At 44.8% G+C, this 288,358-nt stretch overlaps 1 protein-coding gene across 1 annotated transcript; it reads left to right on the top strand.

The window, feature by feature from the left end:
- The first annotated feature begins 74,108 nt into the window (after positions 1-74,108).
- SIAH3 (siah E3 ubiquitin protein ligase family member 3) lies at positions 74,109-243,425 on the top strand. The gene is made up of 2 exons (XM_040422372.1): positions 74,109-74,243; positions 242,838-243,425. Exons 1-2 carry the CDS (start codon positions 74,109-74,111, stop codon positions 243,423-243,425), a joined length of 723 nt encoding a protein of 240 aa, XP_040278306.1.
- Positions 243,426-288,358: the final 44,933 nt, after the last annotated feature.

Raw genomic sequence — 288,358 nt, 5'->3', positions numbered from 1 at the left:
TGAAGACAAAACTGAAGGGAAAATGCCCCAAGAACAAGCAGGAACTGAAGACAGTTGCAGTAGAGGCCTGGCAGAGCATCACCAGGGATGAAACCCAGTGTCTGGTGATGTCTATGCGTTCAAGACTTCAGTCTGTAATTGACTGCAAAGGATTTCCAGCCAAGTATTAAAAAGTAAAAGTTTGATTTATAATTATTATTCTGTCGCATTACTTTTGGTCCCTTAACAAGTGGGAGGCACATATGCAAACTTTTGTAATTCCTACACCGTTCACCTGATTTGGATGTAAATACCCTCAAATTAAAGCTGTCAGTCTGCAGTTAAAGCACCGTTAAAGTTTGTTTCATTTCAAATCCATTGTGGTGGTGTATAGAGCTAAAAATGTTAGAATTGTGTCGATGTCCCAATATTTATGGACCTGACTGTATAACAACTGGAGCCAGGGGCATATGTAATATAGGCAGATCATACAGATGCAATTGGGCCTTTAAACAGAAGGGGCCCAAACCAGATGTTTGGTGAGAACTTTGCATAGAGTCTTTCTCTGTAAATCCTAGAAGCAGTTTACACCCCTGACTAGGGTTGGTAATTTAGCTTTAATTGAAGGTATTAAGAATGCCGATAATTACAGAGGACTGTTAACACATTATACATCCTAGAAAACAATTGATTTGAAAATATCAATTCTACAGAAAGATAATGACCTCAAGCAAACTGATGTGAGAAAGCTGCTGGACAGTGTTTCCAGAACAATGGACTGGCCGTGGCAGAGGTCAATGTCAAAATTATTCAATATATTTGTGATTTCTTGCATGTTAAGGAGAAAATGGATCCTACATCTAAGAAAGAAAAACTAGGTGTGTACAAAAAGGAAAGCAAAATAACAATGCTGATTTTTGCAACTAAAACTGAATGCAAACAAATGGATATATTTATGAAGCTCTTGTGGTACTTTGTCAAATACATATATATACGCCCCACGGGACAAGCTGCATGGTGTCCATGAGACGTATCGGGTACACCACTATGGCGGAAGACACCCTGTATCCCGTTCCTCCTGAGCAGCGGAGGGGGAGCTCCGACTGCCTCCGCTGTACCTGACAGCAAGGGGATGGCCTGCGGCTCCTTCCTCCGGTATCACTTGCGCTGCGGCTTAGGTGCCATCATATCGTTCTCCATCTCTCTGGCAAGCACTGGAGATGATGGAGGGGCTCTTGCTTCAGGGAGCTTATTCTCCCCGCTCGGGTAAGGTGCCACCATGTTGTCTCCTCTGGTGCTGGAACAGGCAGGAAATGAAGGCGGGATTCAGAGGTGGAGTTTATCCTTTCTTCTTCCATACAGTGAAGTGATTCCCTGTAGGCAGGGCTAGCTTTTCGCACTTCCAGAGGGGGCGTTCATTTGGTTTCCTGCTTCTGGGCATGAAGAAGATACTGCGCCATAAGTGTTAAAGATGGCAAATTAACTCTTCAGGTGCCGGTGCACGGCCAGTCGCTTCACAGCAAATACATCAAAGTAATTTTCAACAGCAATTTTGTAAATTTAGTAGGCTAATAAAGTTGGTAGGCACACAATCTTGTTGTTTGTATCTTTAAAGGGATTCTGTCACCAGGATTTACCCTACAGAGATATTCATGTTTTGTATTAAATGATCCCACTCATACTGCTCTGTGTGTCTTTTATTACTCAAAAAAGGTATTTTATTGCTATGTAAATTACCTTGATAAGGAGCCCAAGGGGTTGTCCCACGATCCGTTGGAGCCCGGCCGCGCCCATCGTTCCGGAGCCCAGCACCGCCTACTAGTTAATTTATTCACTGCACTTGCCCTGATGTCATTGCTTCCCATCTTGTGTGCACAGGGAGCCAGCGCATGCGCAGTTGGATCGACGAAGACTGAGCCAGTAGTCCGTACGGCCGTAGACTACTGTGTACACTGCGCCTGCGCGAGATTACGGCGCTTGGAAGGAATGACGTCAGGGCAAGTGCAGTGAATAAATTAACTAGTAGGCTCTGCTGGGCTCTGGAACGATGGGCCCGGCCGGGCTCCAACGGATTGTGGGACAACCCCTTGGGCTCCTTATCAAGGTAATTTACATAGCAATAAAATCGCTTTTTTGAGGAATAAAAGACACACAGAGCAGTATGAGTTGGATCATTTAATACAAAACAAGGAGAATGATGGGCACATATGAATATCTCTGTAGGGTAAATCCTGGTGACAGAATCCCTTTAATGGCACACAGTTTGAAACATTGCACTAATCCTTTCTTATCCTGTTCTTAATCTTTAGTATCAGGACACACACAGTAACTTTTGTAGGCTTTAAAGGAGTATGACACACAGTCTTGTACTGTCCTAATCCTGTTTGTGACGCCAATTGATTACAGCGGCCTATTGCCAGCATCTGGGGTATCCCTTGCCCCTTAGGAGGGTTTTTCTTTGAAATATGTCCCTCTTATAGAGCAAGTAATTGTGACGCCAGTTGCGGTTAAGCAACAAGGACATGGAGTCCCTGTTGAAGATGGTAGTGTTGGTACCCAGGGTAGGATTGCTAGAGTGGTGTAGAGTGGCCTACAATGTCTCTGTAGATGATATATACACGTGTCATGGTGCTCTTACCTGGAAATAATTGGATCCCAGACGTGGTCAGGGCCGTCTTTAACGCGGGGCAAAAGGGTCAGCTGCCCCAGACCTAGTTTCTCCTGGGGGGCCCAAGGCAGATGCCTATTGAGCCCCGCTGGCCACTGGTGACGTGGGGGGCGGTGGCAGGGCACAGGGAGATGAGCGCTTCCATTGTGGAAGCGCTCATCTCCATAGTCATCTGTATCGCTGTCCTCAGGACAGCGATACAGATGGAAGTGCTGCTGTGGGCAGGGGAGGGAGAGGCATCTCCCTTCCTCGTTCCTCTAATAGGTTGCAGACACTAGGCCAGCAGCCTATCAGAGGCCAATGCAGGCGGCGCGATGATGTCATCGCGCCGCCTGAGCCGTACAGGGTGGGGCACAGTCCGGAAGAGGCCTGCATCACATTGCTGCCAGCCTAAGGTAAGTATAAGTGTTTATTTTTTTTTATATGGTACTACTACTGGCACATGATTGGGGGGGCATCTATGGGGCACCTGTTACGGGCACATAATTGGGGTGCATCTATGGGTGCACCTGTTACTGGCACATGATTGGTGTGCATCTTTGGGGGCACCTGCTACTGGCACATTATTGGGGTGCACTGTGGGGGCATCTATGGGGGCCTTTCTTACTGGCAAATTATTGGGGGCATCTATGGGGGCACATGTTACTGGTGTATTATTGGGGGGCACTGTGGGGGCATCTATGGGGGCACTACTTACTGGCACATTATTGGTGGCACTTTTTACTGTACTGGCCTATTATTGGGTGGCACTATGGGGGCATCAATGGGGGCACTTCTTACTGGCACATTATTGGGGTGCACTGTGGGGGCATCTATGGGGGCCTTTCTTACTGGCAAATTATTGGTGGCACTTCTTACTGGCACATTATTGGGGGAACTATGAGGGATTCTACTGAGGCCACAACGAAGGGGTATTTTATATGGGGGAAGGGGAGAGAGGTACACTATGGGGGCTTCTACTGAGGCCACAAAGTAGGGGTATTTTATATGGGGGGCTCTGTATTGGGGTATTTTATACTGGGGCGCATTATGGTGGGTTCTATGGGGAAGGGGAGAGAGGAGTACTATGGGCTCATCTATGGGGCACTAAGAAGGGGTATTTTATACTTGCAAATTATGGGGGACACGGAGGGCATCTACTGGGGCACTATACATGGGGCATTTTATACTTGTACATTATAGGGGAACTAGAAAGAAGGGGGGGAGCACTATGGGGCATTTACTGGGGGCACTATATAGGGGTATTTTATACTGGCACATTATGGGAGCACTATGGGGACATTAGCTCAACTGAGGGCATTAAAAGGGGGAATTTTTTGCACTGGCACATTATAAGGATAATTATTACTACTGGGGGCATTATGATGGGCTTTATTACTACTGAGGGTCTATGGGGAACATAATTACTAGTATGGGCACTATGGGAGCGTTATTACTTCTGGGGTACAGTGGGGACATGTTGGCGGCACTGTAGGAGCACTATTACTACCATGTGTGCTCTAGCAGAGAATTATTCCTATTGGTGGGACTTTTGGGAGCACTATTACTGTGGGGCACCTTGGCACAGTATCAGCTTACCACAATTATTTTTGGGGGACGTTATTGCGTTTGGCGCAGTTATTTTAGGGCACTGTGTGCCAATAATTATTGAAGGGCACTATCTGCATGGTACTACTATTATCAGGGGGTATATCTGTTTCTGCAGTATAGTATTGGGGAGCACAGCGGCACAGTATTGGGGGTGGTAGGATTATTTGTCCAGAAGATGGGAGGATGATGGAAAAGTAGTAAACTAAGATTTTGTTTGTCAAACTGCAGAGATGAGAAATGGCTGAAAAATGGTGGTCTGGTCTGAAGGTCTGAAAAGAGATGAGGAAAGAGAACATCTACATCGAAGAGACGTCACTGGATGTCAGAGGTATGTGGCGCTGTATTACCCTGTATGTAGGGGTGGATGGAGGGGTTAGTAGTACAATACTATCTGCACATTGTAAAAAAAAAAAAAAAAAGTAATCTACAAAATACTATATATTTATATTAGACGTTGTACTTTTTAAATTTTTAGAATAATGATACAGCCATTTTATTTTATACTTTTGTGCTGATTCTTTTTTTTTCTCTATATTAAGAGACACTATAGTCACCAGAACCACAACAGCTAAACGTAGTAGTTCTGGTGTCTATAGCATGTCTCTGCAAGCTTTTTAATGTAAACACTGCCTTTGCAGAAAAAAAAGGCAGTATTTACATTACTGCCAAGGAGCACCTCTAGTGGCCACTCATTATTATTATAGTTTACTACTCTACGCGGATTTTTTTTGTGTGTGTGTGTTGTGGTGGAGAGCGTGATTGCATGATAGGGTGTGGGAAGGCGGGATCCAGGGGGCCCAAGTAAATTCTTGCCCAGGGTCCAATCAATATTAAAGACAGCCCTAGACGCAGTGTAGTCCGAAGCAAGTGCAAAGGGATGAATAACTTGGATGATGAAGGAATAATTGAGTCCAGACTTTGTATTGATGTTGAACACAGCTTTACTTGGCATAAACGGTAATCCAGTCTCCAACCTTTTTTCTTGGTCATCAGCAGGTATTGGCTTAACTTTGACAGGCAAACACTTCCGCAACAACCTCAGCTCTGCTATGAGGTAGCTTTCTCAGCCCTGCTATGCTAGCTGGAGTAAATAGGAACTTTTCCTCTTCTGCTGGAACTTAGCTTAGTGGTCTATAGTCTGTCTCTTACTTTAATCCTAGGATCTTCTTCCTGGAATCAAGCATACTTAGCTTTGAGTTAAGGCAATGAATGCCCAGGAGAGACAAGCAACCATGTACACTTTAGAGGCAGGGCCTCTTGGCCTAGCAGAGCAGACGGTGCTCTGCTAGCCAAAACACAGCCTTTCCCCAGGAGGGGGTAGGCTAGACTGACTAACACTAACTAACTCCTCAGTCTCTAGAGAGGGCTAGAAGGAACTAGAAGGTTCCTCTCCAGGGAAACTAACATACTGCCAATGTTGCTTCCACCTGCTAGTGAAAGAGGCACATTACACTTGAACAATCACTTGCAAAGGAATATAAATACACACATTGCAGGAAATGGCAATAAATATCTGAGATGACACAGGATTCACCCATAAACATAGTGGGGTCACAAAGAAGGTGGTAATGCCCACTCTGGGTCATTACAGTTCCTGTTCATGAATTTGGGGCACGTGGGAGAGATATTAATGCCCTGTATGTACAAATGACCTGGTATTAATAATTTTCCCTTGCTATATTCCAGTCTTGCATTAGTTAAAAGCACTGTGAGGATTTGGATTCCCAACTATGCTCTGTATAGATATTTGGGCACACCATGTAAGCAAAGCAGGGCCGATTCAAGGATTTTTGCCAACACAAGCAAAGCTACATTTTGCCTCGCCAGATCCCCCCCCCCCCCCCCCCCCCCCCAGCTCACCTGGCCCTGGTCTCTTCGTTCTGCTCCAGACAATCGCTGGTTTGAGGAATGTATTTTTCGCCCTATAAGACGCAACTAAGTTTTAGAGGAGGATAATAAGAAAAAATATTTTCCATTACACCACAGGTCAGACCAGCAATCAGACCCCCAATGTTAATCAGACCTCAGAGCAGCACCTAAATGCCTCAGATCAGCCCCCCATGTCAGCCATCAGCCCCCATCCATCAGCCCCCATGTCAGCGATCAGCTCCCCAAGTCAGCGATCAGCCCCCCAAGTCAGCCATCAGCCCCCCATGTCAGCCATCATGACCCCATGTCAGCCATCATGTCCCCATATCAGCCATCAGCCCCCATGTCACATTTCTCCCCCTCAAGGCCTCCATGTCACATTTCTCCCCCTCCATGTCAAATCACCTATGTCACATCAGCCCTCACATTTCACCCCCTCCATCCATGTTGTCACATTTCTCCCCCATCCATCCATGTTGTCACATTTCTCCCCCTCCATTCATGTTGCCACATTTCTCCCCCTCCATCCATGTTGTCACATTTCTCCCCCTCCATCCATGTTGTCACATTTCTTCCCCTCCATCCATGTTGTCACATTTCTCCCCCCTCCATCCATGTTGTCACATTTCTCCCCCCTCCATCCATGTGGTCACATTTCTCCCCCTCCATCCATGTTAGAGGGGCAAAGGTTTAAAAGTAATATAAGGAAGTATTACTTTACTGAGAGAGTAGTGGATGCATGGAATAGCCTTCCTGCAGAAGTGGTAGCTGCAAATACAGTGAAGGGGTTTAAGCGTGCATGGGATAGGCATATGGCTATCCTTCATATAAGATAGGGCCAGGGGCTATCCATAGTATTCAGATATATTGGGCAGACTAGATGGGCCAAATGGTTCTTATCTGCCGACACATTCTATGTTTCTATGTTTCTATGTTGTCACATTTCTCCCCCTCCATCCATGTTGTCACATTTCTCCCTCTCCATCCATGTTGTCACATTTCTCCCCCTCCATCCATGTTGTCACATTTCTCCCCCCTCCATCCATGTTGTCACATTTCTTCCCCTCCAACCATGTTGTCACATTTCTCCCCCTCCATCCATGTGGTCACATTTCTCCCCCTCCATCCATGTTGTCACATTTCTCCCCCTCCATCCATGTTGTCACATTTCTCCCCCCTCCATCCATGTTGTCACATTTCTTCCCCTCCAACCATGTTGTCACATTTCTCCCCCTCCATCCATGTTGTCACATTTCTCCCCCCTCCATCATGTCCATTTCACCCCCCCCCCCCCCCATGCCACACACATTTCACATTATTATTATTATTTTTTTATTGGGGTAGGTAGCCCCCAAAATATTGGGACAAATAAAAAAATAAAGAAAACAAAGAATCATTGCACTTGACTTGAGTACAAGAATGTATGTTTGGCTGTGGACAGGTGGCTGCGCTTGTCTGTGATGACGCCCCCTGCCGTGCTAAACACACGTTCAGATAATACACTGGCTGCAGGGCAGACCAGCACCACCAGGTAAAGGGCAAGTTCAGGCCATGTGCCCAATTTGGAGACCCAGAAGTTGAAGGGGGCAGACCTGTCATTCAGTACGTGTAGGCGTGTGCACACATACTGCTCCACCATGTTGGTGAAATGCTGCCCCTTGCTAAGACGTTCCATATCAGCTGGTGGTGCTGGTTGTTGTGGCGTGCTGACAAAGCTTTTCCACATGTCGGCCATGCTAACCCTGCCTTCTGAGGTGCTGGCGGTGCCCCAGCTGCATTAGCGACCTCGTCCTCTGCCTTCACCTTGTGCTTCCACTGTGCCCCCGCTGTCAGGTGGGAATGCCACCAGCAGCGCGTCTACCAGCGTGCGCTTGTACTCGCGCATCTTACGATCACGCTCCAGTGACAGAATTAAGGGCGGTACGTTGTCCTTGTAACGGGGATCCAACAGCGTGACCACCCAGTAATCAGCACAAGTTAGAATGTGGGCAACTCGGCGTTCGTTGCGGAGACACTGCAGCATGTAATCGCTCATGTGTGCCAGGCTGCCCAGAGGCAACGAAAAGCTGTCCAGTGTGGGAGGTGTATCGTCTGTGTCCTCTGTATCCCCCCTATCCACTCACCAGTGATGGCCATGAGCCTGGTCTGGGTGCCACCCTGCTGTGAACATGGTTCCTCCTCCTGCATCTCCACCTCCTCATCCTCCACCTCCTCCACCTCCTCATCCTCCACCTCCTCATCCTCCAGAACTGTGCCCTGGCTGGACAATTGTGTACCTTGGGTTTGTGGGTGCAGGAACCCACCCTCGGAGCCACTTGGGAATGACTGTCCGGAAACCCTACGAAATGATTTCTCTTCCTCCTCCTCCTTCTGTGCCACATCCTCTTCCATCATTGCCATGAGCGTTTTTTCAAGAAGGCATAGAAGTGGGATAGAAACGCTGAGAACGGTGTTATCGGCACTGGCCATGTTGGTGGAGTACTCGAAACAGCGCAACAAGGAACACAGGTCTCGCATGGAGGCCCAGTCATTGGTGGTGAAGTGGTGCTGTCCCGCGAGCGACTCACCCGTGTGTGCTGCAGCTGAAACTCCACTATCGCCTGCTGCTGCTCGCACAGTCTGTCCAGCATGTGCAAGGTGGAGTTCCACCTTGTGGGCATGTCGCATATGCGGCGGTGAGCGGGAAGGCCGAAGTTACGCTGCAGCGCTGACAGGCGAGCAGCAGCAGGGTGAGAACGCCTAAAGCGCGCACAGACGGCCCGCACTTTATGCAGCAGCTCTGACATATCGGGGTAAGTTTTAAGGAATCTCTGCACCACCAAATTCAGCACATGCGCCAGGCAAGGGATGTGCGTCAAACCGGCTAGTCCCAGAGCTGCTACGAGATTTCGCCCATTATCGCACACCACCAGGCCGGGCTTGAGGCTGACTGGCACAAACCACTCATCGGTCTGTTGTTTAAGCTCCTGCGCGGTGAGGGGTTTGTCCCCCAAACAGATAAGTTTTAATATTGCCTACTGTTGTTTACCCCTGGCTGTGCTGAAGTTGGTGGTGAAGGTGTTACGCTGACCGGATGAGGAGCTGGTAGAGGATGAGGAAGCAGAGTCGGAGGAGGAGGCAACAGGAGGCAAACTGAAGCTCCCTGCAATCCTCGGTGGTGGAAGGACATGCGCCAAACTGCTATCCGCCTCAGGCCCAGCCGCCACTGCATTTACCCAGTGTGCTGTTATGGAGATATAACGGCCATGACCGTGCTTACTGGTCCACGTATCCGTAGTCAGGTGCAGCTTGCCGCATATGACTTTGCGCAGTGCACACCTGATTTTGTCCCCTACTTGGTTGTGAAGGGAAGGGATGGCTCGCCTTGAAAAGTAGTGGCAGCTGGGCACGACGTACTGTGGGATAGCCACCGCCATAAGGCCTTTAAAACTATCTATCTCCACCAGACGGAATGACAGCATTTCAAAGGCAAGTAATTTAGAAATGCTGGCATTCAGGGCTAGGGATCGCGGGTGGGTAGGGGGGTACTTCCTTTTCCTCTCCAGTGTTTGGGATATGGAGAGCTGAACGCTTCCGTGGGATATTGTGGAGATGCTTTGTGACCCAGGTGTTGGTGTTGCTGGCAGATCCTCTGTTTGTGGGGTGCCAAGTGGCACTGTCACTCCAGAGGTGGATGAAGAGGCCACGACTGCAGCAGAAGAGGAAGCAGGAGGAGCCAGAGACCTTTGTTGGTATTTGAGGTGTCTACTCCACTGCAGCTCGTGCTTTGCACTTAGATGCCTGGTCATGCAGGTTGTGCTCAGGTTGAGAACGTTTATGCCTCGCTTCAGGCTCTGATTGCACAGCGTGAAAACCACTCGTGTCTTGTCGTCAGCACATTGTCGGGAACTCCTTGGAGCTGGCTTTGGTGTGCTCGGTCCTTTGCTGCGGTGGGCAGTAGGAGGCGTACTGTCTACAGGACGGCCGCTCCGCTTTTGCACCCCTCTCCCTCTTCTGCTGTGCTGGTGGCTCTGTGCGACCACCGCCTCTTCCTCCGAACTACATCGGTCACTCGCATGACCTTGATTCCATGTGGGGTCATCGTCCTCCACATCATCTTCCACCCAGTCTTCACCCCTGACTTCCTTGTCAGTCTGCACACTTTTAAAAGCCCCAGCAGTTGGCACCTGTGTTTCGTCATCATCCGAGACGTGCTGTGATATCCTCTCATGTACTCATCTTGAAAAATAAGTGGTTGGGCATCGGTGCACTAAATCTCTTCCACTTCTGGGGCAGGGCTAGGTGGATGGCTTTGGTAAACCCTGCTAACAGAGTCATCAAAAAGCAGAAGTGACTGCTGCATGACTTGGGGCTCAGACTGCTTGGCTGATTTGCAAGGAGGTGAGGTGAAAGACTGATGGACATCGGCTGCAGGTGCCAACTGTGGTCTTTCAGCAGGAGACTGGGTGGGAGACAATGTGAAGGAACTGGATCCACTGTCAGCAACTCAATCTACTATCGCCTGTACTTGTTCAGGCCTCACCATTCGTAGAGCAGCATTAGGCCCGACCAAATACCGCTGCAAGTTTTGTCGCCTACTCGCACCTGAGGAAGGGGTTTCACTTGTGCGTGTAGCTGGCACAGATCGACCACGTCATCTCCCTGCAACAGGAGCTCCACCAGCAGCACCATGACCTGGGCCACGTCCCTTATTTGACGCTCTCCTCATATTTTTCGAATTTAGGATCTTGCCCTAAATGGGTGTTTAATAGTAGAATAGAACGACAGTATGTAAAGGGTGTATCTCATACGGTCTGAACCAGTGTAGGCCTGAATTAAATATTTCTTTGCCCAAAATGGATGTATTTCAAATGGCGGGATTTCAAATGCCTGAATCAAACCCCTGTATGTAGAGGGGGTATCTCACACGGTCTGAACCAGTGTAGGCCTAAATTAAATATTTCTTTGCACAAAATGGCTGTATTTCAAATGGCGGGATTTCAAATGGCTGAATCCAACCCCTGTATGTAGAGGGTGTATCTCACACGGTCTGAACCAGTGTAGGCCTGAAGTAAATATTTATTTGCCCGAAATGGCTGTATTTCAAATGGCTGTATTTCAAATGCCTGCATCAAACCCCTGTATGTAGAGGGAGTATCTCACAGAGCCTGAACCAGTGTAGGCCTGAATTCAATATTGGTGCACCAAATGGCCGTATTTAAAATCTCTGAATGTAACCCAAATGTATTAAGGGTGTATCTCACAATGACATCTACATCAAAGGCTGCCAACAAAAATTTTTGTGCCCAAACGAGTGTTTGTTTAACAACTGAATTTGACAGCAGTATATAAGCCATTAATATCACACGTGCTGATGATGCAAGGCCTGAAAATAGTGTTTTTGTCAAAAAAGTGTGTTTTTAAAACCCCAGAAAATGATGGGTGTATTTCTAGCTTAAATTGCACACTGACTAATCAAGATGTTGTAGTTTGGCAAAAAAAAAATGGTGATTTGCAATGTCCCAAAAGCTCAGATGCAGTGCTGGTGCAGTGAGCTTGCATAAAATGTCCGCCGCCGCCGCCCACCTAACTAACAGAGTTATAAGTTGTTGTTTTTTGGTCAATGGGCTCAGGGCAGGGTAAAATTATTGTGCCCTGACCCACACAACTATTTCTCTGTAGATTCTCTCCTATTCTCTCCCTGAAATCACAAGTCCAGCAGCATCCTCTCCCTACACTTGTAACAGCAGAGTGACGTGCAGCGCTACGTGACTCAAGCTTATATAGAGCCTGGGTCACATGCTGCTCTGGCCAATCACAGCCATGCCATTAGTAGGCATGGCTGTGATGGCTTCTAAGGTCAAACAGTTAACTGCTTGTTGATTGGCTGCTCTGCAGCCTTTCAAAAAGCGTCAAGAAAGCACCGAACACCGAACCCGAACTTTTACGGAAATGTTCGGGTCAGGGGTCCAAAAATCCTAAAGTTCGGTACGAACCTGAACTTTACAGTTCGTGTTCGCTCAACCCTATTCATGAGGGATCGGTCATGTCAAACTAATTGAATCAGTTTCTATGAGGAGGTAAGTTCTAGACTTGACAGCGGTGAATCAATGGATGTCGTATATCTGGACTTCTCCAAAGCATTTGACACTGTACCACATAAAAGGTTAGTATATAAAATGAGAATGCTTGGACTGGGAGAAAACGTCTGTATGTGGGTAAGTAACTGGCTCAATGATAGAAAACAGAGGGTGGTTATTTTTTTTTAAATAACATTTTATTTCTTTTCTGTTAGAAGCAATTCAGAAGCAAAATATGATTTTACACAATGCTGAAGTACAATAGAAGAGTCAATATAGACCATCATGTACAAAAGAAGAGTACCAATAACACATTTCGCTCCAAATGACATTGTTCTTTTCTTAAAACATATTACTTAATTCCCTAAATCCCCCCCCCCCCCCCTTCTGGATGTGTACCCGTCCCAACTAACACTGTTCAAATCCTAAAAGCAGGTGTAAATTCCCCGTTAGGATGGCTGAGTTACCTTCAAATTACCCAACCTCCCTTTCAAGTCAGTGAGTAGATACCATTCCGTGTATTGAAAATTTTTCATAATCTTCATAATTTCAGGTTCGGAAAGTTGTTTACTAATGTAGATTTTCCACTTTCCAAAGAACTGTGACGTTTTACTAGACTTTTGTTTTTCCGCTTCTAATTGATCCATCAGCATAAAATATCTCATTTGTATTTGAATCTCTGAGATCGCGGGAGTTTTTGGTTGTAACCACGAGCTCAGTAAACATCTAAGTGCCACCACCAAAGCTCCATCCACTAACTTGGGTACTACCAATGTATCCGGAAATACATGAAACAAAACCATCATAGGTTCAAGTGGCAAATCTAATTGCCATATTTTTCGTATCCAAGCTAATGTTTCCTTCCAGAATATTTCTACCTGTGAGCATTCCCAGACACAATGGTTCAGATCTGCTTTAGATAAATGGCACTTAGGGCAATCCGTTATCCTATCAGGGAGAATATTTTTGAATGGAATGTTAAAGGCATATATCGCCCTGTGTAATAGTTTGAAATGGGACTCTCTCCATTTTTCACACGAGATTGCTCTCCTTACTCTCTCCCATCCTCCCAAGAGTTTATCCCCACAATCACTAGAGTTCAAAAATGTTTTCCATCCCTGGAATCTTTTGCTGAACATTCTATCATCCCCTTTTTCTCTCATAGTTCTGTATACGTCAGAGAGTGAGATTTTGATTTCCTTTTGTTTCAACAGGATGTCAAAAGGATTAGAGACATATTCATGTTGCAAGTCCCTCAATCTAGATTTGCAAAAATTTATGATCTGATAGTATTGTAAAAATTGCTCCCTAGAAAGCCCAAATTTATCATGAAGCTCTTCTAATGATACGTATCTAGGATCTGCCTCATGAATTAAATGTGACATTTTGTGAATACCTAACCCTCTCCAAGCTTGGAACAACTTGTTTGTTTTACCCAAAACAAAATCAGGATGATTCCACAATGGCATATGTTTAGATGCCAGGAAAGACATGCCAAAGAGTTTTCTTGTCTCCTTCCAGGTGACCACCGTATCTCTAATCACTACTGAATTCTTTATATTCGAAGGTAAGGAGCTCAACTTGGAATGTAATATGGATCCGAGATCCCATCCTCCCGCCAATTCCTTTTCCAGACTACAGTTATGATGTTTTATTCAGCCAGTCTCTACAGTGTCTGAAAAGACATGCCAAGTTGTATCTCCTCACATCCGGCATTCTTAACCCTCCTTTGTTTATGGGAGCCCAAAGTTGTTTTAAAGCTATACGTGATTTCTTCCCAGACCAGATGAACTGAGTAAAGGCCCTATTAATACCTACCACATCCGAATGTCTAAGTAAAATCGGCATAGTCTGCATGGGATACAACAATTTCGGAAAACTAATCATCTTGATTAAGTGGCATCTACCTATTACTGACAATGGTAACGATTGCCACCTTTTCAATTCCTGCTTTATCTGTAGGAATAGTGGTGGGTAGTTAAGGGTATATAGAGAATGAGGCGTACGACCTATCTTAATCCCCAAGTACGTGATGTGGCTTGTGACTAAAGATACCGGACAGTTTTCCAGAACAAAGTCTTTCCTACGAGGTCCCGTCCCTATTGTCATCAGTTCGCATTTGTTTTGATTCACTTTGAAACCTGAGAAGGAGCCAAAGTTCCTCATGACATCAAAAATGTTTTTAACATCCCTCTGAGGATTTGATAAGAACATGATGATGTCATCTGCGAACAGTGAGAGTTTAATCTCCTGTTTGCCTATGCGAATACCCTCAAAGACATCTGTGGACTCCAGCAGTCTAGCTAATGGCTTAAGTGCAATATTGAATAGTAATGGAGACAAAGGACATCTCTGTCTCGTCCCCTTTAAAAGTGGAAAAGAGGTAGACAAGAATCCTGGTATTGCAATCTGCGCCCTAGGAGATCTATATAAAGCATTGACATAAGTCCTAAAGACTCCTGTAATTTGCATTCTGTCCATAACATTTCCCAACCAACTCCAGCTTATATTGTCGAATGCTTTCTCAGCATCAATAGTCAATAAGGCAGGTAACGATATAGCACTCACTTTCCTGTTAACATGGTCCAGCACAGATAGAACTCTACGGATGTTGAACACTGCCGATCTCCCCTTCATGAACCCTACTTGGGATTTTCCAATCAGCGATGGTAAAATATTGGCCAGCCTGTCTGCCATTATTTTAGAAAGTATTTTGACATCCACATTTATAAGGGATATAGGGCGGTAGGATGCAGGTTGGAAGGGGTCTTTCCCAGGTTTGGGCAATAATTTGATATGTGCTAAATTGCTTGTTTCCGTCAGGTTTTGGCCACCTAATATGCTATTGTAATTTTCTACTAGTACCTGTGTAATGTCTTCTCTAATAATCTTAAAGAATTCCCCAGAGAAACCGTCAGGTCCCGGAGCCTTCCCTGATTTCAAGAGGGTGGTTATTAATGGTACACAGTCAGATTGGGTCACTGTCACTAGTGGGGTACCTCAGGGGTCAGTATTGGGCCCCATTCTCTTCAATATATTTATTAATAATCTTGTAGAAGGCTTGCACAGTAAAATATCTATTTTTGCAGATGACACTAAACTGTGTAAAGTAATTAACACGTAAGAGGACAGTATACTGCTACCGATGGATCTGGATAGATTGCAGGCTTGGCCAGAGAAGTGGCAGATGAGGTTTAACACTGACAAATGTAAAGTTATACACATGGGAAGGAATAATGCAAGTCACCCGTACATACTAAATGGTAAAACACTGGTAAAACACTGCGTAACACTGACATGGAAAAGGACCTAGGAATTTTAATAAACAGCAAACCAAGCAGTAAAAACCAGTGTCAGGCAGCTGCTGCCAAGGCCAATAAGATAATGGGTTGCATCAAAAGGGGCATAGATGCCCGTGATGAGAACATAGTCCGACCACTTTACAAATCGCTAGTCAGACCACACATGGAGTACTGTGTACAGTTCTGGGCTCCTGTGAACAAGGCAGACATAGCAGAGCTGGAGAGGGTTCAGAGGAGGGCATCTAAAGTAATAACTTGAATGGGGCAACTACAGTACCCTGAAAGATTATCAAAATTAGGGTTATTCACTTTAGAAAAAAGATGACTGAGGGGAGATCTATAATTAATATGTATATATACAGTACAGACCAAAAGTTTGGACACACCTTCTCATTCGAAGAGTTTTCTTTATTTTCATGACTATGAAAATTGTAGATTCACACTGAAGGCATCAAAACTATGGCATCCACACATGTGGAATTATATACATAACAAACAAGTGTGAAACAACTGAAAATATGTCATATTCTAGGTTCTTCAAAGTAGCCACCTTTTGCTTTGATTATTGCTTTGCACACTCTTGGCATTCTCTTGATGAGCTTCAAGAGGTAGTCCCCTGAAATGGTTTTCACTTCACAGGTGTGCCCTGTTGGGTTTAATAAGTGGGATTTCTTGCCTTATAAATGGGGTTGGGACCATCAGTTGTGTTGAGGAGAAGTCAGGTGGATACACAGCTGATAGTCCTACTGAACAGACTGTTAGAATTTGTATTATGGCAAGAAAAAAGCAGCTAAGTAAAGAAAAACGAGTGGCCATCATTACTTTAAGAAATGAAGGTCAGTCAGTCAGCCCCGAAAAATTGTGAAAACTTTGAAAGTAAGGGCTATTTGACCATGAAGGAGAGTGATGGGGTGTTGCGCCAGATTACCTGGCCTCCACAGTCACCGGACCTGAACCCAATCGAGATGGTTTGGGGTGAGCTGGACCGCAGAGTGAAGGCAAAAGGGCCAACAAGTGCTAAGCATCTCTGGGAACTCCTTCAAGACTGTTGGAAGACCATTTCAGAGGACTACCTCTTGAAGCTCATCAAGAGAATGCTAAGAGTGTGCAAAGCAGTAATCAAAGCAAAAGGTGGCTACTTTGAAGAACCTAGAATATGACATATTTTCAGTTGTTTCACACTTGTTTGTTATGTATATAATTCCACATGTGATAATTCATAGTTTTGATGCCTTCATAGTCATGAAAATAAAGAAAACTCTTTGAATGAGAAGGTGTGTCCAAACTTTTGGTCTGTACTGTATATATATCAGGGGTCAGTACAGAGATCTTTCCCATCATCTATTTATCCCCAGGACTGTGACTGTGACGAGGGGACATCCTCTGCGTTTGGAGGAAAGAAGGTTTGTACACAAACATAGAAAAGGATTCTTTACGGTAAGAGCAGTGAGACTATGGAACTCTCTGCCTGAGGAGGTGGTGATGGTGAGAACAATAAAGGAATTCAAGAGGGGCCTGGATGTATTTATGGAGTGTAATAATATTACAGGCTATAGCTACTAGAGAGGGGTCGTTGATCCAGGGAGTTATTCTGATTGCCTTATTTGAGTCAGGAAGGAATTTTTTTCCCCCTTAAGTGGGGGAAATTGACTTGTACCTCACAGGTTTTTTTTGGCCTTCCTCTGGATCAACTTGCAGGATAACAGGCCGAACTGGATGGACAAATGTCTTTTTTCGGCCTTATATACTATGTTACTATGTTATATATATATATATACTATGTAAACTGAATTGGCTACTGGTGCTGTTGCTTGTGCTACTTGTCATAGGAAAGACAGGAGGAGGTTGGTGACTCAGGACACAGAGAGGGACCGCCTGGTCAGACATGTAGGTGGCAGACATTTGCTCTGTGAAAGCTGTTGCAAGCTGTGTACAGGGTGTATCTTGGTAATACAACAATTTTACCTTCCTATGGCATCAGGAAAACATTCCCTCATTTTGCTTTGATAGTGATGGCTATCCAGTAGTCATCAGTTTGCTTAATGCTAAGATATTGCTGGTTAGCATAATCAAGCATGCAGCATACCATTCTTGGCAGTCTGCCTGAGAACTCAGTTATTTTAACCTCAACCCCCAATTGCAATGATTGGTCATGGCTAGAGATGAGCAAAGTTTTGGAAAATTCGGTAAAGTTCAACAAGAAATTCGATTCATTAAGAATTAATTACTATAAATCGGTATACCCAGGTCACTCTATTTAAAGTAACAGTGGCCTTTTAATACTGACGCAAAGTAACTCTACAGTTAACAGAACTGATTAACTATGAATATTGGTGTACTGCGCTTGGTAACAAATTAGATCTTCCTTTAATACTGACGGCACAGTAACCCTACAGCTAGCAGAATGGATTAGCTATGACTTTTGGTGCACCGCACAGTTATGTACACGGCAATAATTGGAGCAGAGTCTGTGGTTTAGCAGTCTCCTACACTCTTCCTGACTTTCCCTCTCCAAATTGTCCTACACTCTCTGTTAACAGTTTGCAGCGACACTGTCCCTAATGCATGAGCATCTTGTCAAGTCCCTCACTATGCTCAGCTCACAAGAAAATGTCAGTGACCGCGCAGGATCAGGGTTTTATAGGGTTCTGCCTAGCTGTGACATCACAGGGGGATGGTTTCCTGCGGATTGGCTGGCTGCACATGTTCCCCAGCTTGTCACTGTTACACTTACTTTCACTTTCTAACATGTGCAGCCGCCATTTTAGGAAAAACTGATTTGTTACCATAAAGCAGGAGGAAATTCATGGATTCATTTAGAATCAAAGTTTTCCAAAACTTCTGACCGAATTCCGCTTCGGACGCTTTGCTCAGCACTAGTCATGGCAAGTGTCTTTGTCCTCATTAAAACTGAAACAGCACCCGACCTCCTTTCCCTGCACCCCTGAAACTAGCTTTGCTTACTCTAGGGGTAGGAGGAGTAAACCCACATAAAGCCTCTCTCTTCTCCCTACTATTAGCAGCGGCCAGAATGCTCTTGCCTTCCCATTGGCTCTCTTCTGAAATCCCAAATATAGACCACTGGGTTAACAAAGTTGACCAGATCTATAGATTCAAGGAAATTTCCCACTGGGAGCTAAGATCTAGACCTACTTTCCTTCAGATATGGTCACCTTGGAGAAGTTATAGGGATTTCTCATGATCCCCTTCTCCAACTAATTCCGCCTCGCCTGTCCCATTCAGGATATAACGTTTGTCCTATTCTAAATGCAAAGATTACCACTACTTTCCCATGTCTAACTGTTGTTATGGTTATGTTATTGACTGTACAAGCTGTATTGCCTACTTACTCCGGTCTATACCAGTCAAGTTATATGTCTACCACTTTCACCTGTATATATGATTTTTTGGTCTTACTTGAAAGTATATATTGTATGGCTACCTGTAACTACCTGATAAAACAATTAAAAATTGTTAATTATAAAAAAATATAAATAAACTGAAACAGCACCCTGTGAGATGGGGAAACAGCTCTCCTTGTCTGAACACTGTTTGTGTAGATTAAATTAAATGTTCTGGACAGATATTCTGCTGTTTGGCCACAAGATGCTGCTGTTTCCTAAACACAGCTACAGTCTGCACATATATCTCCATATTCATGAGAGAGGTGTAGTTTACACAGAGTCTGGAGAGAAGAGAAGGAGAGAGCAGCCATCTTAGATGGAGGTGAAACTTAAGGAACTGTGTGAGCAGAGAATCTGATGGCATCCAGGTGTGAGAGCCTCCCTCAGTGACCAGAGCTACAGCTAAGTGAAGCTGATCCCGTCCAAGATCCTGATTCTGTCCAGAGGAAGGAGGATTGCTGCCAGGAACGCTGATGAGAGCAGAGGAACAAAGCAACATACATTGCGGTACCGCATGCTTGTCGGAGAGACATTTTGTTCTGTTCAGAGTCACCAGCGGATGCAAAGCAGACCCGGGTCAGTAAGATCATGCACTCAACTCATCACAGTGAAATTTCACATTGGAGAGCTGATACAATTCTCACAAACAAGCCAGGTTGGCCTTTTTTTTTTGCTCAGGAGGAATACTCCGGCACGTGCTACAGGACCAGTTATGGGAGGGGGAATACTGTAGAACTTGGTAAGATTGTAAGCTGTTGTGCTGCACCGCAGGATAGCCCGTAACACACACCCATACAGTGGTTCTTGTTTTTAGGGTAATAACAGGTAAGGTGTGGCAGTTTAGTTGTGCCCGCCAGTAGATAAATTACTGCACTTTCCTTCTTCATCCATCGGAGGGTGCCATGCGGTGAAGTACAAGGGTCTCAGCCTTCGGGCTGGTGTATGTAAATTTATTGTATGTTCCCAGCATTTGTAGTTGTGTTTATTGCAACATTTAAGTAAAATTCTATTTTGGCAAAAGCTGGTGCTGAGGTTGCTTTCCTCGTTCGTGACTTCACTGTAGTATCCTGGGGAGCCCACCCCGGTACATGGCTTACAGCTCCCCTCCCCCCCCCATGCCAATTTCTTAACCTAAACCGTTCTCTTCAGCCCTACTGATAAAGACATACTGTACTTGTAAACCATTACATACAGCGCTACAAAACATTCAGGGTAATACAGCACCACATACTTCTTACATCCAGTGATGTGTCCTCTGATGTACAGTAGACCTTCTCTTTCTTTATCTTCTCCATTCAGACCAGGCTACCATGATTATTTCTTTCAGCCTTCTTTTGTCTCTGCAGAGTTTGACAACTACTTTTCATCCTCCTCCCCAGCTTCTGAACACCCGCCCTGTAACCTCTAATACTGTGCCCACTGTGCTTCCCAATACTCCCGTACCCTGTCGCAGCATTCAACTGTACTGGGTACAGAGATGCAGTTGAATATGTAGAGATGAGTGTTTCTACAATGAAAACACTCATTGCCCATGGCCCTTCCGCTGCCCCCTTTTGCCCCTACCTGGTGCTGCCTGAGGTGATCGCCTAACCTGGCCTCATAGGTGGTGCACCCCTGTATGTAGAAAAAATGTGACAGGTTTTTGAGAAAATACAACACAAGTACAACAGGACATAACACAAGTCCAAGAAGAAGGTATGCTACTATGCTGCTAGTAATGCTTATTGCACACATATAAACTGTAGACAATTGCAACAGGTTTTTGGTGAAAAAAGGCTGGCTCCTGAACCTCAAAACAAATAGTGTACATTCCCTTTAAGGATCTCTGTGCAGCATTGTACGCATGTATACATGTGAACAGCTCCAGTGCAAGCTGTAACGGACATACAAAACTACCTCACCCTATCCTATCCCTAATGAAAAAACCTTACTTTCTACCTAGTAATTCAATCTATCCAAACTAAACTAAATATATATTCTTTAAAATCCCTACACTTTCCCTGCAAGACCCTAAAATGGCGGGTTTGTGTGTTTTATTTCTGTCTCGGTCACAGACACCACCTATCACATCACTGGCTGAGCTCAGAATGGTGCCTGTGCTTCAGAACTAGCACAGAACCTCATAGACCACCCAATATCCTCCCTCCTGTCAGACTGACTACAAAGCATAGTAGGCCTCCTGGTTAGAGCCCCATCCAAGGTTATGTGATCCTCTGTCTTCACATTCCCTGCCCTGTTTCCCTCAGTGTACTCAGTGTACTGAATTGTATAGGAAAAAAAGCAGGCACTGTTTTGCGCGATTTGTCCAAAGCAAATCATCATAACGCCAGATTTGTTTGGAAGTCGTTTTTTGTGTGAAATTTGTGACAAATCGATTCACTCATCTCTAGTGCTTATGCTTTTACATAATTAGGCTACGTGCACACGACCGTATGTGTTTTGCGGTCCGCAAATTGCGAGACAACGGAGCGGACATACTGATGCGAACAGCACACGGTGTGCTGTCCGCGTTTTTTGCGGACCCATTGAAATGAATGGGTCCGCATCCTATCCGCAAAAAAAACGGAACCGAAACAAACGATGTTAGTGTGCATGTAGCCTTAGGCTGAGTTCACATTATCGTTTAGCTTTCCGTTCTTCTGATCCAGCAGAAGAAAAAAGGATCCTATTGCATCAGTTGGCATCCGTTTGAGCCATTTCCTTTTCAGATCTGTTTTTTTTAGACCAAAAAAAGTCCTGCATGCAGTACTTTTTTTTCCGTCTAAAGAAATGGATCTCAGACAGAAATGGCTCAAACTGATGCCAACTGATGCAATAGGATCCATTTTTTAACAGGATCCTTTTATTTTCTCTTCTTCTGATGGTGAAACTAAACGGTGATGTGAACCCTTAATTGTATAAATGTAGTAAATATGCTGCTACAACTAAGGGGACCCCATTCTTAGTTTCATCTCTGGGGACCTGTGCATAAAGTAATAACTATTTATAAATCAAACTTCTGATTAAAATGCAAATTGCAAATAGATGATATTTGATCATGTCTGAAAAATGACAATTAAACAATTAGATGTTGCTACAGGCAGATAACAGGCTAATTACTGATGCTTACTTGACAACTATTACTTAGTGTCACATAGACCCAATGCAAGTTCCTCTCTGACCTATGATTCTAAGTGTTTGTGATGCGTGAGTGAACACTGAATGCTGAAATTAGCAATTCCTCTTTAAGTGGATATGTCAAGAGATGGAGATTAAAAGTCACCCATTAGTATGATGCGCACAAAACACTTGTTTATTTGCTTGTAGACAAAGCGCAGCTTGACTTCCAAAATCCTAAAAGGCACACAAATTATTATTCATAAAGTACCAAGTAAATCTACAAAAAACAACATTAAAAGTGAAGTCAAAAGCTTAAAACTTAAAGGTGTTTTCTTCTTCTTTTTTTTTTAACCGATCAGGTAGCAGGAGTATCATTACCTCTGTATAAATCACCAGTATCTGATCGGTGGTGGTCTGACACACGGGACCCCTGCCGATTAGCTGTTTGAGAAGGCACCAGCTCTTGAGAAGTGCCACGGCTTTCTCTCTGTTCACCAAGCACAGTGCCGTACATGGCTTAGGGAAAGCTGAGAGAAGGCCGCGGCGCTACTGCGAGTGCCTTCTCAAACAGCTGATCTGCGGGGTGTTGGACCCCCACCGATCAGATACTGATGACTTATCCAGAGGATAGGTCATCAGTTAAATAATCCCAGAAAACCCTTTTAAATCTACTTAGATTGTCAGAAGGATCAACCCCATTCAACCAGGCATACTGTCTGGTAAGTTTGGTCCTGCTGATTTAAAATGATATCTGTCTTGTGAAAATCAGTTGCAGTGTTCTGAGAAATGAGACTATTCTTTATGCAAACGAAAGATTCAGTGTCCCAAGGGGCATGGTCAGAACCTGAAGGCTATAGAGCTGAGGTGCACCGAGATACTAAGCCTTGACTCTCAGTGCACTTGGGAATGCTACAACTTATTTTCACAAGGCAGGTGTCATTTTAACCAACCCTACCAATATGTCTTATTTAACATGGTTGATCCTGCTGACACGTTTGTTTGTTTTTTATTTTCAATAAATTTAATTCATCATATTACATCCCAATCCTGAAAGTGTTCAGGTTCTCAGGTACTGCAGCTCAGTTCCCATTCAATTGAACAGACATGTCAGATGCAGTACCCAAGAATGGCCACTACACAATAAATGGAGCTACGGTGTTCTGGCTCTGTACATTCAGCTACCCCGAACAGTCTCATATTCATAAGCTCTTCTATGGATAGGTCATCAATATATTGGTCCCAGGAATCCGAATTTACTATCTGTAGTTCTCTAACCACTGTTTCTATTGCTGGAATCCATAGATACAAACCACAAGTACGCACTGTGCCGTCTGATCCTGCAGTCATGCCTTATTTTTTTTTTTTTTTTATACCCTCCTGAAGAGAGTAAGACTAGTCACACATGGTTGCCAGATTAAACCACACAAGGTTTCTTTCTATACTGTAACCACGGAGACACATATGTAGGTATTCATAAGAGTTTTATTCACAAAATACTAGGGGTATTTTTTTATTAAAATTGTTTGCAAAGTTCCTTCATTTGTATTTAGATGCAATAATGCAATTCAACATTGGTTGTATAACTACACGTAGCTGTAAAGAGGCAGATTTACTATTCCTGTCTAATATTTAATAATTTAAAAAAATCGCGCACAGGGGAACGAAATTAAAAAGTAGTGATCCGAATTCTGTATCTGCAGTACTGATCATGTATTACTGCGGTTAATAGTGCTTAATCTAGGCATCCTTAAACACTTGAAAATACATACTTAGGGCTCGTTCGTGTGATGCCCGTTGCCGTATTGCAGACCGCATAGAACGGAAGAACGGAACACTACGGAAGCACTACGGAGTGCTTTCTGGGGTTCCGTTCCGTGCTTCCACACCACAAAAAGGTAGAACTTGCTCTATCTTTTTGCGGAATGGAAGGATCACGGACCCATTCAAGTGAAAGGGTCTGCAATCCTCATGCGCCTGCCCCACAGACGGTGCCCATGCAATGCGGACCGCAATTTGCGGTCCACAGCACAGGCACGAGCTTCACACGTTCGAGCCTTTATACAGAATTTGTTGTAACACTGAATTATACCGTATAACCTCTTATTAATGGGATTACTTTAAGTAACTGTGTGCCTTTTACTAAACCTGCCAAGCACTGCGATGAGATGTCAGAAGTGCCACTTTCTGACAAATGTGCAATCTGTAATTTGCAGAGTGTTGCATTTCAATTCTTCCATTAATATCACTTTTATTTCAGAAAAGCCAATTAGAAAAATGGAGCATGGCCATTTAACCAGAGCAACCTGATTAATGCCAAGTAGAGGACAATCTAGGGCAAACTAGATCAGTTCTCATGCATCCTTTCCCTTGCTTTGCTACACATCTTCTTTCCCATATACTTGGATTATATGCAAAGCCACTTAACCATAGAAACATTGCAGTAGCTGTAAAATTACAGAAAAACTAGAGCTATTTGTAATGCATAATCCAGACTGTATCTTGATGGAACCACATTGCATATATTCTCTGCACTAGAGCTCATGGGCATTTTCGAATGATCACTGCCAGCCCAGATCAGCAGAAATCCCAGTATGTAATCTAAAATGTCATTTGAAATGGCTACATGGTTATAAAACGAGTTAAAGAATAAATGCCACTATACTAATCACTGTGCTTATTATACAGTATATCTCTGTTTCATTAGTAGGTTTAGTAATACACTTACTGCATATGTGCAAAAAATGTTTTTGCAACATATTTCTAATGCATTTTTAAAAGGTCACAAAAGTCAACTTGTAAACCTAGCCTAAGATGCAGGAGAATTGTCAATAAAAAGGCTGAACTGAAGAAATTCAGAATACACCTTTAACCCTTTCCCCATTCTCGACACTAATTTGGTGGGTTCAGAAGCTGTGCTCGCTCGATCAATGGCAGGGGCCAGGCTGTTACTAATAGCCAGATTCCTGCTGTATCTGCTGGCATTGGTGAAAACTCCAATGCTGGCAGATTAGCCCATTAGATGATGCCGTCAATGCTGCCTTTTTTTTCTGCTTCTCAAAAAATCTAATAAAAAGTGATCAATAAGTACATACAGTGGTTATAAAAAGTCTACACACCCCTGTTAAAATGTCAGGTTTCTGTGATGTAAAAAAATGAGACAAAGATAAATCATTTCAGAACATTTTCCACCTTTAATGTGACCTATTAACTGTTACAACTCAATTGAAAAACAAACTTAAATCTTTTAGGTAGAGGGAAGAAAAAAATATACAAATAAAATAATATGCACATCCTTAAACTAATACTTTGTTGAAGCACCTTTTGATTTTATTATAGCACTCAGTCTTTTTGGGTATGAGTCTATCAGCATGACACTTGGCAAGATTTGCCCACTCTTCTTGGCGGAAACACTCCAAATCTGTCAGATTGTGAGGGCATCTCCTGTGTAATCTTCTTCTGGTGAAGCCATTCCTTTGTTGATTTGGATGTATGCTTTGGGTCGTTGTCATGCTGAAAGATGAAGTTCCTCTTCATGTTCAGCTTTCTAGAAGAAGCCTAAAGGTTTTGTGCCAATATTGACTGGTATTTGGAACTGTTCATCATTCCCTCTAGCTTAACTAAGGCCCCAGTACCAGCTGAAGAAAAACAGCCCCTTGGCATGATGCTGCCACCACCATGCTTCCCTGTGGGTATGGTGTTCTTTTGGTGATGTGCAGTGTTGTTTTTGCGCCAAACATATCTTTTGGAATTATGGCCAAAAAGTTCAACCTTGGTTTTATCAGACCATAACACCTTTTCCCACATGCTTTTGGGAGACTTCAGATGTGTTTTTGCAAAATGTAGCCTGGCTTGGATGTGTTTTTCGTAAGAAAAGGCTTTCGTCTTGCCGCTCTACCCCATAGCCCAGACATATGAAGAATATGGGAGATTGTTGTCACATGTACCACACAGCCAGTACTTGCCAGATATTGCTGCAGCTCCTTTAATGTTGCTGTAGGCCACTTGGTAGCCTCCCAGACCAGTTTTCTTCTCTACTTCTCATAAATTTTGGAGGGACGTCCAGTTCTTGGTAATGTCACTGTTGTGCCATATTTTCTCCACTTGATGATGACTATCTTCACTGTGTTCCATGGTATATCTAATGCCTTGGAAATTCTTTTGTACCCTTCTCCTTTCTACCTTTTAACAATGAGATCCCTCTGATTTGGAACTCTCTGTGGACGATGGCTTTTGCTGTGTGATGTGACTAAGAAAATTTCAGGAAAGACCAACTAGAGCAGCTGAACTTTATTTAGGGTTAATCAGAGGCACTTTAAATGATGGCAGGTGTATGCTGACTCCTATTTAAAGAGGACCTTTCACCAGAAGAAAGCCTCTAAACTGACTATACAGAAGTGTAGAGGGGCGCCCAGGGATCCCGCTGCACTTACTGTTATCCCCGGGCGCCGCTCTGTTCTCCGGTTATAGCCTCCGGTATGTTTGTAGTTAGGCTCCACCCACTTGATCCTGCAGCGGTCTTCTTCTCCTATGCTGTAGCGCTGGCCAATCGCAGCGCTCAGCTCATAGCCAGGCTATGAGCTGAGCGCTGCGATTGGCCAGCGATACAGCATAGGAGAAGAAGACCGCGGCAGGATCAAGTGGGTGGAGCCTAACTACAAACATACCGGAGGCTATAACCGGAGAACGGAGCGGCGCCCGGGGATAACAATAAGTGCAGCGGGATCCCTGGGCACCGCTCTACACTTCTGTATAGTCAGTTTAAAGGCTTTCTTCTGGTGAAAGGTCCTCTTTAACATGATTTTGAATGTGATTGCTTAATTCTGAACACAGCTACATCCCCAGTTATAAGAGGGTGTGCACACTTATGCAACCACATTATTTTAGTTTTTTTTGTTTTCTTCCCTCCACCTAAAAGATTTCATTTTGTTTTTCACTTGAGTGGTACAGTTTATAGGTCACATTAAATGTGGAAAAAATTCTGAAATGATTTATCTTTGTCTAATTTTTTTTACAGCACAGAAACCTGACATTTTAACAGGGGTATGTAGACTTTTTATATCCACTGTATATATGTACCCTAAAATAGAATCAATGATAATGGCAACTCGTTCTGCAAAAAATAAGCCCTCACGCAGCTCCATTGAGAGAAAAATAAAAAATGGTTGTCAGAAAATGGCTGACAACCAGAAATTGTTTAAAAGCAACATGGCGCCCATAAAAAACTCCATCAAAATTTGTGCTGAACCTTCTGAACCCTGCAGCGTACCCAAACATTAGTGCATGTCCACATTTATGGCCGTTTACACCCCCACTAACAATTTAAAGGGTGTGGTGTGTCTAAGATGGTACCAATTGGGAACAGCATATTGGGCACTGAAATGTGATATCTGTGGAAAACTTGCAGTTCTCATTTTGCACACTCCACCTCTTGTAGTTTCCAAATGGGATAATTTATTGGGGGTTTTCACTGTTTGGGTAACTCAAGGGCTCTGCAAATGTGATGTAGTGCTCGAAAACCATTCCAGCAAAATTTGTGCTCCAAATGGCACTCCTTCACTTCTGAGCCCTGCAGTGTGTTCATACAGCAGTTTACTTTCACATTTATGCAGTTTCTGTACTCAGTAGAACCTGTCCAACAATTCAAGAAGTGTGGTGTGAGTTTCAGATGGCACAAGCTGGGCCCCACATCAGGGGTGTAGTTAGAACTGACTGGGCCCCACATCAAATTTATGTAAGGCCTCCCCCCTAACACTAACTTTTCCGCAACTCACTCCTCCCGTGCAACCTCTACCCCTGTGGCTAGTCAAGGTCGCTCTCTCAGACCAGACCCAGACAAATCGCACATCTTTCTTTTTTTCTCATTACAGCATTCACTGTGCAAGAAAGATATTTTTTATTTCAATACTTCTGGCATTTTAGGAGGCGATACCTATTATTTTATTTTTGTTTGTTTATTTTTAGATGAAAATTGGAGTTTGAATTTTTTATATTTTGCAACCTGTTTTATTTTTTTATTTTATTGTAATTTTTAGCAATCATTTTGATGCAGAACATGTGACTGCTGTAGCCAATGGCTGGCCGCTGACCCAGTGACATGCTGCATGAGTAACACACAACTGCTGCGGCCAGTCATTGGCTACAGTTATCACGTGCCTCACTGTGTAGAGACCCAGGACCTGCAGAGCTGGCAGTGGAGGGGTAGAGCCAGAACCAATCTCCCAACCTCTACCCACTTGCAACTTTCACTTTTCACAGCACATAATTGCTACACAATACCTGTGTAATGAAAATGCTCACTCCACCACTTAAAAAAAGAATATTTTGGGGGTGTAATATCAGTGAGGTGGACAGAGAGTTGAGGGAAAACAGCAAACAGCAGATGGCGCCATACAGATACTTTGTATTGAATAACTCAGTGGCTATAAACAATTTTTAATTACATGTAATTACAAAGTATTCAGATCCAGGTGCTGGTTTGAAAAATGTTGAATATTTTTTGCAGGACAACTCCTTAAAAGTTGATAAATCTACCCCACCTCACTACTTGATAATCCCAAATTTCTCCCCATACCCTAGATCCAGTAGTATGTCTGAATTGGATGTTATGGAATAGATGAATTCAAAGAGCCATCACAGGATTTCCCTCAAGGATTTTCATCCAAGTGTTAATAACAACACTGTAACAATTCTTGTGGTAAATCCATTATCATTGTAATGAAAATATATTTTTATATGAAGAACCATCTTATCAAGTTTTTAAATCCTTTGCCATGCTCAATCCCCAAAATGTGGCCATTTCCATAGATAATGAAGTGCCTTTTCTCCTGGCACGGTAATGATTCTTCCTCAGTTCTAGCTGTGGAAATCTTTTTATGGCTTTTACTTCTTGTGGATAGTATAGTTTTATTGTATTTTAGGCTATTTTTTTGTTTTTAATTGCGAATAAATGCCTCCAAAGGTAAATTGTAAGCAGTAACAGACTTCTCTCACTTAACCTCACACACATTTTCAAATATCTTTGACCTTATAAATGTTCAGTCAAGCCGACAACTATTCTTTCTGAGGTTTTCCTTTACACGGTCACTTGGCTCGGTCAAGCAAGCATATGTTCTTAGTTAGAAGAAGGAAATAAACCACTGCCACATGCATCCGGTGGTAGTTTAGCTCCCTTGACAAGAAAAGGATCAGGCATATTAAAATTCAACATGCCCAATACTTTTTTCCCCACAAATCTACCAAAGGTGCTGAGTTAGGACATTCCCATACACATTTCATGTTCAGCTGGTCCCACCAAAATTGGTGGATTCAGCCAATATTCATCTGGGATTTTGTTCCTTATAAATTTCCAATCATAACAAAACAAGACGGATGACCCGACTCCTTCAGAAAACAATGATGAAGTGGTGTATCTTTTGTATGTCAAACACAATCTCCCATATTAATGTGTACTGTCTAAGTGTGTATATAACTATATATGGCCCAAGGCAGAATGAGAGACCTTATCTTCATGATCTTCAATAACTTAAAAATAGGTGCAGTGTCCTGAAACACACTGCTTAATACTGTGATTGTGTTTCATGTAATTTGTGCTTGTATGTGAGTTCCAATAAAGTTGCATAGGGAGGTTCTCACAAGCCTGACTCTGCCCGGCACAGAGTACAGAGGAGAAGGAGAAGAAGGTCAGTGTGTGTGTGATGTCTGAGTGCAAAGCTGCACCTCAGCAGCCATCTTGGAGAGTTGCAAAAACTCCAAAGTTAGTTCCATGTACCAGCCCATAGAAGGGAAAGATTACAGAAGAACCAGGCAACTCAGAGAGGTAGTGAGAATATTGAGAAAGGAACCTAATTGTCAGGTTCTAGTCTCCTTTGCATTAGGTGGAGAGATTCTAAGCTACAAGCTGCCCACCGTAACCAAGAACAGAAAGGCCACCTGTCAGGAGATAGTATTCCTAGAGAGGATATCGAAGTATATGACTATACAGTACAGCAGAGATAGTCCATCTCTCTAGCCTGGAGAAACAAGGGAAAAAGATTGATTTGTCATAGAAAACTGCCTCTTATGCAACTTCTGGGAACTAATCTGAATCACTATAAAAGCTACGTTGCTGTAAATGACTTTTAAATACATTGATGACCTTTGGATCAGCTTCAGTAAAGTACTGGGAGTTTGTTAAAAAACTTGGTCTCCTTATTCCACATTATCTCTAGTGTTGAGCGCGAATATTAATCGCGAATATTGCATCTTCGCTAATTCATGAATATTTTGAATATAGTGCTATATATTCGCTATATCGAATATTCGTCATTTTTTAACATCTGAAAACATGATTCCTCCCTGCTTTTTCATTGTGGGTCAATGAGTCATTGGCCCACAAGCAACTTAAGCAGGAAGGAATCATGTTTTCATATGGAAAATAAAATGACAAATATTCTAAAAAACAAATATTTAGCAATATAGGGAATATATTCGTTATTTAGAAAATTCACATTTTTTTCTCTCCAATCTGTACAGTTGTTTGCATACTCCTCCCCGACAAGCTTCCCCGTCACCATGAGTGATGGACCATGTGATGAGCGCAGTGACGTCACCAAAGGTCCTTTTCCTCCCAGGTTCTCAAAGAAGAAGAAAGAAGACAAGCCAGGCTGCACGAACAAGTGGATGAGGTGAGTTAAATATATATATTTTTTTTTAATCCCTAATTTACTTTGCATTCTGTATTAGAAATGCTATTATTTTCCATTATAACCATGTTATAATGGAAAATAATAAAGATCGGGTCCCCATCCCAATCGTCACCTAGCAACCATGCGTGAAAATCGCACCGCATCCGCACTTGCTTGCGGATGCTTGCGATTTTCACGCAGCCCCGTTTACTTCTATGGGGCCTGCATTGCGGGAAAAACGCACAATATAGAGCTTGCTGCAATTTCAAGCAAGTGATGCGTGAAAATCACCGCTCATCTGCACGGCCCCATTGAAGTGAATGGGTCCGGATTCAGTGCGGGTGCAATGCGTTTACCTCACGCATTGCACCCGTGCGGAATTCTCACCCATGTGAAAGGGGCCTTACAGTTGCTCTGTTTTTAATGGCCGTTTTTTACTGTCATGTGAAGGTACCCTTAAAAGGGTTTTCTGGGATTATAATATTGATGACCTATGCTCAAGATAAGTCATCAATATTACAGGTCCTTCAGCTCTTGCAGGGCATTAGATTCAATTGTCTTGCCGTCCTGAGGATGGCAATACAGTTGTATCTAGCAGGCAGGCAGTACATTCGGGGCCTGGGCCCCAAATGTTCAACCTAGCAACGCCCCTGGCCTGTGTAAAAGTGCTGCTGATTACCCGATAACCAAGCAAACACTCGTTCATCGGGCAATCACATTTTTTAGGCAGGACAAAAAGACAATTTGCTGACGGCAGGTTGTGCTGTCTAATCACGCTCTGCTGCTGGCAAATAATGATTCTCTATTGGGACAAATGATGGCATTTGCAATTGCTCCTCCTCTACTGTAGAGGAAATCACTGCATTAAAATGCAGATTTCTCCTCCACTGACGAGCACACCATTGTTGAAAAGGAACGCTTCCATCCCGACAATCGTAATGCTCATCTGCAGGTGTAATACAGCCCTATGCCACATGCTTATCAATAAGATAATAATTGAGCTATAATTAGTGTTTATAAGATCATATATAAGGAACCCATCAGCTGAGCTGCCTGAAAGTTCAGATCCTGCTACTAGAGAAACTAAAGCCTGCACAAATTTTTTAATAAAGACCAATTGAAAAAATGAGTGGGTATAGTGTAGCCCAGTATCAACAGCTAAGACTTGGCTATGAAACACCCTTTGACCTTCTATATGAACTGGTTATAGTGTATTTTGGATTACATGGGCTTTCAAACCACTTCACAACAGGAAGCACCTAGCACATATACAGTAAAGGACACATCTGTATTACTGCGCAACTGGATTACAGGAGATGTCTGAGCAATAAAGTATTGAAAATAAAGTAACATACTGGACTGTAAATCACAGCAAGCACTAAGGCTACTTTCACACTTGCGTTCGGAGCGGATCGGTCTGGTGTCTGCACAGACGGATCCGCTCCTATAATGCAAACGCGGATCAGCATTGTTTTTTTCAGATCTGATTTTTCACTTTGTGAAAACTCAGATCCGATAGTATATTCTAACACAGAGGCGTTCCCATGGTGATGGGACGCTTCAAGTTAGAATATACTAAAAGAACTGTGTACATGACTGCCCCCTGCTGCCTGGCAGCACCCGATCTCTTACAGGGGGCTGTGATCCGCACAATTAACCCCTCAGGTGCCGCACCTGAGGGGTTAATTGTGCGTATCATGGCCCCCTGTAAGAGATCGGGTGCTGCCAGGCAGCAGGGGGCAGACCCCCCTCCCTCCCTCCCTCCCCTGTATTTAACTCATTGGTGGCCAGTGCGGCCCCCCTCCCTCCCCTGTATTTAACTCATTGGTGGCCAGTGCGGCCCCCCTCCCTCCCTTGTATTTAACTCATTGGTGGCCAGTGCAGCCCTCCCCTGTATTTAACTCATTGGTGGCCAGTGCGGCCCCCCCTTCCTCCCCTGTATTTAACTCATTGGTGGCCAGTGCGTCCCCCCCTCCCTCCCCTGTATTTAACTCATTGGTGGCCAGTGCGGCCCCCCTCCCTCCCCTGTATTTAACTCATTGGTGGCAAGTGCGGCCGACCCCCCCTCCCTCCCTCCCCTGTATTTAACTCATTGGTGGCCAGTGCAGCCGCCCCCCCCTCCCTCCCCCCCTAATTAAAATGACCGACCCCCCATCATTGGTGGCAGCGGAGAGTTCCGATCAGAGTCCCAGTTTAATCGCTGGGGCTCCGATCGGTTACCATAGCAGCCAAGACGCTACTGCAGTCCTGGCTGCCATGGTTACTTAGCAATTTAAGAAACATTATACTTACCTGCGATGTCTGTGACCGGCCGGGTGCTCCTACTACTGGTAAGTGAAAGGTCTGTGCGGCGCATTGCTTATAGCACAGACCTTTCACTTACCAGTAGGAGGAGCGCCCAGCCGGTCACAGACATCGCAGGTAAGTATAATGCTTCTAAAATTGCTAAGTAACCATGGCAGCCAGGACTGCAGTAGCGTCCTGGCTGCCATGGTAACCGATCGGAGCCCCAGCGATTAAACTGGGACTCTGATCAGAACTCTCCGCTGCCACCAATGATGGGGGGTCGGTCATTTTAATTAGGAGGGGGAGGAGAGGCCGCACTGGCCACCAATGAGTTAAATACAGGGGAGGGAGGGGGGCCGGCCGCACTGGCCACCAATGAGTTAAATACAGGGGAGGGAGGGGGGCCGCACTGGCCACCAATGAGTTAAATACAGGGGAGGGAGGGGGGGCCGCACTGGCCACCAATGAGTTAAATACAGGGGAGGGAGGGGGGGCAGCACTGGCCACCAATGAGTTAAATACAGGGGAGGGAGGGGGGTCTGCCCCCTGCTGCCTGGCAGCACCCGATCTCTTACAGGGGGCCATGATATGCACAATTAACCCCTCAGGTGCCGCACCTGAGGGGTTAATTGTGCGGATCACGGCCCCCTGTAAGAGATCGGGTGCTGCCAGGCAGCAGGGGACAGTCATGTACACAGTTCTTTTAGTATATTCTAACTTGAAGCGTCCCCATTGAAGGATTCTATTACAGTCCAAAGCCTATTTTTATATAAGCTTATATTACATCATGTTCTATACATTAATATATTACGAACGCAGGGACAGGTAGCAGGTGAAAGTCCATATGAAAGCTATTACTAAGAGGTTTTTTGCTTACATGTTATAGATAGCCTTGGACTCTGGTAAAGAGATAAGATAACTAGCTGGCTAAAAACATGTGTTACTGTTTAACTTAAACATCATGTCATTTAGGACTATATAAGTCTCACAAAATCAATAAATTCTTAGAGTCATTTTGAAACTGCACAGAACTGTGTCTTGCTTAATTATCACTCTCTCTGACGTCAGAAAGAATCAAATCAAGCTGAATACCGAAGTCTTGTACCTGGGGTACAAAATAAGGGAAAGATAAGAATATTTCCTTACAATTTGGGGGCTTTCGTCCGGAATTGGGAAGGTCATCCTCATGTTTGGTAAGAAGAGACACTGATTTTTGTCCTTTAGGCCATTCCGGGGGCACTGACCACATCTCGATTCAAGTAAGTACATAAGGGACCCTTAGATAGACTTCGAAGTGCTGTGTCAGGGATACAGTAAGCATAACTCAGGGAGTTTTTGCCTTAGGATTCAGAGAATCCAGTAACAAGAAAAGTGCATCTCAGAGGGCTCAGGGAGCCCCGTAAAAGATCTGTTCCGGGAACAGAAAGGACTCAGGGAGTCCAATAACAAGAAAAGTGCACTTCATAGGGCTCAGGGAGTCCCGTAAAAGATCTGTTCAGGGAACAGAAGGTTTAACAGCTTGATTTGATTCTTAATAAGTTAATTGTAGAAGTTTTGCATGATAAGTTGTTTTGTCTAATAGTTATATAAGAGGAAGTGACAGGCTGGGTCGTAAGTGTACAGCTGTCGTCCCAAGACTAACATTCTGTGTTTTGAATTATTTTTGTAAGAAAATAAGTTTTAATAATGGGTAGTAAAAAATCTAAGATAGAATACCCTAAACCAGAACCAGGAGAAACATGTAAACAATATGTTGCCCGAGTCAGTCCTACAAAGTATTACCTTGTTAACTCATGGATAGATAATTTGGCAGAGTGGACAGAGGCAATGGAAGCGATAGACCCCTTTCCCAGGGAAGGAGACAATAGCATATATCACATGGACATGGTCAAGGGTCTATGCTTAGGCGACACTGCCGCCTGACCGTATTTTGAACCTGACCCTTCATGGGATATGGATTATATGCAGAAAGGAGATAGAAAAACACATGATAGAGGTATTTAAACAAAAGTCTTCACTCCCAGTAGCCGTAGCATGTAAGCAAAAACCCTCAGAAAGCGTTATTGATTTCTGGAGATTTGTGGATTGCTGGAAATTGGAGGCAGGGCTACTGGTTCTCCAGAATGACAGTCTAATTATTTCCACATTTATTAACAATCTGATAGACTAATGCTTACAGTAAAAAAAGAACGTCTCCACGTGGACTTCAGACAGCATCAGTTAATGGATAAGTATTGTATGTATCTAGCTACAGAGATCCACTTCCCCCGCCTTCACACAAACACATTCCAGAGATAAGGGAAGCGGCCAGGGAATCATGCAGAGTAAGTAATGTGTAATATATTATACAAGATAAAGAATTGTTCGGTCATTTTCTTCCCCAAGCAGTGTAATGTGGGAATCCAGCTTTTAACAAAATGACTGTATGATTATAACATGTATATTGTCTTCTTATAAGAGTTGATTAATCACAGAGTGAAAACCAGAAGACATTGGAAAACGCAGCAACAAACTGTGTGTGGTGTGGATATCTGTTTCCAGGAAAGCTGTGTTTGTCTGTGCTGTAAGTTTTGGAATGAAACCAAGACATTTTTTGACTGTGTTGGAAGATACATGATTCAGTGGAATGTGAATGGGTATGGCTTTGAGTTGTAGTGGAGTTAAAAAATGTAAGAAGCCTGAGAGCTGTGGGTGCAATTCAGTTTTTATGTATGAGGGCGAGGTTATGAGCTGTTTTAAGTACATGAAAATGTATGTGAATGTGTATGGAATACGGTATTTTGTTTTTATATAATATGCGCATTGAGAATTTTTATTTATTTTTTGGAAGTTTTTGGTTTTTATTGGTGCCAACAGCATTGATCAAGCTGTACATTTTTTTATTGAAGTCAATGAAATTTTTTTATGGGCCCTTTGTGTGTTCATGTCTGTATTGTCAGATCTGTTTGTTTCAATGTTTGAAGTTATGTGTTACATGTTAAGTGTTGTGCTAAACATCTGAGCTCTGTGCTTATGGACAGCTGGCACATTAATGACAGACAAAAAGGAGGACCACAGCGTCCGACTAAAAGGGGTGGACTTGGATGACTAAGAGTGGGAGGAAGGAAGTGTGAGCCTTCTATGTGAATTAATGGGGTTTTGACAAAACCTTTCAAAACTGACTCACTACCACTCGAGACCATGGACAGGGAATACATCACAGATCATGTATTTAGCATTATACTAGATTGCCCAGTTAGCCTGTTAGGGAGAGATTTGTTCATTAAGCTTGACTTGCAGGTATCAGCAAAGAATCAGGACATAAGAGTACATTCAGATCTCATTCCAATCTCTACACCAGTGCCACTGATTCTTGCAAACATACAGAACCACCCAGAACTTAATAACATTAACCCTGCATTATGGTCTTCAAATGAATATGACACAGGATTCATAGATTGCACACTTTACACAGCTACTGCGAAACCAGGTGTTATCTCAGTGTTCCAGAAACAATACCCGTTGTTAAAAGAGAAACTTGATGGACTTAGACCAATGATAGAAGAATTCCTACAAAAGGGAATCCTGGCAGAGGTGATTTCACCCTACAGCACGGCCGTGAATCCAGTGACAAAGGCAGATGGTGCTACCCGCTTTGTACAGGATTTAGGGGCCATCAACAACATCATTGTGCCTATAGCCCCTGTTGTACCTGATGTCACTTAATTATTATCTGCCATTCCAGCAGACGCTGTCTGGTTCAGTGTGATAGATCTGAAAAATGCATTCTTTTCTATCCCAGTTGATAAGATAACCAGACTACTTTTTGCTTTTTCCTTTGACGTACGCTAACTGACTTGGTGCAGACCCCAGGGGTATGCTGATTCACCTGTAGTGTACAGCATAGTCCTCCAAGCGATGTTAAAACCATGGTACATCCCCCCAAGATTCTGTGCTGCTGCAATATGTCGATGATTTATTACTGTGTAGCATGTCAGCGGAGGCCAGCATTCAGGATGGTTTACAATGGTTGTCAGGATGTGGTCACAAAGTGACACTTAAGAAAATGCAATGGTGTAAAATGCAGGTTGAATACTTGGGCTTTGTCCTCACAAAAGGTGAAAGGAGAATCGGCATAGAAAGAGTCCAGTCTATTGCGGGCCTGGTCACCCCGCACACCAAGAAAGAAATGTTATCTTTCCTTGGTATGATAAATTACTGTAGACAATGGATTCCTGATTGCTCTTATTATGACAATGTTTTGAGGCAAGCCACTCTGGAAGAAAATCCAGATTTGATTAAATGGTCTTCTGAAATGTACAATGCATTTGATTATCTGAAATCTTTACTCATGTCGAGTCTAGGGCTGGGCCTCCCTGACTATAATATGCCCTTCCACATGTTTGCACGCCAAAATTGTAAAAGCATGGCGGGTGTACTGACACAAGAAAACGGAGGCAAGTTGCGTCCTTGTGTATTTTTCTCAAAGGTAATGCCCACCCCTGTTCAAGGGATACCGGCATGTCTGTGTTCTCTTGCAGCCTGTGCTATGATGGTAGAGTTGGCAACTCCTTTCACAATGTGACATTAAACCATTTTGCACACCACTCATGATGTTGTAGGCCTACTCAAGGGCATCCACACTCAACACAGCAGGCAGCTGAGCTCATTGCACTCACTGGGGCATGTATTCTACATACTGATAGACCTGTCACCATTTATACTGAGAGTAGGTACGCACATGGGGTAGTGTGGGACCACGGTATGATTTGGCAGAGGAGAGGATTCACGGCAGCAGATGGTAAGGATCATGTCTCACAGGGCAATGCGCTGGCAGATAAGGTGGCGAAACGAGTGGCCAAATGCAACCCCACAGGTTTGTGTAACCATTGGGAGATGCCATGTCTGGCACCTCCAACCCCTGAGATGTTGCAAATACTTACTGATCTTCAGTGGTATGCCACTGAACAGGAACAGCAAGACTGGTGTTATCCAGTATTGCAGAAAAATCCTTAGACAGGATTAGAATTAGTCTGCAAAGAGGGGAAGTTATGCATTCCCCCAACACAGTGCTTCCATCTTAATAGCACATTTCCACGGAGTAGGACATAACAGCATTGAAATCCTTATGGGTAGGCCCTTTCCAACTCCTTGGGCAAGTCACCCCCTAGTGGTACAGGAAGGCGACATAGACCAGATTAGGGAAGACTATGTCACCAAATTGATACAGGTACTTAACAAAACTGAGGACAAAGTTGCTTGTAAGTCTCCCTCTTTTCCACAGGAACCCACCCACCCATACAGGGTGGGGGATGAGGTGGTGGTCGAAACACTGAAGAAAGGAAGAGCTCAAGGTGATTTCGTATATGGCCCACCTACTACCGTGGTTGCAGTAACCAGAACAGCTGTGCTGACTGAACAATCTCCAATTTGGATCCACGCCACCCGAGTGAAGCTTGTGAGAGAAGGACAGGAGGTACTAACAGGGGCAGACAGCCCTGACCTCCAATGAGGCCCAGAGGTACTAACGGAGGCAGACAGCCTTGACCTCAAAGAAGATACAGAAGGGGTACTAACGGAGGCAGACAGCCTTGACCCCCAACGAGATGACGCAGTCGGGAAATTCCTCGAGATGGCTGAAATGTAGTGTCTTGATAATTGCAGTCCCCACCCCAGTAGCTGTATGGACAGGGCTCCTACGTTCCCAATCGAATGACACAGATTTGCAGGATCATGATGTTAAATATGGATATGTAAATCCTTATCATGCCCGTTATAACTGTCCTACATATGAGACTCTGCAAAGTAATATGATAGAAATCTAGAAAGTTGTAAAAAGATAGTATCAGAAAAAAAATATGCAATGTAATACTACAAAAACAGTACCATCCCTAGACAAACATGTACCTCTACCAACAGGATGGGTATTGGCCTGTGGAAATACTAGTCACACATATATACCGGCCAATATTACAGAGGGACCCTGTACAATAGCTAGGTTGACATTAGCAATGATACCACTATTCCCAGCAATGTAGACATGACACACGAGAGACACTTCCCTACAGTTACCAGAAAATTGTGATTATAAAGTGAATCTCCTCTCTAGAGCAGAATACATGAGTTAAGGGGTATCTTTGATAGGGGTACCGGGGTAGGCCATATATAACCACAGGACAATATCAAAACTTGCCTGTTGTATGGTAAAACAGATAGATGTCACTAGTGCAAGATATGCTGCTGGATATACAATCATATAAAAAGGCTATCTTGCAGAATAGGGCAACTATTGACTATTTATTGCTTCAACATGGTATAGGATGCTCAGCGTTCCAGGGATGTGTTGTTTCAATTTATCAGATCACTCCCGTGGAATAAAAGATAAAATAGGCCAACTAGAAGAGATGATAAAACATATAAAACAAGATGTTGACCAAGGATGGTGGGACTGGCTTTTTGGCTGGATACCTGACTTTGGTCAAATAAGATATGTTTTAGGAGTGGTACTCGCCGTGGTCGCTGCAATAGTATGTCTCTGCTGTTGTCTACAGTGTGTGCCCTCCCTTCTTACCATATGTAAAAATGTGGCCGAAAGAGGGGTACACTCAACATTCCTCTATACACCGGTAGAGGTAGAAGAGGTAAACACAACCTCAACAAAGCCTCAGGATTATACTCCTGAAGGGTATATGAAATACCTAAAGGCTTACAAGCAAACTAAGGAAAAACTAGAAAGGAACAAAATGAAAAACCCACATTATATAGATATATGTAAATGGGTTTAAGAGGGGGTTGAAGGATTCTATTACAGTCCAAAGCCTATTTTTATATAAGCTTATATTACATCATGTTCTATACATTAATATATTACGAACGCAGGGACAGGTAGCAGGTGAAAGTCCATATGAAAGCTATTACTAAGAGGTTTTTTGCTTACATGTTATAGATAGCCTTGGACTCTGGTAAAGAGATAAGATAACTAGCTGGCTAAAAACATGTGTTACTGTTTAACTTAAACACTTAAACATCATGTCATTTAGGACTATATAAGTCTCACGAAATCAATAAATTCTTAGAGTCATTTTGAAACTGCACAGAACTGTGTCTTGCTTCATTATCACTCTCTCTGACGTCAGAAAGAATCAAATCAAGCTGAATACCGAAGTCTTGTACCTGGGGTACAAAATAAGGGAAAGATAAAAATATTTCCTTACACCCATCACCATGGGAACGCCTCTGTGTTAGAATATACTGTCGGATCTGAGTTTCACGATCTAACTCAAATCCGATGGTATATTCTAACATAGAAGCATTCCCATGGTGATGGGGACGCTTCAAGTTAAAATATACCATTGGATTGGAGAAAACTCCGATCTGATGGTATATTAATAGGGACTCCTGACTTTACATTGAAAGTCAATGGGGGACGGATCCGTTTGCAATTGCACCATATTGTGTCAACGTCAAACGGATCCGTCCCCATTGACTTGCATTGTAAGTCTGGCTCTGCACGGCCAGGCGGACACCAAAACGCTGCAAGCTGCGTTCAGGTGTCCACCTGCTGAGCGGAACGGAGGCCAAACGGTGCAAAACTGATGCATTCTGAGTGGATCCGCATCCACTCAGAATGCATTGGGGCTGTACGGATCCGTTCGGGGCCGCTTGTGAGAGCCTTCAAACGGAACTCACAAGCGGAACCCCGAACGCAAGTGTGAAAGTAGCCCAAGCTGCTGGAAACCAGTGAAATGCCTGGACAAGTCTACACTACTGGACACCCGGGACTAGGACACTACACTTTACATACAGTACTGTGCAAAAGTTTTAGTAAGGTAGGGAAAAAATGCTGTAAAGTAAGAATGCTTTCAAAAATAGAAGTGCAAATAGTTTATTTTTATCAGTTAAAGGCAACGTGAATAAACAAAAGATAAATCTAAATCAAATGTCCGCATCAGTATGTCCGTTCCGTTGCTCCACAAAAAAAATAGTGCATGTCCTATTTTTTTCTAGTCTGCGGACAAGGATAGGCATTATTACAATGGATCCGCAAAAAAAAAGGATCCTCAAAAAAAAACGGATGCCATATGGGACGTCATCCGTTTTTTTAGCGGATCCGCAATTTGCGGACCGCAAAACACATACGGTCGTGTGCATGTAGCCTCCTCTTTGCGCGTTTTTCACATAACGTAGGCCCCATAGAAATGAATGGGTTTGCGTGAAAATCGCAAGCTTCCGCAAGCAAGTGCGGATGCGGTGCGATTTTCACGCGCGGTTGCTAGGTGACGATCGGGATGGGGACCCGATCATTATTATTTTCCCTTATAACATGGTTATAAGGGAAAATAATAGCATTCTGAATACAGAATGCTAAGTAAAATAGGGCTGGAGGGGTTAAAAAAAATAAATAAAAAATTTTAACTCACCTTAATCCACTTGTTCGCGCAGCCGGCATCTCTTCTGTCTTCATCTGTGAGCAATAGGACATTTGATGACGTCACTACGCTCATCACATGATCCATCACCATGGTGATGGATCATGTGATGGACCATGTGATGAACGCAGTGACGTCATCAAAGGTCCTATTGCTCACAGTTAAAGACAGAAGAGATGCCGGCTGCGCAAACAAGTGGATTAAGGTGAGTTAAAATTGTATTTTTATTTTTTTAACCCCTCCAGCCCTATTGTATTATGCATTCTGTATTCAGAATGCTATTATTTTCCCTTATAACCATGTTATAAGGGGAAATAATACAATCTACACTACAACTAACCCAAACCTGAACTTCTGTAAAGAAGTTCAGGTCTGGGTACCACAGTCAGTTTTTTATCACGCGCGTGCAAAACACATTGCACCTGCGCGATAAAAACTGAACATCGGAATGCAATCGCAGTCAAAACTGACTACAATTGCGTTCCTACTCGCGCGGGTTTGCCGCAATGCACCGGGACGCATCCGGACCTAATCCGGACACGCCCGTGTGAAAGAGGCCTTATTCACAGGATAGATTATCAGTATCAGATCTGTGGGGTTGCAACACCAGGGACCCAGAAGCCTTTTCCTAGGCCAGTGACATCACTGTACAGAGGTCAATAGGGTTCAGCTGCCATACCAAGCACTGCCACTATATGATGTACAGTGCTGTGCTTGGAAAGCTGCTGGGAGCCTGCATCGCTAACCAGAGCTTCAGTGAGCCTAGTGGTTCTCTGAAACAGCTGATCGGCGGGGGTGCAGAGACATGGACCCCCTCTGATGTGATAATGATAACCCATCCTGTTAATAAGGCCACATGCACACGGCCGTTGTGCGGTCGTTCCGTGTATTGGGGACCGCACCACCCAAAAATATGATTTTTTTTGGGCTGCGGAACAATGGAAAGAAACACCACGGAAGCACTCCGTAGTGCTTCCGGTGTTTCGTTCCGTGACTCCGTTCCGCATCTCCGAAATTTCAGACCCATTCAAGGGAATGGGTCCGCATCCGTGATGCGCGGTGCACACTGCCGGCCGCCGTGGATTGCCGACCCACCGTTTGCGGGCCGCAATACGGCCGCCTAACGGCCGTGTGCATGGGGCCTAAGTCATCATTATCTTTTCCAGGATAAGGGTCCATTCACACGTCTGTATAATGGGTCCGCATCCGTTCCGCAAATTGAGGAACGGGTGCGGACCCATTCATTCTCTATGAGGCAGGAATGAATGCAGACAGCACACAATGTGCTGTTCGCATCCGCATTTCCAGAGTGCACCCCCGATCTTCCGGTCCGCGGCTCCGGAAAAAAAAAGAACATGTCCTATGCAATTGCGGACAAGAATAGGCAGTTCTGAGGGGGTGCCGGCCGGGTGTATTGCGGATCCGCAATAAACTACGGACGTGTGAATGGCCTTTAACCCCTTTAACTCCTTCTGTCTCTTTATGTAATCCCAGACAGACTGGATGATGTTGAGATCAGGGTTGTGGGGGCCATATCATCACTTCCAAGACTGATGATAGTTCGGAATGACATTGGCTGTATGCTTGGTGTCGTTGTGCTGCTGCAGAATATATTTGGAGACAATCAAACACCTCCCTGATAGTATTGCATGATGGATAGGTATCTGCCTGTATTTCACAGCATTGAGGACATCATTAACTGATTAAATCCCCAACTCTATATGCTGAGATACAGCCCCAAACCTTCAGCATGCTTCACTGTTGCCTGCATATGTCTGTGGAGCCATATCATCACTTCCAAGACTGCATGTTCTTCTTTACTCTGATGATAGTTCGTAATGACATTGGCTGTATGCTTGGGGTCATTGTCCTGCTGCAGAATATATTTTGCGCCAGACGCCTCCCTGATGTTATTGCAGTGTCCCACTACGTGACCGTGGGCACCGCAAACGTGTTTTTATTATGCTTTAATGTCATGTAATATGCCTGCATTTTGTACTTCATCTCCTGTCATATTCTCCCATGTCACAATGTGATTCTACATGTAAGCTCCTTTACACAGGCCTAGTCAGGGTGCACTACACTTGTTTCTCCACAAGATGGGGCAGTATCAGTGTATATATAGCTTAGCTCAGACCTAGTTTAGGCAGATCAGTTGAGTTCAGATCAGATCAGTTGAGCTCAGGTCAATCCAGTTGAGAGTTCAGTGTCGTCCAGTTCTCTCATGAGCTTAGTCAGAAAGTAGTAGAAATGTAGCTGTATACCTGGAGGGAGGCCTATTCACAGCCTCTCTGCTCTGTCCCTGTCGCAGTGGCGTACCGCCCATAGAGGCAGACCACGCCACTGCTATGGGGCCCGCGGCAACGTCATCAACTCATCTTATCTTCCGCAATCGCCCTCGACGCACAGACCCCCCCCCTTGACCTGAGACTGATCCTGAGGTAAAGAGATAAAATATCCCAGGGCGCAAGAATCCAATCCAGATAGTGGTAGTAAATAGAAAAATTATTTATTGCAGAAGTACAACGCGTTTCGGGGAGTAGTTCCCCTTCATCAGGTACATAACACTGCATATGAAATTACACAAACATACAGCATTTAAATACACTCAAAAAAACCGCCAAAATGAAAAGTAGGCGGGGCTAAGAAAAGGGGGAGTGGTTAGTGGGGATGGGTCCCCAGCAGATGTGCATAGGTTTGGTGTTCAATAAATAATGATAAAGTGACAATGCAGAGGTACCATCATTGGTGGTGTAGTGGAGCCAGAGACGTAGGAATGTTTGTGCTCCGATCAATTTATATGCCTCTGATCAAGGAGCGCTCGTACTGAAGGGGGAGGTCACATGATCGGACCCGGTCACGTGATCGCGGCTTGCCGGCAGTAGATAGTAACCTGGTTGCTGGGTAACCAGGACGCTTAGTGGCCGCACTGATGTAATGCGGACACGAGCGCAGCGAGGATGGCAGGGGAGGGAGGTGGAGTGGGTGTTACAGGGAGGGCGGACCTGTGATGTAAAATATGTTAATGGCAAGGGGGAGGACTCTGCCGTTGTGTCTGGGTGAGGGGCTGGAGGGGGTAGGAGGAAGAGACATTCATGACAGATAAAATGATGGTAATTGGTGCTAAAACGATTTGATCAATCACCTCTGATAATGGTGTAATATCATAACAATTGATTATCATCCATTAATGATTGATGGATTAGTGATATATAATTGATAATAGATGAGTAAACAAATGGAGTAATTATCATCCAATGACTAATGATTTGATAGGAGAATGGAAAGATAATGAGGAGGGGGGTAATAAATTCATTAGAAGGTATTGATCCATGGTGATACATGTGCATATTGTTCATTAAACGATTAATGAAAAATAATGGGTATAATAATAATGTATCAAAAATATATATGGATAATGAATGATGAATAATAGATTAATAAATTAATAATAAATAATTGATAATTGATTGATAATATTGATAATGAAAAAAATAATAAGGACAAAATAACAATGATGGAGATAACAAAGAAAGAATATATATGAATATAATGAAAAATAAATAAATAGTAAAAATTATAGAATATGAAAAATAATGATGAAAATGAAATGAAGATAAATGATACAAAATATGAATTAAATAAAAATGTAGGTTAAATATATGGAGCGTCATGCTTACGTATGTACAGGAAATCAGGTGGCGGTGGAATATACTTGTAAAAGACTATGTTACACAACCTTGGGGGACCTAGGCTGTTTGAAATAGGGAACTCCACGAAGAAGCGATCCATTTCTATCCAAATCACTACCCAGCCATCCTCCCTTGACGTTCAGGAGAGCTAAAACTTTAAAAAATCTATTAGCTCCAAGCAAACTGCGTGCCGACAGATTCGACCACAAACCTTCCCCCACGAGAACCCAACACTCCGAACAACCTGGCAGCTTCAGATGCAACCAACCCAAATGTCTCTGCTGTACCGCTATACGGATATCAACTTCTTTCCAAAGTAGAGCTAATGGGGGAACCTTCTCCATCAGACAACATTTACACTGTGGATCAAAAAATGTTATCTACCTACTGGAATGCCCCTGCGGCCTACAGTATGTGGGGCGGACAATCCAAACCTTGCGCAACAGGCTTAACAAACACCGGTCAAATATCAAAAAGGGTTTCCTACAGCACAGCGTGTCTCGACACGCAACCATTCGTCATGAGGGCCTCGCCACTGGCTTTTCCATCACGCCCATTGAACAAATCGGCTCTGATTGCCATAATGTCATGCAGACGATCAAAAGGCGCGAGATGTTTTGGATATACAAACTAAACTGCCTTAACCCATTTGGTCTTAACGAAGCCTTCGAGATAAACCTCTGAAATACCCCGAGTTCAGCTATGTTTCAACCGTGGAGTTCCCTATTTCAAACAGCCTAGGTCCCCCAAGGTTGTGTAACATAGTCTTTTACAAGTATATTCCACCGCCACCTGATTTCCTGTACATACGTAAGCATGACGCTCCATATATTTAACCTACATTTTTATTTAATTCATATTTTGTATCATTTATCTTCATTTCATTTTCATCATTATTTTTCATATTCTATAATTTTTACTATTTATTTATTTTTCATTATTATTATTTTTATATTTATTTATTTATATATATATATATATATATATATATATATATATACATATATATATACATATATATATTCTTTCTTTGTTATCTCCATCATTGTTATTTTGTCCTTATTATTTTTTTCATTATCAATATTATCAATCAATTATCAATTATTTATTATTAATTTATTAATCTATTATTCATCATTCATTATCCATATATATTTTTGATACATTATTATTATACCCATTATTTTTCATTAATCGTTTAATGAACAATATGCACATGTATCACCATGGATCAATACCTTCTAATGAATTTATTACCCCCCTCCTCATTATCTTTCCATTCTCCTATCAAATCATTAGTCATTGGATGATAATTACTCCATTTGTTTACTCATCTATTATCAATTATATATCACTAATCCATCAATCATTAATGGATGATAATCAATTGTTATGATATTACACCATTATCAGAGGTGATTGATCAAATCGTTTTAGCACCAATTACCATCATTTTATCTGTCATGAATGTCTCTTCCTCCTACCCCCTCCAGCCCCTCACCCAGACACAACGGCAGAGTCCTCCCCCTTGCCATTAACATATTTTACATCACAGGTCCGCCCTCCCTGTAACACCCACTCCACCTCCCTCCCCTGCCATCCTCGCTGCGCTCGTGTCCGCATTACATCAGTGCGGCCACTAAGCGTCCTGGTTACCCAGCAACCAGGTTACTATCTACTGCCGGCAAGCCGCGATCACGTGACCGGGTCCGATCATGTGACCTCCCCCTTCAGTACGAGCGCTCCTTGATCAGAGGCATATAAATTGATCGGAGCACAAACATTCCTACGTCTCTGGCTCCACTACACCACCAATGATGGTACCTCTGCATTGTCACTTTATCATTATTTATTGAACACCAAACCTATGCACATCTGCTGGGGACCCATCCCCACTAACCACTCCCCCTTTTCTTAGCCCCGCCTACTTTTCATTTTGGCGGTTTTTTTGAGTGTATTTAAATGCTGTATGTTTGTGTAATTTCATATGCAGTGTTATGTACCTGATGAAGGGGAACTACTCCCCGAAACGCGTTGTACTTCTGCAATAAATAATTTTTCTATTTACTACCACTATCTGGATTGGATTCTTGCGCCCTGGGATATTTTATCTCTTTACCTCTGTATCCTATCACTTCTTGGAGACTTCAGGGATCTCCGACAAGAAGTCATCCCTCCGCGGCTGCAGATCCACCAGCGAATCGTGACTCCATCACATGTACTGACAAGCTTTTACTAGAGTTGTGCCTACAGATAGCACAACCACAAAAGGTGAGCCCTGTACTGGAACCATTTATTTTATCTGTCTACCAACGGTATTACCCTATGGTGCGCCCTGCTTTGTTTTTAACAGCATAAAGTAAATCCTGTGCATCCATTTCTGAGACTGATCCTGACCTCAGTGTCTCAGACGTGACCTGACCTCCTCCTGACCCGGACCGTCTGCCGGGCCCGGAATCAGGATCAAACCAGCCTGCATGTGGCGCTCGAGCCGCTGGCCAATCAGCACAAGGCAACTCTCTGTTGAGGCAGCTGCTGATTGGCCAGTGGCGCAACGGGGCGGGCGGGAGAATCGGCTCGAACTTTGCCGTCGGCCGTCACCAGAGTCAGTGCCTGCCCTGCCCGGAGCTGAGGAGAGACTGAGAGACGAGCTGACTGAGCCAGAGGGAGGATTCGAGGAAGATTCTGAAGTGAGTGTCGTGACTGAGCAGTGTGCATGCACCGGCTGTGTCCCTGGCTGGTAGCTGGCCTGAAGTAAGTCACAGTCTGGGCCCCTCTATGTTTGGGGCCCGGGGTCTCCTCTGGCTCTGCTCCGCCTCCTTCCCTTTCATCCTATGTCCAGGCACTGGGCCAGGTGGGCCCCCTCTATGTATGGTGGGGGTCTTTTTTGGCTCTACTCCTCCTTCCCTTGCATCCTCTGTCCAGGGACTCCAGGCACTGGGCCCCTCTATGTTTGGGGGTCTCCTCTGGCGCCGCTCCCCTCCTTTCCTTGCATCCTATGTCCAGGCACTGGGCCCCTCTATGTTTGTGGGTGTGGCATGGGAGGAGCCAGGTCAGGAAGTGGGAGGGGCCATGGTGGGTAGTGGGCGGGGTTAAGGGGCCCAATTCAGATTTTTGCTATGGGGCCCAGTGATTTCTATGTACGCCCCTGCCCTGTCGGCTCCACAGTCCAGGGATAAAGCCTGAGACTATTCTACCTAGAGGTGAGCAATCCACTCCTAAAGATCGCTCTTCTAGGGTGATCAATATCCAAACTGCATGCAGCCGAGTATCTAAGGAATTATATTGTTTTATTCAAGACAAAGGATTAGCAAGACAGCTACTTGAGGGCTTACTAGGCACCTTTGTAGCAGGTGTAGGAGACAGCATAAGGCATCCACACCTCCAGTTCAAATCCTGAGGACAGTTAGGTCAAGTGTCAGAACAACAAACTGGATTTGTGCATCGTTGCATTTGTGTGCACTGCAATAATTAAAATTGGCGCTGTGTGAACAGGACTTACAAAACCCTGGTTTATTATAGACTGCCTATTGTGAATGAACCCCAACTGTTTATTGCTTCTATTGGGCAAAAGAACTGTTAAAACTGCTTGAAGACTGTCTGCATGTATTGCGCTATTCTTCTACTACAAAACCGCATCGTTGCCCCTGCCTAAGTGTGAGCAGAAATTTTCCCAGGCCAAATCCCTTGTGGCCTACTCTAATGCAGGAAATACGTGCCGCTGCGGTATGGAAGACGACCCAAGCTAATACTTTGAGGAAGTCGCCAAAGCCATTCATGAAGACCCCAGAGATTGTCAGCCCCGTCTGAAACGGAGGTCAGGCACTGTTATCGCCTTTGATAAGGATCATGGTTTCGGCTTTATTAAAGACCTCACCACTGGCCGTGATCTATTTGTAAACCGCAGATCGGTGAAGCGGAGCTACTTGCCGAGATATATGCATAACCTCCGGGAAGGTGAGCCCATGGAATTTACCCCTGCAGAGGGCCTGAGAGGTCCGTACGCCACAGCTGTGACGCGCCCGCGGCCTAAGTCTGAAAACTGGGAGGACTCTGATAAACTGCCTGAAATTACCCCAGAGGTACCCAGTAAACCAATCCATACTACCTACCAGGAGAAAGCCACCTTCATTGGGCCCAACATTTTCTGGCAGCCCACTGTGCTGGAGCGCGCTATTAGTCCATATCCGTCCCCAGAGCTGCCGCGCAAACTTCAAACACCTGAAGATATCGTGAACCAGGAACGATTCAGTGCTTACCTGGACCAGATGCGCCAGGAAAAGACCAAACCCGCTGCTGCTGAGCCTGATGCCAGGACCCAAGATGTACAAGAAAGGATTGCCAGATTAGAAATTCACCTGGAGGATCTGCGCCATATCGCTGCACTCCAGACATACCAGTCCCAGCGCGGTGAGTGTGAACAGATGCAGCCACCTGAGAAAAGTTGTACCCCTAAGGACTCTGCTACACCAGAGCCAATTGCTACTGTTCCTTAAAATCCAGAATGTACCCGTGATGATCCCATGATTTCCGCATCCATGAGGAAACTTTCTTATGCCACCAGCCGGGTCCATCCACAGAGAGTACCTGCACCACAACCTGTAGGACCAATGCAATGGGTAGGTCCATTTCCCATTTACCTGCCAGCAAGCACGGTTGCAAAAGTTAACCCTCTATTTGACCCGAACTACCGGCCTCAGTTGAAAGCAGAGCCTGGATTCACCATCCATGATGACCAGGGTGAAATGGACACCTATTTGTAAGTAGGCCTGCTAATCCAATTTGCCATCACTGTTCCAGTGTGGGATTTCCTTTGTTGCTACAATGTTTAGCTGCTGCCAGTTCTCCACGGCCACTGACAGTTCCTAAAGTCACTTTGGATCCAATGCCACATTGTGCCTTTTTCAGGACTCCCTGCTGAACTATAGTATATTCTTCATCACCGTTGTGCCTGTTTTTGCACATATTTCCCTTTTAACCCCCTTTTCAGGTTGATTAGGGATTTTTGCGGCAGAGTATTCCGGCAGGCAGTTCCGTCAGCAATCCGGACGCAAACTGATGGCATTTGTCAGACGGATCCAGATGCGGATCCGTCTGACAAATGCATTGAAATACCGGATCCGTCTCTGGGGTCATCCAGAAAAATGGATCCGGTATTAATGTTTTTTGCATTTTTAAAGGTCTGCGCATGCGGACAGCCGGATCTGTTTTGCCGGAACACTTAATGCCAGATCCAGCACTAATACACTTCAATGTAAATTAATGCCGGATCCGGCATTCCGGCAAGTGTTCAGTATTTTTGGCCGGAGAGAAAACTGCAACATGCTGCGGTATTTTCTCCGTCCAAAAAACGTAAGAGAGACTAAACGGATGCATCTTGATGCATACTGAACGGAATGCTCTCCATTCAGAATGCATTAGGATAAGGCTACATGCACACGAATGTTGTTTGTTTCCGTGTCCGTTCCGCTATCTTTGCGGATAGGATGCGGACCCATTCATTTCAATGGGTCCGCAAAAAATGCGAATAGCACACCGCATGCTGTCCGCGTCAGTATGTCCATTCCGTAGCCCCGCAAAAAAAATAGAACATGTCCTATTCTTGTCCGTTTTAGGCATTGTTACAATGGATCAGGAAAAAAACACGGATGGTATACGAATGTCATCCGTTTTTTTTTTTTGCGGATCCGCAATTTAAGGACCGCAAAACACATACGGTCATGTGCATGTAGCCTAAAACGGATCAGTTTTTCTTCCAGTATTAAGCTCCTCTGACGGAACTCAATACCGGAAAACAAAAAACGCTAGTGTGAAAGTACCCTAAGTATCTGCCTGTATTTATCAGCATTGAGGACACCATTAACTGATCAAATCCCCAACTCTATGTGCTAAAATGCATCCTCAAACTTGTGAAGAACCGCCAGCCATTCAGCCAACAAACTGCCTTCTGTGAATGCCATATATTTTAAATTTTGACTTATCAGTACACAGCACCTGCACCCCAGTTCCTATGCTATCGTGCATAGTTGAGTTGCTTGGCCTTGTTTAAGCACAATTATACACTTCTATTAGCTATTAACTATTAAGACTTCTTTTACACATCAGTGAATCACATACATGTACTGTCCGTGGTCTCAGTGGATCACTTTTGTATCCTTTGACTTTAATAAGTGTATTCACACATCAGTGGCTTTCCACTGACCATGGGTCCATGTTGACATCACAGAAGCATGCACTATTTTGTCCATGATTACAGATCGCTCATGCACATTTTAATCTATGGGATGCCATCCGTGTTTGGTCTGTGGTCTTTGCTAGGAGATGCTCTGGAAACCAATTTTCAGCCTAGAAGTGTAAGTGAAATATGGATGTCACACCGATGGAAAAAAACAGACACATGGATCAAACAGATCAGACAGATCTGTACAGCGGATCCACTGGCCATCTTGTCAAAGATGTCATTACAAACTAGGATGTGTGAAAGAGGCCTAACACTTCAATTTTTTTAAGCACTCTTACTTTGCAGAATTTTTTCTGCATATGCCTAAAGCTTTTGCAGAGTACTGGTATCTTGACTAGGCACTGTGTCATGAAACATGTAGGCACTGTTGGCTGGACATTTAGAATTGAATAACCAAAATACTGACCATTACAGGCTGGGGCACAAAACTGATGGACATCAAGGACTATGCCCCAAAGCCATTAAAATACTAAGTGAATGTGCACCATGTTCCGCTTGTTATGCTTGCAAGAGAAAAAACGAACCTTTTGTAATTACCTGGATTTCTTGATTACTAATAAAATGTGGTGTAGTTGTTGCCTAAGTCACAGTTGTAGAAAACAGATAACCTCGGCACTCGCTCTTCTTCAATATGCTTTTATTATTACAACTAGAGATGAGCGACTTTCTAAAAAAATTCGATTCAGCCGGTTCACTCATCAGCGACTCTAGGCTCAAGTTTCTGCTGATGGAGCTGGAACTGCTGCTAACCCCCCCACCCTGCCACAGCAGCCATGGCAGTGGAAAGTGAGCCCAGAGGGCCCCCTTCCTGGTCAGACCTGCGAGAGGATGGTCGATGGCGTAGATAGGCAGCGGTCAACTGACTACATAGGATGTCTCTATAGTATTTCAGTTTGTCCTCCCTCTTAGCGGGTGTAAAAAAGGCCCCCATTTTGGACCGGTAGCGAGGGTCCAACAAAGGTGGAAAGCCAGAAGTCATCTCTCTTCCGAATGGTGACAATTTGGCTGTAACTATGCAAGCAAGTGAGCATGCATCGGGCCATTTGTGCAAGTGACTCGGAGGGGCTCCCTTCCTCCATCTCCACTGCATACTTCCACGGTGTGTCTGGGTCCTCTGCCTCATCTTCCTCATTGACCTGTAGCTCCTCTGGCTGATCCTGCTCTTCCTCTCCTGTCACCTGTGTATAAAAACCACCCATTTCGCTACACATTGCTTGTGCTCCATTGTCCTCCTCCTCCTCCTCCTCCAGTTCAGCCCCCACAGGGCTCAAGTGGCTGTGACATCTAGGCGCCACGTCTCCAGTCCCCTGACCAGCCAAACTTACCAGCATCTGTTCTAGGACATGAATCAGTGGAATGACGTTATTCATCCCGTAGTCCTGGCAACTGACAAATTACATGGCCTCCTAAATGAGCCTGAGCAAACGGCAAGTGTCACGCATGAGCTGCCACTGGCTGACATCGAAGTTACACAGGGGAGTACTCCTATTCGCTTGGATCATCAAGAAATCGCTTATGGACTTTCTCTGTTCGTATAGTCGGTCCAACATATGGAGGGTAAAATTCTAATGGGTGGAAACGTCGCATATCAGCCTATGTTGGGGGATGCCGTTCTGCTGCTGCAGCTCTGGGAGGGTGTGCTTTGCGGTGTACGAGAGCCTTTAGTGCATGCAAAGTTTCCTGGCCATTTTTAGGATGTCTTGCAGATGGGTGGAAGACTTCAGGAGCCCCTTGACAACCAGATTGAATACGTGTTGTCAATACCTGGCTCAGCATTCCTTGACGCAGCGCAGACACCATGTTCTTCCCGTTGTCGGTCACAATGGTTCCGATTTTGAGTTGTCACGGAGTAAGCCAGGATTCGATTTCTTGATGAAGAACACGGAGTAGTTCCTCCCCTGTATGACTCCGTTTGCCCAGGCAAACGAGGTGCAGAACAGCGTGACACCGCCGTGCCATGTACGTGTTGCTTGCTGGAGGGGCACTGTGAATTGTCTCTGCAGTGGAGGCTGAGGACACGGTGGAGGATGAGGAGGCAGAGGCGGACATTGTTTCAGGACCAACAGCGTGAGAACGTGGAGGTAGAAGCGGCGTCACCTGGCCAATTTGCTGGTATGGCTGTGCAGGAACACGTCGGCGCTGCCGTGCACTTTGGCAGACACGACAGGCTCAAGGACTGGCCCACCTTCTGTTTTACATACATGTGCAGTGCTGGTACTGCCTTTTTGGCAAAGAAATGATGGCTTGGGACTCTCCACCTCGGCTCGGCACAAGCCATCAGTTCTCTGAAATGTGCAGTCCACCACTTGGAAAGGGAGGGACTGCAGCACCAGCAACTTGGCCAGGAGCACATTTAGCTTCTGCGCCGTTGGATGAGTGCACATATACTGTTGTCTCTTGGCAATCGCTTTGGTGATTGATTGCTGACAGAATGACTGACGAGGAGTAGGAGGAGGAGCAGTAGCATCAGAACCAGCAGATGATGGGAAGGACAGACAGCTCCCTTCGGCTGAGGTGGTGGAGCCTTGACTGCCTGAAATTGGGTGTGTGCCACTGGGTGATGCATCAGTTGCTGCGGCAGGCAGGACATATGTGGACGCAGGGCCGTGGTGTCAACATTGGCACCCTGGCACGCTTCACCTTCTGCCCACAGATTCTACAAATGGCCATGTTCACCTCCTCCGGCGGCTTAACAAAAAGCTGCTACACTGCTGAGTAGGTAATTTTACCCCCAACACACCGCACTGATTGACTGCTACCGCTGTGAACCCCTGCACCACTACTTTCCGGGCAGGTAGGCTCCTGCAAAGCTGGTGGTCCACCATGGGTACGTTTGGCTCACGACCTCCCACTGCTGCTACCCTGCTGACTCTCGACCACGCTAGCGACTTGCTGGCTCCTCCACTGCCTCACAGGCAAGCTGCCACCCTCTTCTACCGATGATGATGAAGCCCCTAGTTCACCCGGCTCCCAAGTGCCATCAGCTACATCATCATCATCAAGTACTGTCTGCACGTCGCTGATGTCCTCCTCAATTGTCTCTGGGTCAGGAGCCTGACCGCTCACAACACCAGCTACCATGCCACTCTCCTCATCACTACTTGCCCGCCTACTGGTGGTAGCGGTGGATGTCTCCTCCACATCTTGGTTGGCCAGTAGCTGCTGACTGTCGTCTAGTAGCTCGTCCTCGCTGTATAGTGGAGCTGAGCCCACATCATATAATACTTATCTGGCGAGGGAACAGAAAAGGACAGAGGCAGGTGAGGGCACAGGGCCTGCTCCTGGCGCATGCCAACTAAGGGTTATGTCTGACAAACCCACCGACTCTTGGCTGCAGGTGTCTAATGTCACTTGGGACGAAGTGGATGACCAAGTCAACCATTCAAGAACCACTGGTTGATGGTCAAGACACGACGGCTAGATGACACTGGGAGCTCAGGCCTCTCGCTGCGACTCTTTCTGCCATTCCCCCTTACTCTGCTGCGACCAGTGCCTGCGCCAGAAACATTTAGGCCTCTGCCACTCCCCTGTGCAGGGCCTGGCACTTCTCAGTCTGACATACTGTTAGATCAAATAACAGTATGTCATCCCAAAAAATTCTGTAATTTTCTCACTTCACCACACATTGGCTAATAAGCCCTTTTTTTCCCTCTAATAAACGCCACAAAAGGTTTTAGAACATATAACTGCACTGCTGAACGGCAAATAATATATATTTTTTTGCCACTAATACATGCCAAATAGAGCTTTAGAACATATAACTGCACCGCTGAACAGCAAATATTATATATATATATTTTTGTGCCACTAATACACGCCAAAAAGGGCTTTAGAACATATAACTGCACCGCTGAACCACAAATATGATATATTTCTTTGCCACTAATACATGAAAAAGGGCTTTAGAAGATATAACTGCACCGCTGAACGGCAAATAATATCTATTTTTGTGCCACTAATACATGCCAAAAAGGGCTTTAGAACATATAACTGCACCGCTGAAGGCAAATAAATATTTTTTTGCCCCTTATACACGCCAAAAAGGGCTGTAATTTTCTCACTTCACCACTCAACAGCTAATAAGTAGAGTTGAGCGACACCTGGATGTTTGGGTTCGGCAGGTTCTACCCGAACTTGACCCGAACTTGACCTCGAACCCGAACCCCATTGAAGTCAATGGGGACCCGAACTTTTGGGCACTGAAATGGCTCTTAAATAGTCCTGGAAAGGGCTAGAGGGCTGCAAAAGGCATCAAAATGTGCTTAAGAGCATGACAACTGTTCTGCAAACAAATGTGGATAGGGAAATGACTTAAAAAAACATAAAATATGGAAAAATTTAAAATAACAATCTGGATCTAGGAGTAGGAGGTTGAGGAGGCAGTGGATGGGTGCATGTGGCGGTGTAGGTTGACGTGGCGGTGTAGGTGGAAACGGCGGTGAAGGAGGAATAGGTAGCCAACACTGATTTGTGTTATTTTTTTATTTTTAAATTGGGGTATCCCCCAAAATATTGGGACATATAACAAAATAAAACAAAGAATAAGTGCACTTGAGTACAAGAATGGATGGTTGAGGCTGGTATAAATGTCTATTCTGCACAAGGTACGGACAAGTCCTGTGGGATCCATGCCCGGTTCATTTTAATAAACGTAAGCTTGTCCGCATTGATTGCGGCCTGTGATAATGCTCTCTGCTGTGCTGTTCACACTATACACTGGCTGCAGGGCAGGTCAGCACCTCCAAGGCTGACAAAGCTTTTCCACGTTTTGGCCATGCTAATCCTGCCTTTTCAGGTGCTGGTGATGCCCCAGCTGCGTTGGCGACCTCTTCCTCCTCCTCTGTCTTCACCTTGTGCTTCCACTGTGCCCCCGCTGTCAGGTGGGAATGCCATCATCAGCGTGTGCTTGTAGTCGCGCATCTTCCGATCAGTAACAGATGTTTTCACTAAATTTTGTTCCCTGTCAGCAATGCAGAGCAGGGGTTCATTCACGGCAAAAGGGGGTTCATGTCACCCAGCAATACAACAAAGGATTTTGAGAGATTTAGGCCCCTGTCACCCAGGCACAGCAGGGGTTCATTCAACGCAAAAATGGGGTTCATGTCACCCAGCAATACAACAGAGGATTTTGAGAGATTTAGGCCCCTGTCACCCAGGCACAGCAGGGGTTCATTCACAGCAAAAGGGGGTTCATGTCACCCAGCAATAGAACAGAGGATTTTGAGAGATTTAGGCCCATGTCACCCAGGCGCAGCAGGGGTTCATTCACGGCAAAAGGGGGTTCTTGTCACCCAGCAATACAACAGAGGATTTTGAGAGATTTAGGCCTTGTCACCAAGGCGGAGCAGGGGTTCATTCACGGCAAAAGGGGGTTCATGTCACCCAGCAATACAACAGAGGATTTTGAGAGATTTAGGCCCCTGTCACCGAGGCACAGCGGGGGTTCATTCACAGCAAAAGGGGGTTCATGTCACCCAGCAATAGAACAGAGGATTTTGAGAGATTTAGGCCCCTGTCACCCAGGCACAGCAGGGGTTCATTCATGGCAAATGGGGGTTCATGTCACCCAGCAATACAACAGAGGATTTTGAGAGATTTAGGCCCCTGTCACCCAGGCACAGCAGGGGTTTGTATACGCCAAAAATGGTAAAATGTCACTCGACAATTGAAAATAAGAATTTTTTCAATTTAGGGCACTAAAATTGGCCCTTTTTTTTTATTAAAATGGCTCTAAAATAGTCCTTGAAAAGGCTACAGGTATGTAAAAGGCAGTAAAATGTGCTTAAGAGCATGGCAACTACTCTGCAAACAAATGTGGATAGGGAAATAACTTAAAATGAAATAAAATAACTAAAAATTACAAATTATTAACCTGCAACTCAGAGAAGGAGGTGGATATGGAGTCAGAGGTTGAGGAGGCGGTGAATGTGGTGTTGTAGGTGGAAGCAGCAATGGAGGAGGAGGAGGAGGTAGCCAACAATGTTTTTTTTTATTTTTTATTGGGGTAGGTAGCCCCCAAAATATTGGGACAAATAAAAAAAAAAGAAAACAAAGAATCATTGCACTTGACTTGAGTACAAGAATGTATGTTTGATGGTGGGATAAATGTCTATTCTGCACAAGGTACAGACAAGTCTTGTGGGATCCAAGTCTGGTTCATTTTAATAAATGTGAGCTTGTTCATGTTGGCTGTGGATAGGCGGCTGCGTCTGTCTGTAATGACGCCTCCTGCCGTGCTAAATACACGTTCAGAGAGTACACTGGCTACAGGGCAGGCCAGCACCTCCAAGGCATACAGGGCAAGCTCTGGCCATGTGGACAATTTGGAGACCCAAAAGTTGAATGGAGCAGAACCATCAGTCAGTACGTGTAGGCATGTGCACAGGTACTGTTCCACCATGTTGTTCAAATGCTGCCTCCTGCTAACACGCTCCATATCAGCAGTTGGGGCCGGTTGTTGTGGCGAGGTGACAAAGCTTTTCCACATGTCGGCCATGCTAACCCTGCCTTCTGAGGTGCTGGCGCTGACACAGCTGCGTTGGCGATCTCTTCCTCCTCCCCTGCCTTCGCCTTGTGCTTCCACTTGTCCCCCGGCGTCAGTCGGGAATGCTCTCAGGAGCGCGTCTACCAGCGTGCGCCTGTAGTCGAGCATCTTCCGATCACGTTCCAGTGAGGGAATTAAGGACGACACATTGTCTTTGTAACGGGGATCCAGCAGGGTGGCAACCCAGTAGTCAGCACACGTTAAAATGTGGGCAACTCTGCAGTCGTTGCGCAGGCACTGCAGCATGTAGTCGCTCATGTGTGCCAGGCTGCCCAGAGGTAAGGACAAGCTGTTCTCTGTGGGAGGTATATCGTCTGCGTCCTCCGTATCCCCCCAGCCACGCACCAGTGATGGATACCACCCCGCTGTGAACATGCTTCATCCCCATCCTCCTCCTCCTCCTCATCGTCCTCCTCCTCGTCCTCCAGTAGTGGGCCCTGGCTGACCAAATTTGTACCTGGCCTCTGCTGTTGCAAAAATCCTCTTCCTGAGCCACTTCTAAAAGACTGGCCTGAAAGTGTTAGAGATGACCCCTCTTCCTCCTCCTCGTCCTGGGCCACATCCTCTTCCATCATCGCCCTAAGTGTTTTCTCAAGGAGACATAAAAGTGGTATTGTAACGCTGATAACGGCGTCATCGCCACTGGCCATGTGGAGTACTCGAAACAGCGCAACAGGGCACACAGGTCTCGCATGGAGGCCCAGTCATTGGTGGTGAAGTGGTGCTGTTCCGCAGTGCGACTCACTCGTGCGTGCTGCAGCTGAAACTCCACTATGGCCTGCTGCTGCTCGCACAGTCTCTCCAGCATGTGCAAGGTGGAGTTCCACCTGGTGGGCACGTCGCATATGAGGCGGTGAGCGGGAAGGCCGAAGTTACACTGTAGAGCAGACAGCCGAGCGGCGGCAGAATGAGAACGCCGGAAGCGCGCACAGACGGCCCGCACTTTATGCAGCAGCTCTGACATGTCGGGGTAGTTGTGAATGAATTTCTGCACCACCAAATTCAGCACATGCGCCAGGCAAGGGATGTGCGTCAAACCGGCTAGTCCCAGAGCTGCAACGAGATTTCGCCAATTATCGCACACCACCAGGCCGGGCTTGAGGCCCACTGGCAGCAACCACTTGTCAGTCTGTTGTTCTATACCCCGCCACAACTCCTGCGCGGTGTGGGGCCTGTCCCCCAAACACATCAGTTTCAGAATGGCCTGCTGACATTTACCACCCTGGCTGTGCTGAAGTTGGTGGTGAAGGTCTGTCGCTGACCGGATGAGGAGGTGGTAGAAGAGGAGAAGGAAGCCGAGTAGGAAGAGGAGGCAACAGGAGGCAAAGAATGATGCCCTGCGATCCTTGGCGGCGGAAGGACGTGCGCCAAACAGCTCTCCGCCTGGGGCCCAGCCGCCACTACATTTACCCAGTGTGCAGTTAGGGAGATATAGCGTCCCTGGCCGTGCTTACTGGTCCACGTATCTGTGGTTAGGTGGACCTTGCCACAGATGGCGTTGCGCAGTGCACACTTGATTTTATCCGATACTTGGTTGTGCAGGGAGGGAACGGCTCTCCTGGAGAAGTAGTGGCGGCTGGGAACGACGTACTGTGGGACAGCAAGCGACATGAGCTGTTTGAAGCTGTCCGTCTCCACCAGCCTGAATGACAGCATTTCAAAGGCCAGCAGTTTAGAAATGCTGGCATTCAGGGCCAGGGATCGAGGGTGGCTAGGTGGGAATTTAAGCTTTCTCTCAAAGGTTTGTGAGATGGAGAGCTGAACGCTTCCGTGTGACATGGTGGAGATGCTTGGTGACGGCGGTGGTGTTGTTGGTGGCACATCCTCTGTTTGCTGGGCGGCAGGTGCCAACGTTCCTCCAGAGGCGGAGGAAGAGGCCGAGGCAGCAGCAGAAGAGGGAGCAGGAGGGGCCTGAGCCCTTTCTTGGTTTTGAAGGTGCTTACTCCACTGCAGCCCGTGTCTCACATGTAGATGCCTGGTCATGCAGGTTGTGCTAAGGTTCAGAACGTTAATGCCTCGCTTCAGGCTCTGATGGCACAGCATGCAAACCACTCGGGTCTTGTCGTCAGCACATTGTGTGAAAAAGTGCCATGCCAGGGAACTCCTTGAAGCTGTCTTTGGTGTGCTCGGTCCCTGTTGACGGTGGCCAGTAGCAGGCGAACTGTTTTGGCGACGGCTGCTCTGCTTTTGCACCCTGCTCCCGCTTTTGCTACGCTGTTGGCTCGGTCTCACCACTGCCTCTTCTTCCGAACTCTGAAAGTCAGTGGCACGACCTTCATTCCATGTGGGGTCTAGGTCTTCCACCCAGTCTTCCTCCCTAACCTCCTTTTCAGTCTGCACACTGCAGAAAGACGCAGCAGTTGGCACCTGTGTTTCGTCATCATCAGAGACGTGCTGAGGTATTATTCCCATGTCCTCATCAGGAAACATAAGTGGTTGTGCGTCAGTGCATTCTATGTCTTCCACCCCTGGGGAAGGGCTAGGTGGATGCCCTTGGGAAACCCTGCCAGCAGAGTCTTCAAACAGCATAAGAGACTGCTGCATGACTTGAGGCTCAGACAGGTTCCCCGATATGCAAGGGGGTGATGTGACAGACTGATGGGCATGGGTTTCAGGCGCCACCTGTGCGCTTTCTGCAGAAGACTGGGTGGGAGATAATGTGAACGTGCTGGATCCACTGTCGGCCACCCAATTGACTAGCGCCTGTACTTGCTCAGGCCTTACCATCCTTAGAACGGCATTGGGCCCGACCAAATATCGCTGTAGATTCTGGCGGCTATTGGGACCTGAGGTAGTAGGTTCAGTAGGACGTGTAGCTGTGGCATAACGGCCACGTCCTCTCCCTGCACCAGAGGTTCCACCAACACCACCACCACGACCATGACCGCGTCCCTTATTAGATGTTTGCCTCATAGTTAGCGTTCACAAAGCAAAGTAAAAAGTGGTTAAGTATGTTAAAAATAATTAACCGCCAATATAAACCCTGATGTAGGGTATTGCACTCTATTTTTTTTTTAAAACTCTATATGACAGCGGTATTTCTGGCCTAAATGTGACAGTCACCTATGCAAGTGTAATCCCAGATGTGCAGTATATCAGAGGGATTTTTCACCACAGTATCCTAAAAGCCTTATTTGTGGCCTTAATTTGACAGTCACCTATGCACGTGTAATCACAGATGTGCACTATATCAGAGGGTTTTTTCACCCCAGTATCCTATAAGCCTTATTTGTGGCCTAAATGTGACAGTCACTTATGCACGTGTAATCCCAGATGTGCAATATATTAGAGACTTTTTTCACCCCAGTAACCAAAAAGCCGTATTTATGGCCTAAATGTGACAGTCACTTATGCTTGTCTAATCCCAGATGTGCAGTATATTAGAGGGTTTTTTCACCATAACCAAATAGCTGTATTTCTGTCCTAAATTTGACAGTCACTTATGCTTGTCTAATCCCAGATGTGCAGTATATTAGAGGGTTTTTTCACCCTAACCAAAAAGCTGTATTTCTGTCCTAAATGTGACAGTCACTTATGCTTGTCTAATCCCAGATGTGCAGTATATTAGAGGGTTTTTTCACCCTAACCAAAAAGCTGTATTTCTGTCCTAAATGTGACAGTCACTTATGCATGTGTAATCCAAGATGTGCAGTATATGAGAGGCTTTTTTCACCCCAGTATGCCAAAGCCGTATTTATGGCCTAAATGTGATAGTCACTTATGCACGTGTAATCCCAGATGTGCAATATATTAGAGGCTTTTTTCACCCCAGTAACCAAAAAGCCGTATTTATGGCCTAAATGTGACAGTCACTTATGCTTGTCTAATCCCAGATGTGCAGTATATTAGAGGGTTTTTTCACCCTAACGAAAAAGCTGTATTTCTGTCCTAAATGTGACAGTCACTTATGCATGTGTAATCCAAGATGTGCATTATATGAGAGGCTTTTTTCACCCCAGTATGCCAAAGCCGTATTTATGGCCTAAATGTGATAGTCACTTATGCACGTGTAATCCCAGATGTGCAATATATTAAAGGCTTTTTTCACCCCAGTAACCAAAAAGCCGTATTCATGGCCTAAATGTGACAGTCACTTATGCTTGTCTAATACCAGATGTGCAGTATATCAGAGGCTTTTTTCACCCCAGTATGCCAAAGCTCTATTTCTGGACTTGCAGATAGCCTGTGCTGGTGCACTATCGTTGCATAAAATGGCTGCCGATCATGTATTGATATTGACTAACTGAAGAAAAAAAAGTTCGTTTTCAGCAGTAGTTGGCTCAGGGCAAGCTTAAAAAAATTGTGCACTGCACCCACAAAACACTTTTTCTGTGGATCGCTGAGTACATAAACCAGTTCTTGATAAGATTTCTCCCTGATCTCTCCCTCACAGCAGCTGCAACCTCTCCCTACACTAATCCAAGCAGAGTGACGGGCGGCGCTACGTGACTCCAGCTTAAATAGAGGCTGGGTCACATGCTGCAGTTGGCCAATCACAGCCATGCCAATAGTAGGCATGGCTGTGATGGCCTTTTGGGGCGAGTAGTATGACGCTTGTTGATTGGCTGCTGCGCAGCCTTTCAAAAAGCGCCATAAAAATCGCCGAACACCGAACCTGAACTTTTACGTAAATGTCCGGGTTCGGGTCCGGGTGCTGAAAACCGTAAAGTTCGGTACGAACCCGAACTTTACAGTTCGGGTTCGCTCAACTCTACTAATAAGCCCTTTTTTCCCACTTATACAAGCCAAAAAATGGTTTACAACATATAACTGCACCGCACAAGGGCAAATAAGACATAGAAGTTTTTCCTTATAATAAACCCTGTTAATGGATGTATCAAACAGCACTTGCAAACCAATAACAAGAACGGTTTGCTGGAATTACAGAGTTGTCTAATGGCAATTTGGATCCCCAGTCAGTGCAGCAAGGTGTAATAGGATTGTTCCTATTACCCAGGCTGTAAACTCTAAACCCTACTGAACCCTGTTCTGCTTCAATTCTGTGGAATGATTCCTCCCTATCCTTTCCCTGAACTTCTATACAGCAAAATAAAAGTTTTCAAGTCTTTCCTAGCACTGTCCCTAGCACCTGCTGACATCTCTCCCTGCACTAAGTACACTGGAAAATGTCTGAATCCAAGATGGCTAAGGCTATTTATAGGGCTGTGATATCACAGGGCTGGCTGTCTGCTGATTGGCTGCATGCATGGTATTGTGGGTGATCCCTCATTCCCAGAGTTCCTTGCTCCATGTCCTAACACGTACAGCAGCCATTTTAGGAAAAAGTGTGATTCGGTGAGAATCGAATTTTCCCTGAAACTCAGATCGAATTCCACTTCGTCAACTTCGATTCGCTCATCTCTAATCACAGCATCAGTTGTTACATCCATATTAAGATGCGTTTCAGCCTGTCGTGAGCCTTTGTCAACTATGCTCTGGATGAGATGAGAGAGTGCTGGGAGTAGCTGTTTCCTAAAAAAAAGACTGGGGATGCATGCCTTCCATGCTGACTAGACCTTCTACTTGAGTTACAATTGTAGATAGACACAACCCTAATTAATAACACAAAAACTGTTGTAACTTTTGTCTTTTATTGAGCACAGTCAGTAAACATCCACAGTGCAGGGAGAATTTTTTTTTAACAACCTGTAGATCCACCGAATTTTTCAGGCAGCAGTAAATGCAATTTTTCACAATGTTGAGGAGGAATTTTAGACCATGCAAATATGTTTCAGTTGATCATTATTTCTGGGATGGCTTGTACACAAAGCCCTCTACACGGCCACAGCATCATGATTGGAGTAAAGTCTTTTTCACCTCTATTGGTATTAGCCGTTGTGCTCTTAAGGTGATCTTCATAATTTGTTTACTCTTAAGGGCTCATGCACACGGATGTCATCTGTATTTTTTGCGTTTCCGTTTTTCACGTACTCCAAAATACATACAGTCATGTGCATGAGCCCTAAGGAGAGCAATAACGACCCTGAATTTTCTCCATCGATATTTAGATAATGTCTCTATAACATGCCGTCTGAGGTCTTCTGAAAGTTGTTGTATGGATGCATGGCTTTGTGTGCATTTATTTAATGGGCAAACTGTATGTTAAGAATGTGTGAAATATTCTGTGTTTTTAAGGCAGAGACACATGGAAAATAAGAAACCAAGGTTATAGGGTGAAATATACTTAAGAGGTTCAACATTTTGTTCAGGCACCTGTTTGACAGCAGCAGAAAATAGATAATCTAGGGAGTCTTGCTGACATTGTAAACTCCACAACTATTGTACATAAGTCACATTTAAGGACTTTACAGAAAATTGTAATATACACTGCTCAAAAAAATAAAGGGAACACAAAAATAACACATCCTAGATCTGAATTAATTAAATATTCTTCTGAAATACTTTGTTCTTTACATAGTTGAATATGCTTACAATAAAATCACACAAAAAAAAAATAATGGAAATCAAATTTTTCAACCCATGGAGGTCTGGATTTGGAGTCACACTCAAAATGAAAGTGGAAAAACACACTACAGGCTGTTCCAACTTTGATGTAATGTCCTTAAAACAAGTCAAAATGAGGCTCAGTAGTGTGTGTGGCCTCCCTGCGCCTGTATGACCCCCCTACAACGCCTGTGCATGCTCCAGATGAGGTGGCGGAAGGTCTCCTGAGGGATCTCCTCCCAGACCTGGACTAAAGCATCTGCCAACTTCTGGACAGTCTGTGGTGCAACGTTGGTGGATAGAGCGAGACATGATGTCCCAGATGTGCTCAATTGGATTCAGGTCTGGGGAACATGCGGGCCAGTCCATAGCATCAATGCCTTCGTCTTGCAGGAACTGCTGACACACTCCAGCCACATGAGGTTTAGCATTGTCTTGCATTAGGAGGAACCCAGGGCCAACCGCACCAGCATATGGTCTCACAAGGGGTCTGAGGATCTCATCTTAGTACCTAATGGCAGTCAGGCTACCTCTGGCGAGCACATGGAGGGCTGTGCGGCCCTCCAAAGAAATGCCACCCCACACCATTACTGACCCAATGCCAAACCGGTCATGCTGGAGGATGTTGCAGGCAGCAGAACGTTCTCCACGGCGTCTCAAGACTCTGTCACGTCTGTCACATGTGCTCAGTGTGAACCTGCTTTCATCTGTGAAAAGCACAGGGCGCCAGTGGCGAATTTGCCAATCTTGGTGTTCTCTGGCAAATGCCCTGCACGGTGTTGGGCTGTAAGCACAACCCCCACCTGTGGACGTCGGGCCCTCATATCACCCTCATGGAGTCTGTTTCTGACCGTTTGAGCAGACACATGCACATTTGTGGCCTGCTGAAGATCATTTTGCACGGCTCTGGCAGTGCTCCTCCTGTTCCTCCTTGCACAAAGGCGGAGGTAGCGGTCCTGCTGCTGGGTTGTTGCCCTCCTACGGCCTCCTCCACGTCTCATGATGTACTGGCCTGTCTCCTGGTAGAGCCTCCATGCTCTGGACACTACGCTGACAGACACAGCAAACCTTCTCGCCACAGCTCGCATTGATGTGCCATCCTGGATAAGCTGCACTACCTGAGCCACTTGTGTGGGTTGTAGACTCATGCTACCACTAGAGTGAAAGCACCGCCAGCATTCAAAAGTGACCAAAACATCAGCCAGGAAGCATAGGAACTGAGAAGTGGTCTGTGGTCACCACCTGTAGAACCACTCCTTTATTGGGGGTGTCTTGCTAATTGCCTATAATTTCCACCTGTTGTCTATCCCATTTGCACAACAGCATGTGAAAATGATTGTCACTCAGTGTTGCTTCCTAAGTGGACAGTTTGATTTCAAGTGTGATTGACTTGGAGTTACATTGTGTTGTTTAAGTGTTCCCTTTATTTTTTTGAGCAGTGTACATACAGTATATATACAGTACAGACCAAAAGTTTGGACACACCTTCTCATTCAAAGAGTTTTCTTTATTTTCATGACTATGAAGGTATCAAAACTATGAATTAACACATGTGGAATTATATACATAACAAACAAGTGTGAAACAACTGAAAATATGTCATATTCTAGGTTCTTCAAAGTAGCCACCTTTTGCTTTGATTACTGCTTTGCACACTCTTGGCATTCTCTTGATGAGCTTCAAGAGGTAGTCCCCTGAAATGGTCTTCCAACAGTCTTGAAGGAGTTCCCAGAGATGCTTAGCACTTGTTGGCCCTTTTGCCTTCACTCTGCGGTCCAGCTCACCCCAAACCATCTCGATTGGGTTCAGGTCCGGTGACTGTGGAGGCCAGGTCATCTGGCGCAGCACCCCATCACTCTCCTTCATGGTCAAATAGCCCTTACTTTCAAAGTTTTCCCAATTTTTCGGCTGACTGACTGACCTTCATTTCTTAAAGTAATGATGGCCACTCGTTTTTCTTTACTTAGCTGCTTTTTTCTTGCCATAATACAAATTCTAACAGTCTATTCAGTAGGACTATCAGCTGTGTATCCACCTGAATTCTCCACAACGCAACTGATGGTCCCAAGCCCATTTATAAGGCAAGAAATCCCTCTTATTAAACCTGACAGGGCACACCTGTGAAGTGAAAACCATTTCAGGGGACTACCTCTTGAAGCTCATCAAGAGAATGCCAAGAGTGTGCAAAGCAGTAATCAAAGCAAAAGGTGGCTACTTTGAAGAACCTAGAATATGACATATTTTCAGTTGTTTCACACTTGTTTGTTATGTATATAATTCCACATGTGTTAATTCATAGTTTTGATGCCTTCAGTGTGAATCTACAATTTTCATAGTCATGAAAATAAAGAAAACTCTTTGAATGAGGTGTGTCCAAACTTTTGGTCTGTATTTTATATATATATATATATATATATATATATATATTTATTTATTTATTTATTTTTTGTGGCAGTCTCCTTTCCATTTTTATGAAAACATAAGATGGCAGAAAGGGTAAGCAAAAGGTAAACTAACAAGAAAAGACGTAAACTGTATTACAATACTGTAGTTAAGATTTGTTTCATATTTTGACATTAATTGATTTTTATTGAATAACTGCAATATAGATCTTTCTTGTAAATGTCACAATTGATGTTAACTTTTCAGCTTCTATTACCTATAAATGGCTACAATACTTACATACAAATATATATTGCATGTTTTATCTTTTTCTGCACTACTTTTTTTATATATATTTATCAATATTTATCAATCACAGATTATGAATATTGGATACGTAGGGGAGTTGTTAATGTGTGTCACCTTTTTGTTTTTGGACACTTTAAATCCTTTTCGGATTATAAGTCCACTGTTAGCACATCATTAGATGTGTTTATGTATGCACGTTTAAAACAAGTTTATGAGGCTTCTAGGAATAATGGGTATATTTTTCCACGGGAGAATGTATTTTTTAATTATTGTTATGCCCAGACAGATCAGAGGGTTAAGATAGCCAGTCTATATAGTAAACTTCGAACGGCACTGGCAACTGTAACTCTATTTTAAAAGCCCAAATAAATGGGAGCAAGAGTTGCATTGCCAACCATTACAATGGACTAGTATTTATAGGAACGTAAGAAAGGCCACAATCTCTAATGCTCACAGATTAATTCAATTTAAGATCTTGTATCGGCTGTACTATACCCCAAAAACCCAAGCGAAATTCCCCCAAAATAAAGGTCGAGACTGTGGCTGTCCTAAATGTGGGTATGTGAACGCGGATTTTAGGCATTTACTGTGGGAATGTAGTAAAATAAAAAGGTATTGGGAACAGATCTTTGCAGTTCTACAAAAGGAGTCTTCTTCGACATATAGCCCTGGGATGCTGACAGTGATACTGGGATATTATGCTATAGACATGGAAGTTCTGGCTCGGGTCAGACAGATCTGGATGAGGGGTTTGATGGTGGCAAAAGTTATTCTGGTCAAATATTGGGGGTCTGTCTCCCCACCCTCGTTAAGCGGATGTATCTTGTACCTCCAACAAATTAAAGTCTATGAGGATATGGAAAGGAAACGGAGAGCGGCACGTCTGACTGTTCAGACATAGCTACTAGTGTAATTATGTCTGTGCGTACTAGAGCTGTAGTGCAGCCAATTGGGGGGGACGGGGTGGGAGGTTAGAGGTTTATTTTTTATACCATTGGTGAATTTACAGTCATATTTATAATCTGTGTAGGATTTTGTGTTATGCGATAGGGTAGTTCGCTACTGTTTTATAGTAACTATCCTGTGTTGGCTGTTTTTTCTATCATAATATGTGTTGTTTTGTATAGAGAAGAAAATGAAATAAAATGGATATTTAAAAAAAACATAGATAACATAAAAAAATTAAATAAAAAAATAGTGTAATTCCTGCATCTCCAGATACTATCTAATGGGTAATAAAGAATTTACATAGACAACCCCACAGCATAAAAATGATCCCCCACTTCTAGCTGATTGCATTACAATGGACAAGTGTCTCCATTATGCAAATAGATCTCTTCCCTACTGCTCAGCACACTATCAAATAAAATGCTACAGGACAGTATTGATTTGCACTAGGGACCAATCATTATAACAATGTAATGACATACAATGTAATGAGCTTCCTGAGCAATAGCTTTATCCTGTATTTACCTCCTCCAAAAGGTCTTTTCAGGTTATTTCCAGTCTACTCAATAAAAAAAATGTAATGTCACTTTTCAGCCCACATTTGCTCCTTATAATGATGGGCTGATTCCAAGCCCAGTTTCATTAACTTTTTGACCCTGTAATTGATTGGTTTTATCCAAAACCTGAAATGATATCCTGACATTTCAAGTTCATCTGCTGCTGTGAACTTCTCAGTAATTGCATTATCTGTAAAAACATTTTGTGTCTGGAACTGGAAAATGGGTGCGTGTCATAACACAAAACACCTTAGTAACAACTGACAACCTGAGGCTGTTTGACTTCCTTTTCTAAGCCTTAGCACATGATCTGGAGAAGGATGTAATAATCTCTGCTTCAGAAACCAGGCAAAGAGGTAAGAGAGGGCATAGCCTGAAAGTTGCGATGAGCTCACCACCAGTTCTAGCTCCTGATACGGTGCAAACAGGCAGGAGGGGACTTGAAAAAATATATAAAAGAGTCCCAATACGTATGACAGAAATTGTCACAGCGGTTCCCAAATGTGAAGTGGGTACAAGTCACAGTTCAGACCATGCGTTTTTTGAGGGACCGAGCGTTCCCTATCCAAAAGGTTACACCTCTTCAGTCTTGAGGCACCCAAGATATGTGACACAGGCAAATAAATCAGGTCCCCACTGCCAACACTCTTAAGGCAGGAGGGGACTTGACTTGTGAGCTAATCAGTGAGATTAATGGATGTCAACTATTGTACTTTCAACCTGGTTCCTGTGTGTTACTCTGTGCATATTGTTGGAATGGAAGCAGATGTGGATCCACTGTGCCACTGAACAGATTTGTCTTGTGACTACTCCTAAGGCCTCATGCACACGGCCGTTGTGCGGCCGTTCCGTGCCTTGGAAACCGCAATTTGCGGTCCCCAATGCAGGGGCAACATCCGTAAGGTGGCCAGGATGGATCGAGACCAATTCAAATTGAATGGGTCCGTGATCCATCCGCATTGTAAAAAAATAGAACATGTTCTATTTTTTTGCGGTGTGGAGGCACGGACAGAAACACCACGGAAGCACTCCGTAGTGCTTCCATGGGCTTCCGCACTGCATATCCCGGATTGCGGACCCATTAAAGTGAGTGCCCGTGTATTGTGGACCCGTCATATGCGAGCTGCAATACAGCCACGGCTGGGCAATGGCCGTGTGTATGAGGCCTAAGGGTGTTATCCTGGCAGCCCCCTGATCTTTTAACCCCTATACAGGTATCAGGAAACACCAGGCTGCTATATCTTGGAGTAGTTTCTGTTCATTGGATTCTGACCCACAGGGCTTGAGAGGCACCAATGTAGACCACCAAGGGATCAGGCAAAACAGTAGTCAGGAACAAGTCAAGGTCAGGGCTGATATACAGTCCAAAAATCAGGGCACGCAGCAAGGCATCAATACAAGAAACAGGCTGAAATCAGGTCAAGTAGTAAAGGGTCAAATACGGTTAACAGGCAGAGGTTGGTATACATGCATGCACACAGTGCTTTGCACTTTTGCAGGGACTAGCTAGCTGTGTTCAGGATCATAAACCTGACAGGTAGGAAAGAAGGCTTTTAAACTCAGTGTTCTAAAGTAACTTGTTGATCAGGACAGGTTTGGTGTGTACTAATAGGATGGCGGCCATTTTATTACCCTAATGATTGTTCCCCAGACAAAATGAGCTATTATCACTAATGAAAGGTATGTTAGAATATATTTATAATAAAGTAATATTTAATGACATGCCTGGTTTAATAGCTTCATGCATTCCCCATGTAATAACAATTCTGGAGCATCTAGTCTTATGGCTCTATGTTGTGCCATTCCTTTATTATTTCTACTAGAAGTTATGAATGAATTGCTAGCAGTCTGCAGTAAGGGTACAGAGGGGTGGTAACAAGTTGGGGGTGTGGTGTACCTTACAGACTCAGTCTATACAATCAGTGCTGCCATTTTCAGACTTTGGAGGTACACACCTCCAACTTATTACCACTCTCTGTACCCTTACCTCAGACTGCTAATAATTCATTCATAACTTCTAGCAGAAATAACAAAGGAATGGTACAACATAGAGCCATAAGACTAGATGCTCCAGAATTGTTATTACCGTACATAGGGAATGCAAGTACCTATTAAAACAGACACGGCAGGAGCGGTGAAAGGTCCTCCCTAAGTATTTTCAGACAGACATCCTTGGTGCAGGTACTGTGGTCGGGTCCCATAGTAAGGCAGGTACTGTGGTCGGGTCCCATAGTGAGGCTATCTCAATTGAGAACATATTAAGGGGTATAATGTCCATATGAAAAGAAGTCCATAAGATAATCTGTGAGCATCAGCAGCGTTACAGGAGTGAAAAACACGTATTGTCATGATAATATGGTTCAGTCACCAGGTAGAACTAAGGTTAGATATCCTTATGTTAAAATGGAACACAGTTATGTGGAACAGCTGGAGGCGGATCCATGGGTAAATGAGAAGGATTGGGAGGGAGTGAAGAGGGAGAAAGCAGGGAGGAAATGGGGTGATAATGATAACAGGAAATATAGTTTGGCTACTCATCATATGTACCTAGTACGCAGGGTACATTATGCAAATATTTATATGTAAGATGTGATTACATTGCTCACTTTATTTTTATTTTTACCTTTTCCTTTCCTTTTGCTGTACAGGGAGTGCAGAATTATTAGGCAAGTTGTATTTTTGAGGATTAATTTTATTATTGAACAACAACCATGTTCTCAATGAACCCAAAAAACTCATTAATATCAAAGCTGAATATTTTTGGAAGTAGTTTTTAGTTTGTTTTTAGTTTTAGCTATTTTAGGGGGATATCTGTGTGTGCAGGTGACTATTACTGTACATAATTATTAGGCAACTTAACAAAAAACAAATATATACCCATTTCAATTATTTATTTTTACCAGTGAAACCAATATAACATCTCAACATTCACAAATATACATTTCTGACATTCAAAAACAAAACAAAAACAAATCAGTGACCAATATAGCCACCTTTCTTTGCAAGGACACTCAAAAGCCTGCCATCCATGGATTCTGTCAGTGTTTTGATCTGTTCACCATCAACATTGCGTGCAGCAGCAACCACAGCCTCCCAGACACTGTTCAGAGAGGTGTACTGTTTTCCCTCCTTGTAAATCTCACATTTGATGATGGACCACAGGTTCTCAATGGGGTTCAGATCAGGTGAACAAGGAGGCCATGTCATTAGATTTTCTTCTTTTATACCCTTTTTTGCCAGCCACGCTGTGGAGTACTTGGACGCGTGTGATGGAGCATTGTCCTGCATGAAAATCATGTTTTTCTTGAAGGATGCAGACTTCTTCCTGTACCACTGCTTGAAGAAGGTGTCTTCCAGAAACTGGCAGTAGGACTGGGAGTTGAGCTTGACTCCATCCTCAACCCGAAAAGGCCCCACAAGCTCATCTTTGATGATACCAGCCCAAACCAGTACTCCACCTCCACCTTGCTGGCGTCTGAGTCGGACTGGAGCTCTCTGCCCTTTACCAATCCAGCCACGGGCCCATCCATCTGGCCCATCAAGACTCACTCTCATTTCATCAGTCCATAAACCTTAGAAAAATCAGTCTTGAGATATTTCTTGGCCCAGTCTTGACGTTTCAGCTTGTGTGTCTTGTTCAGTGGTGGTCGTCTTTCAGCCTTTCTTACCTTGGCCATGTCTCTGAGTATTGCACACCTTGTGCTTTTGGGCACTCCAGTGATGTTGCAGCTCTGAAATATGGCCAAACTGGTGGCAAGTGGCATCTTGGCAGCTGCACGCTTGACTTTTCTCAGTTCATGGGCAGTTATTTTGCGCCTTGGTTTTTCCACACGCTTCTTGCGACCCTGTTGACTATTTTGAATGAAACGCTTGATTGTTCGATGATCACGCTTCAGAAGCTTTGCAATTTTAAGAGTGCTGCATCCCTCTGCAAGATATCTCACTATTTTTGACTTTTCTGAGCCTGTCAAGTCCTTCTTTTGACCCATTTTGCCAAAGGAAAGAAAGTTGCCTAAAAATTATGCACACCTGATATAGGGTGTTGATGTCATTAGACCACACCCCTTCTCATTACAGAGATGCACATCACCTAATATGCTTAATTGGTAGTAGGCTTTCGAGCCTATACAGCTTGGAGTAAGACAACATGCATAAAGAGGATGATGTGGTCAAAATACTCATTTGCCTAATAATTCTGCGCACAGTGTAGTCTGATGAAGGCCAATGTATGGCCGAAACGTCACAAATTGTACACAGCCGCAAATGTCTATTAAAGAATTCCTTCTTTGCAACGCTATTGCTGGAGTTTTTATATTCTTACTGAAACGGGGTGGGAACCCGACTTCCAGCGGCAAACGGGCGGCAGAGTGCCACGAAGTTTTGCTTATATAAGTATTTTCAGTCATTTTAATTTTCTTAATTCTCAGAGACTGTTGAAAAGATGCAATGCAGATGCCATTACAGAACTGGCGAGCAGAAACATTTCCTAGACATGAACATCTTCTGCATTTTGTGACAAAACTTCTTGTATGCAAACTTTGCTGTGTTTACAATACTTCTAAGGGTCTACTCTAACCCTAATTTTATTCATCCTCACATGCACAGCACCTTATAAACAACTTCAAGCAATGTTATGTCCGGAACATGGAAGTTAGTAAAGAGATCATGTATTATTGGAGCTTGTGTAGCAATCAAACACAACTCCTGCAAATTACTACAAAAATTACAACTGTACAAAAGCAATTCATGAGTTGGTTTCTAATATCTTTTCTCTTATCTCACCTTTCTTGTCTGGAACAATGCACAGTTTAAGAGCAATTTGTTTCTTGCCCATATGCAGATCAGCAGTGTATATTCTCTCTCCTTTCTCTTGGTGACTTTCAGTACTCTGTGTTCATGCATTAATCAATTCTCGTGCCAGGGCTATTTTTAGAGGCACAACTGTACATTAGATGTTGCTATGCTCCCTGCATTTTGCTCCAGTGCCCTTGCCTGTGTATGGGGTGTGCTGCTTGGGCTGCATTTTCCAGCATCCAGAGATTTGCAGGTGATGATGAAGATCACACCAGTGGCACTGCATGTAAATCTTATTTAACAGCTACTATCAAATCCCCATCCTAAACATAAAAAGAACCATTACAGCTGCTTGTAAGAAGTGTAAACCACAGCTGATCTGCTCTTTAACTTTCACTGAGTTTTTTTTATGCTTGCTTCTTTTTTTTCCTCTCCTGATGCTAAAAGGAGCTGAGAGAGTGAAGTGAGTCAATTAATAAATGAAGACATTAAGCAATCCATTTTTGCAGTCTTGTGTGCAAGGGTGGGTAGGCTGTTCTGTAATGGGAAGATTAATGTGATGCGCTGATGTATGGTAATGTGCTATAGTACGGTCTCCAGCACTACCTCTATTCATCAGGGAGCTTCAGCAGGAGGAGGCATTGGTTATTGGCTGCCTGTGCTCCTCAAGGATAGCATTCCTGCTCTTTTCATTGGTCACTAGACTGCTGCAAGATCCTAAGCATCTTATTTTGATGATAAATATGAAGGCATGCTAGGCTGTGCAGGAGTGTAGTGCTCACACAAGGCTACACTCCTCCTCTCCAGGACTGACAGCCTCCTCTCTTTCCATAGCCCTGAACAAGACAGGAGAAAAGGCAGAAAGTTGTGATGCTTTTCTTTACTCAGTGCTTTGGGGCAGTGTTAGATCTTATTCACCTGAGGCTTCAGCATCATCAGGCAAAGAGAGTCTTCTCTTCAGCTGGACAACTGGTCTGTGTGGTTACCCCAACACAAAACTCAAAGGTGAGTCAACCCCAGATAGCTATGGCTAGTCACCACACTTGTGCATTCATCTGAAAGAAATGTCAGATTTTCTTCTTTTCCCTTCTTCTGCTCAGCAGCACTATTGATTCCTTGCTTCTCTCCCTGCTCGGCTGCTCTGCTAGTGTGTTATGTAAGAGGTGATTTTCGGAGCATTCATAATAATAGGATTCCTAATTTCATTTGCATTTAAAAATACATCTGCAGGGCAAATGTGTCTTATTAAGCTGGGAATGCAATGGCATCAAGTTTCCTTGATGTGGTGAAGGCATGAGAAGGTGTTTGCATTGCTGCTGTAGATGCACCCTAGCTGATAGCTTCGATCTCCTGCTTGATCACTTATGCCATAGGTGCAGGATAGTTGGACAGATTGAAGTCCTAAATGATGGTGTCCAGTCTGGGGTTGTCAGAAGTTTCTGCTTGTACATAATATTGGTATAAATCCTGCTACGCACTGGGTAGAGTAGCATCTGCCTATGGTCAATTACAATCTTAGGACATGTATAAACTCCCAGCAAATAGATAGTAAACTGTTGGTAATACCTGGCTGTATCTGTGCTGGTAGTATATAGGTCTGATAGAGAACGGAGATCATAATTGCCACTGTGTACAGCAGACTGGATAGCTGTTATCAGAGCTCTCCATGGCTGGTGGTGCTGAAGCTGAGCAGTTCCCTATGTGAAGTGCAACTGTCAGGGAAATGCCCTACTTCTCTTTACTATGAACCCTTGTGTAGAACCTCTGGTCTGTCTATCTCTCTGTCAGTTTATAGAGGTATACTGAGAATAGAACTGTTATCAGATCCTGCCTTTATATGCTGATACATAATGCCTAAGAGGTGACAGTCATCCAGTGATGTAAATTCAGGTGGACAGTAATTTGGAAGTATGTATCCTTACACTAATGTTTTATGGCTCATTAATTGAGGTAGGTATTATTCGATTGATGTTACTATCAATCAGCACATACTATGTACAGTATGTGGTGCACCTGAATATGGTACTGTGTAGCAACTATCCTGCTTTATGCGCATGCTGTTGATTGACTTTGTATCTTTTTTGTTATTATTGTGTATTATCTATATAATAAAATATAAATAAATAAACACTTGATTGTAAAGACTTTTGTGGATGAAATCAGCAGCAGCTTTAATTCACTGCATGCCTAATATAAATTGTGAATCCATTAGGGAAATCTGCATCAGCAACTTAGCTTCTGCATATATGTATATATATCTCATTCTGTAGTTTAGTGAGCGTGCCTATGTGTGGGAAGCAGGTAGAGATGTAAACAAAGAGATGTGGGATAAAGAATGTGCTACAATCAGTCAATGGCAAAGAGCTGCTCTGACAGGTCCCTTTTGTTAGGGACCTTGAAACACACTATTAGATGTGATTTGCTGGAATTAAAAGCTTTAAATTGCTTGATGTTCTCACGCACTGTATCTTAATTGTGTAATAGTGTGCCCATTGCTAGCATTCTTTCCCCCAGTAAATGAATTTGCTTGTGCTGAAAACACGACAAAGCCATCTATTCATGCAGTGCTCAGTCTAATGTTCACTACTACAGTAGAATGGAGTAATATGCATGGCAATGCTTTTATACGAATTACAAGGAAACTGATTAGATGTCATCTTTACTCACTCATATCTAGGAAGCCGAAAAAAGTACATTTGCCTGGGCGCTAAAATCCTGCACACATAGTTATCAAGAACATAGGTCAATGGTAATTACTTTATGGTGGACATTGCTAGTTGTCAAGTATAGCGGTGTGGTGAACAACAGGTCTATAACGGTAGGTTCACAAGGAGCTTTTAGGTAGATTTTTCAGCCAAAGCCTGAAGTGGATTCCAAAGGAATTGGAAATAGGACTTCTCCTTCCTGCTGGATACACTTCTGACTTTCGCTGAAAAACCTGCAGGAAAATCTGCCTCAAATCCTCCTCCAAACAATTCCTACCCTAAGAGTTTCTGGACATGCTTCAGTCAAAGCACAGTATCCACCTGTGGAGTACTGCTAATTGTTGTGCTGCACCTGTATTAGCTGTGCTTTTACCATGAGTTGGCCACATTGTGGATGGGCACCCAAAAGGTATGCAAATGCATGTTTGTGAGTATTTAATCAGAATTAGTGTTGGTCGAGCACCAAAGTGCTTGTGTGCAACACTTCCCAATGCTCGGGTGCTCTACAGATGATTTTATCTTTATATATACACTGCCTATCAAAAAAAAAAGTCGCCACTCTGTGGTGGCCAATCCATGTGTGAAAATGATGTCTCATGCTCCCTGAACCACTCTTTCACAATTTGAGCCCGATGAATCCTGGCATTGTCATCTTGGAATATGCCCGTGCCATCAGGGAAGAACAAAACCATTGATGAAATAACCTGGTCATTCAGTATGTTCAGGTAGTCAGCTGACCTCATTCTTGGAGCACATACTGTTGCTGAACCTAGACCTGACCAACTGCAGCAACCCCAGATTATAGCACTGCCCCACAGGCTTGTACAGTAGGCACTAGGCATGATGGGTGCATCACTTCATCTGCCTCTCTTCTTACCCTGATGCGCCCTTCACTCTAGAACAGGGTAAATCTGGACTCATCAGACCACATGACCTTCTTTCATTGCTCCAGAGTCCAATCTTTATTCTCCCTAGCAAATTGAAGCCTTTTTTTCTGGTTTGCCTCACTGATTAGTGGTTTTCTTACGGCTACACAGCTGTTCAGTCCCAATACCTTGAGTTCCCTCCGCATTGTGCATGTGGAAATGCTCTTACTTTCACTATTAAACATAGCCCTGAGTTCTACTGTTGTTTTTCTTCGATTTGATTTCACCAAATGTTTAAGTGATCGCCGATCACGATCATTCAGGATTGTTTTCCCTCCACATTTCTTCCTTGAATACGATGGGTCCCCACTATCCTTCCAGTTTTCAATAATGTGTTGGACAGTTCTTAACCCAATTTTAGTAGTTTCTGAAATCTCCTTAGATGTTTTCTCTTCTTGATGCATGCCAATGATTTGACCCTTCTCAAACAGACTAACATCTTTTCCACGACCACGAGATGTGTTATTCGACATGGTTGTTTAAGAAATGAGAAGCAACTCATTGCACCAGTTGGGGTTAAATAACTTATTGCCAGCTGAAGGATAATCGCCCATGCAGTAATTATCCAATAGGAGGCTCATAACTAATTGCTTAGTTAAATCCAGGTGGAGACTTTTTTTTTTTTGGACAGGCAGTGTGTATATAATTTTTTTTATTTTTTTTTGTAATTACACATTTTCTACAATTACTAAAAAATATATAGAATATATCAATTGAATTTAGCCTCTATTTCTGAAGGGATTCGAACTCACAACTTTCTACATTACAGCACAGAATTTTAACCACTACACTATAGAGCTGCATGGCCAGTTACTAAAATAAAAAAAATAAAAAATGAGACTTTAGCTGTTACTAGTAGTAAGTATTCCTATACAGCAGAAGTCTCATATTTTTATTTTTTTATGACAGGCCATGTAGCTGTATAGTGTAGTGGTTAACATTCGTGGCTGTAATATAGAAGGCTGTGAGTTTGAATCCCACCAGAAATAGAGGCTAAAGTAGATTTAAATACACTGACTCAAACACACGCGATATTCAGCTGAGCATAGGGATGCTTGTGCCGAACTGGTGTTCAGCTGAGCATGCTCGCCCAACACTAATTAGAATCATTGGATAATTCCACAGTTACCCCAAAAGCTTTTTTTTTTTTAAAGCTTGAGTATATAATGTCTGTATACAGAATGTAAACTGTCATAGACAGCTTAAATTATAAATAACAATAATACAGTTGGACTGAGCTTGCTAAGCTAAGAAAACATTCAGGTTTATCAGGCATGTGAAGTACTCATGCATTCTTTGTCCATGAATAAAATGCAAGGACATTTGCCAAAGTGAGCCTTCTAATAATGAACAAAAAATTTGAATTTTTTCCATGCTTTCTATGAAGGCACATGGTTGTTTGCTAATTGACTACACACATCTTTGCAGCCATCTAAAACAGGGATGATCAACCTGCGGCCCTCCAGCTGTTGCAAAACTACAATTCCCAGCATGCCTGGATAGCCTAAAATAGCTGTAGGCTATCCAGGCATGCTGAGAGTTGTAGTTTTGCAACAGCTGGAGGGCCACAGGTTGGGCATGCCTGATCTAAAATAAAAAAGAAGCAACTTTATTAATAGTCTTCATATGTAGGTACCACCAGTTTAAGGTAAAATAATGCAATATTTGCCCCTTATGATCTTCTCATGTTTATGCTCTTCTGCAATCTTCACATACATTTGATTTTTTTACTTGCTCCTGAAAGATATTACAGCACGAGCTGTATATTATTCACTGTGCACAAATCTGTTATAGCCCCCCTCCCTGGTTACCATGTGCCATTTACAATACTGGTCTACTGTTTGTAATCTGCATAGCTTCCTAATGACTGTGTGCAGTTTTACCATCAATGTTGTATTGCTTTACTACATCTAGATAAAAAATTAAGAAACTTTGCTAATAGTATTGGTTAAAAAAAAAATTGCCAGCTCATACTCTACGCAGAGCTATGTGTCTCCATGGTTACAGACTACAAACAAACCCTGTGTAGTCTGATCCTGCAGTTATACTCACTTCCATAAAGAAGCATGAAGATATATATTATAGTCAAATGATCCTCCTAGGGTTATTTAGCATACTAGGGCTGCCATTATTTTACTCTGATACAACAAATGCAGATTTCCATGGTGCTCTGTATACAACAGGTACTTAATACATCAGAAAATAAAAACTATAGGGTTAAGAGCGGCGTTTTAAATACCTTAATAACCCCTATATGTGATGTTTGCCTGCCAGCCCGCCCCCTTCCTCGCCAATGACATGCCCACTTCTTTAGATGTGGCGTGAGCAGGAAAAAGTTGCAGATTGCGGCACAACTAACCACTGCGACGCAAAATGCGCCAGAAATACACCTAATATAGGCATATTTCTAAATAATAAATGACCCCGTATGTTAATGGTTTGTACAGTAGAAGTTGGTAAGATGGAGCATCCTCTCTGAGCCCAAAAGCAGGATGAAATAGCTATAAGGGCGTAGAGAGCTTCCTTGACACTCTTTGTGGAATGCTATGGAAGTCATTTTACTGAAAAACACCTATAATTTATAAAATGAACAGCAGGGATACAATATAAGCACTTTACAAGAATGAAGACATTAATATATATGTACCTTTAAAATATATTTAATTCTACAGAACAGTCCCTAATGCATCTGTGTCAGGGGAAGTATGAGAGCTAATAGCATGCAGGGAATGGTTTAAAGTGTCAAGGTTTTGTCATAGACTGCTCTCATTAATCATATGCTGATGCTTTTATCTTGTAAAGCTTTCACATTTCACTATACTTTATGATAAACTAATGTACATTATTTGGAGATATTCCATAGAGCTAACAGCTCTCTGGCCCTTAAAGATTAGAGGCCCAGGCTGAATGCCTTGAGAGGATGTTATCATCTTATACAGAGGGGAGAATGGAGAAGATTACACAGCCCAAGTTTTAGGCTTCTAAGGCTACTTTCACACTCCGTCATGGATCTGCACAGACGGATCCTCACCGATAATACAACCACATGCATCCGTTCAGAACGGATCCGTTTGTATTAACTGTAACATGCAAAAACGGATCAGTCTTGAACACCATTGAAAGTCAGTGGGGGACTGATCAGTTTTCTATTGTGCCATATTTTGTCAGTGAAAACGGATCCGTCCCCATTGACTTACATTGTGTGTCATCAGCGTTTTGGTGTCCGCCTCCAGAGCGGAATGGAGGCGGAACGGAGGAAAACTGATGCATTCTTAATGGATTCTTATTCATTCAGAATACATTAGGGCAAAACCGATCCGTTGTGGACCGCTTGTGAGAGCCCTGAAACGGATCTCACAAGCGGACCCAGAGACGCCAGTATGAAAGTAGCCTAAACAGTTATGTGTTCTAAATGTGTCAGAATAATTGAAAACTTCTAATGAAAGGTTAAAGTGTTCCTAAATCAGATAAGGTTTATTAAAACCTATTCCAAATAAATAATGCCTTTTGTAATGTAACTTTTACTTGCAAAACAGGGACCTGAAGTTCAGGTGTCTATTGCACTTTGCCATCTGTACACATGGGAGACATACACATGGGGGCTGCACTGAGCACCATACAGGAAGGAGCACACGTTGCTGCTCCTGTCTGTTCAAGCCCTGCTCTGCAACAATGTGGTGTGTAGTAGAATCCATACACCATACACAGCTATGTCAGTGCTTGTATGAGTGTATGGATTGCAAAGCACAATAGGCACCTTAGCTTCAGGTGCCTATTTCACAAGGAAAAGTAAAACAAGATTTAGATTTATATGAAGCTGGCAGTTCAGGGGACATGATCTTTCTGCTGCAGCTCAGAGGGTGTGTACTTTGTGCGGCAGCTCTTTCCGTATGACAGCTCAGGAGGAAGATGAAGGGCAGAACTGAGCATGTGGATCAAGTGAGGTGGCAGAAAAATATTAAAATAACAAACAGTGGATGGCCATATACAGATACATTTTATTGAATAATTCACTGCTATACTATATTTTTAATTACATGCAATTACAAAAGTATTCAGCTTCAGATGCTGGTTTGAAAACTGCAGAATATTTTTAGTGGGACAACCCCTTTAATCCCTTCCCGACCAGCGCCGTAATAGTACGGCGCAGCGGGACGTGACTTAAGATAAGATAAGATGCCTTTATTGTCACTGTACAATACAATGTAATACAATGTACAATACAATGAAATATTGTTTGGAGCAATCCTAGATGCCATGGACAGAGGAACAAGAACTGACATTTAAATTAAAGTATTATAGTAGAAAAAAACAACACATTGCACTAGAAAGCATTACTATTCATAGTTCACAGCATATATATAGCAATAGCAAAGTAGGAAGTGTTTATGAGTATATATACACACTGATTCAGACACCACTGCAGACAAGAGATCATCATGGGTTCACGAATGCAGCAGTAACTTTCAGTCTGTGGTAGTTTCTATCCTAGGAAGGGGCAATAATCTCAGAGCATTTAGGAGACTGATTGTTTTGGGGTAAAAGCTGTTCTTCAGCCTAGTGGTGCGGGCATGTAGGGCTCTAAGACGCCTACCAGAGGGTAGGGGAATAAAAAGGCTGTGGCCGGCGTGAGTTGGATCCCCGCAGATAATGTTTGCCCTGTTGCTGCAGCGAGCAGTGAAGATGTCCTCCAGTGATGGTAACTGAGTACCAGTGATTCTGCCAGCCATTCTGATGATGCGCTTGAGGGTCTTCTTGTCCTCAGTAGAGCAGCTGGAGTACCACACTGTAATGCAGTATGTGATAACAGATTCTATGGTGCACCTGTAAAAATTGACTAGCAGTTGTTTTGGAAGTTGTGCTTTCTTCAGACTCCTCAGAAAATGAAGCCTCTGAAGGCCTTTTTTGGTCATTTCTGTTGTGGTTTTTTTTTATCTATGACAGGTCCTGACTAATATGAACTCCTAAGAATCTGAAACTTTGAACTATCTCCACGTTTCCACCATTTATGCTAATGGGATGGTGTCTCTTTCGTTTCTTCTTCTTAAAATCCAGAATCAGCTCCTTTGTTTTCTTGGTATTGAGTATGAGGTTGTTGTTCTTACTCCATCTCTCTAGGTTCTCAACCTCTTTCCTATAGGCTGTTTCATCATTGTTGGAGATCAGGCCTATCACGGTCGTGTCATCTGCAAATTTTATAATTGGTATTGTGAATAGGTTTGCAGTCATTTGTGAAGAGGGAGTAAAGGAGAGCGCTCAGGTACTTTCACACTAGCGTTGTTAGAATCCGGCAGGCAGTTCCGGCAAGCCGTATACAAATTGACAGCTTTCTTTTCCGGATCCGTTAGACGGATCAGGTGATATACCGGATCCGTCTCATCCGGTATTATCTGGAATAACGGATCCTGTATTTGATTTTTTTCAAAGATCAAAAGCGAAAGTAGCGCCTCCTATACTTGCATGCTTCATTCAGAATGCATTAGGACAAAACTGCGTTCGGTATTGAGACTCTTTAACGCATTTTAATACCGGAAAAGAATAACGCTAGTGTGAATGTACCCTAAAAGTAAAGGAACTGCACTGACAATGGTGTAGTTTCAAGGTTAGGACAGTACAGGACCTGTGATGACATCATCAAAGGTCCTTTATCTCATGATGTATATAGAAAAACTGCAGGAGAAGCTCTTTCTCTACAACTCCAGCCTCCCTGAACATTTAATAGGGTAAACTGCTGTTGCCAGTGGGGATAAGTCACTGAATGATGATTGCAGGATGTGTGCAGTCCACTGCCTGTGACAGAGTGCATGGCATTTACCTACATACAGTGCAGAGACTATGAGAGTGTCAGGTGTACGTGCAATCATGTGATAGCTGAGTGTCTCAGGGGCAGAACAGAGATGCTGGGTTTAGTAGATCTTGATCATCCCTGTCTCTGTAAAAAAAAAAAAAGGGCATGTCCACGGATTAGGGGGCACAATATTTGGTTTGCCTTTAGTGCTGGTATCCTACACTGCGCCACTGCAAGCACAGCATCTGGAACCAGCTTTATAATGGCTAGAAATGAAACATGTCAGATTTGCAAAAAATGGCCAGGGCAGGAAGTTGAAAACTGGCCCGGGGTAGAAAGGGTTAAAGTACATAACAAAACATTTTTCCATCATATTTAGAATAGGTTTCAAAAAAGTGTATCTGAAGGTTTAAATACACTTTACAGGGGTTCTCTGGGAAATAAGATTAAAATACTCAAATATTACTTTATTATAAATATATTCCCAAATACCTTCTAATCATTAGGAGAAATAAAATGGCCGCTGTCCTCTTAGTACAGACAAAACCTGTCCTAATCGCACAGCAGCACGTTACTTCACAACACTGAGGTAAAGAGCTGCCTCATCCTCCTCTCTGCTCTACCCTTACATGTCTGCATGTCTGCACCCAAGACGGGTGACCGTTTTACTGTCCAGCCCAAGGAAAATCTGCTCAGTAGGGCAAATCATCAGCTTGGGCCTGAACACATGTGTTTTAACTGAAACAAAACTGTAGTTTTTCAGTTCTGAACATGTAAGCATGTTCTCAGGTGATCCTGCTTTTATAACATATAACATATTGAGGAGAATTTATTAAGGGGGTGTCTCACTTCAGCAAATGGCATTTGTCATGTAGACACTTACTAATGTATTACGATTGTCCATATTGCTTCTTTTTTATTTTACACTGCTCACATCCAGAGGTTACGTCCACCCTGGAACCTAGCAAAGGTGGCCGTGTTTCCACACTATAGGAAAAGGGACCGGCCTGTCTAGGATTTTGGGGGTGCACATGGGCACGCATACGCATCAGCTCCTGTCATGGCTACCATTGTAACGAAAATACAAGACTGGAAACAAGCGGTGTATAATGCGGTTGAAAAATGAACCGAGCCAGCAAAGGAGGAAATATAGATAATAGCAATATATTAGTAAGTGCCTTGTATTAACTTTCTCTACATGATAAACGCCATTTGCTGAAGTGAGACAACCCCTTTAAGGTTACATTCACACGAACAGGGTGTTTTGCGGATCCGCAATTTGCGAAAACACGGATTCCGGCCCATGTGCATTCCGCAAGAATAGGACATGTTCTATTTTTTTTTGCGGGGCCGCGGCATGGAACTACGGATGCGGACAGCACACAGTGTACTGTCTGCATCTTTTGTGGCCCCATAGATATGAATGGATGCGGACTCATTCATACGGTCGTGTGAATGTAGCCTTAGACTAAGGCCTCATTCACACATCACTGAAACACAGACTTTAATGGGTGTATTCACACATCAGTGGTTTACCACTGTCACTGGGTATGTGGTGACATCACAGAATCATGCCCTATTTTGTCCACCGTAATTTATGTCAATTTCTGGCGCTTATTATAGAAATGTATTGGACCATGATGGACCTGCCCTCTGCCATTAAGTCCCACCAGCTTTTGAGAAAAGTGACAAGAGCAGCTTAAAAAGGGCAAAAATCCCACAAATTTTAGAGTTTACACAAATATTTACACTTTTTTACCCTTAAAGGGGTAGGATAGGTAATCATTATCACATCGGCAGGGGTCTGAGTCCCAGCACCCCCGCTGATCAGCTGTTTCAGGAAGCCGCCATGCTCACCGGAGCTCCGATGAGCACAGACGGCTCCCGGCAGCTTTCCCAGCACAGAGCCGTACATCGTATAGCAGCTGTTCTTGGTAGTGCAGTCAATGGGGCTGAGCTGCAACTAGGCGGTGATATTAAACGGCCTAGGAAGAGCCCGCAGAGCTCACAGAGCGCCTGCCTCTTCTAACAGCTGATTGACGGAGGTCCCCGTGTCAGACTCCCGCGATCTGATAGTTATAACCTATCTAGAGGATAGGTCATCAGTTAAAAAGTCTGGAAAAACCACTTTAAGTGCTTGAAACCTTCTGCCTTGTAATAATATTCAGCAGATTCTCTACTTATTGATTCAGCCTTTATTGGAAAGCCACATTTACTAGTTCAGACTTCATTTCCCACTATCCCCAATCATTATAGGTTTGGTTCTCATTTCCCATCAGAAATACACGCAGTACTACTAATGTCATCAATTCATGTATTGAGTGTGTATTCTATAGCATAAAAAATTTAGAAAAAAACATAAGATGTTCTCATACGGTTTAATGTAATAGTATAATACAGTGTTTTTCTAGCAGAAGAACGGGAGGGGCAAGGGTGCACAGAGTGGCTTGGGCCCACCCTCGGTGACTGAACTGCTCAATTACATATGGATTAAAAGTACATTCTTCTCCAGAATCAAAAAAACTGATCACTAAGTGAAAGCTATCATTACCGTACATTCAGTTGAGTTAGCCCTACAAGGCATTGTGCCTGGTTTATCAGTGAATTTACTGGTGAAAGACTCCCTTTAATAATAATATAAATTATATTATTATATAATTTCAATTCTTATTAAAGGAAACCTATAATAATATAAATTATAGCAATAATTCCAGCAGGATCAAACCAATCATAAGAACCTAAATGTTATAGGTCTCGAGAACCTATTAGGTTTTTGACACTTAGAGGGACATTACCATCTCCCATACAAGTGAATAGAGTTATAGAAACAGCATAGCAAATCGATATGCTCTTTCCACGTCTCAACGGCTACAAATAGAGAGAAACTATAGAGAATGTCTCTGGAGTACCCCCTATGTCTGTGCATTACATCCACAGCCTATTGGTTTCAATGAGCGAGCATGTAATGCTTCATTTTTCCTGTGGGGGAGCTGCAGAGGACTTGAACACTTTCTGCAGCTGACTACTGAGAGCACTGGGTTACCCTTTGATCCCCTTATTTTCAAGTCACATGTATGGGAGCTACAGAACCAGTCTATACCTCCTCTTGCCACCACATCCAGGCAGAAGGAGGTCAGAGGTGTTCTGAGATAGGAAGATCTCTTTAAATAGGTTGTCCGGGCTATTACTATTGATGACCTTTCCTCAGGATAGATAAGTTATAGGCAAATGGCTATTTGCTGCATTTGTGTGAGGGGAGGTGGGGCTATACTGCTTATAAGTCGCAGCCTCCTCCTCACCTTACCGGCGGCTCATTTCTACATCACTTCCGGGCGCCTGTACGCACGTGATTATACGGTCTCTGCCTCTCATCGGCATCGATGTCTACATCCCAGCGTTCACGTCTTCCAGCGGTAAGATCGGGGCCTTGCGGCTTCATTCCTGGGCTGGGGGGGAGGGATCGGCACCGACACGCCGCACGTTGTTACCTGCACGTCTCGGCGGGCGGCAGAGCCGACTTCAATGTGTTCAGAGTCGCGCTCTGCTGCCTTTGGTTGTCCCAGCATGCCATCTGCTGGTCGGCGGTTTTATTACAGCTTACATTTGCCTGTCATGTCTTGATACATTCTGGTTATGGTTGTGTAGTATTACAGTGGTAAAAAAATAGCTATTTGCTGCATTTGTGCGAGGGGAGGCGGGGGTATACTGCTTATAAGCCGCAGCCCTTCTCCTAACCTTACCGCTCGTTTCTGCCCCACCCTCCCAAGTCCCCTTTTATTATAACTACTCAATGGGGTGGGCCCCTTTAGCCTACCCTCCGTATAGCAGTCTCGGCATACCCCTACTGCTTAGCATAGTAGGTAGGTAGGCGTACTTATCTTGAGCCGAACGAATACAAATAAATAAAAGGCGACGGCAGCATCTCCGGTCTCTTCTTTATTAATAGTACTTCAATGAATGTGCACACACAGCGACAAATGCAACGTTTCGGCTACATCGTTTAAACTAACCAATATACAACCAGGTATATTCAAGTCCTCATTTACATAGCATTATATATCATTAAAAGGACTTGAATATACCCGGTTGTATATTAGTTAGTTTAAATGAAGTGGGTGTTGTGTTGTTTAATGGATTGGCTACTTTACAGGTGAGGTTCTTTTTTGCACTATATTAGATTGGGCATTTATATGTGTTATTATGCTTTATTACCTTTAATGTTATGTGTATGCATTTCCCTGTGTTAGCTGGGTGTCAGGCCTGTCAGGGTGTAGTTTAGCCTCCCAGACGTTAGAGGGAGCTAGAGAGCCCTAGATATATATAGGAAGGCCCAGACAGGGGAGTGGTAGTTCATTCCAGGGGACTAGAGGAGTTACTTCGTCCACCTGAAGCTCCTGAGGCTAGGATTAGCTCAGTAGAGACACCCCAGTTGCAGGACAGCACCTCCTGGGAGAAACCCACAGTCCTTCATCATCCAAGCAAAGATAAGTAACCCTGATAGGCAGATGCTATATAGGAAGCAAAGCAAGGATTTAATACGAGAGGAAGATATATATATACCAAGGATTTAAGCCACCATTTAGGCATCCGGGCCTTGGGATTGAAGCCAGACAGGAGTTCTAGAAAAGGACAGTGTACGCTATTTCTGAGGAAAGGTACAACCTGATTCTGAGTGCATTGTGGATTTACCCTCTGAGTATCTTGCATAATTACTACCTGCCATCGTGTGGAATAAAGCCGGCTTGTAAAGCTGTGATCTAAAGGACTGTGTTACCATCTGTATGTACAAAGTTGGACTGTTCAGTAAAGCAACGTTTGGTTCACTATACCATCTGTGTACCTCAGTTATTCCAACTATAAATCGGTGTGCCACCGTTACAGGCACTGGCGTCACGAATCCAACAGGGACCTTGCCCCAGACACTCAAAATACCTCTAACACCCAGGGCACCTCATCCACCATCAGGCCTGGTCCCTACATACCGAGTGTGCCCCAGAGGAACTGTGTCTACCTCTCCTTCACTGCCGCATGCCTGTCCAGGGTTCTCCAATACAGTGAGCAACCCTCGATTGCCCATAACCGTGACCTCGCTTCGCTATACCCTGCAGGTCTGGCGTGCTGCATAAATTGGCGTCACAAACAGGATTTACGGAACATTCCTGACCCATTGCGGATATAAAACTGTGTGCTGAAAATTGCCTTAAAGTGACTAAGCCCTATTGTTTTATTAAAAAAGTGCTGGGCCAAAGAACTGTGCTAATTAGCGGTGTGAAGATAATATTTTCTGGACTGTTTGCTGCTTGTTTGAGCCACCGCTTGCTGTCAGTGAATAGACAGCCATTTTGCCACTTAAACCTGAGGTGGATTGCAAGTGCGCCCGGTGAACTGTTTGGCGCGAAAAAGAGGACTTTGGCGTGAAAAGAACCAGGCGGAGCCATCACCCAGCCGGCGAGGAGGAAGAACGCCGCCATGTCTGGAGGAAAAGGTGCCGCCTACCTGAGTCCCGGAGCTACGAGAGGCCGCGCCCACCTGCTGACGCTGTACGCAGGACGTCCGACGCCCGTAGCCACGCATCTCGCGAGACTTGGAGCGAGCACCACCGGAGTGAGTACTGACTTAAAACTTTTGCTGGCTCCCCCGATCACCTTACCGGAATCTTCCCGACCCCTGCCAGGGCACCGGAGGGACTCCCGTTAGTAGCCAAAGACTTTTCTGTGGGAAAAAAAAAAAAGTTATTATCATTGCCGCTCCGGTCCGCTCTGCTACATAGGGCCATACCCACCTAGCAACGCCATGCCCACACCTGAGGAAATCGGACAGGTGGCCCCAGTCGTGCCTTCTGAAGTATCCACAGCCGACCCTAGGGCCCCTGCCGCCGCGGCACCGCCAAGCCTGATGCCGCTAACTATGCCGTACTATTTTGGGGCCCCCTGGTTCCCACGTTATTCAGGGGAAGCCCACAAGTTAAAGGACTTTAGGGAACAGATACTGGCCTTGTTCCGGCTTTATCCCATAACTGCCGAACAGCAAATGGAGATCCTTTTAGCTCAGTTAGAAGGGGCCGCCCGCAGGGAAGTCATATCGTGGCCCCGCTCTGAGAAGAGTAGCCTGGAACAGATTTTTGATCGCTTGGGCACCACATTTGAGGCCAGAACGGTGTCAGAAGTTAAAATGTGTTTCTTCAGCAGAAAACAGCAGCCTGGAGAGTCGCTCCGCAATTTTGCCCTGTCCTTACAAGAGACACTGAGAGTTGTAGTCCAAGTGGATCCCAAAGAAGCTGAGGATCAGGACCGGACTCTTAGAGAGCAATTCATTGCGGGCATAAGTACTGAGCATTTAAAGGGCCAGCTACGGATGTTGTCAGCTCAACACCCCCATTGTACATTTTTGGATTTTAAGGAATTGGCCATCAGTATACTAGGCCAGAACCCTGCTCCAGGGCCAGCAGCCTTCCCTGAACCTCAGGCTTGTCAGCCAAAGATTGTTAATGTGGGGCCTGCAGAAGTCAGTCAGGTCACCCAGGCTCCAGTCACAGATGTAGTGGCAGCACTAATGGAGCAAGTGAACCATCTTACTCTCAGCTTAGAGAAGGTGTGTAAGAAGATAGCGGAGTGGGAGAGGCCACTGTTACTAGAGGATGAAGGCCCTTTTCCTCCAAGGCTCCCACCTGCCTATAGGGATGTATATCCAAAAGAACCTGATGGGCGACCGAGTTACCGGTCCAGAAGTAGAAAGCAGCCTGTCTGCCATCATTGTAAAAGATATGGACATACTGAATCAATGTGCTGGCAGTTAAACCGGGCAACCCCTGAGGCAGAGGACCGCCCCTCGGGAGGTAGAACAGTAGGTCCAAAGGATCCAAGCTGGATGCCTAAGTATGTAGGATCCCGTCCGAAAATTAATATATGTATCAACGGGATATCCTTTGAAGCCCTGTTGGACACTGGGTCACAGGTCACCACCATTCAACGGCCTGCCTTTGACAAATTCTGGGATCCAAGTCTCCTCACCCAGCCACCAGAGTCCTGGCTTGATATCATTGCCAGCAACGGTAAGCCCGTGAAAGTGCATGGGTATTGGGAACCTACCCTGCAGGTGGGAGATGCCACCCTGCCACAGCAAGGCGTGATTGTGGTACAAGCAGGAGATAAAGGAGGACACCCTGTGATATTAGGGACTAACGTCCTGAAAAATTGTTACTCTGAAGTGCTTGACGCATTAAATCAAACTATATCTTCAGCCTCACCTGCTTCCAGAAGAGTTATCCAAAAGACTATTAGTGTGCTGTGTGCTCAACAAAAGTTTGCCAACAAGAAAGGAGAAATTTGCACTGTCCGGATCCGGGATAACCGAGTAATTCTGCCTCCAAATTCCCAGATCATCCTGTGGTGCCGTGCGGTGTTAGGGATCCAGGGCCAGGACTATCAAGCCCTAGTGGAACCTATTCCCTTTGAAAATCATCCCTTCGTACGGACAGCCAAGAGCATGGTGACTGTGTCTCAAGGTAAAGTGCCTGTCCGCTTAATTAACTTTGGTGATCATCCCGTTACTCTCCTTAAACACTGCCCCGTTGCTCAGCTTTTTCAAGTGTCTTTCCAGGATGTAATCCGTCTGCCTGCCACGGAGGCGTCCCAGACCACACAGAGCAGCAGCACCCTTTCAACATCCTGGTGGGAAGAACTACATGTGGGGGACGAATCTACCCCAAAGGAGCAGATAGAGGGAGTCCTGAAGCTGGTGAAGGAGCACCACCAGGCTTTTAGCAAGCACTCCATGGACTACGGAGAGGTCAGTGTAATCAAACACACCATACCCACTGGCTCTCATCCTCCTATTAAGGAGAGGCACAGACCCATACCACCTACTACCTATCAGTCTGTGAAAGAGATGATAAAAGAGATGAAAGACTCTAATATAATCCGGGACAGTCATAGTCCCAGGGCGGCGCCCCTAGTACTTGTCCGGAAAAAAGATGGCAGCATAAGGTTCTGCGTGGATTACAGAAAAATTAATCAAATCACCCACAAAGATGCATATCCACTGCCACGCATTGAAGAGTCCTTGACTGCCCTGGGGTCATCAGCCTATTTCTCTACCTTGGACTTAACCAGTGGGTACTGGCAAGTACCCATGGCCCCAGAAGATCGAGAAAAGACTGCTTTCACTACACCTATGGGCCTGTTTGAATTCAATTATATGCTGTTTGGACTGTGTAACGCTCCAGGAACGTTCCAGAGGCTGATGGAACATTGTTTAGGCCATAGGAATTTTGAGACTGTACTCTTATATCTGGATGACGTCATTGTATACTCCAAGACGTATGAGGACCATTTAAAGCACCTGGGTGAGGTGTTTCAAATTCTTGCTAAATATGGCCTCAAAATCAAGCCATCCAAGTGCCACCTGCTGAAACCAGCGGTCAAATACCTTGGGCACGTGGTCAGTGCCGAAGGAATACAGCCTGATCCTGATAAACTTGCTGCTGTCCGCAACTGGCCTACTCCAACGACCGTGAAAGAGGTGAGAAGCTTTCTCAGTTTTGCAGGGTACTACAGGCGTTTCATCCCGCATTTCGCACAAATTGCGGATCCCATCCAGGAACTGTTGAGGGGGCATCCAAAGAAGAGCCCGAAAACCCCTATTCCTGTTGAATGGAACCAAGAACGAGAAATTGCTTTTCAACTCCTAAAGAAGAAGTTGACTGAACCCCCTGTTCTGGGTTACCCAGATTATCAGAAACCGTTCCTCCTCTACACGGATGCCAGTAAAAGAGGCCTGGGGGCCGTGTTGGCTCAAGTGCAAGACAACAAAGAAAGGGTAATTGCCTACGCCAGCAGATCTCTGAAGGGAGCTGAAAAGAATGACCAGAATTACAGTACTTTCAAGCTGGAGTTTCTTGCCTTAGTGTGGGCTGTGACTGAAAAGTTCAAAGACTATCTCGCTGCCACACCGTTTGTTGCCTTCACGGACAATAATCCCCTGGCGCATCTGAACACGGCCAAGTTAGGGGCACTGGAGCAAAGATGGGCCTCCCGCCTTGCCAACTATGACTTTACTGTGAAGTACCGGGCAGGCCGCTCCAATGATAATGCTGATGCCCTGTCGCGGCTTCCCACTACAGAGGCCCCAGATGAGCTAAAAGATGCCTGGGAAGAAGTGGAAATGCCTGCGTTCTACAATAAATTCGCCCAGCAGGATAATATCCGTACTGAAAATCTCCCTGCTGCTGATCCTCCCTCATCAGATGATCCTGAGTCCAGAGGCGATCAAGAAAGATGGATTAGGCTCCAGTCCGAAAGTAGAGTCCTCAGTGAACTGCTCGACTTCCTTACCAGTGGGAAAATCCCTGAGAGAATCCGCAGGAAGAGTGCAGACCCAGAACTAGTGAGACTGTGGAGACATCGCCACCAATTATTCCTTCAAAGAGGTCTGTTGCTCAGAAGGAGTCTGGATCCAGTGTCCTGTGATAGAGTTTACCAAATTCTCCTGCCACGTCGGGATGCCAGCCTGGTACTGGACATGTACCACAACCAGTCCGGACACTTCGGTGTGCAAAAGACTGAGGCTACCATACGGAGGAGATTCTATTGGATTGGGATGAGAGAGGATATCGAGAAATGGTGCCGAGAATGCACTGCCTGTGCTGTGGGGCGGACTGAACGCCATGAACAGAGGGCGCCTCTCCATCCTATTGTAAGTACATCTCCTCTAGAACTTGTCGCGATTGATCATGTGAAGTTGGAGCCGAGTCGCTCTGGGTATACTTATGCCATGACTATAATTGATCACTTCACCAAGTTTGTCGTAGCAGTGCCTGTGAAAGACCTGACAGCCAAGACCACAGCGGAGGCGTTCTGGAAGCATTTCCTGTTGCCCTACGGCTGCCCAGAGAGGATCCTCACGGACCAAGGGTCTGCGTTTGAGTCACAGCTGTTCCAGGAGATGTGTCTGCTGCACAACTGCCAGAAAGTCCGGACCACCGCCTATCATCCGCAAGGTAACAGACTCTGCGAAAAAATGAATAAGACTCTCATTGAAATGTTGAGAGCAGTACCCCCTGAGACGAGGGGTGATTGGCCTACTCTGTTGCCGCAGCTCATGTACACTTACAACAACACCACCCATTGTTCCACCGGTTACACCCCGTTCTATTTAATGTTTGGCCGACAAGGGAGATTGTCTGCGGATCACTCCCTGGGTGTCCAGGTACCGGATGTAATCAACCCACTGCCCAGGACCGATTGGGTAGTGGAGCATCAAAGGCGTCTCCTCAATGCCAAGGAGATTGTCCAAGAACGGATGGAGATTGTTCGTGAAAGGCAGCAGAAGGACTATGACCAGACTGCCCATGCGGGACCCCTGGCTCTGGGAGACAAGGTATGGTTGAGAAACAACCACCGGACCAGCAAGTTGGACAGCAAGTGGGAAAGGATTCCCTACCTTATTACTGCCATACCCAATGCTGCAGCCCACATTTACCAGGGCTCCAGAGAAGGAAAAGGTCCCCAAGTCGTTCACAGGAACCGTCTCAAGTCCTGTATAGAAGGAGAGCCAGCGGCGGAGGAGATGGAGCCTGAGCCTTCTGAGGAAGAATTGCCGGCTCCACCTATGGACCCTATGCAGGCTGTGGAGAACTTGATTCACGATAAAGAGCCACTCCACTGGGCCCTCACGCCTTGGCTGAATTTGCTGGTTCCTGCTCCTGTTCTTGTTGGTCTCCCGTCTCAGGAGACTTCACCTCCGAGAGCTCCTGAAGAAGTTCCAGAGGCGGTGAGCTCCCTTGACCTTCCTGAGTCCAGGCAGGAAGAATCTCTGCCACTAAGGAGGTCTACACGTTCTACCAGGGGACACCCACCTGTGAGGTTTGAGGACTACATCATGGGCCCAGGTAGCCCCTCACGGGAAACCCCTGTTTAACCCTGTTGCAAGCCTGGGTACGGACTCATGTTGATCCTTTGAGCCTCCAAGGACTTATGTTTATTTATGTTTTCATGGACTATCCTGGTTTATTAATACGCTGCACCAGGTCAGCGCCCCTGTTCCCTTACACTATCCTGAGAGAAGAGAACGACGCCCCTTTTCACCATTCCTTACAGTTACATTGTTTGTTAATTTCTATGCTGTTGCTGTAATAATTGCCATGTATGCCGGTTCTCATTTTGTCTTTCAGGCTGCAGTATCCAGTCGGGCAGGGCCCCTCCATGTTGCGCCGAGGACGGGCAACGTTATAGCGTGGTGGTACGTAGTGTCCCACTAGATAAAGGTGGGCACTGCACAAAAGGGGTTAATGTGTCTTTATTACCTTTAATGTTATGTGTATGCATTTCCCTGTGTTAGCTGGGTGTCAGGCCTGTCAGGGTGTAGTTTAGCCTCCCAGACGTTAGAGGGAGCTAGAGAGCCCTAGATATATATAGGAAGGCCCAGACAGGGGAGTGGTAGTTCATTCCAGGGGACTAGAGGAGTTACTTCGTCCACCTGAAGCTCCTGAGGCTAGGATTAGCTCAGTAGAGACACCCCAGTTGCAGGACAGCACCTCCTGGGAGAAACCCACAGTCCTTCATCATCCAAGCAAAGATAAGTAACCCTGATAGGCAGATGCTATATAGGAAGCAAAGCAAGGATTTAATACGAGAGGAAGATATATATATACCAAGGATTTAAGCCACCATTTAGGCATCCGGGCCTTGGGATTGAAGCCAGACAGGAGTTCTAGAAAAGGACAGTGTACGCTATTTCTGAGGAAAGGTACAACCTGATTCTGAGTGCATTGTGGATTTACCCTCTGAGTATCTTGCATAATTACTACCTGCCATCGTGTGGAATAAAGCCTGCTTGTAAAGCTGTGATCTAAAGGACTGTGTTAACATCTGTATGTACAAAGTTGGACTGTTCAGTAAAGCAACGTTTGGTTCACTATACCATCTGTGTACCTCAGTTATTCCAACTATAAATCGGTGTGCCACCGTTACAGGCACTGGCGTCACGAATCCAACAGGGACCTTGCCCCAGGCACTCAAAATACCTGTAACACCCAGGGCACCTCATCCACCATCAGGCCTGTCTACCTCTCCTTCACTGCCGCATGCCTGCCCAGGGTTCTCCAATACAGTGAGCAACCCTCGATTGCCCATAACCGTGACCTCGCTTCGCTATACCCTGCAGGTCTGGCGTGCTGCAAGAGACCGGAGATGCTGCCGTCGCCTTTCTTATTTATCTATCTGCTGACTGCTGAGGCTCTGTGGTTGTGGCGTGGCTGGGGCATTCTGGTGCAGTCGCTGAGACCTTTGTGTGCTGCTCCTACATATCTTTTTGACTTTCCTCAGGATAGGTCATCAATATCAGATTTATGAGGAGACAGAGTGTGCACGCGCCATCTCCTTTCTCTCCTCCTGTTCACCGCTGGTGCTGTCTATGGTCTTTGCCATAGACAGCAACGATGAACAGAAAGAGAGACGGGAGATGGCACTGCATGCGCCACCTTCTCATAAAGCTGATCGACCCCTTTAATATTGGCAATATAAATGTTTTCTCTATTGAGTTGCTTTTTTATGGCTTAAGGGTAATACAAGGCCACTTGATGCACCTTTCTGCGTTCTGCCTCCCTGGACACTCCCACCTTCTTCTGATGTCCAGGTGTAGGGGGGAGTGTCCAGGAAAGCAGAATGGAGGAACTAAGGTGCACAGAGTTGCTACAGCACACCCTTGGTGCACTTAAAGAGGTTTTTCAAGGATTTTAATATTGATGACCTATTCTCAGGATAGGTCATTAATATCAGATCGGCGGATCCATGCATGCGCTGCCTTCCCTTCCTTATTTAATTGCTCACCCGTCGACTTCGCAGCGGTGAGCAGATGTAATTACAAGCCATCCCATTCACTTCAGAGGGATGGCTCCTTCCTTACCAGCCATTATGGCTGGTTTTAATAGGGTTGATCTTGCTGGTAGATGCCCTTTAACTATCTACTGTATGGTGCTGCTAGTTCACATCATTAGACCCATTGTCGCCTCCATTTTGCAGCTGTCATATAGGGCCTGTATTAGGCTTATGTTATTTGCATGGCTGGAAAACCCATTGCTTCTCTGTGCACCTGTCCCAATGTCATAGACTGTGGCTCATGCACATGGTTGATACCGGGGCATGTAGAGGTTCCCTTCTGTTGATTCCATGCAATTCCAACAGAAAACAGTAGTGGCATTCTCCATTATAAATATGAAGGTATTATTCCTTAGGGGCAATGTACTGTGCGCATCTAACAGAACCTGTAAGGAACCATAACAAGGCCATGGCACTATGCGATGCTGTGTGGCCTCTATGCATTGTCATACACCCTCCATAATGAGTACGAGCCCCATGCATGAGCCCTGAAAAAAGTACAGGCAATTCTGTAATGTCCCGGAGTGCCATTACCACCTCCTTTGTACCCCCACCCCCACTTGGTTGGTGCATCCTGTGTCATCTCTCATATTTCATATCATTTCCTGAAATGTGTATATGTATGTCCTTGCAAATGCTATGTTTACATGTAATGTGCCAGGTTCATCAGTGGGTGGCAGCTCAGAGATAGTTTCTCTGGAGAGTAACCTTCTAGTTCCCTTCCAGCCCTCTTTAGAGAGGGAGCAGTTTAGCTAGTGAAAGCTCAGTTCCAGCCTGGAGAGGTTGTGCAGTGTCTAGTCCACCCTCCTTAGGGAGAGGTTGTGTGCTGGCCAGCAGAGCACTGCCTGCTCTGCTGTGCCCAGAGGCCCTGCCTCTGAAGTCTACATGGTTGCTTGCCCCCTCCTGGGCTTGCATTGCCTTCATCCAAGCTGGAGCTAGAGCTTGAGGTACTCCAAAGCCAGGACAAGAAGTTCCTAGGATTAAAGTAAGAGACAGACTACAGACAGCTAAACTAAGTTTCAGCAGAAGAGAAAAGTTCCTATTTACTCTAGTTAGCATAGCAGTGCTGAGATTGTTGCAGAGAAGTATTTGCCTGCCAGATTATGCCAATACCTGCTCTGATGACCAAGGTACAGTTTGGAAATTATTTGGATTACCGTTTATGCAAGTAAAGCTGTGTTCAACATTACTACAAGTCTGGACTCCATTTATTCTACTTCTATTCATCATCCAAGTTCACCTACCCTTTGTGCACTGCTTCAGACCACTTCACGTCTGGGATCCAAGGACATCCAGGTAGGAACACCGTGACACGTGTATACAACATCTACAGAGACCGTAGGCCACTCTACCCAATTATACAGAGGGGTCAATATATATTATACAGGGGGCAATTATATATTATCAAGAGGGGCCATTATATATTATAATTATACAGGGGTACCATAATATATTATACAGAGGGGCCATTATATATAATAATTATACAGGGGGCCATTATATATTATGCAGAGGAGCCATTATATATTATAATTATACAGAGGGCCCATTAATAATGGCCTCTCTGTATGATTATAATATATAATGGCCCCTCTGTATAATATATAATGGTCCCCTTGTATAATTATTATATATAATGGCCCCTCTGTATAATATATAATGTCCCCCTGTATAATATATAATGGCCCCTCTGTGTAATATATAATGGCCCCATGTTTAATTATTATATATAATGGCCCCTCTGTACATTATATAATCGCCCCTGTGTATAATTATTACATATAATGGCCCCTCTGTATAATATATGATGGCCCCCGTATAATTATTATATATAATGGCCCCTCTGTATAATATATAATGTCCCCCCTGTATAATTATAATATATAATGGCCCCTCTGTATAATTATTATATATAATAACCCCTTTGAAATATTAGGATATATAATGGCCCCCTCTGTATTATTATTACATATCTATAATGGCCCCTCTGTATAATTATTATATATAATGATCCCCCCAGTATTATTATTATAATAATAATAATAATAACTACCGTATTTTCCGGCGTATAAGACGACTGGGCATATAAGACGACCCCCAACTTTTCCAGTTAAAATATAGGGTTTGGGCTATACTCACTGTATAAGACTACCCCTCTTCCAATGCACAACAAATAAAAATTATAAAACATCAGATCTGATTTCAATATAATTTTAATTTAAATGCTTATGACATGCAGGAAAACTGTCACTTATAAATATAAGGCTGTTTGTCATAAAACATGTAAACATAAAACAGTGCAAGTGGATTAAACTTTTCCTAATTCACTCTAAAGCTGAAAGGAAGGATAAGACAATAAACCCATGGGAGCTGCCATGCTATTTGTTTTCTAAGCTGTCAACCAAACTGGAACTGATGATTATAGGACGAAGATAACAAACAATAGGGAAAGAGCAAGTGCCGGGCAAGTCCCTGGCGAGTCAGCAAGTGCCGGGCAAGTCCATGGCGAGTCAGCAAGTGCCGGGCAAGTCCCTGGCGAGTCAGCAAGTGCCGGGCAAGTCCCTGGCGAGTCAGCAAGTGCCAGGCAAATCCCTGGCGAGTCAGCAACGTCCATAATAACTGCAAGCTATTTTTACAGGTTTTGCTGGCGTGACAGTTGCCCTTTAAAAGCCTTCAAAATCCTCTTGACTGTTAGCCATTTGTACACTGTACTGTATGTACTGGTTCTGTACTGTATGAACAGGTACAGATACTGGTGCTGTCCTGTATGTACAGATACTGGTGCTGTACTGTATGTACAGATACTGGTGCTGTACTGTATGAACCGGTACAGATACTGGTGCTGTACTGTATTCACCACCACATGTATCTGCTCCCCAGATAGACTCTGTTTTTTCACCACAGATAAGATGCACACCAAACTTCATTAGAGATCCGCCGTTCCAACATTAGAATTGGCTGAAGTGCAGATGCTCCTGCTTCCCCCTGCCTTCCCTCAGAATCGCCAATCCAACCCAGTATACAACAACCAGCCAATCACGGCAAGCAATGTACCGGTATTTTCTGTGCACACTGCATACAAAGCCTGCTTGGATTGGGTGGGTCAGCTCTCCCTGCCTACCCAGCCCTCCCTGTCTCCAAGACGATCTGAGCGGTAGTACGCAATGTGATACTGCCGGCATGAGAAAACCACTGAGAGCAGGGAGAGGGGGCTGCTTCAGGAGCGGCTGGCCGGGATGCAGCGCACGGTGGCTCAGCTAGAGGGCGCCTGTGCCTGAAGCTGGAGAATGGCAGCTTCTCCAGTCCAGCTCGGAAGTAAGTTTCAGCACGCCGTATACCAGCTTATAAGACGACACCCGGCGTATAAGACGACCCCCGACTTTTGAGAAGATTTGAATTTGTTAAAAAGTCTTATACGGTAAAAATAATAAAACTCTGCAGACATGAGACACAGCTGAAAGAAGGTATCATGGTGGTCTTATCTCCGAATGAAGACGTTGAGGAAAGTCTACATAACAGGAGATGTCACTGGATGGATGAGGTATGTGGTGCTGTATTATAATGTATATTTTGTAGTGATGTATGTAATGTCCATACACATATTTGTTTCACGGTAGGGTTGGGGGGTGGATTGAGAATATGGCCCACCCTGCTGCATCCTGGCCCCAGACTTCAGGTCACACTGTGCATGTTCTGAATTCTGGGACATCATACCCATCTACTACATTATCTGTACTTAGAGAATTATCACTGTATTATCTGTGGTGTTACATAGGACTGCTACATTATCTGAAAAAGGGGAGTGTCCACAGGTTGGGGGGGCGCAATACATGGCTTGCCCTGGGTGCTGTCAACCCACGCTACACCACTGCGTTGAACACAGCTTTACTTGCATAAACGGTAATCCAAACAGTTTCCAAATGGTATCTTGGTCATCAGCAGGTATTGGCATAATCTGGCAGGCAAATACTTCTCTGCAACAATCTCAGCTCTGCTATGCTAACTAGAGTACATAGGAACTTTTCTGCTGGAACTTAGTTTAGCTGTCTGTAGTCTGTCTCTTACTTTAATCCTAGGAACTTCTTGTCCTGGCTTTGGAGTACCTCAAGCTCTAGCTTCAGCTTGGATGAAAGCAATGCAAGCCCAGGAGGGGGCAAGCAACCATGTAGACTTCAGAGGCAGGGCCTCTGGGCATAGCAGAGCAGGCAGTGCTCTGCTGGCCAGCACACAACCTCTCCCTAAGGAGGGTAGACTAGACACTCCACAACCTCTCCCCAGGAGAGGTAGGCTGGAACTAAACTTTCACTAGCTAAACTCCTCCCTCTCTTAAGTGGGCTGGAAGGGAACTAGAAGGTTCCTCTCCAGAGAAACTACCTCTGCACAGACTTGCTTCCACCTGCTGGTAAACCAGGCACATTACATGTAAACATAACATTTGCAAGGAAATACATATCCACATTGCAGGAAATGACATTAAATATGAGAGATGACACAGGATGCACCAACCAAGATAGTGGGGGTACAAAGGAGGTGGTAATGGCACTCTGGGACATTACAATTCTATTTTAAGACACAAGCACAGTAGATATAGTACATTATATACTAGGCAAAAAAACATACAGGACTGTACCACATTTTGTGAATGGGAATTATATGCAAGCTATTACACAAAGGTGCCACTACACTAAAGTCAGCCGTATCCTATTCCTAATACTTATTAGTGTAAGTTATGAAACGCGCATAAGAAAGAAGTGTCGGCTAATTAAACTGAAGTATATTCTCCTCTGCATTTGCGGACAATTTCTCTGCCTCTATCCTGATAATATATTATTTATTAGGCGGTGAACACTAGAGAACTGTTCGTGAAGGATTTTTTGTCACTCTTTGCCTTGGTAATAAGGAAGGTTTGCGTGTTGTGCCTCAGGTGCTGCTTGATGTACTGCCTCCTATGACTACAGAGCTTGTGATTAAATTGCTTTTTTACGTTTGTCATGTTTACTCATATGTGATTTTCATTAGTAAGCGCTATTACTACACATCTCATCCTGTGCTGCCTTGTGTTACTGTCACAGTACAAGGAGGAAGAAAGAGAACCTTGTAAATCCCGTCTCTTCACATCTAGTTTTCTCAAACGACTGTTTCTCGCTGTTATATTGCACTCCAGGCTGAGACTGATTATACATTAAGTCTACCCTTTATTATACCATTCTGGCCTAGGGAAACTCAGGCCCAGAACTCTGCAAGGGGCAACGGGGGAGGGGGGGGGGGGTTACAGGCTTATTTTATAATGAGGCAGAAGAGCATGGTTTCTAAACAAAAACATTACACAATATGAAATGATATTCTTCTTTTCTATAGAGACTTTACTCATGGAATTCACCTTTATGACAAACTTAAAATGACAAGTTACCAAACACAAACAATTTAATATAGTACAAAAAAGGCAACAAATTCTAAGAAACAATTCTGGGAGCAGACTACCTGGATGTGCATCATAGAGAACAATGACGTCCATCACTTAATTTATTTTTTTAAGGAGGCAAATATACTGTATATTTTTTATTAAAATGTTAAATAGTCACACTTACATGTGCTTAATAATCTGGAATGTCTGCACAATAACATAACCCCCATAATTTTAATGCATTCTCACATTAATTTGGCACTTTACATCATTGGATAAATGAAAATCATTATTATTTTTGTAAATCACCAAATTCTGTCAAAACACAATAAAGGGAATTTAAGTAGTCCTGCAATCCAGAATTCTAGTTTAAAAAATGTGTAATGTAGTTTAGGTTTGGTAGTAGTTTAGTAGGGGTTTGTGACTTTTTGGGGTTGCTTGCATGTAAATTTTGCGACTTTTTGCATTTTTACACCACTAATTCCAGTTTTGAAAAATAGGTGGTAAAGAAGGTGTTTAATAACATGAACTCAAAAGTTTTGAGAATAAATAAGCTTACACAAGCTAAGTGAATAAATATATTTACTAAATGTGATAAAAAAAATATAAAACAGACAAACCACATACAGAGTAGTGAAGGTAATTAACAATCACTGGCCGACACCCCATGGTGATACCAAGAGATAGGCCGCTTTCAGACGATCGATTGTCACGCTGCAGACTCGCTACAGCCTGAACTTCCAGCACTGCCTGGGTCACATAGCATTATATTGATTTATGATGCTACAGTTGCAAGAAAAAAATATGTGAACCCTTTGGAATGATATGGATTTATGCACAAATTGGTCATAAAATGTGATCTGATCTTCATCTACTACATTATCTGTACTTAGAGAATTATCACTGTATTATCTGTGGTGTTACATAGGACTGCTACATTATCTAAAAAAGGGGAGTGTCCACAGGTTGGGGGGGCGCAATACATGGCTTGCCCTGGGTGCTGGCAACCCACGCTACGCCACTGCGTTGAACACAGCTTTACTTGCATAAACGGTAATCCAAACAGTTTCCAAACGGTATCTTGGTTTTGCAGGAGAACTTAAGGCCATCTGTCCACCAGCTGAAGCTCACAACAATAGACAATCACAGTCTGCTTAAACTAATAACACACAAAGAATTAAATGTTACCATGTTTTTTATTGAACACACCATGTAAACATTCACAGAGCAGGTGGAAAAAGTATGTGAACCCCTAGACTAATGACATCTCCAAGAGCTAATTGGAGTGAGGTGTCAGCCAACTGGAGTCTAATCAATGAGATGAGATTGGAAGTGTTGGTTCCAGCTGCCCTGCCCTATAAAAAACACACACCAGTTCTGGGTTTGCTTTTCACAAGAAGCATTGCCTGATGTGAATGATGCCTCGCACAAAAGAGCTCTCAGAAGACCTACGATTAAGAATTGTTGACTTGCATAAAGCTGGAAAGGGTTATAAAAGTATCTCCAAAAGCCTTGCTTTTCATCAGTTCACGGTAAGACAAATTGTCTATAAATGTAGAAAGTTCAGCACTGCTGCTACTCTCCCTAGGAGTGGCCGTCCTGTAAAGATGACTGCAAGAGCACAGCGCAGACTGCTCAATGAGGTGAAGAAGAATCCTAGAGTGTCAGCTAAAAACTTACAAAAGTCTCTGACATATGCTAACATCCCTGTTAGCGAATTTACGATACGTAAAACACTAAACAAGAATAGATTTCATGGGAGGATACCATGGAGGAAGCCACTGCTGTCCAAAAAAAACATTGCTGCACGTTTACAGTTTGCACAAGAGCACCTGGATGTTCCACAGCAGTACTGGCAAAATACTCTGTGGACAGATGAAACCAAAGTGAGTTGTTTTGAAGAAACACACAACACTATGTGTGGAGAAAAAGATTCACAGCACACCAACATCAAAACTTCATCCCAACTGTGAAGTATGGTGATGGGGGCATCATGGTTTGGGGCTGCTTTGCTGCGTCAGGGCTAGTGATGAGCGGCAGGGGTCATATTCGAATTCGCGATATTTCGCAAATATTTTGTAGAATATTCGTCAAAAATTTGCAAATTCGAAAATTCACGATTTTTTTTTTACTCAAAAAATCGGGAAGGTAATAATTGTGTAATATGCGAATTTTTGGAATTCAAATTTTTTTATTGCGAATTTTTCAACTTACAACTATTAGACAAAGAAGATTATAGCACTATATTAGCTAAATTGCTCTATATTCGATTTTTTTCGAATATTCTCTATATTGCTATAACTTAGTTTTTTCGAATATTCGTAATATTCTAAAACAAGAATATTTAGCAATATAGAGAATATTAAAAAAAAAACAATATAGAGCAAAATTCGCAAACACTACTACTCCTAAAGTCAAGTATATTGCAGCCTTCTTATTGGCCCACAAGCTAGAAGCAGTGAGGGATCATGTGTACTGAGAAAAAAAAAAAAATAAATTTGAATATTCAAAATTACGAATATATATAACTATATTCGAAATATTCACGAATTTTCGAAGTACCTATATTCGCAATAAAAATTCGAAATTCGAATATTCGTGATCAACACTAGTCAGGGCCTGGACGGATTGCTATCATCGAAGGAAAAATGAATTCCCAAGTTTATCAAGACATTTTGCAGGAGAACTTGAGGCCATCTGTCCACCAGCTGAAGCTCAACAGAAGATGGGTGTTGCAACAGGACAACGACCCAAAGCATAGAAGTAAATCAACAACACAATGGCTTAAACAGAAGAAAATGCGCCTTCTGGATTGGCCCAGTCAGAGTCCTGACCACAACCCAATTGAGATGCTGTGGCATGACCTCAAGAAAGCGATTCACACCAGACATTGCTAAACTGAAACAGTTCTGTAAAGAGGAATGGTCAAGAATTACTCCTGACCGTTGTGCACGTCTGATCTGCAACTACAGGAAACGTTTGGTTGCAGTTATTGCTGTCAAAGGAGGTTCAACCAGTTATTAAATCCAAGGGTTCACATACTTTTTCCACCTGCACTGTGAATGTTTACATGGTGTGTTCAATAAAAACATTGCAACATTTAAGGCTACTTTCACACCTGCGTTCAGGTGTCCGCTCGTGAGTTCCGTTTGAAGGGGCTCACAAGAGGCACCGAACGCAGCCGTCCAGCCCTGATGCATTCTCAGTGGAGGCGGATCCGCTGAGAATGCATCAGTCTGCCAGCGTTCAGCCTCTGCTCCGCTCAGTGAGCGGACACCTGAACGCTGCTTGCAGCGTTCGGGTGTCCGCCTGGCCGTGCGGAGGCGAGCGGATCCGTCCAGACTTATAATGGAAGTCAATGGGGACGGATCCGCTTGAAGATGACACCATATGGCTCAATCTTCAAGCGGATCCGTCCCCCATTGACTTTCAATGTAAAGTCTGGACGGATCCGCTCAGGCTACTTTCACACTTCGAAATTTTTCTAAGTTATAATGCAGACGGATCCGTTCTGAACGGATGCAAACGTCTGCATTATAGGAGCGGATCCGTCTGATGAAACATCAGACGGATCCGCTCTGAACGCTAGTGTGAAATTCTTTGTGTGTTATTAGTTTAAGCAGATTGTGATTGTCTATTGTTTATGACCAATTTGTGCAGAAATCCATATCATTCCAAAGGGTTCACATACTTTTTCTTGAAACTGTATATAAGCCTTAGATGTCTGGAATGTATTGGATGACACTGACATAATGCTGTCTGTGTTATCAAACACATTCCAGAACTGTAAGGGTTACATAGTATCAAAAATCAATATAACGTTACATGACCCTGGCAGTGCTGGGAGTTCAGGATGGGTGCTGTGCTGTGAGTCCGGAGCGTGACACTCGCTCGTCTGAAAGCGGCCATAGGGATAGTATTTCAATCACAACATCCTACCTGGATGGTGCTCCCCAATGAAGTTCCAATTAACTGTCTGTGCAGCAAAGTTTATCCTCTTGAGCCCCTCCTCTCAAAGATGTCCAGTGTGCAGCATGCATGTCTGTGACATAATCACTCAGGAATGTGGCCTTCTCAGCACAATGAGGGGGTTGTATATATATATATATATAGGAGATGAAAAACGGACAGCACTCCAGATAAAAGATAGTGGTGTTTATTCACCCATGTGGATGGCAACGTTTCAGCTCATACAAGAGCCTTTTTCAAGCAATGAACACAGTGTAAAAGTGGGGTATATATGGTCCAACCCCTATTACATCACAATATAATCAATTAGTGAACATGTGTACATAAAGTGCAGATAGTGCATATATAGAAAAAACAGCATATATAAATAGCAGTGACATATACAACAGTGTCAAAATACAACACTGGTGTATGCAAAATACATAATAAAGTGAATATAATATCACATAGAGATATAATGATCAATTAATAAAAATCAGGTGCACATAAAGTGGGAGGGACTAAAAGAAATGATGCCAGAAGGTGGGGGAAGCGACGACATACCCGGTTCCATTATCCATACCGTACATGTCATGTACCGCCACGTCCGGCGTTCGGCTGGAGACAGTGCGCAGGCGCCAAGTCGCCTGAAGATCACGATGTGACTACCTCAAATGACGTAACCGGAGCATGCGCACAAGTGTGGAAAGGCTTCGTCGGCCATCTTGGAAAAGGTACAGATGCCCACATGTAGAGGAGAACACAAATACCAACCCGCATCAGCGGTATAATGTAATGTATTGTCCTCACATATGGTGACGAGAGTACAAGCAAGACAAAAAACACTTAGTCAGCCATAATAAGACTAAACAAAACAAAATACCTCATCGATGTGTGTGCGCATAACCTAGTGTTAGACAGGATAGCGCAACACGGAGACAGTGCCGTGTACCTAAATGTGTACCCATGGGGGACAGTGGAAAAGTTGCAGCTAAGAAAAGCTGCACCTAACCTCACAGATGGATGAAATGAGATAATGCACGCCGCAGAAACCGCAGCGGACATACCGCATAGAGGCCACTATTACCCAATGGGGACACATATAGTATAGGACACACAATAGGAGGCAAAATGTAACAGGCATAACTAAAAAAATATATAAATAAAATAAAAACCATCACAGAATAAGGGCATATTAACAAATACGGTAACCACCGGTTACCGTATTTGTTAATATGCCCTTATTCTGTGATGGTTTTTATTTTATTTATATATTTTTTTAGTTATGCCTGTTACATTTTGCCTCCTATTGTGTGTCCTATACTATATGTGTCCCCATTGGGTAATAGTGGCCTCTATGCGGTATGTCCGCTGCGGTTTCTGCGGCGTGCATTATCTCATTTCATCCATCTGTGAGGTTAGGTGCAGCTTTTCTTAGCTGCAACTTTTCCACTGTCCCCCATGGGTACACATTTAGGTACACGGCACTGTCTCCGTGTTGCGCTATCCTGTCTAACACTAGGTTATGCGCACACACATCGATGAGGTATTTTGTTTTGTTTAGTCTTATTATGGCTGACTAAGTGTTTTTTGTCTTGCTTGTACTCTCGTCACCATATGTGAGGACAATACATTACATTATACCGCTGATGCGGGTTGGTATTTGTGTTCTCCTCTACATGTGGGCATCTGTACCTTTTCCAAGATGGCCGACGAAGCCTTTCCACACTTGTGCGCATGCTCCGGTTACGTCATTTGAGGTAGTCACATCGTGATCTTCAGGCGACTTGGCGCCTGCGCACTGTCTCCAGCCGAACGCCGGACGTGGCGGTACATGACATGTACGGTATGGATAATGGAACCGGGTATGTCGTCGCTTCCCCCACCTTCTGGCATCATTTCTTTTAGTCCCTCCCACTTTATGTGCACCTGATTTTTATTAATTGATCATTATATCTCTATGTGATATTATATTCACTTTATTATGTATTTTGCATACACCAGTGTTGTATTTTGACACTGTTGTATATGTCACTGCTATTTATATATGCTGTTTTTTCTATATATGCACTATCTGCACTTTATGTACACATGTTCACTAATTGATTATATTGTGATGTAATAGGGGTTGGACCATATATACCCCACTTTTACACTGTGTTCATTGCTTGAAAAAGGCTCTTGTATGAGCTGAAACGTTGCCATCCACATGGGTGAATAAACACCACTATCTTTTATCTGGAGTGCTGTCCGTTTTTCATCTCTTATTGACGGGGTAAGCTGCTACATCCCTGGACTTAGCACCCTCTTTGTGTTTTTTCCGGTGCCGCCACTATTTTCCTTTTCTATATATATATATATATATATATATATATACACACATTTATATTTTATATAACTAAACTATCCCTAACTCAGTATGTTACAAGGAATATATACTGTATATATATATATATATATATATATATATATATTCAGGGGTGGGCTGGTCCGGGGGGGCAGGGAGGCAATTGCTCCCCAGGCCGCCCCCCAAAAAACGGCCGCTGGGCCGTCTTTAACAAATATTTTTTTATTTTTTTTATTCCTCAGGGCCGCACCACCGATCACCACAGGCGGCGTGGCCCTGGATGTAATTGCGGTGGCGGTGGTGGTGGCGGGCAGTAGGAGATGAGTGCTTCCACTGTAGAAGCGCTCATCTCCATATTCATCTGTATCGCCGTCCTCAGGACAGCGATACAGAAGGCTGTTCTGTGGGGCAGGGGAGGGAGAGTCGTGTCCCTCTACTGTTCTTCTGATAGGCCGCAGGCACTAATGCCTGCAGCCTATCAGAGGCCGGCTCAGGCAGTGCGATGACGTCATTATCATCGCGCCGCCTGAGCCAGGCAGCACACAGCAGGGACACAGGCCGGAAGAGGCCTGCATCGCATCGCTGCTGATGGAGGTAAGTATTAGTGGGTTTTTTTCTTTCTTTGCGGGGGGAGCTGTCACTATGGGGGGGAGCTGTCACTATGGCTATGGGGGGGAGCTGGCACTATGGGGGGTTGCCACAATAGGGGGGCTGGCACTATGGGGGGGGGGAACTGGCACTATGGGGGAGCTGGCACTATGGGGGGGAGAACTGGCACTATGGGGGAGCTGTTACTATTGGGGGGGAGCTGTCACTATGGCTATGGGGGGGAGCTGTCACTATGGGGGGGAGCTGTCACTATGGGGGGCTGCCACAATAGGGGGGGCTGGCACTATGGGGGAGCTGGCACTATGGGGGGAGAACTGGCACTATGGGGGAGCTGGCACTATGGGGGGAGAACTGGCACTATGGGGGAGCTGGCACTATGGGGGGGGAGCTGGCACTATGGGGGGGAGCTGGCACTATGGCTATGGGGGGGAGCTGGCACTATGGGGGGGCTGCCACAATAGGGGGGGCTGGCACTATGGGGGAGCTGGCACTATGGGGGGAGAACTGGCACTATGGGGGAGCTGGCACTATTGGGGGGGCTGGCACTATGGGGGGGCTGCCACTATGGGGTGCTGGCACTATGGGGGGAGCTGGCACTATGGGGGGAGCTGGCACTATGGGGGATCTGGCACTATGGGGGAATCTGGCACTATGGTGGGGAGCTGGCACTATGGGGGGGAGCTGGCACTATGGGGGCATTTCCTACTGGCACATTATGGGGGGCATCATGGGGGAGAGGAGCACTATGGGGGTATCTGGGGGCTCTAAAGGGTCTTTTTGTAATTATTGGCACATTATGGGGGGCACTATAGGGGAGAGTGGCACTATGGGGCATCTGGTGTCACTATAGGGCATTATTTGGGGGCACTATGGGGAAGTGGAAGCTCTAAAGGGACCTTTTTTATTGGCACATTATGGGGGGCACTATGGAATTTGGTGGCACTAAGGGGGCATTTTTTACTGGCACATTATGGTAGGCACTATAGGGGAGAGCGGCACTATGGGGCATTATTTGGGGGCACTATGGGGGAGTGGAGCACTATTGGGGCATATGGTGGCACAAAGAAGGGGCATTTTTACTGGCACATTGTGGGGGAGAGGAGCACTATAGGGGCATCTGCTGGGGGCACTAAGAAGGGGCATTTTTTTACTGGCATATTATGGGGGACACTGGGGAAGGGGGAGAGGAGCACTATGAGGGCATTTACTGGGGCACTATATAGGGGTATTTTATACTGGCATACATTATGGGGACATTAGCTTAACTGCGGGCACTAAGCGAGGGTATTTCATGTACTGTCATATTATAGGGAGAATTATTACTACTAGGGGGTATTATGGGGAGCTTTACTACTACTGGGGGGCTATGAGGAACATGATTACTAGTATGGGCACTACAGAGGCATTATTACTACTAAGTGTGCTCTGGCAGAGAATTATTTCTATTGGTGGGATTTTGGGGAGCACTGTTACTTTGGGGGCACCCTGGCATAGTATCAGCTTAGCACAATTATTTTTGGGGGACATTATCTTTATACTATTAGTGTCTGGGGGCAGTTATTTTTTAGAGCACTGTGTGCCAATAATTGTTGAAGGGGGCACTATCTCTGTGGTAGTAGCATTTCCAGGGGGACTGTTTCTGCAGTATAGTATTGGGGGTGGCAGGAAAGGATGTTCAGAAGTTGTGAAGATGATGGAAATGTGGGAAACTAATATCTGTTTCTCAATCTCTGCAGAGACGGGAGATGGCAGAAAAATCATCATGGCGGTCTGGTCTGAATGGAGAAGATGAGTAAAGAGAACGTCTACAACAAAGGTGACATCACTGGAGGGTATGGGGCGCTATGTAGGAGAGGAGATGCTCCGGCTCCTCCCCCTGCCATTTGCAGAAGGAGGATTCAGAGCTACAGTAGGTGAGGACGGCAAACACAGACTCAAAATAAACAAACTTAAAATATTACTCTCATGATAAATTTCCTCCATTAGATGCTTGTTATTGAAATACATTCAAAATACATAAATTACCATGGTTCTCAAAGGTCAATTATAATTAGGTACCATGTACATGGCAAACTGGAGCCTTTTCCTATAGTGTGCAAGCATGGCCACCGCTGATGGATTGCAGGGTGGTCATAACCATAGAAATGAGCACTGTATAATGTAATGGAAAAATGAATCAAGCCAGCAACGGAGGCAATACAGACAATCACTAGTGATGAGCGGGAGGTGCCATATTCGATTTTGCGATATTTTGCGAATATTCGATTGAATATTCGTCTTATATTCATCTAAATCGAATATTCGTCATTATTCTATTTATCGCGAATAATATGTGATTTCATTATTCACGTATTGCGATTTTCTTTTAACTGTATAAGGCAACTTTCCTATTGGTTGGCTATGGCTATGGCTAATATGCGTATTTTACGAATATTCGCTATATTGCTATATATTCTTAGAATATGACGAATATTTAAAAAAACAAAGTTATAGCAATATAGCGAATATTCGTAAAATACACATATAGACTGCAATTTAGCTAATATAGTGCTATAATCTTTTTTTTATAGTCTAATATTTTTTGTGTCTTCTGAACTTCAGATTTGGAAAAAATGTACACTATAAAAAAAAATACTATAGCACTATATTAGCTAAATTACAGTCTATTTATGTATTTCACGAATATTTGCTATATTGCTATATATTCTTGTTTTAGAATATGACAAATATGACGAATATTCTAAAAAACGAAGTTATAGCAATATAGCAAATATATTCGTTATTTGGAATATTCGTCTTTTTTTTTTTCAATCTGTACTGTTATTCCACTTTGGCATACACCTCCCCGACAAGCGTCTCCGTCACCATGGGAACGCCTGTGGGTTAGAATATACCATCGGATCTGAGTTTTCACGATCTCAGGGAAACCTCAGATCCGATGGTATTTTCTAACCCACAGGCATTCCCATGGTGACGGGGACGCTTGTCGGGGAGGAGTATGCGAACAACTGTACAGATTGGAAAAAAAAGGCGAATATTCTAAATAACAAATATATTCCCTATATTGCTATATATTCGTTTTTTAGAATATTCATAATTTTTTTTCCATATGAAAACATGATTTCTTCCTGCTTAAGTTGCTTGTCGGCCAATGACTCATTGAACCACAAGAAAGAAGCAGGGAGGAATCATGTTTTCAGATGTTAAAAAATGACGAATATTCGATATAGCGAATATATAGCACTATATTCTAAATATTCGCGAATTAGCGAAGTTGCGATATTCGCAATTAATATTCGCTATTCGAATATTCACGCTCAACACTAACAATCACAATACATTAGTAAGTGCCTTGTATTAACTTTGTCTACACAATAAATGCCATTTTCTGAAGTGAGAAAACTCCTTTAGCCAACTTTTTAACCACCTCCCGTCCGCACGTTTACTATAAACGTCCTGGAGGTGGTTCTCTATTTCTGAATGGACGTTCCAGAACGTCCATTCAGAAACTGCAGCTGCACGCTAATCGTGCAGCTGCTGATCGGGTTGCCCGCTGTCAGTGACAGCAGGGCAACCCAGAGAGAAGGCAGGGACAGTGCCCAGGTGTCCCTGCCTTCTAGATCGCTGTGTACACAGCGCTCACCGGAGCGTGCAGGAGCTGTGTAAGGTCTTTCATAGACCTCCATCAACCCTGCACTGAGGCTGTACAGCACTGTATTGCGCTGTACAGCCTCTCTGGGGGGTGCATTTCTCCTGTAACTGGGGCTACTATGTCAGCCCCAGTTACAGGAGAAATCAACAGTGAAAAAAAAAAAAGTGAAGTAAATGTCCCCCAGAGGTCTTGTATGATCTTATGGGGGACGAAAAGTGTAAAATAAAAAAATAAAAAATAAAGTGTAAAAAAAAAAAGGTTTCACATGTAAAAAAAAAAATTCCCCAAGTAAGGAATAAAAAAATAAATGTTAAAAATAGAAAAAATAAAATAGACATATTTGGTATTGCCGCATCCGTGACGGTCGGCTCTATAAATATATCACATAATCGACCCAGTCCGATAAACACCATCAAAAATAAATTAATAACTGTGTCATAACAAGCAATTTTTGCCACCTTACATCACAAAAAGTGCAACACCAAGTGATCAAAAAGGCGTATGTCCCACAAAATTGTACCAATAAAACAGTCTCTAAAAAAAATAAAAAAAACTATAGCTCTCAGAACATGGACACATTAAAACATAATTTTTTTGTTTCAAAAATGCTATTATTGTGTAAAACTTAAATAAATAAGAAAAAGTATACATATTTGGTATCGCCACGTCCGTAACAATCTGCTCTATAAAAATGTCACTTGACCGAACCCCTCAGATAAACGCTGTAAAAATAAATAAATAAAAACTGTGCTAAAACAACCTTGCCCCATAAAGTGTTATAATGAATGATCAAAAAATCATATGTACCCAAAAATAGTACCAATAAAACTGGCACCTTATCCCCTAGTTTCCAAAATGGGGTCACTTCTTGGGAGTTTCTACTGTAAGGGTGCATCAGGGGGGCTTCAAATGGGACATGGCATCTAAAAACCATGTGGAGTTCCTTTTCTTCTGCGCCCTGCCGTGTGCCCATACAGCAGTTTATGACCACATGTGGGGTGTTTCTGTAAACCCCAGAATCTGGGTAATAAATATTGAGTTTTGTTTGGCTGTTAACCATCGATGTGTTAAAGAAAAAATTGGAAAATCTGCCAAAAAAGTGAAATAATTCTTGTGGAACGCCTAAAGGGTTAACAAAGTTAGTAAAATCGGTTTAAAGTAACTTGAGGGGTGTAGTTTCTACAATGGGGTCATTTATGAGGGTATCCACTCTGTAGGCCCCACAAAGTGACTTCAGACTTTAACTGGTCCTTAAAAAGTGGGTTTTGGCAATTATCTTAAAAATTTGAAGAATTGCTTCTAAACTTCTAAGCCTTCTAACGTCCTAAAAAAATAAAATTACATTTCCAAAATGATGCCAACATAAAGTAGACATATGGGGTATGTTAAGTAATAAATATTTTATGAGGTATTACTTTCTGTTTTAAAAGCAGAGAAATTGAAATTTAGAAAATTGCGAATTTTTCAAAATTATTGGCAAATTGGGGATTTTTTCATAAATAAAGGTGAAATTTATTGACTCAAATTTATGACGTACAATGTGTCACGAGAAAGCAATCTCTGAATGACTTGGATAAGTAAAGGCGTTCCAAAGTTATTACAACATAAAGTGAGATATGTCAGATTTGCAAAATTAGGCCTGGTCAGGAAGAGGGCAAATGGGCCAGATGGGAAGTGGTTAAGAAGTGTATTTGCTGCTAGTGATTGGTAAGAAATAGTAACATAGTATGTAAGGCCGAAAAAAGACATTTTCCATCCAGTTCGACCTGTTATCCTGCAATTTGATCCAGAGGAAGGCGAAAAAAAACAGTGAGGTAGAAGCCAATTTTCCCCACTTAAGGGGAAAAAAATTCCTTCCCGACTCCATTCAGGCAATCAGAATAACTCCCTGGATCAACGACCCCTCTCTAGTAGCTATAGCCTGTAATATTATTACACTCCAGAAATACATCCAGGCCACTCTTGAACTCTTTTAGTGAACTCACCATCACCACCTCCTCAGGCAGAGAGTTCCATAGTCTCACTGCTCTTACCGTAAAGAATCCTTTTCTATGTTTGTCCCCTCATCACAGTCACAGTCCTGGGGATAAATAGATGATGGGAGAGATCTATGTACTGACCCCTGATATATTTATACATAGTTATTAGATCTCCCCTCAGTTGTCTTTTTTCTAAAGTGAATAACCCTAATGTTGATAATCTTTCAGGGTACTGTAGTTCCCTTATTCCAGTTATTACTTTAGTTGCCCTCCTCTGAACCTTCTCCAGCTCTGCTATGTCTGCCTTGTTCACAGAAGCCCAGAACGGTACACGGTACTCCATTTGTGGTCTGACCAATGATTTGTAAAGTGGTATGACTATGTTCTTATCACGGGCATCTATGCCCCTTTTGATGTAACCCATTATCTTATTGGCCTTGGCAGCAGCTGCCTGACACTGGTTTTTACTGCTTAGTTTGCTGTTCACTAAACTTCCTAGGTCCTTTTCCATGTCAGTGTTACCCAGTGTTTTACCATTTAGTATGTACGGGTGACTTGCATTATTCCTACCCATGTGCATAACCTTACATTTGTCAGTGTTAATCCTCATCTGCCACAACTCTTTATTGCTTGTAGTTGATTTGTAAAATTAGAAGGGTTTTCCAGGATATTTATGTACTATCCTTAGGATAGGTTATCAATATCAGATCAGGGGTGGGGGGTCCAACACTAGGCACCCACACCAGTCAGTTATTTGCATCAGCCGCCAGCGCCGGAACTAACCCAGAAATTTGAGCCAGAAGCACAGCTCCTTTTTCTGTGTATTGGCCATACCAGGTTATTGCAGCTCAGCTCCCATTCACTGGTGGAAAAACCTGATCAGTGGAGGTGCCAAGAGTTGGACTCCTGATATAAAATTAATGGCCTTTCCTAAGGATAGGCCATTACTGTCTATAACACAGAAAGAACTTCTCTATGGGCAATTAATCAAGACTAGTACATTTTTATCATCATCATAGGCAGGATATCAATGACAGGTAACACCTCAATTATAATGCTGGAGTCAAATAACACAGCATCTACCATTTAGGCTACATGCACACGAACGTTAGGGCCCACAATGCATGGGCACAGACCGTGGGGCAGCCGCATGCGAATTGCGGACCCATTGCGGACCCGTGTATTGCGGACCCGCTGTATGCGGGACGAAATACGGCCACAGTGGGCACACGGTCGTGTGCATGTAGCCTAAAACTACATTATAGTCACAACTCACCTCCTCCCTATCCCTGCACAGTGATCTCTACATATCACAGAGCATGCCCACAACACTCTCCCATGTAAGTCATTATAGGAAATCTGTCACACCGATTTTGGATTATTATCTACAGTAATACATAAGTAGTACTGCAGATAAGGGGTCCAGGCAGCTATTTGTTATTTTCCTACTGCTCCCTGTTGCCCCGCTGTCTGCACTGAAATATACAGTCAGGACTGCTGTGCTGTTCTAGCATAATAGAGTAAACTCCTGTGTGGAAGCACAGCAGTCCTGACAATGTATTTCAGCAGGGGAATGGGAGGCAGTAGAAAAATAAAAATTAGTAATCTGGACTGTACTACTCATGTATTACTGTAGATAATGATCCAATATCGGGAGACAGATTCCCTTTAATTTATTTATTTATTTTTCTATGGGGATGCTGTGGGGAATAGATCTGCAAGGCAATAGCTCCGAATTTGAATTGCCCTGAAGCCTCTACACTAATTATTGGATCATGCTGTCTTATAAAGTTTCAATATAAATCATAACACTCATCAGAAACAAATAGAAGTTACATGTACACAACATAAGCTTTCATTGGTAAACTTACTGTCAAAGGATGATATACATGGCTATTAGACTGAACACTTCAGACAATTAATGCAATGATGTTACAGGGTCAGACAGCTATGGACAGCTAACAATTGAAATATACACAGCACGTCTCAGTTCCAGTATATCTCTGTCTAAATGAATGCTATTAGTGAAAATGCATCTGTAGAGACTAATCAATAGCCACGGTCTTTATCATCCATCATGGATACAATCCTGTAATAAGATGTCGTTAATTAGTCCTAAATTCTTAAAGACTATGTTTATTGTAATTAGAAATTTTAAAAGCACCTCAACAAACCTGCTATTCCCTTCTGAAGATGGCAAAAACCCATCACGGACTGATCAATACTTTACTGTAGATGTATTATGTGATCACAGCTCTTCATTGCTATAGTAGTAGTCGTATGCCATTAGGTCAGAAGTTCCAGCCTATAGTGAAACATGTTCCTCACAGATGGTCATGATAATATGTTTAAATACACTGACCCACATTTACTAGTGGGACTGCACCTAGAATTTGGCATAATGTGTGCCAAAATTTGTTGCATTTCCAAGTTTTACATCTGTTTAGGAAGCCAAGTGAGCCAGAACTATAGTCCACTGCACACCGCTCGATGAAAGTTTGCATAAAGGAGTGGGACTTAAAGGGCGTCTGTCAGCAGATTAGTACCTATGAAACTGGCTGAGCTGTTACATGTGCTCTTGGCAGATGAAGGCACCTGTGTTGGTCCCATGTTAATGGTCTGCATTTCTGAGAAAAATGAAACTTTAATATATGCAAATTAGCCTCTAGAAGCAACATGGCCGTTGCCATTACACCTAGAAGCTCTGCTCTCTCTTTAACTGCCGCGCCCTCTCCACCTGGATAGATAGTCAGGTGTGATAACGTTAAGGCCCCTTTCACACGGGCGAGTATTTAGCGCGGATGCGATGCGTGAGTTGAACGCATTGCACCCGCACTGAATCCCGACCCATTCATTTCTATGGGGCTGTTCACATGAGCGGTGATTTTCACGCATCACTTGTGTGTTGCGTGAAAATCGCAGCATGCTCTATTTTGTGCGTTTTTCACGTAACGCAGGCCCCATAGAAATGAATGGGGTTGCGTGAAAGTGCAAGTGCGGATGCGGTGCGATTTTCACGCATGGTTGCTAAAGAGACGATCGGGATGGGGACCCGGTCGTTATTATTTTCCCTTATAACATAATTATAAGGGAAAATAATAGCATTCTGAATACAGAACGCATAGTAAAATAGCGCTGGAGGGGTTAAAAAAAAATAAAAAATAATTTAACTCACCTTAATCCACTTGATCGCGCAGCCGGCATCGCTTCTGTCTTCTTTCTTTGCTGTGTGCAGGAAAAGGACCTGTGGTGACGTCACTTCGGTCATCACATGATCCATCATGGTCTTTTACCATGGTGATGTAATGACCGACGTCACGCACAGGGAGGATAAAAGGGAAAGCCCTGCCCAAGGGAGAGGGAAAGGTGGTGACCCCTAACTCACCTTGCGGCTGGCACCTGACTGCCCTGACGTCCCTAGACGGGTTCCTCACCCGTGCGGCGATCACGTGCCTAAACCCTGGCTTTCCCTAAAATGAGCCCTAGATAGTGAACGGGCCGGTGGGATCGCTAGTCCGCACCACTATCACTAAGAGGGAAACACCAGGGAGAGGACAGACAAAACAGACAAACACATACACCCAGGTGGGCGATCACAATAGACCACAAAGGTCCAACAGGGATCCGGAGGGTAGGGTTCTGGACCAACTACCAGAGAACGCAGCAACACAGCTCCAGAAGGTCAGAATAGATGTCCAGGCAGGAAGTTCTATCTCTGGCAACCAGAGAAATGTGAGAGAGGAATATAAGGAGGTTTGGGAGTGCTGGACAAGGAACAGCTGAGGAGAAGGAGCTACGGATCCCTGAGTGAGCCAAAAGGGTTTGCAAAGCAAACCCAGAAAGCTACCATAAGGAAAACAGGCCTATCTTAAATAGAGCGTGCAGCCAACCGCTGCGACTTCCTGACCCCGGGTATAACGGAGTCAGGCGTGGTTCTTGATACCCTCGTGACAGGTGATGGATCATGTGATGGACCATGTGATGACCAGAGTGACATCACCACAGGTCCTGTTCCTGCACACAGCAAAGAAAGAAGACAGAAGAGATGCCGGCTGCGCGATCAAGTGGATTAAGGTGAGTTAAATTAATATTTATTTATTTTTTTCCCCTCCAGCGCTATTTTACTATGCATTCTGTATTCAGAATGCTATTATTTTCCCTTATAACCATGTTATAAGGGAAAATAATACAATCTACAGAACACCGATCCCAAGCCCGAACTTCTGTGAAGAAGTTCGGGTTTGGGTACCAAACATGCGCGATTTTTCTCACGCGAGTGCAAAATGCATTACAATGTTTTGCACTCGCACGGAAAAATCGTGCATGTTCCCGCAACGTACCCGCACCTTTTCCCGCAACGCCCGCCTGAAAGAGGCCTTACACTTCCTGGCCTTGTCAAAGTGGAGAGAGTGCAGCAATTGCAGAGAGAGCAGAGTCTCTAGGTCTAACGGCAACGCCCCTGTTGCTCCTAGAGGCTCATTTGCGTATATTTAATCATCATTTTTATCAGCAATGGTGAAATAAAATAAAAATATTGTCTTCTATATTCAATCTCCCTGTTTATAAGGAATTATTGGGCCCCCTACCTACTGGATTCCTACCATTATATCATATATCCACCCCTGTTTTTTTTATTATCATTGTTTAAGATATGTGCAGTCTGGTTTATAAAACTCACTTTTGTACACTTTTTCTTAGACTTCTCATCCTTTCGAACCACTCCTGGTTTTGGATAAAAAAAAAAAAAAATTGTTCTAGATATACTGTACTATGTGAACATGGCTGAAAGGGAATGTGTTATTGGAAAATCGACTATTGTCTAAATTTGTAGTTTTCCATGTTACCATCTATATTAAAAAAAAATAAAAAATACAGTTTTTGCACTGGCCACTAAGTCTAATAATAGTCGTCACTTCTTGGTCTGTTTATATCACCTTTCAGCAGTCATCTCATTATCATAACAGGCAGGATTACAATGACAGACCACCTATATATAGATAACACATGATCCACCATTCACAATAGGTTACTCTCAAAGCTTATGTACTCTCTCCTCACCTCTGCACAGGTGCTTAGAAATCTCTGCAATACAAATGAATTGTGTCCAATATGTCTATGACACATTGTGTCTGCTGTAAAGCATATCTCTAAAGTCTGTTAAGAACAGCTAACGCAAAATGGTCACTCCCATAATCATGTTCAGAAAATTAAATGTAATAAATATACATTCAGAAAATAAAAACAGATTAGAAAAAAGGGTATGTGTTGCTACAACGTATCTGGTTTTAACTGGCAGAAAAAAAATAGTAGGTTACACATTCCCTTTAATTCTTAGGGCTCTTTCACACTTGCGTTCTTGTCTTCCGGCATAGAGTTCCGTCGTCGGGGCTCTATGCCGGAAGAATCCTGATCAGGATTATCCTAATGCATTCTGAATGGAGAGAAATCCGTTCAGGATGCATCAGGATGTCTTCAGTTCCGGAACGGAACGTTTTTTGGCCGGAGAAAATACCGCAGCATGCTGCGCTTTTTGCTCCGGCCAAAAATCCGGAACACTTGCCGCAAGGCCGGATCCGGAATTAATGCCCATTGAAAGGCATTGATCCGGATCCGGCCTTAAGCTAAACGTCGTTTCGGCGCATTGCCGGAGCCGACGTTTAGCTTTTTCTGAATGGTTACCATGGCTGCCGGGACGCTAAAGTCCTGGCAGCCATGGTAAAGTGTAGCGGGGAGCGGGGGAGCAGTGTACTTACCGTCCGTGCGGCTCCCCGGGCGCTCCAGAGTGACGTCAGGGCGCCCCAAGCGCATGGATCATGTGATCACATGGATCACGTCATCCATGCGCATGGGGCGCTCTGACGTCATTCTGGAGCGCCCCGGGAGCCGCACGGACTGTAAGTATACCGCTCCATCGCTCCCCGCTCCTACTATGGCAACCAGGACTTTAATAGCGTCCTGGGTGCCATAGTAACACTGAACGCATTTGGAAGACGGTTCCGTCTTCAAATGCTTTCAGTACACTTGCGTTTTTCCGGATCCGGCGTGTAATTCCGGCAAGTGGAGTACACGCCGGATCCGGACAACGCAAGTGTGAAATAGGCCTTAGTTGTGCTTAAAATGGTTGTAAGTTCTGGACAGCATTTAACTTCTATAACCCAGGGCAATTTTTTCCCCTGCAACAATAAATATAGTATACTCTTTCAAGTGAATGGGGCAAGCAAATTCACAGATTGAGTCTGCCAGAGCGGTAACTGCTATTTGAAGTTGGCTCATAAATGTGGATGCCAAGAGGAAGCAACTGTAAACATGTTTTTTATTTTTTTATATTAAATCTATAATTATTTTTAATCAAAATACATTACCTTTGCTCCTCCTGCTTCATGTGCCAACCCCTCCTTCTCCTCCTTGATTGGCAAGGCAGTTGTGTCACCTGGCCCTGTCAATCAAAGAGAGGGAGGGGCTGGCAGAGGAAACAGGAGGGCAAGGGTGCACAGAATGTCTTGGGCCTGCCTATGGTGCACTTAACTGCTCATTTGAATATGGATTAAAATAACTTTTTCTCCAGAATGAAGCAATTGACCAATAAGTGAAAGGTATCATTACATTTAGCTGAGCTAGCCCTACAAGGAATTGTGCCTGGTTTACCAGGGAATTTTTTGGTGATAGAAGACCTGTCACCATGAAAATGCAGTGCAGTCTGCAGGCAGTATGTTATAGAGCAGGAGGAGTTGAGCAGATTTATATATCGTTTTTTGCAGAAAAAGATTTAGTAAAATTTGTAAGGTATTTACATTTTCTCAACTTGTGACCACCCCTGTGTACAACTATCAGTGACTAACAGATATCTCTGTACACAAACTTACATGGAGAATACTATCAATCACTGATGACACCTCCCCATGCATAACTGAGATCAGAAATAGCAGAAACGTATAAATTATTAGTTTTACGGAATCTTTTTCCCACTAAACTATATATCAATCTGCTCAGCTCCTCCTGCTCTATAGCATGGTGCCTGCAGATTGCGCTGCATTTTGTGGTGACAGGTCGACTTTAACCCCTGAATGATGCTGATACATCTTTTTATGGTGGCCTAGAATCAATGAAAATATTGCTTGTTAAAGTCCCTTTGTGGACTAGTAAATGGTTAAAAAATGTTAAAGTTTTATTAAATAAAAAAATCTCCAAAAATACACCTTTTTCCACAGAAAAAAAGATTCAAAAATAAAATACCCTCTGCGCTACACAATTATCATGCAATTTATCCTGCACAGAGAAATCTGTAAAAACAAAACAACATGCCAGAACTGATGTTTTTTGCTTATTTGCCACCAAAAAAAAATCAATCAAAATTTACCCAAAATCATACAAATTAAAAGGACAAATTGTCACACAAAAGTTAAGCCCTTACACAGCTCCGTAAAGAGAAAAATTAAAAAGTTATGGGATGCGGCAATGCAAAAACATTTTCTTTTTTTTAAACGGTTATTTTGTAGTAAAACTTTTTAAAAAACTATAGGTATTTGGTATCACAATAATCGTTCTGTTAAAGTTAGCATGAATGCCACAAAATGTCTAACATAAACATTCAGTGGCAGTATTGCTGTTTTTTCCCATCCCCCCTCCACCAGAAAGAGTTAATAAAAGTTAATCAGTAAGTTATGTGCAGCGGCATAACTACTATAGTGGCAGACCATGCGACTGCTATGGGGCCCAGGGTAAGAGGGGGCCCAGTGTTAGTTGGGATTATCTCCTCCTCTACTGGAGGTGAAAACTTGGTCAGGACTCTACAATCTAAAGGAACAACTTTTAGCAAATGAGACAGTGGAAAAAATGGCCCAAGGGTCATTGAAAAGGGTTTAGGCAGAAACCCTTCTGTCCTGTGTGGGGTGCCAGGTTTGATCCTTGCTATGGGGACCTTGCTTCTCTATGTACGCCACTGCTTATGTGTACATCAAAACGGTGCCCTTAAGGCCTCTTTGACACGGGCGTTGCGGGAAAATGTGCGGGTGCGTTGCGGGAACACCCGCAATTTTTCCGCGCAAGTGCAAAACATTGTAATGCGTGAGAAAAATCGCACGTGTTTGGTACCCAAACCCGAACTTCTTCACAGAAGTTCGGGCTTGGGATCAGTGTTCTGTAAGTAGTATTATTTTTCCTTATAACATGGTTATAAGGAAAAATAATAGCATTCTGAATACAGAATGCATAGTGAAACATCGCTGGAGGGGTTAAAAAAAAAGATTTTTTTTTTAACTCACCTTAGTCCACTTGTTCGCGGCCCGGCATCTCCTTCTGGCTTCATCTGATCTCTGTGCAGCAACAGGACCTGTGGTGACGTCATTCCGGTCATCACATGGTACGTCACATGATCTTTTACCATGGCGATTCACCATGGTAAAAGATCATGTGACGTACCATGTGATGACCGGAGTGACGTCATTACAGGTCCTTGAACTATAATTAATGCTCACCACAGGTCCTATTCAGTAAAGGGGAGAGAAACAGATGCCGGCTCCAATCAAGTGGATTAAGGTGAGTTAAATTATTATTTTTCTTTTTTAACCCCTCCAGCGCTAGTTTACTATGCATTCTGTATTCAGAATGCTATTATTTTCCCTTATAACCATGTTATAAGGGAAAATAATACAGTGTATAGACTGTCACCTAGCAACCATGGGTGAAAATCGCACCGCATCCGCACTTGCTTGCGGATGCTTGCGATTTTCACGCAACCCCATTCACTTCTATGGGGCCTGCGTTGCGTGAAAAACGCAGAATATAGAGCATGCTGCGATTTTCACGCAACGCATAAGTGATGCGTGAAAATCACCGCTCATCTGAACAGCCCCATAGAAATGAATGGGTCGGTATTCAGTGCGGGTGCAATGCGTTCACCTCACGCATCGCATCCGCGCGGAATACTCGCCCGTGTGAAAGGGGCCTAAAAACATGCCCTCATACTGCTGCATTGACAGAAAGATTAGCTTTTGGAAGGCGACAATCAAAAGATGAAAAAAATTGCTTGGTAACTACGGTAAGCTCTAAAATTCAAACAGGGAGAAGGGATTACAGTAAAATGTACTTAATAGTTGCCTTGTTTCGATGTTAGATGTATTAAGTACAAGGCATAGTTACTGGGGTTGCAGATGGCGTCATCACACCCAGGACCCTGTAGGTAACTGCCCTATATGAAGGGACCAGTACTATAAATTACACAGATTGGGGCCCTGTTACAGATATTGCATTATGGCCCAGAAGTTTCAAGTTTCAAGTGTCATTTCATTTCTAAGATTTTGCAGATGAACAATGTGTATGCTGTTCTTGGTATCTTAAAAAGCAGATCTTTATTTCATAGAATCACTATTAGATTTTTACTTTTGTTTGTAGAAATCAGTTTAGCTTAAAGGGGTTGTTCATCTTCTGGGGGTCTTTTGGCAGACTCCCCTTCTCCTTCCTCGTGGCTGGACTTGTGGAGAAAAGCTTACTTACTTGCTCTCCACCACTGGGTCTCAACTCTTTTGCTCATCCGCTGCTGCAGCAGCTATCAACATCCGCAGTTTTACACGAATGACTGACTGCAGCAGTGACCTGACCCTCTTGCGTCACATCAATTGGTCACGTGATGCAAAGGGGGGCAGGTGGTGTCAAACCGGATGTGGACTGCGTGGGACCTGAATGCTGCAGCGGTGACGAGGAAACAAGGGAACTGTGAGCCAACTGCAGGGAACAGGTAAGTATGCTTTTCTTGGTAGGTCAAGTCATGAGGGAGGGAGTGCACCCATCTAACATCCGTTAAAAACAGATACACTAGAACAATATGGCCTCTCAGGGGTTATAAAAAAGCTTATCCACTTGAAAAGGACCTGCCAAAGGACCTGCACTCAGTATGATGATGTCACCACGCGCTCATGCTGCGAGTGTCCGGTGATGTCATCACGCATTCACACATCCGTATGTGTTTTCGGATCCACAAAAACACGGACACCGGCAATGTGCGTTCCGCATTTTGCGTACCGCACATCGCCGGCACTATAATAGAATATGCCTAATCTTGTCCACAACTGCGGACAAGAATAGGACATGTTCTATTTTTTTCGGGAACGGAATTGTGGACCCGGAAGTGCGGGTCCGCATTTCCGGATCCGAAATGAATGGAACAGAATTGCGGACGTGTGAATGGACCCTTAATCCGACACTGCACATAATCAGTCCTCCTTTTGAGTTACTCTGGTCATTCTGCTTAGTCATATTTAATATTCGGATAAACATCTATATTTGATAGTCCCAAATGTTTGGTGTTATGTGTAAGAGTCAGGCAGTGCAACACTATGGGTGAGAATTATCATCTACCTTGAGCCAGAAAAGTGGCTTTAAAGGGGTTCTCCAGGAATTCAAAAAATGAAAATACTTAAATATTATTTTATAATAAATATATTCACAAATACCTTTCATTACTTAGAATGGCTTGTTTTGTCTAGGGAGCAATCATTAGGAGAAATAAAATGGCCGCCCTCCTATTAGTACACACAAAACCTGTCCTAATCACACAGGAGGACAAGATACTTCACCACAATGACCCATAGTGCTGCCTCATCCTTCTCTCTGCTCTGCTTGTCAGGAATCATGATCCTGAATACAGGTGAATCTCTGTGGGAATGGAGATGATGAGGAGACATGAGAGAAGGTGGGGATGTGGCTAAGGCCTCCTGCATATGAACGAGTACGCCCCGTTGCCGTATTGCGAATCCGCAATACACGGGTGCCATTCCATGGGCATTTCGCATCACGGATGCGGACCCATTCACTTCAATAGGTCCGCAAATCCGGAGAGGCGGCATGGTGCGGGACGAAAGCACGGAATGGAACCCTACGGGAGCACTACGGAGTGCTTCCATGGGGTTTCATCCCGTACTGCCGTTCCGCAAAAAGTTAGAACATGTCCTATCTTTTTGCGGAATAGCCGGATCGCGGACCCATTAAAGTGACTGGGTCCTCGATCCACCGCGGCTGCCCCACGGACGGTGTTCGTGCATTGCACGACCACGGGGCGCACACGTTCGTGTGCAGGAGGCCTAATGAGCAGAAGCTCTTGTATGCAGTCTCCATTACCACAGCCTGTCCTGTTCTCTGTACTTCATGAACTCCATTCCTACAGAGATTCAGCTAAAGATCTTATCAGCTGTATTTAGGATCATAATCCCTGACAAGTAGAGCAGAGAGGAGGATGAGGCAGCTCTTTACCTCAGTGTTGTAAAGTAACTTGTCCTCAAGTGTGATCAGGACAGGTTTTTGTGTGAACTAATGGGACAGCGGCCATTTTGCTTTCCCTGATGATTGCTCCCCAGACAAAACGAGCCATTATAAATAATGAAAGGTATTTGAGAATATATTTATAATAAAGTAATATTTAAGTATTTTCATTTTCTTAATTCCCGGAGAACACCTTTAAAAAGTCGCAAGCTGTGTGTTTATGACTTTTTAAATATGACTTTTTGAAAAAGATGTTGAAAGTGCCTCTTTTTATGCCATCCTTTCCAAAAGGGCATGGCAAAGTGTGGGAAAGGGGCATAGCAAACAGCCAAGTCAAATTTATCTAATTTACGTCAGTTTTCTGGTGCAAATGAAGCCAGAAATCTATGGTACCTCTGAGATGTCATTTCAGGACTGCTAGAGGATGCGCCTAATTTATGACCAGGCCTGAGCCTCATCAAAAAAGATGGCGCATCCTCCGACAGTGCAGGGCGTATCAAGACCCCTATGTTAGCTTCCGGGCTTCTTACCGGCATTCTCTGCGGCCAATGAGGATGTCGGTAATTGGTTTAGATACGCTGGGTCTCTCTGAAGAGACTCAGGGTATTGAAGCTGCAATTGTTATTTTGGCCAACAGGTGGCAGGCCAACATAAGAAATGAGCAATTCTATACAAAACATGGTCTTAAAGACCCATGAGGGTTCAGAATAAAAAAAAAATTAAAAAAGGGTTTTGTAGGCTCAAATACGAGTTTCAAAATCATAAAAAAGTTAAAAAAACTAAAAAATATATAAATAATAAAAAATATAAAAGTTGAAATCACCCCCCTTTCCGTAGAATTAAAAAAAAAATACATAAATAACAAAAAATATAAGCATCATGGCCGTCACCGCTTCCGAAAACCCCTGTACTATTGAAATATAAAAATATTTTTCAAATACGGTGAATGGTGTAATGGAAAAACTGTAAAAATGGTCAATTTGCAATTTTTTTTATCGCTCCTCTTACTCAAAAAAATTAATACAATGAAATCAAAAAGGCACACACATTCCAAAATGGTATCACTAAAAACTACAGATTGTCCCACAAAAAATGAGCACCCACAAAGCTTAAAAGTTATGGGGGTCAGAATATGGTGATATAAAAAAAACTTTTTCAAAGTTTTAATGTATTTTTACACTATTTAGACATTAAAAAAAAAGTTAAACGGTGGAGGAATCAAATTTTTTTTTAAATTCCACCCCATTTGGAATTTTTGCCCTGCTTCCCAATACATTGTATGCCAAAATGGCTCCTGAGATCACACTGAGGTAGGCTATTTGATTACTGGGAGTTCCTTGGTTAATAACCACACAGATGGGCCTCTTTCACATAGGCGGATCCGCAATACACGGGTGACGTTCCGTGGGCATTCCGCATCACGGATGCGGACCCATTCACTTGAATTGGTCCGCAAATCCTGAGATGCGGAACGGAACCACGGAACGGAACCCTACGGAAGCACTACGGAGTGCTTCCATGGGGTTTCGTCCCGTACTTCCGTTCTGCAAAAAACATAGAACATATCCTATCTTTTTGCGGAACGGCCGGATTGCAGACCCATCCAAGTGATTGGGTCCACGATCCGCTGCTGCTTCCCCACGGACTGTGCTCGTGCATTGCGGCCCACATTTTGCAGGCCGCAGCATGACCACGGGGCACACACGCCCGTGTGAAAGAGGCCATGCTGTGGTTACAATTGACCACAGCATTTAGTGGTTAATAGTCTGTGAAAAACAGCCACCCACGGGCTATGGCTCCTGCTCAGCTCCCAAGTGGACAACATTTTTAAAAACCCGATTTCTGCCATACATGTATGATGGATGTCGGGAAGGGGTTAATTTTAACATTTACACTTCTTTGGCTTATACTGGAATTTGCATCCAAACTTCAGCAGTGACATTTCTCTGTCTTGAGATCAGTGGTGACTGTTGGGCTCCTTACTGATGCCCGATCTGTCTTATGTTTACTAAGTGACCTGGAATCAGTTGTCAGTTGAGTTAAAGCTTCTACAATTGCTGAGAATGATTCTTTTCACTGGCAGATGGCGTATCATCTATTACTGTATGGCATATTGCATCTAATTTTCTACATTTATTGCTTTTGATGACTTAGGGCCAGATTTATCACATGTGGTATATTTATTTGACAAATTTCTTATATGTTTGCATATCATCATACAGTAAATATGCGAAGAATGGCAGTTTCCCAAAGTACCATGAATCTTAAAGGGAAAGCTAAGAGTCGGAATTCTGAAACAGACCACTTTCTGAACTTGGTATATTCCGAATGCTATATTAAAGGGGTTGTCTGTTTTTTTTTATATTGATTACCTATTCTCAAGATAGGTCATCAATATCAGATGGGGGGGTCCGACACTTATCAGCTGTTTGAAAAGAAGGCTTCACTTGTATGAGCGCTGCCTTCCCTTCATTGTTTACTTGGTCGCCATCGACTTAGCAGTGGTGAACAGTGATGGCCAGTTCGCATTGTTCACCCGCGAACACATGTGGGCTGCCATCTTTTCTCACAAGTCCGGTGAGGCACAGGTAAGCCCTTACCTGTGCCTGTGCGCGAGCCGGGGGCCTTCATCGGGCTGTTCTCGGAACTGCCTGCTCCAGCTGACCGCATTTGTTTGAGACCGGCTCGCGGCACAGGCACAGATAAAGGCTTACCTGTGCCTCACCGGACTTGTGAGAAAAGATGGCAGCCCGCATTGTTCACCTGGAACAATGCGAACTGGCCATCACTGGTGGTGAATATATGTAATTACACTTAAAGCAGTCCTATTCACTTCAATGGATCGGCTCCTTCCTATTCAAGTGTATACTACATTGATGTGACTGGGGCGGCTTAGGTGTAATTACATTGTTCAGCGGCTGAAGATGCCTGCTTAGCCAATCACTCGCTGCAGCTGTAAACTGCAGCTGACATCTCCAGCCATTTCTTGTGTGTTAGATCGGGAGCAGGAAGTGCAGAGCAGCCAAGACCAGAGCAGTGTCAGAATGGCAGCGACAAAAGTCATGGTAATGCTTTTTTTTTTTTTTTTTTACACCCCCCTCCCTGTCCTTAATAAGCACAAAAATAGGGATCCTAAAATAATGACTTTATTAGACATGCTTTCTATCATTGTCAATAGAGATCAGTGAAGTTTTGGAAAATTCGATTCAGCCGATTTGCCGAAGTTCACCAAGAAATTTGATTTAATTTGTCATGAATCGCTATAAATTAGGTATAGCCAGGCCACTCTGCCTAATAATATTCTTACCACTTGGTGGCCCAATCTCAGTTTAAAGGATTTGAAGTTAACCCTTTCCTGACTGCAGACAGTAAATTTATATCAACTGGGCATTTAAAAATGGTGCCAACTCGCCAGGCGTCTTCTGTTTTAAAGAGCAGACACCCGGTACTAATGTCTGCAATCAGCAGTAATGCCATTCGCAGACTTTTAACCCTTCAGATGCTGTGGTCATCTGGGTCATCGCAGGAGCCGGAGTGTTTTGCAGCAGCCACTTTCCTTCTGTTTTAAAGTACCAGAGATGGTACACAGCACTGAGGCGAAAAAACCTTCCTCAAAGCAATAAAATTGGGGGATCCACAACAGGGATGACTATAATCCCATGTGGATCCCTCCATAAGATCTGGGATCCCTCCTGACAATGAACCTAGTGGTATTTTGCTTTTAAAATTATTAGTGTTAAGAGCAGATGGCTGAACATGGTGGATGAATCAAACATGGCCGCTGGATTATTGCAGCAACACTGTCACTAGCGCATGAGCGCTTGCCACGTCTTTCCTTATGCTCAGATCACAGGATAATGGCAGAGACCGCGTGGGATGAGAGTTTTATAGGGCTGTGACATCATAGGGCATGGCTACCGGTGGATTGGCTGGCTGCACGGCATTATGGGTCGTATCGCATTCCCGGGCTTCCTACTTTCACTTTGTAACACATGCAGCCGCCATTTTAGGAAAAACTGATTCATAACTACGAAGTGCAAGGAAATTCGGATTTATGACAAATTTAATTTTTCCTAAACTTTGGTCCGAATTCTGCTTCGGATGCTTCTAATTGTCTGCACAGGACCAGGATTGTCACAAATAACGTTGTTATTTGTGACAACGTAAAGGCAGATACAGATGCTAAATTAATAGTCAGCAATAAGTAACAGATGGCTCTACAATTGTCACCAGAATGTGTTATATTTACATGCTGCTATCCCTCGCAGAGATGGACTATCAGCTGGTCTCAAATTCAACTTAGTAAATTAATACTCATAATTAGTTTTTATTTGTTGGTGACATATTTTATAACAACTATGGGAGGCAAATTCTTCACAGTGTGAAAAACTGCAGAAACATTTTCTCTCCATATGCTTTTGCCTAGAGAACAGTATAGACTTCCTAGGATATGGAAGGTGAACTGGTGGAATTTCTGCCTAAGGGCTCATGCACAGGACTGTATTATGGCTCTGCTCAACCTCCGTCTTGTACAGAGCTGTATTACTGCACTCATACCCTACTGTACTTCAATGTGTCTCTGATGTGATACAGAGGATCAGTCCATCAGATGCTGCAGTGTCCCACTGCAAGTGTTAATGTCACTGTATTCTGTGCACTGTATGTCTCACAGGCTGTAAATGGAGAAAGCAGAAGGTTCCTAGCTACTGTAGCTAGGCAGGGCTGGCACCACCCCTTCCTCTCTAGGAGAAAGTGAGCCAGTCTAGTGTGATTTGTGGATGTGTGTGCAGCAAGAGATAAGAACTTTCCAGGGAATACTTCACTCTGTGAAGCTATTGGACCAGATTGTATAGCGGCCACATATTGGAAGGTGAAGAGCATTTGTCAGAGAAAGGTGACACATTTACATTGAGGTTATACACTTCTCTGTATAGTGGTGGGAGCAATAGGCTTCAGTTTCTCCATCATATCAAAATGGCAGAAGGACCCTTTGTTCAGAGACTGTATTCCACTGAGTATATTGCAGAGCAACTATAGCAGGGATCAGCAACCTCCGGCACTCCAGATGTTCTGAAACTACAACTCCCAGAATGCTCCATTCACTTCTATGGGAGTTGTGAGAACAGCTGAGGATATTTGCATGCTGAGAGTTGTAGTTTTACAGCACCTGGAGTGACGAAGGTTGCTGATCCCTAAACTATGGTGTGAGAGAGATCAGTTGCACCCCTTAGGCCAGGAAAAGAGAGATTCTGCAGCTTACTTGAAAGAGAGAGAGATCAGCTTCTCATACACAGCCTTGGGAACTGCATATGCCGACTGTAAAGACTGTGTGGTTAATGCTTGTGTGAATCATCTATTGAACTGCCTCAATGGACTTGTATATAACCTGGTCTCCTCACTGCCTGCACCAACACCTGCATGGCTGTCACATCTTTCATGGACTCTGCCTTGTGCTTCATATTTCATGTACACCAAGGGATGAAATGGTGCACCCTTCCTATCACTGCACAGCCCAGGGAACAACATAGAGAGGACTTCCACTGTGAGTACAACTACTCTTATCTTCTCCTCCCCTGCGGCTCATTGCAATGCCGTTTTACAGAGATATTCTCTCCTAGAAGCATATTTTCACATGTACTAATGATTATATAAAAGTTATAATGATAAGTACGCGTCAAAGGGGTTTTGACCACTGGTGATAACAAGGATGCGGGTCCTATGTGTCCCTTTATGAATGGAGCAGTGCTTGTGCATGCACGCTGCTGCTCCATTGTACTCTCCGAAGCGCTGCGCTTGCTGTATAGATTTCACTGGAGTGGAAGTGGACATGCACACCCAACACCTTCATTCAAATGGGAGAATAAAGGTGCCCAATTATTGTGATTACCAAGGGTCAAAGTGTTTGCGCCCTCAACAATCATACACGTATCTATGTGCAAACAGTCACAATCATAAAACTGGCTAAAAATGTAGCTCTGCCCACTGTCCCTTAGTAAACTGCATGGGCATGGAGCAAACCACACTAAAAATGGTGTAAGCATTTCATAAATATATCAAAAATGCCTACTTCACCAACAAAACGGACAATAGCACTCCATTTTTTACATTGTTATATTTTAGGATTAGTAAATCTGCCCGTATATACTGCTATATTAGAATTACAATTATAATCTTTTTTTTGGAGTTTTAAAAAATCTTTTTTATATGATGTGACATACTACTCCAAATGTGTTATATGTTTCTACTTCCTAGAAATCAATATGTTGGGAGCCTTTTCCATTTTTTCTGTTTATCTGAAAGGCCTCAAAAAGGCAAAGGGAGAATCCGGCACGTATTCCGCGGCAGAAACCTGCAAGATTCTGCTACAGCTTTTCAATGAAAATGACTAGCTTGCAGTTTAGACTCACTGAACATAACTTAACTGTGAGTGGACACCCACCACGGTTTCCAGCAGCATCTATCTGGACACCATGTAAAGAAAAGACATGTCCTTTCTAATCTTGGCATGATCACGGGTATAAACTGCAGCTGCATGAACTGCAGGGCGGCCTCCAATTGGAAATGAAGGTGGATTCTACAGTACTGAAATCCATGCTAAATTTCTCCAGCAAAAGACTCCTCGTGACCGGGGACTTGGGTGGTTTGACAAATAGATTTTTGTGGCTGTTTTTGAGCCAAAGCCAGAAGCAGGTCCGGCAGGAAGGAGTAGAATTTGCCACTGCTTTGTCACTGCCTGGCCCTGTCAATCAAAGCAGCGAGGGAGGGGTTGGCCCAGGGGTGCACCACCAATGAGGCCAGGTGAGGCTATCGCCTCAGGCAGCACCAAGTAGGGGCAAGAGGGGGGCAGCATAAGGGCGATGGGCAATAGGCGCTTTTATTGTGGCAAAAGGGGTTAGGTTAAGAAATTAGCGCCATTTCAGTTTTCGCCTCAGGCAGCAGAAAGGCTAGGTGCACCCCTGGGCTAGCCACAGAAAGGAGTGGAGCTTGAGTGCAGCAAAAGCAATAGTGGCACCCTTGTTGCACCAAAAGATAAAGTATCATAACTCAGTAACGGAGCCAAAGCTATGTGTCTATGCAAAATAGTTGGACAGGGAGTACAATGTAATGGGTTATGGACAGACTCCCTTTAGAGTACACTATATTGGGTTTAAAAATAGCATACTATAGCATAACATATTCTAGCTTTTTTGCCTTTTTTTTTTCAAAAAATGAATTTAAAAAAAATTAGACTGTAATATTCAGGTATATAGATTGCAAAGTAGAGATAAATGATTGGAAAAACGGACTGGCCTTTATTGTGGAGTTTTGCACATTTCAAGGATAGACCATTTAGAGAACTAAATGGAGCAAAATCTTGTTCACACTAAGGGCCGTTTTTCAGTCCTGATATTGGCCCATGTAAATGTTCTGTCAATTATCCGACAAATGAGCAAAGACTCATTTCTCGGTTGATTGCGGCACAAAATATTCCTTGGTGGTTGGCAGCAGATCACTTTTGTTTGAGCAGAACTATTGCAATGATCGTTCATCCCATGTACAGTAGTACCGATCATTGCTTCATGTTAATACAACCTACCAGCGGGGAATGATCTGGAACCATGTTCTTTATGTATGATCATTGACCAACGTTTTCGGCCCACGTTAAAGGGCTCTAATCCCAGCACAAACCAGTAAAATCACTGATTACAGTGCTAATACAGAATGTACTTTCACTGCATTTCCTAAAATGAAGCCTATGCAAAGTACAGTATATTATTAATCACTGGCTATTGAGGTAGTGAGTGACTGCGGAGGAAAAGAACGAGTGACAGCTCTTGTATTAGGTGAACCATCTAAATGATGGATGTCTCATCTGAACGTGCAACATTTAAAATTTATATTTGCTTTACACTAAGCAAAGTAAACAAAAGGCTGAGCAATTAATGCATAATGCACATGAGAAGAGAATTGTCATCCCATGATTTCTAACACAGCAGGCGCAGCTGTAAATCAGGTGAGAAATATCAATACTACCACTGCAGTCTCAATGGTAAGTGTACGCTCATTTGTAAAGTAAAGATTTACTGCATGCTGTTTATTCAGAGGTAAATTGCATTGGAGATCCCTGCTGGTAGTGGTGGGAGGATTTATGCACAAAAATAAATAGCCTTAAAGGGCTTGTCCAGGATTTTTATATTGATGGCCTATCCTCAAGATAGGTCATCAGTATCTGATCGGAGACGGTCCAACTCCCGGCACCCTCAACGATCAGCTGTTTGAAGAGACCTAGGCTAGTGGCGTCACCGTATATCCCACACATGGCCTAGTTGCAGCTCAGTCCCATTCAAGTGGATGAGCCTGAGCTGCAATACCAAGTACAGCCACTATAGAATGTGGAGCGCTGTGCTTAGTAAGCTGTGAGGAGGCTGCAATGCTCACCGTGCCGCGGTCTCTTCAAACAGCTGATCAGCGGGGATGCTGGGAGTCGACCCCCACCGATCAGATATTGATGACCTATTCCCATGAATCCCTTCCTAAACATAAATCTAAAAAATATGCAGAGAAAAATATCAAGAGATACCAAATAATTGATTTCTGTTGGGCTTGGGTTACGTAGAGAGAATAGCTATTAATTTGTGCATGTCTTCAGTTGCACAGGGCCACTACATCCTATAGAAACTCTGTAACTTGCCCACATAATCACATCTAAGTCAATGTAAAACAGGTTGTACCTGGCCACCACTATACAACATGGTGACAAAGCGGCTTTTAATTAAAGCCTTTAAGATACACTCTGGTGCTCCGAATCAAAGTACCCCCCAGGGGTTAATATCCACGCGTGGCTGAGAGACTAGACGCTGACACATAGATGGTCAATGCAATCTCTACTTTATTACAGAAATTACAGAAAAGGGCAGTACTTTCTGAGGCCCAGGCATTATTTTATTGGCTCAAAAGGAAGAAGAGATAAGATAAGAAGAGATAACACTCTAGCATCTGCGCACTGTGCACTACTTTGGAATGTGAACTAATGTAAACATCTGGTTATCGTCGCCATGTTGTAATGGCGTCTATCCTAACAATAATACTGCACACGTCATATATGACAATTCAAAGAGGCGTTCTTCTATAGGCAGTGAGTAATATGTGTATATCATATTCATCCAGCCAAGGGAATGGATTTAGAATCCTTTCACACTGCCCACAGCACAGTTCTCTGCCCCCCTTCTCCTCATAGCATTGCATAGACAGAGCTCGACTAACAGCAGAAAGGGGAGGGGGGAGGCTCCTGAGATACAAACTTCTTCTTATCAACTTAAGATTAACCAGTTACAGTCCTAGAGATACAAAAAATATAGAATAAAATTCACACATCTCTAAAAATGGTCTGCTGCTGAAGAGCAGCCGCTGTGCTGTATATCTGGCGTACAGGTCATGTAGACCTACCCTTCTTGGTTCTATGTATCTAAACTGCATCCACAAGAAATATGTTTAATTCAGTTTGCTGAGAAATAAATTTATAAAATAGAAATATTCCGATTTTTTGGACTTGTCATGTGTCCTTTCCTCTGAGATCCATTGGCTTCCCCACAATTGTGCATAACTTCCCCTGCAACTTCTGTTCTTGCTACTCTGGTAGAAATGTCCTCTCCTTGGTCCAGATGTTCCTTCTTAGGGAAGCCAGTTACTGTAGACTACTTTTGCTCATATGGGAGTTAAAGAGGGCTCCATACATCAATCTGCATGGATACCAAGTTAGTTAGCACTGATCCTGTCTGTACACACTAGAGAGATTTATCAAAACTGGTGTAAAAGAAAATGGAATTAGTTCCACCATCCCAAAGGAGCTCTGAAAAATCAAAGGTGGAATCTGATTTGGTTGCTATCGGTAACTATTCCGGTTTCCTTTACACCACTTTTGATTAAACTCCCCGTTGACTGTGCATATGCAGAGAAAAAGAAGAAGCCATAAGTTATCTCTCAAGAGGTGAACAAATTATGGACATAGGGGGGAATTTATAATTTACTGTGGTTTTGGTTTCAGTTTTAAGTCTGTCTTTGCTTTGTAAGGTTCAATCAAATTTATGAAATGGTGTACAGTAATAATATATTTGTACACCAACCCAGGGGGTTGTCTGGCACGGAGATGTGACTTTTTTTTTGCAACCTTTTAAAAAGTCGCTCCTTATGAATGAGACTTAGAGGTGTTCTAACGTGAAATCTTGAACTACTTTTCACTTAACTTCTAAAAGTGGCAAGGCTCACCAAATGTCTCAAAATTTCACCTAACGTTGTGAAAATATATACCAAACGTCGCACGCAGGCATCACTTTCAATATTTTTACACCACAATACTGGTGTAGCAGACTTAATAAATGTCCCCCATAGAGTTGAATTATTGTTGAAGAAGTGATCTCCATTCTGTATACAGCAGCATCATACCCTGTTGAGATTTACCATGTCCTATTGGTGAGATTGAAGAGGTGGAAGGGTTGTTCTTCTTTCTATATACAGCAGTATCATATCCGATTCACCATATCCTGTTTTTCTGGGACTCAAATCATTTTGAAGTGGGCCTGGAATCTTCCTGAAATGCTAGGACCTAGTGTGCACAGCGCTCTGTTTTGTGTCAGAGGCTAACACTGAAACACAGTTATTAAACTCGAAAGCCTCTCTGTGGGCTTTCGGATCAGTGCTTCCGCACCACAAAAAGTAGGACATGTCCTATCTTTTGCTGTATTTTGCAGATCGCAGACCCATTCAAGTCAATGGGTACGCACTGCAGTACAGCGTTCACATGGCCGATGCCCTTGTATGTGCAAACTGCATAATTTTGTTGAACCAGCATTTGGCCAATAGCTATTCCTCCCGACCCCACTATACACATACAGGCTCTGCCTGATCTCTCGATTGAACATCAGCTGTATGCATAAAATTACATTCGACTGTTTCCGATGCCACCAAAACTGGCATATTTTGCCAACATAAATCTAATGCCTTTGTCCAAATTGCATCAACCACAAACCAGAGTGTTTTTACTTTCCAATAACATGTACTGTATCATGACGTTAGTGTCCAAATTTGACATATTATGTGGAAATATGTCAGGTGCTTAAGAACCGGGTGTCCACTAGAAGATGGAACAATGTGTACTTAGAAACTGCTTTGCTTTGATAATTAAACTTGTATTCTTATGTTTTCAGAGCTGATTAGTACTACCTATCACCAGGGCTGTTTTAATGCATTGGTGGGCCCAGTGCAAAAGTTTCAAGAATGCACCCCCCCATCCTGACAATAGCTTCATGCTGGCGAAACCACGGGCGCCCTAGTTACAAACAGCTGTATTTTATTCTGAAACACTGTGGCGCATACAGGACAAGAAAAGTGACACTATGCTGTATCCATACACATATACGAGCAGCTACCGAGAATTATATCCAGAATACAGGACAGGAGAAGTGTTATTGTGTCGAAATTACACATACAGAACAGCAGCATATAGCCAACACATACCTCCCAACTTTTCAAAAGCATAAGGGGGATACTATCACGCGCTGTGGCAAAATGTTTTTTACGCTAAGCCACACCTATAACTCTGTCCAACATCTATCTGTACACGCCCCAATACTGCTCAGCTCCCCTTAATGCTTCCACACAGTAGTTTTGCACCCATAATGCCCACTTCACAGTAGTGATGCCCTGTTAATGCCTTCACATAGTAGTTTTGCCACCGTAGTGCCCCCTTCACAGTATTTTTGCCCATTTAGTGGCAATGCTGCCTTAGAGCCCTCACATAGTAGTCATTCCCCCACACAGTAGAATGCTCTCTTTGTGCCCCCATAAACACCTGTATCTGTGGAGATTATTCACGTTTTTTTTATGATTTGCAACAAAACCGTCCAATTTTTCCCACAGACACAGATGTATGCAGAGCTGTGCAGGGGAGGAATCCGGGCCTCACTCCCTCTCTGCAGATGCCAGTCTGGTGCCACTGCTGCCTGAGGAGGGAGGCCTGGTCTGGAGGGGAGCTCAGCTGGAGTTCTGGCCCTGGATAATACCGTGGGAATAGCAGCCACAGTGCAGGAAAATGGTAGCTGCCTCTGCCTGAGGAGATAAAGAGGAGGAGCCTAGACTTGGCACAGGCAGAAAAAGGGCGTTGAGATGCTGAGGAAGAGCACTGCTGCCTTCATGCAGGTGTAGACAAGCCACGTGATATCCATGTCAGGCCTGGCTGCCCCTGTCCAACATGAGTAGCCAGCTCCCTACACGCAGCACTACTTACTATCTGTCCGAAACCAGACAAGAATAGAGGAACTCCGAGCTTGGCTCAGGCTGCTGTCTACTCTAATGTCTGTGCACGGGCGCTTTACTGCAGCACTCAGTTAGTATGATAGTTATGTCTGTCAGCTATAGTAACAGGTCTAAATTACACTTAAATCTCATAATCCAGTAGCTAAACCAAAAATCACAGACAGGCACAGACACAAAATGTGTACGGACACGTACTCTGCACAGGCCATATCCCCACATCACACTCTCAATAGCCTGAATTCACAAATTTCTTAAAAATCAAAGGGACTGTCCAGCCGTTAAAAAGAGAATCTGGCACCAGCATATAAAATAGCCCCAATTCTTTCCTGTTCAATCGCTCACCGCTCCAGCACGATTGCTCCTGTCATTGCCTACCAGTCTATATTTACAGTCCAGCAGAGATGACGATCCGAACTTACTGCCATCACCACTGCTGCCCTGCAAACAAAGACTGGGGGAAACGACAGAACTGTCAGTAAATCTACAGACAACTGAACTCCGTAGCAGTGGTTAGCAGTTAGGCTAGGTATACATCTGCACCAGAGGTTCAGTTAGAAGCCTTCATGACTGATTCCCTCTGATTTTCTGTAAAAAATACTGCAGCATGATTGGCAAAAAAATTTCTGTAAAATGACACAATGACGTAACTCCGCAGAACCCATGAGACAATGGGGTCCACTGAGCGCCACTGTTTTCCATCAGTATGTCAGAGCACTGACTGTGAATCCTGTCTTAGGGTACCTGCACACAAGTGTGGGTTGACAAACAGAAATTCCGCAGGGATTTTTGTGAAGATTTCTCAGCGTTTCCACACCAAATCCACATGTGTTACCCACACCAAATCCACATGTGTTACCCACACGAAATCCACATGTGTTACTTGAGGTTTTTGTTGAGGATTCTGCTGCAAATATCACCCTTTGCATTGTACTTGCACCTCTTTTCTCCTTCACTCTCTCACAGGGGTTGCTTGTCTTCTCCTTCCTACAAAAAAAAAGCCATGCACGGACTGTCACTTCACTTCTTTTATTGCTTATGCGGCGAGTCGTTGCAGAGGACAGAAGTGGTAGTGGCCCTGATGAGGTGTTGTGTCACAGTGTACTCTCAGACCTTTGATCCTTGGGGATTGATGCATTGGAAAAGTGGTTTGAAGAATCAGAACAAAAGTATAGCAGTCTTTCTTTACTTAGTGAAAAAAATAACTTGTGGCACATCCAGCAGTATTAAGTACTAAGTGCAGTTTCAGTCACCAGATGAGGATCTATGGTGGCTGGTTGTGTGACAGTTTAATGGCACTTGCAAGCACTTGAGGATATAGGTGTCCACTGTGTGATACAGGCTTAATATTAGTATGGAGGAGAAATAATGGAATGGCTCACCCCCTATGGCTATGAAATAGGTGGTTAAATCTAACATTGAATCCCCCTATTCAATACGTGCATACTAGATAAAATAAACTTGAAAGGCAAGCACTCAAACTATCATGGAGCAGGCACACTATTTAATACTAATAGTACAGGGTATCACAATAATAACATCACTTAAAATATATAGCATATAACACTACAACACTAGAATTCGATAAAAATTCGATAAGAATAATAAAAAAAATCGTAAAAAAATCGTAGAGGGATAAGGTGCAAGATAAGTTCCTGTCTAAATAAATGATATCAGTAGATGTCCTTATTAGTGCATCTGGTATTAGCGCTGGAATACTGGCCGCCTGCACGCTTTGATATAGTATTGCATACAAAATCACAGATAACAGTTTTGATAGCCGCAGTATATTGTACGGATAAATGATTGCTCACCGAGCACTCACCCCTCCTGATGGTATGTGATGTTCACACTGACTAGCGTGCGCTCAGGTGTAGGTGTTCCGGGCAAGTCAATACCTGCGTAGAGGTAAGATTTTCTTGCAATTGCCTAGACTGTCTCTGTATTCTGCTCCGTGCACAGTTCTCGCGAGAATTAGGATTCAAATTCACGGGTGCAGATCGCTTTTTGCCTTCACCTTCCGAATTACCGAAGAGTCGTCTCACCAGATTAAATTATAGAGTTGAAATCGCATGGCCATGCTGCAATTGGTTGTGGGATCTTTCAGAGCATCGGCATATAGCAACAGACGCGTTTCGAGGTCTTGCTGACCTCTTCCTCAGTGGTTATGCTGTTATCTGTGATTTTGTATGCAATACGATATCAAAGCGTGCAGGCGGCCAGTATTCCAGCGCTAATACCAGATGCACTAATAAGGACATCTACTGATATAATTTATTTCGACAAGAACTTATCTTGCACCTTATCCCTCTACGATTTTTTAAAGATTTTTTTTATTATTCTTATCGAATTTTTATCGAATTCTAGTGTTGTAGTGTTATATGATTTTTATTTTAAGTGTTGTTATTATTGTGATACCCTGTACTATTAGTATTAAATAGTGTGCCTGCTCCATGAAAGTTTGAGTGCTTGCCTTTCAAGTTTATTTTATCTAATATTAGTATGGCCTGGTGATTGTACTACATGAGTGTCTGACCTGTTTTCCCTCACTGGCAGTAGGGTCTTAAAAACTATGGTTTCACTGATCACTCTGCTGTCTAGGCACACTGAAGCTTCTTGGAAGGAGCGTTCTTCATTCTGGCAAGCTCCCTGGAGTATTGGTCTCACAGGAGAACTGGATACAGTTCCTTGTAGTAGGAGCTCTGGCCTGTGCTTCCTTCCTCAACTCTTTTTGAACTGGAATGAATGGCATAACAATGCGTAGCATAATAATAATACATACTAAAACATTGCAGATACCACCAGGTCTAGGATACTGGACTTATCTGCCCCCTTGTCTGTGTTTTCCGGCTTGGCCTGTGCATCTTCCAGACCCTTGCTGTGACAGCAATCTACTCCTACAGACATCTGCTGCTGCTGTGCAGGATGAGCTAGTAGACGACAGCGCAGCACTGGGAGGGGGGCCCACCAGACTCAGGGGGTTAACAACTTAGAGCAGCGTTGTTGCGTTTGACGTCATTGTCGCGTGACACAGTAGACAAATGCCTGTTGCAAATGCACCATTCGCCCTATGGTTAAAGTGTCCCTGCCTATCACAGGAACTCCTGGCATCATGTGGTGATAGTAAATCATTATATAGTTTCATAAATAGCAATGCTGTAAATACAGGTCTTGATGTAAATCAAACCTGACAGTAGTGAAGATGATCAAAGTATAATCTTACTTTTCATGTAAATCAGTGAAGCAGCAGCCCAGTTTTACTCATTTTTCTCATCTCCTCTCTGCCATCTTCTTCCTGTTATAGACTGGAAGAAATGATAGACAAATCAAAATTGTCATCGAACAGGTGGAATAGGAAGGGCCATTTTCTGATGGAAATGCTTTCAGCATTATTTATTACGGTTGTGATGGAATTGTGTCACTGTCTTCTATAAGTTGACAGTTCAATATTCCCTTATGGAGCCTAAATCCTATCTGCTGCTCTTCGAGATGGGTGAAGCTTGAACAATGGTGATTGAATTAGTCTAAAAGCATAACTGTTCATAGATAAGAGTGAGTTGTCATCCTGAAAATGAATCTTTCTCTCAAGTTGCATTGAATCAGGTTTGTTGAATTGCCCAAGACAATCTAGAAACATTATTAGCACTTAGGTAAACCCAATAACAAGTCTAATTTAGTCGGTGATGGATATTCCAGCGTTAATAGCACTAGTTACACGTCCTTTAATTTCAGACCCATTTTATAATTTGATTTTTAAGAAAACGAGGTTATTTTAACATGGGCAAGTTTTTTCCAATTTGTATAATCCAGATGTATTTACAATATCTCAGCCGCACGTTGTTTCAGTGAAATAAATCACATTACTGGGAGAAGTTGCGGTATTACATTAGGATTTATTAATCCCATCTGTGGCTATCCTGAAGCTAATGACTAGACATGCAGGAGTGCAATTGGAGTAATCTTTCTGTTTACTCTTTAGATAAATTCACTTGGAAATCTACCAGACATGACCTGGAAGGAGCACTTAAGGACACTGCTAAGACATTGTTAGGAAATGTGTGTAATACTAATAGGAAGAGATGGAAAATGCATACATAGATTTCAATTATAGCAGGAAGATTTCTGTAACACCATTTTGTAACATAGCATCTGTTAACCTGGCCGCCATAATGTGTAAGTCACTTGCATGTGCAAGGGGTTCCAACAAATATCACCCATGTGGGTGATGGAATTTGCTGTTTGCAGTTCTATAAATTTAGGCCACATGGCTGGACACAGCGATCCTATGTAGTGGCCAAGACACATTTTTGTAGATTCAGGCAGTTAGTGGGGAATAGCAGAAATACAATGAAATTGAGAGGATGCACCCATGAGATTCCACAAAGTACAAATCAATGGAAAGAACATTTTTGAGTAGAATAAATCATCACTAGGTTCTTTCACTTTTTGGGTTCACTCACATATACAGTTGAAACCAGAAGTTTACATACACTATATAATGTCACGAATCAGTGGAAGTGGACCCACTGTGCTACAGACTTGCTGTACTCTGGAGGGGCGTGACTAAGCAGCTAACTGGTCTTCACTAGATCCTCTGGTGGTGAGGATAGACTTGGGCCGTTAGGGTAGCTGCCAGGTACCACTCCAGGGCAGTCCCAGAGTCGGTAGCAGCTGGTCTGGGCGGACCAGGATGTACCTGCGAAAGTACCGACAGTATAGACTTAGTTAGAGAGGCAGGGTCATTACAAGGAGCAATCAGACAGGACTGGTGGACGAGGCAGAGACGTAGTAGAGACAAGCAATGGGTCAGGGCAGGCGGCACAGGAACGAAGTCAGACAATCCGGGTTGGCAACAGGAAGAGCGATGCAAGCAAGCAGGGATCAGACGAAGAGCGTAGTCTAGGAACAAGGAACGTAGTCAGGAACACAAGTGGTAGCAAGCTCAATTGCACAGGATAGGACCTTGACTCTGAGGCGCTTGGGTAGAGGGCTGAGCCACTTAAATACCTCCAGGAGAGCCAGGGTAGGTCAATGGAATCACCTGACACAACAAAGCCCCGCCCAAGGTGTGATGCGTACAGCAGCCGAGCACCAGCAACATTCAGGTTGACTGGAAGCTGCAGAGTTGAATCTCCAGAGCAGCAGCAGAGACAGGGAAGCACAGATCATGATCACAGGGGAGCACGGTGCCCGGAACCATGGCGGCGAGCAGGGGGACAGCGTTGCACCGAGGACGCTGTTACATCTAAAAACACACATATGCATGTTTTTCTCAATATCTGACATGAAATCAGAATAAACCTTTCCTGTTTTTGGTCAAATGCCAGAATCATGAGAGAGAGAATGTTTTAAGGCATTTAAGTCTGCTTTCAGCTAAGGAGCAGAGACAATGCTCAGTTGAGCTATTTTGTGCCCTTTGTTACAATGGCGGTTACTGGATGCCGCTGTTCCTTGCCCTCAGGCTCCGGCTTTCTATGTGTGAATTAGCTTAATTGTTCTTGTATAACTCTTCAGTTTCAGTACTGCAAGTGTTAACCTTCTCTTTTTGAGTGAGCTGCTGTAAGGCTGTTTCCAATTGCTGATAATTTTCTGCTATACAGCTATACTTCTGACCTTATTTCCTTGCCTGAGCAATTGGTCTTTATAGATCTTGTTAGGTTTCTCTAGCTTGCTAGAACTTGTAAAGAGCAATTATTTGTTTGTCTGCCAGTGTACCGGCCTATGCCTGTTTCCTGGATCCCGACCCTCTGCCATCTGACCTGATCTGTGCTTATTCACCATACTGACCTGTGTTACCTGCTCTGACCTTTGGAATGTTTCATGGATTTGCATGAACTCTGCCCGCACCTGACCTCAGCTTGTTATTAACTACGGTTTGCTACTGTGACACAGTGAGAGGTTTGGTCCGGGAAATAGGTATTTTCCTCCCAGCATGTGCTGCTGGACTGATTTTCCAGCCAGGTGAGGTCAAATACCGCACCAGATTTTGGTCTGGTTTTTGGCAGCACCTGGGTGTCCTTAAATAGGCAGCTGGGCTCAGAAGTGCTGGGATCTGAGGCCTGTGCTGGGCTAGAGAGCTGAGACCCATGTGTCAGGGGAACAGGCCGCCTAAAGCCTGTATTTGGACTTTCTGAGGCAGAACTGCCACCAAGGTGACTTTTTGTTATATTAACTTGCCATTGGGTATGAAGTAACACCAACACTGCAAAAGTTATGTTTTGTTTGTGGCACCATGTGTGAATAAAATTTGAAGTTTGAATTACAAACTTGCATTTTGCCTCTGTACTGCGCCCGCTTATCCTAACTACCAGAGCGAATCCCCACACTACATACAGGTATTTTGGATCTGCATTAGTCAGCAGCCAACCACATTGGGACTATTCCAAGAGGCAGGGGCGTAGCTATAAGGGTAAGAAGACACTAGTATTATAGAAAGTGCACGCTGGGAGGGCTCTGTCATGGGGCCCAGAATCTTCAAGTTACACTTCTGGCTGGAGGGAAGGGCTTAGGTCAAGAATTTGGCTTGGGGGTAGGGTGCCATTTCAATTTTAGCCTCAGGCAGCATGATGGCTATGTGCTCCGCATCCACTGTCCATAACATATTGGTTTTGGTGACCAAACTCCCACTGATCACCACTTACTTTAGGACATTTCTCTCTAACAAGTCAAACGTTTTGTAAAAGTGCAGTTATTCTTTAAAGGATATGTTACTATGATTTTTAACAAATATGCTCATGCAGTTGCTTATTTCATGTATATCTTCCCCGTGTTTTTTTATTTTTTTATTTGGACTCTCTTGACCTGTTTTCACCATGTAAATCAGGGATCAGCAACCACTCCAGCTGCTGTGAAACTACAATCCCAGCATGCACACTTACACAGCTATTCTTGTAACTCGCCTAGAAGTGAAAGGAGGATTCTTGGAGTTGTAGTTTCAGAATTGCTGGAGGTTGCTGCTCCCTGATTTAAGCCAATCACTCTGGATTATTTAAATCCTGCACTACTCCGTTCTCTGCCACAGCTCCAGCACCACTCCTAACCAGAGGACGACCAGGATAACACCCTCAGGACTGGCCCAAAGTCAAACTGGTTGGATGGCACAGTGGATCCACATCCACTCTCCTTAACACCTTTATTTCGGTGACCAAACTCCCACCGATCACCATTTATGACATTTCTCACTGAAAAGTCATACATTTTATGAAAGTGCAGTTACTCTTTAAATGAGTTTTCCAGGATTATTACGGCGTTTAACAAATATGCTCATGTAGTTGCTTACCTCATGTATATCTCCTCCATTTAACCCCTTAGGGACGCATGACGTACCGATACGGCATGTTTCCCGAGTCCTTAAGAACCCATGACGTACCGGTACGTCATGTGTTGTGCCGATCACTGCCGCCCGGCCGGCTGTGATCGGAACAAGGTGCCTGCTCAAATCATTGAGCAGGCACCTCGGCTAAATGTGCGGGGGGGTCCCGTGACCCCCCCATGTCGGCGATCGCAACAAACCGCAGGTCAATTCAGACCTGCGGTTTGCTGCGCTTTCTGTAGTTTCTGATCCCCGCGGAAACTTTAGTATTCCTAAAATACATATGTTTCACCCTCCCTGCACCCCTGAATGATTTTATCCCGGTGGGAGATGCAGGGGTGGTGGTGCGGGAGGCGGGCGGTGGGACAGGCGGGATAGCGATCCCCCGCTCGCCTCCTCTTGAATAATTGTTGGTGTACAGTGGGTATACCAGAGTGTCAGCACATTGCTGACACCCTGGTATAAACGGCTGACATCTGTGATGCGATGTCAGCCGTTTAACCCTTTCCATACCACGGTCCGTACGGACCGCTGTATGGAAAAGGTTAACAGCACAGGGAGCCCCCTCCCTCTCTGATCGGGGGGCTGCTGTGCCTTTGCAGCCCCCCGATGGAGAGGGAGAGAGCCCCCAGATAGCCCCCCTCCTTACCCTTCCCCATCTGCGCAGTTCTGGCCATTACTGAGCAGACAGAGAAGGTTCCCATGGCAACAGGACGCCTTCTCAGGCATCCTGCTGTCCATGGTGCTGAACAGATCTGTGCTAAAGGCATAGATCTGTTCAGACAAAGTGTAAGTAAAATACAGTACAAAACACTATATGGTGTACTGTACTGTATTATACAGACATCAGACCCACTGGATCTTCAAGAACCAAGTGGATCTGTGTAAAAAAAAAAGTAAAAAAAGGGGAAAAAAAGTAAAAATCTAAAAACACATTTATCACTGATTAAAAATGAAAAAAATAAAATTCCCTACACTTGTTTGGTATCGCCGCGTCTGTAATGACCTGATCTATAAAACGGTCATGTTACTTTACCCGAATGGTGAACGCCATAAAAATAAAAAATAAAAAACTATGATGAAATTTTGCCCACCTTACTTCCCAAAAAAGGTAATAAAAGTGATCAAAAAAGTCGCATGTACGCCAAAATTGTAACAATCAAACCGTCATCTCATCCCGCAAAAATCATACCCTACCCAAGATAATCGCCCAAAAACTGAAAAAACTATGGCTCTTAGACTATGGAAACATTAAACATGATTTTGTTTGTTTCAAAAATGAAATCATTGTGTAAAACTTACATAAATAAAAAAAAAGTATACATATTAGGTATCACCGCGTCCGTATCGACCGTCTCTATAAAAATATCACATGACCTAACCCCTCAGGTCACCACCGTAAAAAAATAAAAATAAAAACGGTGTAAAAAAAGCAATTTTTTTGTCATCTTATGTCACAAAAAGTGTAATAGCAAGTGATCAAAAAGTCATATGCACCCCAAAATAGTGCCAATCAAACCGTCATCTCAGACCCTACTTAAGATAATCTCCCAAAAACTGAAAAAACTATGGCTCTTAGACTATGAAGACACAAACTTTTTTTTGGTTTTAAAAATGAAATCATTGTGTAAAACTTACATAAATAAAAAAAATTGTATACATATTAGGTATCGCCGTGTCCGTGACAACCTGCTCTATAAAATTACCACATGATCTAACCTGTCAGATGAATGTTGTAAATACCAAAAAAAAAAAAACAGTGCCAAAAAAGCTATTTCTTGTTACCTTGCCGCACAAAAAGTGTAATATAGAGCAACCAAAAATCATATGTACCCTAAACTAGTACCAAAAAAACTTCCACCCTATCCCGTAGTTTCTAAAATGGGGTCACTTTTTTGAAGTTTCTAGGGGTGCATCAGGGGGGCTTCAAATAGGACATGCTGTCAAAAAAAACAGTCCAGCAAAATCTGCCTTCCAAAATCCGTATGGCATTCCTTTCCTTCTGCGCCCTGCTGTGTGCCCGTACAGCAGTTTACGACCACATATGGGGCGTTTCTGTAAACTACAGAATCAGGGCCATAAATAATGAGTTTTGTTTGGCTGTTAACCCTTGCTTTGTAACTGGAAAAAAAAAATATTAAAATGGAAAATCTGCCAAAAAGTGAAATTTTGAAATTGTATCTCTATTTTCCATTTAATCTTGTGCAACACCTAAAGGGTTAACAAAGTTTGTAAAATCAGTTTTGAATACCTTGAGGGGTGTAGTTTCTTAGATGGGGTCAGTTTTATGGAGTTTCTACTCTAGGGGTGCATCAGGGGGCTTCAAATGGGACATGGTGTCAAAAAAAACAGTCCAGCAAAATCTGCCTTCCAAAAACCGTATAGCATTCCTTTCCTTCTGCGCCCTGCCGTGTGCCCGTACAGCAGTTTACGACCACATATGGGGTGTTTCTGTAAACTACAGAATCAGGGCCATAAATAATGAGTTTTGTTTGGCTGTTAACCCTTGCTTTGTAACTAGAAAAAAATATTAAAATGGAAAATCTGCCAAAAAGTGAAATTTTGAAATTGTATCTTTATTTTCCATTAAATATTTGTCACTACCAGAGCTTTGAGACGTTCTCACAGCTCTGTTTCTCCACCCCTGTGATGATGTCACTACCAGAGCTTGGAGGAGTTCTCACTGCTCTGTTTCTCCGCCCCTGGGATGAGGTCATTACTTTCTGTTTCCTTCCTTCCAGCTGTTCCTCCTATGTTTGATTTCTCTGTCTTTAAATCACCCCTCCTCCTATCTTTTCACTGGACCTTTGTTCTGCTGCAGCAAGTACTCCGGATATTGCCACCTGTCTTTGGATCCGTCTTCTCTGCTGCCGCAGCACCTTCAGCTAAGGGTGCAGACATTGTAGTGTATCTGTTTGTTTTCTGACCGGATCCGAGGCGACCACGGTTCCCTCCATATACTGAGCAGGGCACCGGTGGCCGTGCCCCTTCCACTATTGTAGGGGTTACAGTGGTCATCAGTCTTAGGTACGCGGGCATGCCTCATTCCACCATTAGGATCCGGGTATGTGCTTAGCAGCATGGGGAAAGCTTTGAGGGTCTGACAGGGGTCACCCTTTATCCTCCCTAGTTTGGGTCCGGTCAGTGGCTCTATTTTCTGTGTATGCTCTAGTTGCTCACTTACAGCCGTGACATTATAATCCACCAAAACCGTCTCTTTTGACATGGATCCGCTTTCTGGCCTGGTTGACCGCATGCAGGGTCTTTCTTTGGAGGTAGCGGATCTCCGTCAATCTATGACTCAACTTCAAGCATTGGGCTCTGCTCCGGCCCATGGAGTCTGTTGCGAGCCAAAGGTCTCACTTCCGGAAACGTTCTCCGGGGGCAGTGAGAATTTTGTTCGCTTCAGAGAGGCATGCAAACTCCATTTTTGCTTGTGTCCCCATTCCTCTGGTAATGAAGAGCAGAGGGTGAGGATTGCCATCTCCCTGCTCAGGGGTAATGCTCAGACTTGGGCATTTTCGCTGCCATCAGGGGATCCCTCCCTTCGATCCGTGGAAAGATTTTTTGTGGCCCTGGGGCAGATATATGATGACCCGGATCGTGTTGCGCTGGCCGAATCTAACTTACGTTTTTTATGCCAGAACAAACTGTCTGCGGAGTTTTATTGTTCTGAATTTCGGAGATGGGCAGCTGATTCAGGTTGGAATGATGCTGCACTCCGGAGTCAGTTCTGTCATGGTCTCTCAGAGAGATTGAAAGATGCGTTTGCTTTCCATGAGAGACCAACGTCCTTAGAGTCTGCCATGTCATTGGCGGTACGCCTTGACAGGCGTCTAAGAGAAAGAAACGAGACCTCTCTGTCCAGCCATTGTCAGTCTAGGGGCAGTGGTGCAGACTCATTCAGTGTGCAAGGGCCTCATCCTGTCTCGGTCCCCTCTGAGGAGGAGCCCATGCAGCTAGGTCGACTTGCCCCTGATAAAAGAGGATTTAGTCCTCAGAGTATGGTGTGTTTTTGTTGTGGGGGCATAGGTCATTTGGCAAATGTTTGTCCGTCTAGGAGATTCTTGAACTGTACTAAGAGTGATAATAAGAGAAAAACCTCAAAAGGTAAATCATCAAACTCTGCTTCATCTGCTACTTTGGGCAAAGTTGATGTAGGAATTGATGCTTTTCCTCTGACCTGCAGTTCCCGTTTTCTCCTGTCTGCCAGGGTGGCGCTAGAGAGCAAAGTCATTTCTTGTGAGATTTTTGTCGATAGTGGAGCGGCCGTCAATCTTATTGACACTCAATTTGTAGCCATGCATGGTTTTCAGGTTTGTACATTAGAAAAGGATATACCTGTTTTTGCTATTGACTCTGCTCCACTCTCACAGAGATCTCTGAAGGGCATTGTTCACAATATCCGGTTGGCTGTGGGTGACACTCATGTGGAGGATATATCTTGTTTTGTCCTTAACGGATTGCCTTCTCCTCTAGTTTTGGGGTTACCCTGGCTCACTAGACATAACCCCACTATTGATTGGCAAGGAAGGCAAATAAATGAGTGGAGTGACTTTTGTAGAGAGAATTGTCTCACAGCGACTTTTGCAGAGGTGTCTACTAAAACTGTGCCATCATTTCTCTCTGATTTCTCGGACGTGTTTTCCGAGAGCGGTGTTCAGGAGCTACCTCCTCACCGGGAGTTTGACTGTCCCATTAACCTCATTCCCGGCGCCAAGCTGCCAAAAGCACGCCTCTACAATCTCTCACAACCGGAAAGAATCGCAATGCGAACCTATATCTCCGAGAGTCTCGATAAGGGGCATATTCGTCCCTCAAAATCACCTGTTGCCGCTGGTTTTTTTTTTTGTTAAAAAAAAAAGATGGCTCTCTGAGACCTTGCCTAGATTTTAGGGAGCTGAACCGTATCACGATTCGCGATCCCTATCCCCTTCCTCTGATCCCGGACCTCTTCAACCAAATTGTTGGGGCCAAGGTTTTTTCCAAATTGGATTTGAGAGGCGCGTACAACCTGGTCAGGGTCAGAGAGGGGGATGAATGGAAAACGGCCTTTAATACCCCTAACGGGCATTTCGAGAATCTCGTTATGCCTTTCGGCCTGATGAATGCTCCGGCCGTCTTTCAGCATTTTGTTAACAGTATTTTCTACCATTTAATGGGGAAATTTGTATTGGTGTATCTTGATGATATTTAGATTTTTTCCCCTGATGTTCAGACCCATCAGGATCATCTTTTTCAGGTTCTGCAGATTCTGCGGGAAAATAAATTGTACGCCAAGCTGGAGAAATGTCTTTTTATGGTATCAGAGATTCAATTTCTGGGTTTTCTCCTCTCTGCTTCTGGTTTTCGCATGGATCCGGAGAAGGTCCGTGCTGTACTTGAGTGGGAGCTTCCCGAGAATCAGAAGGCATTGATGCGCTTTCTGGGTTTTGCGAACTATTACAGAAAGTTCATTTTGAATTATTCCTCTGTTGTCAAACCCCTCACTGACATGACAAAAAAGGGGGCGGATTTTTCCTCTTGGTCGGAGAAGGCGCTTGCAGCTTTTTCTAAGATCAAAGAGAGTTTTGCGTCTGCTCCCGTCTTGGTGCATCCCGATGTTTCCTTACCTTTTATTGTTGAGGTGGATGCTTCCGAGGTGGGTGTGGGTGCGGTTTTGTCCCAGGGCCCTTCTCCTGCCAAATGGCGACCCTGTGCCTTTTTCTCTAAAAAATTCTCCCCGGCAGAGAAAAACTATGATGTGGGAGATAGGGAGTTGTTGGCCATCAAGTTGGCTTTCGAGGAATGGCGCCATTGGTTGGAGGGGGCCAGGCACCCTATCACCGTTTTTACCGACCATAAGAATCTGGCATACTTGGAGTCGGCCAGGCGTATGAATCCTAGACAGGCCAGATGGTCTCTGTTCTTCTCCAGATTCAATTTTGTCGTTACATTCCGCCCTGGGATCAAAAATGTGAAGGCTGATGCTCTCTCGCTGTTTTCCGGGAGGAGGAAACTCAGAGGACCCGGGTCCCATTTTGGCGGAGGGGGTAGTTGTTTCTGCTCTATATTCTGATTTGGAGGCCGAGGTCCAGGCTGCCCAGACTGAGGCACCTGCCCGTTGTCCTTCTGGGAAGTTGTTTGTGCCTCCTGAGCTACGTCACAAACTCTTCAATGAGCATCATGATACTGTTCTTGCTGGTCACCCCGGGAGTAGAGCCACGGTAGATCTCATTGCTCGGAGATTTTGGTGGCCGGCTCTTCGTAAGTCGGTGGAGGGTTTTGTGGCTGCTTGTGAGACGTGCGCTCGCGCTAAGGTCCCTCGTTCACGGCCTTCAGGTTCCCTTCTCCCGTTACCCATACCTTCCCGTCCTTGGACACACCTGTCCATGGACTTTATCACGGATCTTCCTCGTTCCTCAGGGAAGTCGGTGATCCTGGTGCTGGTGGACCATTTTAGCAAGATGGCTCATTTCGTACCTTTCCCTGGTTTACCCAATGCTAAAACGTTGGCTCAAGCTTTTGTCGACCATATTGTTAAGTTGCATGGCATTCCCTCTGATATTGTTTCCGATAGAGGCACGCAGTTTGTGTCCAGATTCTGGAAGGCTTTCTGTTCTCGCCTGGGGGTTCGGCTGTCCTTCTCTTCTGCTTTTCACCCGCAGTCGAATGGTCAGACTGAGCGCCTCAATCAGAATCTGGAGACATATTTGCGCTGTTTTGTGGCAGAGAACCAGGAGGATTGGTGTTCATTTCTCCCTCTTGCTGAGTTTGCTCTGAACAACCGTCGTCAGGAATCTTCTGATAAGTCACCATTCTTTGGTGCATATGGGTTCCATCCGCAGTTTGGGACATTCTCGGGAGGGGCTCCTTCTGGTTTACCTGAGGAGGAGAGATTTTCCTCGTCTTTGTCTACCATTTGGCAAAAGATTCAGAGTAATCTTAGAAAGATGAGTGAGAAGTATAAGCGTGTGGCTGATAAGAGACGTGTGCCTGGTCTGGACCTGAATGTGGGTCCGCGTACTGAAGGTTCCCTCCTGGAAATTGGGTCCCAAGTTTATTGGGCCTTATAAAATCTTGTCAGTCATCAATCCTGTTGCCTTCCGTCTTGATCTTCCACGGGTTTGGAAGATACATAATGTATTTCACAGATCTCTCTTAAAACCATATGTCCAGCCCACGGTACCCTCCTCTTTGCCTCCTCCTCCGATTTTGGTTGATGGCAATCTGGAGTTTGAGGTTTCCAGAATTGTGGACTCTCGCATTGTCCACGGTTCTCTTCAGTACCTCGTTCATTGGAGGGGTTATGGTCCTGAGGAGAGGATGTGGGTTCCGGTGTCGGACATTAAAGCCACTTGCCTCATCAGGGCATTTCATAGGGCTCATCCTGAGAAGGTGGGTCCTGGGTGTCCGGAGTCCACCCGTAGAGGGGGGGGGGTACTGTCACTACCAGAGCTTTGAGACGTTCTCACAGCTCTGTTTCTCCACCCCTGTGATGATGTCACTACCAGAGCTTGAAGGAGTTCTCACTGCTCTGTTTCTCCGCCCCTGGGATGAGGTCATTACTTTCTGTTTCCTTCCTTCCAGCTGTTCCTCCTATGTTTGATTTCTCTGTCTTTAAATCACCCCTCCTCCTTTTGTAGAGTGTGGATTATATTTCTCATTTGAGTTGTAGCTCTTGCTTGAGTATCTTCACTTGTATGCTATCTTTTCACTGGACCTTTGTTCTGCTGCAGCAAGTACTCCGGATATTGCCACCTGTCTTTGGATCTGTCTTCTCTGCTGCCGCAGCACCTTCAGCTAAGTGTGCAGACATTGTAGTGTATCTGTTCGTTTTCTGACCGGATCCGAGGCGACCACGGTTCCCTCCATATACTGAGCAGGGCACCGGTGGCCGTGCCCCTTCCACTATTGTAGGGGTTACAGTGGTCATCAGTCTTAGGTACGCGGGCATGCCTCGTTCCACCATTAGGATCCGGGTATGTGCTTAGCAGCATAGGGAAAGCTTTGAGGGTCTGACAGGGGTCACCCTTTATCCTCCCTAGTTTGGGTCCGGTCAGTGGCTCTATTTTCTGTGTATGCTCTAGTTGCTCACTTACAGCCGTGACAATATTGTGCAACACCTAAAGGGTTAACAAAGTTTGTAAAATCAGTTTTGAATACCTTGAGGGGTGTAGTTTCTTAGATGGGGTCACTTTTATGGAGTTTCTACTCTAGGGGTGCATCAGGGGGCTTCAAATGGGACATAATGTAAATAAACCAGTCCAGCAAAATCTGCCTTCCAAAAACCAAACGGCGCCCCTTTCACTCTACGCCCCGCTGTGTGGCCGGACAGTAGTTTACGGCCACATATGGGGTGTTTCTGTAAATGGCAGAGTCAGGGCAATAAAGATACAGTCTTTTTTGGCTGTTAACCCTTGCTTTGTTAGTGGAAAAAATGGGTTAAAATGGAAAATTAGGTAAAAAAATGAAATTCTCAAATTTCATCCCCATTTGCCAATAACTCTTGTGCAACACCTAAAGGGTTAACGAAGTTTGTAAAATCAGTTTTGAATACCTTGAGGGGTGTAGTTTATAGAATGGGGTCAGTTTTGGGTGGTTTCTATTATGTAAGCCTTTGAAATTTGCAAATTTTTCCAAATTTTTGGTAAATTAGGTATTTTTTTATGCAAAAGATAATAATTTTTTACTTCATTTTACCAGTGTCATGAAGTACAATATGTGATGAAAAAACATTCTCAGAATGGCCTGCATAAGTCAAAGCGTTTTAAAGTTATCACCACTTAAAGTGACACTGGTCAGATTTGCAAAAAATGGCCAAGTCCTTAAGGTGAAATAGGGCTGAGTCCTTAAGGGGTTAAAAAAAAATTGGGACTCTCTTGAACCATTTTCTTCATGTAAACCAGATATGCCTAACTTGCGGCCCTCCAGCTGTTGCAAAACTACAACTCCCAGCATGCCCAGAAAGCCTACAGCTATAAGCCTACAACTGAGCATGATGGGAGTTGTAGTTTTACAACAGCTGGAGGGCCACAGGTTGAGCATCCCTGATTCAAACCAATCACTCTGGTTTGTTTACCTCCTGTATGTATCACTTCCTGTTGCTGTATCCAACCAAACCCATGATGCACTTCGCCGTTCTCTGCCACAGCTACAGCACCACCCCTAACAATTACCAGCTAGTTTATAGCTCCTTCCACCTAGATAGTTACATAGACACTCCCATTTCAATGCTCCTGTTGCTGATTTGACACACCCATGGACATAACATCACTAAGCCTATCTGAAGTAAGATGTACTAATTTGCATATATGTTTCCCGGAACCGAGGACATAATTGGCTGGACTACAATACTCCTCATGCATACTAGATGGTCTCCCTAATGAGAAATAGCCACAAGGCCACTAAGTTAACCAGGGCAATTTACTCTTGAGACACTCAGTATTTTTGAACTGGCTTGCACATCTCATTCAGAGAAGTATAATACTGGGACATTCAGTAATATTGTTTTAATTTTTGGCAGGAGAATTGGTTTGCTTTTTCAGTGGAGTATCATGTGTCTGTCTGTGATTTGCCTGAAACAAATCACAGGAAATTCTGGATATCTTCCAAATCGATAGATTGAGATAAAATCTGTCAGCCAATTTGACCATATTCGACCCAAAACAAATTTTGGAAATTTTTTCTAAACTCTTCTTAGTGTGTCACCATAAGTGAGCTTTGTGAGGTGCTGTTTCTGCTCTGGAAGTATTGGTTTTAAAATATAGCAGACAATTTAGACTAATAATTGTATAGAGGTCTTGAATACAAAATCATAAAAATAAAAAAATGTTAATAACGCGGGTGTGAGTTTCCCATGGATCCTCACACCACAATTTTTTCTCTAACTTTTCTGACAATTTTTTCTTTTAAAAAATATAGATACTTATTTCTGAAGTACCAGTCATTTGTGTCTAAATAAGTGACATATTATGTGTGTACCGTTTTGCCATATGGTTTTGTTTAATAGGCAATAACTACTTGTCTTCAGCATAAAAAAAAAATGGTACCCTTTAAAAAGCATATATACTTTATAAGGTTAAACATATAAAATAATTAGAGATGATCGAATTGAAGTTGACGAAATCGAATTTGATTTGAATTTCAGGAGAAATTCAATTTGCACCGAATCAGAATTTCCTCACGCTTCGTGGTAACGAATCACATTTTTTTCCTAAAATGCCTGCTGCACGTGTTAGGACTTTGAGCAAGGAACTCTGGGAACGAGGGATAACCCACATTACCATGCATGCAGTCAATCAGCAGCCAGCCAGCCCTGTGATGTCACAGCCATCTTGGATTCAGCCATTTTCCAGTGTACTTAGTGCAGGGAGAGATGTCAGCATGCGCTAGGGACAGTGATAGAAAAGACTTCAAAACTTTTATTTTGCTGTATAAAAGTTCAAGGAAAGGATAGGGAGGAATAATTCCACAGTATTAAAGGAAAACAAAGTTTATTAGGGGAGTTTACAGCCTGGGTAGTAGGACCAATCCTATTACACGTTGCTGCACTGACTGGGGATCCAAATTGCCATTATACAGCTCTGTAATTCCAGCAAACCATTCTTGTTAATGGGGTGCAAGTGCTGTTTGATACAGCCATTAACAGGGTTTATTACAAGGAAATATTTCTACATCTTATTTGCCCTTTTGCGGTGCAGTTATATGATCTAAAGCAGGGGTACTCAACTAGTTTTATTAAAGGTCCACATACCTGGGTCTGCAGTCAGGTGAAGGTCCGAGCTGAACGCCAACAGTAAAGATGCCATGCGATCATGTGATCCATGCGCGTGGGGCGCTCTGACGTTATAGTGGAGCGCCTCGGGTAAGTCCCAGAATTAGTAATGGCCACATTAGTGCCCCAGTAAGAATAATGCCCCCAGTAAGAATAATGTCCCCATTAGTGCCCCCAGTAAGAGTAATGCCCCCATTAGTGCCCCCCTTCTCTGCTTTTGCAAAAAAATAAAATAAAATTAGCATTCACCTGGCTGCGGTGAACATTCGCTGCTGACTGCAAGCTCAGGACCGGTGCTCCAACGTGATGACGTCTTGTAGGTCCTGTCTTGAGCTTCTAGTCAGCAGGGAGTGCTCTCCACAGCGTGAGCAAATGGAGGTGGAGGTACCGTAATTTTATTAATTTTTTTACTAGCACAAGTTGCGGTGGAGGTAACGGCTGTACTAATGGGCGTTCCATGATGGAAGCGCTCATTAGTAAGGGTACTTTCACACTTGCAGCAGGACAGATCCGACAGGCTGCTCACCCTGTCATATCCATTTTGCCACTACTTCGCCGTGCCGCTGCTCTGTGCCCATCGACTATAATGGGGATGGGGGCAGAGCTACGGCGCAGCACGGTGAGAGGCCGCCAGACTAAAAGTACTACATGTCCGACTTTTTCGTCTGGCGGCCTCACGCCGTGCACTGCCATGCTGCACCGTAGCTCCACTCCCGCTATAGTCAATGGGGAGTGGCAGTCCGGCGAAATAGCGGCAGGACGGATCTGACAGGGTGAACAGCCTGTCGGATCCGTCCTGCCGCAAGTGTGAAAGTACCTTAACAGTCCTTACAGGAAAATTCTGGCACCGGCAAGGGAACTAAAATACCAGCCTTGCTGGTGAACTACTGGCCGGGTGGCAACCCAAGCCACAGAACAGACATATGATAGTTTTGTTCCGCATCCAATTCCCATTATTGGGGGATTGGATGCGGCCCCTTAATTACAATGGGGCCCCAAGAGATGCAGACAGCACACTGTGTGCTGTCTGCATCTTTTTCCGCTCCATTGAAACTAAGGGGTCCGCATCCAATGCCCCAATAATGGGAATTGGATGCGGAACAAAACTATCATGGTTTGATGGGGCTTAATCACTTTATTTAATCAGGTTACCTAAACAAGATGGCCCAGGGGAGATGGGAACATGACACTGGAGTCAGTGACGTGTTCCCGCCTCTCTGTAGCCCTCTCCACGCACCCCTTACTTTCCAAATGTGACATTTATTTCATTGGTGGCAGTGGTGATGTCCCTCCCTCTCCAGCAGCAGGTAAGTGTCCTTTGGAGCTTGAAGCTCCCTTATGTGCTGCCGCTGCTGCAGGGGAGGAGGGACCTGTGAGCGCACTGAGGGAGAAAGCGCTGGTGCCTGCATGTGGAGGGAGCCGTCTCTCACTGCGCCCCTGGGAAGGAGGAAGTTTGCCGGTAAGCTCCGCCTCTTGCACGTACCAGAGTGTGCAGGAGGAGGAGCGCTATATGTGGAGGGAGCCGGCCTGTCTCACTGCGCTCTGGGACAGGAGGAAGTGCGCCGGTAAGCTCCTCCTCCTGCACGGCACAGTGTGCAGGAGATAGTGATGGGAAGTTCGGATCTTTTAGGTAAATCGGTTCATTTGAATCAGCTCATTCGGATCAGAATCGGATCTTCGGTTCACTTGGCGAGTCAGACTGCTGAGCTGACTCGCAAGTGAACTGAAGACTCTAGGTGTCGGTGCGCATGCGCAGCTGCTGACTCGGTCAGTGACACTGCAGTGAGTCGGCTCTTCAGCTCTCTGAAGTTGAACTCGTCTCTGATTAGTATTGAGTGAGTCAGGAAGAGTGATTTTTTTATAGTAAAGGGAAGCTGAGGCTGACGTTGGACAGGCGGACAGGAGGAAGCTGTCACTGTGGTGTGCAATGTGAATTGTTGTCTGTTGTGCATTGTTCCCCACAGTGACAACAGTCTGACACTGACAGTAGTACAACGAACCAAGTGATGTGAAATGTGAATGCACAGGGAAAACTATGTGCTGAACTGTGTCATCTGTCCCTTCTCTTATCTCTGCTTCTTATCACTGCTGCAACAAGAGCCGACAGCCTCAGTGTAAGGGCTCTTTCACACTTGCGTTCTTGTCTTCCGGCATAGAGTTCCGTCGTCGGGGCTCTATGCCGGAAGAATCCTGATCAGGATTATCCTAATGCATTCTGAATGGAGAGAAATCCGTTCAGGATGCATCAGGATGTCTTCAGTTCCGGAACGGAACGTTTTTTGGCCGGAGAAAATACCGCAGCATGCTGCGCTTTTTGCTCCGGCCAAAAATCCGGAACACTTGCCGCAAGGCCGGATCCGGAATTAATGCCCATTGAAAGGCATTGATCCTGATCCGGCCTTAAGCTAAACGTCGTTTCGGCGCATTGCCGGACCCGACATTTAGCTTTTTCAGAGTGGTTACCATGGCTGCCGGGACGCTAAAGTCCTGGCAGCCATGGTAAAGTGTAGTGGGGAGCGGGGGAGCAGTATACTTACCGTCCGTGCGGCTCCCCGGGCGCTCCAGAGTGACGTCAGGGCGCCCCAAGCGCATGGATCATGTGATCACATGGATCACGTCATCCATGCGCATGGGGCGCTCTGACGTCACTCTGGAGCGCCCCGGGAGCCGCACGGACTGTAAGTATACCGCTCCCCCGCTCCCCACTACTACTATGGCAACCAGGACTTTAATAGCGTCCTGGGTGCCATAGTAACACTGAACGCATTTGGAAGACGGTTCCGTCTTCAAATGCTTTTAGTACACTTGCGTTTTTCCGGATCCGGCGTGTAATTCCGGCAAGTGGAGTACACGCCGGATCCGGACAACGCAAGTGTGAAAGAGGCCTAACCTGTTCTACAGTCTGACTCACGGCTCTTTTAACTCAATGAATCGAATGAGTCACTAACTGAGTCGGATCTTTAGGTTCTTTTGACTCATTCCATTCCTTTAGACTCCCTGACCCTGCACTACTCCGAGGACTGAGTCAGAGCTGCTAGTGTGCTGTGCTTGCCTCGCCCCCTCAGCTCTGGTCGGTGATTGGTTGGTGGGCGGAGAGGGGTGGGGCTGGCAGAAGCAGCTCTTCCACTCTAAGATCATATTACGCTCCTCCCGAGTCCCTCCCTCAGGCTCCTGCTGCCAGCGTGAGCTGAGCGTCTCTGTCAGCATTGCTGTGTGCTGTGACTGAGCTGAGCCGGTTCAAACGGATCGGATCACTCTGAACTGAATCGATTGGAGGAGCGCTCTGAAGGATGGCCGGGGTCCGGACAACTGGCGGCCGCGGTCCGTATTTGGACCGCGGTCCGCCAGTTGAGTACCCCTGATCTAAAGCATTTTTTGGCTTGTATTCATGGGGAAAAAAGGGATTATTAGCCGTTGTGTGGTGAAGTGAACAAAATTACAGCCCTTTTGGGCGTGTATTAGTGGCAAAAAATATATATATTATTTGCCAATCAGCGGTGCAGTTATATGTTCTAAAGCCCTTTTTGGCATGTATTTGTGGCAAAAATATATATTATTTGCCGTTCAGTGGTGCAGTTATATGTTTTAAAGCCTTTTTGGCGTGCATTAGTGGCACAAAAAAAAGTATTTGCCCTTGTGTGGTGAAGTGAGAAAATTACTGCCCTTTTTGGCGTGTATTAGTAGCAAAAAAATATATATTTGTCATTCAACGGTGAAGTTATATGTTCTAAAGCCCTTTTTGGCGTGTATTAGTTTAAAAAAGTAAGGGCCTATTTGTGGCAAAAAAATATATATTATTTGCCGTTCAGTGGTGCAGTTATACGTACTAAAGCCCTTTTTGGCGTTTATTAGTGGCACAAAAAAAAGTATTTGCCGTTGTGTGGTGAAGTGAGGAAATTACAGCCCTTTTTGGCGTGTATTAGGCTACTTTCACACTTGCGTTCAGAGCGGGTCCGTCTGGTATCTGCACAGACGGATCCGCTCCTATAATGCAGACGTTTGGATCCGTCTGCATTATAGTTTAGAAAAAATTCTAAGTGTGAAAGTAGTTCAGACGGATCCGTCCAGACTTTACATTGAAAGTCAATGGGGGACGGATCCGTTTGAAAATTGAGCCATATTGTGTCAACTTCAAACGGATCCGTCCCCATTGACTTACATTGTAAGTGTTCGGGTGTCCGCTTGCTGAGCGGAGGCTGAACGCTGCCAGACTGATGCATTCTGAGCGTATCCGTATCCACTCAGAATGCATTGGGGCAGTACGGATGCGTTTGGGGCCGCTTGTGAGACCCTTCAAACGGAGCTCACAAGCGGAGCCCCGAACGCTAGTGTGAAAGTAGCCTTAGTGGCAAAAAATATATATTTGCCGTTCAGCAGTGAAGTTATATGTTCTAAAGCCTTTGTGGCGTGTATAAGTGGAAAAAAGTAAGGGCCTTTTTGCCGTTCAGCGGTGCAGTTATATGTTCTAAAGCCTTTTGTGGCGTGTATAAGTGGAAAAAACTAAGGGCCTATTTGCCATTCAGCAGTGCAGTTATATGTTCTAAAGCCCTTTTTGGCATGTATTAGTGGCAACAAAAATATATTATTTGCCGTTCAGTGGTGCAGTTATATGTTCTAAAGCCCTTTTTGGTATGTATTAGTGGAGAAAAGGGCTTATTAGCTGTTGTGTGTTGAAGCGAGAAAATGACAGACTTTTTTAGCGTGTTTTAATTTCCTTTTTATTTATTTATTTGATCTTAACAGTATGTCAGACAGAGAAGTGCCAGGCCCTGCACAGGGGAGTGGCAGAGGCCTAGAGAAGTTCCAGACCCTGCACAGGGGAGTGGCAAAGGCCTAAATGTTTGTGGAGCAGGCACAGGTCGCTGCAGAGTAAGGGGGCGTGGCAGCAGGAGTCGTAGCGAGAGGTCTGAGCTCTCAGTGTCATCTAGCGGTCGTGTCTTGATCAGCAATCCAGCGGTTCTTGAATGGTTGACTCGGTCATCCACTTCATCCCAAGTGACATCAGACACCCCCAGCCAAGAGTCGGTGGGTTCGTCAGACACAACCCTTAGTTGGCATGGCCCGGGAGCAGGCCCTGTGCCCTCACTTGTCCTCAACCTGACTCTGTCTTTTTTCTGTTCCATGAGCCAGACAAGTATTATATGCTGTGGGCTCAGCTCCACTATACAGTGAGGACGAGCTACTAGAAGACAGTCAGCAGCTACTGGCCAGCCAAGATGTGGAGGAGACATCCGCCGCTTCCTCCGGTAGGCGGGCAAGTAGTGATGAGGAGAGTGGAGTGGGAGCTGGTGTTGCGAGTGGTCAAGCTCCTTATGCAGAGACCTTTGAGGAGGACATCAGTGACATGCAGACAGTACTCGATGATGATGATGATGATGTAGCTGTTCGCACTTGGTGAATTAAGGGCTTCATCATCATCGGGAGAAGAAGGCAATAGCTTGCCCGTGAGGCAGTGGCGGAGCCAGCAAGTCGGTAGTGTGGCCGGGAGTCAGCAGGGTGGCAGTAGTGGGATGTCAGGAGCCAAACGTGCCATGGGTAGACTACCTGCTTCGCAGGAGCCTACCTGCCCGGAAAGTAGTGGTGCAGGGGTTCACGGAAGCAGCGGCGGTAGCAGTCAGTCAGTGTGGAGTGTTGGGGGTAAAATCTCCTATTCGGCGGTGTGGCCGTTTTTTGTTAAGCCGCCGGAGCAGGTTAACATGGCCTTTTGTAGATTCTGTGGGCAGAAGGTGAAGCGTGGCCAGGATGCCAATGTTGGCACCACGGCCCTGCATCAACATATGCAGTGTCACCATAAAGTGGCCTGGGAGAACCGTGGCTCTGATGCTGCATCACCCAGTGGCACGCACCTGATTTCAGGCAGTCAAGGCTCCACCACCTCGGCCGAAGAGAGCTATCTGTCCTTCCCATCATCTGTTGGTCCTGATGCTCCTGCTCCTCCTCTTACTCCTCATTAGTCAATCGATCAGTGAAGCACTTGCCAAGAGACAACAGTATGTGTGCACTCATCCAACGGCGCAGAAGCTGAATGTGCTCATGACCAAGTTGCTGGTGCTGCAGTCCCTCCCTTTCCAAGTGGTGGACTCTGCTCCTTTCGGAGAACTGATGGCTTGTGCCGAACCGAGGTGGGGAGTCCCAAGCAGTCATTTCTTTGCCAAAAAGGCAGTACCAGCCCTGCATACGTATGTAGAACAGAAGGTGGGCCAGTCCTTGAGCCTGTCGGTGTCTGCCAAAGTGCACGGCAGCGCTGACGTGTGGAGATGTAACTACGGTCAGGGACAATACATGTCCTTTACGGCCCGCTGGGTGAATGTAGTGCAAGCACAGCCACACAAGCAACTTGGCCAGGTGATGCTGCTTCTGCCTCTACGTTCTCACAACGTTGGTCCTGCAACAATGTCCGCCTCTGCCTCCTCATCCTCCACCATTTCCTCAGCCTCCACTGCAGGGACAATTTACATTTCACCTCCAGCATTCCACATGTGCAGGGTATGGCGGTGTCACGCTGTTCTGCACCTCATTTGCCTGGGAGAACAGAGTCACGCAGGGGAGGAACTGCTCCGTGTCCATCAGCAAGGAAATCGAATCCTGGCTTTCTCCGTAACAACTCAAAATCGGAACCACGGTGACCGACAATGGGAAGAACATGGTGTCGTCGCTGCGTCAATGAGGGCTGAGCCATGCTCCCTGCTTGGCACACATGTTCAATCTGGTTGTCAAGCGGTTTCTGAAGTCTTCCACCCATCTGCAAGACATCCTAAAAATGGCCAGGAAACTTTGCATGCACTTTAGCCACTCGTACACCGCAAATCACACCCTCCTTGAGCTACAGCAGCAGAATAGCATCCCCCAACATAGGCTGATATGCGATGTTTCCCCCGTTGCAATTCCACCCTCCATATGTTAGACCGACTATACGAACAGAGGCCATAAACGATTTCTTGATGATCCAACCGGACAGGAGTACTCCACTGTGTAACTTCGATGTCAGCCAGTGGCATCTCATGCGTGACACCTGCTGTTTTCTCAGGCCCTTTGAGGAGGCAACGTTATTTGTCAGTCGCCAGGACTACGGTATGAACAACGTCATTCCACTGCTTCATGTCCTGGAACAGATGCTGGTAAATATGGCTGGTGAGGGGACTGGAGATGTGGTGCCTAGATCTCACTGCCACAAGAGCCCTGTGGAGGCTGTACTGGAGGAGGAGGACATTGGAGCACAATCAATTGTGTAGCGAAATGTGTGGTTTTTACACACAGGTGACTGGATGCTGCTGCCACCTCCACACTATGTCACCTTGCCACTCTGTGGTCTACTGATGATGCTGCCACCTCCACACTATGTCTCCTTGCCACTCTGTGGTTTCCTGATACTGCTGCCACTCTGTGGTCTCCTGATGCTGCTTGCCACTCTGTGGTCTCCTGATGCTGCTGCTACCTTAATGCTATGTCACCTTACCACTCTGTGGCCTCCTGATGCTGCTGCTGCCACCTCCACACTGTCAATGTGCCACCCTGTGGCCTCCTCCTGATGCTGCCTCCGCCACTTCCGCATCTTGTCTTTGTGCCACTCTGTGGCCTCCTGATGATGCTGCTGCCCCTTCCACACTGTCATTGTCCACCCTGTGGCCTCCTCCTGATGCTGCTGCTACCTCTACACTATGTAATTGCGCCTCTCTGTGGCCTTCTGATGCTGCTTCTGTCACCTCCACACTGTCATTATGCCACCCTGTGGCCTCCTCATGATGCTGCTGCTGCCACCACCTCCACACTCTGTCATTGTGCCATTCTGTGGCCTTCTGATGCTGCTGCCACCTATACACTTTCATTGTACCACTCTGTGGCCTCCTGATGCTTCTGCTGCCACATCCACACTGTCATTGTGCCACCCTGTGGCCTCCTTCTGATGCTGCTGCTGCCACCTCTTCACTCTGTCATTGCGCCACTCTGTGGTCTCCTTATGCTGCACTGCTGCTGCTGCTGCCACATCCACACTGTCATTGTGCCACCCTGTGGCCTCCTCCAGATGCTGCTGCCGCCGCCACCTCCACACTCTGTCATTGTGCCACTCTGTGGTCTCCTTATGCTGCACTGCTGCTGTACGTCTAGGAGTAGTCTCCACTCATAGGCAGCTGACCTAGGCTAGTTAAAGACAACAGTACATGATACCAAGGAGACAGGATTGGATATGGTTGACAAACCGATCAGGCATGAGATGTCAGAATACATGATAAGCACTGGTGCATGGGAGACCAAGGGGACCTGCAGAAGCGTGGTAAGAGGTAAAGAAAACATCAGGACAGGCAGAGTTTGTGTAATACATAGTATATCGTAAGGGACACTGCCACAGGCTGAGGACAGATTAGTTCATGCGTGCACTGGCCCTTTAAGAGCTAGGAAGAGCACATGATCACACAACATACTAGGACTCACTAGGACTCATACTAGTACTCACTCGTACACAGAGTCACCACATACACAGTCACACTCATACACACAGTCACCACATACACAGTCACACTCTTACACACTGTCACCACTTACATGGATGCACTCATACACACAGTCACAACATACATAGACACACTCATACACACAGTAGCCACATACACAGTCACATTCATACACACAGTCACCACATACATGGACACACTCATATACACACTTGCCACATACATGGACGCACTCATACACAGGCTCACTACATACATGGAGACACTCATACAGACACTCACCACATACTTGGACCTGCTTATGAATGCACTCACCACATACATGGATGCACTCATACTTGCACTCACCACATACATGGACAGACTCATACATGCACTCACCACATACAAGTACACAGTCACCAACTATAATGACACATTCATACACGCACACAGCACATACATGGACGCACTCATACACAGAGTCATCACATACATGTACGCATTCATACACTGTCACCACATACAGTACATGGTTGCGGTCATACACAGTCACCACATATATGAACACATTTATACACACAGTCACCATATACATGGATGCACTCATATACAATACACATATATAGACACCCAGCTTTCCTACTGTCTTACATGGCACAAGCGTAACCCTATCCCCCCCACTGCTCATACTCTATATCACCATTTAAAAACAGTGCCGCAGGTTGTGTGTGGTATTGTAACTCATTCTTTTTAATTTCTATGGAATGGAGCTGCAATAGAAAATACAACCCATTGACAGAGGTGACGTTTTTCTAATCCTTGACATCCCCTTTAATGTACTCCCAGTATCCCTGCAGCCCTATGCTTGTTGTTATTAGTATGATCTAATAATTGGTTTTGTCCAATGACCCTGTCCTGTCAATAGGAACCTCTGGTGAGTTTTTTAAAGGCTTAAAAAGAAGAATCACCAGATCGGCGTCAGTATACTTAAGATTAATTCACTATAACTGAAAGTGATTGTTCTCATAAATCATAGTTTGCTTTTAGGCTCAGACAAAGACTCAGTTTTATTGATATTTATGCTTTGGGTAGAACAAAATCAATTGTGCACATAATAAAATGCTTCCAGTAAAAAGAATGATATTCTGACACTACCCTGAATGTAATGAAGAAGAAAGTACACTAAGCAATACTTTCAACGTGCCAAAAATGCAAAATTGTGTAATTTTAATTACTGAGAGGGGATGTATTGGCAGCAGTATCATTTTTCACAGAGCAGTGCAACATTTCACATTGCGCTCATTAACTCACTGTCATTTGTACAGTATTTCAATTGGCTTGAAATTAAAGCCTTACAAATTATATTTTTTCTAGAATTAATGAATTTCAAATGAAATAAAAATGCTGTTCTGACTAAAGTTCACAAAGTTATAAGCGAATACAGATAATTTATCTTTAGTTTAGCATCATCCATCATTATCCATCGTACTCTTTGCCTAATTAAGAGGAGCAATGGTGTACTCAAGTCTCTTATTCTGTGACTACCCAACAGTATCAGTTTTTAAAAAGGTGATGGGTAGTACTGAAAGGGGCTGTCCAGAAATAGAAAACTGCTGCTGTTGTTCCAGATACAGTGCCACATCTGACCATTTATGGTATTGCAGTTCAGCTCTATTCACTTGAATGTGCATGAGCTGAAACACCAAACACAGCCCATGGATATATGTGGTGCTGTTCCTGGAAAAATAGTAGAAATATTTTTATAGTCCTGCAAACCCCTTTTAAAAATGCTTGCAAACTCTTCCAAGATTCCAAGATGCTGTCAATATGGAGTCCAAACCAATATTCATATTAAAACCTACCTTTCAGCTCTTTACCTACTTGCTTCTGTTCGTTGTTGTGCTCATATCTCCTTGGAGAGCCAAGCATGTGGTTCACAGATTCATAGAAGGCCTCAGTGGATTGGGAGGATCTCAGCACTTGACCCCCCCCCCCCCCCCATGTTCCAAATCTCTGATTTATCACTATGTCAGAGATTCAGAGGTTTGTAAAAAATTATAGATACTCTTTTAAGTTAGTCAGCAATATGGTAAAGGACCTTGGAGCAGTTTCCTCTAAATCAGGCAATCCAAGACAGCAAGGGAATTTACACTGTATATACCAGTGTCCTTGTGGTCTAGAGCACCTAAAGGGTCACCATCCATAACACTGGTGATACTGAAGAGCCTTAACTAAGGTTTTTTTTTTTTTTTGTGGTCTGGAGCATGGAAGGGTTCATTTCAGCAATGTATAGGGTTGATAATGCACTAATGTCTGGATTTCTGGTGGTCGTGAGCAATAATAAGTGAAAAGGTTATTATCAGTATCCATGGTGGTCCATGTCAGAGATGGGATTAATATATGTAGCCCTGGTGATATAGGTAGATCAACAGGTTAGTCTTGGCTGTTTTTCGAAATTAATGCATGTATCCCTTGTGATCTAGGGCAGAGCACAGGTCACATTGTCATACCTAATTGATTTCTTATCCTGCTAGGTTCTACTATTGTCCCTGTAACATGAAGCCGAACACTCATACTTGAAATCACAGAGATAAGTGTAGAGCAGACATAGAGTGGACTTTGTAGTTGTGATAGAACAGCTGCACAGTTTTGTCTATGTTAAGTGCTTTTCTTTGGAAATATGTGTTTGAGGTTGTTTTTCTGTGAGGTCCATACACTGGAAAGAAATGCCCATGTGTCTGCAGAAGTAACATAGTGAAAACAAGGTGGTCAGCTATGAGTTTTGGTCCTTGACTAAGGTTCGACTCTGAAGAGATTCTACTTAGCTTGAAAATCAGTCCAGAAAATAATATACCGTATTTTTCGCTTTATAAGACGCACCTGATGATAAGACGCACCTAGATTTTTGAGGAGGAAAATAAGAAAAAAAAAATTTGAACCAAAAGGTGTGCTTTTGGAGGGGTTTTGAACTAATGGTGTGCTTTTCGAGGGGTTTTGAACTAATGGTGGTCTGTGGATGACGCACTGTTATGGGGGGACCTGTGGGTGACGCACTGTTATGGGGGGACCTGTGGGTGACGCACTGTTATGGGGGGACCTGTGGGTGACGCACTGTTATGGGGGGACCTGTGGGTGACGCACTGTTATGGGGGGACCTGTGGGTGACGCACTGTTATGGGGGAACCTGTGGGTGACGCACTGTTATGGGGGACCTTTGGGTGACGCACTACTACGGGGGATGTAGCATCATATATAGCATCTTATGTAATGGGGGTCACTATTCACACAGGGACAATATACTGTGACACATATGATACTGTGACCAGCATAAGATGATCTTATGCTGGTCACAGTATCATGTGTCACAGTATATTGTCCCTGTGTGAATAGTGACCCCCATTACACCACAGGGCACACAGTAGACTTTATATGTATAATCTTTTAATGGCTCTGCTTTCTTCTATACCAGTACTCACTATGAAAGCAGCAGTCCGGCCAGCACGTGACGCCACTCACTCAGTCAGTCACGCTCCTGCCAGCTTTATTAATGAAGTGGGAGGAGCATGACCGAGTGAGTGACGTCACGCGCCGGCAGGACCGCTGCTTTCATAGTGAGTACTGGTATAGAAGAAAGCAGAGTGTAATGAAGCCGTTTTCATATGTAAAGTCTATAATCTTCAAGCAGTGTCTCTGCTTTAAACTAGGGCAATCCTCTGTAGTGCAACTCACTATGAAAGCGGCAGGCAGAGCGGCAGCGTAACCTCGCGATTCTCACTCATTAATGCTCCTCCCACTTCCTTCCCATGAATGAGTGAGAATCGCGAGGTTACGCTGCCGCTCTGCCTGCCGCTTTCATAGTGAGTTGCACTACAGAGGATTGCCCTAGTTTAAAGCAGAGACACTGCTTGAAGATTATAGACTTTACATGTGATAATTACCGTGAGCGGGGTCCGATGTATTACAGTACAGTGACTGCATCGGGCCCCGCCGCGAGTGTTGCCAGCCTCCGTCCCCTCCTCCCACCCCTCTGATACATTGCGGCTTGCGATGTATTAGCGTCAGCAAAGTAAACATGGCAGTGTTCGCTTTATAAGACGCACTGCCATTTCCCCCCCACTATTGGGGGGAAAAAAGTGCGTCTTATAAAGCGAAAAATACGGTAATGTGGCTTCACTTTGCCTTTCTTGCCAGATCATAGAGTTTTCCTGTATATAAAATGCAAAATAAGAAGGGTTTTCTTAACATATGGTTTTATACCAGTGAAAGGATACCTTTAGGTATATTTGCTGTATTAAAATCTTCACTTTCCCTGCTGTAATATTATCATCTTTATTAAAGGCTGTGTTACTATATGAATGACTCATCAGTCCCTCAATACACCACTGCTTTGTTAGTTCAATATATGTGGGGAAAATACTATGCATTTATGTCTCGGATATAGTCAAAATTATTTTTCTGAGAAAGACTTTAGATCTCAGCAGTGCTGAATCTGATATTTTTGTTCTGCACCATTGATTCCTGCTACATCACATCTCTTCACTGGCAGTGTGGAACGAGCCAAACAGAGAGCTGTCCATCTGTGTCCAGAGTGACAGCTCAATGCATAAGTATACCCTGACTGTAACAAGCAAAATGACAGAAATATAAGCCAAATGTCTTGTATATTATGATTGAAGAGCTAGTGGACAAGAATATCTCAGATGGCTTTTATTTTATTAAAATAGCACAGCAGCCAAAACCAGAAAAAGAGCTTGGTTCAGTTTTCCTAAAAATTTGTCAAAATTGGCAATTTGGCATCATTTGTTAATTTGCCCATGGTAAATTGTGCAACACGCCACCTTCCAGGGCCAATCATGTCCCAGGTTTTAGGATTTGCCAAGTGGTGATGCAGCCTTATTAGTTCTGTGTGTCATGGTGCTCCTGTGTGGATCCCGTCGCTTCTTATGGTTAGGCTCTATAGCAATAAAGGGGAGAGTCATAGTTGGTGGAGAATAATCCAAGTCCAGGCTTAATAAAGTTCAACAGTTTTACTTGAATAAACTTGCATCCAGACAATAATTGATCTTTCTCTGGCTCCAGCAGATTTAAGGGTGCACTGGCAGGTGAACGTGAATACTTTGCTTTATCTCTCGCAAAACTTTAAAAATGGGCTGGACAAATTTACTGGCACCCTCAACTTAATATTTGGTTGCACAACCTTTGGAAAAAATAATTAAAATCAATTACTTTCTATAACCATCAACAAGCTTCTTACACCTCTCAACTGGAATTTTGGACCCCTCTTCTTTTGCAGACTGCTCCAGGTCTCTCATATTTGAAGGGTACCTTCTCCCAACAGCAATTTTAAGATCTATCCACAGGTATTCAATTGCTGGCCACTTCAGAGCTCTCCAGAGCTTTGTTCCCATCCATTTCTGAGTGCTTCTTGAAGTATGTTTGGGGTCATTGTCCTGCTGGAAAACGCATGACCTAGGATGCAAACCCAGCTTTCTGAAACTGGGCCATACATTGCGACCCAAAATCCTTTGGAAATATTAAGATTTCATTATGCCTTGCACACAGTCAAGGCACCTAGTGCCAGAAGCAGCAAAACAATCCCAAAATATATTTGGACCTCCGCCATATTTGACTGTAGGTACTGTGTTCTTTTCTTTGTAGGCCTCTTTCTTTTTTCGGTAAACAGTAGAATGATGTGCTTTACCAAAAAGCTCTATCTTGGTCTCATCTGTCCATAAGACGTTTTTCCAGAAGGATTTTGGCTTACTCACGTACACTTTGGCAAACTGCTGTCTAGCTTTTTTATGTCTCTGTGTCAGCAGTGGGGTCCTCCTGGGTCTTCTGCCATAGCGTTTCATTTCATTTAAATGTCGACAGATAGTTTGCACTAACACTGATGCACCCTGAGCCTGCAGGACAGCATGAATTTCTTTGGAACTTGACTGGGGCTGCTTATCCACCACCTGGACTATCCTGAGTTACAACCTTTCATCAATTTTTTTCTTCCATCAAGGTCCAGAAAGATTAGCTATAGTGCCATGGGTTGTAAACCTCTTGATTATGTTGCGCACCAAGGACAATGGAACATCAAGCTCTCTGGAGATGGACTTGTAACCTTGAGATTGTTGATATTTTTCTACAATTTTGGTTCAAGTCCTCAGACAGTTCTCTTCTCCTCTTTCTGTTCTCCATGCTTAGTGTGGCACACACAGACACACAATGCAAAAATTGAGTAAACTTCTCCACTTTTTATCTGGTTTCAGGTGTGATTTTTATATTGCCCACACCTGGTACTTGCCACAAGTGAGTTTGAACGAGCATCACATGCTTGAAACAAAGTTGTCTACCCACAATTTTAAAAAAGGTGCCAACAATCTTGTCTGGCCTACTTTTGGAGTTTCATGTGAAATTATGTCTAATTTGCCATTTTTTTCAGTTTTTTGTTTTGTTCCAATACACACGAAGGAAATAAACAGGTGTATAACAAAACATGTGTAATTGAAATCATTTTCTGGGAGAAATACTTCATTTTCTGGAAACATTTAAGGGGTGCCAACATTTACGGCCATGACTGCATATCATCAACCACAAAAAAAAAAAAAAAAGCAGGCCCAAGATAAAAATATCACACAATTTATTTAATTCATAATGACAGAAAATATAAATGTAGAAAAATCTGTATTGCTGAAAGATATTGGAGGGAAACAAAAAATCCGACCAATATAGAGTGCACATGGGTGGTGCAACCCACACTCAGCGTCTCAGGGAATGTATATATAAAGATTGTCCATATTGAATAGAAGAGTATTAAAAAATAGATAAAAAAGGTGCATCTATGTAAATTGAGCTGTAGGTGTCGACCTTTTGAAGTTCTGGCATGCAGGGCTTGATAAATTCTCCCTTATATTTGCAGAAGACATACAAAATGCACCAGTGTCACGAGGGTATCAAGAGCCACGTCTGACTCCGTTATACCCGGGGTCAGGAAGTCGCAGCGGGTGGCTGCGCGCTCTATATCTAAAGATCACAGTGTTTCTTAGTGATTGTTTTCTGTGTTTGCCTTGCTATCCTTTTTGTCTCTCTCAGGGATCCGTAGCTTCTCCTCCTCAGCTGTTTCTTGTCTGCCACTCCCTACCTCCTTATATTCTCCCCTCACACTTCTCTAGTTGCCAGTTATAGAGCTTCCTGCCTGGACATCTATACTGACCCACTGGAGTGGTTAATCCTGGTTGTCGTTCCTGAGTGCTACCCTCCGGATCCCTGTTGGGCTTATTGTTGTCTCCTGTTGTCGCCCACCTGGGAATATATGTTGAGTCTGTGTTGTCTGTCCTCCCCTTGGTGTTTTCCCTTAGAGTTAGTGGTGCGGACTAGTGTTCCCATCGCCCTGTTCACTACCTAGGGCTCAGCTCAGGGAAAGCAAGGGCTTTAGGCACGTGATCGGCGTACGGGTGAGGAACCCGTCTAGGGACGTCAGGGCAGCCAGGTGCCAGCCGCCAGGTGAGTCAGGGGTCACCATCTTCCCTCTCACTTGGGCAGGGCCTTCCTCGTTCCCTCCCTCTGTGTCACGTATGTGATAGCCACGCCGACCGTGATATTATAACTGGCCCTTACTTTTTGAGAAAAAAAAATAAAAAATTTATAATTTTTTGTTGGTTGTTTTTTTTTTTTTCTCTCTCTACTTAGAATCCAATATGGATCCTATTGATGCCTTGGCAGAACAGCTTCAAAGCCTGTCTTTGGAGGTGGCAGGATTGAAGGCGTCTGTTCTCCAACAACAGCAGCAAATGCAGCAGACCACACCCCCAGCGGTTGCTATGGGTAACCAGGTTGTCACTGAACCCAAGGTTGCTCTTCCCGACAGATTTTCTGGGGGAAGGGACAAATTTGCGACGTTCCGTGAGGCCTGCAAATTATATTTTAAGTTGCGCCCTTACTCCTCAGGTCATGAAGAACAGCGGGTAGGGATTGTCATTTCCCTGCTTCAGGGGGATCCGCAATCCTGGGCGTTCTCGTTACCCCCTGGTTCTCAGGCTCTTCGGTAGGTGGAGGGATTTTTTGGGGCTTTGGGTCTCATATATGATGACCCTGACCGAGTCGCCCTGGCTGAGTCGAAGTTACGGAGACTCCTACAGGGAGATCGGTCAGCAGAGGAATATTGCTCAGAGTTCCATAGGTGGGCTACGGATACTCAGTGGAACGACCCGGCTCTCAGGAGTCAGTTCTGCTCTGGGTTATCTGAAAGGGTTAAGGATGCACTGGCGCTGTATGAGACCCCCCTTTCCCTTGATGCTGTTATGTCCCTCTCTATCAGAATAGATAGACGTCTTAGGGAGAGATCGAAAATTCCGGAGCAATTGGTTACCTCTCCCAAGCAACAGTCAGCCTGTACTGACTTAGATGAGCCTATGCAGCTAGGCGGAACTTCTCGTCGGGTCCGTCCTCCCGAGGTTCGCCGTAGGGGGGGGGCTTGTTTTTTCTGTGGGGGGAGGGGTCATTTCATTAATGTCTGTCCCTCCTTTCTCAAAAACATAAGACCGTCGGAAAACTACTAACCCCGGGCTGTGCGGAGGATGTCAGCCGGGGGGTATACGTTTCCTCCATACGAACATCTCAATTTGTGTTACCAGCGGTCATTGTTTTTGGTGTTAAGACGGAGTCTATTTCTGTTTTTCTAGACAGTGGAGCAGGGGTAAACTTGATTGATGCCCATTTTGCCCGCACTATGGGTTTGTCTCTCTGTACGCTGCAGAGACCTATTCCCGTATTCGCTATAGATTCTGCTCCTCTGTCTCAGAGAAACCTCACCCACATTGTTCGTAATTTACACCTTCGGGTAGGGGACCACCATAATGAGTGTCTTTCATGTTACGTTCTGGAGGGCCTTCCCTCTCCGGTGGTATTGGGTCTTCCCTGGTTGGTAGCGCACAATCCAGTGGTGGATTGGCAGGCCAGGGAGATATTGGAGTGGAGTGAGCATTGCAGAGAGAATTGCTTAAATAACAATTGCTTAATCGCCTCCATAGCTTCCCTACCTACATTTATTTCGGACTTTGAGGACGTTTTTTCTGAAAAGGGTTGTCAGAAACTACCACCTCATCGTCCTTATGATTGCCCGGTTAACCTGATTCCCGGGGCAAAATTACCGAAGTCCAGGTTGTATAATCTTTCGGGTCCCGAGAGACAAGCCATGAAAGATTATATCTCCGAGAGTCTGGCTAAGGGACACATCAGACCCTCTTCTTCACCCGTGGCTGCAGGGTTTTTCTTTGTTAAAAAGAAAAATGGGGGCCTGCGTCCTTGCTTAGATTTCCGTGAGTTAAACCAGATAACCATCCGTGACCCATACCCTCTTCCTCTCATTCCTGACCTTTTTAATCAGATTGCGGGTGCTAAGTGGTTCTCCAAACTTGATCTTAGGGGGGCCTACAATCTGATTCGTATCAGGGAAGGGGATGAGTGGAAGACAGCTTTTAACACCCCTGAGGGGCATTATGAAAATCTAGTTATGCCTTTCGGTCTGACCAATGCCCCTGCTGTCTTCCAACATTTCGTTAATGATATTTTTAGTCATCTCATCGGCAGGTTTGTAGTCATATACCTAGATGATATCTTAATTTATTCGGCTGATCTGAAAACACATGAGGTGCATGTCAGGCAAGTACTGCAGGTCCTACGGACGAATAAATTATATGCGAAAATTGAAAAATGTGTCTTCGCTGTTCAGGAATTACAGTTCCTGGGATATCTATTATCTGCTTCAGGTTTCCGCATGGATCCTGGGAAGGTCCAGGCAATTTTAGATTGGGATCTTCCTGAGAACCTTAAAGCCCTACAACGGTTTTTGGGTTTCGCTAATTTCTATAGAAAGTTCATTAAAAATTATTCAGTGATCGTTAAACCCCTTACCGACATGACTAGGAAGGGGACGGATTTTTCCAAATGGTCTGACGCCGCTAAAGATGCATTTTCCTCTCTAAAGGAGAGGTTTACCTCGGCACCTGTTCTAATTCAACCTGATGTCTCCCAGCCTTTTATTGTCGAGGTAGATGCGTCAGAGGTGGGAGTGGGAGCTGTATTGTCTCAGGGTCCGTCTCCTGGCAAATGGCGTCCTTGCGCTTTCTTTTCCAAAAAATTATCTTCTGCGGAGAAGAATTATGATATTGGAAATAGAGAACTGTTGGCGATTAAACTGGCGCTTGAAGAGTGGCGTCACTTCTTAGAGGGGAGCAATCCACCCCGTCACGGTGATTACGGATCACAAGAACCTTCTGTACCTAGAATCGGCTAAGCGTCTCACCCCTAGACAAGCTAGGTGGTCGCTATTCTTTACCAGATTTAACTTTGTAATCACCTATCGTCCTGGGGCAAAAAATACCAAGGCAGACGCATTATCTCGTAGTTTCCCTGGAGGGGGTAATGTTAGTGATCCGGTACCTATTTTACAAAGAGGAGTGGTTGTCTCTGCTGTACACTCTGTTCTAGAGGGAAAGGTGTTAGAGGCTCAGGGGGACGCCCCGGCCTCTTGCCCCTCAGAGAAATTGTTTGTACCGTTAAACCTGCGTCTTGAATTATTAAAAGAACATCATAATTCGGCACTTGCTGGACACCCGGGTAGTAAAGCAACCTTGGAGCTTTTATCTCGTCGTTTTTGGTGGCCAAGGTTGCGTCAGGATGTAATGGATTTCGTGTCTACTTGTTCTACTTGTGCACGCGCGAAAGTCTCTCATACACGTCCAGCAGGGTCTTTATTGCCACTTTTCATCCCCAATAGGCCATGGACACATCTGTCAATGGATTTCATCACTGACTTACCGTTGTCGGCGGGTAAAACAGTTATCTTGGTAGTAGTAGACAGGTTTAGCAAAATGGTACACTTTATTGCGCTACCCGCACTTCCTAATGCTAAAACTCTCGCTCAGGTGTTTATCAGTGAAATCGTGAAGCTTCACGGGGTCCCTTCCGATGTGGTTTCGGATCGGGGAACCCAGTTTATTTCTAAGTTTTGGAAAGCTTTTTGTTCCCGTTTGGGGGTTCACTTGTCCTTTTCCTCAGCTTTCCATCCTCAGTTGAATGGACAGACTGAGCGTACCAACCAAAACCTAGAAACATATTTAAGGTGTTTTGTGTCTGAGAACCAAGAGTTGTGGTCATCATATTTACCGTTAGCTGAGTTTGCCATAAATAATCATTATCAGGAGTCCACTGGCAAGTCACCATTCCTTGGTGCATACGGTTTTCATCCCCAATTTTGTACTTTCAAAGAGGGGGGGTCTTCTGGGGTTCCCGAAGAGGAAAGGTTTTCTTCATCTCTTTCATCGGTATGGCAGAAGGTGCAAGTTAACTTGAAAAAGATGAGTGGTAAATATAAATGCATGGCTGATAAGAAACGGTCGCCAGGTCCGGACCTAGGAGTGAATGACTATGTGTGGTTGTCTACTAGGAATATTAAGTTGAAGGTTCCTTCTTGGAAACTGGGTCCTAGGTTCATTGGTCCCTATAAAATAGTAGCCGTCATTAACCCTGTGGCTTTTCGCCTGGAGCTACCTCAGACTTTTAAGATCCATAACGTCTTCCATAAATCGTTACTCAAGAAGTATGTTCCACCTCTAGAACCATCGCCGCTGCCACCTCCTCCTGTCATTGTGGCTGGTAATCTGGAGTTTCAAATAGCCAGAATTGTTGATTCTCGTCGGGTCCGCCGCTCTCTTCAGTATCTGGTGCATTGGAGGGGTTACGGTCCCGAGGAAAGAATGTGGGTTCCAGCGTCAGAGGTAAACGCCAACAGGTTAATTCAGACTTTCCATGCCTCTCATCCGGAGAGACCTGGTCCTGAGTGTCCGGAGGCCCCTCGTGAAAGGGGGGGGGTACTGTCACGAGGGTATCAAGAGCCACGTCTGACTCCGTTATACCCGGGGTCAGGAAGTCGCAGCGGGTGGCTGCGCGCTCTATATCTAAAGATCACGTTGTTTCTTAGTGATTGTTTTCTGTGTTTGCCTTGCTATCCTTTTTGTCTCTCTCAGGGATCCGTAGCTTCTCCTCCTCAGCTGTTTCTTGTCTGCCACTCCCTACCTCCTTATATTCTCCCCTCACACTTCTCTAGTTGCCAGTTATAGAGCTTCCTGCCTGGACATCTATACTGACCCACTGGAGTGGTTAATCCTGGTTGTCGTTCCTGAGTGCTACCCTCCGGATCCCTGTTGGGCTTATTGTTGTCTCCTGTTGTCGCCCACCTGGGAATATATGTTGAGTCTGTGTTGTCTGTCCTCCCCTTGGTGTTTTCCCTTAGAGTTAGTGGTGCGGACTAGTGTTCCCATCGCCCTGTTCACTACCTAGGGCTCAGCTCAGGGAAAGCCAGGGCTTTAGGCACATGATCGGCGTACGGGTGAGGAACCCGTCTAGGGACGTCAGGGCAGCCAGGTGCCAGCCGCCAGGTGAGTCAGGGGTCACCATCTTCCCTCTCACTTGGGCAGGGCCTTCCTCGTTCCCTCCCTCTGTGTCACGTATGTGATAGCCACGCCGACCGTGATAACCAGCAACTCCAGATTACCTGCTAGCTGTATTATAATACTTGTTGACCCTCCCCCATATAATACGTGTTTCCCCAAAACAAGAATGTATTTTAGTGTTGTCTGCTATGAGGAAATTCAAACCATCAATATAGTTAAAGGGGTTGGCCACTTTCTGGCTACTGTTGACCAATATGCTTGTAAGATGACTATACGGCACTTACTAATATTGCCTTTGTTGAAATTCTGCACCATTTTCTATATTTCATAAGGTATTGCCTCTTGTTTACAAAGTCTCTTGCGCTGTCCAAGCAGAGTGTAACGGTCGCGTACACACACACAGGGGGAGGGAAGTGACCACTGCGCTCCACCCTCACCCCTGGCCCTGCCTACTTGCCTCGCAAGTCCTAATGACAGGGGACAACTTGATGGCAATCCCTAGCTTGGAATAAGTGCAGGGAGGACAGACCAGACAAACAACAGAATGTGAACGGACCGAGTCTATACCAGGAAAGCTACGAAGTACAAATGGAGCAAGCAGAGAATAGTCAGGAGAAGCCGGGGTCATAAATACCAGGAGAGTCGTGAAGTACCAAAGGAGTCAGCAGAGGATCGTCAGGAGGAAGCCGGGGTCAGAATACCAGGAGAGCAGCAAAGTACACAAGGAGCAGGCAGAGGATCATCAGGAGGAAGCCAGGGTCAGAATACCAGGAGAGCAGCAAAGTACACAAGGAGCAGGCAGAGGATCGTCAGGAATTCAGCAGGAGGTAAGTACGCCAGGAAAGACAAAGTCGCAGGTGGAACCTAAATAACAGGCAATCTGTGGCCAGCAGACTGCCTGTTTAAATAGGGAGCCAGATGGGTCATGTGACGTGGCCAGCGTCACATGACTCCACACAGACTACACAGCCGAGCGCCGAGTGATCAGCTCGGCGCTCAGCCCTAAAACCATTCTCATGAATGCGCATAGACACGCGGGGGGCGTGCATTGTATTATCAGGAGCGTGGGCAACGCTGGACGCGCTGATGATGCGTGCTCGCTCCGGACGTGCCCGCCTCATAGACCGCGCCGTGACAGTACCCCCCCTTTTACGCGGGGCCACCGGACCCAAGGACTCAGGTGACAGCTTCTCAGGATGATCCTCATGAAATTTCTTAACCAGTCTAGGGGCATGAACCTCCCTAGCTGGTACCCAAGACCTTTCCTCGGGTCCATAGCCCTTCCAGTGCACCAGATACTGCAAGGAAAGACGCACTCTTTTGACATCCACAATTTTAGATACCACATACTTCACAGAATCATTAACCAGAACAGGCAGAGGCGCGGCTTGTGATGGTACAACAGGTTCGATGTATTTTTTTAAGAGGGACTTGTGAAATATATCGTGAATGTGGAACGAGTCGGGCAATTCTAACCTAAATGATACAGGATTAATCACCTCTATGATTTCGTATGGCCCTATAAAGCGAGGAGCAAACTTTTTTGAAGCAACTTTGAGTGAAAGATTTTTAGAGGACAACCACACCTTATCCCCCACCTGAAAGTTCAACCCCGTGGAACGTTTCCTATTGGCCTGGACTCTTTGAGTATTTTGAGCTTTTCCAGGTTCGATTGAGGAGATCTCATCCGCCTCGGGATTACACGAGGAGACGGATGACCCAGAAATAAAATGAGGATGAAGGCCATAGTTACAAAAAAAAGGAGAGACTCCAGCAGAGGAATTAAAATGGTTATTCAGAGCAAACTCGGCTAACGGAAGGTATTTCACCCACAACTGTTGATCATCTGCAACATATGCCCTGAGAAATTGTTCCACCGACTGATTGAGGTGCTCAGTCTGTCCATTACTTTCAGGGTGATAAGCAGATGAAAAGGACAGAGACCCCCTACCAGGGGAGTGGAGTCGATGGCCATGATATGGATGGGCATACGAAAAAAAAAATTGGAATACCCTGTCTAGTAGCATACTCATGGTCAATAAAGCTGGCCGCTGAGCCTGAATCTATAAAGGACTGACCCGACCACTTATTAGAACCCAGAGAAATGGTTATAGGAACTAAAAGCTTACTCTTAGTAATAACAGGGAGTACCTGGTCCCTTGGTGGTCTTGTCTTGGAAGCCTTATCAGAAAGGATCCTCTTTGGACACTGATTGATCCAATGGTCAGGATCTCCGCAGTAGAAACAGATCCCACGTCTGCGGCGCTGATCCCCTCTGGTCATGCCAATTTGCATAGGTTCTTCTGAGGAGACCTCAACGCCACTCCTGGTACAAACCTCAGACTGGACCAGCACCTGAGAAGAGAACTGTCATTCCTGTCGTCTTTCTCTCACACGTCGGTCGAGTCGGACTGCTAGGGTCATAGTCTCCTCAAGAGTCTCTGGGAGCTGATAACTCACTAGTAGGTGTTTTAGATTATCAGATAGGCCTGACCTGAATTGACACTTAAGAGCTGGCTCGTTCCACCCTGAGGGAACACACCACCTTCTAAATTGGGTGCAATACTCCTCAGCAGAGAGGTTGCCTTGAACCAATGCTTTCAGCACGGTTTCGGCTACCAGGGCCCTGTCTAGTTCATCATACAGGGTACCCAGAGCCTGAAAAAAACCTCTACTGTGGTTAAACAACTAGCATCAGGGGGTAAAGAAAAGGCCCACTCCTGGGGATCCCTCTGTAAGTGGGAAATAACAATGCCCACCCGTTGGCTTTCCGACCCGGAAGACAAGGGGCGTAAACTAAAATACAATTTACAGCTCTCCTTAAAGGAGTGAAACTTCCTCCGATCTCCAGAGAAGGGTTCTGGAAGCTTGATCCGTGGCTCCATATGAGGGCTCAAGTTCGGACCAGAGGCCTGAGGAGCAGCGGCGTCTTGTCCTATTTCTAGGGAATGAATCTTCTCCCCTAGCTCCTGCACCATCTGTGTCAGGTTTGACACATGCTCAGTCAGGGTCACTAGAGGATTCATGGTACAGTGGTTTCAGTAGGCCTGTTACACACACAGGGGGGAGGGAAGTGACCACTGCCCTCCACCCTCACCCCTGGCCATGCCTACTTGCCTTGCGAGTCCTAATGACAGGGGACAACTGGACGGCAATCCCTAGCTTGGAATAAGTGCAGGGAGGACAGACCAGACAAACAACAGAATGTGAACGGACCGAGTCTATACCAGGAAAGCTACGAAGTACAAATGGAGCAAGCAGAGAATAGTCAGGAGAAGCCGGGGTCATAAATACCAGGAGAGTCGTGAAGTACCAAAGGAGTCAGCAGAGGATCGTCAGGAGGAAGCCGGGGTCAGAATACCAGGAGAGCAGCAAAGTACACAAGGAGCAGGCAGAGGATCGTCAGGAATTAAGCAGGAGGTAAGTACGCCAGGAAAGACAAAGTCGCAGGTGGAACCTAAATAACAGGCAATCTGTGGCCAGCAGACTGCCTGTTTTCAATAGGGAGCCAGAGGAGTCATGTGACGTAGCCAGCATCACATGACTCCACACAGCCGAGCGCCGAGTGATCAGCTCGGCGCTCAGCCCTAAAACCATTCTCATGAATGCGCATAGACACGCGAGGGGCGTGCATAGTATTATCAGGAGCGTGGGCGATGCTGGATGCGCTGATGATGTGTGCGCGCTCCGGACGTGCCCGCCTCCTAGACCGCGCCGTGACACAGAGGTCCTGTCCATAAGATGGCTGCTGTTGGAGAGTCACCTCCATACACCTGCCATCTGTATTTGTTCTTTCGGGAGTTGAGTGCAGGTGTAGTGTGTCTGAATTGAGGAAATGTCATATGGAGGGGATTTGCCTGGTCACATAACCCTCCATCAGCGGTCATCTTATCTTATGGACAGGACCTCTGTGTGGAAAGCAAAAAAAGACTTTGTAAAGGGAATTTCAGCAAAGGCTATATTAGTAAGTGCCATATAGTCATCTCACAAACAGATTGGTTAACAGTAACCAGAAAGTGGTCAAACCCTTTAATAGAGGCAATTTGTGACATGGACAGAGCACATTGCTATTAGGTGTAATGTAGTCATGCAATGTATATAATATACAATGTACAATATATATTGTGCAGGATACTGTGCCTACACCATTTTTATTTAGTGTCAGATGTATTACCAGTAGTGATGAGGGGCAGGGGCAATATTCGAATTCGTGATATTTCGCGAATATTTGGGCGAATATTCGCCATATATTCACAAATTTGAGAATTCGTTATCTCCAGTCATTATTTTCTTGATTGCGGAAATCGGCAATTGAAAAATTTGCGATAAAAATTAGCATTACGAAAATTTGCAATCAACACTACTCCTAAAGTCAAAGATATTGCAGCCTTCTCATTGGCCCACAAGCTAGAAGCAGGGAGGGATCATGTGTACTGATTTTAAAAAAATCTTACGAATTTCACTATATTCTAAATATTCGCGAATTCTCTAAGTGCTGATATTCGCGATAAAAATTTGCAATTCGAATATTCGTGATCAACACTAATTACCAGTATGTATTTGGATTGTTAAATGTGTGTAAAGCTGTTTTTTGCAAATTGTGGTGTAATTTTTTTTATTTAAGGCAGTCAGAAGAAAGGATGAGACACAATGTGCCACAACATGCCTATTTGGATACAATGCAGCATAGCTTCATACTAACATAATTTTGCACCACATTTTAGGTCACCTTAGCACTGGTGTAGTTTTTGTCCAAAAGATGCACCAAAATCTGTCTAAGGCTACATGCACACGACCGTTCTGTTTTTTGCGGTCTGCAAACCGCGGACCCGCAAAACACGGATGGAGTCCGTGTGCGTTCCACAATTTGCGGAACGGCACGGACAGCCTTTAATATAACTGCCTATTTTTTTGCGGGGCAACGGATGCGGACAGCACACAGTGTGCTGTCTGCATCTTTTGCGGCCCCATTGAAGTGAATGGCTCCGCATCCGAACCGCCAAAACTGAGGCTCGGATGCAGACCAAAACAACAGTCGTGTGCATGATGCCTAAGACTGCGAAAAAACAGGGCACAAAGTAGGGCAAAATAAAAAGTTGGTGGAAAAGTTGACTTGCATTAGCACGTCGCAAATGGGTACAAATTCTGGCGCGCACACTCGGTATACAGTATTTGGCAAAATAAGCATGTGCCACAATTCTGGCACAAGCAGAAGATTGTAGTTACGGCTTGTTCACACGACTGTGTGAAGCCCGTGCTCATGCTGTGGACCGCAAATTGCGGTCCGCTAAGCACTGGCACCTGCCGTGTGGCAGCTGCATAGGGATCGCGGCCCCATTCACTTGAATGGGTCCGCGATACCTCCGTTCCGTAAAAAGATAGAGCAAGCTCTATCTTTTTGGGGTGCGAAAGCACGGAACGCAACCTCAGAAAGCACTCTGTAGTGCTTCCATAGTGTTCCATTCCGTGGTTTCTTTCCGCACCGTTCTGCATCTCCGGATTTGGAGACCCATTAAAATGAATGGGTCCGCATCCGTGATGAGGAATGGCCACGGAACGGGACCCGTGCAATACGGGCACGGGCTTCACACGGTGGTGTGAACGAGCCCTTACACATGCATTAATACATCAGCTCTTATGGCGATGATTCCTTGTCTGCAACACACATGTTAGGGTTGGGGTGATTTTTTTCTGGCTGCAGCCCTGCACCTTTTGACATACCACACCCCTTTTACTATTAACCCACCCTTTATTAGCACGACTCTCTGGTCACTCCCCCATTGTCACAGGCCCCTTTCCTTCAATGTCACTGTCCCGCCATTTCAATGTGTCTTTAGGCAGCGGAACTGATGGCACAAATCTTGGTGCCACTCCCAATTTGGACAACTCTCCAGGAGGTGTTGGGACACTATCCCGGCACCTTTGAGATTTGCCAACTCTTCCCTCAGTCCAGGAGGTCTCTTTTTCTGGGAACTTTCCAGAACATTGTGCGTGAGTCCATTAAAAACTACAGCAATGATTGTCCTTCTGTGTGGAATCAGTATTGTCTCCAAATGAGCCCTTTTTCTCCATATATCATGGAAATGCTTCAAAACCAAACTTTAACATCTTTCAATTAAAGCCTATTGCGAATTTGCATAATCTTTCACTTAAATTCTCTACGGCAATTATAAAAAACAACAACTTTGTTATGAATTTGGCCACAGCGGCTCTTTTTCTGACTTATCACTTAAAAAATTACAGCTTCTATACCCACATTGATACATAGGCCTTTCTGGACCTCCTTGGAAATTTCTTTAGCTTTTATAACTTCTTAGCATTGAAAGCCATAGATTTCAATGGAGAGAAGGCCTGCTAGCATTGAGCGAGGCAGTAAATCTTCTTAGCCTATGGTTGTGAGGAGTTCAGCAAGTGGTAATTTACACATTTAAATTGACATTTACTTTTCATTTAATAATTGGAACTAAAAGCTTAGATAATTGCATGTAATTACACTGTACATGTCCTATAATATTATATGAGCCATTTTAATCGGTTTGTATATGCTTTTTATTTGTGTGCTTTCTTTTATACCATAAAACAATAAATGTGAGTAAAATGCTGCCTGTGCTGAATTATGTTCCTGGTGAAGACTGGTTCTCTGCATTACATTACCCTCCTTCATATTAATCACTGCAGATACTATTCCTTCTGCCTGCGCTAAAATTCCTAATAAAGATGACACACAATCTCCTTATAAATTGTGCTCCAGTGACACCACTATAACATCCTTTAATTTTTGGTGTTAAGAAAACAAATGAGGTGACCCCAGTGCAATCGCTAATAAGTGTCATGGGTCAGTAATCATTCATGTACCAGGAGGATTGGAAATGCATTTCAATAACAAGTAAAACTCTAAATCATTTTAATTTCCCTGCTAAAGTAAAGGCAGTAAAAAAAAAAATGGACTTTGCCAGCAAACATATCTGAGCTAACAGCTGCATATAACAGGAATGCATTTTCCATTGTTTTACATAGTAACATAGTTTATAAGGCCAAAAAAAGACATTTGTCCATCCAGTTCGGCCTGTTATCCTGCAAGTTGATCCAGAGGAAGGAAAAAAAAAAACTGAGGTAGAAGCCAATCAGGCAATCAGAAAAACTCCCTGGATCAACGACCCCTCTCTAGTAGCTATAGCCTGTAATATTATTACACTCCAGAAATACATCCAGGCCCCTCTTGAACTCCTTTATTGTACTCACCATCACCACCTCCTTAGGCAGAGAGTTCCATAGTCTCACTGCTCTTACCGTAAAGAATCCTCTTCTATGTTTGTGTACAAACCTTCTTTCCTCCAGACGCAGAGGATGTATCCTCGTCACAGTCACAGTCCTGGGGATAAATAGATGATGGGAGAGATCTCTGTACTGACCCCTGATATATTTATACATAGTTATTAGATCTTCTCTCAGTCGTCTTTTATGTAAAGTGAATAACCCTAATTTTGATAATCTTTCAGGGTACTGTAGTTCCCTTATTCCAGTTATTACTTTAGTTGCCCTCCTCTGAACCCTCTCCAGCTCTGCTATGTCTGCCTTGTTCACAGGAGCCCAGAACTGTACACAGTACTCCATGTGTGGTCTGACTAGTGATTTGTAAAGTGGTAGGACTATGTTCTCATCACGGCATCTATGCCCCTTTTGATGCAACCCATTATCTTATTGGCCTTGGCAGCAGCTTCCTGACACTGGTTTCTACAGCTTTTTTTTCTTTTCACAAAAATTCCTAGGTCCTTTTCCATGTCAGTGTTACCCAGTGTTTTACCATTTAGTATGTACTGGTGACTTGCATTATTCCTTCCCATGTGCATAACCTTACATTTGTCAGTGTTAAACCTCATCTTCCACTTATTTGACCAAGCCTCCAATCTATCCAGATCCATCTGTAGGAGTATACTGTCCTCTTCCGTGTTAATTACTTTGCACAGTTTAGTGTCATCTGCAAATATTGATATCTTACTGTGCAAGCCTTCTACAAGATCATTAATAAATATATTGAAGAGAATAGGGCCCAATACTGACCCCTGAGGTACCCCACTAGTGACAGTGACCCAATCTGAGTGTGTACTGTTAATAACCCCCCTCTTTTTTCTATCACTGAGCCAGTTACTTACCCACATACAGACATTTTCTCCCAGTCCAAGCATTCTCATTTTATAAACTAACCTTTTATGTGGTACAGTGTCAAATGCTTTGGAGAAGTTAGAACGTACCTCCTCATAGAAACTGAATAAATTTGTTTGACATGACCGATCCCTCATGAAGCCATGTTGATATGGTGTTATTTGCTTATTTTCATTGAGGTACTTCAACATTGCATCTCTTAGAAAACCTTCAAACAGTTTACCCACGACAAATGTTAAACTTACCGGCCTATAGTTTCCGGGCTCTGTTTTTGGACCCTTTTTGAATATTGTAGCTAAAAACTCAAAATTGAGGGGTATCTTTGCCCCCACGCCATTTTTCTGGAGTAAACAAATACAAACCCTGTGTTTGAAACTTTTTAAAAGCCAATGTGACAAAATTTTGTTGCATATGGCTTTTCTATGCCACGCTCCCCACTTTCCAAAAAGGAGGCATGCCAAGGGCAGGGATGGAGCAAGGCCAGCAGGCTCGGCGCATTTATTTTCATTCATGCAAATTTTCTGATGTGAATGAGGATGGACATCTACAATAGCTAGGGGGCTGCTGTAGATTTCAGTCTGGCACACGGCCTGCTGGAGGATGCACCTAATGTATGACGAGGCCGGCACAGGGGAAATCAAGACCGGCAAAGGAAACGTCGGTCTTGATAAATGTTCCCCATAATCTTTTGATAAGTGTAATTTGGAAAAGCCAGAAATGCCCCTGTGGACAGTATTGTTTTTTACTGAGACTAGTAGACTAATTGCAGCTTTAGTTAAGCCTAGTTTTATGTTGTCACATTGGTACTGTAGCTGTGTATGTATGAGCCTTGTTTCATGTGGGATGAGTTGTATTTTTTAGTGGCACCATTTTGGGTTCATATATAACTTTTATTACCTTTTGAGGGGGGGAATGATAGAAAAATCCCTGATCCTCTCTGTTGCAGAGAGAGTATGACTGTCAATCACCGCTGGGCTGAAGTGATCACACAGGCACAGCATCGGTGTGCGTGCACTCACAATGACGTACATGTAGGTCAGTTGGTCTTTATTTAAGGCATTGAACTGTAAGTCAAAGGTATATACTGTATAGTTTTTCAGGAAGATTACAACTACTCATTATAATGTACAATATTAATATTATTGTAGTGTTACATTTATAAATCAGCATTGTACAGATGCAAACATTTGTGGAACATGAATACTTATTGCTGATGTTATACCGGTCTGATTCATAGCCCCTAGAGTAGTCATGTGTTATTTTGTTGCCCAAGCCTGGAACTACCTCTTGGAACTGTGGCTTGCTTAAGATAGTTTCACACAGGCTGCATAGCTGGCACAGTCTACCGGAGTTCTCTCGATCCAGTTTAGCCGATACTGCCGTTCACTGCCAGAGCCAATTGACTATAATAGGAACCGGCGGGAATTTGGACACTCCCTGGCTGGACAATAACTGTTGCACGCAGCGATATTTGTCCAGCCAAATCCTGGCATAAATGATGAGGAACAGCTGGATTCCCGCCGTGTCCCATTTTGTGGTTCGGCCGGTACACGGCAGTCTACAGAGTATGCCAGATCCAGAGCATTCCAGCAGGTGGTTCTCTGCGGGAGGAACCTGCTGAATTGTTCTGCTGCCTGTTTGAAAGTCTTAATCTTACACAGAGATGAGCAAAGTTTTGTAAAATTCAATTAGGAAGCTTCGCCGAAGTTTGACAAGAAATTTGATTTGTTAAGAATTAATTCGGCACGAATCACTATAGTAAAACCCCATTCAGCCTATCAATCAATGGGACTGTTCTTAACGACCACTTAGACAAAAGTAAACCCGTCTAACGGCTGTTAAAAACGGTAATCTGCTAGTGCAATATGGCCTTGTGGGTTTAAGAAAAAAAAATCACTGACCCCATCCACTTGCTCGCGCAGACGCAGTCTACTCCTCTCTTGTTTGAAAAAGACTCAGCGCAGGTCCATCAGCAGATCTTTTTCAATCAAGATAGAAGTGGACTGCCGCTGTGTGAGCAAGTGGATGAGGTGAGTGATTTTTTCCCCATTCTTTCTAAGACAACCCCAGCCGCCATTTTAGGAAAAGTGATTCATTACCAGTGCAAGGAAATTTGCTTAGTTTAGAATATAATTTTCATTTTCATACAGAATTCCACTTCGAATGCTTTGTTTTGCTCATCACATTCTTACAATAAATACAACTTCTCTTAACTTCAAACAACCAGTCATGTGGTCGCGGAGTTCACGATCACGTGACTCTGAACCCACAAGAAGCTCTGAGAAGGCCGTGGAAACCATGTAATGTATATATTGTGACACAGTGAGAGATTTCGTCTGGGAAAACAGGTATTTTCATGTGCTGCTGGGCTGACTTACAGCCAGGTGAGGTCAAATACCGTACCGGATTTTTAATGCCGGTTCGGGTTTTGGCAGCGCCTGGCTGTCCTTAAATAGGCAGCTGGGCTCAGAAGCCATGTCTCTGTGTTGGGATCTGGGGGGTCCTTGTGTCTGGATGAAGGCTTGCTACCTGTTTGGCGTGAAAACAGGTTGTTGGTGCTGCAATGAGCAAGGACTCTTTGAGGCAGAATTGCCGCATGTTGCGAATTACCACCAACACCGCAAGGTGACTTTTTGTTTGAATATGACTGCTTGTTTTTTCACTTGCCTAAAGTGTGAATAAAACACTGAACTGTTTGATCCAAAGAACTTGTTGTTGCCTCTATACTGTGTCCGCTAATCCTGTCTATCAAAGCGAGTCCCCACAATTGGTGGAAGATGCGGGCAAGAATAATGAGGCTGGCGTGAACGCTGATATTTTTGGTTTCTGCATTTTTCAGGCATGGTTGTATGTCGTACATTAAACTAGCTGTATTACAACCAGTGCTCCACGACAAAATGGAGGATGTTGTGAAGGCCCTCATGGAGGCTAATCTGAAGCAGCGAGAGACAAACCTGCAGCAACACGAGGCTAATAAGCAGCAGCAGGAGACTACCCAGTAGCTGCTACAACACGTGATGGCTTTGCAGACAGCAAAAGCAACCCCAAGTGTCCACAATGCCCGGAAAGCATTCCATGGCGCGATTCCTAGGATGACCCCCGCAGACGACATCGAAAACTACCTGGAGATGTACAAGAAAGTGGCCATCAGGGAAAAGCTACCCCATGACCAGTGGGCTGAGGTCGTAGCTCCATTCTTGGCATCCGATTCCCAGCAGGTGTATTTAGACTTGCCAGACGATCAAGCGGCAGACCACCAAAAAGTAAAGGGTGAGATTTTGGCAAGACTGGGGGTGAATGTGTTGGTCCGGGCCCAGTAGGTACATCAGTTGTGTTTAATCCAGCTGAGCCTGGGAGAACCCAGTATTATGACTTACTCCACCTCTTGCAAAAATGGCTACAGTCTGATGTGCTGAGTCCCCCGGCTATGCTGGATAGACTATTAGCCGATATGTTCTGGAGGGCTTTGCCATACCCTCTCCAGCACTGGATCGGTGAGGTGTCTCCTGGCAATGCCCTTGAGATGGTGGACCTGGTGGATCGCTAGGAAGCTACCAGGAATCTAAAGGAGAGTTCTGTCTGAAGGGGGTTCGGAAAACCCAGGAAATCTCCACCCTAGGCCCAGAGATTTGAGCCGATAAAACTCGCCCGGGATGTACCCACGGTGGACTTGGCTCCCATAGTCTGCTGGCGGTGTCATGAGCCTGGCCATGTAAGGGCTGACTGTCCCCACTGGGTGAGATCATGGACACTAACTATGGCTACCGTCAGTCTATATATACCAGGAGGCTGTGTGCAACAGATACCCAGGAGTCTCTAGATCACTTGTGCCAGGTGGAAGTGGGAGACTGCTGGACTCAGGTAGTCTGGTGACCCTAGTAAGGGCTACCCTGGTGAGGTCCACTGAGTATACTGGCCGGAAAGTCGGGGTGATGTGCTTCCATGGAGACTTAAAAGACTACCCCACAGCGCTGGTGCCTCTAACCATGGTGGCTAGTAGATGGACCCACGAGGTGGCTGTCGCCACAAATCTACATTATGAACTTATAATATGGAGAGACTTCCCGGTCTTCCCGGCACTGTGGCCTGTTATGAAAGTGACTGATACCCATGAGACAGGGGTAACCCTAGCACAGTGTCCCGGCTCAGGGGGAAGACCAGAACCCTGGGAACCTGAGACCAAAGGGCCAGCGGTAGAGGTGACCACCACTTTGGCGGAAGAGGGAGAGAAAATCCTGCTAAGTGTGATGGTGGGAGACATGGAGGACTTGCCACCGGGTCCTGAATTGGCAGACCGCAATGTCTCTGGGGATAATTTTGTTACTGCCCAACGTCAGAACCCAACCCTATCCCGCACCTGGGAAAATGTGTTAATAGTAGATGATGAAACACAACAACCTGGAGCAGAGTCAGTGTTTCCCCGTTTTGTGGTTCATCAGGATATTTTGTATCGGGTAAACCAACTATGGAGTGAGCTTATTGATTAGTTGGTGGTCCCCAAGTATTATCGCAAGCTTGTGTTAGATCTAGCCCAACAACACTTTCTCGGGGGTCACCTGGGGCTGCAGAAAACTCAGGATCATATTGTACAGCAGTTTTACTGGCCCGGCATATTCAAAGAAGTGGAAAAGTTTTGTAAATCTTTCCCGACCTGTACAGAAAACAGCCCGCAGCCGGGTTTTCTAGGAGAAGAGCTACCGGCCCCTCTGCCTGATGCAAGAGAGGCGTCTGCCACAGTAAAAATTGCTGACAGCCTCTCCTCTAAACAGACTCAGGAGGCCAGGCAGTTCATTAGTCGGAACACAAATGTGTTCTCGGACCTCCCTGGACGCACTTCCATAATCCAGCGTGACATTGTCACTGAGCCTCAGGCAAAAGTCTGATTAAAACTATACCGGGTGCCCGAAGCTCGGTGAAAAGCCATATCGGAGGAGGTGAAGATAATGTTGCAGCTAGACGTCATTGAGGAGTCAAAAAGTGAGTGGGCCATAGTATTGATACCCCAGCCGGACAGGACGTTGCGGTTTTGTAACGACTTTCAAAAACTTAACGAGTTTTCCAAATTCAATGGTATCTTATGCCCCGGGTGGATGAGATCATCGAGAGGTTAGGACAAGCCCTGTATTTTTTTGTTTTGGACCTCATGAAAGGGTACTGACAGGTGCCCTTAATGGAGGCTGCCAAAGAGAAAACTGCCTTCATCACGCCTGAGAGGCTGTATCAATATAAGGTTTTCACCTTTTGGTCTGCATGGCGCCCCCACCACTTTTCAGCGACTAATGGACATTGTGCCTCGTCCACATCGTTGGTATGCTTCGGCTTACCTGGACGATATTGTCATCCACAGTACCGACTGGGAAAGTCACCTACCCAAAGTGCAGGCTGTAGTGGACTCCCTTCGGAAAGCTGGTCTAACCGCTCACCCAAAAAAAAGTGCAATAGGGTTAGAAGAGACTACATGCCTGGGGTATGTCATTGGGCGCAGAGTCAACAAACCCCAAGTGAACAAAATAGAGGCGATATAAAACTGGCCCCGACCTGTCACCACTAGGCAAATAAAGTAATTCCTGGGAATGGTGGGCTATTACATGAGGTTTGTTCCCCACTTTGCTACTCTAGCTGCGCCCTTGACAGGTCCCTTGAAGGGACACAAATCAATGATGGTTCGCTAGGATGATCGTGCAGAAGAGGCTTTCTCTGCTTTGAAGTCGGCCCTGTGCGGGTCACCAGTTTTGGTGATACCCGACTTCAAAAGGGAGTTTATAGTACAGACCGATGCCTCAGAAGTAGGCCTCGGTGCTGTACTGTCTCAGGAAGTCAACGGGGAGGAGCATCCCATTGTCTTCCTCAGCTTTAAGCTCACCCCAGCCGAGACCCGTTATAGTTTAGTGGAGAGAGAGTGCCTGGCTATCAAGTGGGCACTAGAATCTTTCCGCTATTATTTATTGGGGAGAAAATTCCACCTGGTGACTGACCACTCCGCCAGACCAAGGACAGAACTGCCCTGGTCACCCGATGGTTTCTCTCCCTACAAAACTGTGTTCGGTGGAACATAGGGCAGGCCGGTTACAGGGAAACACGGGTGCATGTGCCCTCTTCCGGGTGCATGTGCTGATGGGTTGATTTACAGACAGGTGAGGTCAAATACTGGACCGGATTTTAAATGCCGGTCCGGGTTTTGGGAGCTGGGAGCCTTGTGTCTGGGTGAAGGCTTGCTACCTGTTTGGCGTGAAAACAGGTTGGTGCTGCTATGAGCAAGGACTCTTTGAGGCAGAATTGTCGCATGTTGTGAATTACCACCAACACCGCAAGGTGACTTTTTGTTTGAATATGACTGCTTGTTTTGTTACTTGCCTAAGGTGTGAATAAAACACATACGCGTCCGCCTATCCTGTCTACCAGAGTGAGTCCCCACAATATATAAACATAACATTCGCTATAAGACAAAGCCACCAATAAATTTAAACATTTCAATTGGTTTTAAATAATTTTACTTCTTTACATGCAAACCAGGAGACCCTTGTGGGTGTTGCTGTTCACATGGGATCCCCTACAAGGGCTTGTGCCCACCACCTTTGTTATAAGCATCTCAACTTGATGAAGGGGACTTGAGTATCCCCGAAACACATTGTTCTTCTTTGATGCACTGATTTCCTGAATAAAGAAGATTCTGTATATTACACCTGTCATCCTCTGTGTTTTTGCGCCAAGCAGCGATCCTACCCTAACTACTTAACTTAAAAAATTACCTAACCACACAGTGTATGCACTAATAGGGACTACTATAATGCCTCATATATGAAATAAAACTTAAAAATTAAATAAAACATTTTCAGTTAACTGTGTTACAAAGACTGCAATGGGCCTGTCAACATAAATTAGATTAAACACACCTACTGTACCTTCATTTGATCCGCTTTTCTTACAGAATATATTAACATCTTTTCAATGAATGAAAGTTTATTTTACAAAGACAGGCTATGTTCACATGTGCTCTGTAATACACAGTTTTCTGTTATATATCCTTGGCTCGTTGGTCTAGGGGTATGAATCTTGCTTAGGGTGCGAGAGGTCCAAGGTTCAAATTCCAGACAAGCCCTGAAAAGGATACAGGAACAGGGCTGAATCCATCATATGGCAGACTCCAGTGTCCTAGAAGTTAGGCCTCTTTCACACGGGCATCATGTTTTTGGCCCGGATAAGATGCGGGTGTGTTGCGGGAAAATGCACGATTTTTCCGCGCGAGTGCAAAACATTGTAATGCGTTTTGCACGCGCGTGAGAAAAATCGGCATGTTTGGTACTCAAACCTGAACTTCTTCACAGAAGTTCGGGTTTGGGATCGGTGTTGTGTAGATTTTTATTATTTTCCCTTATAACATGGTTATAAGGGAAAATAATAGAATTCTTAATACAGAATGCTTAGTACAATAGGGCTGGAGGGGTTAAAAAAATTAAAAATAATTTAACTCACCTTAATCCACTTGATCGCGCAGCCCGGCTTCTCTTCTGTCTTCTTCTTTGAGGAATAGGACCTTTGATGACGTCACTGCGATCATCACATGGTCCATCACATGATCTTTTACCATGGTGATGGCTCATGTGACGGACCATGTGATGAGCGTAGTGACGTCACCACAGGTCCTTTTCCTGTGCACAGCAAAGAAGAAGACAGAAGAGAAGCCGGGCTGCGCGAACAAGTGGATTAAGGTAAGTTAAATAATTTTTTCTTTTTTTGTAACCCCTCCAGCCCTATTGTACTATGCATTCTATATTAAGAACGCTATTATTTTCCCTTATAACCATGTTATAAGGGAAAATAATAATGATCGGTCCCCATCCCGATGGTCTCCTAGCAACCGTGCGGGAAAATCGCACTGCATCCGCACTTGCTTGCGGATGCTTGCGATTTTCACGCAGCCCCATTCACTTCTATTGGGCCTGCGTTGCGTGGAAAACGCACAAAGAGGAGCATGCTGCGATTTTCACGAAACGCACAAGTGATGCGTGAAAATTACCGCTCGTGTGCACAACCCCATAGAAATGAATGGGTCAGGATTCAGTGCGTGTGCAATGCTTTCACCTCACGCATCGCACCCGCGTGGAAATCTCACCCGTGTAAAAGGGGCCTTAGGTCAACACACACTGTAGATAATGCAGTGAATTGAAGCTCCAAAATAGATGTTTTTCAAACTGTGACAAGAATAAAAATACGTACAATTAGAACTGACTAGAAAGTAGAACAGGTACACTAAAATGCAGATGATTACAGAAACAAAAGTAGTCGATGTACATAATAGCTGGGTTTAACCAGTCTAGCAAATGCAACCACCGGGTTCGTAGCATTAAATCAATGCCCATCAAGTATACAGGGAGTGCAGAATTATTAGGCAAGTTGTATTTTTGAGGATTAATTTTATTATTGAACAACAACCATGTTCTCAATGAACCCAAAAAACTAATTAATATCAAAGCTGAATATTTTTGGAAGTAGTTTTTAGTTTGTTTTTAGTTTTAGCTATTTTAGGGGGATATCTGTGTGTGCAGGTGACTATTACTGTGCATAATTATTAGGCAACTTAACAAAAAACAAATATATACCCATTTCAATTATTAATTTTTACCAGTGAAACCAATATAACATCTCAACATTCACAAATATACATTTCTGACATTCAAAAACAAAACAAAAACAAATCAGTGACCAATATAGCCACCTTTCTTTGCAAGGACACTCAAAAGCCTGCCATCCATGGATTCTGTCAGTGTTTTGATCTGTTCACCATCAACATTGCGTGCAGCAGCAACCACAGCCTCCCAGACACTGTTCAGAGAGGTGTACTGTTTTCCCTCCTTGTAAATCTCACATTTGATGATGGACCACAGGTTCTCAATGGGGTTCAGATCAGGTGAACAAGGAGGCCATGTCATTAGATTTTCTTCTTTTATACCCTTTCTTGCCAGCCACGCTGTGGAGTACTTGGACGCGTGTGATGGAGCATTGTCCTGCATGAAAATCATGTTTTTCTTGAAGGATGCAGACTTCTTCCTGTACCACTGCTTGAAGAAGGTGTCTTCCAGAAACTGGCAGTAGGACTGGGAGTTGAGCTTGACTCCATCCTCAACCCGAAAAGGCCCCACAAGCTCATCTTTGATGATACCAGCCCAAACCAGTACTCCACCTCCACCTTGCTGGCGTCTGAGTCGGACTGGAGCTCTCTGCCCTTTACCAATCCAGCCACGGGCCCATCCATCTGGCCCATCAAGACTCACTCTCATTTCATCAGTCCATAAAACCTTAGAAAAATCAGTCTTGAGATATTTCGTGGCTCAGTCTTGACGTTTCAGCTTGTGTGTCTTGTTCAGTGGTGGTCGTCTTTTAGCCTTTCTTACCTTGGCCATGTCTCTGAGTATTGCACACCTTGTGCTTTTGGGCACTCCAGTGATGTTGCATCTCTGAAATATGGCCAAACTGGTGGCAAGTGGCATCTTGGCAGCTGCACGCTTGACTTTTCTCAGTTCATGGGCAGTTATTTTGCGCCTTGGTTTTTCCACACACTTCTTGCGACCCTGTTGGCTATTTTGGATGAAACGCTTGATTGTTCGATGATCACGCTTCAGAAGCTTTGCAATTTTAAGAGTGCTGCATCCCTCTGCAAGATATCTCACTATTTTTGACTTTTCTGAGCCTGTCAAGTCCTTCTTTTGACCCATTTTGCCAAAGAAAGGGAAGTTGCCTAATAATTATGCACACCTAATATAGGGTGTTGATGTCATTAGACCACACCCCTTCTCATTACAGAGATGCACATCACCTAATATGCTTAATTGGTAGTAGGCTTTCGAGCCTATACAGCTTGGAGTAAGACAACATGCATAAAGAGGATGATGTGGTCAAAATACTCATTTGCCTAATAATTCTGCACGCAGTGTATGTCCTTAGATAAGAAGTAATACAAATCAAAATGGCCACATCTTTTTGGGATATTTCTCCTTCCAAAAAAAAATAAAAAATGTGAAAAATGTTTACGTACCTCCACATGGTATCAATAAAAACTACAGATTGTCCACCAAGAAAAATAGCCATTATTCAGCTCCATAGGTGGAAATATAAACAAGTTTTTTGGCTGTGCAGTTTTTGCATGTGAAACTTAGGTTAAAATATGTTTAATCTGTAAAAACCATGGTGTCAAAAGCCACAACACCCAGGGAAATAGAAGACACTTCAACCTACCACTAGATGTGAACTCACCCTGCGGCAGGATGTCTCCCCTACATTAGTTTATTTCACAGTGTCTGGTGTGAAGAAACAGCACTTCTAAGGGCTTATTCAGATAAATGATCTAAAACTTGTCCACGTTCTTTCTGCTAAAAACTTACAGTTTTCCATATATGTTGAGTCAGTTTTGTCTCTGCATTCCATTTGTCCATTTTTTTTCCATCCGAGTGGCATCAATATGTCATCCTTTTTTCATGTTTGTCAGGAAAAAAAGGAAGAATGAAGGCTATAAACACCTTTGAGGCAGTTTTTTATGATTGTATTTTATTTATTTTGGTCTAAAAATCAAGTTTTCAACTCTTTATTAAAAATGCTCAACATTTTTTGTTCTACAGGGTTTAGTTTCAGTCTTTGCGCAGAGTATCTTGTCTTCAGTTTCTCACTGAACCCATAAGTTTGCTGCTCTGATGGCTGGATATGTATCATCTCTTATCTCTGAACTCCTGACAGTTCATAAACATTGTTATCAAAGTGACAAGACCACGGCTTAAATGAATGAGCTGTCTGGAGTTCAGAGACAAGCAGCCTTCAGAGCAGCTACCTGAAGGGTTCAGTGTGAAACTATAAGCACGATCATCTCCAGACAGGCTGAAACTTAATCCTGTAGAACAAAAACTGTTGAAAATGTGTAATATAGACCAATTGAAAATTATTTTTAAATAAACTCAGACCCAATTATAGTGCATTTTGCAATTTTCCGATGGTCCATGAAGGTAATCAGATATGTGAATTGGCCCTTTGGCTTTAATGTGCCAGTGTTCAGTCCATGTCCTGTCCATTCTACATTTGCACAGCACACAAATATGAAAATATATATTTTGAATGAGCCCTAAGCATGTAATCTGAAAAGAATCCTCAGAATAGGTCACCAATATCAAACTGCTGGGGGTTTGACTCCTGGACCCTCTGCCGATCAGCTGGTTGCAGATGCCACAGTGCTTCGGTGAGCACCATGGCCACTCCCTTTGCCAGTGACATCATGTTCATCGGTCATGTGGTCTAGGAGCAGCTCAGTCCTATTCAGGTGAATGGGGCTGAGCGCGATACCAAGCAGAGTCACTTTCCAATGGATGACGCAGTGGATGGTAAGCTGTGAGAAGGCTGTGGCCTCCTCAAAAAGCTGATCAACTGGGGTCCTGGGGGTCTGGAGGTCATCAATATCAGAATCTTGAAAAACCCCTTCAATTTGATGGCCTGTGTGATTAAAGCAGTAGAAGAGTATGGGCTAGAAGACATTATATGATCTCATGATTATTACAAGATAATGAAATCACTGTATACACATCTCTATATATGTTCCTATGACATATACGGTAGCATGTGAATATAAAGATATTATGGTAATGATTTTGGCAATTGTTTAGAGTAATGACATGTCATACTACATTTATATTAGCTAAAGCAAAAAGGATTTGCCATCTGCTCAATTATTTATCTAAGCAGAAATGTTTGTATTACTAAAATTTGTGTCTCATTAATATAAATACATTAAAAAGTTAGACCAATGCAATAAAATTGTCCATGGCAATTTTATATTTGGAGCAAGCTGTGATAAATAGTGGCGTCCCTCATCACATATTCAAAGATATCTCTCCATGCCATTTGTCAAATGTTCTTAAATTAAGCCTCAGAATTATTCTACATAATTAGAAGTATTCATGTGATCCTGGTGTTAGCAAATCTCTCACATAGTGGCTTCATTTTGATAACTTAATTTCTGACGTGGGTACTAAGGCTTTGCCAAAGAGATTTGCTTCATCCAAGAGATTTTATAGCATTCCATTAGCATATGCAGGGAAGATAGTGAGTGAGACATGAATGCAAAGATTAAAAGGATTTAAATTTCTTGTCTTTGAATATATAGCAGGGAATTGTATGAATGGTTGGCGGGAGTTTAGGTTTACATCTGGAACCTAAGGCTCCTAGGGATAAAATGTGGTCTGATATTACGGAGAGTTATGCAATTGTTGGCACAGGATCCTGTAGGGATAAGGACTTTGTGCAAATGATTCATTTCGCTGGCTGTGAATAGCATGTTATAATTCATAACTGAGCCTGGCATAGATTCCAAAATTTGATCCTTCTCGTCATGATTTCAGTTTAGATAAAATTCTCTTAGATAGGAGTTCTCACTCATGTCTATTGTGCCCTATACATACCTTAAATGACAACACGGATCACAAAAGAAAAAAGTAATCCAGAGTGGTCAACTACTACTTCCTGCACTGCTTGTCTCTTGGCAATGACACAAACACATTCATATATTGCTGTCATTTGCATGAGGAGCTGGTGGAATAATCTATGAAAACTCAAAAATGTTCATGAAAATGTGTCAGGCTTCTCATTGAATAAAACCTGAAATTGTATTTCAGTAGGCAATGGAACTCTACTGCTAGAAAGACTTTTGTTTGGAGGACCAGCCATTCCAGCAAAGTCATTAATTTGCATAGGCAAATTAATAGAAAATTGCGGCACACAGCTTTTCGTTTGCAGTTCAAGACATTTTATTCATGTCGCATCACACAGAAATAATGATCCAGTAATTTCTCAGAAGCGCAATTGATTACAGGTATTAGATTACGTGACCGGACGTTTCGGCCTGTCAAGGCCTTCCTAAGCGGTCTATTATCTTGATGCAGCTTCAATGTGGCTCCGGCGCTGGATCACAGGAATAAAATGCCTTGAACTGCAAACGAAAAGCCGTGTGCCGCAATTTTCTATTAATTTGCTATGACTGATAAGTCCTTGCTGGCACTGGCAATTACAGTGTGTGGTGCTCTACCTTTATAACATTAATTTGCATAATGACATTATTAATAAATGGGCTGTCTCATTATGACGACCACTTCTGAATATAAAATTGATTGCTGAGTAACTGAAGTTGTGGCCAGCCATACATTTCCAGCCAGCCATACATTTCCTCTGACAAGCATCTCTGGTTCATGAAGGGAGGTTCCAAGAAGGAAATGTTCCCCTTCCTGGGTGACATAATGACGGGCTATGTTAACCGGGAGCACTACCGGATGCTGTGCCTGCTTTATGATGAGGCGTTCGCCTTGTCATAAATTAGGCATAGCATCCAACAGTCTGTGCGCCTCAACTGAAATCTCCGCCAGCACCTGGTTTGTGTAAATTGTATTCTTCTTGTATGCCAGAAAACTGGTGCAGAAGATGATAATTGTGGAATTTGGGAAAGTCGGTGGAGAAACAGCACTTGCGCAAACGTTTTCACACAAATGCCGTTAAAAGAATCACAAACTTTTCATGTCACAAAAGTGGTGTATTCAAATGATAAATGTGAGCCTTGGTTTTAAAATGTAAAAATTTTATGTACTGTGGGGTTTCGGACGCTGTACAGAGGCAAAATACAAGTTCTTAACTCAAACGTCAGTGTTTATTCACACTTGCGGCAGTTGCACAAAACAACACGTCACTTTGCAGTCTTTGTTGGCAGTTCTGCCTCCAGTAGTCCACAGCAGGCTTTAGGGGGCCTGTTTCCCCTGCACATTGGGTCTCAGCCCTCCAGTCCGGCACAAAACCTCAGATTCCAACACAGAGAATCAGCTGCTGAGCCCAGCTGCCTTTTTAAGGACAGCCAGGTGCTGCCAAAACCCGGACCAGCACTTAAACTCCTGTCCGGTATTTGACCTCACCTGGCTGGAAACCAGCCCAGCCACACATGTTGAGGGAAAAAATACCTGCCTTCCCAGACAAAACCCCTAACTGTGTCACATACCCCCCCTTTGTTCAACCCTGAGGGGGTGAACACATGCCAGACAGTGTACCCGGGACAGGGCATCTGCGTTTTCCTGTAACCGGCCTGCCATGTGTTCCACCGAAAACCTAGAGTTTTGCAAGGACAGAAACCATTGGGTGATCCGGGTATTTCTGTCCTTGGCCTGGCTCATCCATTTGAGAGGGGAGTGGTCAGTCACCAGGCGGAACTTTCTCCCCAACAAATAATAGTGGAGAGACTCGAGTGCCCACTTGATAGCCAGGCACTCTCTCTCCACTCTACTATACCGTGTCTCGGCTGGGGTGAGCTTACGGCTGAGGAAGACAACGGGATGCTTCTCCCCGTTGACTTCCTGAGACAGTACAGCATCGAGGAATACTTCGGAGGCATCGATCTGTACTATAAACTCCCTTTTGAAGTCGGGCATCACCAAAACCGGGGACCCACACAGGGCCGACTTCAAAGCCAATCATCCCAGCGAACCATCACTGACTTGTGTCCCTTCAAGAGCCCTGTCAATGGCGTGGCCACCGTAGCAAAGTGGGGAACAAACCTCATGTAATAGCCCACTATTCCAAGGAATGACTTTATTTGCCTAGTGGTGAACGGTCGGGGCCAATTTCTTATCGCCTCTATTATGTTTACTTGGGGTTTGATGACTTCACGCCCAATGACATACCCCAGGTACTTAGTCTCCTCTAACCCTCTCGCACATTTTTTCGGGTTAGTAGTTAGTCCAGCTTTCCGAAGGGAGTCCACTACAGCCTGCACTTTGGGTAGGTGACTTTCCCAGTCGGTACTGTGGATGGCAATATCGTCCAGGTAAGCCGAAGCATACCGACGATGTGCACGAAGCACAATGTCCATTAGTGGAGGGTAAGACCATATATTAATACAGCCCCTCAGGTGTGACGAAGGCAGTTTTCTCTTTGGCAGCCTCTGTTAAGGGCACCTTCCAGTACCCTTTCGTGAGGTCCAAAACAGAAAAGTACATTGCTTGTTCTAATCTCTCTACTAGCTCATCCACCCGGGGCATGGGATACGCATCGAACTTAGAAATATCATCACGTTTACGAAAGTCGTTACAAAACCGCAACGTCCTGTCCATATTGGGTATCAATACTATAGGACTGGCCCACTCACTTTTTGAGTCCGCAATGACGTCTAGCTGCAACATTAGCTGCACCTCCTCCGAGATGACTTGTCGCCGAGCTTCGGGTACCCGGTATGGTTTTAATAGGACTTTTGCCTGAGGCTCAGTGAAAATGTCATGCTGGATACTGGAAGTGCATCCAGGGAGGTCCGAGAACACATCCGTGTTCGACTAAGGAACTCGCTAGCCTCCTCAGTCTGTTTGGAGGAGAGGCTGTCAGCAATTTTTATTGTGGCAGCTGCTTCCCTTGCATCAGACAGAGGGGCCGGTAAATCTTCTCCTAGAAAACCCGGCTGCGGGCTGTCTTCAGTAAAGGTTTCCCTATCTTTCCACGGTTTGAGTAAATTCACATGGTAAACCTGCTCCGGCTTTCGCCGCCCTGGCTGGTGTACCTTGTAGTTTACATTTTCTCGAGTACCTCGAAGGGCACCTGCCACCTAGTCAGGAACTTACTGTCCACGGTCGACACCAGAACCATAACCCGATCGCCCGAGTTAAAGATCCGGACCCGAGCCTGCTGATTATAGACCCGACTCTGGGCTTGCTGAGCTGCCTCCATATGCTCCCTAACAAGAGGCAACACTGTCTCTATCCGATCTTGCATCTGGGTAATGTACTCAATGACTCTTTTATGTGGAGTGGGTTGTTGTTCCCACGCCTCTTTGGCAACGTACAAGAGACCACGAGGGGGTCTGCCATATAGTGTTGGGTGCAAATATTCGAATCGCGAATAGTAATCGCAAATATCGGCACTTCGAGAATTCGTGAATATTTAGAATATAGTGATATATATTCGTAATTTCGAATATTCTAGGGCCAATGAGAAGGCTGCAATGTCTTTGTCTGAGCTTAGCAACATCCCTAGCAACCAATAGGAAAGTTGCCTAGCCCTTACTATATAAGAACCTCCCCAGCAGCCCTTGTATGCAGTATTTTGCAGATCTGAGAGAGACAGCAGTGTTATTGCTGTGCTCTCTGCTTTCCTGTGTCATTACATTAGATAGTTAGTTAGTTAATTAGTTAGTTAGTTAGTTAGTTAGCCTATATATTTAATACAGATAGTTAGTGGGAGATAGTCAGTGCAGGTTAGATAGTGATATAGTGTAGCTGATAGGTTCTGCTGTCCATACATACATAGTGCTGTGATGTCACAAGTTCACAACAATACTTAGTGCACCAATCACTAATAAGTAGTCAGATCTGTTAAAATGTGAAGGTGCACGAATTGCGCCAAAATATTTGCATCATTAGTGCCGATTTCGCAATCGTGAATATATTGGAGCACTCTATCTGCATATAAAGCTATTGTAATATTCTGCCGTGCCAACCATTTTCTCCAGTCTCAGTAAACTTCTAGCAGCTTGATAAATGCAGCTACAGTGGCCCACACCTGTATCTCGCGCGTATTACGTGAATATTACATTTCTCGTGATCAAAAAAATATACTCAAATTCACGAATATATGATGAATATTCTACCAAATATTCGCAAAATATCGAAAATTCGAATATTGCCCCTGCCGCTCATCACTACTGCCATATAGCAGTTCAAAGGGCGAGAACCCAGTATAGGCCTGGGGTACCTCTCGCACTGCGAACATGAACTAGGGCAGAAGGAGGTCCCAGTCCTTCCCATCTTTAGACACTACCCTTTTCAACATATTTTTTTATGTTTGGTTAAACCTTTCTACCAGACCGCCCGTTTGCGGATGGTAAATGGACGTCTGTAGTTTTTTTATGTGCAGCAACTTACAGCATTCCCTCATCACCTTGGACATAAAAGGGGTCCCCTGGTTGGTCAGAACCTCTTTAGTTAGTCCTACTCGGGAAAACATCTCCATTAACTCCTTAGCTATGAGTTTGGCCGATGCATGTCACAGTGGCACCGCCTCCGGGTACCGAGTGGCGTAGTCTAGGATCACTAAGATGTGTTGATACCCTCTGGCTGACTTCAGTATTGGGTCTATGAGATCCATAGCTATTCGGTCAAACGGTACCTCGATAATCGGGAGAGGTACTAGGGGACTACGGAAATGTGGCTGGGGCTAGTTATCTGGCAGGTCGGGCAAGACTTACAAAACTCTTCCACCTCTCTGAATATGCTGGCCCAGTAAAACCGCTGTAAATTACGATCCTGAGTTTTCTGCAGCCCCAGGTGACCCCGAGAAAGTGTTGGTGAGCTAGATCTAACACGAGTTTGCGAAGAGCATTGGGGACCACCAACTGTTCAATAGGCTCACCCCGTAGTTGGTTTACCCGATACAACATATCCTATTAAACCACAAAACTGGGAAACACTGATTCTGCCCCAGGTTGTTGTGGTTCACTATCTACTATTGACACATTTTCCCAGGCGCAGGATAGGGTTGGGTCCTGACGTTGGGCGGTAACAAAATTATCCCCGGAGACATTGAGGTCTGCCTATTCAGTACCCGGCGGCAAGTCCTCCCACCATCACACTTAGCGGGGTTGTCTCCCCCTCTCCACCGAAGTGGCGGTCACCTCTACCGCTGGCCCTTCGGTCTCAGGTTCCCAGGGTTGTAGTCTTCCCCCTGAGCAGGGACACTCTACTAGGGTTACCCCTGTCTCATAGGTATCGGTAACTCTCGTACCAGGCCACAGTGTCACGAAGTATCTCCCTATTATCAGTTCATAGTGTAGATTGGTGGCGACGGCCACCTCGTGCGTCCACCTGCCGGCAACCGTGGTTAGAGACACCATATCGGTGGAGTAGTCTTTTAAGTCTCCATGAATACACATTACTTCGACTTTCCGGCCAGTATACTCAGCGGGCCGTACAAGTGTAGCCCTTACTAGGGACACCAGATTCCCTGAGTCCAGCAACACCACCGCAAGAGTGTTTCCTACTTCCACCTGGCACAAGTGGTTGTTGTCTCTAGTTTCTGGGGTACCGGAGGCTCACATCTTCCTGGCATATAATGAGTAGCCATATTTAGTGTCCATGGGCTCATCCCGACGGGGACAGTCAGCCCTTACGTGGCCAGGCTCCTGTCACGGCTCCTGTCACCGCCATCAGACTATCGGAGCCGGGTCCATAGGGGGTACATCCCGGGCGGGCTTTGTTGGCACAAGTCACCAGGCCTGGGGTGGAGATTTCGGATGTTTGACTGCCCCCTCCCAAAATAACCCCCCTGTAGATTCCTGGTAGCCTCATAGTATTCCACCAGGTCCACCATCTCAAGGGCATTACCAGGAGACACCTGGCCGAACCAGTGCTGGAGAGGGTATGGCAAAACCCTCCAGAATACATCAGCCAACAGATGATCCAGCATAGCAGTGGAGCTTAGTACGTCAAGCTGCAGCCATTTGTGCAACAGGTGTTATAGATCATAATACTGAGGTCTTGCGGGTTCAGCCAGGTTACATTCCCACTGATGCACCCGCTGGGCCCGGACCAACACATTCACCCCCAGTCTTACCAGAATCTCACCCTTTACTGTCGGGTAATCGGCCGCTTGATTGTCCGGTAAGTCAAAATACACCTGCTGGGGTCCAGATGCCAGGAACAGAGCGACGACCTCAGCCCACGGCCACCTTTTCGAACACAGCCAGATAGGTTTCGACGTCATTCGAAGGGGTCATCTTGGGGATCGCCGCACAGACCGCTTTCTGCGCATCGTGGACGCTCTGGGATGCTCCTCTGACCTGTACAGCCATTATATGTTGTAAGCAGCTGGTTTGTTTCTTGCTACTTATTAGCCTCCCGCTGCTGCAGGTTAGCCTCCATGAGGGTTTCACAACAGCTTTCATTTTTTCGAGGGACACGGGTTGTAATCTCGCTGGTTTGATGTAAGACATGCAACCGTGCCCGGAAAAAAATATATATATATTTTGGCCTTCACGCCAGCCTCACTTTGCTTGCCCACATCCTCCACGAATTGTGGGGTTTCGCTCTAGTAGATAGGGTAAGCGGACGCAGCACAGAGGCAAAATACAAGTTCTTAACTCAAACTTCAGTGTTTATTCACACTTGTGGCAGTTGCATAAAACAACACGTCACTTTGCAGTCTTTGGTGTTAATTCACACACAATGGAAAGTTCATATTGCAAAAGTCACCTTGTTGGCAGTTCTGCCTCCAGTAGTCCACAGCAGGCTTTAGTAGGCCTGTTTCCACTGCACATGGGTCTCAGCCCTCCAGTCCGGCACAAAACCTCAGATTCCAACACAGAGACTCAGCTGCTGAGCCCAGCTGCCTATTTAAGGACAGCCAGGTGCTGCCAAAACCCAGACCGGCACTTAAACTGCGGTTCGGTATTTGACCTCACCTGTCTGGAAACCAGCCCAGCCGCACATGTTGGGAGGAAAATACCTGCCTTCCCAGACAAAACCCCTCACTGTGTCACAGTGCTTAATGGCACATTTATCAAGACCGGAGTTTTCTCCACTGCACCGCCAGAGGATGAGCCAAACTTATGTATAGGTGCTCGCCTCTGAGAGACATTTTCCGTGTCCAACCACTGGACAGTTTAAAATCTACAGCAGCCTCCCATCTGCCGTAGATTTCTGTCTTTATTCATGCCAGAAAACTAGCATGAATAAAGTTAAATGAGACAGGCCTTCTACATTGTCTGCTTCCCGCCCTCGCCATGACTCTTCTTTTCTTCAGTTCTGAAAAGTGGCATGAAGAGGGTAAAGTCGAAAATTTAGCAAATATAGAATAGTCTAGATTATATGAGTCACATTTCTGTTAATTTGAGATGGGAAAGGAGTTGAGGATATTAGTAGAATGTAAACCACCAGGCAGCTGCTGCGAAAGCAAACAAGATAATGGGGGAAGAAGAGTAATTACTAGTCTGTCTACACATAGAAAATTGTATAGAGGTTTGGGGATGGGCTGGTTACATCACCAGTAAGTGCTTGCAAAATATGGATTATACAAAACCCACTTCTAAAGCCTGATCTTAAATACATGTGACTCTGGGAGTAACTAAAGTGTTATTTGACCAATGAGCTTGGTTAGCAGTATTTTTGCCTTTCAAAACATATTTGTCCAGTCTATTTCTAATGGTTGAATCCTGCCTGCTGATCTTATCCGGTGTGAGCCAGGCTGGCAGAGAATGCATCCAAATAAAGAGAAAAATAAATCTTTCTCACATGATTCCTCTCCTCTTTTTGATACTCTCCTGATGTTGACTTAAAAATCATCAAGAAAAGCTGCATCAAAAGGAAATTTTTGAAAGCACCCTATTCTTTTCACAAAGGATCACTGTCATGGTAGCACTCCATGCCAGCTGTCATCCCGCTATCCGGGGTGTGTACGTGTGCCGCATCACTCACCTAGGTTCTGTCCAGGGCCATCTGCCAGACTCCTGTGTTCCCATGCAAAAGGCTGGCTGCTAGTTCTCGTTCTGTGTGTGTATTAGTATCTATTGATTGAACCTCTATTGATATACCCTCTATAATGACTAATGAGATTATCATTCCTCTTAAATATGTTTGGCTGTTTGTTCCATCTTTGGCCTTAGGAATAGATTCCTATCAGTTTCACATGTTTGCTAGGTCCTGCAAAAAAACAATTATCCATTTGTCTGTCTTTGTACTGACTTCTGCCTGTTTCCTGGATCCTGACTCTGAACTCTTCTTCAGTGGCTGAAACATTAATATATATATATATAAAGGAGTGTCACTACAGTGCCATTCAAGTCGCAGTTATAGAGTGTGATTGACAGTTTTTTCACAAGAACCACAGTACATGTGCCAGAAAACGAGAACTATTGCAACATAAAAGCAAAAGACGACTATGATATCAACACAATTGCAGCAACCAGCAAAGACCCCAGACAGAGGAGTACTTCAGTACTTCTACCTATAAAGGGGTTATCCAACCTCTATAATGATCCCCCCTAAGACTCGGGCCCCTCATATACAATATACTTACCTGCTCCGCAGAACCCGTGACGCTCCGAATCACTGCTTGGCCACCGCTGCATCTCCTCGTCGCTCAGATCAAAACATCCGGTGACGGGGGGATCAGCTAATAGCAGACAGCGTTGGGGATAAGCCTCCCTAGCATCTCGGGTGACACTATGGAGGCTGGCATTCGTATGTCATGGCATTCGTACCACACATTAAACCCCACATAAAAAAATAAATATAACGTAACACTGACAGAATTTTTTTTTACTTGGAATAAGTCCAATTACAGGGAGTGCAGAATTATTAGGCAAGTTGTATTTTTGAGGATTAATTTTATTATTGAACAACAACCATGTTCTCAATGAACCCAAAAAACTCATTAATATCAAAGCTGAATATTTTTGGAAGTAGTTTTTAGTTTGTTTTTAGTTTTAGCTATTTTAGGGGGATATCTGTGTGTGCAGGTGACTATTACTGTGCATAATTATTAGGCAACTTAACAAAAAACAAATATATTCCCATTTCAATTATTTATTTTTACCAGTGAAACCAATATAACATCTCAACATTCACAAATATACATTTCTGACATTCAAAAACAAAACAAAAACAAATCAGTGACCAATATAGCCACCTTTCTTTGCAAGGACACTCAAAAGCCTGCCATCCATGGATTCTGTCAGTGTTTTGATCTGTTCACCATCAACATTGCGTGCAGCAGCAACCACAGCCTCCCAGACACTGTTCAGAGAGGTGTACTGTTTTCCCTCCTTGTAAATCTCACATTTGATGATGGACCACAGGTTCTCAATGGGGTTCAGATCAGGTGAACAAGGAGGCCATGTCATTAGATTTTCTTCCTTTATACCCTTTCTTGCCAGCCACGCTGTGGAGTACTTGAATGCGTGTGATGGAGCATTGTCCTGCATGAAAATCATGTTTTTCTTGAAGGATGCAGACTTCTTCCTGTACCACTGCTTGAAGAAGGTGTCTTCCAGAAACTGGCAGTAGGACTGGGAGTTGAGCTTGACTCCATCCTCAACCCGAAAAGGCCCCACAAGCTCATCTTTGATGATACCAGCCCAAACCAGTACTCCACCTCCACCTTGCTGGCGTCTGAGTCGGACTGGAGCTCTCTGCCCTTTACCAATCCAGCCACGGGCCCATCCATCTGGCCCATCAAGACTCACTCTCATTTCATCAGTCCATAAAACCTTAGAAAAATCAGTCTTGACGTTTCAGCTTGTGTGTCTTGTTCAGTGGTGGTCGTCTTTCAGCCTTTCTTACCTTGGCCATGTCTCTGAGTATTGCACACCATGTGCTTTTGGGCACTCCAGTGATGTTGCAGCTCTGAAATATGGCCAAACTGGTGGCAAGTGGCATCTTGGCAGCTGCACGCTTGACTTTTCCCAGTTCATGGGCAGTTATTTTGCGTCTTGGTTTTTCCACACGCTTCTTGCGACCCTGTTGACTATTTTGAATGAAACGCTTGATTGTTCGATGATCACGCTTCAGAAGCTTTGCAATTTTAAGAGTGCTGCATCCCTCTGCAAGATATCTCACTATTTTTGACTTTTCTGAACCTGTCAAGTCCTTCTTTTGACCCATTTTGCCAAAGGAAAGGAAGTTGCCTAATAATTATGCACACCTAATATAGGGTGTTGATGTCATTAGACCACACCCCTTCTCATTACAGAGATGCACATCACCTAATATGCTTAATTGGTAGTAGGCTTTCGAGCCTATACAGCTTGGAGTAAGACAACATGCATAAAGAGGATGATGTGGTCAAAATACTAATTTGCCTAATAATTCTGCACGCAGTGTAGTGCTGGCAGTACCAGACTGCACAGGGACACACTTCTTTGACAAGGAGAATGGTAAAACCTTAATTGGCTATTTTTCCATAAACTTCTCATAGGAATAATAGAACACCGGACAGTTGTTCCAAAATTGTTATTTCATGGGAATAAAAGTAAAGTAGTTAGTAAACCAAACATATCAGGAGAGGGGGCATGTCCTCTTTAAAACTAAAACTGTCTTTGTCCTTCAGGGGTTAATACTACGCGCTATCCAAGTGTTGCACCAGTTTCACCTCAGAGCATAGACACACTCTCTTGATAAATATGGTATGGGATAAAGGAACTCTAGATTGGAAAAAATGGCCATCCAATCTATGTATGAGATAGTGAAGGTGATTGTCTATAAAATGATGGTAGTCTCACGTTTAAAGCTGTAATGGATGGTGAGATATGGAGCCTGAAATCAAAAGTTTTAAATATTGTTATCCTGTTGCTCGTCAGTGTAGTTGCCTATAGCAACCAATCAAATTTCATATGTTATTTTCCAAATGAAGTGTGGACTCTGATGGGTTGCTATGGGCAACTAAGCCAGTTTTAATTTACAGCAGTTTTGGTAAATCCCCCCTATAGAGTGTATATGCACTGACTGTTTCTACGAGCTTCAAACTGGTGATGTACTGTACTATTTCTGAGCATGCTTTTACCTTGAGTCCACAAATAAATACATCTTTCATGCACTGAATGATAAGTGATATCCGATAAAATATTAAGAGACTTCAATTACAATAGTGCATACGACTCCTCCAGAGCCTAAAGTATAGATGGTGTGAAAGCATTTTCCTAGGCTCACTTTGCAGGTTACCGACCTTCTCAGCTGTACAGATTCATTTTTATGTCTACGTGACATATTTTTATATCCAAAAGAAAGTTAATAACATAAAAACAAATCACATATCTAACATCTAGACAGAATGCTTTCTATCAATTCACCTGGCATTGAACACTTAGAAAGTAAGTCTACATCTCATCCCCAGCCACGAGATTGAGAGGGAAAGACTTTGCCATTAATTTGTTTTCAAGAACACAAGCTATCAGCGTAATGCCTCAAGGGCAGCAATACCATTTGGATATGAAATGCATCTGTTATGATTCTCATGTTTCCTCAGGGACCTGAGCATGAAATTCTGGTATTCAAAGTTGTGCTTTGATCTTTCTATGTAAAACCACACTATAATTTGTTTTACTGCAAAAATGTAAAAATAGCAATTAGATATTGCATGCTTTTTGCCTAGCTATATGTGATGCATCCAAATAAGCAGGTAGTCAAGGGGGCTACTTCTAGATATTAAGATTTTTTGTAATGTCAAAGATTAAAGCATTGAAGGGGTGATGCCACAATTGATATAAAAAATGACAATCAGACATTGTAACGGATCTCCTGGCACCCCGATCGGGTACCTCCGTTGATAGGTGCTCCTAGTGCTTCCCGAGGACTCCAAGCACTCCGCTCTACACCAAGACCACCACAGGAACCAGGAACAGGAACAGCTCTTACAATAGCTAATAGTATAGCCAGGGGAGTATAGCAAATCTTCAGCGTATAGCAATCCCCACACACATGAGACGAGGCTCTATGTTGAATGTAAAACAGGAACTCTTTAATGGGTTATTTTTCAGCCTTTTATGCAGGTCTCCTAGCAAGGGACACTCCCCCTGGGGCCCTTGTAGAAGACTGTGACAGTTTATATTTTAGCCAATCACATGCATTTACAGTATTGAAACCTTCCCAGCAATTGTACACAAAACCCTCTTCCCTCTGTCTGTAACGCAATCAACAAAATACAATGGGCATTGTCTTTGACGCAATCAACAAAATACAATTACCAAAACACATTGGGCTCTGCCTATGATACAATTACCAAACATAATGGGCTAACTTAATCACTCACAGACAGAAAACACAAATTTTTCCCAAAACACAGAAAACACCTCAAAACCCCACATATCCTCATAATGTATACATCCATGGATAGCTCTGATCTGGGTGAACAACATATCCAAAAATCACCCAGATCCGAGCAGGGGTTCCAGAATTCCATGGAAGTCACATTTGGCCGACCGCAAGCATGGCTTTTCTGCCCAAAACAGTTCCACAGATTTAAGCCGGTCTGTCTTCTCCTTCAAAGTTAGTATAATGGCCATAATCCTGAGGCAAGAGGCTGGCAAACAGGCACCTCCAAAACCCAGTGGCGAGGTTATTTTTTCCACAGACATTATATACTACATGAGAACCTCTTTCTAACAAAGCTAGAACCAGCCCTGTACCTCAGATGGATCCAGAGATCTCCCCATACATTGCTCCAGTGAGGCCGGACACTAGAGGTAGGCCGGCATGAGGGGTTTTGGGGTGCCAGGGCCGGGCGAGTAGGGGTTAAGGTGAGTCAGGGTGGAGGTTATAAAAGGGGGCGGGCGCATGCGGACAGGCGCCATTTTAGAGGAAAAGCAGCAGAGAGGACATCTCCTGAACTCACCATGTCTGAGGTTGATGACGTCCTGGCAAGGCTGCAGGCAGCGGCGGAGGCCCGTGGTTCGGGCTGGCTACAGGAGCAGGTAGCCGGCTTGTTGCAGGGGGAGGCGGCGGGTGCAGTTTGCCCGCCGCCAAGTGAGAAACGGCCGCGGCGGGTTAGGCCGCCGGCGCGCCTGATAGCAGAGGACACCCCCAGAGTCCAGCGCAGTGTAAGGAGCCCCTCTAGGAACCCTCCGGGCCGTGGGGGACATTCTCAGCCTCTTCCTAAGTCCTCCCGGCTCGGGAGGAATCCAGGCGGACGGCGGGACTCAGTGAAGGGAGGGGGGCGGCCCCCTCCATCGCGTGCAGCAGCAGACGGCAGGGATACTGGACCAGGTACTGCGGGCTCCTCTCCTCAGTCGGTGGGGGGAAGGCCCGCTCGGCGCGGGAGAGCAAGTGGCGCCAGGAAATACGGGGCTGTGCATCGGGAGGCGGAGCAGGTGCACAGGCCTCTTCCAGATGACGGACAGCCACTGGCTGGTCCTGTGGCAGGTTCTGGTGTGCGGGTTTCCGGGTCAGAACAGTACGCGTCCAGCTCTGAGGGGGCTGGGATGCCGGGCAACAGTGAAGGTTCTTCGCCGGCGACAGAGTCCATGATGATGCGGTCGGAGGTGGAGCGGTGGGAATCCGGATCGACGGCTGCGGGGTTCACAGCGCCCGGGCAGCCAGGTAAGGCAACACTGGGGACTCTAATTTCATTAATACAAGGTGTAGGTGTGGGGGTCAGTGGGGGTGGTCAGTCTGAGTTAATTCGTGGTTTGGGGCAGTTGCTGTGCGGGCTGGCTGGTATGGGGTCTGGGTCTGGCGGGGAAGGGCCTTTGCAAGCGTGGGGGGTGGGGAGGGGGAATGGGGGTGAGGCAGCGGCGGGTGGATCTGGGCTGGAATCTGGGGGGTTGGGGTCCGGGGGGCGACGAGCGGGATGGGTGTGGGGGGGTTTCAGTACAAACGCAAGCGGGCGGCGAGGAGGATAGGCCGAGGGTGGATGATGCGGCGAGGGGTGAGGTATATGTTTGCTTTGAGGGCCCTTTGGGGGCGCACTTAAAGCTGGAGTTGAAGGACAGGATTTGGAAGGGGGAATATGTAGATATTTTCTCGCTTCTCCCATTGGAACGCTTTAACTTGGATGTTGTTAGGAAGGATGTGGGTAAGAAAGAGGAGGAGGAGAAGAGGCGTTATAGGCTGATCCCCCGTACCTTTAGTAATTGGCTTCAGGCGTTTGCTATTTTGGCGAGTGTGATTGACGAGAAGGCGCCGGATAGTTGTTCTCCTCTTTTTGCTACATGGATGCGATAGGGGAGGCTTATAGGGTTTATGGGGGGACTGGGTGGTTGCGATACGACGAGCAGTTTCGTCAGAGGAAGGCGGTCCGCTCCAGCATGCGGTGGGACCATAAATATATAGGGTTGTGGATGAGGGTGATGGCTCAAGGGAGACAGGGGCAGCTTTTTCGTGCGGAACTGCGGGGGTAGGGAGGGGCGGGGCAGTCAGGTTTTGCGGCAGCTTTGGCAAAAGGCTTGTGCTTTTTATTCAACGAGGGGAGTTGTAAGTTCGGTCAAAAATTTAAGTTTAAGCATGAATGCTCGGTGTGTGGGGGAAGTCACGGGGCCAGTCGTCAAGGGGCGGTGAGGTGGTTGGAAAAGGGGCAGACGCCAGTGCGGGTGGGCATGATGGGACAGTATTTAAGTAGATACCTGGATAGGGAGGGGGCGGAGTTTTTAAGGAAGGGGATTGATGAGGGGTTTGTGATTCCGTCTTGTCCTGCGGAAACTGGAGGCGGGAGGTTTAAGAATTTGAGGTCAGCTTTGATGCACCCGGAGGTGGTGGCTCAGAAATTGGCTAAGGAGGTGGCTTTGGGGAGGATGGATGGGCCTTTTGAGGAGTTACCTTTTGGGGACTTGCGGGTCTCTCCGCTGGGGGTAGTTCCGAAGAAGGAGCCGAATGCTTTCCGCCTGATTCACCATTTGTCGTTCCCGAAGGGGGCGTCGGTGAATGATGGGATTGATCCGGAGTTATGTTCGCTGGTATACACATCCTTTGACACTGCAGTTGGTTGGGTGAGGAAGTTGGGGCCGGGTGCCCTGTTGGCGAAGACGGACATTGAGGCGACGTTTCGTCTTTTGCCTGTTCATCCGGATAGTTTACATTTGTTGGGTTGTTTTTGGGACGGGGGTTATTTTGTTGACAGATGTTTGCCAATGGGGTGTTCTGTCTCTTGCGCGTATTTTGAGAAATTTAGATCCTTTTTGGAATGGGTGGTGAAGGATGTGGCGGGGTGTCATTCACTCATTCATTACTTGGATGATTTCCTGTGTTTGGGTCCGGCGGATTCCAGGGTGTGCGGGTTATTGTTGTCATCGTTGCAGTCTGTGTTTGAATCGTTTGGTGTGCCGTTGTCGGCGGAGAAGAAGGTCGGTCCCACTACGGAGCTGTGTTTCTTGGGTATAGTGCTAGATACGGTTCGGATGGAGTGTAGGCTACCTGAGGACAAATTGGTAGATCTGAGGGCCGCAGTGAGGTCGGCGATGAGTGGGCCGAAGATTCGTTTAAAGGAGTTACAATCTTTGTTGGGGAAGTTGAACTTCGCTTGTAGAATTATTCCGATGGGCCAGATATTTTGTAGGAGACTGGCGGCGGCGACTGCAGATGTGGTGTCTGGTCACCATTTTATTCGGCTGGGAAAGGAGTTGAGGAGAGATTTGGAGGTTTGGGATGGGTCCTTGGGGCAGTTTAATGGTAGGGCGTTGGTCATGGGGGAGGTGGTTGAGAGTTGTGAGTTGTTCTCGGACGCAGCTGGGGGGGTAGGTTTTGGTGTGTACTGTGAGGGACAGTGGTGCGCGGGTAAGTGGCCGGAGGAGTGGTTTGTGAGGGGATGGGTGAGGAATGTGGCTTTGCTCGAATTGTTCTCTATAGTGCTGGCGGTGGTGGTTTGGGGTGACAAGTTCAGGGACAAGAAGGTGAGGTGGCATTGTGATAACTTGGGTGTTGTGCAGGCGGTCAATAGTCTTACGGCATCTTCCCCGCCTGTGGTTAGGTTGTTGCAGCATTTGGTGCTGATGTGTTTGCCCCTGAACACGTAAGTTGTGGCAGTGCATGTTCCGGGAGTTACTGATTCTCTTTCTCGTTTGCAGTTGGAGCGTTTTCGTCAGCTGGCGCCAGAGGCAGAGGAGGAGGGGTTGGAGTGCCCGGTTTGGCTCTGGGATCTCTTGGAGGTACTATAGCGGGTTTGTTTAGGCAGTCGTTGAGTGAGGGTACCTGGTTGGACTATGGTAAGGCATGGCGTTCTTGGGAGCTGTGGTGTGAGAGTTTGGGAGTGGGGGTTGATGGTGGGGAAGCACCGTTGGTATTGTTTTTGGGGCATATTGTGGAGGAGGGTTGGTCGGTGGCAAGGGTTAATCGTTGTTTGGCTGGATTGGTTTTTGGTTTTAGATTAAGGGGCCTTCCGGATGTTACAAAAAATTTTTGGGTGAAACAGGTGCTGAAGGGTTTTCGGCGGGGAGGTCGGGTGGCTGATGGTAGGAGGCTGGTTTCTTTTGATTTGTTGTTAAGGGTGGGGGTTTGTCTTGAGTCGGTTTGTAGATCGGCCAGTTTAGACTGGCTTTTTCGTTGGCCTTTTTTGGGGCTTTCCGGTTGGGGGAGTTGGTGAGTAAGAGTATTGTTACTTTGGGGGGTTTGGGGGGTGAAGATGTTGATTTGTATGAGGATAGGGTAGTGGTGCAAATTAGGGTATCTAAGACGGATAGGGAGGGCAAGGGTTGTAGTGTGTCATTGTATGCGGTAGCAGGGTGCTTAGTTTGCCCGGTCAGTTGTTTGAGGGAGTATAGAGCGGGGGCTAGCTGGGGGGGAGAGGGTCCTTTGTTGCGGCATGAGGATGGTTCGTTTTTGTCCAGATTCCAGTTTGTGGCAGCATTCAAAAAATGTCTGGCAGCGTTGGGAATGGACTCCAGAGGTTTCACGGGTCATTCCTTCCGGATTGGGGCGGCGAATGAGGCTGCAAGGATGGGTCTGGGGGACGAAGTGATTAAGAAGATTGGGAGGTGGGAATCGGTTTGTTTCAAGTCATATGTGCGTTTGGGGGGTTTGTGAGTTTGTGTTATGGGTGCCGATTTTGTCAGTGTTTTTATTTTTGTCTCTTCTTGTTGCAGGTGGTGAGGCGTCGTTAGTCTGGATCCTGGGGCATTCGTTTGTTTTTTGGGGGGCTTTGCGGGCCGATGTGCGGCCCAACGGACGGCAGTTAGGGATTAGTAGGGAGGAGGCAGTGGTGAGATGGATTGGGCGTAGAGGGATGTTGTGGGGGAGTGTGATGGGGGAGGTACATCGGCATGCATGGTTGGATAGGTCCCTGGATATCCTGGTGCTGCATGTAGGGGGCAATGATTTGGGGGCAAGGTCATGTCGGGAACTAATCAAGGATATAATGTTCGACTTGTTGCGGTTGTGGTCGTTGTTCCCGGAGATGATAACGGTTTGGTCGGACATGGTGTATCGGCAGTCGTGGCGGGAGGCCAGGTCGTTTGAGAGAGTGAATAAGGCGCGGATAAAAGTGAATAAGGCGGTAGATAAGTTTGTGTCCAGGAATGAGGGCGGTGGTGGTTAGGCATGTGGATTTGGAAGCAGGTACCGGGGGATTTTGGAGGGCTGACGGGGTTCATTTGAACGCGGTGGGAATTGATTTGTGGTCCTTGGGCCTGCAGGGTGGCATTGAGAGGGCGCTAGGTATGTGGAGGAAGGCGCAGGCTTGTGGGAGTAGTCAAGCTGCGCGTTGTTGGCGGGGGAAGGTCATAGAAGCTGGTGGTCTTGGATGGTGTGGAAAATGGGAGGGCCTCCAGGAGGGGGGCTGGACTCTCATAGTTGGGGCATTTTGGTTCGTTCAGAGAGGCATCCATCAGTTGGTGTCTCCGAGCTGGAGTTTTGCGGCTGGAGGCAAGATGGAAGTGCCGAGTTGGCGTGTTTTTATACATATATGTTAGAAATTTGGGGCTTCTATGACTTCCCTCGTCAGGGGGTATATCAATGTTATTGTTATATATTTATATATATATGTTATGTATTTATTTATTTATTTTATTAATAAACGGCTGCTGTGGCCGATTTAATCCAACCCAGTCTGTGAGTGTTTATTTTGGGTAAGAAGGGGTTGGGGGGTAGGGGATTTTTATTATAGTGGGACAGTAGGCCCTGGCGAATAACCAATAACCCAGTCAAGTGGCTCTGCTAGATTTATTCCAAGCTGGCAACTCAAGAGGCATGTCCTTTCTCAGGAGTTGTGTCCTTTCTGCTGAAGCTGTCTCTCTTTAACTGTCTGCTTCTAATGGAAGATATTGCAGGTGTGACCACTAGGGATGAGAAAATCGACTTTGGATGAGACATCGTTCATTCGTTCCAAAACTGTACGGAGCAGGAGCTCTGTACAGTATTAGGCTACTTTCACAATCGCGTTTGGTGCGGATCCGTCATGGATCTACACAGACGGATCAGTTCAGATAATACAAACGTCTGTATCCGTTCAGAACGGATCAGTTTGTATTATCTTTAACATAGCCAAGACAGATCCATCTTGAACACCATTGAAAGTCAATGGAGGACGGATCCTTTTTCTATTGTGCTAGATTGTGTCATAGAAAACGGATCGGTCCCCATTGACTTACATTGTGTGTCAGAACTGATCCGTTTGGCTCAGTTTAGTCAGACAGACACAAAAACTCTGCAAGCAGCTTTTTGCTGTCCGCCTCAAAAGCAGAATGGAGACGGAACGGAGGCAAACTGAGCCAAACTGATGCATTCTGAGCGGATCCTTTTCCATTCAGAATGCATTAGGGCAAATTTGATGCGTTTTGGACTGTGTGTGAGAGCCCTGAATGGATCTCACAAACGGAAAGCCAAAACGCCAGTGTGAAAGTAGACTTAGAATGTATTGGCTCCGATGAACTGAAGTTATTGCTTCGCAAAGTCTCGCAAGACTTTGCGAGGCACCAGGACAAACTTAAGTTAAGGGCCTAGTTTTCCATGCTGAAATATATAAAAATAACATTTAGGCCTCATGCACACGACCGTATTTTTTTGCGGTCCGCAAAACGGGGTTCCGTTTTCCCGTGATCCGTGACCGTTTTTTCGTCCGTGGGTCTTCCTTGATTTTTGGAGGATCCACGGACATGAAAAAAAAGTCGTTTTGGTGTCCGCCTGGCCGTGCGGAGCCAAACGGATCCGTCCTGAATTACAATGCAAGTCAATGGGGACAGATCCGTTTGACGTTGACACAATATGGTGCCATTTCAAACGGATCCGTCCCCATTGACTTTCAATGTAAAGTCTGGAGTCCCTTTTATACCATCAGATCGGAGTTTTCTCCAATCCGATGGTATATTTTAACTTGAAGCATCCCATCACCATGGGAACGCCTCTATGTTAGAATATACTGTCGGATATGAGTTAGATCGTGAAACCTCATTTCCGACAGTATATTCTAACACAGAGGCGTTCCCATGGTGATGGGGACGCTTCTAGTTAGAATATACTACAAACTGTGTACATGACTGCCCCCTGCTGCCTAGCAGCATCCGATCTCTTACAGGGGGCCGTGATCAGCACAATTAACCCCTCAGGTGCCGCACCTGAAGGGGTTAATTGTACTATCATATCCCCCTGTAAGAGATCAGGGCTGCCAGGCAGCAGGGGGCAGACCCCCCCCCCCCCCTCCCCAGTTTGAATATCATTGGTGGCCAGTGCGGCCCCCCCCCCTTCCTCCCTCTATTGTAATAATTCGTTGGTGGCACAGTGTGCCCCCCCCCTTCCTCCCTCTATTGTAATAATTCGTTGGTGGCACAGTGTCCGCCCCCCCCCTTCCTCCCTCTATTGTAATAATTCGTTGGTGGCACAGTGTCCGCCCCCCCCCTCTCCTCCCTCTATTGTAGTAATTCGTTGGTGGCACAGTGTGCGCCCCCCCCTTCCTCCCTCTATTGTAATAAATCGTTGGTGGCACAGTGTGCGCCCCCCATTGGCCCCCCCTCCCTCTATAGCATTAACAACACATTGGTGGCCAGTGTGCGGCCTCCCATCTCCCCCCCCCCCCCCCCGATCATTGGTGGCAGCGGGTTACTAGCAATAGTACAATAGTAAAAGATTCATACTTACCTGGGAGCTGCGAGGTTCGTGTCCGGCCGGGAGCTCCTCCTACTAGTAAGTGACAGTTCATTTAGCAATGCGCCGCACAGACCTGAGGCTGTCACTTACCAGTAGGTGGAGCTCCCGGCCGGACACGAACATCGCAGCAGCAGCCAGCAGCAGGTAAGTATGAATCTTCTACTATTGTACTATTGCTAAGTAACCATGGCAACCAGGACTGTAGTAGCGTCCCGGTTGCCATGGTTACCGATCGGAGCCCCAGCGATTAAACTGGGACTCCGATCGGAACACCGCTGCCACCAATGATGGGGGGGGGGGAGATGGGAGGCCGCACACTGGCCACCAATGTTGTTAATGCTATAGAGGTTGGGGGGGGGGCGATGGGGGGCGCACACTGTGCCACCAACAAATTATTACAATAGAGGGAGGGGGGGGGGCCGCACTGGCCACCAATGATATTCAAACTGGGGAGGGGGGGGAGGGTCTGCCCCCTGCTGCCTGGCAGCCCTGATCTCTTACAGGGGGCCGTGATCAGCAAAATTAACCCCTTCAGGTGCCGCACCTGAAGGGGTTAATTGTGCTGATCACGGCCCCCTGTAAGAGATCGGGTGCTGCCAGGCAGCAGGGGGCAGTCTTGTACACAGTTTGTAGTGTATTCTAACTAGAAGCGTCCCCATCACCATGGGAACGCTTCTGTGTTAGAATATACTGTCGGTTCTGAGTTTTCACGAAGTGAAAACTCAGCTTTGAAAAAGCTTTTATGCAGACGGATCTTCGGATCCGTCTGTATAAAAACTAACCTACGGCCACGGATCACGGACACGGATGCCAATCTTGTGTGCATCCGTGTTCTTTCACGGACCCATTGACTTGAATGGGTCCGTGAACCGTTGGCCGTGAAAAAAATAGGACAGGTCATATTTTTTTCACGGCCAGGAAACACGGCTCACGGATGCGGCTGCTAAACGGTGCATTTTCCGTTTTTTCCACGGACCCATTGAAAGTCAATGGGTCCGCGAAAAAAAACGGAAAACGGCACAACGGCCACGGATGCACACAACGGTCGTGTGCATGAGGCCTTAATGGCACAACCCCCTTTAATATACTGATAGCAGTAATCTTCAATACACATTTTTTACTAATGATTTTTACTAATAGTTCAAATATTTTATCATAATAATAATACTACTCCTATTCCTACTCCTACTACTATTAATAATAATAATACTTTTTTTTTTATTTGATTCAGCAGCTTCGCTGAAGTTCAACAAGAATTTCGATTTGTTACGAATTAATCTGTCACAAATCGCTATAAATCAGTTATACCTAAAAGCAACAGTGACCAGTAATACTGATGCACAGTAACTCTATAGTTAACAGAATGTATTAACTATGAATATTGGTGCACTGAACACTTATGTACATGGTGATAAATTAGACCTGCCTGTAATACTGACGGCACAGTAACTCTACAGCTAACAGAATGGATTAGCTATGACTCTTGGTGCACTACACAGTTATGTACACAGCGATAAATTATAGCAGATTCTGTACTTCAGCAGACTCCTATGCTCTCCCTCTACTCTCCCTCTCCATTATTGTCCAACCCTATTGTAGCGAAATCTGAGGTGAATAGACAGATAGATAGACAGATGGATAGATCTCATATTCTCCTAAACTTACATTATCAATAGCTAATTGTATAGCAGTGGCTAATTGATCTATTAAGCAAATGCAAATGGTGCCTCTAGATGCCAGCCCGTCTGAAGACTAGGTGAGAAACTCCCCATTCTCAGATGAAGCCCCCATTTTGCACAGGCCTGCTAATTGCAAAGCATTTGGGCATCCTAATGAAGATACTTAAAATGCACAGCCACCCTAGACATGTTGGCTGCTAGACCATTGGGTGGTCTAACCCATTCAGTAGATGAATGAAATAATATCAGAAGCCATAACTCCGACCTCATGGCACCCACAGCCTCAGAACCCTAATAATTGTGTTCAGCCTGACATGGTCTTCGGGCAGAGTCTATGCGCGCCATACTGGACAGAAGGCATTTCTCTGTATTCAGGATCTGGCCTTCTGGAAATCATAACTCAATCATATTTAGTGTCTGTATGACCGGGACGAAGCGACTCAGATTATGGGATCATACCTGTACCCACAGTCCCTGTCATACAGCGAGGAATCGCCATGATTCATATTGCCACCTCAGTCAGTCTTCTGGGAAGGTGGGGCAGAAACCTGTATGTATAGTTTTATCTTTTATCTGACACTTTCTTTTTGTATTGCACTGCACTATTGTAAATTTAAATATTAATAAGTCCCTTCTTTGTGGTCTTATAGAACTTGCACTTTCGGAGGGAATAACGGTACCAGTAGTGTTTCAGTGGATTTTAGGTCCCATATAGATAACCTGTGTTACTGTGTTAAATTTGGGTTGAGAAAATATCTGAGTATAGGCCCCTATTGCCTTATAGTATAGGTGGTGTCAATTATTGTGATAGAAAATATTGGGGTATTAGAATCTAGGGGCGTATGTTAGCATAATTCCGTCATCTAGAATAGGTGGGCGGGAATTTCTGTGGTAACTTGATGAGCTCACTAGTATAATTTACCCCAGTGATGTGACAGATTGGTGGCAAGCGGTGGGATAGGGTTCTTGTTTTTACACTGTTAAAGACGTTAGGTGTTTGGTTTAATAAATTTACCCTTGGGAAGGATACGACAGTTCACAAGGAAGGACTCAGTGCATATTAATTGTCAGTTAACATACATACGTGCAGAACAGACACCCCCCCCCCCCCCCCCCCGTTCTCTTGTTTTCTTTCCTATCTTTTATTTGAGAAAACCGCTGCTAGGATGGCAGATGTGTATAGGAACAGGACCAAAGTTGAACTGCTGGTCCTCTGTGCAGAGAGAAGGCTGGACACAACAAACCAGACCAAAGCGGAGCTGATACAAGCATTTATGGCGTTTGAAACACAGTCCCATCGTTCTGTGTAACCAGAGTAGGGACCTTCAGCCTCTGAGGAACAGACAGAAGATCCTATTCAGGAACTGGCTGGTCAGGACAGTACCAGTGCTCAAAGCGGTATGGAATCTTCTCTTCCTCTAATTCTCGAGCAGATTGGTGCCTGTGATCCTAATCTGAGGGCGCAGCTGTGGTTGCAAGAGCGCTAAGCAGAGCGAGAAGCTACAGAACGTCAAGCAGAGTGAGAAGCTGCAGAACACCAAGCAGAGCGAGAAGCTGCAGAATGCTGAGCGGATCGAGAGTTCGCAGAACGCCAGGCAGAGCAGGAGTACCAGCTAAGGTTGACACAAATGCAGCTACAAAGTGCTTCATCATCACCCCTTAAGGACTCAGCCCTATTTCACCTTAGGGACTTGGACATTTTTTGCAAGTCTGACCAGTGTCACTTTATGTGGTGATAACTTTAAAACGCTTTTACTTATCCAGGCCATTCTGAGATAGTTTTTTCATCACATATTGTACTTCATAACACTGGTAAAATGGAGTCAAAAAAATTCATTTTTATTTATAAAAAAATACAAAATTTACCAAAATTTGGGAAAAATTAGCAAATTTCCAAGTTTCAATTTCTCTACTTCTATAATACATGGTAATACCTCCAAAAATAGGTATTAGTTTACATTCCCCATATGTCTCCTTCATGTTTGTATCATTTTGGGAATGCTACTTTATTTTTTGGGGACGTTACAAGGCTTAGAAGTTTAGATGCAAATCTTGAAAATTTTCTGAAATTTTCAAAAACCCACTTTTTAGGGACCAGTTCAGGTCTGAAGTCACTTTGTGAGGCTTACATAATAGAAACCACCCAAAAGTGACCCCATTCTAGAAACTACACCCCTCAAGGTATTCAAAACTTATTTTACAAACATTATTAACCCTTTAGGTGTTCCCCAAGAGTTGATGGCAAATGGAGATGAAATTTCAGAATTTCAATTTCTTGCCAAATTTTCCATTTTAATCCATTTTTTCCACTAACAAAGCAAGGGTTAACAGCCAAACAAAACTCTATATTTATTGCCCTGACTCTGCGGTTTACAGAAACACCCAATATGTGGTCGTACACCACTGTACGGCCCCACGTCAGGGCGTAGAGGGAAAGGAACGCTGTCTTCACAGCGCTGTCTTCACTAGCGGTATCTCCGCAAATTTATCTCTACATTGCGCTTGATCTCCCTTCATCACCAGCGGCATTAGTCTGAAGAAGGCCACATGGCCGAAACGTAACATTTAAAGCCGCAATAACCATACAATAAAAAGAAATCAAGATTATCCAAATTACGCTGGAGTCTTTTTCTTCATTTATAATTGGGGCGGGAACCCTACTCCAAGCAAATCGGAACAGAGTGCGACAAGGTTGTAACTAGAATATTTGTCTTGTCATAAGACTGTGAAACCAATAGAGGGCACTGTTCATAACTCAATAGCGCTAGCTATTGGTTTTCATAGTCTTATGACAGCTGAAAAACAAGGCAGATTCTGCTTATTTGCATGTCTTTCCCATATGCCCATGTTTATGCAAATGAGTTTTACATGACAAAACTGTATGGAAAGGTTATTGAATATTATGTTAGGACAATCAGAAAACTTTTTGTCGTCCTAATGATATTGATCTAGGTGTACAGGTCCACCCAAGCCATCCAACAGATGCAAAATAACTTTGAGGTTTACTGGTTCTCAGTCAGGTGAGAGCTGGTTTGGAATATCTCATAGTGCACAAGGCTGCCATTGTAAGGTATGATGGCTGTTATCTGTCTCATGGATAAAGGGATGGCTTGTACATACCTGGCTTTTGGCATATAGCCTTTTTGTGGTTGTCTATTGTATGTGGTACATAATAGGAGTCTAAGACTCATCCAGCTATTCTCTTAATGCTGTTGCCAGACCTTTTTGATGGGGTTTTTATCAATTTCTAACATAAAGGAGTGCATCATACACCCTTAAAATATTATGATTGCGGACCCTCAAAAACATTAGGAGCAAGGGCCTGCTGGTGACCCTCTAAAACATTACGGACGAGGGCCTGCTGCTGATCTGACCATCTAAAACATTAAGTGTGAGGGTCTGCTACAAAGCTGACTCTCTAAAACATTAGGGGCGAGTGCCTGCTGCTGATCTGAGCATCAAAAAAATTATGGGCGAGTACCTGCTTCTGAGCTGACCATTGAAAAAATTATGGGCGAGGGCTTGCTGGTGAGCTGACCCTGTAAAACAGTATGGTTGAGGGCCTGCTGGTGAGCTGACCCTCTAAAATATTACATGTGAGGGTCTGCAGGAGAGCTGACCCTCTAAAAGATTGTAGGTGAAGGCCTGCTAGTGAGCTGACCCTCTAAAACATTACAAGCAAAGGCCTACAGGTGAGCTTACCCTCGAAAAGATTGTAGGTGAGGGCCTGCTGGTGAGCTGACCCTGTAAAACATTATGGTTGAGGGCCTGCTGGTGAGCTTACCTTCTGAAACATTACATGCAAGGGCCTGCAGGTGAGCTGACCCTCTAAAAGATTGTAGGTAAGGGCCTGCTGGTGAGCTGACCCTCTAAAACATTATATGCGAGGGCCTGCAGGTGAGCTGACCCTCTAAAAGATTGTAGGTGAGGGTCTGCTGGTGAACTGACCCTCTAAAAGATTGTAATTGAGGGTCTGCTGGTGAGCTGACCCTTTAAAACATTATACGTGAGGGCCTGCAGGTGAGCTGACCCTCTAAAAGATTGTAGGTGAGGGCCTGCTGGTGAGCTGACCCTCTAAAACATTATATACGAGGGCTTGCAGGGGAGCTGACCCTCTAAGAGATTGTAGGTGAGGGCCTGCTGGTGAGCTGACCCTCTAAAACATTACATGCGAGGGCCTGCAGGTGAGCTGACTCTCTAAAACATTATATGCGAGGGCCTGCAGGTGAGCTGACCCTCTAAAAGATTGTAGGTGAGGGCCTGCTGGTAAGCTGACCCTCTAAAACATTATATGCGAGGACCTGCAGGTGAGCTGACCCTCTACAACATTAGGAGCGAGGGCAGACTAATAAGCATGTTGATATGATGGAAGAGGAGGATGAGAAAAGGAAGATTAAACCATATACCCTTTTTTGTTTTGGAAGGGGTGCATACTAGGAATACAGTGTATTCAGTACATTATAAAAAAACACATTTAAAGTGCCTTTATGTTCAGCCTCTTTCCTTTGGTGGAGAGGGGCAACCCAGGCCTTGTTCATTTTTATAAGAGTCAACCTGTCAGCATTTTCAGTTGACAGGCGGATGTGTTTATAAGTTATTATGCCCCCAGCAGCACTAAATACCTACTCTGACAAAACGCTGGTGGCAGGGCAGGCCAGCACCTCCAAGGCGTAGAGCGCCAGTTCGTGCCACGTGTCCAGCTTGGACACCCAGTAGTTGTAAGGCACAGAGGGATCATTGAGGACACTGACACGGTCTGCTACGTACTCCTTCACCATCTTTCCAAACTTTTCTCTCCTTGTGACACTAGGCCGCACATCAGGGTGAGGGTGCTGGCGGGTGTTATCAATCTGTTCCAGGCCTTGGAGAGTGTTCCTTTGCCTCTGTTGGAACAGCTGTGTGTTCCCCTCGTCTCCCCTCCTTGTTTGCCCAAAGAACTACGTACTCTGCTGCCAGCGTTGTCAGCTGGAAATTTTTGGAGCAATTTTTCCACAAGGACCTTCTGGTATTGCACCATTTTTCTTGTCCTCTCAACCAGAGCAATGAGAGATGAGAAGTTCTCTTTGTAGCGGCGGTCGAGAAGGGTGAACAACCAGTAATCAGTGTTGTCCAAAATGCGTAAAACGTGTGGGTCATGGGAAAGTCAGCCATGTGTGCCAGAGTCCCAACAGGCAAGACTTTGCTGTCGTCATCAGGAGGATGACTCTCAATCTCCTCATCCTCTTTCTCCTCTTCTGCCCACCCACGCTGAACAGATGGAATTAAACTTCCATGGGTACTACTCTCTGTAGCGGAGGAAACCGTCTCCTGCTCCTCCTCCTCCTAATCCAATTTGTGCTTAGAAGACGAACTGAGGGTGGTCTGACTATCACCCTGTGTAATGTCTTCCCTCATTTCCACCTCTTCCACATGCAAAGCGTCGGCCTTAATTGTGAGCAGCGAGCGTTTGAGTAGACATAAAAGTGGGATGGCTGATAATAGCGTTATTGCCGCTCACCATCTGTGTTGATTCCTCAAAGTTTCTTAAAACCTCACAGAGGTCAGACATCCATGCTCACTTGTGAAGAGCAGAAGCTAACTGGAAAGGCGACGACTATGTTGCAGCTGGTATTCCACTACTGCCCTCTGCTGCTCACAAAGCCTGGCCAACATATGGAACATGGAGTACCAGCGCGTGCTCACGTCGCACAACAGTTGGTAAGCTGGCAATTGTAAGTGCTGCTGCAGCGTTGAGAGACCGGCGGAAGCTGACGATGACTTTCAGAAATGGGCACCTTCACCAGTAGCTCAGGAAAATTGGGGTAGGTTTTGAGAAACCGCTGAACCACTTAGTTGAAGACGTGGGCAAGGCATGGGATGTGTGTGAGCTTCCCGAGCTCCAAAGCCGCCACCAAGTTACGGCCATTATCAGTCACAACCATGCCTGGTTCTATGTTGAGTGGCAAGAGCCACAGCTCAGTCTGGTCTCTTATCACCTGCCACAGCTCTGTGGCGGTGTGCTATTTGTCATCTAAGCAGATCAGCTTAAGCACGGCCTGTTGACACTTCCCCACTGCAGTGCTACACTGCTTCCAGCTACCGACTGATGGCTGACTGGTGCTGCAAGAGGATAATTCTGAGGTGGAAGTGTAGGAGGAGGCGGAGGAGGAGAAGTGGGGTTTGGAAACACTAACGTAGGTGGTGGCGGAAACCCTGATGGAATTAGGGCTCGCAATCCTTGGCGTCGGTGGCACCTGTGCCATCCCAGGATACGACTTGCTCCCGGCCTCCACAACGTTCACCCAGTGTGCTGTCAGGGAAATGTAGTGTCCCTGGCCACAAGCACTTGTCCATGTGTCAGTGGTTAAGTGGACCTTCCCAGTAACTGCGTTGGTCAGGGCACAGTTGATGTAACGGGACACATGCTGGTGTAAGGCGGGCACGGCACACCGTGAAAAATAGATGGGGCTGGCGACTGAGTAACGAGGGACGGCCGCCGACATCAAGCTGCGGAAAGCCTCAGTGTCCGTAAGCCGAAATGGCAACATTTCAAGGGCCAGCAATTTGGAAAGTTGCGCATTTAGTGCTATGGCCTGAGGTTGGGTGGCTGGGTATTTGCGCTTGCGTTCAAATGCCTGGGGTAAGGACATTTGTATGCTTCGCTGGGACACGGAAGTGGATGTGGTTGCTGATGGTGCTTGTGAAGGTCCAGGTGCAGGGCGGGAGGCATCCGGGCCTGCGCCTTCGACAGGGGATTGGCCAGCACATAACACAGGGGAAGAGGAGGCAGTGGTGTGACCCGCAGACACAGATTATAGAGCCAGGTGTTCGGCCCACCTATTAGGGTGCTTTGATGCCATGTGACGGATCATGCTGGTGGTGGTGAGGTTGCCAGTGTTCACGCCCCTGCTAATTTTTGTATGGCACAGGTTGCAAATGACAATTCTTTTGTCGTCTGCACTTTCCTCAAAAAAGCGCCATACTGCGGAACACCTACCCCTTGGCAAGGGAGATACCCACAAAGGTGTGCTCCGGGGAACAGTTGCGGGCCTGTTTGGTGTGGCCTGCCTTCTCCCTTTTGTCACCCCACTGCCTCTTCCAGCCTGCTGCGGTGCTGCGGATCCCTCCCCCTCTGTACTGCTGTCCTCGCTAGGCTTGCCACCTTCCCAGGTTGGGTCAGTGACTTCATCGTCCACCACCTCCTCTTCCACTTCCTCACTCTGCTCATCCTTCTGACTTGTTGACCTAACAACAACCTCAGTTATTGACAACTGTGTCTCATCCTCATCATCAACCTCGTGAAACACTAATTGCCGTTCCCCACCGTCATCTTCTTGTGACTGTGGATGCTCAAGAGTTTGGGAATCAGGGCACAAGATCTCATGTTTCTCTTTTAGTAGGCTTGTCGAGAGGCCCAAATGAAGTAATGGCTCTGAAAAGAGCTCCTTGGAATATCCAAGTGTGGGATCACTTGTTTGCCAAGACTCTCCATGGTGGGAGGAAAGAGGATCAGGGTGAGGATTGTGTTGACCAGACTCTTGGCTACTGAGACTTGACTTGGTGGAAGACAGGGTGGTGCTTAACCGACCCGAAGCATTATCTGCTGCAATCCAACCGACCACCTGGTCGCGCTGGTCTGACTTCGAAAGCGTTGTCCTTCACCGCCCTGCAAACGGGGACATGAAGCTAGGTATCGTGGATGATTGTTTTTCTTGTGCTCTGGCAGCAGGCACAGTATCAACGAGCCCAGGGCCATGGCCTCTGCTTGCACCATTAGCATCATGGCCACTTCCCTGTCCCTTACTGCTCGCCTTCTTCATATTAAATGTTATATATGCTTGAAAGTATGTCACACTTACAGTAGTTTAGGATTTGTAAGTGTATGCGCAAAAAGGTATTTGGGATGCGCACACGTTAATACAGGAGAAATACCGCAGATAATGTCGCTGATGTCAGCAGCGGCTATTATATAATTACAGGGAATGTCACAGGTATTTGGGTTGTGAAAACATTACACAGGAGATGTACCCCAGGTAATGTCACTGTCTGCAGCGGACACCGTCTACGGAAAAAGTACATTGGATGTCACTGATATTTTTGGGATGCGCACATCTTACACAGGAGATGTAGCGCAGGTAATGTCGCTTTCTGCAGCGGCCTAACTATTGCACGCTATTTAGCGCAGGATGTGCTAAAAATAGATATTGCTGCCATACACAATAGTCCTTAAAAGGATTTTTGGGTCTGTAAAGTTTTAGCAATTTAGCGCAGATTGCGCTAAAAATATGTATTGCTGCTGCCACACACAACAAAGTCCTTAAAAGGACTTTTGGGTCTGTAAAGTTTTAGCAATTTAGCGCAGGTTGCGCAAAAAATATATATTGCTGCTCTCACACACAATAGTCCTTAAAAGGACTTTTGGATCTCTGACAAGTTTTTCTACAGAAAAAATAACTAATTTCACTCCCTACTCTATCTTTCCCTTCCTCAGCACAGCTCTCACTGACTAACACTGAGCCGAACACGTGTCATCGGGTGCTATATAGCCCCCGATGACGCGTTCCGGCTAGCCAATCACTGTAATGCCAGTAACCAACATGGCTATGGCATTACAGTGCACCTGCACGTTTATTGGCTTCGTAGCAGCCAACAAACGTGCGGTGAGGAGACTCGAGCATTGCGCTCGAGCACATGCGGTATTCGACCGAATACCGTCATGTGCCGAGCTTCGAGATGCTCGATCAACACTAGAGTCTACTATTATTAACAAGCACTTTTGCTTTTGCTCCCGATGTGTTCTCTGTTATCGGTCATTGATATCTTCTGGCACTGGCCGTTATATATTAACACTGGGTATCAAATACTTGTGGTTCTAAGAAATATAATAACTACCGTATATTAGTAATACATTTGCCTGCAGTTATTTATGTATTATATGCTTTAGTGCTAAACAAGTCTTACCTTGCCATTATTGGCTATTAGCTTCACTGTTAAAGGTTAATGAATGATGCTAAAGTAATTACCAGATTTCATGGTTCACTAAATGGGAATGTTCAATCATCTCCATTTTCTAAAGAACTAATGTATAAAAGTTAATATTTCCAATTCTAATTGTCTTATTCATTTTAGAGGGTCTTTCAGATTCAGCTTCCTAATAGAAATATTTATAGTCAGAGAGCTTAAGTACCTTGACTCATACAGAGGGGTTTAGTAGAATGCAAAGGAAAGTTCATTATTTTTAATTAGTATAATTGCTAATGTTGCATTAAGAGTTTGGTTAGTGGAAGTAATTACAGTAAGTGTATTAGATGTGAGTACTGGCATTCATCTTGTGACATTATTAAAATTTCAGAGATGAAAATATCCCTGGCGGTTTGCAGGCACTACATTGTTTACCAAAGGATGTTAAATTAATCATATCGTCAATGCCCACCAAGCGGGCAAAGAATAATTATAAGTTTCTCTTATCTGGGGATTCTCTTGGATGCTCTTCCAGGCTGTGTGTATTTATTGGCATTTTTTTTAATACAGAGTACAATTCAGTATTGTAGAAGCAGTGACTTTATTACTTTTATTCTGTACTGGGAAGCATAAAGGACAATGAATCATAAACAATGAATCATGTAGAAAATGGGCACGCAAAAAAGATGAACAACTTGCGCCTCCTCTGTTGCTAATTCATCTCCATCTCTTCAGATTGGGAAAGGAGGGCATGCCATTGGATTTTTTTTACCTCAATTCTTCAGACTACATACAGGATAAGATGGGCTGGTTTTCGGGTGCGATAAACTGGGTAATTATCCTGGGCCCAGAGGTCTGCCTAAAAGCAATCTGGGAGCGAAGCAAAACAATATTCCAGTCCATACCCCTCTAATGTCCTAGGTCACCAGCAACTTTACATTTCCTAGATTAGAAATAACTCGGAACTATCCAATTTTATTTAGGAATTGAATTGCAGTATGACATGGCAAGTTATGGTACCATTAGGTGGGCTGTTCAGGGGAGTATTTAGATACTGCACAGTATTTGGATACTATGCAGCCTGCATATGACAGTGTTATTTTGGTACTAATGATGGTTTTACTGTACCGTATATGCAGTGTTAGGTGAACAATGAATGGAAGTTTTACTTAGGCTTTTTATGGAGGCATGATCGGGACACTGAATAAAACAGTTTTACTTAAAGGGAACCTGTCACATGGAACATGGTATCTGAGCTGCAGGCAGCAGGTTATGGAGCAGGAGGAGCTGAGCAGACTGATATATAGCTTTATGGGGAAAGATTCAGTATAACTTGCAATATAGTAACATACAGTAGTATATAAGGCCGAAAAAAGACATTTGTCTATCCAGTTCGGTCTGTTATCCTGAAAGTTGATCTAGAGGAAGGCAAAAAAAAACCTGTGAGGTAGAAGCCAATTTTCCTCACTTAAGGGGTAAAAAATTCCTTCCCGACTCCAATCAGGCAATCAGAATAACTCCCTGGATCAACGACCCATCTCTAGTAGCTATAGCCTGTAATATTATTACACTACAGACATACATCCAGGCCCCTCTTGAACTCTTTTAGTGAACTCATCATCACCACCTCCTCAGGCAGAGAGTTCCATAGTCTCACTGCTCTTACCGTAAATAATCCTCTTCTATGTTTGTGTACAAACCTTTTTTCCTCCAGACGCAGAGGATGTCCCCTTGTCACAGTCACAGTCCTCGGGATAAATAGACGATGGAAGAGATCTCTGTACTGACCCGTGATATATTTATACATAGTTATTAGATCTCCCCTCAGTCATCTTTTTTCTAAAGTGAATAACCCTAATGTTGATAATCTTTCAGGTTACTGTAGTCCCCCCATTGCCGTTATTACTTTAGTTGCCCTCCTCTGTACCCTCTCCAGCTCTGCTATGTCTGCCTTGTTCACAGGAGCCCAGAACTGCATACAGTACTCCATGTGTGGTCTGACTAGTGATTTGTAAAGTGGTAGGACTATGTTCTCATCACGGGCATCTATGCCCCTTTTGATGCAACCCATTATCTTATTGGCCTTGGCAGCAGCTGCCTGTCACTGGTTTTTACAGCTTAGTTTGCTGTAAAATTCCTAGGTCCTTTTCCATGTCAGTGTTACCCAGTTTTTTGCCATTTAGTATGGGTGACTGGCATTATTCCTTTCCATGTGCATAACCTTACATTTGGCATTGTTAAACCTCATCTGCCACTTATCTGCCAAAGCCTCCAATCGATCCAGATCCATCTGTAGCAGTATACTGTCCTCTTCCGTGTCAATTACTTTACACAGTTTAGTATCATCTTCAAAAATTGATATTTTACTGTGCAAGCCTTCTACAAGATCATTAATAAATATATTGAAGAGAATAGGGCCCAATACTGACCCCTGAGGTGCTCCACTAGTGACAGTGACCCAATCTGAGTGTGTACCGTTAATAACCGCCCTCTGTTTTCTATCACAGAGCCAGTTACATACCCACATACAGATATTTTCTCCCAGTCCAAGCATTCTCATTTTATATACTAACCTTTTATGCGGTACAGTGTCAAATGCTTTGGAGAAGTCCAGATATACAACATCCATTGATTCGCCGCTGTCAAGTCTAGAACTTACCTCCTCATAGAAACTTAATAAATTAGTTTTACATGACCAATCCCTCATGAAGCCATGGTGATATGGCATTATTTGCTTATTTTCCTTGAGGTACTGCAAGATAGCATCTCTTAGAAAACCTTCAAACAGTTTACCCACAACAGATGTTAAACTTACCGTCCTATAGTTTCCGGGCTCTGTTTTTGGACCCTTTTTGAATATTGGCACTACATTTGCTATGTACCAATCCTGTGGAACACTCCCTGTCAGTGTAGAGTCCTTAAATATCAGAAATAAGGGTCTGGCTATGACATTACTTAATTATCTTAGGATACGGAGGTGTATGCCATCTGGTCCTGGCAATTTGTCTATTTTAATCTTTTTAAGACGCCGCTGTACTTCTTCCTGGGTCAGACAGGGCACTTTTAATGGGGAATTCACTTTTAAATTCTGTATTTCATCTGACAGTTTATTTTCTTCAGTGAATACAGTGGAGAAAAAAATATTTAATAGCTTTGCTTTCTCCTCATCGCTCTCTGCAACTCTCCCCTCATTACTCTGTAGAGGGCTGACACCTTCAGATTTATACTTTTTACCATTTATACAATTGAAAAACATTTTAGGGTTAGTTTTGCTCTCTTTGGAAATTAATCTCTCGGTCTCTAGTTTGGCTGCTTTTATTTGTTTTTTACATATTCAATTTTTTTCCTTATAGTTTTTCAGTGCCTCCTCGCTACCCTCCTGTTTTAGCTATAGCTTTGAATGCTTCCTTTTTATTTATTGCTTTCTTTACAGTTCTTTTTATCCACATAGTTTTTTTCTTGTTCCTTAACCTTCCTAATTTATTCATAAAAATATCTGCTCTTTCTGTGCCTGAGTCCTCTAGGCAGGAAAGGCTGTCAATCACTAATAGTTCCGCCTTCTGGACTCCTAAGCATAGAGTGAGAAGGGATTTACATGAATAAAATACAAGTTATACTGAATCTTTTCTCATTAAACTGTGTATTAATCTGCTCTTCTCCTCTTTCTCTATAACATGCCTCCAAAAATATGCTCTACATAACATACTCTTTTGAATGATAATTTTATTCAGACATTATATAGCAGCATTATGCGGGTAATGTATGATACCATTTATAAATATTAATTAGGCATTGTATGGTGGTATTATTTGGGCACTAAGTGGCTGTATTATTTGACATTATGCAGACAATATAATATAAATTAAGATAATAACTATGTATACATAAAAGAAGAGTGTGACAACCCTTGGTTGATTCTACCCTTCATTGCTTGCAAACTAAGGTCTTAGCAATGAGAGAAAATGTAGCACAGATTCCTACTACCTATATCTGGATCCCTGCTAACTATGTGTTGGGTGCCTTCAAGTGTCCCCACAGCAGTTGCAGTGGATGCCTCTAAGGTTCTCAATTAGAAGCCTAAATTCTGATGCAGTAACTTAACCTGTTAAAATCAAGCAAAAGCCAAAAATGGAAAACGCAGTTTTGGCTGGAAGTAAAACCCACAAGCCTTTGCTCAGATGTCTCTCTTGTGTTTTTTAGGGTGGGAGATTTTTCTCCGTTCAGCGGTCATGAACCACGCAGCCAATTAGCCCTCTGCTTCCTTTCTATTAACTAATGAAGACTGTACTGTATAGTTGGTCTTCATTAGTTAAATGAAAGAAAGTTGCAGACTAATTGGCCGCACAGTTCATGACCGCTCCTTGTGGCCGTACCCTTATTGAGCATGGATGCATCCCGCAAAACACATATGGACCTCTGAATGGAGCCAGCCTTACAAGGGGGTGATCAATGACAGGGGGGTGATCAGGGAGTCTATATGGGGTGATCACCCCCCTATAAGGCTCCATTCAGACGTCTGTATGTGTTTTGCGGATCCGATCCATGTATCCGTGGATCCGTAAAAAACATACGGACGTCTGAATGGAGCCTTACAGGGGGGTGATCAATGACAGGAAGGTGATCAATGACAGGGGGGTGATCAGGGAGTCTATATGGGGTGATCACCCCCCTGTAATGATCACCCCCCTGTAATGCTCCATTCAGACGTCCGTATGTTTGTTGCGGATCCGATCCATGTATCCATGGATACATAAAAAACATACGGACGTCTGAATGGAGCCTTACAGGGGGGTGATCAATGACAGGGGGGTGATCAATGACAGGGGGTGATCAGGGAGTCTATATGGGGTGATCAGGGGTTAATAAGGGGTTAAAAAGTGACAGGGAGGGTGTAGTGTAGTCGTGTTTGGTGCTACTTATTACAGGTCTGCCTGCGTACTCTGGTGGTCGATCCAAGCAAAAGGGACCACCAGAGGACCAGGTAGCAGGTATATTAGACGCTGTTATCAAAACAGCGTCTAATATACCTGTTAGGGGTTGAAAAAAATCGCATCTACAGCCTGCCAGCGAACGATCGCCGCTGGCAGGCTGTAGATCCACTCGCTCACCTTCCGATCCTGTGAACGCGCGCGCCTGTGTGCACGCGTTCACAGGAAATCTCGCGTCACGCGAGATGACGCATAGATGCGTGACTCTGCCTGGAGCTGCCGCCTCCGGAACGCGATCCTGCGTTAGGCGGTCCGGAGGCGGTTAAAATTTCACATTTTTGTAAGATTTTCCATTTTATTCAACTTTTTTATTTACCCACATCGAGAGTTAACAGCCAAACAAAACTCAATAGTTATTACCCTGATTCTGCGGTTTACAGAAACACCTCACATGTGGTCATAAACTGCTGTAAGGGCACATGGTAGAGCGCAGAAGAAAAGGAGCGCTGCATGATTTTTGGAAGGCAGATTTTGCTGAACTGTTTTTTAGATGCCATGTCCCATTTGAATTGATGCACCCTTACAGTAGAAACTCCCAAAAAGTGACCCCATTTTGGAAACTAGGGGATAAGGAGCCAGTTTTATTGTACTATTTTTGGGTACCTATGATTTTTTGATCATTCATTATAACACTTTATGGGGCAAGGCGACCAAAAAATTGGTTGGTTTAACACAGTTTTTATTTATTTATTTTTACAGCGTTCACCTGAGGGGTTAGATCATGTAGCATTTTTATAGAGAAGATGATAACGGACGTGGCGATACCTAATATGTATACTTTTTCTTATTTATTTAGGTTTTACACAATAATAGTATTTTTGAAAACAAAAACAAAACATGTTTTAACGTGTCCATGTTCTGAGATCTATAGTTTTTTTATTTTATGAGCGATTTTCTTATGTAGGGGCTCATTTTTTGCGGAACGAGGTGACAATTTTATTGGTACCATTTTGTCGGACATATGCCTTTTAGATCACTTGGTGTTGCACTTTTTGTGATGTAAGGTGACAAAAATGTTTTTTTTTTTACACAGTTTTTATTTTATTATTTTACGGTGTTCATCCGAGGGGTTAGGTCATGTGATATTTTTAAAGAGCTGGTTGTTACGCATACTTTTTTTAATTTCACTTTAAAACAATAATAGCATTTTTTAAACAAAAAAGTTATGTTTTAATGTGTCCATGTTCTGAGAGCTATATATTATTTATTTTTTTTGAGCGATTTTCTTATGTAGGGGCTAATTTTTTGCAGAATGAGGTGATGGTTTTAGTGGTACCATTTCATGGGACATACGCCTTTTTATTTTTTTATTTTACACTTTGCGTCCCCCATTTGGTCATACAGGACCTCTGGGGGACATTTAACTTCACTTTTTATTTTCACAAATGATTTCTCCTGTAACTGGGGCTGACATAGTAGCCCTAGTTACAGTGAAAATACACCCCCCAGAGAGGCTGTACAGCGGTATACTGCGCTGTACAGCCTCAGTGCAGGGCTGATCGAGGTCTGTGAAAGACCCCACAGCTCCTGCACTCTTCCGGCCCCGGCGGTCACATCACCACCGGGCCAGAGAAGGAAGCGCATAGAGCTTCCTGCTTTGTATACACAGCGCTCGGTGAGCGCTGTGTATACAGCAATCTAGAAGGCAGGGACACCTGGGAACTTTCCCTGCCTTCTCTAAGGCCTCTTTCACACGGTCGTCAAGGATTTGGGCTGGATAAGATGCAGGTGTGTCGCGGGAAAAAACAAAACATTTTAATGCGTTTTGTAGGCACGTGAGAAAAATCGGCATGTTTGGTACCCAAAGCCGAACTTCTTCACAGAAGTTCAGGTTTGTGTTAGGTGTTGTGTAGATTTTATTATTTTCCCTATCTAACTTGTGACAAAAAAAAAAAAATTCTAGGAACTCGCCATGCCCCTCACGGAATACCTTGGGGTGTCTTCTTTCCAAAATGGGGTCATTTGTGGGGTAGTTATACTGCCCTGGCATTCTAGGGGCCCTAATGTGTGGTAAGTAGGTAAATGACCTGTGAAATCCGAAAGGTGCTCTTTGGAATGTGGGCACCTTTGCCCACCTAGGCTGCAAAAAAGTGTCACACATCTGGTATCCCCGTACTCAGAAGAAGTTGGGAAATGTGTTTTGGGGTGTCTTTTTACATATACCCATGCTGGGTGAGAGAAATATCTTGGCAAAATACAACTTTTCCCATTTTTTATACAAAGTTGGCATTTGACCAAGATATTTATCTCACCCAGCATGGGTATATGTAAAATGACACCCCAAAACACATTGCCCAACTTCTCCTGAGTATGGCGATACCAGATGTGTGACACTTTTTTGCAGCCTAGATGCGCAAAGGGGCCCACATTCCTTTTATGAGGGCATTTTTAGACATTTGGATCCCAGACTTCTTCTCACGCTTTAGGGCCCCTAAAATTCCAGGGCAGTATAAATACCCCACATGTGACCCCATTTTGGAAAGAAGACATCCCAAGGTATTCAATGAGGGGCATGGCGAGTTCAAAGAAATTTTAGCTTTTTTGGCACAAGTTAGCGGAAATTGTTTTTTTTTTTTTCTCACAAAGTCTCCCTTTCCGCTAACTTGGGACAAAAATTTCAATCTTTCATGGACTCAATATTCCCCTCAGCGAATACCTTGGGGTGTCTTCTTTCCGAAATGGGGTCACATGTGGGGTATTTATACTGCCCTGGCATTCTAGGGGCCCTAAAGCGTGAGAAGAAGTCTGGAATATAAATGTCAAAAAAATTTTACGCATTTGGATTCCGTGAGGGGTATGGTGAGTTCATGTGAGATTTTTTTTTTTGAAACAAGTTAGTGGAATATGAGACTTTGTAAGAAAAATAAATAAATTTGGGCCAAAAAAATGTCTGAATGGAGCCTTACAGGGGGGTGATCAATGACAGGGGGGTGATCAATGACAGGGGGGTGATCAGGGAGTCTATATGGGGTGATCACCCCCCTGTCATTGATCACCCCCCTGTCATTGATCACCCCCCTATAAGGCTCCATTCAGATGTCCGTATGTGTTTTGCGGATCCGATCCATGTATCCGTGGATCTGTAAAAAACATACGGACATCTGAATGCAGCCTTACAGGGGGGTGAGCAATGACAGGGGGGTGATCAATGACAGGGGGGTGATCAGGGAGTCTATATGGGGTGATCACCCCCCTGTAAGGCTCCATTCAGACGTCTTTGTGTTTTGCGGATCCGATCCATGTATCCGTGGATCCGTAAAAAACATACGGACATCTGAATTCAGCCTTACAGGGGGGTGATCAATGACAGGGAGGTGATCAGGGAGTCTATATGGGGTGATCACCCCCTGTCATTGATCACCCCCCTGTAGGGCTCCACTCAGACGTCCGTATGTGTTTTGCGGATCCGATCCATGTATCCGTGGATCCGTAAAAATCATACTGACGTCCGAATGGAGCCTTACAGGGGGGTGATCAATGACAGGGGGGTGATCACTGACAGGGGGGTGATCAGGGAGTCTATATGGGGTGATCAGGGGTGATCAGTGGTTCATAAGGGGTTAATAAGTGACAGGGGGGGGTGTAGTGTAGTGGTGTTTGGTGCTGCATTACTGAGCTACCTGTGTCCTCTGGTGGTCGATCCAAACAAAAGGGGCCACCAGCGGACCAGGTAGCAGGTATATTAGACGCTGTTATCAAAACAGCGTCTAATATACCTGTTAGGGGTTAAAAAAATCGCATCTCCAGCCTGCCAGCGAACGAACGCCGCTGGCGGGCTGGAGATCCACTCTCTTACCTTCCGATCCTGTGAACGCGCGCGCCTGTGTGCGCACGTTCACAGGAAATCTCGGCTCACGCGAGATGACGCGTATATGCGTCGCTGAGCGCAGGGCTGCCGCCTCCGGACCGCAATCCTGCGTTAGGCGGTCCGGAGGCGGTTAAAGGTGCGGGCACTGTGGAGGTCACTGTTAAATGGACAAGCACTGTGGAGGTCACTGTTAAAAGGGCGGGCACTGTGTCGGTCATTGTTAAATGGATGGGCACTGTGAAGGTCACTGTTAAGTGGACGGGCACTGTTGAGGTCACTGTGAAAGGGATGGACACTGTGGAGGTCACTGTTAAAGGGACAGGCACTGTGGAGGTCACTGTTAAGGGGGCGTGCCCCTGAGAAGGTCAATGTCAAGGGAGTGAGGTGCTGTGAAACTCACTGTTAAAGGGGTGGGCTGTTGTGAAGCTCAAAGTTAAGGGGACGGGCTGCTGTAGACACCCTATTGTAAGGAGGCGGGGCACTGTGGGGGTTTAGTGTTAAACAGTGAGGGGCAGTGGAGTTCACTGTTAAGGGGGCAGGGTGCTGTAGAGGTCACAGTTATGGGGGATACTGTGGATATCTTTTAACAATTGAAGAGAAGACCACGGCACTCTAGTCTGTTTCATTAAATGCTTATTTTTATTATTATTATTAGAAAACCTTTTAGATTTTTTTGAACTTTTTATCCATCCAGAGAATAATATTTAGCCACTGGCCAACGTTTCGGTCAACAATAGACCTTGTTATGGGGGGATCTGTGGATGGCACTGTTATGGGGGGATCTGTGGATGGCACTGTTATGGGGGATCTGTGGATGACACTGGTATGGGGGATCTGTGGATGGCACTATTATGGGGGGATCTGTCTTGGGCCTTCTTTGTTGCACCTTCCTCTTTATGATGTGCCAAATGTTCTCTATAGGTGAAAGATCTGGACTGCAGACTGGCCATTTCAGTACCCGGATCCTTCTCCTACGCAGCCATGATGTTGTGATTGATGCAGAATGTGGTCTGGCATTATCTTGTTGAAAAATGCAGGGTCTTCCTTGAAAGAGATGACTTCTGGATGGGAGCATATGTGGTTCTAGAACCTGAATATATTTTTCTGCATTGATGGTGCCTTTCCAGACATGTAAGCTGCCCATGCCACACGCACTCATGCAACCTCATACCATCAGAGATGCAGGCTTCTGAACTGAGCGTTGATAACAACTTGGGTTGTCCTTGTCCTCTTTGGTCCGGATGACATGGCGTCCCAGATTTCCAAAAAGAACTTCGAATCGTGACTCGTCTGACCACAGAACAGTCTTCCATTTTGCCACACTCCAATTTAAATGATCCCTGGCCCAGTGAAAACGCCTGAGCTTGTGGATCTTGCTTAGAAATGGCTTCTTCTTTGCACTGTAGAGTTTCAGCTGGCATTGGTGGATGGCACGGTGGATTGTGTTCACTGACAATGGTTTCTGGAAGTATTCCTGAGCCCATTCTGTGATTTCCTTTACAGTAGCATTCCTGTTTGTGGTGCAGTGTCGTTTAAGGGCCCGGAGATCACGGGCATCCAGTATGGTTTTACGGCCTTGACCCTTACGCACAGAGATTGTTCCAGATTCTCTGAATCTTCGGATGATGTTATGCACAGTTGATGATGATAGATGCAAAGTCTTTGCAATTTTTCACTGGGTAACACCTTTCTGATATTGCTCCACTATCTTTCTGCGCAACATTGTGGGAATTGGTGATCCTCTACCCATCTTGGCTTCTGAGAGACACTGCCACTCTGAGAAGCTCTTTTTATACCTTATCATGTTGCCAATTGACCTAATTAGTGTTAATTGGTCTTCCAGCTCTTCGTTATGCTCAAATTTACTTTTTCCAGCCTCTTATTGCTACTTGTCCCAACTTTTTGGGGATTTGTTGACACCGTGAAAATTGGAATCAATGTATTTTTCCTTTAAAATGATACATTTACTTGGATTAAACATTTGATCTGTCATCTACGCTCTATTACAAAAAAATATTGACATTTGCCATCTCCACATCATTGCATTCAGTTTTTATTCACAATTTGTTTAGTGTCCCAACTTTTTTGGAATCCGGTTTGTAGATAATATTTTCTCTTACTGTAATACTGAATTATATGTAGCTGTAATATGCATCACTGGCACTGAATTTTGGCTGAGACTGCAGGCACTGTGACTGGTGGCTGATATGACTGCCACTGACTGGTGGTGCTGAGACCACTGGCACTGTGACTGGTGGCTGATACGGCTGGCACTGACTGGTGGTGCTGAGAGCACTGGCACTGTGACTGGTGGCTGATACTGCTGGCACTGATTGCTGGCACTGACTGCTGGCACTGACTGGTGGTGCTGAGACTGCTGTCACTGTGACTGGTGGCTGACACGGCTGGCACTGACTGGAGTCCTGGCTGCCATGGTTACTTAGCAATTTTAGAAGCATTATACTTACCTGCGCACAGTGGCGTTGCTAGGGCTGGTGTCACCCGGTGCTGTAGAAAATGGTGTCACCCCCCCTATGGTGGTGCTATGGTGGTGCTACTGCCATAGGGGGCATCCGTTAGCTCAGCAGACCCCCCCTAGCAGTCAGAGCCTGGTCTCGGGAGGGGCATTTCTAGATTATTTTCTGTCCGCCGCCACAAAACAATGGTGCTTATAGAACAGACTACACAGTGTAGCGGTATACTGTATATTGTGTGGCACAGTGTAGAGGTATACTGTATATTGTGTGGCACAGTGTAGCGGTATACTGTATATTGTGTGGCACAGTGTAGCGGTGTACTGTACTTACAATTACTTGGCTTGGCCCTTGGGGATCTCGGACGCCACTTCAACACTTTGGCCGGGGCTCGGTGGAGCTGATGTTGTGTTTCATCCTAATGAGAAAGATTTCATAATAAGGATTTGGAGAAGGGGCAGAGGGATAGCAGAGCAGGGAGAGGCTGGTGCTGCTACTCGGGGGTCATACCATGGTGGAGTAATAAAGCCCACCATAATGCCCCCCCAGTAGAAATAATTCTCCTTTTAATGTGACAGTGCAAAAAATGCCCCCTTGTAATGCCCCCAGTTGAGCTAATGTCCCCATAATGTCCCAGTATAAAATACCCCTATATAGTGCCCCCAGTAAATTCCCCCATAGTGCTCCTCTCCCCCTTCCTGCTAGTGCCCCCCATAATGTACCAGTATAAAATGCCCCATATATAGTGCCCCAGTAGATGCCCTCAGTGTCCGGCCTCTGATAGGCTGCCGGCCTAGTGTCCCCCATAGATTCCCCCCCATCATGTGCCAGTATCAAGTGCCTCTCTCCTTCCCACCCCCCATGTGCCAGTATCATAGTGCCAAACCCCCCCATGTGCCAGTATCAAGTGCCTCTCTCTTCCCCCCCCATGTCCCAGTATCATAGTGCCATCCCCCCCCAAAAAAGTGCCAGTATCAAGTGCCTCTCTCCCACCCATGTGCCAGTATCATAGTGCCAAACCCACCCATGTGCCAGTATCATAGTGCCAAACCGACCCATGTGCCAGTATCATAGTGCCAAACCCACCCATGGCCCAGTATCAAGTGCCAACACCCCCCCCCCCACATGCCAGTATCAAGTGCCTCTCTCCTCCCCCCCCATGTCCCAGTATCATAGTGCCATCTCCCCCCCCCCAAAAGTGCCAGTATCAAATTCCTCTCTCCTTCCCCCCATGTCCCAGTATCATAGTGCCATCTCCCCCCCCAAAAGTGCCAGCATCAAGTGCCTCTCTCCTCCCCCCCATGTCCCAGTATCATAGTGCCATCTCCCCCCCCCAAAAGTGCCAGTATCAAGTGCCTCTCTCCACCCTCCCCCATGTGCCAGTATCAAGTGCCTCTCTTCTTCCCCCATGTGCCAGTATCATAGTGCCATGTAGGTCACTGTTAAAAGGGTGGGCACTGTGAAGGTCACATAAAGGGGTGGGCACTGTGGAGGTCACTGTTAAATGGACAGGCACTGTAGAGGTCACTGTTTAATGGGCGAGCACCGTGTAGGTCACTGTTAAAGGGGCAGGCACTGTGAAGGTCACATAAAGGGGCGGGCACTGTGGAGGTCACTTAAAGGTGCGGGCACTGTGGAGGTCACTGTTAAATGGACAGGCACTGTGAAGGTCACTGTTAAAAGGGCGGGCACTGTGGAGGTCATTGTTAAATGGATGGGCACTGTGAAGGTCACTGTTAAGTGGACGGGCACTGTTGAGGTCACTGTGAAAGGGATGGACACTGTGGAGGTCACTGTTAAAGGGACAGGCACTGTGGAGGTCACTGTTAAGGGGGCGTGCCCCTGAGAAGGTCAATGTCAAGGGAGTGAGGTGCTGTGAAACTCACTGTTAAAGGGGTGGGCTGTTGTGAAGCTCAAAGTTAAGGGGACGGGCTGCTGTAGACACCCTATTGTAAGGAGGCGGGGCACTGTGGGGGTTTAGTGTTAAACAGTGAGGGGCAGTGGAGTTCACTGTTAAGGGGGCAGGGTGCTGTAGAGGTCACAGTTATGGGGGATACTGTGGATATCTTTTAACAATTGAAGAGAAGACCACGGCACTCTAGTCTGTTTCATTAAATGCTTATTTTTATTATTATTATTAGAAAACCTTTTAGATTTTTTTGAACTTTTTATCCATCCAGAGAATAATATTTAGCCACTGGCCAACGTTTCGGTCAACAATAGACCTTGATCACGGCTTTAGTCATTGAGCCTGTAGTTTGGATGGCATTTAACGAAACAGCAACTAGAGTGCTGTGGTCTTCTCTTCAATTGCATGAATTTTATATACCACTGAGCACCACCTTCATCACAGAGGTGTGCCGTTCAACTCTTTCCTCATTATCTTTTACCAACACACAGAAATATTAAATGAAATAAACGTAGATGAAATATACCCGTGCGAAGCTGGGTCCTTCTGCTAGTTATAAAATAATATTAAAGTATTTTAATTTTTTTAGTTCCTGGAGAACCCCTGAAAGAGGATCTCATACCATCTATTGTTGTATGCATCATTAGGTTTTGTTATGGTGCTTTACATTACATCTTGTCTAAAATGGGAACTGATCCCATCTCAAAAGAGAAGAGGTAGGTTTCCATATACACTGCTCAAAAAAATAAAGGGAACACAAAAATAACACATCCTAGATCTGAATTAATTAAATATTCTTCTGAAATACTTTGTTCTTTACATAGTTGAATGTGCTGACAACAAAATCACACAAAAATTAAAAAAATGGAAATCAAATTTTTCAACCCATGGAGGTCTGGATTTGGAGTCACACTCAAAATTAAAGTGGAAAAACACACTACAGGCTGATCCAACTTTGATGTAATGTCCTTAAAACAAGTCAAAATTAGGCTCATTAGTGTGTGTGGCCTCCACGTGCCTGTATGACCTCCCTACAACGCCTGTGCGCGCTCCTGTGGACGTCGGGCCCTCATATCACCCTTATGGAGTCTATTTCTGACCGTTTGAGCAGACACATGCACATTTGTGGCCTGCTGGAGGTCAATTTGCAGGGCTCTGGCAGTGCTCCTCCTGTTCCTCCTTGCACAAAGGCGGAGAAAGCGGTACTGCTGCTGGGTTGTTGCCCTCCTACGGCCTCCTCCACATCTCCTGATGTACTGGCCTGTCTCCTGGTAGCGCCTCCATGCTCTGGACACTACGCTGACAGACACAGCAAACCTTCTTGCCACAGCTCGCATTGATGTGCCATCCTGGATAAGCTGCACTACCTGAGCCACTTGTGTGGGTTGTAGACTCCGTCTCATGCTACCACTAGAGTGAAAGCACAGCCAGCATTCAAAAGTGACCAAAACATCAGCCAGGAAGCATAGGAACTGAGAAGTGGTCTGTGGTCACCACCTGCAGAACCACTCCTTTATTGGGGGTGTCTTGCTAATTGCCTATAATTTCCACCTGTTGTCTATCCCATTTGCACAACAGCATGTGAAATTGATTGTCACTCAGTGTTGCTTCCTAAGTGGACAGTTTGATTGACTTGGAGTTACATTGTGTTGTTTAAGTGTTCCCTTTATTTTTTTGAGCAGTGTATTTAGTCCTCATGCACATGACTGTGTCTGTGTTGCGTTTCGCAAACCAGGGATGTGCAAAATATGGACACCTTCAGTGTGCAATATTCATTTTTCTCACTCTTATTACTAGAAATGACTATTCTTGTCTGCAAAATGGACAAGAATAGGACATGTTCTTTAACTAGTTTTTTTTTTGTGGACCCATAGAAATGAGCGGGCCCCTGAGCAATTTGAAAAACATGGATACAAAATATGGTCATGTGCATGAGGTCTTAATTAGTTATTTTTTTAATTTATTCTGCTTCGAAGTAGAATTTATTTCCATTTTTGATTAAAAACATGCAGTGGGGGGATGTCCCAAACACAGTACATTGCATATAGTTTTAGTGTAATAAGTCTGTGTGCAATTAAATTTACTGCTATGTTATGTATCATATGTTTCCTGAATAAATACTGTTACAAATAAAATTCCTCCTCCAGCTAGACAAGAATTAGCAGGTACTTTATGACACCACATCAAGTTTACTGCACCCATTGTCATCCAGGAGCTCGTGTTCATGCAGCCACTGCCTTTCCCCATTTAATCGATGTACTAATTATCATTTGTTTCCGGTTTTATGCCTGACTGCTTCTGTGCTCAGGGATTCCATAAATGTTGAGTGTTATTGCCTATTTTCTACAGTCATTTCTTTTTTTTTCTTTCAGAATGCTCCAAACAGATGTGCCATCGCTGGAGATTCCACTCCACAAATCAGGCATCATCATTGCCAGGAAACGGTCCACGACCCGCAGCTGACTTCGTGCTCTTGCCCTTTGTATGCCTGTAAATGGGAAGGTCACTTGGAGGTGGTTGTCGCTCATTTAACTCAGACTCATACAGTAAACATTCTACATGGAACAGAAATTGTCTTTCTTGCTACTGATATGCACCTTCCAGCTCCGGTGGACTGGATAATTGCGCATTCCTGTCTTGACCATCACTTTTTGCTTGTGCTTAGAAAACAAGAAAAATATGAAGGATACCCACAATTTTTTGCAACCATGATGCTGATTGGCACGCCGGCACAAGCCGAGAATTTCAACTACAAACTGGAGCTGAACAGGAACCGGAGAAGACTGACATGGGAATCCAGTCCCCGCTCTGTCTTAGACTGTGTTGACTCTATAATTACAGATGGTGATTGCCTCATGCTTAATGCCTCAGTGGCTCAGCTCTTTGCCGATAATGGAAGTCTGGCAATTGGAATAGCAATAACTTCAAGCAAACTTTGTGCTGCTCAGCCTGAAATGTAATTTGTCGGACATCTGTGTATGGGAATCCAAACGAATGGGCTTTTTACTCTCCCTTGGCTTTCTGGCGCTTGTACATACTGTAGAAAAAGGTTGTTCTGACAGAAATGTATAAGCAATATTTCTTTTCGATGTGTTTAGATTTAGTTTCTGTGAAAACTTTTTGACTCATCAAATGCTATTGACAGATACCATGTGAAGATATCTATATGTTACCATGCGTATTGTATATTTATATGTCTAACTCCCTATATGTTTCCCAAATTTATAGCTACAGATATCAGTAAATCAAAGTTTCATAATAGTATTTCATTTTTAGCTTCTGTACGGCCTTATTATTTTTTGATGGTTACTGCAGTTGTCATATCAGTTCTGTAGACTGGAGGTTATATCACCCAATATCCTAAACGTCCTGAAGTAACAGAACCAAAGCTATCACTATGCACATTTGGGCTACAGATTTGTCAATCAGGATTTTGAGATTGATGGCCCACCACTGGAATATCATCAATAGCTGACCATTGGGGGTACATCTCCTGGCACCCCAACAAGCAGCTATTGGAAGGGGCCATGGTGGTGCGGAGAGTAGTGATGAGCGGCAGGTGCCATATTCGATTTCGACGAAATTCGCGAATATTCGATAGAATATTCGTTTTATATTCGTCGAAATCGAATATTCGTCATTATTCTTGTTATCGCGATTAAAATGCGATTTAAATAATCGCGTATTGCGATTTTAACTTAAAGGCTACTCTCCTATTGAAATAGCAATGCGATTAATTCAAGTTATAATAATCGAATTTCGATTTTAACTTAGCACTGCTATATTCCATATTCGTTAATTCTAGCTTAATATGGAATATAGCAGTGCTAAGTTAAAATCGAAATTCGATTATTATAACTTGAATTTATTTTATTTTTTATTGTTATATTTTTTTCTTTCACACTTCCCTAAAGTTGTTCTTACCTGTCCTTTGGATTCCTGGCTTCCTGGCTGCTCCAGTCAGTGCCCGTTGCCGCTTCTGCTGACTTCCGTGCTCATGGAGCATCCCCATCACCATGGGAACGTCTCCATATACTAGAATGTACTGTCGGATTTGAGAATTACGTGAAAAATCACAATTCGATTATTTCAAGTTATAATAATCGAATTTCGATTTTAACTTAGCACTGCTATATTCCATATTAGGCTAGAATTAAATATAGCAGTGCTAAGTTAAAATCGAAATTCGATTATTATAACTTAAAATAATCGAATTGCGATTTTTCACGTAATTCTCAAATCCGACAGTACATTCTAGTATATGGAGACGTTCCCATGGTGATGGGGACGCTCCATGAGCACGGAAGTCGGCAGAAGCGGCAACAGGCACTGACTGGAGCAGCCAGGAAGCCAGGAATCCAAAGGACAGGTAAGAACAACTTTAGGGAAGTGGGAAAGAAAAAAATATAACAATTAAAAAAAAAATAAAAAAAAAAGAATATTCAAAATATCGAATTTATATCACTATATTCTAAATATTCGCGAATTAGCGAAGTGCCGATATTCGCGAAAAAAATTCGATATTCGAATATTCGCGCTCAACACTAGCGGAGAGAGCTGCTCATTCTTTTTTGCCTAGTGGCTTTACATCCATCAGTCCCTTTTTGCAGTTTAGTAACATTCAAGTGAATAGTAATGAGCTGCAATACCAAGCACAGCCACAATACAATGTATGGTGCTGTGTTTGGTATACTATTTTTTGCTATGCGAACCCACAACAAATTTATGAAAATTATGCTCAGTAATAATAAATTTGGCACAAGTGCAATGTGGTTACACCTATTTCAGTAGAAATACACCTGGGGATGCCTGCCATGGGGGGTGCATTTTTTTGACTTTTTAAAAAGTCACACTTCATAAATGGGACACAAAATGCATTGAAATTCTGACCAAATTTTCACTGGAGCTGGAGGACACAGTGCTCAAAAAGTTCCAAACGTTTTGCGCAAGTCACTTCAAAAAAGACACAAAAGCCCCTATTTGTAACTTTTTGAAGCCAGAATTCTGGCATGCAAGACTTGATAAATTCCCCCCTTAGAACCTGAACCTAGACCCCAAGTATTTAAGATACTGTAAGGACAGTATCCTTCCCCATACCATCAGCAAAATGATTTAGCTTAAACATCCTACGGTGTACACCAGCCATCCATCCATATCTGTAATTTTGGTATTATTGCTATGTTTATTTACTGGCTTTGAATCAAGTAAATGTCGCTAGCGGATGGCAGTACATTTTTTATTGTTTTTAGCATTACATATAGTTTGAGAACGCAAAAGGGATGCATCTTATTCAAAAGAAAGCTAAGATTCAATAAATATTAGCATTTTGTATTTTGAGATGATGTCAGTGTTCTATTATCTATCATCAAAATATCTATCTATCTATCTATCTATCTATCTATCTATTTATTTCTTAATCTGTCATCTATCTGCCTGCACTAAGATAGAGTTGGTTGTTTCTTGATCTTTATTAGTATGCTGTCTGTGAAGGTTTTCATTCATCCAGGTCATGGTATATCTGTAAAGAATAAATCAAGGCAACTGGACTTACTGTAGATTTCTTGAAAACGTTTCACTCGTTCTTCCAATGAGCTTTCTCAATTCTGAGTGACTGTACAAGAATTCTCTGGGAATAAATATGTAACTGAATCAACATCTGGTAATTATACCCAGCATGGGGTCAGAGGTTATTATACCCAGCATGGGGTCAAAGGTGTTGATTCCATTATTCTAATTGGAGCCAGTAGGTGATAATGACCTCCCAGAAAAAGGTGTCAAGACAGCATTGTATGTGGCAGACAATAGATGTCTAACCCCCCCGCCTCCAAAAGACCCAACGCCTAAACACAAGGTGGAAAACATTGTGTACGCAGTCCAGTGCAATGAGGAATGCTCAGAACTGTATATCGGTGAAACAAAACAACAACTACATCAGCATATGGCTCAGCATAGAAGAGCCAAAACCTCTGGTCAAGATTCAGCCGTGTACTTACATCTAAAAGAAACAGGTCACACCTTTGAAGACAGTCAAGTACGTGTTTTGAATAAGGAGGCTGATTGGTACAAACAAGGTGTGAGGGAGGCCATCTATGTAAAAATGGAGAAGCCAAGCTTGAATAGAGGCGGGGGGTTAGACATCTATTGTCTGCCACATACAATGCTGTCTTGACACCTTTTTCTGGGAGGTCATTATCACCTACTGACTCCAATTAGGATAATGGAATCAACACCTTTGACCCCATGCTGGGTATAATGACCTCTGACCCCATGCTGGGTATAATTACCAGATGTTGATTCAGTTACATATTTATTCCCAGAGAATTCTTGTACAGTCACTCAGAATTTAGAAAGCTCGTTGGAAGAACGAGTGAAACGTTTTCAAGAAATCTACAGTAAGTCCAGTTGCCTTGATTTATTCTTTACAGATATTTATTAGTATGTTGTTTTACCTCTTTCCTTTCTAGGATACTTATAGGGAACATTGCCTTTAACCTGTTCCAGCACTAAAACATTACTCCGCAAGTTCATCATATAGCCCCTAGAAAGTAAGTGTACAGTTAGTTTTAATATATAAAATATACATTGGAAGACACCAAAATACCATAGCTGGTATTGCACTAATTCTAACACCCTGTACAATAATTTTATAACATTTATGAGAATAGGTAAATCATACAGATCATCTAGCACGCAGACTACTCTGATTGATGTAAACAGTTTTGAATGGTCTGATGTGACACTTGGGTGCCTCTCACCTCCCTTAAATGTGCCTGGAGTTGTGTGGCATTCATCATCCAGTTCCACAGGGCATTGTTCACAATGAAATGGTCATCAGTGTGGGAATTGACCAAAGGACGTCCACTTCTATGCCTTTCTGTGACTCTTCAAGTCTCTCTGTATCTCTGTTGCAACTGCTGATGACACTGTGCGATGCTCTAAGCTCAGTGGCCCTCTTCAGTCTGAGAACATCTTACTTGAAGCCTCGCAATGGCGAGGTACGGTTGATCAATTGTCAGGTGTCGTCCTGGTCTCATGATGTCAAAATGTGAACAGCATGATGAGGAGGACTGTTTAAATACCAATTCTAATTGAACCAGGAAATGTATTGGGCGATTCATGGATCAAACACCTGTTGTGAGTTTTGCTGTTAAGCACCTTGTTAAGCCTCATTCACACGTCAGTGTTTCACGGACGTGTGCTTTACGTGTTCTCCATGGACAGCACATGTCCCCATTCATTTTAATGTGTGTATTCACACATCAGTGTTTTAGCACGGATGCATGCTCTATTTTGTCCGTGTTCATGGATTTATCACATCCATTATAGTCTATATGTCCGTGAAAACCTAGGATGCAACACGGATGCCATCCGAGATGTATCCTTGTTTCACGGATCATTAAGAAGAGATGCTTGGAAAATTATTTTTCAGCTGTTCAGTGTCAGTGAAACACGGATGCACCACGGACAGCAAAAAACTGACACACGGACCCAACACAGATCCTTCATGAACAGCTTCACAGATGCATCACTGACGACCTTCTTACGGATTTGAGCACGGACACGGACGTGTGAATGAGGCTTTAGAGAACAGCAAGTTGTGCAAAAAGTACTGAAACAATGAACAGTTGGACATGTGCATTCAAAAGTTTAGAGAAGGTCACATTAAGTTCACCTGTAAAGGTTAGGCCCCTTTCACACGAGCGAGTTGCACCTGCACAGAATGCGAACCCATTCATTTCAATGGGGCTGTGTACATGTGCGTTGGTTTTCACGCATTACTTGTGCATTGCATGAAAATCGCAGCATGTTTTATATTCTGCGATTTTCACGCAACGCTGGCCCCATAGACGTGAATGAAGCTGCGTGAAAATTGCATTGCATCCGCAAGAAAGTGTGGATGCAATGCGTTTTTCACGGATGGTTGCTAAGAGACGATGTTTGTATACATTCAGTTTTTTATCACGCGCATGCAAAACACATCAAAACACATTGCACCCGTGCGATACAAACTGAACAACTGAACGTGATCACAGACAAAACTGAATGACTTTTTCACTGAAGGCATTCGCAACGCATCTGGACCGAATCCGGGCACGTTCGTCTGCAAGAGGAGTGCATTTTTTCACCCACACGCCAAATATCCCTAACTTTTTGTGAGTAGTGTATCTGCGGAGTTCAAATTATTTGGTGAAGTGGTCTGTGTGTTCTCAGTATAAAATATTGCACATACATCTCAATATCCTTAGTACTGCACTTGGGAGCCTGTATCTTGTCCAATAATGACTTCTACATCATATAGTGCTCTCTCTCTCCACTATCAGAACAGTATGGATACCAATTGTCAGTAGGGCATGTTCAATTTTGTGGCCACCATGTAACAAATTCATGGCAGCTTGGAATAAACTGTGGCACAAATGGGTACATCATTTGAGATCCTGCATAAAAAACATGAACACATACTGCTATACTGGACTAATACTGAGTCAAAAAGACAAAAAATAGCTGAGCTCTTAGGGGTTAAATATCATGTTTTTCCTAAGCATGTCAGTGCCCAAATGACTTAAGCAAGGTGAGATTTTTAATTGACTAAAAAGCTGTTATGTTATGCTTTTTCTGAGATTACATTTTTATTATTATGTTTTATTGGGTCAATGAACACCATAGTTAATGGTGAAAGGAATCTGCAAAACAGATACAAGCAGCTCGACATCACTCCAAGATGTCAGCGTTCAATAAAGGTGTTAAATCTACCAAATCTAATGTCTGCTCTCAGGAGACCACTGCTGACTATGAAACATATCCACGTTGTGAATCGCTGCATATGACACTATATGCTCTGTTCAGTAACACATCCCCAGAGCTTGGATGGAGCCAACACTTTCTCCTAAAATGGAAATATAATATTCAGTCAGATGAATTTTGCAAAGGCAAAGTGGATATCTATAACATGGAGGGTATGTAGAAAGCAGTAGGTTCAAATCTTGTACTATAAATATCCTAAAAAGTGCAATATTGATGATGACGTATACACTTTGGACAGGAACAGACACAAGATAGTTATAACAGGTTAAACTAGTCAGCTTTATTTTCACACACCAAACCTGAAAGAGTGGAATTTACAAGACTTTTTTTTATCTAGAAAGCTCAAAGTAAAGGCTGAAGGTTCTTGACCAATTAGGAGCTTTAGTGGTATTCCTGTATTAAAAATTGATGGCAAATTGGTAGGATATACCAGCATTTTATGATGCCCACAGAACCTGAGAATCAAGGAGCCAAAGTGCTGGCGTAGCGCTGCAGTTCCTATTACTGGTTTTCCCTGCATGGCGGTGCTCCTGTAAGCCGTGTACCGGGGTGGGCTCCCCAGGATACAGCGAAGTCACAGACAAGGAAAGCGACACTGACACCAGCTTAATATGCAAGAACAGAAACTTTACTTAGGCGAAAAGTAATAACACAGGCATAACCAAAACAATACAAATACGCATTGAAAACGCTATATCCCGGACTCACAGTCAATGTCCCTGCCCACTGGACAGGCCTAGCCGATGGCGGACACAGCAGAGCCTGCAAGTCGTGCTGTGCCGCTACAGAGGACTGACCTAGCCGATGGCGGACACAGCAGAGCCTGCAACGTCAATACTGCGCTGCAGAACAGTCCCGAACAACCTGGCAATAACACAACCCTAACTAGCTATCTAGTTTCAGGCCTAGGCTTAGTCTCTGTTTTTCAGGCGCCACTAGTGTAAAGCATGGAGTAAACGGGTGGACTGACCTTCGTCCATTCTGGGCCCTAGGATGCCGCTTACCCGGGATGGCCACCAAGCTCTCAGCAACCATGCGGCCCTGCTTGATGATGAGGCTTTCTGTCCACACACTGAAACTGATCTTCCTTGGACAACCTCTCTTTCAAAGAGCTGGATTCAGTAAGGAGACGACAGCTACTCTCATTCCTTTGAGTGTCCATTCACTGCCGGACATCTGCAAGCCAGGATGGAATTGGATTCAGTCCCTCACAGCACAATCCTTCCACCATGTCAGATCAACACTTCCTGGTTCACTCACAAGCAGCAGCATGAGTCATTGCCTACTTTACATATGCAAATCCCAGAGTGTGCTGGTTGTAGCTGCAAAACAGTGGCCTCTAGTGCCCGGAATGCCAAATGACAGTTTAAGTACACTTTAAACATAAACCTTATACAGGCAGAGCTTATTCAATATCTCACACTCCGTTCAGCACTGCCTTTTATTCTTAGGGCTTAAGCCCCACTGATCATAATCTTAGCAATATTCCATCACTGTATAAAATGGCAATACTCCATTATTGATTATATTGTCAAATTGAATAACCAGCAAGTAAAGAGGTTTTCAGCCTTTTCTACTGCTGGTAAGCCACAGCCAGCCACACATTTATGCTACAGTGGCCAATGCTCTTGCAGAGCAGCTCCATTCTAGTCCATTGAGGGGGTTTTCTCTCTATGATGCCCATATCTCCTCTCCTTATAAAAAAAATATGCAAAGGGGCTGTCTTCCTGAAACAACCCCTTTAATATAATGGCAACGATGGAATTACTTATTTTCTTCTACAAGCTCTGGCAGCAAAATGCAGTGGCAAGTTGTCATAGTGCCCATCAATATATCAGAAAACCTTTTTCAGCATTGCCCAGACTGCTTTAAAGGGGTTGTCTAGCTTCAAAAACTTCTTGGACACCATTCCTCCCCACTGGATCTGTAGAATAAAGTGTATTTACCTGATCCCTGTCGCTTGGTTCTGGTTCCTTCGGTCCAGAAATGACTGGCTGCAGCAGTCATGTGTCCCTTAGGCCCCTTACACACGGGCGAGAATTCCGCACGGGTGCAATGCGTGAGGTGAACGCATTGCACCCGCACTGAATCCGGACCCATTCACTTTAATGGCGCTGTTCAGATGAGCGTTGATTTTCACGCATCACTTGTGTGTTGCGTGAAAATCGCAGCATGTTCTATATTCTGCGTTTTTCACGCAATGCAGGCCCCATAGAAATGAATGGGGATGCGTGAAAATCGCAAGCCTCCACAAGCAAGTGCGGATGCGGTGCGATTTTCACACATGGTTGCTAAGAGATGATAGAGATGAAAGCAACCCCGGACTCTATTAAAGTGTATTCACTGTATTATTTTCCCTTATAACATGGTTATAAGGGAAAATATTAGCATTCTTGATACAGAATGCTTACTAAAATGTGGCTTTAGGGGTTAAAAGAAAATATATATATTAACTCACCTTATCCACTTGATCGCGCAGCTGGCATCATCTTCTTTCTTCTTCTTTCAGGACCAAAAAAGAGTATTTGATTACGTAATCGTGCTCACCACGTGGTGAGCGTGATGACACCAGCGCAGTTGCTGCTGAATGAAGATAGAAGATTTCTATTTTCATTCAGCATGACCTGCGCTGATGTCATCGCCCTCACCACGTGGTGAGCGCGATTACGTAAGCCCGTGTCATTGTACCCCTCAGATGCCGCGTTCATACATGATCGCGGTATCTGAGTGTAAAGTTAACAATAAAAAATTTTTTTTAAATCAAACTTGCCCCCTACATTTGCTTACGACGGGCCGGTCGCCGCCATCTTGCTTGAAGATCTCGGCTGAAATCCTGTGAGGCGCAAGATTACGTCATCACGGCGGCTGGTGTGGTGACTTATGACATTATCACGCCGGGCGACCTGATGATGTAATCTCAGGGGATTTCGGCTGAGATCTTCAAGCAAGATAGAGGCTGGTGGCCCATCGAGAGCAAATGGAGGAGGTAAGTTTGAATTTTTTTGTTTTTTATACTATTTCAGGTTAAATCAATTTGCTGATACGAAGCATGAAATTCGGCTTCTAGGCGAATCAAATTTATCCTTAAATTCGGATCGAATTCCACTTCGTGGGATTTGATTCGCTCATCTCTAATTGCAATATTGCTACATTGCAATTACACAAATTATGTGTACTGTCACCTGTTAAGTCACTGAAAATATAGGCTTCAGCTCGGAGCACAGCTGCATCTGTGTGTACATTTTCAAAGCCACAGCATAAAACTGTTTAAAATGTGTCAATCAATAAAAGTAATTTCAAATACTATGCTACATTCAAGGGTTCAGTGAAACAGATTGCTTTGGGATCAACGAAAAGGAAAACTGTACATGCTGAGTTCCTGACCTTTCCACTAATATAAGATGTGGAATTTATACACATGACCTGGGCAAAAGAAAGCACCTGGGCTATGCATCCTTATGTGCTTCTTCAACATCTGATTCCCAAACCATGGACTTTAATATGGACTTGGTTCAGAGGTGTAGCTAGGCTTTCCAGCACCCAGGGTAAGGATTCAGCATGCCCCCCCTCCCCAAACTTGCCTTTTAAATTTACATAAAGAGGGAAAAGTATAGCGCCACTCGTTATTTTATATTTTTTTTACACAAAGCCACTCCCCTAACTCTGCCCTGTGCATAACTATACTCACCCAGTCCCACTGACCTAATAAAACCTATCATAGGGTACACGGCAGTACCAATACACCTTGCAATAAATAAAGGAACCAACTGGTCCTACTGTATCCAGCAAAAAGAATAATCACATAAGGAAGGGTTGGTAACTGCCCCTGTTAAATACCTAGGAGACAGCGCCTTGCTGGCCCTGTAAGACCGAGCCATACCAATGTATAACAGGATAATCAAGGGCATTGCTTTTCCCTTAGGCCTCTTTCACATTTCCGTTTTTCACTGAAGTGTGCTGCGACAGCACATGTACCCATTGATTTAAAGAGGACCTTTCATGGTTTTTATTTATTCTTGATAAATACCTTTACTTGCGGGGTACCACCCTCTGATCCTGCCAACCTGCCTGTTTTTTTAATATGTCTTCTGCGCCTTACTGTGCCCCCCTGAAGTTTTCCCGCTCAGTATGTTAATACTGAGCATCGGTACAAGAGGAGGAGATGCCAGGGTTTCTCACCTTCTCCCTGGCTGTGATGCTCTCCGCTGTGATTGGATCGCGGCACAGCCAGGGAGAAGGAGACGCCCACGGAGAAACCCTGGCATCTCCTCCTCCCTGTACCGATGCTTAGTATTAACACACTGAGCTGGAAAAGTACAGGGAGGCACAGCGGAGCACAGGAGCCATATTTAAAAAAACGGGCAGGGTGGCAGCATCAGAGTAGGGTACCCCATAAGTAAAGGTATTTATCGAGAATAAATAAAAACCATGAAAAGTTCTCTTTTTACCCCTCAAGGACCCTGCCATATTTCACCTTAAGGACCAGGCCATTTTTTGCAAATCTGACGTGTCACTTTATGTGGTGATTTATTATACAAAAGGTTATCCAGACCAAAAAATCCCTTTAGGGGTCCCAACAAAAAAGTTTAATGTACAGTACAGACCAAAAGTTTGGACACACCTTCTCATTCAAAGAGTTTTCTTTATTTTCATGACTATGAAAATTGTAGATTCACACTGAAGGCATCAAAACTATGAATTAACACATGTGGAATCATATACATAACAAACAAGTGTGAAACAACTGAAAATATGTCATATTCTAGGTTCTAAAAAAAGTAGCCACCTTTTGCTTTGATTACTGCTTTGCACACTCTTGGCATTCTCTTGATGAGTTTCAAGAGGTAGTCCCCTGAAATGGTTTTCACTTCACAGGTGTGCCCTTGTCAGGTTTAATAAGTGGGATTTCTTGCCTTATAAATGGGGTTGGGACCATCAGTTTCGTTGAGGAGAAGTCAGGTGGATACACAGCTGATAGTCCTACTGAATAGACTGTTAGAATTTGTATTATGGCAAGAAAAAAGCAGCTAAGTAAAGAAAAACGAGTGGCCATCATTACTTTAAGAAATGAAGGTCAGTCAGTCAGCCGAAAAATTGGGAAAACTTTGAAAGTAAGGGCTATTTGACCATGAAGGAGAGTGATGGGGTGCTGCGCCAGATGACCTGGCCTCCACAGTCACCGGACCTGAACCCAATCAAGATGGTTTGGGGTGAGCTGGATCGCAGAGTGAAGGCAAAAGGGCTAACAAGTGCTAAGCATCTCTGGGAACTCCTTCAAGACTGTTGGAAGACCATTTCAGGGGACTACCTCTTGAAGCTCATCAAGAGAATGCCAAGAGTGTGCAAAGCAGTAATCAAAGCAAAAGGTGGCTACTTTGAAGAACCTAGAATATGACATATTTTCAGTTGTTTCACACTTGTTTGTTATGTATATAATTCCACATGTGTTAATTCATAGTTTTGATGCCTTCATAGTCATGAAAATAAAGAAAACTCTTTGAATGAGAAGGTGTGTCCAAACTTTTGGTCTGTACTGTATATAAAAATAATTCTTTAATTTGTACCTTTAAAATTAAACCTACAGACGACAGATCATGAACAATTAAAACTATCAGGGACTGGCAATATGTCACTTGTAGTCTTGGAATTGCTGGGAGGACTGAGTGGGTGCTTTATTTATCTGTGTGTTTATGGATATTATTACCACATTGTGTTATATGGAACAGACTCACGTCCATCTGTCACTATCCACAGTAGCCACTGGGGACGATTAGGACTTATCACAAATTGGCGATCAGGCAGCCACACTGCTTATTATAAGTCTGCGCAACACTACTTAGCAGTTTTCTGCTCAATTCACTAGGTGCACACACAATGTGGCTGTCTGTATTACCACATATCAATTGTTCCCTGCCAGCGTTCATGCACTGTGGCTATTTGTATTACCACCTTCAAATTGCTCACTTGCGGCATTTATACACTGTGGCCATTTGTATCGCCTCATTCAAATAACTCACGTCCAGCGTACATACAATGTGGCTATATATCACCACCTGCAGATTATTCGCTGCCAGTGTTCATATAATGTGGCTATTTGTCTCACCACGTACAAATTCACTGCCAGTGTTCACACAATGTGGCTATTTGCATTACCACATGCGGATTGTTTACTGCCAGTGTTCATACAATGTGGCTATTTGTAACACCATGTGCAGATTCACTGCCAGCATTCACACAATGTGGTTAAATCTATCACCGCATGCAGATTGATCACTGCCAGTGTACATACATTGAGGCTGTTTGTATCACCATGTGCAGATTCACTGCCAGCGTTCACACAATGTGGCTTTTTATATCACCACATACAGATTAATCACTGCCAGCGTTTGTGAAATGTGGCTGTTTGTATCACCACACTCAGATTACTATCTGCTGGCATTCCAGCCCATCCACACATGCATCCACTTAGTCACTCTATCTATTCTCAGCTGATGTATTGTTTCTATTGCTCAGCCCAGTCTAAAATCACACATACATAATTTCTGCCCCTCCCGACATGTTTCGCCGATGTTGCGACTTCATCAGGGGAATAGGGGTAATAGTGATCGCGCGCTGTTACACGCCCCCTTACATAGTCATTCAGACCCCGCCCTAGAACTCTCCACCAATAACCTCCAGATCTAAAGGACCTGACCTCTCCAGTGGGAGGAGCGGCACGCTCGTCACCAAGCGTTAGCCACTCCCTTTTTTTTGCCTGCATCACTACAGCCTTTCAATGTGCATTAATTTTACAGCAGAGCAGCGGCATTTCTATACATCTCAATGATGGTAAGACTGCACAGTAGAAAATACATAATCACTTGTACTCACATCTTAACAGTTGGATCAAAGGCACAGTACAATCGCAATCATTCTAACAGTGTTAGGATCGCGATAGATAGTACTTCTAGTTATCGGGATTAAACAGTAATGGTTCCATATATTTGTCTCATATTAGTGGCTGCCAGCATACCATCCACAAACACCGGCATCGCATCAGTCCGCATCATCAAGCGAACACCAGAACACAATCCACCCAACACGAGCCACCAACCAGGTGTCCAAGGTATGTACTAATAATATGATATATCACTGTGCATAATGTACATTCATAAAGTGGCCGTTGCCTGTATTAGTTATTATAATCACTTTTTTCATCCTAGCACATATTTATTAACTGTATAGTGGATTCCTGGATGAAGGTAAAGGTCCCCTTATTATAAATTCATTAGGATCTGGTGGGTCCAGGTTTGAATCCTGTGTTTATAACATGACCAAACAGGGGGCGTACAGAGACATGATCAACCGTCTCTCAGTCTATTTAATGGGTCTATAACCTTATGACCCCATCTAACGTATATGATCCATAGTAACAGATATAGTGGCAATTTGTCCTATGGGTCAATGACCCTATGAATACATGCCAGTATATATTTGCAATGGCAGTTCACTAGATAAGGCCAGTATACGAAAAGCCTTCATTAGGCTGCTCAGACTCAGTGACCGTAGCCTATGTATCCACCTAGCTTCTTCCTGTAGCAATGATCCAGATTCCCACTTCTTGGGCCTAACTTGATCCTTGCAAGTCCCCAGATTTTCAGGACTCCCAGATTGTTATTATGGACATAAGATACATGTCTGTATAGGGACATGTCCTTTTTTGTATTTATAGCACTAATGTGACCTGAGATTCTTCTCCTTAGTTCCTGTACAGTCTTACCCACATAAAGTTTGGGGCAGGTACATGATGCAACGTAAACAATGCCACTGCTGCGGCAATTGAAAAAATCCCTAATAGCGTATTCACGTCCATCCACTGGGTTCGTAAAACCTTTAATTCTGGGTAAAAACCTGCAAAAAGTACAGTTCCGCAGGGAAAAAAGCCCACAGTTTTTGATTTTAGCCACATTCCGTTATCAATTTGTGCTTTAGGGAGGAAGCTGCGGACCAACTGATCTTTCAGATTAGGTCCTCGTCAAAATTCGCCAATATTTCCTGAAGATACTTGTGATTTGCTGCTGACACCCATCATAGATGCTGTAACGGATCTCCTGGCACCCCGACTGGGTACCTCCATTGATAGATGCTCCTTGTGCTTTCCGAGGACTCCAAGCACTCCACTTGACACCGTACGCACTGCAGACCCCACGAACCGCCGAAGCTTGGTTGAGGTCTCACCGTCTCCTACCCACCCTGGACCTACGACAAGGCTCCAGGCTCCAGTGGGTGAACCTCTCCTAAAACCAGAGAGCAGGAACAGCTCTTACAAGAGCTAGTAGTAAAGCCAGGGGAGTATAGCAAATCTTCAGCGTATAGCAATCCCCCAGTGTTGATCAGTTACCCAAACACCAGCCTTAACATGATGAAGGATAAAACAGGCACTCTTTATTGAGGGCTACCCGCCCGTATTTATGCAGGTCCCCATCTGGTGGACACGCCCCTAGGGGACCAGAAGGAAGACTGTGACACAGGACAGATATGCAGCAATTCAGGATACACAGACACAATACATCCCCACAATGCATCATGGCTTCCTCCTCTCTGCACTGGAGACACCCGAGGAGTAATTCAATTATCTCTCAGGACAAAGGGAAATCGCCAATACACATGTGGGAACAACAGGACAGAAATCACCATTTAAACATACAATGTCACAACCCTTACAGTAAACACAGACATTGAACATATCCCCAGATAGCTCAAGTCTGAGTGCATATTATTAGGTGAATGGCACTCAGACTACACGAATACAATAAAATTATCTATCTGGGTACCCTCACATAACATAAAATACAATTCCAAAGACAGATTTAAGCTGTGCGGCCAGTCTGTCTTCTCCTTTAAAGTTAGTATGGGCCATAATCCTGAGGCAAGAGGCTGATAGCCAGGCCCCTCCGAAACCCAGTGGCGAGGTTGGTTTCACCACAGATGCCAATACATCTGATGGTCTTGGTCTCATTTTGAGTACTGATCTGATTCTTGTGCAGCAAAAGGTCTTCTCTCCTTTCATTCTTAGCTCGATTAAAAGCTCTTTTGAGACTTTTACGTGGGTATCCCCTAGTTCTAAAACGCTTATATAACTCGTTCGCCTCTTTTTTGAAAGCCTCCTCGGTGGCACAGTTTCTTCTGGCCCTCAAGTACTGACCAACAGGTATACCATTTTTTAACGAGGTCGGATGCCAGCTAGACCACTCCAAGAAACTGTTCGTTGAGGTCAGCTTTCGATAAATATCTGTCAGGATGCGTCCGTCCATGTCCTTACATATTTTCAAATCCAGAAAACAAATCTAATTGGGATGAATCTCATGGGTGAAATGCATCCCAATGTCGTTTTTATTTAGTTCACTGACAAACTCAAGAAAAAGGCTATATTCTCCCTCCCAAAACAATAGCACATCGTCGATAAATCTGCCCCAAAATAAAATGTGACTAGTAAATTGTGACAACGTATCCGAAAAAAATATTTGGTCTTCCCACCACCCAAGAAAAAGATTTGCAAAAGTCGGTGTACAGGGCGTGCCCATAGCGGTGCCTTTTATCTGATGATCGAAGGCACCGTTGCATAAAAAATAATTGTGTGTAAGAATAAATTTAAGTAATTCCAAAACAAATCCATTGTGTTTGTGAAAAGACATGCTCTTAGTGTCAAGAAAAAATTCAGTCGCTTTTATGCCCAGTGCATGATCGATTTTGCTATATAAAACTTCCACATCCAGACTCGCTAGATATGTGGATGTCGACAGTATGATACCCTAATTTTACTCAATGCGTCACTAGTATCCTTAATGTATGATGGGAACGATGTTACGAAGGGTCTTAATATATTATCCACATATTCACTAGCAGACTGAGTCAAGGAATCATTTCCGGAAACAATTGGTCGACCAGGTATTGGGCTTTTATTTTTATGCACCTTCGGAAGTGCATAAAATGTTGCAATTGTAGGGTTCTTGTTATACAAAAATTCATATTCATCCTTAGATATCAAATACTGATCCTTTGCATTTTTCAGGATACCGTGCAATTCCTCAAGATAAACATTTGTAGGGTTATCTGACAGGATTTCATAGGTTTGCCTATCCCTCAGTAATCTCTCTACCATCTGATCATAGTCGTTCCTATTCTGGACCACTATGTTGCCCCCCTTGTCACTTGGTTTTATCACAATTTCTTTGTTGGTTTTCAATTCTTCCAAGGCCACTATTTCCTCTGGTGTCATATTCACTGGAATACTATCCGTCTTAATTTTCAAGTTGTTTATTTCCTGTGTGACCATCTCAACAAACGTTTCTATGTTTTTATATTGAGAGAAGGCCGGGGTCCATTTAGATCTTGGTTTCAGATCTGTTAATGGTAGTTCAATATCACATGGTATTCCTTCACTCTCCCGGTGAAGGCTTTCTAAAATTCTCAGAGTTTGTTGTTCCCTCTGGATCCATTTATTAACATCAAAGGTTGTATTAAAGTGTTTGTGCAGTGCTAACTTGCGTGCGAATAAATTAATATCCTTCACCCACGTGAATTTATCAAATCGTGGTACTGGAGAGAAAGTGAGTCCTTTCTGTAATAATTTATTTTGTGCTTCTGTAAATGGAATTATCGACAGATTAATCACCCGGGCCCTGTTGTGTTCTACACTCATTGTGTCTATACCGTGTAGAATAGTATTTGGAGGAGCCCCTCCAAAATTTACACCTATGTCCTCAGAGCCCTCTGGCGGTGAGTCTTGCACATGTGCTGTTATTTCACGTTGAATCCCCATTTTTCTCGATCCCTCAATTGGACACCGCTCTGTCCTAAAAAAAGGGGGGCAATGGGGGGAGTAGCAAATAAGCCCGTGTTTGATTGTATACTTGTCATCTGACCTGTGCTCTGTACTGCACTTGTTGGAGTAAGTAATATATTTGTAACAGTTTTTGTACCAATCTGTGTTTGACTCACAGTATTTTGTAATGCCTGCGGACCAACACCAGACATGAAGGACAATACTGAGCCACTCAATCCTGAGGGCTCCATATTTTGCAAAGGACGGACGCATTTCGGCAGACCACCCCCTCTCTTAGGGTTGCGAGATCTATTATATCTCACCTTTCTTTTTGTGCCTCTTTTATTTAAACCACCAACACTAGCTGTTTCTGTGCCGGAGGTTTCCGACTCAGAATGTTCAGTATATCTCGTGTTTCTTCCTACAAAGTTGTTCCTATGCTTCCAAGAATATACTCAATCTGTATCAAAGTCTGCTTTATCACGGATATATTTCCAATGTTTCCTTTCTTTTATTTCTTCTTTTAGAATATCAAGACTCTTTTGTAGTCTAGATTCCTGACCCTTGAACTCTGAATGTTGATTAAAGGTGAGTTTCTCTTTAGTCTCCTGATTAAGTTGTTCGGAGATCCGTTCAAAATACCGCTTTTCGTAATCCACCATGTATTGCATCAGTCTAAGGGAATTATCTGTTAGGACCTTGTCCCATCCTTTCACAAAATCCACATCATCAGTGTGAATATTTGGTCTTAACGGACTCCTGAGCCCCCTGTATACAATTTCCTGACTAATGTACGTTTCCAAACTAGCTATTTCCCACCAAGAACGATAGTATTGTTTATAGGTCTTACTCAGGTTTCTAAAACCTGTCTGAATATCCTTATTATTCAATGGGATTGCTTGGTTGGAAAATACTTGGCTAGCTTCCAATGAAAAGTAATCTTTACTGATTCCCTGTGCTATAAATCCTGCCATTACAAATAAATAGGAATATTTTCTTGAAGGGCAAGTAATGGGGTCTACCCCCAATTTCTAAATAAACAACAAAATGAGCCCTAGGTTGGAGCCCTCGGGATGAAAATTCACTTATTATACAAAAGGTCATCCGGACCAAAAAATCCCTTTAGGGGTCCCAACAAAAAAGTTTAATGTATATAAAACTAATTCTTTAATTTGTACCTTTAAAATTAAACCTACAGACGACAGATCATGAACAATTAAAACTATCAGGGACTGGCAATATGTCACTTGTAGTCTTGGAATTGCTGGGAGGACTGAGTGGGTGCTTTATTTATCTGTGTGTTTATGGATATTATTACCACATTGTGTTATATGGAACAGACTCACGTCCATCTGTCACCATCCACAGTAGCCACTGGGGACGATTAGGACTTAGCACAAATTGGCGATCAGGCAGCCACACTGTTTATTATAAGTCTGCGCAACACTACTTAGCAGTTTTCTGCTCAATTCACTAGGTGCACACACAATGTGGCTGTCTGTATTACCACATATCAATTGTTCCCTGCAAGCGTTCATGCACTGTGGCTATTTGTATTACCACCTTCAAATTGCTCACTTGCGGCATTTATACACTGTGGCCATTTGTATCGCCTCATTCAAATAACTCACTGCCAGCGTACATACAATGTGGCTATATATCACCACCTGTAGATTATTCGCTGCCAGTGCTCATATAATGTGGCTATTTGTCTCACCATGTACAAATTCACTGCCAGTGTTCACACAATGTGGCTATTTGCATTACCACATGCGGATTGTTCACTGCCAGTGTTCATACAATGTGGCTATTTGTAACACCACGTGCAGATTCACTGCCAGCATTCACACAATGTGGTTAAATCTATCACCGCATGCAGATTGATCACTGCCAGTGTACATACATTGTGGCTGTTTGTATCACCATGTGCAGATTCAAAAAATGGTATACCTGTTGGTCAGTACTTGAGGGCCAGAAGAAACTATGCCACCGAGGAGGCTTTCAAAAAATAGGTGGACGAGTTATATAAGCGTCTTAGAACTAGGGGATACCCACGTAAAAGTCTCAAAATAGCTTTTAATCGAGCTAAGAATGAAAGGAGAGAAGACCTGTTGCTGCACACGAATCAGATCAGTACTCAAAATGAGACCAAGACCATCAGATGTATTGACACCTATGATGGGTGTCAGCAGCAAATCACAAGTATACTCAGGAAACATTGGCGAATTTTGACAAGTGATCCAGACCTACATGGGGTAATACCATCTTTTCAAAGTATCACATATAGACGAGGACCTACTCTGAGAGATCAGTTGGTCCACAGCTTCCTCCCTAAAGCACAAATTGATAACGGAAAGTGGCTAAAATCAAAAACTGTGGGCTCTTTTCCCTGCGGAAACTGTACTTTTTGCAGGTTTTTACCCAGAATTAAAGGTTTTACGAACCCAGTGGATGGACGTGAATGCACTATTAGGGAATTTTTCAATTGCCGCAGCAGTGGCGTTGTTTACGTTGCATCATGTACCTGCCCCAAACTTTATGTGGGTAAGACTGTACAGGAACTAGTGAACTGCCATTGCAAATATATACTGTTATATAACACTGTTAGAATGATTGCGATCTTACTGTGCCTTTGATCCAACTGTTAAGATGTGAGTACAAGTGATTATGTATTTTCTACTGTGCAGTCTTACCATCATTGAGATGTATAGAAGTGCCGCTGCTCTGCTGTAAAATTAATGCACATTGAAAGGCTGTAGTGATGCAGGCAAAAAAGAAAGAAAAGGGGAGTGGCTAACGCTTGGTGACGAGCATGTAGCTCCTCCCACTGGAGAGGTCAGGTCCCGTATATCTGGAGGTTATTGGTGGAGAGTTCCAGGGCTGGGTCTGAATGACTATGTAAGAGGGAGTCTAACAGCGTGCGATCACTATTACCCTGTCACGGATGGTTATGCAGAAAACTAGAAGTCACAAATAAAGATCCAACTGACTTGATCCCAAACTAAGGAACATATGGGTGAGCCCTGCAAAAGCCCTAGAGCTCTCCCTGACTGCTCAGCCCATGCAAAGATCTTAATGATAGAAAGTTGCATGCCCCCGTACCTAGACTGAGTAACACCTGAAAACCCTATAATAGTGAGGGGACACGACCACCGGCTCCCTGCACTCAATACGGAGGGAGTCAGGGTCACCTAGAATCAAGCCAACAGGAAAACACAAATAAAAGAATAGACTTATCTGAGGAACCAGCAGTTGCAGCATCTAGCAGTGAGCACAATCCAGGAAGTGGTATAAACCGCAAAGTGAAGCAGTATGGGAGGGGATATAAAGGGAGGCGATCACTGCTAATAGATGACAGCTGGGAGAGGGAGGAGAGATGACAAAACGAAACCAAAACAAAAGAACATCATGCAAGAGGTACTGAAGAACGTCTTTCAGAAATTCTCAGAGATCTGGCGGTGACATACCCCTGTTCCCCTGACAAAATCGCAACAGCGGTGAAACATTTCGGGAGGGGCAGTGAGCAATAATAACAATACATCAGCTGAGGATAGATAGAGTGACTGAGTGGATACATGTGTGGATGGGCTGGAATGCCGGCAGTTAGTAATCTGAGTGTGGTGATACAAACAGCCACAGTTCACAAACGCTGGCAGTGATTAATCTGTATGTGGTGATATGAAAAGCCACATTATGTGAACGCTGGCAGTAAATCTGCACATGGAGATACAAACAGCCACAATGTATGTACACTGGCAGTGATCAATCTGCATGCGGTGATAGATTTAACCACATTGTGTGAACGCTGGCAGTGAATCTGCACATGGTGATACAAACAGCCACAATGTATGTACACTGGCAGTGATCAATCTGCATGCAGTGATAGATTTAACCACATTGTGTGAACGCTGGCAGTGAATTTGCATGTGGTGATATAAAAAGCCACATTGTGTGAACGCTGGCAGTGAATCTGCACATGGTGATACAAACAGCCACAATGTATGTACACTGGCAGTGATCAATCTGCATGCGGTGATAGATTTAACCACATTGTGTGAATGCTGGCAGTGAATCTGCACGTGGTGTTAAAAATAGCCACATTGTATGAACACTGGCAGTGAACAATCGCATGTGGTAAAAAAAATAGCCACATTGTGTGAACACTGGCAGTGAATTTGTACGTGGTGAGACAAATAGCCACATTATATGAACACTGGCAGCGAATAATCTGCAGGTGGTGATATATAGCCACATTGTATGTACGCTGGCAGTGAGTTATTTGAATGAGGCGATACAAATGGCCAGTTGGCCACAGTGTATAAATGCCGCAAGTGAGCAATTTGAAGGTGGTAATACAAATAGCCACAGTGCATGAACGCTGGCAGGGAACAATTGATATGTGGTAATACAGACAGCCACATTGTGTGTGCACCTAGTGAATTGAGCAGAAAACTGCTAAGTAGTGTTGCGCAGACTTATAATAAACAGTGTGGCTGCCTGATCGCCAATTTGTGATAAGTCCTAATCGTCCCCAGTGGCTATTGTGGATGGTGACAGATGGACGTGAATCTGTTCCATATAACACAATGTGGTAATAATATCCATAAACACACAGATAAATAAAGCACCCACTCAGTCCTCCTAGAAATTCCAAGAATACAAGTGACATATTGCCAGTCTCTGATAGTTTTAATTGTTCATGATTAGAGTTGAGCGAACACCTGGATGTTCGGGTTCGAGAAGTTCGGACGAACTTCACGGAAATGTTCGGGTTCGGGATCCGAACCCGAACCGAACTTCGTCCCGAACCCGAACCCCATTGAAGTCAATGGGGACCCGAACTTTTGGGCACTAAAAAGGCTGTAAAACAGCCCAGGAAAGAGCTAGAGGGCTGCAAAAGACAGCAACATGTAGGTAAATCCCCTGCAAACAAATGTGGATAGGGAAATGAATTAAAATAAAAATTAAAAAAATAAAAATGACCCAATATCAATTGGACAGAGGTCCCATAGCAGAGAATCTGGCTTCACATCAGCAGAGAATCAGTCTCTTCATGCCATAGCAAAGAATCTGGCTTCATGTCAGCACAGAATCAGTCTCTTCATGCCATAGCAGAGAATCTGGCTTCATGTCAGCACAGAATCAGTCTTCATGTCATAGCAGAGAATCAGGCTTCACGTCACCCACCACTGGAACAGGCGACTGTCACACATTTAGGCCCAGGCACCCAGGCAGAGGAGAGAGGTCCCGTAACAGAGAATCTGGCCTTATGTCAGCACAGAATCAGTCTTCATGTCATAGCAGAGAATCAGGCTTCACGTCACCCACCACTGGAACAGGCCACTGTCACACATTTAGGCCCAGGCACCCAGGCAGAGAGAGGTCCCGTAACAGAGAATCTGGCCTTATGTCAGCGCAGAATCAGTCTTCATGTCATAGCAGAGAATCAGGCTTCACGTCACCCACCACTGGAACAGGCCACTGTCACACATTTAGGCCCAGGCACCCAGGCAGAGGAGAGAGGTCCCGTAACAGAGAATCTGGCCTTATGTCAGCAGAGAATCAGTCTCTTCATGCCATAGCAAAGAATCTGGCTTCATGTCAGCACAGAATCAGTCTCTTCATGCCATAGCAGAGAATCTGGCTTCACGTCAGCAGAGAATCAGTCTATTCATGCCATAGCAAAGAATCTGGCTTCATGTCAGCACAGAATCAGTCTCTTCATGCCATAGCAGAGAATCTGGCTTCATGTCAGCACAGAATCAGTCTTCATGTCATAGCAGAGAATCAGGCTTCACGTCACCCACCACTGGAACAGGCCACTGTCACACATTTAGGCCCAGGCACCCAGGCAGAGGAGAGAGGTCCCGTAACAGAGAATATGGCCTTATGTCAGCACAGAATCAGTCTTCATGTCATAGCAGAGAATCAGGCTTCACGTCACCCACCACTGAAACAGGCCACTGTCACACATTTAGGCCCAGGCACCCAGGCAGAGAGAGGTCCCATAACAGAGAATCTGGCCTTATGTCAGCGCAGAATCAGTCTTCATGTCATAGCAGAGAATCAGGCTTCACATCACCCACCACTGGAACAGGCCACTGTCACACATTTAGGCCCAGGCACCCAGGCAGAGGAGAGAGGTCCCGTAACAGAGAATCTGGCCTTATGTCAGCGCAGAATCAGTCTTCATGTCATAGCAGAGAATCAGGCTTCACGTCACCCACCACTGGAACAGGCCACTGTCACACATTTAGGCCCAGGCACCCAGGCAGAGGAGAGAGGTCCCGTAACAGAGAATCTGGCCTTATGTCAGCAGAGAATCAGTCTCTTCATGCCATAGCAAAGAATCTGGCTTCATGTCAGCACAGAATCAGTCTCTTCATGCCATAGCAGAGAATCTGGCTTCACGTCAGCAGAGAATCAGTCTCTTCATGCCATAGCAAAGAATCTGGCTTCATGTCAGCACAGAATCAGTCTCTTCATGCCATAGCAGAGAATCTGGCTTCATGTCAGCACAGAATCAGTCTTCATGTCATAGCAGAGAATCAGGCTTCAAGTCACCCACCACTGGAACAGGCCACTGTCACACATTTAGGCCCAGGCACCCAGGCAGAGGAGAGAGGTCCCGTAACAGAGAATCTGGCCTTATGTCAGCACAGAATCAGTCTTCATGTCATAGCAGAGAATCAGGCTTCACGTCACCCACCACTGAAACAGGCCACTGTCACACATTTAGGCCCAGGCACCCAGGCAGAGAGAGGTCCCGTAACAGAGAATCTGGCCTTATGTCAGCGCAGAATCAGTCTTCATGTCATAGCAGAGAATCAGGCTTCACATCACCCACCACTGGAACAGGCCACTGTCACACATTTAGGCCCAGGCACCCAGGCAGAGGAGAGAGGTCCCGTAACAGAGAATCTGGCCTTATGTCAGCGCAGAATCAGTCTTCATGTTATTGCAGAGAATCAGGCTTCACGTCACCCACCACTGGAACAGGCAACTGTCACACATTTAGGCCCAGGCACCCAGGCAGAGGAGAGAGGTCCCGTAACAGAAAATCTGGCCTTATGTCAGCGCAGAATCAGTCTTCATGTCATAGCAGAGAATCAGGCTTCACGTCACCCACCACTGAAACAGGCCACTGTCACACATTTAGGCCCAGGCACCCAGGCAGAGAGAGGTCCCGTAACAGAGAATCTGGCCTTATGTCAGCGCAGAATCAGTCTTCATGTCATAGCAGAGAATCAGGCTTCACATCACCCACCACTGGAACAGGCCACTGTCACACATTTAGGCCCAGGCACCCAGGCAGAGGAGAGAGGTCCCGTAACAGAAAATCTGGCCTTATGTCAGCGCAGAATCAGTCTTCATGTCATAGCAGAGAATCAGGCTTCACGTCACCCACCACTGGAACAGGCCACTGTCACACATTTAGGCCCAGGCACCCAGACAGAGGAGAGTGGTCCCGTAATAGAGAATCTGGCCTTATGTCAGCGCAGAATCTGTCTTCATGTCATAGCAGAGAATCAGGCTTCACGTCACCCACCACTGGAACAGGCCACTGTCACACATTTAGGCCCCGGCACCCAGACAGAGGAGAGAGGTCCTGTAACAGAGAATCTGGCCTTATGTCAGCACAGAATCTGTCTTCATGTCATAGCAGAGAATCAGGCATCACGTCACCCACCACTGGAACAAGCCACTGTCACACATTTAGGCCCAGGCACCCAGGCAGAGGAGAGCGGTTCTGTAACAGAGAATCTGGCCTTATGTCAGCGCAGAATCAGTCTTCATGTCATAGCAGAGAATCAGGCTTCACGTCACCCACCACTGGAACAGGCCACTGTCACACATTTAGGCCCCGGCACCCAGACAGAGGAGAGCGGTCCTGTAACAGAGAATCTGGCCTTATGTCAGCGCAGAATCTGTCTTCATGTCATAGCAGAGAATCAGGCTTAACGTCACCCACCACTGGAACCGGCCACTGTCACACATTTAGGCCCAGGCACCCAGGCAGAGAGAGGTCCCATAACAGAGAATCTGGCCTTATGTCAGCGCAGAATCAGTCTTCATGTCATAGCAGAGAATCAGGCATCACGTCACCCACCACTGGAACAGGCCACTGTCACACATTTAGGCCCAGGCACCCAGGCAGAGGAGAGAGGTCCCGTAACAGAGAATCTGGCCTTATGTCAGCGCAGAATCAGTCTTCATGTCATTGCAGAGAATCAGGCTTCACGTCACCCACCACTGGAACAGGCCACTGTCACACATTTAGGCCCAGGCACCCAGGCAGAGGAGAGAGGTCCCGTAACAGAAAATCTGGCCTTATGTCAGCGCAGAATCAGTCTTCATGTCATAGCAGAGAATCAGGCTTCACGTCACCCACCACTGGAACAGGCCACTGTCACACATTTAGGCCCAGGCACCCAGACAGAGGAGAGTGGTCCCGTAATAGAGAATCTGGCCTTATGTCAGCGCAGAATCTGTCTTCATGTCATAGCAGAGAATCAGGCTTCACGTCACCCACCACTGGAACAGGCCACTGTCACACATTTAGGCCCCGGCACCCAGACAGAGGAGAGAGGTCCTGTAACAGAGAATCTGGCCTTATGTCAGCACAGAATCTGTCTTCATGTCATAGCAGAGAATCAGGCATCACGTCACCCACCACTGGAACAAGCCACTGTCACACATTTAGGCCCAGGCACCCAGGCAGAGGAGAGCGGTCCCGTAACAGAAAATCTGGCCTTATGTCAGCGCAGAATCAGTCTTCATGTCATAGCAGAGAATCAGGCTTCACGTCACCCACCACTGGAACAGGCCACTGTCACACATTTAGGCCCAGGCACCCAGGCAGAGGAGAGAGGTCCCGTAACAGAGAATCTGGCATTATGTCAGCAGAGAATCAGTCTCTTCATGCCATAGCAAAGAATCTGGCTTCATGTCAGCACAGAATCAGTCTCTTCATGCCATAGCAGAGAATCTGGCTTCACGTCAGCAGAGAATCAGTCTCTTCATGCCATAGCAAAGAATCTGGCTTCATGTCAGCACAGAATCAGTCTCTTCATGCCATAGCAGAGAATCTGGCTTCATGTCAGCACAGAATCAGTCTTCATGTCATAGCAGAGAATTAGGCTTCAAGTCACCCACCACTGGAACAGGCCACTGTCACACATTTAGGCCCAGGCACCCAGGCAGAGGAGAGAGGTCCCGTAACAGAGAATCTGGCCTTATGTCAGCACAGAATCAGTCTTCATGTCATAGCAGAGAATCAGGCTTCACGTCACCCACCACTGAAACAGGCCACTGTCACACATTTAGGCCCAGGCACCCAGGCAGAGAGAGGTCCCGTAACAGAGAATCTGGCCTTATGTCAGCGCAGAATCAGTCTTCATGTCATAGCAGAGAATCAGGCTTCACATCACCCACCACTGGAACAGGCCACTGTCACACATTTAGGCCCAGGCACCCAGGCAGAGGAGAGAGGTCCCGTAACAGAGAATCTGGCCTTATGTCAGCGCAGAATCAGTCTTCATGTCATTGCAGAGAATCAGGCTTCACGTCACCCACCACTGGAACAGGCAACTGTCACACATTTAGGCCCAGGCACCCAGGCAGAGGAGAGAGGTCCCGTAACAGAAAATCTGGCCTTATGTCAGCGCAGAATCAGTCTTCATGTCATAGCAGAGAATCAGGCTTCACGTCACCCACCACTGGAACAGGCCACTGTCACACATTTAGGCCCAGGCACCCAGACAGAGGAGAGTGGTCCCGTAATAGAGAATCTGGCCTTATGTCAGCGCAGAATCTGTCTTCATGTCATAGCAGAGAATCAGGCTTCACGTCACCCACCACTGGAACAGGCCACTGTCACACATTTAGGCCCCGGCACCCAGACAGAGGAGAGAGGTCCTGTAACAGAGAATCTGGCCTTATGTCAGCACAGAATCTGTCTTCATGTCATAGCAGAGAATCAGGCATCACGTCACCCACCACTGGAACAAGCCACTGTCACACATTTAGGCCCAGGCACCCAGGCAGAGGAGAGCGGTTCTGTAACAGAGAATCTGGCCTTATGTCAGCGCAGAATCAGTCTTCATGTCATAGCAGAGAATCAGGCTTCACGTCACCCACCACTGGAACAGGCCACTGTCACACATTTAGGCCCCGGCACCCAGACAGAGGAGAGCGGTCCTGTAACAGAGAATCTGGCCTTATGTCAGCGCAGAATCTGTCTTCATGTCATAGCAGAGAATCAGGCTTAACGTCACCCACCACTGGAACAGGCCACTGTCACACATTTAGGCCCCGGCATCCAGACAGAGGAGAGAGGTCCTGTAACAGAGAATCTGGCCTTATGTCAGCAGAGAATCTGTCTTCATGTCATAGCAGAGAATCAGGCATCACGTCACCCACCACTGGAACAGGCCACTGTCACACATTTAGGCCCCGGCACCCAGACAGAGGAGAGAGGTCCTGTAACAGAGAATCTGGCCTTATGTCAGCACAGAATCAGTCTTCATGTCATAGCAGAGAATCAGGCTTCACGTCACCCACCACTGGAACAGGCCACTGTCACACATTTAGGCCCAGGCACCCAGGCAGAGGAGAGAGGTCCCGTAACAGAGAATCTGGCCTTATGTCAGCAGAGAATCAGTCTCTTCATGCCATAGCAAAGAATCTGGCTTCATGTCAGCACAGAATCAGTCTCTTCATGCCATAGCAGAGAATCTGGCTTCACGTCAGCAGAGAATCAGTCTCTTCATGCCATAACAAAGAATCTGGCTTCATGTCAGCACAGAATCAGTCTCTTCATGCCATAGCAGAGAATCTGGCTTCATGTCAGCACAGAATCAGTCTTCATGTCATAGCAGAGAATTAGGCTTCAAGTCACCCACCACTGGAACAGGCCACTGTCACACATTTAGGCCCAGGCACCCAGGCAGAGGAGAGAGGTCCCGTAACAGAGAATCTGGCCTTATGTCAGCACAGAATCAGTCTTCATGTCATAGCAGAGAATCAGGCTTCACGTCACCCACCACTGAAACAGGCCACTGTCACACATTTAGGCCCAGGCACCCAGGCAGAGAGAGGTCCCGTAACAGAGAATCTGGCCTTATGTCAGCGCAGAATCAGTCTTCATGTCATAGCAGAGAATCAGGCTTCACATCACCCACCACTGGAACAGGCCACTGTCACACATTTAGGCCCAGGCACCCAGGCAGAGGAGAGAGGTCCCGTAACAGAGAATCTGGCCTTATGTCAGCGCAGAATTAGTCTTCATGTCATTGCAGAGAATCAGGCTTCACGTCACCCACCACTGGAACAGGCAACTGTCACACATTTAGGCCCAGGCACCCAGGCAGAGGAGAGAGGTCCCGTAACAGAAAATCTGGCCTTATGTCAGCGCAGAATCAGTCTTCATGTCATAGCAGAGAATCAGGCTTCACGTCACCCACCACTGGAACAGGCCACTGTCACACATTTAGGCCCAGGCACCCAGACAGAGGAGAGTGGTCCCGTAATAGAGAATCTGGCCTTATGTCAGCGCAGAATCTGTCTTCATGTCATAGCAGAGAATCAGGCTTCACGTCACCCACCACTGGAACAGGCCACTGTCACACATTTAGGCCCCGGCACCCAGACAGAGGAGAGAGGTCCTGTAACAGAGAATCTGGCCTTATGTCAGCACAGAATCTGTCTTCATGTCATAGCAGAGAATCAGGCATCACGTCACCCACCACTGGAACAAGCCACTGTCACACATTTAGGCCCAGGCACCCAGGCAGAGGAGAGCGGTTCTGTAACAGAGAATCTGGCCTTATGTCAGCGCAGAATCAGTCTTCATGTCATAGCAGAGAATCAGGCTTCACGTCACCCACCACTGGAACAGGCCACTGTCACACATTTAGGCCCCGGCACCCAGACAGAGGAGAGCGGTCCTGTAACAGAGAATCTGGCCTTATGTCAGCGCAGAATCTGTCTTCATGTCATAGCAGAGAATCAGGCTTAACGTCACCCACCACTGGAACAGGCCACTGTCACACATTTAGGCCCCGGCATCCAGACAGAGGAGAGAGGTCCTGTAACAGAGAATCTGGCCTTATGTCAGCAGAGAATCTGTCTTCATGTCATAGCAGAGAATCAGGCATCACGTCACCCACCACTGGAACAGGCCACTGTCACACATTTAGGCCCCGGCACCCAGACAGAGGAGAGAGGTCCTGTAACAGAGAATCTGGCCTTATGTCAGCACAGAATCTGTCTTCATGTCATAGCAGAGAATCAGGCATCACGTCACCCACCACTGGAACAGGCCACTGTCACACATTTAGGCCCCGGCACCCAGACAGAGGAGAGCGGTCCAGTAACAGAGATTCTGGCCTTATGTCAGCGCAGAATCTGTCTTCATGTCATAGCAGAGAATCAGGCTTCACGTCACCCACCACTGGAACAGGCCACTGTCACACATTTAGGCCCCGGCACCCAGACAGAGGAGAGAGGTCCTGTAACAGAGAATCTGGCCTTATGTCAGCAGAGAATCTGTCTTCATGTCATAGCAGAGAATCAGGCATCACGTCACCCACCACTGGAACAGGCCACTGTCACACATTTAGGCCGCGGCACCCAGACAGAGGAGAGAGGTCCTGTAACAGAGAATCTGGCCTTATGTCAGCACAGAATCTGTCTTCATGTCATAGCAGAGAATCAGGCATCACGTCACCCACCACTGGAACAGGCCACTGTCACACATTTAGGCCCCGGCACCCAGGCAGAGGAAAGAAGTCCCGTAACAGAGAATCTGGCCTTATGTCAGCGCAGAATCAGTCTTCATGTCATAGCAGAGAATCAGGCTTCACGTCACCCACCACTGGAACAGGCCACTGTCACACATTTAGGCCCCGGCACCCAGACAGAGGAGAGCGGTCCCGTAACAGAGAATCTGGCCTTATGTCAGCGCAGAATCAGTCTTCATGTCATAGCAGAGAATCAGGCTTCACGTCACCCACCACTGAAACAGGCCACTGTCACACATTTAGGCCCAGGCACCCAGGCAGAGAGAGGTCCCGTAACAGAGAATCTGGCCTTATGTCAGCGCAGAATCAGTCTTCATGTCATAGCAGAGAATCAGGCTTCACATCACCCACCACTGGAACAGGCCACTGTCACACATTTAGGCCCAGGCACCCAGGCAGAGGAGAGAGGTCCCGTAACAGAGAATCTGGCCTTATGTCAGCGCAGAATCAGTCTTCATGTCATTGCAGAGAATCAGGCTTCACGTCACCCACCACTGGAACAGGCAACTGTCACACATTTAGGCCCAGGCACCCAGGCAGAGGAGAGAGGTCCCGTAACAGAAAATCTGGCCTTATGTCAGCGCAGAATCAGTCTTCATGTCATAGCAGAGAATCAGGCTTCACGTCACCCACCACTGGAACAGGCCACTGTCACACATTTAGGCCCAGGCACCCAGACAGAGGAGAGTGGTCCCGTAATAGAGAATCTGGCCTTATGTCAGCGCAGAATCTGTCTTCATGTCATAGCAGAGAATCAGGCTTCACGTCACCCACCACTGGAACAGGCCACTGTCACACATTTAGGCCCCGGCACCCAGACAGAGGAGAGAGGTCCTGTAACAGAGAATCTGGCCTTATGTCAGCACAGAATCTGTCTTCATGTCATAGCAGAGAATCAGGCATCACGTCACCCACCACTGGAACAGGCCACTGTCACACATTTAGGCCCAGGCACCCAGGCAGAGGAGAGCGGTTCTGTAACAGAGAATCTGGCCTTATGTCAGCGCAGAATCAGTCTTCATGTCATAGCAGAGAATCAGGCATCACGTCACCCACCACTGGAACAGGCCACTGTCACACATTTAGGCCCCGGCACCCAGACAGAGGAGAGCGGTCCTGTAACAGAGAATCTGGCCTTATGTCAGCGCAGAATCTGTCTTCATGTCATAGCAGAGAATCAGGCTTAACGTCACCCACCACTGGAACAGGCCACTGTCACACATTTAGGCCCCGGCATCCAGACAGAGGAGAGAGGTCCTGTAACAGAGAATCTGGCCTTATGTCAGCAGAGAATCTGTCTTCATGTCATAGCAGAGAATCAGGCATCACGTCACCCACCACTGGAACAGGCCACTGTCACACATTTAGGCCCCGGCACCCAGACAGAGGAGAGAGGTCCTGTAACAGAGAATCTGGCCTTATGTCAGCACAGAATCTGTCTTCATGTCATAGCAGAGAATCAGGCATCACGTCACCCACCACTGAAACAGGCCACTGTCACACATTTAGGCCCCGGCACCCAGACAGAGGAGAGCGGTCCAGTAACAGAGAATCTGGCCTTATGTCAGCGCAGAATCTGTCTTCATGTCATAGCAGAGAATCAGGCTTCACGTCACCCACCACTGGAACAGGCCACTGTCACACATTTAGGCCCCGGCACCCAGACAGAGGAGAGAGGTCCTGTAAAAGAGAATCTGGCCTTATGTCAGCAGAGAATCTGTCTTCATGTCATAGCAGAGAATCAGGCATCACGTCACCCACCACTGGAACAGGCCACTGTCACACATTTAGGCCCCGGCACCCAGACAGAGGAGAGAGGTCCTGTAACAGAGAATCTGGCCTTATGTCAGCACAGAATCTGTCTTCATGTCATAGCAGAGAATCAGGCATCACGTCACCCACCACTGGAACAGGCCACTGTCACACATTTAGGCCCCGGCACCCAGGCAGAGGAGAGAAGTCCCGTAACAGAGAATCTGGCCTTATGTCAGCGCAGAATCAGTCTTCATGTCATAGCAGAGAATCAGGCTTCACGTCACCCACCACTGGAACAGGCCACTGTCACACATTTAGGCCCCGGCACCCAGACAGAGGAGAGCGGTCCCGTAACAGAGAATCTGGCCTTATGTCAGCGCAGAATCAGTCTTCATGTCATAGCAGAGAATCAGGCTTCACGTCACCCACCACTGGAACAGGCCACTGTCACACATTTAGGCCCCGGCACCCAGACAGAGGAGAGCGGTCCCGTAACAGAGAATCTGGCCTTATGTCAGCGCAGAATCAGTCTTCATGTCATAGCAGAGAATCAGGCTTCACGTCACCCACCACTGGAACAGGCCACTGTCACACATTTAGGCCACGGCACCCAGACAGAGGAGAGCGGTCCCGTAACAGAGAATCTGGCCTTATGTCCGCGCAGAATCAGTCTTCATGTCATAGCAGAGAATCAGGCTTCACGTCACCCACCACTGGAACAGGCCACTGTCACACATTTAGGCCCCGGCACCCAGACAGAGGAGAGCGGTCCCGTAACAGAGAATCTGGCCTTTTAGTCAGCGCAGAATCTGTCTTCATGTCATAGCAGAGAATCAGGCTTAACGTCACCCACCACTGGAACAGGCCACTGTCACACATTTAGGCCCCGGCATCCAGACAGAGGAGAGAGGTCCTGTAACAGAGAATCTGGCCTTATGTCAGCAGAGAATCTGTCTTCATGTCATAGCAGAGAATCAGGCATCACGTCACCCACCACTGGAACAGGCCACTGTCACACATTTAGGCCCCGGCACCCAGACAGAGGAGAGAGGTCCTGTAACAGAGAATCTGGCCTTATGTCAGCACAGAATCTGTCTTCATGTCATAGCAGAGAATCAGGCATCACGTCACCCACCACTGGAACAGGCCACTGTCACACATTTAGGCCCCGGCACCCAGACAGAGGAAAGCGGTCCAGTAACAGAGAATCTGGCCTTATGTCAGCGCAGAATCTGTCTTCATGTCATAGCAGAGAATCAGGCTTCACGTCACCCACCACTGGAACAGGCCACTGTCACACATTTAGGCCCCGGCACCCAGACAGAGGAGAGAGGTCCTGTAACAGAGAATCTGGCCTTATGTCAGCAGAGAATCTGTCTTCATGTCATAGCAGAGAATCAGGCATCACGTCACCCACCACTGGAACAGGCCACTGTCACACATTTAGGCCCCGGCACCCAGACAGAGGAGAGCGGTCCCGTAACAGAGAATCAGGCCTTATGTCAGCACAGAATTTGTCTTCATGTCATAGCAGAGAATCAGGCTTCACGTCACCCACCACTGGAACAGGCCACTGTCACACATTTAGGCCCCGGCACCCAGACAGAGGAGAGAGGTCCTGTAACAGAGAATCTGGCCTTATGTCAGCACAGAATCTGTCTTCATGTCATAGCAGAGAATCAGGCATCACGTCACCCACCACTGGAACAGGCCACTGTCACACATTTAGGCCCCCGGCACCCAGACAGAGGAGAGAGTTCCTGTAACAGAGAATCTGGCCTTATGTCAGCACAGAATCTGTCTTCATGTCATAGCAGAGAATCAGGCATCACGTCACCCACCACTGGAACAGGCCACTGTCACACATTTAGGCCCAGGCACCCAGGCAGAGGAGAGAGGTCCCGTAACAGAGAATCTGGCCTTATGTCAGCGCAGAATCAGTCTTCATGTCATAGCAGAGAATCAGGCTTCACGTCACCCACCACTGGAACAGGCCACTGTCACACATTTAGGCCCAGGCACCCAGACAGAGGAGAGCGGTCCCGTAACAGAGAATCTGGCCTTATGTCAGCGCAGAATCTGTCTTCATGTCATAGCAGAGAATCAGGCTTCACGTCACCCACCACTGGAACAGGCCACTGTCACACATTTAGGCCCAGGCACCTAGACAGAGGAGAGAGGTCCTGTAACAGAGAATCTGGCCTTATGTCAGCACAGAATCTGTCTTCATGTCATAGCAGAGAATCAGGCATCACGTCACCCACCACTGGAACAGGCCACTGTCACACATTTAGGCCCGGCACCCAGGCAGAGGAGAGAGGTCCCGTAACAGAGAATCTGGCCTTATGTCAGCGCAGAATCAGTCTTCATGTCATAGCAGAGAATCAGGCTTCACGTCACCCACCACTGGAACAGGCCACTGTCACACATTTAGGCCCCGGCACCCAGACAGAGGAGAGCGGTCCCGTAACAGAGAATCTGGCCTTATGTCAGCGCAGAATCTGTCTTCATGTCATAGCAGAGAATCAGGCTTCACGTCACCCACCACTGGAACAGGCCACTGTCACACATTTAGGCCCCGGCACCCAGACAGAGGAGAGAGGTCCTGTAACAGAGATTCTGGCCTTATGTCAGCGCAGAATCAGTCTTCATGTCATAGCAGAGAATCAGGCTTCACGTCACCCACCACTGGAACAGGCCACTGTCACATATTTAGGCCCAGGCACCCAGGCAGAGGAGAGAGGTCGCGTAACAGAGAATCTGGCTTCATGTCAGCACAGAATAAGTCTTCATGTCATAGCAGAGAATCAGGCTTCATGTCACCCACCACTGGAACAGGCCACTGTTACATATTTAGGCCCAGGCACCCAGGCAGAGGAGAGAGGTCGCGTAACAGAGAATCTGGCTTCATGTCAGCACAGAATAAGTCTTCATGTCATAGCAGAGAATCAGGCTTCAAGTCACCCACCACTGGAACAGGCCACTGTCACACATTTAGGCCCCGGCACCCAGACAGAGGAGAGGTTCATTCAACTTTGGGTTGCCCCGCAATATAATGGTAAAATGAAATAAAAAATAGTATTGAATGAGGAAAAGCCCTGGAGTAGAATAATATATTGTTAAGGGGAGGTAGTTAATATCTAATCTGCACAAGGGATGGACAGGTCCTGTGGGATCCATGCCTGGTTCATTTTTATGAACGTCAGCTTGTCCACATTGGCTGTAGACAGGCGGCTGCGTTTGTCTGTAATGACGCCCCCTGCCGTGCTGAATACACGTTCAGACAAACGCTGGCCGCCGGGCAGGCCAGCACCTCCAAGGCATAAAAGGCTAGCTCTGGCCACGTGGACAATTTGGAGACCCAGAAGTTGAATGGGGCCGAACCATCAGTCAGTGCGTGGAGGGGTGTGCACAGGTACTGTTCCACCATGTTAGTGAAATGTTGCCTCCTGCTAACACGTTCCGTATCAGGCGGTGGTGCACTTAGCTGTGGCGTGTTGACAAAACTTTTCCACATCCCTGCCATGCTAACCCTGCCCTCAGAGGAGCTGGGCGTGACACAGCTGCGTTGGCGACCTCTTGCTCCTCCTCTGCCTTCGCCTTGGGCTTCCACTGGTTCCCCTGTGACATTTGGGAATGCTCTCAGTAGCGCGTCTACCAACGTGCGCTTGTACTCGCGCATCTTCCTATCACGCTCCAGTGTAGGAAGTAAGGTGGGCACATTGTCTTTGTACCGGGGATCCAGCAGGGTGGCAACCCAGTAGTCCGCACACGTTAAAATGTGGGCAACTCTGCTGTCGTTGCGCAGGCACTGCAGCATGTAGTCGCTCATGTGTGCCAGGCTGCCCAGAGGTAAGGACAAGCTGTCCTCTGTGGGAGGCGTATCGTAATCGTCCTGTGTTTCCCCCCAGCCACGCACCAGTGATGGGCCCGAGCTGCTTTGGGTGCCACCCCGCTGTGAACATGCTTCATCCTTATCCTCCTCCACCTCCTCCTCATCCTCGTCCTCCTCGTCCTCCAGTAGTGGGCCCTGTCTGGCCACATTTGTACCTGGCCTCTGGTGTTGCAAAAAACCTCCCTCTGAGTCACTTTGAAGAGACTGGCCTGAAAGTGCTAAAAATGACCCCTCTTCCTCCTCTTCCTCCTGGGCCACCTCCTCTTCCATCATCGCCCTAAGTGTTTTCTCAAGGAGACATAGAAGTGGTATTGTAACGCTGATAACGGCGTCATCGCCACTGGCCATGTTGGTGGAGTACTCGAAACAGCGCAACAGGGCACACAGGTCTCGCATGGAGGCCCAGTCATTGGTGGTGAAGTGTGTCTGATCCACAGTGCGACTGACCCGTGCGTGCTGCAGCTGAAACTCCACTATGGCCTGCTGCTGCTCGCACAGTCTGTCCAGCATATGCAAGGTGGAGTTCCACCTGGTGGGTACGTCGCATATGAGGCGGTGAGCGGGAAGGCCGAAGTTACGCTGTAGCGCAGACAGGCGAGCAGCGGCAGGGTGTGAACGCCAGAAGCGCGAACAGACGGCCCGCACTTTATGCAGCAGCTCTGACATGTCGGGGTAGTTGCGAATGAACTTCTGCACCACCAAATTCAGCACATGCGCCAGGCAAGGGATGTGCGTCAAACCGTCTAGTCCCAGAGCTGCAATGAGATTTTGCCCATTATCGCACACCACCAGGCCGGGCTTGAGGCTCACCGGCAGCAACCACTCGTCGGTCTGTTGTTCTATACCCCGCCACAACTCCTGTGCGGTGTGGGGCCTGTCCCCCAAACATATGAGTTTCAGAATGGCCTGCTGACGTTTACCCCGTGCTGTGCTGAAGTTGGTGGTGAAGGTGTGTGGCTGACTGGATGAGCAGGTGGAAGAAGAGGAGGAGGAAGCTGAGTAGGAGGAGGAGGAGACAGGAGGCAAAGAATGTTGCCCTGCGATCCTTGGCGGCGGAAGGACGTGCGCCAAACAGCTCTCCGCCTGGGGCCCAGCCGCCACTACATTTACCCAGTGTGCAGTTAGGGAGATATAGCGTCCCTGGCCGTGCTTACTGGTCCACGTATCTGTGGTTAGGTGGACCTTGCCACAGATGGCGTTGCGCAGTGCACACTTGATTTTATCGGACACTTGTTTGTGCAGGGAAGGCACGGCTCTCTTGGAGAAGTAGTGGCGGCTGGGAACAACATACTGTGGGACAGCAAGTGACATGAGCTGTTTGAAGCTGTGTGTGTCCACCAGCCTAAATGACAGCATTTCATAGGCCAGTAGTTTAGAAATGCTGGCATTCAGGGCCAGGGATCGAGGGTGGCTAGGTGGGAATTTACGCTTTCTCTCAAATGTTTGTGAGATGGAGAGCTGAACGCTGCCATGTGACATGGTTGAGATGCTTGGTGATGCAGGTGGTGGTGTTGGTGGTACATCCCATGTTTGCTGGGCGGCAGGTGCCAACGTTCCTCCAGAGGCAGAGGAAGAGGCCGAGGCGGTGGCAGCAGCAGCAGAAGAGGCCGAGGCGGCGGCAGCAGCAGAAGAGGCCGAGGCGGCAGCAGCAGAAGAGGCAGCAGGGGGAGCCTGAGTGACTTCCTTGTTTTTAAGGTGTTTACTCCACTGCAGTTCATGCTTTGCATGCAGGTGCCTGGTCATGCAGGTTGTGCTAAGGTTCAGAACGTTAATGCCTCGCTTTAGGCTCTGATGGCACAGCGTGCAAACCACTCGGGTCTTGTCGTCAGCACATTGTTTGAAGAAGTGCCATGCCAGGGAACTCCTTGAAGCTGCCTTTGGGGTGCTCGGTCCCAGATGGCGGCGGTCAGTAGCAGGCGGAGTCTCTTGGCGGCGGGTGTTCTGATTTTGCCCACTGCTCCCTCTTTTGCTACGCTGTTGGCTCGGTCTCACCACTGCCTCTTCCTCCGAACTCTGAAAGTCAGTGGCACGACCTTCATTCCATGTGGGGTCTAGGACCTCATCGTCCCCTGCATCGTCTTCCTCCCAGTCTTGACCCCTGACCTCCTGTTCAGTCTGCACACTGCAGAAAGACGCAGCAGTTGGCACCTGTGTTTCGTGATCATCAGAGATGTGCTGAGGTGGTATTCCCATGTCCTCATCATCAGGAAACATAAGTGGTTGTGCGTTAGTGCATTCTATCTCTTCCACTCCGGTGAAGGGCTAGGTGGATGCCCTTGGGAAACCCTGGCAGCAGAGTCTTCAAACAGCATAAGAGACTGCTGCATAACTTGAGGCTCAGACAGTTTCCCTGATATGCATGGGGGTGATGTGACAGACTGATGGGCTTGGTTTTCATGCGCCATCTGTGCGCTTTCTGCAGAAGACTGGGTGGGAGATAATGTGAACGTGCTGGATGCACTGTCGGCCACCCAATTGACTAATGCCTGTACCTGCTCAGGCCTTACCATCCTTAGAACGGCATTGGGCCCCACCAAATATCCCTGTAAATTCTGGCGGCTACTGGGACCTGAGGTAGTTGGTACACTAGGACGTGTGGCTGTGGCAGAACGGCCACGTCCTCTCCCAGCACCAGAGGGTCCACTAACACCACCACGACCATGTCCACGTCCGCGTCCGCGTCCCTTATTAGATGTTTTCCTCATTGTTCCCGTTCACCACAATTTTGAGAATGGCAAATTTGGGAATAGTTTTTCAACCCAGAACAAAAAGTGTGCTTTTACGGTCACTACAAATAACTTGACCAGCTAAAACAGTACAGATTTGGTTGAATAGAAATGTGAGGCCTGTTTTTTTTTGCGCTGTGTGACAGGTATAGGTTTAATCACAGAATCAGACTTCTATCTGCACTGTAGCGTGTGTCTTAGGTTTTTCTGAATGACACTATCAGTACCTTCAATGTAAGATATCCTTTTTGGGATAGATTTCAAGTAGGCCTCAAATACCAGAAACTAGTTATTTTGAGAATGGCAAATTTGGGAATAGTTTTTCAACCTAGAACAAAAAGTGTGCTTTTACGGTCACTACAAATAACTTGACCAGCTAAAACAGTACAGATTTGGTTGAATAGAGATGTGAGGCCTGTTTTTTTTTGCGCTGTGTGACAGGTATAGGTTTAATCACAGAATCAGACTTCTATCTGCACGCTAGCGTGTGTCTTAGGTTTTTCTGAATGACACTATCAGTACCTTCAATGTAAGATATCCTTTTTGGGATAGATTTCAAGTAGGCCTCAAATACCAGAAACTAGTTATTTTGAGAATGGCAAATTTGGGAATAGTTTTTCAACCCAGAAAAAAAAGTGTGCTTTTACGGTCACTACAAATAATTTGACCAGCTAAAACAGTACAGATTTGGTTGAATAGAGATGTGAGGCCTGTTTTTTTTTTTGCGCTGTGTGACAGGTATAGGTTTAATCACAGAATCAGACTTCTATCTGCACGCTAGCGTGTGTCTTAGGTTTTTCTGAATGACACTATCAGCACCTTCAATGTAAGATATCCTTTTTGGGATAGATTTCAAGTAGGCCTTATATACCAGAAACTAGTTATTTTGAGAATGGCAAATTTGGGAATAGTTTTTCAACCCAGAACAAAAAGTGTGCTTTTACGGTCACTACAAATAACTTGACCAGCTAAAACAGTACAGATTTGGTTGAATAGAAATGTCAGGTCTATTTTTTAGGCGCTGGGTGACAGGCTCAACTTGCCCCTGATGTAGTATATGGCCAAAAAATAACCACACTGTTGATGGTTAAATGCACTTGGGTGACACAGGCTCAGCCTGCACCAGATGTAGTATATGGCCAAAAAATAATCAGACTGTTGATGGTTAAATGCACTTCGGTGACACAGGCTCAGCCTGCAGCTGATGTAGTATATGGCCAAAAAATAACCAGACTGTTGATGGTTAAATGCACTTCGGTGACACAGGCTCAGCCTGCAGCTGATGTAGGATATAGCACAAAATAACCACACTATTGATGGTTAAATACACTTGGTGATAGCTTGTGCTGGCGCACCACAAGTCACAAAATGGCCGCCGGTCACCCCAGAAAAAAAGTGATCTAAAAACGCTCTGGGCAGCCTCAAAAAAGTGAGCAAGTCAATATTAGCACTTCAATGATCCACAGCTGAAGATCGATCACAGAATGAAGTCTTTTGGAGGAGTTAATCTGCCTAATCTCGCCCTAACGTTGCAGCTGCAACCTCTCCCTATGCTTGAATCAGCAGAGTGACGTGCAGCGCTACGTGACCCAAGCTTATATAGAGGCTGGGTCACATGCTGCACTGGCCAATCAGAGCCATGCCAATAGTAGGCAAGGCTGTGATGGCCTCTTGGGGCAAGTAGTATGACGCTTGTTGATTGGCTGCTTTGCAGCCTTTCAAAAAGCGCCAAGAAAGCGCCGAACACCGAACCCGAACACAAACTTTTACAAAAATGTTCGGGTCCGTGTCACGGACACCCCAAAATTCGGTACGAACCCGAACTATACAGTTCGGGTTCGCTCATCCCTATTCATGATCTGTCGTGTGTAGGTTTAATTTTAAAGGTACAAATTAAAGAATTAGTTTTATATACATTAAACTTTTTTGTTGGGACCCCTAAAGGGATTTTTTGGTCTGGATGACCTTTTATATAATAAGTGAATTTTCATCCCGAGGGCTCCAACCTAGGGCTCATTTTGTTGTTTACTTTATGTGGTGATAACTTTAAAACGCTTTTACTTATCCAGGCCATTCTGAGATTGTTTTCTAGTCACATATTGTAATTCATGACAGTGGTAACATTGTGTCAAAAAATGTAATTTTTATTTATAAAAAAATACCAAATTTACCAAAAACTTATTTTTGCAAATTAGCAAATTTTTATTTCTCTACTTTTATAATGGATAGTAATACCTCCACAAATAATTATTACTTTACATTCCCCATATGTCTACTTCATGTTTGGATCATTTTGCGAATGCCATTTTATTTTTGGGGGACGTTAGAAGGCTTAGAAGTTTAGAAGCACATCTTGAAATTTTTCAAAAAATTTCCAAAATCCACTTTTTAAAAACCTGTTCGGGTATGAAGTCACTTTGTGAGGCTTACATAATAGAAACTACCCAAAAATTTAAAACTATACCCCTCAAGGTATTCAGTATTAAAAACAGATTTTACTAACTTTGTTAACCCTTTAGGTGTTGCACAAGAATTAATGGAAAATGGAGATGACATTTCAGAATTTCACTTTTTTGGCAGATTTTACATTTTAATCCACGTTTTCCGCTAACAAAGCAAGGGTTAACAGACAAACAAAACTCAACATTTATTGCCCTGATTCTGTAGTTTACAGAAACACCCCATATGTGGTTGTAAACTGCTGTACAGGCACACGGCAGGGCACAGAAGGAAAGGAACGCCATATGGTTTTTGGAAGACAGATTTTTCTGGACTGGTTTTTTGAAACCATGTCCCATTTGAAGCCTCCCTAATGCACCACTAGAGTAGAAACTCCAAAAAAGTGACCCCATTTTAGAAACTACACCCCTTAAGGTATTCAAAACGGATTTTACAAATTTTGTTAACCCTTTAGGTGTTGCACAAGAATTAATGCAAAATGGAGATGACATTTCAGAATTTCACTTTTTTGGCAGATTTTACATTTTAATCTACGTTTTCCGCTAACAAAGCAAGGGTTAACAGACAAACAAAACTCAACATTTATTGCCTTGATTCTGTAGTTTACGGAAACATTCCATATGTGGTTGTAAACTGCTGTACAGGCACACTACAGGGCATAGAAGGAAAGGAGCGCCATATGGTTTTTGGAAGGCAGATTTTGCTGGACTGGTTTTTTGACACCATATCCCATTTGAAGCCCTCCTGATCAGTGGCGTAACTACCGGGGAAGCAGGGGAAGCAGCTGCTTCGGGGCCCAGGCTGCCAAGGGGGCCCGGCGCCCCGGCAGCGTGTGTGACAGTTTATTTTCAAGTTAGTTAAATATCGATTCTTGTCTTAATGTTCAGGGCCCCTTCACAGCAGCAGCAGCTGACCAGGCCCCCTCGCTAATGTGATCTAATCTTACTGTCTCCTAAAGTCTCTTGATGTGTCTGGGATTCAAACCCACAACCTCCAATGTATCAGTGTATCAGAGGCAAAGCATTTACCCTCACTGACTGACTGAAAAAATATGAAACTGACTGAAAAAATATGAGACTTCTACTGTTATAGCTGGCTAAGTGTACATCTATACACATGACAGCTGCCCCAACACACCCAGCACTGCTATATCTCTATATGACAGCTGTCCGAGCACACTCAGCTCTGCTATATCTCTATATATGAGCAGCTGTCATGTGTATAGATGTACACTTAGCCAGCTATAACAGTAGAAGTCTCATATTTTTTCAGTCAGCAGCAAGGCAGCTATTATGGCCGTGTGGTTAGGTGCTTTGCGTCTGATACAGAATGTCGTGGGTTCGAATCCCAGCAGAAACTTTTCTGAAATACAAGCACTGACTCCATATATGGACATACAGGGCGGGACACAATACAGGGCGGGACACAGGAATAGGCTGCATCGCAACGCTGACATGGAGGTAAGTAGAAGTTGTTTATTATTATTTTTTAATACCCGACTGTTACTGCCATGGGGGGAGCGGGAGGCACTTGATACTGGCACACGGGGGGAGGGGGGTTGGCACCTGATACTGGCACCTGGGGGGGAGAGGGGTTGGCACCTGATACTGGCACCTGAGGGGGGAGGGCGGGTTGGCACCTGATACTGGCACATGGGGGGGGGGAGAGAGGCACCTGATACTGGCACATAGGGGGGGAGGGAGAGAGGCACTTGATACTGTAACTTTTTTAGTGGGGGGGGGAGATGGCACTATGAAACTGGGACATGGGGGGGAGGAGAGAGGCACTTGATACTGATACCTGGGGGAGGGGGGGGGTTGGCACCTGATACTGGCACATGGGGGGAGAGAGGCACCTGATACTGGCACCTGGGGGAGGGGGGTTGGCACCTTATACTGGCACATGGGGGGGAGAGAGGCACTTTATACTGACACCTGGGGGAGGGGGGGTTGGCACCTGATACTGGCACATGGGGGGGAGAGGCACCTGATACTGGCACCTGGGGGGGAGAGGGTTGGCACCTGATACTGGCACATGGGGGGTGGCACTATGATACTGGGACATGGGGTGGAGGAGAGAGGCACTTGATACTGGCATGTGGGGGGGGGTTGGCACTATGATGCTGGCACATGGGGGGAGAGGCACTTGATACTGCCACTTTTTTGGGGGGGAGATGGCACTATGATACTGGGACATGGGGGGGAAGAGAGAGGCACTTGATACTGGCACATGGGGGGGTTTGGCACTATGATACTGGCACATGGGGGGTGGGAAGGAGAGAGGCACTTGATACTGGCACATTGGGGGGGAGATAGCACTATGATACTGGGACATGTGGGGGGAGGAGAGAGGCACTTGATACTGGCACATGATAGGGGGGCATCTATGGGGACACTTACTGGCACATTATTGGGGGGCATCATGGGGGACACTAGGCCGGCAGCCTATCAGAGGCCGGACACTGAGGGGCATCTACTGGGGCACTATATATGGGGCATTTTATACTGGTACATTATGGGGGGCACTAGCAGGAAGGGGGGAGAGGAGCACTATGGGGGAATTTACTGGGGGCAATATATAGGGGTATTTTATACTGGGACATTATGGGGGCACTATGGGGACATTAGCTCAACTGGGGGCATTACAAAGGGGTATTTTTGCACTGTCACATTATAAGGAGAATTATTACTACTGGGGGGGGGGGGGGATTATACTGGGATTTATTACTCCCCCATGGTATGACCCCCTAGTAGCAGCACCAGCCTCTCCCTGCTCTGCTATCCCTCTCCCCCTTCTCCAAATCCTTATTATGAAATCTTTCTCATTAGGATAAAGCACAACATCAGCTCCGCCGAGCCCCCGGCCAAGTGTTGAAGTGGTGTCCGAGATCCCCAAGGGTCAAGTAACTGTAAGTTTTCATATGAAATATGTTTATGTTATACACATATAGCATCCACTGTGCCACACAATATACAGTATACCTCTACACTGTGCCACACAATATACTGTATACCTCTACACTGTGCCACACAATATACAGTATACCACTACACTGTGCCAAAGGAGTGGGGTTTACACAGGAGGAGGGAGGTGCGAAGCGCGCTGGAGGGGCCCTTACAAATATTTGCTGTGGGGCCCAGTCACTTCTAGTTACGCCCCTGCTCCTGATGCAGCCCTAGAATAAAAACTCCAAAAAAGTGACCCCATTTTGGAAACTACAGGATAAGGTGGCAGTTTTGTTGGTACTATTTTAGGTTACACATGATTTTTGGTTGCTCTATATTACAGTTTTTGTGAGGCAAGATAACAAAAAAGCTGTTTTGGAATCGTTTTTATTTTTTGTTATTTACAATGTTTATCAGACAGGTTAGATCATGTGCTATTTTTATAGAGCAGGTTATTTACGGATGCGACAATACCAAATATGACTACATTTTTGTTGTTTCTTTGAGTTATACATAATAAAGCATTTTTGAAAAAAAATATTTTTTAGTGTCTCCACATTCTGAAAGCCATAGTTATTTTTTATTTTTTGGGCGACTGTCTTTTTTCAGTATGAGATGACGGTTTGATTGGTACCATTTTAGGGTGCATATGACTTTTTGATCGCTTGGTATTACACTTTTTGTGATGTAAGGTGACAAAAAATTGCTTTTTTTTACACACTTTTTATTTTATTTATTTTACTATGTTCACCTGAGGTATTAGGTCATGTGATATTTTAATACAGCAGGTTGTTACGGATGCGGCGATACCTAATATGTCTACTTTTATTTAAGTTTTACACAATAATATCATTTTAGAAACAAAACAAAAAAATCATTTTAGTGTCTCCATAGTTTGAGAGCCATAGTTTTATTTTATTTTTTTGGGCTATTGTCTTAGGTAGGGAATCATTTTTGAGGGATGAGATGATGGTTTGATTGGTACTATTTTGGGGTGCATCTGACTTTTTGATCGCTTGCTATTACACTTTATGTGAAGTAAGGTGACAAAAAAATTGCTTTTTTGACACCATATTTATTTTTTTTGTATTTTTTTTACGGTGTTCACCTGAGGGGGTAGGTCATGTGATATTTTTATACAGCAGGTTCTTACGGACACGGCAATTCCTAATATGTGAACTTTTTTTATTTACTTAAGTTTTACACAATAACAGCATTTTTGAAGCAAAAAAATGTTTTAGTGTCTCCATATTCTGAGAGCCATAGTTTTCTTTTATTTTTTGGCCAATCGTCTTATGTAGGGGCTCATTTTTAACGGGATGAGGTGACGATTATATTGGTACTATTTTGTGGGGCATGCGCCTTTTTGATCGCTTGGTGTTGCACTTTAGTGATGTAAGGTGATAAAAAAAAATGTTTTTTTTAGCACAGTTTTATTTTATTTTTTTGACAGTGTTCATCTGAGTGGTTAGGTCATGTGGTATTTTTATAGAGTCGGTCGATACCGATGAGGCGATATCTAATATGTCTAATTTTCTTTTTTTCCCTATTTTTTACAATTTTTTTTTACTTTTTTTACGTGAAACTTTTTTCTTTCACTTTATTTTTTGTCCCACTCTGGGACTTCAACTTCTTGGAGTATGATCCCCTTTACAATGCTTTACAATACTTCTGTATTGTAAAGCATTGGCTGTAATTGTATT

Source organism: Bufo bufo, chromosome 3, assembly GCF_905171765.1.
Source record: "Bufo bufo chromosome 3, aBufBuf1.1, whole genome shotgun sequence".
NCBI lineage: Eukaryota > Metazoa > Chordata > Amphibia > Anura > Bufonidae > Bufo > Bufo bufo.
Note: the sequence above shows the minus strand (reverse complement) of the source record. Positions and strands in the feature narration are given on the sequence as shown.

Bases quoted from the DNA above. Each gene is read 5' to 3' on its own strand.
- SIAH3 (XM_040422372.1), top strand. From the start codon at position 74,109: ATGCTTTTCTTTACTCAGTGCTTTGGGGCAGTGTTAGATCTTATTCAC. The intron at 74,244-242,837 runs GTGAGTCAACCC...TTTTTCTTTCAG, and splicing joins CCCCAACACAAAACTCAAAG to AATGCTCCAAACAGATGTGC.